Here is a 241,106-nt window from a genome sequence, read left to right as displayed (position 1 = left end):
GGTAGATGTCATGAAGAATCTTTCAATTAAGTGAAATAAGGCGAGCTTTTTTTTAGTATGTTAATTGAATTCCAAATGAGATCTCAGTTGAAGTTATAGTTCGTGAATTTTGAAACATGTTGGTGAGATATACATGTACATCAACTTTATTTTAATTATTTAACTATTTCAGCTCTACATTTCTGAATCGAACTTTGATTAAACAAAATATGAGAGCGTCCATAATATTGTCTCCCTATGATAATTGTCCACGACTTTTTTTTGTACCTTTGAGAAAAAAATACAAAACTTGGTTCGAGCTTGCATCAGTTACGTTATTACCCTAATTATTTTGGTTTATTCCCTTTAATTTATACCATTGTTCTTGTGCAAAGTTTAGTCAATAAAATTATTTTCATGCATGTTTGAACCATAGTTTGTACTTTGTTCTCAAAATAACAAAATATGACTTGGGCAATTATCGTAGTAGGCTGACAATATGGCTCAAGATGAGTTGTCCAATCTGTTGGAAGTGGTCTTTTCGACGCGAGTCTGATCAATCTATCCTTCAACGTACAAAAAACTCTGCTTCTTACAAAATGATGGTCCAAAATTGTGGTATCTTACAAATCCCTATTAGCAATTCTCACAAGTCTTTAAGAAACACCTCCAAACAAACTTTATTTATTTTCTTTATGTTGTTATTCTTACTATAACTGAAATAGCAATTTACAAAGTCTCCTACTTATGTATGTATGGAGGGTTATATAGGTGTTTGCGTGTGTATGTAAAATGAAACGTAGATCAAATTGAACTTATAAAATTTCATTTGAAATTTAAACACAGGATCTATATTGAACTATATTCTGCAAATCCTTTTTCTTTTTTTCTTGAGCGATTTACATCTTTTGTCTGTTTTTGGAAGAAGTTATCAAAGCAAAGCAGATAATGCAAAAATATAACCAATGAAATCGGAACACATATGTCCCCGCTGTTTCTATTGATTCGATTTCTCGTGCGAATCGTCATTGTTTGATATTACTACGCAATGCATTATACATGAATACTACAATAAACGGATGCTTTTTGTTTGGCAGATTATTACAATATAGGTCTATAGTTCTATATAACACATATGAGGTGCCTCGTCAAATGCATCCGAATCTTAAGGGTAATTCTACCCAAGAAAGATTCTTATTTTTTTCTCAAAGAACACTTTTGCAAAAATATATGAAACATGAGACTCAAGACTTTGATGGAGTAGGCTACTAGTTTTTATATTGTAAATATAGTTTGTCAATTTAAAAGTGCGTCAAAATAAAGAACAACATGTCGGTATCACGTTGCAATAGTAGAATGAACGTTTTTAAGGGCTTGTTCAGGCTTTCATAGATGCTTTTAATATCAGGTTTGTCCTATTGTGCAGGGAAGTACGATATTGTCATATATTTGGGAAATGAATTATCTGAAATTTAAAAAAAAATGACAAACAAGACGAGGCAAAATGGGCCCCAGAAACTTGACTATTATCTTGTCATTGATACGATGTACTTGTCATTTACTTGAATTAAGATTGATATTTCCCTCACAACGCACGAATTAGCCTGCTTTACTTGTTTTTATTACAACTAGTTTCTGCCGATTATCCAGTTACAATGTCCAAGCTATCGATTTCTTCTCAATTGAAATGTCACAACTGGACTGCAAAGACATCACTTGGACATTTTAAGCCACACAATTTTTCAACGAATATCCGTGGTTTAGATACATTGTTTCATTGATTTTGGCGACTCGCATCAATTCGCTCGAATTCACATTTGAAAACAAGACACCCTCAATATTTCTTTAAAAGTTGTAACTTTTGGAATTATTCTATACCTAATCCTAACAAAAAACTATAAACACAATAACCCTAACCTAAAACCCCAGCTCCATACCACACGACTTGTAGTAGGGCATTAAACCCATTCTTATAATCCATGTGGCGCACACATTGTCTCCCGTGAATTGACCTCTGTGGAGAGAGCGTTTTCCTTTCAAATCATTTTCCGGTCTTAAAAGAGGTAGTTTACTGTCGTTGGTAAGAGAGATTTACATTGTGGAATATCAAGAGAGTACTGAAAGTTTACCTTTCATCATCCTATCTTTATAACCAACAAAATTGCCTGGTTTACATTTACCGTGTTTTTGAATCCCATCCAGAATAGGTGATATTTTCCTAATGAAACACAATCTGTTTGCAATAATAAATATAGGTTTTTGACAAGCCACTAGAAAGGGTTGGAAAAATTTATACATATTCCCCTGGTGTTCACAAAGGTCATGTTATCATTGTGTAGAATTTATTACACGTAGCATTCTGATCACGTGTTCGCCAAACTAAAGAAAACCGTTCTAAAATATGATGAAGGAAAAAACAGACGACAGGAGTTGTATGAATGTGAAAATTTGAAAATCAATAGACTCAGGTGAAAGTTAAAGCCGTATTGGAACATTTGCTGTTGAGGATGCCCTCAATATTTTTTTAAATTCTGATTTATACACTATTGTAATCTACATTAATGAACTAACATACCCTGCAACAATCAAGGCTTTTGCTGTATTTGTGACAAAATTAGACATTTTAAATAAAACCAAGTGTCCCGCCGTTTTATTCCCACAATCGAAATATAAGTCAAACACGTAAGCGATGTTCATAACACTATACGTGCACGGCATATGGGATGGTCATAGCACATCAATAAGGACCGACCTCAGTCTTGACTGATGGAGCGACACGCGTTGGTGACATACAAACTGGGATTAAATGGCGATTTCTTTGTTTGGCCTGCTTTGTTCGGTATATCTGACAGTTAAAACTAACATTTTGTGGAAAGGAAATGCAAATCTATTAATTATGGAAATGTTACAATATGGCTTTTAAATCCTGCGTGAAGGTTTACATGTCTTAGGGCTGCATTTTATTGCCTGAAGTAACAAAAACTATAAATATATACGAGGTCCTCCTATAATGTAAATTGCTGTTTTTGTCTGCTGTAAAGCGCGAGGTACGTAAGGACAAATGCAGTACGCTATTTACTTGCATATTTACTCGTTTTTCCATGGAAGGGTAGCGTTACAATACTGAGGTTTCCTATAGATAACGTCCACCGACAACCGTAAGTGCCCGGAACCGGTTGTGGTGAGACTTTTGCCATGGTTAATTGGCTCGACTAATTGAACTTTCGGAAAGCTTAATTAGTTACAGCCAATGACTTTAAACTACTGTACTATGAAAATGTACTACCAAGACGATTTCTCAAAGATAATTTTCCCAACTTCTCTTGATATGTGATGCAAGAGACATCATATCAGCTTAAGAGGCCAAACTCCCTGGGCCATCGATAGTTTAATATGTAGCTATGCTCATATAGGCTAACCTGTTTATCACCATAATACTCGATTTGGATCCAGTGACTTTCAGAAATGGTATCGAGAAATAGTCTAGCTGCCTGTCAAATTGCTTTCGGTTTTAGTAAAACTGCTTGCAACTAAAATCTATTTTGTACACATACCGTAAAAACTCGATAGTTAGCATATGTGCTTACTATCGAGTGCTTTTTGAAAGCATTAAATTGTACCAAAGTCCCCCGGCGATTTACAGCTCAGCTATGGGGTTGAGACACACATTTGCAGGGTTACTTGTTCTTATATAACTATGTGTATTGATGATTTGTTCAAAACCCTTTACATTTTTGTGGATGAGGCTCTTTATGTTTTAAAAACGCCGATAGTAAGGACATATGCTAACTATCGAGTTTTTACGGTATTTCAAATTACTATTAATTCGACGCATTATTGGATAAGTTCAAGATAGCATAAAATTTGATTAAATACCAATCCAAAATGGCATTTTCATGAGACGAATAAATGTAATAATATATTAATTCACCAGACAAGTGAAAAGTCAATTAAACGTCCAAATTCTTGATATGATGTCGTTAACTTAGTTTGCAATAGTGTAGGGAGAACCAAATCAATTAAATCCACGCAGTGATCGGTAGTTGCTTGTTTATTTAAGTTGGTAATAGGCAGATGTAATTTCTTTGTAAATATAAATCAATATACGGATAGGGACTTGTTTTAGATGAGAAAGCTACCCAGAGTAATGAAAATAAACCCTTCAAGTTGTCTGATGTGCTATATTCATATATAATTTCTAACGCGGTGGTTCGCTTACGTCAAAACGGCATTATCTTGTAACCACTTGCTTTCTCTTGTCTTTATTTCGCATGCCTTTTGCTTGATGCAAAACGGTATTATTTTGTTAGATAACTTCAACATCATCTACTAGAATATTGTAAGACATAATACATTTTTATGACATGTTACTGCATAAAGATATGACATTATAATTCAAGACTGAATTAAAAAGGCTAGCTTGCGTATGACTTCCTGTCCACTAGATCAACAACCAATCACGCCGCGTCTTTGCCCTGATGTCAGATGGAAACTAATTCGGTCTTCAATTATAAAACTATAATTATAAAAGCACACTTTTTATTTAACTATTAAAGGTAACCGTCACAGTTAACGCCATTACACATGTTATAATTATGGTGTCTCGAAAAAGTACTTTCATCAGCTATGTATGTATTATAACCCGGATTGCAGCTCATGAATGTAGGCTATCTGTATATGCCTGGCTTTGTGAATTAAAACAAAGCGAAGAAGGTTTGAAATCAAAATTAATTAAATTGACCCACTTATCCATTCATCATACCAAAGGTCAACACTGGTGATAGTTGTGGTCAGATGACCCAGCTTTCAGCTACAACCCTACCCAGCATCAGTCAAAATTGAACACCAGTGGATGCTGGTCACAGGCCACAAACACTTTACAATGTAAGTCTAGATTTGCAGATTAAAAATACTTCATGACGTTTTAGGGTATGTTAGTTTCTCAGCTACACAAAACGGGTTTCATAGCTTTAAAAGTTTACCAACCTATTGTCGCAAATCATTGTTGGGCAGGACATCAAACTTGAAAAGGCCCACTGTATCATAGCAAACATATTGCTCTGTTATTACGTTACATGAAGTTTGATAATTGTGTACCTTTAACATTAAGCAAAGTTTCGAACGAAACAAGTGTATGAGCTAAAATCCTGTTGCATGTAAAACGACCATTGACGACAAGTACGAAGTCAGAGCTAGACTTTTAAGTACTGCTCACTCAGTTGCATGCAATGATTGCTTTGAATCCCCATGTTCCTCATCTCAAATTGCAACTATTTTAAGTCTTTCTAAATGGCAACGGAACTTGTTTGTGCAATTTGAGGAATATAGGTGATGATTCGGACATAGCCTGCGGGTAATTCTTGGCAAGTTTAGTGTCTGTCATCGGCCACATAGTTAAGTTACCTTTTTTTATGCCGTATTAGTATTAATGCTTTGCGCGCGAATATATTTTTAGCCAAGTATGTGGATCATATATTTCAAAATCATGATATAAAAGCTCGGTATTATTGTTTACTCATTACTCATTACATAATCATAATGTGCTACTATGATTCAAAGTTTGAAAAGAGAATCATAAAAATTGTGCTAAATTGTGAGACATATCATTTGGTTTTCGACATTTCCGCCAAAATTGTCAGTACCTACATTAAGTGATATCCGGTAGCCCATCCAGGTTTTAATGTTTACTAAAGTAGGTCAACCTATATTACAACTCATGGGTGACGACTAACGGATGACGTCAATTTAAAGAAAATTCTGAAAATAATGGATTTTAATAGCTATATTTAAAACCATGCGATGTGACAAACACATTGGAATGAGTAAACATTGTGACGTGCTTTGGAATGTAGTTTTGCAGACATGTTTTTGCAAAATTTTAAAATATTTCGTGTGAGATTTTATTACAGCCGGTCGTATGCAAAGGCTCTTCGAAGCCAATAGAGTAGCTCTTACCTGAAGATGATAGGTGATTTGATTGTAAGCCACTAAGCCTTAAGAATTGTGTAAATATCTCGACCAAGAACAGGTATAAAGGGACAGATAAGTCATGTATGGTTCAACTAAGCTCGACGCTGTCGAAGATGTTCCGAAGTACAAATGGTATAAAATATAATATTTATGGTTGTTGTATTGAAACCTAATCCTTGTAATTTGACAAGTAGGTTGAATTTTGTAACAGCTTTACTCTTTTGAATGAGAGTCATCACATGTTAGCGGCTAGACTTATTACTTGCTCAAAATCAAGCGTTTATATATAACCAGCTACCTTCGACTATATTTACATGTATAAATATATACGTATTCATAAATACTGACGTGACCTATGGGCACGACATACCAAGACCAGCAAGCGTAATCAAGGATAGGAACGTGAAAAGGGATAGGAACTCTTGAGATAAATATCATTCAATTTAAGTATTAATTGTATAGCAAAATTATTACACATTGGAGGATTCCGTATTGTATTACATGTTATCAAAAGCAACATTTTGAAAGTATTTACCGACGGAAAAATATTTATCGACGGAAACGTTTACAATGTAATCACAAAATTGCACAAAGTAGATAATGTTGCTGCACAGTCTCGCGTTGTTTTCCACTTTTATATTTAAATGTAGAGGAATACCACCCGCTATGCAGAGTCTATATTGTACATTGTAGAAGTAGTACATTGTAGAAGGACACTTCTACATTGTACAAGGTCACTTCGAGACTTACTGTGTACAAGCTGTTATTGCAGCGCGGAGGAGGTCTCGTGCGTATTTATAAAAACGTATTTATAAATATATGTGAAGCATACTGATAACACCCATTCTTCGTGAAATACAGACTTATTTATAAAACTCTTCTTCTTATTTTTAATATATTCATGGACTTGCTCCAGTATATTGAAGAGTTTGTTTCCAAAAGGCGCTAAATCCAATAGCTGCCTTGTGTCACATTTTTATGGTATATTTTAACATTTTTAAAGTTTAAATGACATTTAACAATTGGAATGGATATGTTAGTAACTCTTATTTTCTAACTGTTTTCAAAATCATTTTGTCCCCTAAAAATTCTCCAATGCAACGTTTTGAAATAGCTGCCATTGGATTTAGCGCCTTTTTGAACAAAAAATATTATTTTCTTTTATACTTATTGTTTCTGTCTTCGCACGTGGGAGGTTAAAGGGATTTGCAATTATTGTTTAAAGATATCCAATAAATTGTTAGAACTATTCTAGTGGTCCAATGTTATTAGATTGGCAAGGTTACTGCTACTCTTAGGAATATCTGCGATTGAATTTTACATAAAGCAGCCTTCTTCTTTGCCTTGAAATAACCAGTTTGCAGAGTCAAACTGGTCGTTAAAAGATGGTTAGTCATCCTCATGTGACCATAATGCTGTACAGTGTACTGAACTGTGTGATGTACCCCGAGTAATGTAATTTGATTATTTCATGAGAGAGATGGCATTTTTGTGAATTCCCTCTCAAATTGCATCATTGCTAATTTTGGATTGTTGGGAATCCCCTGTTTTTTTTAGAATGTTCATTGTATTGCACCGAGATTGTAAAGTGAATGTGACATCATATCGGGAAAACCCCTCAGGAAGTGATGTAATGTGAAAGGTTCAATCATCTGGGAAAAAGTTCAAATTGTGTAAAATTGAATCTTGTCAACCAGAAAAAACTCACTTTGATTATATTATATATATAGATTGAATCACCAACGTTGCGGCCAAAACCTTTGTTTTTTAGCTGGTTGGATGATCTAGGGTTATCGCTGAACAGTGGACTTCGCTGAACAGTGATCTTCGCAGGACAAGTGATTCAGGATATACGTCAAGAACATCGAGAAAGAGAACTTTACAATCAACAACAAGAAGAAGGCTGCTGGATAAGTAACATTGCTAAAGAGTGTAGTCGATTGATTCTGACTGATTGTATGTGTTTATGCTGACTCACACAAGTTATTGTTCAATTATACTTTACTTTTGATTAAAAGATTCAGGTATTGTTAACTTAATTAACAGTGTGTTTTGTTGTACATTCTGAAGTGAATTTGGGAAAAAGGTGTTTTGGCTTTGAGTCATTAACGACTCGTATCATCATGCGACGTGATGTTGTATAATTTAAATTTGACTATTGTTATGTCATCTCAAAACGAGTTATTATTATTATGATTTATATTTAAATACAATATTTTGCCCGACTTATCCATCAATATTATACACAAGGATACTCCTAACACAAACGGAAGTTTGAAATATAATAACATTTGTCACAGTTGTGTAGCCTTTATGTACTACTAGCTTCACAGATGTAAACAATACGTAACAAATTCATAGAACAATTCAAGATATTCATGAACGAGTCGTCAATTATGATCTAAAAACATTGTGGCAGTTGCCTCAAGTACCAGAGCGACACACAGGTAGTAAGCTAGCAAAACTAACTATTCGATCTACTACGGAACTGTTTAAAACTGGTGGCTTACCTTTGCGACACTTTCCTTAGGCCTGGCTTTAAAATAATCTTTAAATAACCTCATGTAATTGTGCTGTCGCTTTACGGCAATTGGAAATGGACTTGGTAAGACTCCGACTTCTTGGGTCGATAAACTCATCATAAACCATCATAGTAGATATAAAGTGAGCGGATTGCATCAAATAATGATGTGACAAAAATATATTGTTGTGGAATTTTTCGATATTGCGATATGTTTTGTATATAGAATGTATGGAATTAAACAAAACAATAACAATACAAATACCGAAGTGAGCATTTAACGGTAGACTAGATAATGTTGGTCGAAGCAGCCAAACAAACATTATCTAAATCAATATATTATTGAAAATAACACTTCAAAAGTAGTCACAAATCATATACTTTGAAAACATGCTTGATTTATTTTTTTAATGAGTTATGTACGTTTTACAAAAGCATTGTTGTTTCAGCCCTCTTTACAACATAACTCAAGAACCACATGACCTACAAAAGTATATCTGTGATATTTGAATTCTACTACACTATGAAATGATCAATGCTCACAACCATTCGCAAGATGCTGTAAACTACCAAATCGCAACAGTTTGAAATAGTTGCTAACCTTTTACTGCAACCACTCGTAAGATCTTTATGTAATACATACCTCCTGTCATAAGTTCATAAAGCCTTTATCATAATTGAAAACCCGAATGTATTTATGCTGTTATGGTCACTAAATTGGCCCAGGCCATCACCAAACACGCAAACCCACTTGATATAAAGAACAACTTATGATAATTTATTAATTAGTGCAGTAATTATAGAATTAAACTTACTTAGCCAAACCCTGAGATCTTGATTAGCTGACGTTCTGATGAGATTCCTTTGATGGTGTTAGTTCTCGATCCAAGATTCGGCAATGTCAGATATCCTGTCTAACCAATGGAAACCCCTGATCTACCACAGTCTCAGTCTAAGTCCTGAAGACTATGTTTGCACTATCCTAGCTTTTCACTAAACATAAGTGTTTTCCAAATGGTCATCTAGTGTTGACCGTCAGCTCCTCTATTGGAGAACACTTGAGTAAGCTATCTGCTCCACTTGATAGTCAGATAACACAATACCACTATTCGTTGATGGAGATATTTCAGTCTGTTGCTCCTATAAGTTGACAAGACAATCAGGTACTATTGGCTTTTACTGTCGCCTTTGGCGTATTTTATTCTATCCAACACACAAGAACCGCGAACCCTTTGAAGACTTCACACAATTATGGTAACTTTGGTACCACTACTGGTTAACATAAGTTTGACAGAGCTTTCTGTTATAACCTTGCACTGCTGCCCAAATCATTTATTATGCAGGTTTTATATATAATTTGTTCTAGAATAATCACCCGCTTATTATAGCATATTACAACATTTTATATTATTTCTAAATATAGCTAATTACATCATCACAAGCCAATCAGAATCATTCACCTGTGTACATGGTTACTGTAATAGCGCCATCACTTCATCCTGTGGCAATCATGATCATTCTAGTGGGTTACAGTATGTATGATTGTTCACTAGCATTTTCCATTGAATTTCTAGATTAGAACATTCCAAGTACAAACCAACAGAGATAGATATCAAAACAAGTGAAAATTAAGTGATGTGTAAGTTTGCTACATTACTGAAACCATTATTTATTGCCATCCTTACTGCTGATCAGTATTATCCACACTTATGTCCCATGAAGACTACTGTAGACTTGCATATTTTTTGCAAACACAATCTTGGCACGGATGACAATTTCCAAAACAAAACAGTGCTGCTTTCACCTTTCTCTCCCTTTCTTCAGAAATAGTAATTCCAAGAACTGTTACACAGACATTGACCGACATGTCGTTTCAAAAACTAGAATTAAGCACGCAGACAGAATCACCTTTTAGGAAAGATGTGCACTTTGGCGTACTCTAAATCTCATTCGTTCTAGCTGGATTAGTAGCACATTGGCTACTTAAAATAGTTTTTTTGCATATTTGTAATGTTTACACATGTTCCAAGTCATAATTAAAAAAACAATATCACTTTATGTCCTCATAGAACTGCATGTTAAATGACCAAAACCAGTGGGGTTTCTTTCACTTTATCTTGTTATTTCAGCTTAAAATGGTCAGAAACCATTCCCGGGGTTATCACTAATATTATTTCAACATTTTGAATAAAGAAAAACGGAATTAAAATTTGACGGAAATCGTACATTAAGGCTTTTGCAAAGTTTCAATAATTTTCAATGTCGGTTATATAAAGGTCATGAAAATGCTTTTAAAACGTTTTATATGATAAAACACTAAAACAACATTTGGAAAATGCTATCAAAATGTCATTGTACAATACATTTTATTAAAAATGTTTGAAAAAAATTTTTGTACACACTTAAATAGCATTATGTTAGAATGTTTTGCAGCAAGTTGAAATTACGACTGGATTAATTCAAAATATTAATAACAAAACTAAAGAAAGATTTGGAATAATACAGATTGCAAGGTAAATTGATGTCCTATGCCTGACTTTATTATTTTTAATAGAGCATTCAGTATTCAATATACATGTATATATTCTACGCCATCATACATGTGGTGATCACTTGAATTGATGACTCATGTAATTCATCCAGATGGCGTTCTTCATGTTAACTTTCCAATAGTGTAATATGCAAAATTATGGGTGGTGGCGTCATTGCATGAACCCATGTAGCTGGTTTGGAAACAGGTTGGTTGAGGTGTATTATTCGCCGTAGAAGTAGTGATGTAACAGGATTAGCAATTGATGACTGCACTGCAAGTAGGCTGCACTCATCACCTGTCATGTCTGTGTACATGTAACGGTGTATGTGCATAATTATAGATTAAATACAATACCGCTCTTTTCAAAGACACTAATCGTACAGGTGTGAGTGATGTGAGCATGATTTGAATTTTTTATAGAATTACGATCCAGGTCTTTATCCATCATTTGACCTCTCGTAATGAAGATATTAATTTTTTTGAGGTGCTTTGCAGAAAAATATGTATATCATCAATACTGAAGGTCAAAATTTTCATATGTTGGACGGCTTTTTTTTAATCCCAGCTACATACACTTTAAGTATATATCATTAGATTTATAAAGGTTACTTTTTAATATTAATCTTTTAATAATTTTCAACGCTCTCTAAGTGTCCATTCCCCATTTGTGTTGCCTGATGAAGAAGATGAATTTGTCATAAAATTTGTATAATAACACGAATCTAAAAAAATGATATCAGAAGGATATTCCTCGTATTCAGAATTTGGTGTGTCTGATGTGCTCTCAGGTCCCACAAAACTACTGTGCAAACGTCGCTTTTTTGAGCCCCTAAGTACAAGTTTAATTATATGCTTAGTTATTTTGTACAAATGACATTTTTAAATGAAGTATAAGATGTTTGAAAAATGTATTTTCAAAGTGGAGTTACAAATAGAAATGTGTTACAACCTTGCTGTTGTGAAATCCTGTGCCGATATAGCATGACTGATATAATTAAAATAGTGATTAATCTTCAAAAATGTCTGATTTTAATTAATGTTCCCACAAGAAGTCACAAATAATGTTGACAATGCACTTGATATTTCAAGCACTGAAAATGAAAGTCATAATTAAAAAGTAATCCATCGCAATGGTAGAAGACCAAATTCAAAAGGTCATTCTCTTTGAAGCCATGTTCATCACTTATTAACATTTCCATGTTCAATCAAGTCTAACATTTGAGAGCTTGAGCTGTAAATCAATTTTGGAAATAGATCCAAATTTCTAAAATTTATGGCTATAATCATACCCATATAACCAAATTAAAGTATGTCTCTCTTATTTTAAAGCTTAAAAGCTTGGAGAATTTCTCGTATATCTGCTGCCAAACACTTAAAAGCTTGGAGAATTTCTCGTATATCTGCTGCCCAACACTGATGCATTGATTGTTGCAGAATACATGGAGTACATTTTGGTGAACAATACCAATGAACTTCTTGAGAAGAACTTGACTGGATCCCAGTTTCTGGATATACCACTCTGGACAAGTTTGCTGCTTTTGCCTTTAAGCCTAGCTGGATTCGTAGGTAACTTTCTTGTTATTCTCGTCATCTTCAAATCTGCATTTCTACATACTACAACCAATTTTCTAATCGGTAATCTCGCCATAACGGATCTCTGCGTGTGCGTCCTTTTTGTTTTTCAAGTGATATACGACAGATTTGGCACTTGGCCTTCTTCAGAAATCGGCAGACATATTTACTGTCGCCTCATATATTCCTGGTTTTTCACATGGACTGTATGTGTTGTATCAGCCCAGGCTTTAGTTTTAGTCTCATTTGAGCGATTTATCGGTATCGTTTATCCGTTACATTACCGTCGGTACATTACAAACAGAAGACTCAAGTTAGCTGTACTTGTCCAGTGGATGATAGCAATCCTGGTACAAAGTCATCTTTTATTGGTCTATTCGGTGTACAATAAGCAAGAAAACTCGTGTACAAGTTTACCAGGACTGAGCACATTGGCTCTGTCTTTGACATATCTACCACAACATATCGGATGTTATCTTTATCCAGTTCTTTCTCTCAGCTTCTTTTATTCCAGAATGTTTGCCAATATGAGGAACCGTTCCGACTTGGGAGCAGGCGCTGCGGCCAATATTCGACAAGCACGTCGAAATATCATCCAGAACTTATTTATCGTGACTGTGTTGTTTGTCATTTGTTTAACCCCGTGTCAAATTCTTACACTACTTTGCGACTACTTCCATCTTAGTTTGAAAAACAAACTGCTGGATGAGATTATTTATAATTGGGGGAAATATGTAATGGTACTGGTCAATTCTGTGGCTAATTCTGTAGTGTATGCGTTTCGATATAAACAGTTTCAAAAAGGCGTTAAAGCCTTATATAAATCAGAGAGTTCAACTTCATCGTAAGATTCATGGTTTGTCTTACAATTCATTATATAAACGGAAATTTGTATTAGGTATAGCCAGCAGGCGATTTCAATAGGATCAGATACATTTTACGTAATTTGTATGTGTCTTTAATTCAGCGGCCTGATGAACCGAGTTAAAAAAGCGTGTTTTTTTGTTTGTTTTTTTCAGAAATAGTCATATTATACTGTCGTCTTTTTTTCTTATAAAGAGTGATTTTTACATTTATTTTGACCGTGAGTGGTTGGGAAATAAGGTACTTGAATTATTTTAATCTCTTCGTGGTAGATCAGCTGCTCTTTTTATTTGTCTTTCACATATCTACCATAACATATCGGATGCTATCTCTACCCAGTTATTTCTCTCAGCTTCTTTTATTCCAGAATGTTTGCCAATTTGAGGAACCGTTCCGACTTGGGAGCAGGCGCTGCGGCCAATATTCGACAAGCACGTTGAAATATAATCCAGAACATATTTATTGTGACTGTGTTATTTGTCATTTGTTTAACTCCGTGTCAAATTCTTACACTACTTTGCGACTACCTCCATCTTAGTTTGAAAAACAAACTGCTGGATGAGATTATTTATAATTGGGGGAAATATGTAATGGTACTGGTAAATTATGTGGCTAATCATGTAGTGTATGCGTTTCGGTATAAACAGTTTCGAAAAGGCTTTATAGCTTTGTATGAATCAAAGAGTTCAACTTCGTCGTAAGATTTACGTTCATGATGTGTGTTATAGGTATATACGAAAATACGTAGTAGGTAAGCCAGCAGGCGATTTCAATAGGATCAGATACATTTTACGTAATTTGTATGTAAAAACGTTCGTCTTGGTATTGTTGATTCCACATGTAAGTCGAGTAGGAAACAGACGCCTCTAAAAATATACAACAAAATTCTCATATAACATGATATTCTATAAAATTATACAGTTCTGGAAATACTAATACCGTTAGCACAATCTATATATAACCGTTTGTTTGTACTTTGTCGTAGAATCGGTAACACAAATAAGATAATATTAATGTTTAGTGCTTAAACGTTTCTTTTATTCAGCGGCCTGATGAACCGAGTTAACAAAGCGTTTAAATTGTTTGTTTTTCAGAAATAGTCATATTATCATCTTTTTTCTTATAAAGAGTAATTTTTACATTTATTTTGACAGTGAGTGGTTGTGAAATAAGATGCTTGAATTATGTTCATCTCATCGTGGTAGATCAGCTGCTCTCTTTATTTGTCTTTGACATATCTACCACAACTACTTTGCGACTACCTCCATCTTAGTTTGAAAAACAAACTGCTGGATGAGATTATTTATAATTGGGGGAATATGTAATGGTACTGGTAAATTATGTGGCTAATCATGTAGTGTATGCGTTTCGGTATAAACAGTTCAACGTCGTCGTAAGATTCACGTTCATAATGTGTGTTAATCTATTATAGGTATATATACGGAATATGTATTAGGTATAGCCAGCAGGCTATTTCAATAGTATCAGATACTTTGACGTAATTTGTATGTAAAAAGGTACCTCTTGGTATTGTTGATTCCACAATAAATTGTTGAATAAAAAGTTGATTAGGAAACAGACGCTTCTAAAAATATACAATACAATTCTCATATAACATAATATTCTGTAAAATTATACAGTTATGAAAATACTAATACCGTTAGCACAATTTATAACCGCTTGTTTGTTACATGCATTTTAGTGTAACATGATATCAAACGAAACGTAGCACTTTGTCGTAGAATTGGTGTCTTAAACTGCTAAATCGATGTCTTTTTACTTAATAATGAGTACAATTTAATCAACATGGCGTTGAATTCACTCATTTTGTCTCTCTGTTCCCTTCTTACACAAAAGTTGAGTAATAATCATTTGTAGTGTATGATTTTACTAATAACGCAGTTGTATGTACATATTTATTTTGTTGTCATCAAACAACTAAACAAGTTAGCTTACACAATGGTGATTAGTGTCCATTGATAAGTTGTCCAAATAAAGACAATTGACCTTGAGCTGACCCGTTCGTTCTAAGTTCTGAACTTGTCGATGATTCTGACCAGTTGCATCTTCAAATTGTATTAAGAAAATTAAAGCTAAACTATGAATTGGTAACCATAATATGTATCTCTACAGCAAAGTTTATTCTACCTATACCACGATACTGCTACAGGTTCTAGTCCATTTAAGATACAGTAGTCTGATAAAGTATAAAGAAAAATGCACCTCTTGCATTATCGTATATCTTGTCATGCGTCTTTACGTATCCATTAGTTGAGTAATAATAGTTTGAATTTTGCTGTGACATATAATATAACATCCCAAAGACAACAAACAAGTAACACATTACCTGAAAACACCTTGCACTTATTAATTGCTTTAGTGAAAAAGCTATAAGCAGTATGTAAAATTTGGCCAAAACGCAACTAGTCCACAGGACAGGCTGCTCCTAAAAGTATTCTGTCCGGCCTGAAAGTAACTTGTCCATATATTTAATGTGTAAGTTTGGTTTTAATCTATTGTTGCTCAAGCGCTGTCTTAGTGTCTAATTATCAGTGGACAAAATCCAAGGTGGATAAAATTGGAAAGTCATCCAGTCAACCCGCTGTCAAAATGACTTTATCGTTACGTGTGTGGAAATGGGCCGAAAGGATAATTGTGGCCTAAAAAGTCCAAACGGAATATATACAAACATCACAAATCAGGTCAATTTTGTCCTGGTATTTCAGCGGTCGGTATACGAAACTACTAGTTATACTGACAACATTTCAGGGCGTCCGTCAGACGGGTTGGTTTGGAAAATAACACGTGCGGAGACAAAAAAGCCCTTCACGGACGTGTGGACGGGTTCTATTTTACACACTGTTAAAGATTTAAATATCAGATAGGCATAGATTGCCACCCCATGCATGCTATCTTCAACCCCTTTACAGGGCAAACTTCATCACGAAGCCTGAAATGCGAAGCTTTGACATTTACATTCATGTTTTACGATTTTTAGCAAATAATCAGTTTTCGGTCTGTTTTGTATAATGGTCAGAATTTACTAATTTTGCAAGTGCCATTTACTTTATGACGTTTTAGTGATATCATGTGAGGAATGTACTTATTTTGGTATCACTGGTAGAAGAGTCCCAAAGCTATCATTTGGTAACAAATAGAATAGTATATGTGACCATGACCTGCTACCACAAAATGAGCATGAAGTCGCAAGTTGGTAGTTTCGAGACATCCTGGCTTACTGAGTTGATATTCTTTGTTTACCGTGCACCTGTACAAGCCAGTAGTATGTCCTTCGTGAATGGCCCATTGTACCTCCATTCACAAATGACATCGCAGCAGGCAGGGCATCTCGAAACTACCAATTTGCGACTTTGTGCTCATTTCGTAGTAGCAGGTCACATATGGTTTGGCATAGGGAGGGGATTGGTACCCCTTAGTAATGGGTGTACCCAAAATATACGTCATTAAAAAAAGGTATTAAAGTGTATTAATGTATAAGGATTTTTTTTAATCACTAAAAAATATAGGGTGTCCCTTTAATAGTTTTCTATTTATCTTACGACATTCTCCTGAAGGGATCAAGTGCACTAATTATTCCCCACACTTGCAATTTTGTTTCACACATTATCGTTTATACTTAACTTATACATTATGAAATGATACAGTATGATAACATACCATCACGTATGACAATCAGCAAATTACAAAGTTCAATATCAAATCATATTGTAAATAAAGTTGTGATTAATTAATACAACCAACACACCTATATAACACATGGAAGTTGCTCATTATTTGAAATTAAGTTTTCTCTCCAATTGGATTTGCCTGTGAATTCGTTAACAAAATGACTACGACATCATACTTGTTATTTGTCTTTTTACTCGTCGCAAACAAGAATAGGTTATCAATGACTATTCCATTTGGTAAGTGAAAGATAATTTACTTTATTAAAGCAATATATTTATTTCTGGGATTTATGTGGTTAAATTCTGTGGTTGCAGAGCCAACGCTAAGTAAAAGATTAACAGATTTTCGTTCATTCCAACAGCTGTAAAATTACCAGTGCATGAAAATATAACAGTAATGAGATGCGAAATAGTAATTGAATAATAGAGAGCTTGCGGAATGAAGTTACTTTAACTTTAACTTTAACGTCTAGAGGATTATAGAGGATTATGTATTCAAAACCACTCTGCCATTAAAGCCGCTTGAAGTTAAAGTTAACGCGAGAATCTATAGTGTGCCGTAAATTATGATGAAATACGTCATACTTTAGAACAATAGTTTGCCTATTTCCTCATAGACTACATAATTACCACTTATGTATTATCTAGTTAATAGACCAATTATTGGAAATCTAATTTGGTTTGGGTAAAAACATGCTACACATTGATGAAAATTACTGATTGAATTCAATCAAAATAAATTTTGTTCCAAACGTCACACTTGATATATAATTTTGTGTGTGCTCATGACGTACACCAAATCAGCTTGCGGAACCAAGTTTTTGGCTTGACTTCAACACCAAGGGGATTAATTTCCCGTAAAATGGTCTGGTTTTACTTGAGCCAGCAGTGTACGATACTTCTGGAAGAGTAAAGCAGGTGCATAACATTTTTATATTTATAACATGTCATAGGTTGTGTCTGGTAAGAGAGAGAGAGAGGGGGGGTAGGGAGGAGGAGAGGGAGGGCATTGGAAGTGGACAGGGAGGTGTTTTGCTGGTAGCCAAGGGGGGGGCTCCCCGTGGGACATCTTCTCTTCCTTCCCTTTTGGATGCGGGCCACGCCCTCCTAACAGAAAAACCCTGACAAAATCACTGGGGGGGGGGAAACAGGAGTGCGAGTGGGTAATTATAGGAGGGTCAAGTTTGAGAGAGCGAGTACAGATAGAGGGGAGAAGGAGGGGAAAATAAGGAGAATGTAGGGAAGGGGAAACAGGAGGGGAAGGGGGAGAGAGATTCAGAAGGAGAGGAAAGAAATAAAGAATATGTATTTCATTAGGCTTTGCGAAGTAAATTGGAATATGGAATTGACAAAGCTGACGAGCCTTTATTAAATAATATTATATATATAGGCCTATAACTATCGTAAGAATATTAATTGAAACGTATAGGGCCTAGCTAGTTTCAAAATAATATGATAAGGAGATTAACGCTGGGTCCCGACATAATCCATGTTGAGTGGTATCGCGAGTTCATTCATGTTTACTCAAACGAAGCTCTTAAAGGTGAACCTCATTGAAAATAAAGTTATATATCAATGGAAAGCTTATGATGCCATGAAGCAGAAAAGAATATTTTTTATTTGCCTAACGCACCAGGATAGACATAATCTCCATGCAAAGATCGGATATTGGCACCCCCCTAAATTACAAAACGAAATCGTTCAAATTGGGCGCTTTCGATGATGACGTCAACACGGGGACACACAGTTACTTCCGGGTTTGATTGTAAACACAATGTCCATGCATTACTGTTGCATGCATCGGGCCAATGCACGAACTCAGTCATTGCCAACTTACTTTACATGAAAAATATCTTCAATAAAATAAGAATTACATGAAGGAAACATCATGATCAAATCAAGAATGAAGTTCCTGAATAAAGTGTGTGGATTAAAAAATGGGAAAAGTGCTGGCCGGGGTGATTTGGGATAGGCCAAGCCATCCACGATATGCAGGGAATATTACAGTAAAGCACAAAGAGCGAAGATTCGCCGAAGAACCGGAATGAAAACAGATTGCAAAAAATAACTGCTAGTGCTACCAGTTCAGATCGTCACACCAAGTTGAGATGAACTTATCACAATGAGAAAATGAAGGAATATAATAAAGTACATGTACGGGATTTTTTAATTATTTCTTAACTTTACAACCGGTCATGTATGATAGGCGAACTCGTAGATACATACGGGGCGGGGTGAACTCACTCAGTCGCCGAGTGTTCCGTATCCGCGACTGTACGTACTGTACTTGCAGACAAAATGACCGATTTGATATTCACATTCTGATATTTCCAACTTATTCTACTTCATCAGCAAAATTTATTCCTGTAGATGTTCCAAATATAAGGGAACGATTGATCAAATCTGCTGAAACACGGCGCAACTTGAACTTGTGCTACCGGAGAGACGAAGCGAGTCGCTGTGTTTGCCCACCTTGATCGGCGCGGCTGCCTGTAATTTCTTCAGCATAAAAGCAGCAATTTACGCATCGTGTTCGGTAATCCATAAAACATGAATGTTTCACTTTTTCAGTACACTGATGGTAGTATCATTAAAAGAATCGTGACACAAGTGACAATATTTTAATTTTATTCAGATTTCAGAATTCCATCAAATAACGGTATACTAAGCCTAAATTGTATTTATTTTATAATAAAGTATCTGTTTCTTTCAATCGTGATTGTGTGGAAAGAATGTACCGGGAGAATGTATTACCGCAATGCGCTATAATATGAAAACCTTTATGGGCTGGATTTGATGAAATCGGCGGTTTTTTAATTAATCTTTTGATTACTACAAGACGATATTTTTAAAAATCAGATATTTTTAAATGAATCAAGAATAGGGAATGTCACAAACAAGTTATTTAATTTGTTATTCGATCATGTTTATTCAGTCCATGACATTTGCGCATGGAATTGATCCCAGCGCGAAATTCAAACTCAATTACCCAGTTATACCCAGCCAGTTATGACTGATTTTGTCAAAAATTTACGGAACATTTTCGTGTTGACAATAATTCTATTATTTCTAATATATATAGAAGGAATCAGCAACTTGAAGATTCTTCTCATTTCAAGCTTTATTGTGAAAATCAGACTTGCCGGGCAGCTTGCAAAGTACAGGAAGCAAGTCTTGTTTACATGTTTCCGAGTAGGATCACGTGACTGCGAACCCTGAGCTTACGTCACGAGCATTCTCAAGGTCAAAGACGATTGATTTGGGTGCTTTTTGGGCGCCTTAAAAAGACCAAAAATTCATTCATTTTTTAATTTTTCAGCTTTATTTGCCATAAAAAAAATCGGGAAAAATTATTTTTAATATCCTGATATCATAAGCTTTCCATTGATATATAACTTTATTTTCAATGAGGTTCACCTTTAAGGTAGAGTCTTTTGTCTTGAAGTGGGACTAATAACCACTTGACTAAACAAAAGAGAGACATTTGGATGTAGTTGGTAACAAGCTCTTACACATGCCCTTCTTTTGAACGCACATTGATACACATGTCCCGAGTTTAAGCAACAAGACGCTGTTGGTACAGAAACCAATCTGACGTTCGCGTTGAAGTGAATTTGAGCAAGAAATCGAATCGATATTTTTGAAGTTGCCGTTAAAGTTCCAGTAACTTCATTCCGCAAACTCTCTAATATTAACATTTGAGATTACTTGAGTTTTCAAAACTCATGTTTCAAAGCTGTGTAAACAGCAAGGTCCAAATTTGGGAATCAAGCTCCCCGGGTCAAGCTCCCTCTGTCCTATCCCTCAGTGACGACACACACCGACGTCGCCTGGCTAATAATTACTTTGTCAGCAGAGATACTAAAATAAATACCCGGGATCGATACACGTGAATTTGCTATGCACGAGTTTGCTATGAGAAGAAAATCTTTGGATACAGAGGTAGAAATCTCCCGTAAATGATTTCGTATAAAGAAACCAGATGTGGTTCCTTGCACTTGAATATATATTTTGAACAGATATGATAGTCGTTAGCTTGCGTCGTCTTGAGAGAGTACCTTGCGTCTTGAGTCAAAAACTGACAATAATTCTGATTTATATGTGCCGAATTATATAGCGCAGTGTATAGGCCAATCGTGGAGGTAATCTAAAAACATATCCTATCATGGCGTACCACGCTCGACCGAGACACAGCGAGGTCAGTCACCGAGCTAATCGAAGCTATTGTCAGTAGCCTTAGTCAGATGTCCTTCGGCCCATTATGCGACTCAAAACTATTAAACAGGTCGATACAAAATGGCCTTGCGTGGCGATGGATTCAACCTACCATGGCGATTTCTGCCATGAAGATATCGGGGCGATGACACTGTGCGACACTGGTTTCAAGTTAAACATGACCTGATTCATCATTACCCTAATAGAATCAGTGTTATTGCACATAATATGGCCTCTCCCTGAAACTTTAACATGGTTATTTGCTTGAATGAGGTATTTCAGATCTAATCAACATATAAAATATCAATGCTTATACTCTTTCCATAGATTGTTCCACAAATGACATATCAAACGTTCCAATTTTCTTCGGAAGTACAGCTGCGGCCTTAGATCCAAATCCAGTTGACAAAATCTTGACTTTTTGTGAGGATTTCTCGAATTCAACTGAATTAGTAGTGGGAGTAGATACTACTGTCGCTCATGTTAAATACGATCCGCAGCATGAACTTGTATACTGGGTGGACAGGAATAATGCGATGGTGTATAGTGTTCACGCAGATAGGAACTATACCAATGCCAATCCGTGTTTTAAACAAGCTATTTTCACAAACATAAAGAGTAAGTAAAATATTAAGTGAATTCATTTTTGAGGGATTTTGACTTCCGTCTCAAATCTCAAGTTTCTATTTATTGTCACATGACCTATGTGATTATGCTCATTTTGTTTCAACAATTGTTCGATAAAAATAAATACTTTCTTTTTTGTTCAACACGTTTCAAAAGAGAGCTTCTATAATAATAAGGTTAATGTTACATTGTTCCGGATACACCATAATTAGGGGCATTTAGAGATCTAATAATCCCAGTCTCCTCTTCACAACACGTGTAATTTTTGACACTTCTAGAATATTTGTGACCTACTACCACGAAATAAGCGTAAAGTCACAAATTGGAAGTTTCGAGACATCCTGGCTGACTGAGTTGATATTCACTGTCTGCCATGCCGTACACCTGTACAAGCCAGTAGTATGTCCTTCGTGAATAGCCCATTGCACCCCATTCACGAAGGACATACAGGCATACTACTGACTTGAACAGGTACACGGCAAACAATGAACGCCAACCCATTAGCCAGGACGTCTGGAAACTACCAACTTGCGATTTTCCGCTCATTTCGTGGTAGCAGGTCACATTTACTAATATAATAACTAACCCCAACAATGAATAAACTAGACATTCTATTTTTATTTCAAGAGACACAAATCGTAATTCCTTAAGTGTATGTTCCCGATATATCGACCATTGTCAGGGACCCTCAATTTTTTTTACAGATTTGTTGAAGGATCTCTGAAAGTCAATTTAAATTGTCAAGTAATTGAAAATATAAAGATCAGATAAATAGATTTCATGAACAACATAGTTTATGGTTATTCCGTTTATAGATGGCTTGATTGAGATCGATGCCGTAAATCAGAAGTTATATTGGGCGAGTAATACAGACGGTGTAATAGGAGTCGCAAACATGGATGGAAGTAACTCGCAAGTTTTATATGACAGCGCCACGAATGCATTAGATGTTGCCGACATTCGGGTCGATCACGAGGCTAAGTATGATTCAGAGAGCTAGCTACAATGTTTTAGTGAGAAAATATTGCTCAAAGTATTAATAAATTGCATAACAACTGCTTACTCATTGTCTAAAAGGGAGAGCGTATAAAAATTAAAAGTACAGCTTGCAAAATAGGTTGTCAATACCCTGAGTTTCATGCCTAAAAGGTAATCGTCAGACGACACGGTGAAAAACTTTGAAGGGACTACCATCGCTTGGGAATGTGAATGAATATACATTCCATGGTGTCAACACAGCCAAAGTATATCCCAGAGTCAGTCTGTCTATCGGAGATAGTCAGAATGTGCTTAACTGCAAAAGGAGCGTAATAACAACCTTTTACTCATAGTTAGACTATCTTTTGATTCAAAGAACAGACCTTCCAGTATAGGTAGTCGTTACTCTGAGTTTCATGCCTATGAAGGCAATCGTCAGACGACACGATGAAATGCTTTGGAGGGACTTCCATCTATTGGGAATGTATGCATGTACAATCCATGGTGTCAAGAGATAGTCCCTTCAAAGCATTTTATCGTGTCGTCTGACGATTACCTTTTAGGCATGAAACTCAGAGTAACGACTACCTATTCTGGAAGGTCTGTTCTTTGAATTAACATGGCTACTATCTGGTCCTGGCCGTCTGTTAGCATTGCTATCGATTGTGTTGCGTAATGAAAAGTTGAAAGTGCATGGCTACGTTTATATCAGAAATATGTCTTTTCAGCTGTTAAAGGAAGGTGTTGCTTGTATTTGTTATTTTTAAGGTTCATCTTTTGGGGCGCATCAACTAGTGATGGTCGAATCGCAAGAGGGCAAATTGGTACCAGAGACTCTACGGTTCTACACTCTTCGGTGGAAGTCCAGTGCATTGAGATAAACACGCAAAGTAAGGAATATTTTGCCACAACGTTTATATTGAAATACAGTGACAGAAATAGACAAACGACATGATTGACATTTTTTTTATCTGTACGGTTATCGATATAAGTTTGTTAAATTCTTCCGTCAAATCAGATACAAAATTGTTTATACCTCTTTGTTTGATTTTCAGCAACAACGATATATTGGTTGATGTTTTCAAGTCCAGGAAGCCCACCCGCAACAATGCAATCAATACAATACGACGGATCTAATTTAGATTCGAATTTTTTGACAATTGACGTTAACTTATCTACTCAAGATATGGTACTATACGATGGCTATTTTTATGTAACATCAATTAACATGGTGTCTGCATTAGAATTTGTAGTTTATAAAGTTGCAGAAGTAAAGGGAGCAACTGCAGTGGCCTTAGAGTTGAAAACAAATTTACTGTATCTGTTCGTTGAACCTCATTTACTTGGTAAGTGAAGTTCTCCTCTCCTGAGTATTATTATAGACATACAAATACAGAAGAAATAGGCTTCCTTGTTTCTTTGTTATTTCATCTTAATCTTAACACTCTTTATCACCGTAAACATATTTGAGAGTTTTCCGGGCCTATCCAATGGCAGCATAAACTTCCCACAGAAAGTTCCAGGCAATCGGTACTTTGCACTATTTGTCAAAAAATGCGCATTGTAATTAAAATTACTGAGGACATATTCGAAAGTTGAATCGACATCTTTGAACGATAGTGTTCTTCAGAAGAACTTCAAAGACGACTGCAATGTTTATTTTTACACTCCTGAAATTTATACAGCACCAATAGACACGGATGTTTGGCTGGATGACTCTTACAATGCGATAGAGGGTAATAGGATGACTATACAGCTATTTAGAACCGGCAACTTGTTTCGCTGTACGACAATAAGTAAGTTGAATCATTTAGTAAGCCTTTGACGTGGCCTCCATCATGTTCAATATATTATAACTTGACCGGGAGCAACATAGACTACTCCGTAGTCCACTTGCCCATTGTCATGATTGTGCATACTCTGGATATTGCATGTAAGCTTAAAACTCCGATTTAATTAATTTGTGCACAATTGATAGATTTTCACAACTGATCATCTTTGCAGTCACCGTACTCCCTCTGTATGTTAGCTTCCCAAGTGGACTACTGACTTTGGATTGCGGTTAACATTTTTAACATGGGACTCTATGGAGAGTTAGGCCAATTTCTGGCCTAACTAAAATTGGTCATGATGTAATGCATCTTTAAATGAATCTGGCTTGTGATTGGTCGCCCAGATCTCATTATTGTTTAAATCCTCCCGACACGTACCATTACCATTAACTATACATGGTACACATCTATCTTTGGAATGCGGCGCTTTTGCTGGATGAACGTACGCATCTAGCGCGTATTGTACCACCATGCTTAGTCTTGTGGTTAGATTTGATTGATAAACAAGTATGATTGACAGTGTGTTTTAGAGAACGAAGTCCCTGGGTAAAGTTCTGCTTAAAAGTGAAAGTCCATAGTCGATTTTTAACTCGTAATAAACTGGCAGATTCTAAAATTAGAATTGTTCAGTATTGAAGTGCCATTATAGTTATGCCATTATGATATGTTGCATTCAATAATATAAGCCTACGTATACTTTACTTTTACTGTCACGAATATAATTATATAAACTTTTTCATAACCATTTTATACTAGTATTTTGATGTAATAAATATCAGTATAATTTCGAGTTCAACTGAATGCGTTCATCATGATTAATAACGTATTTTTATTTATCAAAAATCGACTATGGCATAGTCTAGGAGCAACACAGTTTTGCATTTGGCCGGAATGTTACAGAAATACTAAAATCAAACAATTTAGTTAAAATGATAATTAAGATTTGACGAACATCCACGCAGGTGCTTATATTATTTCAAAATGACTGTGCATTGCTTAGTAACTCAGATCCAACTTTTACAATCAAAAGAGACAGAATGTTTAGAAATCTTGAAAACGTTGGATAACGGGTTTCTTGATTTCTTATGTGTTTAATGTATCACAGTAACACAGTTGCAACAATAAAAACAATATTAGTTAAGTTTCTTTCTCGCTTGTTTTGTTTCAGGAATATTTTCTCTTGAAGGTACAGCTAAAGCAGACGTAGATTACCAACCATTTTCTACTGATATGGAATTTGAGCCAAACCAATCTATCGCCGAGTTTGAAGTAAATCTTCTGGATAACAGCAAAACATCACCAAATGAACTGGACATATATTTCTACATCTCACTCCGTCAATTTAACGAAAATGGGAATCTTGACTCAGATTCAAATTCAACCATTTTTATAAAAGATGACGAGTGTAAGTAAAGCAAACACGTAATATACTCATGCAAAAGATACATATTTTGACAATTTCTTCACAGAAGTAACAATTTTTTAACCAAGTTTGGCGTTTGACATACTAAAGGTTTTTGAAAAGTCCAAAGGCATATTTTTGGAAAGTTTCCTGACTAATATAGAACAATTTATATTAATTTTTCTTCTTTCTATTAGACGGTAACCGAACTCCTTTAAATATCTTCCCTACAACAGCAGCCATAATATTACAATAGAATTCGCCTAAGATAAGTTTACTCCAGCAATCCATTTACATTGCTTTGTCTGCCGCCTAAAATATTCGTATCATGTTACTACATTTTACTTTCTCCCGTTCCCAACCCTCTCTGTTTCCTATTCTTAAGTTGTCTTTTTTATGTAGGCCCGGTTGCAATTGCATACACCAATGCTTAGTTCTATGCGTACACCTGCACCTGGCGAGTCAATGGCGTACACGTACACGTAGAAGTTAGAGCTGGCGTGAGAAATTAAGACCTCTCATGTCTGCGATTATTTACATACCTGATTTTTTTTTCAGATCTGGTTTACAACATGAAAAATGTAACATACAAAGTTAAAGAATCAGACGGCATTGTCCAAGTCACAATAGAGAGAACAGGAAATGGCACAACGATTCCTTCGAGTCAACTTAGTAAGTGTTCATGATGATAATTATTACATTTATCATGCTATCCTTTGCCAACAGATAAATAAATACCAACATTCTAGTATAACCTCATTATTACATCATAATATAAGCGCGCTTTCGTAGAATTGGGACATTCACAAAAACTAGTCAAAATTGATATATGAAAAATTAGAAGGAAATCTTAATCTAAATCCCAAGCTTGGATTCAGTATTCAGTATGGATGATCCCAAGATTTGCTCGAGGCATTCGGTGACGTATTTCAGCGTTTAAATGCACCGAGTGGAAAATTATTGAGGATTTATAATAAAAAAGACGTTAAACATTTACTTCTTCCATACATTTAATACTACTACCTCACTTCTTAATCTACACCACTTACATTAATACCGTCATACCTGCACCATATCAACTTGCAACATACTCATCACGAACCTAATTCGTACTGTTGCTTACATCGTTACTGCCCGCCCACACTATGCCACCTGTAAGGGGGCTACAATAAATTATGAACTTAATAATAATAATAATAACAATAATAATAATAATAATAATAATAATAATAATAATAATAATAATAATAATAATAATAATAATAATAATAATAATAATAATAACAAAATAAAAATAATTAAAGGGAAAAATGCAAATAATAATAAGAAAATGCAACATCAACGTAACAATAATAATTTATTGGCTACTACTAAGGTGAAAATAATGACAGCATGCAAGATTTGTGTCTAGAATCATCTTGGAAAAAGAATAGATAAAAACTATATAAAAACTATCAAATTCATGATTGTAACACCTTTTCCGTTTCATCTGCAGCTTTGATGACGCATTCAGGAACGGCAACAAGTGAAAAGGATTTTAAGCCAGTAAACCTGACACTTGTGTTTCCAGCCGGTAACTTCGAGAGTGAAACGGTAGAAATTAGTATCCTGTGGGACGATAAATTTGAAATGGAAGAGTCATTTCAAGCAGCAATATCCAATCCTTCTCATGGGACACTAGGTGATCAGGTTAGCGCTACAATATTTATTCAAGGTGAGAAAAACTGTTTTCTTTAGGAATTTTGCTGAAGGGATACATTCCATTTTATTATGAGAATGAACCATGGAATTATGGCCGTAGCTAGTGGGGGCACGAGTACTAGCGAAAATACCCTGTCAACTGTGAATTTTTAATTTGAAGGGATATAAAACATTGCATAGAGGGTATTTGTTTTTAATTTTAAGAGTGTATGTTTTACTGAATTGTTGACCCAAATTTTGTTTTGCCAGTACGCTCAAGAATCTAAACAGTGGGGGAAGGGGGAGGGGCGTACGGACCGAGAATTTTCGCTAGTAAATACTATTTATTACTACTAAGTCGTGCCCCCACTAGCTACGACCATAATCCTATGGTTCATTCTCATAATAAGACGGGTATATTTTCATCGTCCATCACGACCAGATGAAAATACCCGGTTTTTTTCTATAAACGCTTACGTTTTCAAGATTTTGTACGCGTTAGACTTTTTACTTTGCATTTGAAGGGGCACGGAAAGTGCGTAAACGCGTAAATACGCGTGATTTGTGCGTTAAAGTAAGCCATGGGGGGAAACGTTAGCAATGAGCGTTCAAGGAATTACGTTAAGAGCGTTACGATGTTAACAAGGAATACAATGGGAACAAGAATTACGATTTTTACTTTTTATGTCTTTTCTTTCCAGATGTTTGTCCAGTAAACTACTGTCAGAACGGGGGAAGTTGTAGTCGCCACAAAGATAAAGGAAGCTTTATTTGCGAGTCAGTATTTTTTGTTTTTAAATTTGATCATACGCTTAATTACATCCGACAGCTCAGAATTAGTTAGGCAATGAAAAATGCTCTATATGTCATGTCAATCTCTATGACCAGAGGAATATTTTGTAATTCGTTTTAACAAAATTAGTTTGAGCAATTTGACCCCTGTTTAACTTTGACCTCGAAATTCTGTGATTGGACAAAATGTAAAAAGAGACATACAGGGAGTATATGCTAATTTATGTTGTTTGTATCACCTTGGGATGGATTGCGACCCAACAATCTGCAGTACTAACCTAAACTCTTGTGTATGAATCTCGCCACATTTGATAGAGATCACTGTGCATGGATAAATCTTGTGATTGCCTGCTCCGCAGCCGAAGGATGATGATAGGATGATGATACACAAAGCAATGATGCTTAGACATATGCTTACAATCTAGATTGTCATTTGTCAGCCAATTTTTAAATGAAAGAGTCTTTCTATTTTCTGTTCGCTAATAATAGTGGTCTGTTTTATTTCTCAGCTGTGAAACCTTCTATGCAGGAGTTACTTGTGATGGTAAGTTAGTGTCATATTAGTACTACACGATTATAAGTTGCCCTTTCATTGTTTTGAACAGATACTGTAAATGCACACTGATCGTTATTGCTTGATTTTAATTATGATTTAATGTACTCAACGTGTTCTATACATATCTTAATCAGCGCTCGCAAAGAGCAGAAAATCCTAGTTTTGTTGTTCCACTGGAAAATTTGGTTCACATAATATATACGTCCGGCTCCCTGAGTTACACTTTCATTTTAGTTTCACATCAAGTTTTCAACCCGGGTTTTCAATGTCTACAATCTACATACTGTGATCGCCGTAGCTAATTGTCTCTCTTGAAATTTCAAAGACAAGAGTCCGGAGAACCCTTGGATTTTTCTTCTTATTTCGAGGCCTGATCTTAATACAAATTTAGACCTACGATTGCAATATACTTTTTATAATAACACTATAATTATAAGTTTTGATAAAGCCCATCAACGTCATCTACATAATGGTGCACGTAATGCATGTAATAATAATATGCTTGTTCTGTCCTTTCATAGATTTCTCATCTGGTGTGATTTGGGGCATGGGATGTGCAGTTGTTGCCATCATTGTCTTTGCTCTAGTTCTTCTCATCGCACTTTGTGGAAGGTCAACGAATCAGTACATCTAACTTGAGTCACGCGTGGGTCCTGATGGGACCGGGCTCAAACAACATCATTCTCAAGCCAGTCTAAATGAAAAGAAAAGTGAGAAACAGATTTGACTAAAAGAAGATCACTTCCAACAAAACAACTGTGTTCTTATATCAACTGTCATTCAGTAAATGCAAAATACAAAGGCTTTCTACAAAAGCATGACTACAAAAGACAAATAAAGCCAGGACAGAGTTGAAGTATAAAAGAGTATAAAATCAGGACAGAATTGTCCATATTAATACAGGGTGACACATACAAGAGCAGTAGCATAATAAAATAAAATGATTTGTCTTAAAGGAATATTATTTTGTTGATCCACTTTTTGTGACATTTTCAGTTATTGCCAAAATTTGCAGTTGATTCAGATTTTGCGTTTAAGAGTTATGCATGATTATATGTATTACACTGCTCCATGGGCTACTGTGTTGTAATTTCGTTCTGGTGTACCAGAACATAATTTAAATTTGATGGCATTTTTGCTAAAAGACTTACGGGATCGAAAGCAACATTTGCACAGAGAGAGAGAGAGAGCACATCAAACACACCAATTAGTTGTATTCTGAATACGAGGAATATCCTTCTGATATCAAATAATTTTGAGGTTTTTTTTTTTAATTCGTGATATAATACAAATTTTATGGCATATTATCAAAAAATGTTATTTTTTATATTTAACATCCCTTCAAGTAAATTTTATACATCTAATGATATGAACTTGTGTATGTAGTGTATGTAGCTGGGAGGAAAAGCCGTCCATCATTTCAAAAATTCTGGCATTTCGTATTGAAGATATACATCCCCTAAACCTTCAAATTTAAAGGGGTATTTCGAGATCCACAGCCTCATCCCCCATTTTTCTTTAAAGAAAGTTTGAGATTCTTTTTATGCCACTGCAAACCTATAAAAAGGTTATGCAAACCAAAAAAAATCCTGCAGATTAAGGGATCGAATAGCAACGTTTGCACCTTATTTTTTGTGGGACATGAGAACATATCAGACACATCAAATTGCATTCTGAATATATACCAGGAATGAATGTCCTGATGATATCAAATAAATTTGATTTTTTGAAAAGTTATTTGATGAAAATGTGATTTTCGGTTGTTTAGATATGTTCATTAAAGCGAATACAGATTTGGTACGTCGGAAGCGGTTAAAAACTGAAGCCAAAGTTTAATAAGCATCATATTATAGCGTTGAATAATTTCCATAAAAATAGATATTTTTAAGATGCGGTTGTCCAACTGCATTATTTTATTCCTATTTGAGCTCCCTGACATGCCTTAGGACTTCAATAGAAAATGAAATGTGTTTTATATGAGAAGAAAACATCGAAGGATTCAATAGATACACAAATGTTAGTGAAATTTGCCAGTTTTCGACTGGACCACGTTTATGACTAATTCGTAATCATTTTAATTACATCTTTATTTTGAGCAATGGATGCATCTTGACATGCAAATAAGATGAATAGTTTGTTAACAACCTTGTATATACTTCCAAAATACAAAAACTGTTCATATATACAACTTGTTTGATTTTAACTTATAAACCAAGTGCTCATCCGATAGAAGTCTACAACCTATGCAAAAGGGTCAACATACAGGCTATTCTGAACATGCATCTGTTTTATTGCACAAAAGACACAAATACCCAGTAAAACTGTACTATCTGGAAGCATTAGATATTGATAAAATATTTGAAAAAGATAAAGCAATTAAATCATTTTCAAAAATAATTATGTAATGATAAGTCATAATTCTCTAGCTGATATAGTAATATTTCATGGTCTATGGTATCGAATGCTTTCAATTTATCTAAAGAAAACATTCTTATTTTAGTGTATTTACACAGATTAAGTGGTTAATGTAACATTATATTGGGAAAATTGGTCTGCTCAAGCTCACTGATCAATAGAAAACAACACGCAATAGAATAACATTCGCACTTAATTCCTGAAGGTTCCTTTAATTAATGTCAAGTGCAGAAGCGAGGGCAAAGTTCATTATTTTTTATAGGCCATTTACAGGTGACTTAGTGTGGGCGGGCAGTAACGATGTAAGGAACAGTATGACTTAGGTTCCTGATGAGTACGTTTGCAAGCAAGTTAATACGGTGCAGGTATGACAGGATTAATGTTTTTGCTGGTCCTCTTCTTTGTTACACTTACAAGTGTAAAAATCTCAAGTGGCAAGTTTGTTGGTAAGCTTATTTTTGTATTTAACTAACAATCCAAATAACAGGCGAGGCGCGATAGATACAAATTAGATTAAGGTTGAATGTATCTTCGTAGTTATTGTCACCATAATCGCTGATCGGTGTAATTTTATTGGTTATTATTATTATTATTATTATTATTATTATATAATATATCAAAATATTCTTAAATGGTGATGCAAAATATATGTGTTCACAGTTTCAGTTTTATTTTACTATGCAGATACATGAAAGCACATTTAGTAGTTGTTGAATTGTTGTCGAATGGCATTCATTGAACAACGTTGTTGCAAGGTAGAAATGATTATCACATTTCATTTCATATTATGATCAAAACTCGAGTTAATAAAACATGAGAGATTGAATAACCAGTCTCTAATAGTTTAGGAAATGGCAATAGGAAAGAATAACGCATATTTATTCCGACCTGCTTCTGTTTTTGTCATTATATTGATGGTATAGTTCAAGTAAGGCAAGCTATTATTCTTTTTAGTGGATGTAGAATATTTAACGTAACACGTCTTCGTTATTTACGTTCTTTTCCAGTCATGTTTAACTTCTAACGAATGTTTGATGACGTAAAATCGATAACATACTTGAACCAGATATTCAACATAACATATAATTGGCATTCCGTCAACACACATTCGTTAGAACATAAAAATAAATTGAAATATGTTGAATAACGGAAACTTCAACGGATATTCTACGACACATATTCGGAGTATGTGTGGCCCTTTCCTAAGCAGCTGGGATTATTTGGTACAGATTAAAGTCCAAACTCATGAGGCATGAGTAAGAGGTTGTATGACCAATGACCACGCACTCATTGTTTTGTAGACTTAGTGGTTGAATTGTGGAGATTTGTGGTGAATGTGGGTATATTTGGGTATTTTATTCAAACTTCCTCCTTGCATACACCTTTTTATGGTTTCTGGGCCTATATTAAACAATGTTTGATTTGGTGCACAGTGAACGTGTTGAAATGGTCGTAAAATATTGCCAACAATGCAGTTCACGCTCAAGTGATCTTTTTATAGGCCATTTGGATAAAGAAATGTAAACCAGTTACACTTTTCTTGCGCATTCTGAAAAATGGCAATGATTAAAGTAATATTGTAACATTTCCATAGAATTTGTTTTTTCACAAAATGTTAGCTTTCAACGTTTTTACTGCCTCGGACACATTATTTTCGTGTAAAGGATAATGCATTACCCTTTATTTCTTAAATATATCAAAAAGGTGTTGCAAATTAGATGTGTTCAAAGTTACAGTTTTATTTTACTATGCAGATACACGAAAGCACATAATAGTAGTTGTAGTTGAATTGTTGTCGAATGGCATTCATTGAACAACAAGGTAGAAATGATTATCACATTTCATTTCATATATGATCAAAAACAGACTGAGTTAACATGACATGAAAGATTGAATAACCAATCTCTTATTCCCTTAACCTTTCCTTTATTCGTTAGGAAATGACAATAGGAAAGAATAAAGCATATTTATTCCGACCTGCTTCTGTTTTTGTCATTATATTGATGGTATTTGTTCAAGTAGGGCCGCTATATACTTTTTAGTGGATGCAGACTATTTAACGTAACATGCCTTCGTTATTCAGCTTTATTGAATATGTTCTCTTCTATTTGCAGTAATGTTTAACTTCTAACGAATATTTGATGACGTAAAATCGATAACATACTTCAACCAGATATTCAACATAACATATAATTGACATTCCGTCAACACACATTCGTTAGAACATGAAAATAAATTGAAATAGGTTGAATAACGAATAATTCAACGGATATTCAGCGACGAATATTCGGAGTATGTGTGGCCCTTTCCTAAGTAGCTGGGATTATTTGGCACATATATTAAAGTCCAAACTCATGAGGCACTCATGAGGCATGAGTAAGAGGTTGTATGACCAATGACCACGCATTCATTGTTTTGTAGACTTAGTGGTTGAATTGTGGAGATTTGTGGTGAATGTGGGTATATGTGGGTATTTTATTCAAACTTCCTCCTTGCATACACCTTTTTATGGTTTCTGTGCCTATATTAAACAATGCTTGATTTGGTGCACAGTAAACGTGTTGAAATGGTCGTAAAAAAATATTGCCAACAATGCACTTCACGCTCAGGTGATCTTTTTATAGGCCATTTGGATAAAGAAATGTAAACTCGTTACACTTTTCTTGCGCATTCTGAAAAATGGCAATGATTAAAGCAATATTGTAACATTTACATAGAATTTGTTTTTTCACAAAATGTTAGTTTTCAGTGTTAGATATATCTCCTAATAATTTTGAGCCGGCGATCAAATAAGGTCCAAAATAGAAAACAGCTATTTAATTGCAGCGTATCAGTCCCCCTTACAAACATCCCGTACGCTACAGTTCGTCCACTCTGAAGTACAATGTGACAACACGCGCGTACACAGCGCATAAACAGTGCGCAGTGCTGCGTCTCTGCTGCAGGTATACGTGCCTTCAAAGTCGGCACAATGTGTGCGTCCGCGTCGGTACTTTGTACTTCAGAGTAGACTGACTATATGTACGTAAAGCGCTATAAACATCGCGTACGGTATGGATACATAAAAACATACGTGTGTTCAACATATATTTCTCATGAATTAGCGACTTGTTCAGTCATTTTGGATTTTGTCATAAATACAGCTCCTAAAACCTCTGTTTTATTTTTTGTTAGAGTACATTAAAGTACATTCCAATTGTGTAAAAATCAGAATCAAGTTGAAAATAAAACGAGGGCGTTTTCTTATGGGATCAACCTCAGTAGGCGGTATAACAGGACATGCGTCACGTGACGTGCGAGGCTGGCGAAACTACAAGGTTTAATTCTGTTCAAAATACTTTACAGTACAGTGGAGTTCGTTGTCGAACACATGCATTTAGATTAATGTTCATGTATTCATGAATCATCCAGTCGTAGAATCAGAAATACTGGACTGACCTTTCGAATTTTGCAAATTTATATCCAATCTCATTGTACTTCTTCTGGCAACTACAAAGATGCTCCGGTATTGATCGTTATCGAAGACTGGTCACATGTCAGTCGATTGGCAAGGAATATTGATGAATCCCATGCTTATGCTTGTGAAAGTTGAAATCTCAGGCCCCCTTGTTTGTTGAGGGATGGCTTCTCCACTCGTTCACAAATACTAGCTTCTCGAACTCCCTCCTCGAAACAGGCACGAACAGGACAATTTCTAAACACGTATTAACACTCACTCAGCAGGGACAGACTTAGGTTTCAACTTTCACATGCATGGGATTCACCAATAATCAATATTCCTTGCCGACTGACACTGGAGCATCTTGCAGTTGCCAGATGAAGTCAAATGAGATTGGATATAAGGTCAGTCCAGAATTTTACTCATTATTAGAATAATGTTAGTGAAGATTTCATGATTTTATGTGTTAGGGGGTACTACACCCCTCATTAAATTTGTGTCTATTTTTGCATTTTTCTCAAAAACCAATAACACACTGGTAACAAAAGTTATGTATATTATAGGGGCAAGAAATGCAATTACTACACTGGAATTTCAGTGACCCAAGACAAGCGGTTTGTTATTTATGATTAGAAATAAGGTACCGCTAGGATGTACCTTGTTTCCTATCATATATACTGAACCGCTTGTCTTGAAACACTGAAATTTCAGTGTAGTAATTGGATTCTTTGCCCCAATAATATACATAACTTTTATTACCAGCATGATATTATTTTTTGAGAAAAATGCAAAAATAGTCACAAATTTACCACAGGGGTGTAGTACTCCCTTAAATCTAATGGCGACGTAATTTGCTGCTCAGCAAATGTTACAATATTAGTTAAGTTGATACCCACATCAAGTTGCCTTTGACAGAATTGTGCTACAATATAAATAAATTCAGCAACAGAATGAATGAATGCTGAGGTTTGACGAAAATAGCCTAAGACGGAGGTAGAGTTCCTACGGTCTTATATGATTTGCACTATATAGGTATAGGCCGCAGTGCCATCGCCCCGATATCTTCATGGCAGAAATCGCCATGATGGTAGATCGAATCCACTTGTTCTTCAATAGCTACGCAATTTATTCCGACCTGTTTAATAGTTTGAGACGCATAATGGGCCGAGGGACATCCGACTAAGGCTATTGACAATAGCCTGGTGACTGACCTCTGTAGATCTCAGTGAGCCTGGTACGTCATCTGCATTAGACTGCCTCCACCAGTGGTCCACATTGCGCTTGTAACGTGATATGTTTCGTTACCACGATTGTTTACGAATGAAGGCAGCTGTCATTGTTTTCTGTTCTGCACATATAAAATCTGAATTTTTGTCAGTTTTTGATTTCAAAACGCACGGTTGTTTGTCAATACGCTCGCTAACGACTATCATGTTCTTTCAACACATATTTAAGTGCAAGTCTTAAAATCGGCTTTTTTAGAAAGCAAAAATTGCGGTAGATATTCATCATTTTCTAACCCGGCTTTCAAAGATTTACCGTCTGAATATCAAATTGTGTATAGCACATACACGTGTATCGATCCTGGGTATTGATTTTAGTTTCCTGCTGTACAATGCAATTATTTACCAGGCGATGTCGATGTGTAGGCTACTGTTAGGAAATGATATAAATGATGCGAGTTTGGATTAGGATGTAAACTCCTCAACAAAAGTTTGGAAAGTTTTTTCAAGCATCTGTATCTCAAATTATTTGTGACATATTTATATCGTTTTGCATATCAATGGATACTTACAATACTCCCCTTTACAGTGACATCCCATTTGAAACAATAACATTTTTCACGGCTGAGTGCACGCCTTGTGAATGTAGTGGGGTCTCAAACAGAATTTGCCAAAAATGACCATTATTCTGTGCTCAAACAACGCTAGCCACTAACCTTAATAGCGGGTGGAAAAACCATAGGCAGCCACAATAGCTGCTCACCGACCTGGTTACACGTTACTATGGAATGGCATTCCATTCTTCAACAAGGATTTGTCGCAGATCATTCAATGCGGTTGCATATGGGCTTCACTGGCACGCACATCACGATCAAGCTGGCGCTGGTCCCACAAGTGTTCAATTGGGTTGAGGTCTGGCCCCCGGGTCTGGCCTGATGGCAGGCCATTTTGACTCTACTCCCATATTCTGTAGTCGTTGACTACTGCGGCTATGTGGGGCGAGCGGTGTCATCTTGGAGGATTGCATTAGGTCCCAGATTGTGAAGATATGGGATTGCAGCTTGCTGCACAGAATAACGGTCAATTTGGCAAATTCTTTTTGAGACCCCACTACATTCACAAGGCGTGTACTCAGCCGTGAAAAATGTTATTGTTTCAAATGGGGTGTCATTGTAAAGCGGAGTATTGTAGCTGTCCATTGATATGCAACACGATATGAATATGTCACAAATAATTTGAGATACAGATGCTTGAAAAAACTTTCCAAACTTTTGTTGAGGAGTTTAGTTTAAGTATCAAACGTATTATTATTAACTTTCTTTAGAACATCGAGGGCACCAACAAGTACCAGTTGATATACTCAAAAATGATCTTGCTATCTCATTTTCATATTTATCAGACTGTTCTGAAGACACGATGGTTTTGGGAACTGTGGATGCAACATATGACCCATCTAGTAGTGTTGATTCAATACTGGCCAGCTGTAAGGACTTCTCCAACTCTACCAAAATGGCTTTGGGTTCAGGAAAACAATTAACACACGTGAAATACGATCATGATTATCAGCTTGTTTACTGGGCCGATTGGGATACAAACACTGTAAGAAGAGGGCTTGCCGGAACAGACCCATGTTTTAGCGAGGTTATCATAGAAGGAATTAAAGGTAAGTAGGGTGCGAGCGTAGGAAAAATCAGAGAAAAGAACAAAACAGAAAACGAAGACACATTAAGGAAGCCATCATGATCCGGCAAAGGGGGCCAGCAATTTCAACCGAGACGAGGGCAACCACTTCCTACCCCACATTTATGACCAATTACTCCACTCCAAAACGCCACCAACGTCAAGTTCCAGCAGGAAACAGACGAGGAGTGTGAGAATTGATCAGTCAATTTGAGAAAGTACTACGGTGTAGTACGAAACGTCATTGAGGTATGATTAAGATCTTTACAGCCTGTCTCAAAACAAATTGTGCAAGTGAAAAGCGCCCTCTGTGGCAATTAGAAAATACCGTTGTGACATGATGCTTACATCATCGCCAGGGGCATAGTCGTAGCTCTCAAATACCGTTTGTTCTGTTCAATTTGCTTGTTTTAATCTCGAGATATGTTTAGTTAACGACGAAAGGGTAAAATCACAATTGTGCCACTTTTACTAAGGAAGATCAAGATGATGGTACATGTAAATCAATGATAGCATCAAGTGTATCAAGAGTTCCTTCGTGAAATCAAAAGAATGCATCAATTATATGACAATAAAAATAGTTTTTACTGTTTTTACTGTTTTATCATGATACAGGTATTATATGATTCTCTTTTTCCACTAAAAACAGATTAAAAGAGAAATAGATATTTTACATTCTGCTGTAAAATTAAATACATGTGCATGTCAATGATTTTATCATGGTAAATACTGTTTTCTTTGTCACTCAAGACATGTTTTAACAAAGACAAACAAATATTGCAAACTAGGTTAATGAACACGAATTATTTGTTGAGAGAGAAATTAGACAAAATAATGCATCTTATCATCATCAAAATGATGCGTCTTGTGCACGAGCTCCGACGGGGGGGTGCATTAGACGCATCAACATCAGCTATCATTGATTTACAAGTGCAGCCCGCTTCCCTAGGAAAAGTGGCACAATTGTGATTTTACCCTTTCGTCGTTAACTAAACATATCTCGAGATTAAAAAAAGCAAAATGAACAAAACAAACGGTATTTGAGAGCTAAGACTGCACCCTTGACGTTGATGTAAGCATCACATCACAACGGTATTTTCTAATTGCCATAGAGGGCGCTTTTCACTTGCACAATTTTATTTTTGAGACAGGCTGTATACCGAAGTATTTTTGGAATTGTACAGAAGAACATTTGCAAATTACCATTTCATATGATCATGCATTCTGGTTAGAATAAGATATATCCTTATTGTTTTCTATGTGGTATTATTTTCAGGTGGCATAATTGAACTTGATCCTATAAATCGTAAGTTATACTGGGCCACTAAGTATCTAGATGGCTCAGTAGAGTCTGGTATAGGAACGTCAGACCTGGATGGAAGTAACCTCTCCATACTCTATGATATTAACAATGGTGCACAAGATGTTGGAGACATTCGCGTTGATCCTATAGAAAGGTACAAAAGCTATTCTGTTATCTTTGATCTGTTTATTCATACATCTTTCTTGTGCAGTTATTATACCACGACCCAAGTAAGTCTACACACGAAACAATATAAAGTGTCATAAACCTTACGCCGTAAATTTTGTACCGGGGTAAAACTAAGATGTATATGGACGTTTGATGGCTGGCTGTGGAGAAATCAATTAATTGGTGGAAAAACAAGAAAAACATTTGAAATTGAGCACAAACAACGGAGGTGCAAATATATGAAATCCGCTTGAGCAAAAAAGGATATATACTGTTTCTAATTCTAACTGTTAATAAATGGAACACGAGAAATTATGCATCTTGCATCCGAGCAACTTTTAGTATGACTTTTCGCAATGTCACTATGGAGCCCCTTCATCATAAATATTCAAACAAAGATTCATTTGTCCACATTCACAGGTTGATATTCTGGGGTACGAGCACTTCCGTAGGAATGATTGTGAAGGGTCCTATTGAAGGCGGAAATCATACCATTCTTCATTCAAATGTGCAAGTTCAGTGTATCGAAATTTCTCCAAAGGGTAAGAGGGTTTGATTGTACGTACGTCACTGTATTTGTATATATTCTGATGACTATACTTTCAAAATATCATGTTTTTTTAAAACTCTCCTTGAAGTTAATAGGCCTATATAAATACACGAGCCTTCGTAATGACAATATAAATATTTTTATCACTGTGTATCATTATGGTACATATGCCTTAAACAAATAACCGACGTTTTAACATTTAACAACCAATTGTCTCCGCCTAAAGTCACTTTCTGGAAAGCTGGACTGACCAATGTTCCCCACGTGGGTCATACATTGCCCTAACTTATGTGACAAACTGGTCAACTGTAGCCAATAGCTTCCTCGAGACAGGCGTCTGCGAGTAATACACGTGTATCTGTAGGGCGAGTACCGCATCGCACGCTTCAGATGCACCGCTTTTGATCATCGCGGCGTGTATCATTCGCGGAAGACACTGCCCCGAGGAAGCCAAATGGACTATAGTCATTCAGGGTACAGGGAATTTCCTTCGGGAATTGAAGCTATCAAGAAGAATAATTCTTCTTGATACATGTAGCTTCAGTAATTATTACTGTAGCAAAAAATATACACTGAGGAGAACAAAATAATAAAGCTAATTATTCGAGCGGAAAATAGTAACGGAGGACCGAAAATTGTACCGAAAAATGTCGGGAATTATTTTTGTATTAACCATATTATTTTAGATGCAGCTACGGTGGCTATACCTAAACCTGTCCGTCTTACAGTTTTACTTCTTTGTTTTATTCAACCCGTATCTGCACTTTCCTCTTTTCAGAAAAACGAGTATACTGGCTTACATTTTTAAGCCAAGGATCGAGTCCAGCAACACTTCAATCGGCCAATTATGACGGCAGTGATAAGGATACGAGCTTTACCACCATAAATGTCAACCTCATGACTACTGATATGGTGCTGTATGATGGAAATTTTTACGTGACTACGATCAGTTTCGAAAGCTCTGACATAATAAGTGCTGTTTATCAAGTAGAGAATATTAAAGGAGCACAGGCTGTAGCTTTGGAGCTAGAACAACCATATTCCTATTTAACGGTAGACTTGGGGAGCATAGGTGAGTATTTGTCGTCGAAGTTATGTAATAATCGGATTAACTACCATAGCAATAGATGAATACAATTTTGGGATAGATCGCCCTGCATTAGAAGCAGGTTGCACTCATCACATCTCACCTGTGTATGTCTGCAATCATAGATTGAATACAATACCGCTCTTTTCAAAGATACTAATCTTACAGATGGGAGTAATTAGCATTTCTTTGACATCTATGGTTCTATGCATAGGCTAATACTCTGTGGCATAGGTACCGCGTGCAGGGCGATCTATTCAAAAATTGTATTCATCTATTGCTATGGCAATTAATCCTATTATACCATCACTTCGACGGCGAATTTGGTTTTTACGCTAGGAAATTCGCTGGACCCGATCTCAAATGAGTACAGCGCATGACGTATGTCAAAACACAAATCTACCAGTTTACGTAATTCATAAACCAGACGGATGTCAAGCAAAAAAGCAAAAACACAAAACCAAAGAAGTCCACAACAACAACAAAAACGCACGATCCCTTACAAGCTGGGTCTGATCAATTTTATTGTTTGTTTTCTAACAAAGAGAGCTGATGTGTAAATAGGCTCAAGGTATTACTTTTTCTCTTTTTTTTTGATATACAAGCCCGTGTCATAAAGTTGCATTAGTTTTGAATGCTTGTACCATGTGTACTACTAAAGTTCCTATATCTGTTTTTCTATACTCATCAACCATCACATACTATTCTTATTGTTTCCTTAAAATAGCACCAATTGAGTCAATTATTTCACTGGATGATAATGAATATTATGCCGACGAGGGTGACAATCTGACTGTACTTATACAGAGAACTGGAAATATGTTTCACTGCTCTTCAGCAAGTAAGTCATAAACCGAAATTAACAATCTCTGTAATTTATATCTGCACAAGCTATCATTCTATATAGGAGATGATGAGCCGCAGTACACCTGGAGAGAGAAAAAAAATCAGCACTGTCCTAATAAGCCAAACGTCTATCTTCAGTTAGGTCATTTTACTAAATTAGGGCCGATCATCCGCAGGCGACGACGACGTGAAATGTCGTTGTGATGATAGTAATAGGCCTAATGTTATTATCAACGATGAGGATGATTTTATGAATAATTCAGGCGTGGGATCACAAATCGGCCGCACTAAGGTGGAGCGGCTTCATTCTGGCCTCAATCTACATACGTGTCTCTGGCCGCATTGCCTGGCCCATTAGTTCTCAGGTTGGCCTCACCCTGAGTGGTCCTTGTATTTTGAAGGCTGCGGCCAGAGTGAGGCTATTTGGTGTTGGTCGCATGTAAATACTTTAGTTTGTGTATTTACCCTTTTGTACAGGGTGTCCCAAAAAAAGAGGCCCCTCATTGCGCCCTCTTTTTCTGCTATTTCTGAAAAGTTGATTAAACATATTTTGGTATGTAAAGAAACCTTTAATCGTTAGCTTTAATAAACCAAAACAATTATTTCAATCGGATCACAACTTTTGAAGATATGCCCTTTCGAATAAAAGTACCCGTTTTTCACTCTGTCCACGGATAGCAAACAGAGTGGTTGGGATGGCTCATGCTGTGGAGTGACCTGCACGATCACCAGACCTCACACCACTTGAGTTTTTCCTTTGTGGCAAAATCCAAGATCTTCGCAAACGTATTACTGAATGCATTCGCAAGTATCCGGCGCACAAGCATGGTACTCAACGCAATTGATGCAAGGAGGACCAGGGCTGAAACCTGTATTCGCCATGGAGGCAACCAGGTAGAGGACAGAGCAGCACAGTAAACTCACTTCATACAGCCTTTGTATAGAGTTGTACGTAAGTCATTATACATGCGAAATCAAAATGTGTACAACTCTATGGAGTAGGCAAACCTAAGTGATGTGTTGAAGCCATCGAGACCCCAAGCCAATATCTCTCAGAAATGTTGTCCAAGGACATATCTTCAACATACCTGAAGTTGATGGTGGGGCAAAGTGTCTGACATTGATTTTCAGGGGGGTCAAAATGTACAAATTGGGGTTTTGCATGGGTAATATCTCAGCTAAAAGTATTCTAATTCTGTCGGTCCGTGCCACGTCACTTCCGGTTGATGATGCGACTCACGGTCGAGTGAAAACATTCGATTTTTGTTGATGATTTCTGTCATTGGTGTTATGTAAATTTCGATCGCAAATAGTCAGTGGAATCAAACTACCGTTTCTAAGTCTTCAGAGTGAAAGAAACTTACTTGATTTACCGTTTATATACTGACAGACTTAAAATTAAATTCAATGGTCGAGTGTCGTTTTCTCCGAAATTGAGGGTCACTCCAGCAACATCGCTATGTAGCCTCCTTCACAGCCGGTTTCTGTTGTTCACAACAAACCGTGAGCCACATGCAGTTTGGGCCCGAGACTAGAGATAGCCCGGATGTCCGACCGACAGAATAGGCTCAATATTGGATAAGAGATGGACAAAAAAATTATTTTTATAGTTAGGGGAAAAAGTTCACTTTGGTGACCACTCTCTGGCTAGTAAGGTTTGACGATTGATTCGTCTTCTATTGACCATTTAGAAAAAAATTAGCCACCATGTCCCTCGCGAAAATCCCGGCATTTTTCGGAGTTCTGACCCCCCAAAGTTGGTCCTGGATGGACGAAGTTGCATTTTGAGGGCCCTATATCTTTTAAAGTTCCCTTTATACATTTATGGACCTCCAAACGTTGTCTTTCGCCTTGCGACACATTTTTTACACTGACCCCCCCCCCCCTAAATTTTAAATTGATGCCACGGGAAAACGAAATGGAGTATGAAGCTCAAATTTTCGGGATTTTTCTTTCTCATCAATATCTACCACCACACAGAAAAAGAAAAAAATTGAAGAGGTGCTGCGGTGCACATCCCTGGAGTTGACATGGAATGGGTCACTATTAACAAAATCTATTGCCCATAAACCTACCGGTAAAGCCCATTCCATAAATAAAGCTATTTTATAAAGTTATCATTGAGGAATTTTGATATTCATGCATGGTATGTGTACTCCTTTTCAATCTTTGAAGTAGCCAAACCTTCTCCGTGGACAGAGTGAAAACGGGTACATTTCTTTAAAAGAGCATATCTTCAAAAGTTGTGAGCCGATTGATATAATTGTTTCGGTTTATTAAAGCTAACGACTCAAGGTTTCTTTACATACCAAAATATGTTTAATCAATTTTTCAGAAATAGGAGAAAAAGAGGGCGCAATGAGGGGCCTCTTTTTTTGGGACACCCTGTATTAGGTTTCCCTGAGCTATTTATTACACAATAAGCCGTTTGTGACTCAGATATAAAATGCAGTGATGGGGCCTGTCTTGTGTCTACAGAATCCGAGATGAGTAAACACTACAAGTGAGTGCGACCAGACGCAGGCAGTGGGCCGACATTGAGTTGGCCTCACTCAATATAGACCGGTCCCAGTAGTATGAAGGCGATTTGCGATCTCTCTCCTTAGCTTCATTTTTATTTTATTTGAGGTCCTTTTTGTAAAAAGGTGTTGTACGTGTATGGGGATAAAGTAGCATAATCGTTGTGTGTTGACGTCAGTTTTCAATCAACTTTAAAGCTCAAGTAGGCATTTACCTTTTTTACATTGTTCACAACACGGACGGTAGAGAATATTCAAATGTACAATTAATCGGTTCTTTAGTCCGGGATCGTCCTAAATATCATGGACCATATCTGCTAGGCTTATGAAACTTATTATATGTCAATGGTTATCATTTGAAGTTTCACATAAGATACAACAATGTCTTTTTAAACTGTTTTTTAAAATGCAAATATGATTTTTCTTTTTAGAAATAGAGACAGAATCTGGATCAGGGGTAAAAAATAAAGACTTCAAACATTTACAAACTACGATACAGTTCCAACCCCATTCCACCAATAAAACCGTTGAAATCGAAGTTCTGCCTGACGAGGAAGTCGAAAACCAGGAAACGTTTGTAATAATATTGTCAAACCCAGTCAACGGACGTTTAGGAAATAACGATATAGCGACAATATATATTAAAGGTAATGATTGTACTTTGTCATATCTGTATATTCGATATAAATACCGATCTGATACTGTACACCCGTCTGTATTTCAATAGGTTGTTCATATTTATTGCCATTGTGGTTAGCATTTTTGTTTTCATAATGCTACTCTTTCAACTCCATCGTGCACCGGTCACGCAAAGAAGATTTATACTTTGTCCGGTGGGTTGCTACTATAGTACACAGCGACAAGGCAGGGAAACTAAATCAATACACCTGTATTCTGCTATGCACGCTAATACACGTGTATTGATTTTTAGACGATAAATCTTTGGATACCGGGGTAGAAAATGATGAACATCTCCCGTCATTTTTGGTTTCTAAAGAAGCCAATTGTAAGGCTGGCACTTGAATATATGTGTTGAAAGAACGTGATAGTCGTAAGCGTGCGTATTGATAAACAGCCGTGGGTTTTGATATCAAAAACTGACAACAATTTGGAATTTATAAGAACAACAAATTGACTGCTGCCCTCATTCGCCCTGCCCTTTCATGCTTGAAAACTCAAGTCAGTAAATAAATAAGTAGGCGTAGAAAAACAATTTAACGTTGTCACATTATTTTCCTTCAAATAAGTAGTAGGGACATGCAGAAGCGATTATCGTGTTGTTCAAACAATCCTGCATCAAAAATTATCACTCATATAAGATAATTGACGATACTTTCAGTTTTGGCATCACTGGTCAAAGGTCATGCAGATTATGTTATGCATCGGATCTGTATCATCTCTGTATTTATATGTGGCTATTTCCTTCAATAGTATTGAAGGGTTCATTTAGGGATTCATATCGCCACATCGCTTGTGTTTAAACCAGAATCCTCTGCTGCAGTTACCAAAGAAAATGTCAATGTAGATTTTCCTGACTTTGGGTGTTCTCACACAATAAATTAACCTTAACAATTACATCACATAATTGCCCTGACACATAAATCTATACACCTCCGCAGATACCCACACCAAATTCACATGGCTTGTCTCTGCTTTTAGCAAAGAAACCACCAAGGTAGACTCCTGATTTTGGATGCTCTCACAAAAGAGTAACATAACACAACCCACGTCCACCCCAACACACCCATTAGATAAAGACACAAGTAAACATTATCAGCAAAGAAACCATCAAGGTAGATTGTCTGAACTTCGCATTTCGTTTTTTTTGGGGGGGGGGGGGCACCTAAATATGGCAGTGACCAGAGTCAATATAATTTTCTATAATCCCCCCTATTTTGGGTTGAAATGGTTTTGAAGTATTATAATTATATAACTGAAAATGTTCTGAGGAAATGTATAAAAATATTTAAAAAAAAGTCTAGTGAAAACTAAAATATTATACAATTAAAATCAACAAATGGCTTTTGACGATTGGTCGAATTTGATCCCGATGGCTTTATATTGTTAAAACCGAAGACAGAATTATGTTTGTCTGCGATGTTAATAATTAGTTTCATTTTCATTGACACTTTGTGTTTGTTCTCAAACAGGTAGTAGACCTTCTGGTGGTGGGTTAACACTTGAGCTATACTGGGAGTAGTATTTGGAGTTATTGCAGTGATTTTGATCATCGTTTTCATCTTTGTGTTTTCTTGGCGAAAGCACAAATCTGGTGAAACTCGCACAAACGGCAAGACTTATAATACCACGGAGATGAAAGATGCAGAAAACCCACTTCGCCAAGATGAAGCAGAACCTAAAGCCAAAAGTGACAAATTATAAGTGTATATGCATAACATAAAACATTTTAGGATTTTTGTTGAAAATTTGAGGCTGGGCGAGTGATATTTAATAAATACTTGGGCTGCTGTTGAGTGCTTGGATTTATTGACGCTTAGCTCGGACCATTTGCATCATTTTCAAACTTTCAGTTGGCCTAACTTACTTATAATTCAATTCAGGAAGAACAAGGCAGGTCATTATCGGAGAAGAAAGCTCAGTTTTATGTGTTGGAGGACATCGGAGTACCAGGAGAAACCCTGTGAGAGTACTGGACTGGAAACCAAATGTACGTAAGGTGATCTGGAACCGCCGGAACTCGAATCCGGGAGCTCGGTGGCCCATACGCGAAGACAGAACCACTATACGCTATTACTCGGTCCCCCTTAAATATTTGGGATGACACGTGTTTGTTCATGTTCTAATTTTTATATTAAAATGCTACGGTGCTAAAAAAGACATAAAAGCTCATAAAAAACTTTCATTTGTACTTTTTATAACGAAATTTAGGGTGTGAGTGGGGAGGCCGAGGGGGATGTGAGGTATGACGGTTAGCCGGGGGTTGGGGTAGGGGGGGGGTGTGCCCGGGTGTGTGGGTGTGTGTGTGTGTAGCTTACGTGTGGGGTGTAGGGATGGGTGGGGTACATGTCAGTATATTACAGAATCATGTATAATGCCTTATTTCGCCTTAAATACCGTCTTTCGGCTGAACCACTAGCAGGCTATATTAGCACATCTATGACAATGGCAAAGGTACCAAAAGCTGAATTTTGATGATTTTTACGATTGTTCGGATGAGCAAATCACTGAATGGGCCTTTAAAATTTTGGTCTTGTGGGGCCTATTTATTTTGAAGGATGGTCGGAAAGGTTGGAAGACCGTAAAATGTATGAATTGGAGGAACGGAAATGGCAGGACATTGAGTGAGTTCAAGTCACGGAAGCCCTTGGAAAATAGAATAATTTTAGTCTTTAAGGGAACAACCCAGTAGTTGATTTTTTGCCAGTTCTAACACATTTACTGTCTATTCCCGTATAAAATCTCCCCCAACCATCAAATACACAGTAAAATCACAAAAACCTGTCTTTTCCCGTGTAAATCGACTCAACCACCAAATACTAACACATTTACTGTCATTTCCCGTATAAAATATCCCCCACCCATCAAATACACAGTAAAATCACAAAACCTGTGTAACTGTCGTGTAAATCGACTCAACCACCAAATACACAGTAAAATCACAAAAACCTGTCTTTTCCCGTGTAAATCGACTCAACCACCAAATACACAGTAAAATCACAGAAATGCTGTGTACACAGGATTACACAGAAAAACATCCTTGCATTTTTAATTCACCCCAATCCAAATTACACGGAAAAATTCCCCTGCATTTCAACTTATCCAAAAAAAAAAATGCAGGGGAAAAATTTCCCCTGCATTTCAACCCACCCCAATCCAAATTACGCATAAAAAAATCCTCATGTCATATCATGAGGATTTTTTTATGTAAAAACAACTTACCTGCAACAGCCACTGCGTCGGTTCTTACTTTCTGTTGACCTTTGACAGCCACTGCATCGGCTCTTGAAGATATTGTACGTGCTCAAAAAATAAATACAATGTCAATAAAACTACAAACTCTGCTCACTGAAATTGTGTTTAAATTATGAACAACGTACTTGTGACCTTTGACAGCCACTACATCAGCTCCAGCTTTTTTTAATTTTGACTTCCGCTGAAAGTTGACCTTTGACAGCCACTGCATCGGCTCTAGCTAAATTTGAAGATCTACGGTTAGTGTAGCTTTTGATGATTTTTGATAGCCACTGCATCAGCCATAAAGTAGTGTGTATTGTATTGGGATTGCATTGCGCGTACATAATTAAGACCCGACCTCTCCTCATTTTTCAACTAGGACTTGAGACCAGCTTCGGTAGAGTTAATCGGGCCTTAACTAACACAAGAAAAATTCACATGTTAATTAATATGAAACCCACGCAAACTAACCCTAGGAAAAAATTCCTAGGGCTATTTTGTTTTCTAAAAAGTTGAATCACGATAGATTCACTTTTCTAAGCTTCTACTGTAGGATTAGAAGAGTCTACACACCAAAACCCTTTTATATCAGGAAACTCGACAAAAGTAGTCTGATTTTTCCCGATTTTGTTTGAACCACGATAGGCTCACACCTAAATATTTGAAGCGAGAATACCTCGCAAAATCATTAGCAATACTGCGAAGTTCTTTATCGTACGATGCAGATATACCAACATTATCAGAGAGCCATGAATTCCATGTCACATCAGTAGGAAGTTCATTTCTAAGCTTAGAAATTCTGTATCGATCAAACGCAGCTTGTAAGCATTGGCCATATTGTAAATAATGCCTGAGCAATTTTGCATTTTGTTGTTTCAGTACAGAATAACCCTCTACCAAAGTACTCTTCATTGTGTCTAAACTAGAAGAATCCCATGTTGTCGCTTCTACAGAGTCGTCATTGACTAAGCGATTTTTCATGTAATCATGAAGATCCCTACCATTCAGAGGAATTTTTTTGCTCGGTTTTCCTCCAAACAGATCTTTTAGATTTCCTTCAGCTTTTTGGAATCGGTACATTTGCGAAAGGACCTTCCATTAAAAGCTTGTGAGAGAAATTTTGTAATTCAATACCATAATTATTGATGTCAACTAAAAATTTCAGTTTGTTTTGAATTTTGAATTAGAATTATGTACACTTACTTCTTGTAATTCTGGTGTACTAATATCTCTCACTACAGGTTCTGAATCCATATCTAAACAATATATTCCTAGCTAGTACATGTGAACTATTCCAGCGTTTTGCAAGTCCCTGTGTCGTGAATGCTATCTCAATCATGAATGACAACCCACGCTACTAAAATGCTTTGAGCGTGAAAGTTCTTTGTTCTTAGTTAGCGCCAATTTTTCTTTGTTCTTTGTTAAGCGTTCAAGGTTAAAAGTTCAATTGTGCTGTGAATAGCTGCATAGTACAGTGTTGCCAGTTCATTTAATAGATTGAGTTGTAGGAAGTGAGACAAAGTGGTTTTTATGCTAAGCGGAAAGAATTAATTTAATATGTCTAACCAGGCGGAAACCTAGCCTGAAGGCATTTACATTTTTATGTTTAAGGTTCGGTATGATTGTTCATCCTCAAAGCATCATGGGTAATATTTATTTCTTATGTTTAAGGTTCGGTATGATTGTTCATCCTCAAAGCATCATGGGTAATATTTATTTCTTATGTTTAAGGTTCGGTATGATTGTTTATCCTCAAAGCATCATGGGTAATATTTATTTCTTATGTTTAAGGTTCGGTATGATTGTTCATCCTCAAAGCATCATGGGTAAAAACAGTTACAAACATTGTTAAGCCAGCAGCCCTCCACTTTTTTCAGGCTTGGGACTGGATATGTTTGTTTCAAATTTTTGCATGTGTGTTATACAAACACTTGACAAAAATATTATCAAAAAAATTTGTCTGTATTACCGATTTTGAAGGCGTGATGAGGTGTGCTGCAATACGTGGACGCGAAAACATAGTCAGACTCTGCAGATACTGGGGCGCCACCAATTTTTGACCACGTCCTGTATTATCAAAAAATTTTTGATTTTTACTTTTAATATATTATTTCACAAAATTATCCACAAGACCAAATTTGTCTTGATAATTTTTAACATAGTCATATCTTTTTTTTTCAATTGGTGGTTCGTTCGTAACAAACTCAAGAGTCTTTTTCAAAATCTTAAACTCCTCTGTCCTTTCAGGAAAAATCCAAGGTGGTCTTAAACACAATCTCATCCTGTATCTATCCTTATACCACCCAATGTAACGCATCAAAAGGTTGATTGCCTGGATTCTTACTTTGTTTCCGTTGTAACCGCTAGCAGCAACAAACAGGTTTCCGAGACTAGTACCATTCCACATATAAAAATCTCCTTTGGACGAGTCTTCCAGTTTTTGGAATATTTCATCATCAGCGAGCTCAAAATAAATCGAATCTGTCATTTTTATTAAAATAAAGATGATCGTAGCATTTTGGATTCTCACGAGCGCTCTTTGGATTCTCCTGAGAGAAGAATTAGGATGGAAGTCAAGCGTATGACAGAAATTTTGAAAGCCTACAACGATGCTAAAAAGACGGAATGAGTAGGTCGTGCAGAAATAAAAAAAACCTCTTGTGATTAATAATCACAAGAGGTTTTTGTTGTAATTTACCACACCCAGTTTAAAATGGTTGTAATCAAGTAGGTTACTACAAATGCGGCGTATCCAGTAACTAAAGGATCCCGTCCAGCACAAAATTCCCACGGTTCTCTAGGTGCGCCGTCTTTGTATCTACCTTCAGCTTTTACTAATCCGTTTTTGTACCAACACGTCATGTACGTGGGATAATTATCATCAAACACCATCTCAGCCTTCATTTTTGTTTTTTTCTCGTCATAGTACCATCTCCAAACACCGCATGGTTTTCCTTCATCATCCCACATTTCTTTCCGATACTCTCCGTACGCTTTCAGGTTCTCAACCCAGTTGTCATCCGTTAGATTTGGAAGATCCATTTTATTTTTATTTATACAAAACAAGTTTGATTTCTAATTTTTATTTTCTACGGATTCAATGTACTTCGGAGACTCTCCAAAGCTTCTTTTTTTCCTCTTTCCAGTCCAGCCTGTTCTGCCTCTGTGCGAATTTCACGTTCTCTATCAGCAGTAAGTTCAATTAAATCCGCTCTGGTTCTGTGCTTGATTCCAGCCTTGTGACCTCGGTAGTTTTCCATTTCCCGCAGAATGTGATGGAAATCCTCATTGCTCACAACCCCATCTTCAAGAGCTCTAGACACCAGATCATTCACCGTGTTTAAACTGGACTCTGCGGTTCTTTTGACACTTTCGTGCTTTTCGACCTTCTTCATCGTTGCTTTTCCGAGAGCCACGCATGCTCCACTAAGAACACCTCCAAAAATTGCTATTCCTCCGAGAGGAATGCTTACGAAAGCTCCAACACCCGTGGCTAGAGTTCCAACAGCTCCCGTTCCGCTTCCAACTGCGACGAGTCCTGCTACTTGAGCCGTGTTGTAAAACACATTCCAAACTGTTTTGTATTTTCTCCTTAGTTGATCTCTTTGGTCAACTTCCTTTTCGAGGAGTCGCGGATTTCGGATATCTTACTTAGTCGAATTGAACTCCCTGATCCTCTCCCTGTGGAAGATCAGGGTATATTTGTGGTGCTGTAGGTTTTTTCATCCTTTTATTTAATTAGTCAATTAGAACTTCATCATCCGTAAAGTTTAAAACGTGGTTTTCAACGAAATGCTGTATGATTTCTTGCTTGGTTAAATTTTTTTCGTAGAAGCTAAGTATTCCCAGTTGCTCAAAATTCATGTTGATTCCAAGGAGACTTACCAGGGCTTGAGTTCTGTAGACATCTGCTGAAACCCCTGTTGATCCAAAAGCAAAGCTTATTTTCAACGTACTCGATCGAGACATGATGCATAATCGTAGTGTCCGTTTGAACGGATGAGGAAAAGAGGGTTTGCCGCGCGTTATTTAGCACTTTGAACGATATCGAGTCGTCGGTCCAAGTAATATTTAGGTACATGAAGAAATTCACATTAGACTGAAACGTCAAAGAACAAGCGTTCGCTGGGGCGTTCGGCGGGTTCACTCCTGATTTTACCGAAAAGAGAGGTTCCAAGGCTGAACAATAAAATGTGGGTTGTTGAAGAAAATTTCTAAAGGTCTAGTGAGTCGCATGGGAGTCAAATCTTTTCCGGGATTCGGCAAATTCGTAAACCCAGCAGTGATGCCAATTTGCATAGGCCTAGCGTTGAAAGTGTTGTTCATTCCGTTTTTAATTTCGATCAACTTGTCTCTCTCCAAGTCGATGTTTTTTTGGCTCGGATGGAAACATAGTGCGTTCCGTCTTCGTTCATCCATACCATGAATCTCCCCAAAACATGCAAGCTGGTATCGTGCTCGTGTCCAATTTGCCGGTCTACGTACTCTTTTGTCACAGCGTCCTCGTTGTCCGTGGGAGTTCCGAGAGCCGTGACTCTATTGCCGCTCATAGCGAGTTCGCCGGTCATCGAGTCGCCATCCTTCGAAACTTTTCTGTCGTTTAACCATGAGGTTAGGCTGGTCACGGAACCCATAGTAGCTGCATCTTGAGGGTCGGTTGGATTCATCAACCCCGTTATTTTTTTTCCTCCCATGTTAATCCTTCCGGTCATTCGCGCTCCAGTTTTTTTGACGTACGCGGAAAGATCTACATCTTCGCCAGCTATTGACGTCGATTTTTTTTTGATCGTTGGTCCCCGGATAGACATTTTTTTTTTTATTTTATCGGATTTCAAATTCCAAATCCAGCGGTTGATCGTGATTATCGAGCTTTCTCGAAGAATTTTTCCATTCTACTTTGAAGTTGAAGTCGAGCTCGTGGATGGTTCCGTTTTGTAGTTTTTTGAAACTCGGCTTTTCGTAGGTCGAAACGAAGTATTCCCCCGAACGCGGCGTTTGTGAGATCGAAGGACCCAAGAACTCGACCTCCCTGCAGAACGTCGTCGTTGTCTACGAGATTGTCCGTGGTTGACAGCTGATTCAGGTACACGAGAATTCTTCGAGGTAAAAATTCTATCGCCCGATCTCCCGTGTATTCACCATCCGCTAGCCACCCTTCGTCGTCCAATCCGAACATTTCTCGAACGCGGTCCGGAAACCAAATCTGATACTGCTCGTGAATTCTCATGTTGAGTTTTCCATCGCGGTCGTCGACTTCGAATTCGAAACCGTCGATTTGACTCGTGAATTCTTTTACGAGCTGGTCAAAATTATACAGCCCCGGGCTTATTTTTATCGCTTCTTCAGGTCCCTGCCCTCCTTGAGTGTACCTCCACTCTAGTTCCTCTTCGACGTTGAACCAACCTACTCGACCCGAGATCCTTTTGATTCCAATTTTTAAGTTTTTTCCGTTATTGTCTATACTTTGCAACGGGCGATAAGGTTTTCCTTTGCCGGTGCCGGTAATTGTGACAAACATTTTTCTTTTATCTTTCAATAAAATGAGAACCGGAGGAGTATTCGAACCGACGCACGGTTTCAGTCTCGTAAATCAAGAAATTCAAGTCAGCAAAAAGGAAAATTTTACGTAAGATTTCCCAGTTTGTGGCAAAAGTACAAACTTCCGAGAGTCACGGACAAAACCGTGTACGATGACTGGCTCTCCAACCAGATGCAATTCTGGCAAAACCAGCTGAACTTCGCGGTCTGGTGCGCCACGTCAGGATGCGGGGTGTCCAAAGAACTTCTCAGTCACAAAGATCCGATGATTCGATCCGTGTTTAGATTTCACGCATATTATCAGATCAGAAGAATCCTGTCGGAAATGTCCTGTCCACTACCCTCGGAGGAATTCTTCAATCCTTTGAACAACGGGATCGACACCCACGCTTACGAAAGAATTTGCAACGAATTCGGAGTGTCCGCGAGAGCTAATTGGAGACAAAAGTTCGATCTTTCCAACGGAATGGGCAGTTACTTCTTCAACAAACAATTTTACGACTGGAAATTCGTGACCACCAAAAATGGTCGAAGCTTACCAACGGAGGAAACTACAGTCAGTCGATGGACTGGAAAGTTCACTTTGATGCGGACAGCTTTGGAGGCGTGGACAAGCAGACTGACAAAATTCTATACATTGAACAGCTGTTCGATCACGATCCGGATATAACCGACAAATCCATTCGGAAAGGAGATGCCATGGCTGCTATCGGCAGTTTTGTGGCAGACACTAGGAACGAGGGTTTCACACGCGCGGGAGTTTCGAGAATCAACGACTCCATCAGGACTTACACGTGGGCAATTCTCGGATCCCAAGCTCAAGCCAGATCCAGCATCCTGCGTTCCGGCAAGGCGTTCGACGCTCAGAAACAATTTCTAGCAAACGTTGAGGATGTGATCAACTCGGTCGTAGATTTTCCGGACTCGATAAACAGATACCAGAGAACTCTTCAGTACGCTCAAAGCAAACTGGATTTTGTCGTGGCTCACGGACTTTACTTGCTCCCGAGCAACATGGAAATCCTCGTGGGATCCGTAAACGGATACAACAATTTCATCCAAATCGCCACGGATGACATGCAGATAGGGCTAAACTCAGACGTAAACACCGACTCTCGACCGAATGTTGAAGACAGTGCTCCTGAGGAAAGTCCGTTGTTTTTAGAGGAGGTTGAAAGTCCACCCTTGACTGAAAGTCCACCCTTGACTGAAGAGCCACTAATGCATGATGAGAAAAAGCTTTCTTTGATTTTGGCAGCCGCTGCAATTTTCTTATTTTTCTGGGTTAAAAAATAAGTTGGACACACACAAAAAAATCTTCTCACTATAGAATTTAGTAAGAAGATTTTTTTTTACTTCTTTTTGACAAATTCCATAACTGTAGTGTACAGCAAAATTCCAACACCTAAAGCTAATGTCCATATGTGATCAGCTAGAAATCCAGCAACAGACCCCGCAGCTTTGAGACAGAAATTCACAACAGCTCCGATGATCCCTGGAAGTGTGATCAAAGCTTTTTCTCCTAATTTTAATAGAAGACTCGCAATCTTTTGCAGTTGATTTTTGAACCAATCCGTCCACGTTTTCGGCTTTGGAGGCTCTGGTGGCTTAGGTTTTGGCCCTGGACCAGGATCTGGACCCGGTGGCTTTGGCTTTGGAGGTTTAGGCTTAGGTGCGGGAGTGACGGCTGAAATTGCTGATTTGGTGGCTAAGAGTATTCCCTCAACAACGGTAGCAATTGTCATACCAACTGCGGTTATAATCGATACAATAGTAACCCCCTCTTGTCGAAATAACGTGCTAACTCGATCACTCAAAGTGCCATCGCTATCGATAAAATTTTTGATAGAATCTCGCAAACGTTGAAGCGAATTTCTGACCTTGGCGTCTTGATCAGCAATAGCTTTGTCAAATTCATTGATTTCTGTTTTCATTTCCTTGATTCTTTCCGCGTCTTCTTCGCTTACGGGTAATAGACGTTCTCCTTCCAGATCATCTTCGTATGTTGGTTTAACGAAACTAACTGAACGACCGCCTTTGGATTTCAAATTTTTTAGTTCGGTGACTTTTTCACCCCTTCTTTTGACAAGATGCTTGTAAATATCGGACAGCTTTTTTAGTTGTCCTTGTTCATTCAAAAAATTACTGATTTCCTCTCGGTTTGCAATGGGATCCCTAACCAGCTGTTCAGCCAATTCATCTGATTGTTGGACTGATTGTTGAACCGAATTTGCAAACGGATTTCTACGTGCTCTAGTACCGTTACGTATTCCACCCTGAGCGGAAGGTCCAGTGGGGGTATTGATTGCTTGACTGGTACAACTTTCAACCTGTTTGGCTAGTTGTTGTGTTTTTCCACTAGAGCTTGCAAAATCCTTAACTCCTAGGATATTTTCTAAAAACCTGGTACCACCTTTTCCGTAGTTTCCCAGAATAGTGCTAAGAGCTAGAAATTTTCGCGGACTTCCTTCTTTGGTAAGTCTTACTTTTTTGCCTTCTTTGTATTTGACAAAAATAGTATCACGCTCAAGCGACCATGTTGTGCCCTTGCGAAACGTATCCCCTTCTCTCGTAACGTCGTCGAGAGAGAATTTTTGCCTTTGATTCTCGACATACTCTTTCCAACACGTAGAAAGTTTTGCGTTAATATCTCTCTGTGTTTCAATGTACTCTGACACCTCTGGAATTCTTCTTTGAATAGCACCGTCGGCATCGCCGCGAAGATCTTGGAGTCGGCGTTCTAAACCCGCCACGCTGTTGATGTCATCTTCAGTGAGATGATTTTCCCATTCAACGCTTCCTCTACGTCTCTGGGAGTACACCTCAACCTTTGTTTTTATCTGTCCACCACCAAAATCAGTCTCAGCCGGTGTACCACCAACTGCTCCCGTGGTATCTCCGATCGTATCTTCAAATTCATCGAAGTCATCCATCTGAATGTCTTCTCGAGGATTAAAATCTGCCATCTTTTGGTTTTTATTTTACGTATAAATAAAAGATGGCGACTGAATACGGATACAAATTGGACCCATACCGACAACTTCGCAAAGCGCGAGGAGTTAAAGGTGATAGACGTAGCATTCGGAATACGCACGTTCCGAGTACCATCGACCAAACCGGAATTCTCACGGTGAGATTTCCTGGTCTTGGAAAAGATGACGTAATATACCCTGGAACGAGTCTTCTTTGGTTCAAGATTGCTCTAAATTCCGCCTCTGGTGGAAATCAAGATCTTAACAGGACTATCGTAAATAATCTCGGAAGAGCGATAGTGTCAAAATTGAGGTTAAATTGAAGGACAGAGCATCTTCACTCTGAACGATGCTGATATATTCCTATGCTACCAAGATCTCTGGAAGACGAGCGAGGAAAGAGAGAACGCCGCTGATCAGGGCATCCAGTCTGCGGCAGGTCGAAAAATAAGAATCGACGCTGGTGACAAAGGTACAGATGTCAAGGATGTCGCCGAAGGACTTTCCTTCGGCGACAACATGTTTTGCATCCCTCTGGACTTTGAGATGCTGAATTCTCATAATCCATATTTCCAGTACGAGATGAAGGACAGGCTGAGTTACGAGCTGACGTTCAACAATTACGGAAAAGTCGTGGTGTCCACGGATACAGCAGCCAGCTATTCCATCTCAGATATTACCCTTGAGTTTGATGTAGTCAATGATCCTGAGCTAGCGATGGATATCAGGAACAAGGTGAATGGAAAAAGCGTCGTCATGTACGACAGAGTTATCAGACACAGCAAGGAGTCGCTGAACAAGTCAGACACCGTCTGGAATATCGCTCTAGCACCGCGAGCAAAGTCCATGAAAGGTATTCTGATTCTCTTCGTAGACCCAGCTGCGGATGGAGGAGGAGCCAATTACGCTCGAGATACCGAAAAGTTCTACAACCCAAAGATCAAAAAAGTTTCAACAACGCTCGACGGTGTTCCAAATCAGCTGTACTCCTCTGGGATGCTGTCTCACCATCACTTCAAAGAAATTCAAAAGCACTTCGCGGATGGAAAATTCAGAACCGTTCCACACGTAATCAAGGAAGCGGGATTGGCTGATGTGAAGAGGCGAGATTATCTCACGACCAAGTATGGTCTTTGGTTGGACATGAGAACCACGGATGATGACACGTTGCATGGATCTGGTAGGAAAATTGAAGGAGCTAGTCAGAGTATTCAGATCGAGATCGAAAAGAAGCCGAGACGGCAGGAGCGTTGAACGCTTACGTGTACTACATACAGGATGCACGGGTGAATATCGAAGCCGGAAAATTGCAGAGCGTGAACTACTAGAATAAAAGATGTTTCCAAAACACGCGCACTCGGCTATAATCTGCGGAGCCACCGGCTGTGGCAAGACTGAATTTGTTCTGGATTTACTCGAGAGGGAATACAAGAATTTCTTTGAATACATCATAATCGTTTGCCCTACCTGGACGCGCAACAAAGCGTACTTAAACAGATCCTGGTTTTTAAGGACGTTGATGTCATTCCAATGGATCCTAACTGGTGTCCAAAGTCCGACGATTGGCTGAACGATTGTTTGAAATTTGGCTACAAAACTTATGGAATACAAGACGGACACACACTTTTCATTATCGACGACTGCAGCTCTGACAGATCATTAACCAAAAAGAAACAGATGCTTTCTCAGCTAGCATTCTCGGGAAGACACGATAATTGTTCCGTTTGGGTGCTTACACAAAAATATAACTCCATCGTTACCGATCTCAGAGAGCAGACAAAATGGACAGCCCTGTTTTACACAAAAGATCAAGATAGTTTCGACGAGACTCTAAGGAGAACGATATAATCCCAACTCTAGAAGAGAAGAAAGAGATCAAAAAAGCTAGCTAAACAAAAACATTCCAAACTAATTCTAATTACCGAGCAACCGACTGAGTACTGCTGGCAAAAATAATCTTAAGATAAAAAAGCAAGATGACTGAAATTGAAGATATAGTTAACGAGGCGATGACCGTGGGCGTTCTGCCCACCATAGGCGAAATGTCTACCTTAGACGGTACGGCTACACGGGAGGAACCTGTGAGGGAGTCTGGCGAAACGGAACAGCTGCGGGAACGGTTGATAGGCGTAGCAGAGGCAGGAAAAAGCAAAGAGTATTTGGGAAAGAGCATAACCTCCGCTGAGATCGATGAGGCTTGATCAAAAGAGTCTGATGAGACTCTACGCCAGATACGAGGCTCACATGGGTGGGATAGTGACCAGGTCAATGAAAAAGCACTTCGTTACCGCTTACGTAAATTTGGTCGGACTCTTCCTTCCAAAAAATTTGGCGATTACCGATCGCGATGCTCTGGAAGAGTCTCTGAACGAAGGGCTCTTTATTGATTTAGCTTTAAACAAATGGACCTGTGGGCTGTATCATAGTTTTGGACGTATGCTAGCTCCGTTGGAGGCTATTCTGTTAACTAGCAACGGTGTTAAAAAGTTCCAGTTGAAGTTGAAAATGCAGTAGACAAAGACATAGGTGTAGATAAAATTGGTTAGGTTTAAAAATTTGAAAAATAATAAGAAATAAAATGTCAGGTTGTATCGCTCAACATCCAATTTGCAAAAATTATGGTGCTAGGAAAAACGGAGAGGTTTTGAATTTGAAAAAATTTCAAAAGCTGAAAACTAGCTTAAATAATTCAGGTTATCTGATAGTTAGTGCTTATGCAAATGGTAAACAAAAACGTACAATGCTCACCGATTTGTTTATGAATGTTTCAAGGAGAGATCCCACCACAACTTCAAGTGGACCATATTGATAATGATAAATTGAACAATCATATTGATAATCTTCAACTGCTTACTCCTGCAGATAACATGCGGAAAGCTTCAAGTAAAAAAAGGGGAGTTAGAAGATCACCCATTGCAGTAGTGGCTGTCTGTTTGGAAACTGGTGAAAAAGAAAACTTTGCAAGTATGAGCGCTGCGGGAAAAGCTTTGAAAATTAACAAAGGTACTATTTCAGAAATTGTTAAAAAAAAATGGTCGAAAATTAGCACAGTCAAAAGTAGATGTCTTTTGGTACACATTTAAAAAAATTGAATAAAAAATTCAAGAGGAAGTATTTATTCCTCTTGAATTTTTTTTTGGTTTGACTAAACTTTAAAAAAAAAAAAAAATATTATAAAAGTTTCAAAACTAAAAAAATGTTCGAGAAAATATCCCTCGAACATTTTTTAGTTTCAGGTTATCTCTTTTTGTAGACCGAGTTCTTGCACCCGAACGAGAGGAAGTGAACGAGCGTCACCGGGGTTCGTTCTCTTTGTAGGGCATTTTTTCCTGGGAAATTTGCTCTGCGCGATCTCTTCCACCAGGAGTCGTGTCTTTAGGAGCTCGACTTCTCTTTTCTCGGCGATTCTCTCTCTGCTTCTTTTTACCCTCTGCGATAAGGTGAGATGCTCCTCTTTTGAATCGCAGTACAGCGGATCGAATGCGTCGCATTCGTCGCTGAAATCTGATTCTTCGGAGAACGAATCCGTCATCTTACTGAGTTTCTGTGTCCGCTATTAAAACACCAATCTCGGTTCCGATGATCAATGTCTGATTTTTGTTTATAATTATTTATCAAAACTTTAAAATGAAGTTTCAAAGAAAATTTCAGCTTTCGCAAGAGTCTACAGGTATCTATAGATGATTTCTACAGGTATCTATAGATGATTCTACAGGTATCTATAGATGATTCTACAGGTATCTATAGATGATTCTACAGGTATCTATAGATAATTCTACAGGTATCTATAGATGATTCTACAGGTATCTATAGATGATTCTACAGGTATCTATAGATGATTTCTACAGATATCTATAGATGATTCTACAGGTATCTATAGATGATTCTACAGGTATCTATAGATTTTTTCTAATAATAAAAGATGAGTGATCTAGAAACCAAATCAGTAGACGTTCCAGCAGCGGACACGACACCTCCGACAAAAGTGACGGTAGGAGTGAATCAAGCAAAAGTCAAAAACCCGAACCGGGTTGCCGCTGGAAAAGCATTAGCCGCAAGAAACAAAGAAAGGGCAGCAAAAATGAAAGCCTTTGAAGCAGAGGAAACGACACGGGAGAACCCGTCCACCATAGACAAAACGTCACGTACACCTTCAGACGTGTCAAACTGGTTGTCAGGTCCAGTTCTTGTTGGAGGAGCGGTCGTCGTCGTTGGAGGGATAGTGGCATATGGGTATTCTACCTTAAACGGTACGACTGAAAGTCCACCCACCGTGACCACAGCGGTCGATCATCAACCAAAAGTCGATCCTTTCGATGATTTTTAGTTACAATAAAGAAGATGGCAGAAACCAATCCAAACGTAAAATGATCGTAAACGGCGCGTATCACGCAACAACGATAAGCCTCGGTATATGGGCTAACTCGTTCGTTATGAAAAAGTTCCTAAAAATGAAGCCGGCTAATCTCTCGCAGCTTGATGCGGAGGATATTGGAAAGTTGACTTTGAGCGTCTTTTCGGCTACGATGCTCAGAGATTGGCTCGTGAATCAAGGAATTCTTCCGGATCAAATTATGGCTTAGTCCAAGGAAAACATTCTGTCAAGGTAGGTATATTAAAAACCCTCTTAGCACTATTTGTGCTAAGAGGGTTTTTTTTAATTAATAATAAAAGGATGACACTTTTGAAAATTGAAGATCTAGAGTTGAACAAAGATTACAAAGTTACCAAGATCGATGTTGAAACCGGAATTCACTTCCTCGCCAATGGTGACCGATTAAAGGTAGATCCTCTTATTTGGACCGATATTCCTGATGTAGAGGATGAAATTTGTTGTTATAATTGGTTGGCTCTATACATCGTAGCCGTACCGTCAGAAGTAAAAGAAGAGTCCGCTGTTTTATTTTTCCATACGGGAAAAAGAGACGTCTTTTTGAAATATGAAACCGAACAATGTATGAAATGGTACGACTATTTTATGGCTTATTAGTGATTTTTTCAACCACTTCCTGAAATTATAACCGCGACTGCAAAACATTCATTTTTTTTAATTTTAAAATAAAGAGAAAATGACGTCGATCGCATTCATGTTTGGTGGAGCCATGGTTAACGCTTTGGCATTTTCAGGGAGCAATTATCTGTTCAACTCTCTCAGTAGTTCGGAAGAACGCAAAAGACACGATCTCGCTCTCGAAAAACTTCAGCACGACCGTGATTCTTGGAATTTAGCACGTCTTTCAAGAATAGATTACATCAACGATCAATTAAAAAAACAGGGTCACGCGGAGAGAACCTTTTCGGACGTCGATGACGCGATGAGACAGTATTATAATTTAACGGGAATTTTGATGGATTCTTTTCCACCCGAACCACAACTTTATGATGGAGAGTATCTCGACGAAGATCAAACAAAATCGATCCAAAATGGGGAATTAGCTTTGCTCGGACTGGGATTGCTCGGAACTGGTGTGGTCGCTATCAAATACTTTGGATAAAAGTATTTGGGTGGGAGCTGAACCTCTAATCTCTGGAAAATCATCGAGAGTTACGGGATAATTTCTTCGTTTGAGTAGATAAAAAAGAGTGTAGTGGATGTTAAAATTATTTCTCTTGGGTTTATTTTGTAAATAAATTTTCAGTATATTATCAAGATCGCATAACAAATTAATGCGATCGTGACAAAAATCAACGGGAAAATTACCCGTAATTTCGTAGTAAATCTTGTGAACGGCTTTTGGGTCTGATCTAAAGACTTTTAACAAGTCTTTTTTACTCAGGGACTCGAACATTTTTTTATTTTTTTTAATTTTTTTAACAAACTCGTCGATCAAAATCTCAGAAGTACTCGTAACATTTCCACTGTATTTTGAGTTATATTTTGGCAGGCTTTGCACTCGCGCGGGTTCTTTAAACAACTGATTAAATTCAGTACCGTATAGACAAATCGGTTTTTTGTTCTGTTTTCGAAGGCGAGTTTTCTTTTTACACAATTTGCAAAAACAGCGCTTATATTTACTCGTACACTTCATTTTTGTAACAAACTCGTCGATCAAAATCTCAGAAGTACTCGTAACATTTCCTAGATAGATTTCGATGTATTCTTCAAACTGGTAGGTCTTGGTTTCGCAGTATTTTTTCGGTTGTTGAATTTGGTCGATGTTAACTCGGGGTGAGTTCTCGTTAAGAGACGCGTCATTTTCTAAACCACAATCATAACACACATCGTCTACTATGTATTCTGAGTTGCAATTTTTACATTTTGGCAGGCTTTGCACTCGCGCGGGTTCTTTAAACAACTGATTAAATTCAGTACCGTATAGACAAATCGGTTTTTGTTCTGTTTTCGAAGGCGAGTTTTCTTTTTACACAATTTGCAAAAAACAGCGCTTATATTTACTCGTACACTTCATTTTTGTATCAATAAAAAAATCCCCTTTAGACTGAATGTCTAAAGGAGATTTTTTTTTTGTTGGTTATGGTAGACTGTACGTCTAGTCTGAGTCTTCATCATATTCCAACTCTTTCACTACAAGGTCAAAACTGTGGTATATGTTCCCGGTTGTTTTGCTTTCTTTTTTGCCCGTGGGTTTAACAAAAGCTATTGATTTACCGAAGTCCAAGTCCAAGTTCTCTAGCCTTTTTGTTAGGGTAGAACAACTCCAAACTCGAGTGTTATCACTGAGAGTGATAACTCCGGATTTTCCAACCCTGGTTTCCATGATCTCAAAATTGGTAATTTTGTAAATTCCACCTTCTTCTAGTTCAACCCATTTCAAAATTGAAGATCCTTTTTGCTCTTCTAACAAGTGCTCAAATTCCACCTTCAGTATTCTTGATTGTTTTGCCATTTTGTTCGCTTTTTTATTAATTAGGATTTTCTTAAACTGTTTTTATTTTTAAATCGAGGCTAAAAATAAAAGATGGCTGAAACTAAAATGTCTAAGGTTTACTACAGTCCGAGAGGGTATTGGAAGGGTGTTTCTGCGATAGACAAGCTGGCAAAAGAGGTTGGAGTGACGAAAAAAAAAGCTAGAAATTTTTTGAAAAAGCAGACTCAGTGGCAAATTTACCTACCACCTCCAAAGTACATTCCCAGAGCAAAATTTAACGTAAGTGTACCTAATGAAGTTCATCAAGCCGATTTGTTGTTTCTCCCTCACGACAGACCGAGTAAAGGAAAAAGCTTTACAAGTACGCGTTGACTGTGGTGGATGTCGCGAGCAGATACAAGGAAGCTGAGCCTCTGAGCTTGAAGGAATCTGGGGAGGTGGCTAAGGCATTTGAAAAAATTTACTCTCGAGTTTTAAAGTGGCCGAAGCTTCTGCAGGTCGATCCTGGAAGAGAATTCATGGGCAAAGTGAACGAAGTGATGAAAAAGCACAAGGTCGATATCAGAAGAGGGTTGCCTGGTCAACATAGAGCTCAGGCAATTGTTGAAAGATTCAACAGAACTTTGGCTGAAAGACTGTTTGGTCATCAGTACTCGCAGGAAATACTGATGGAAGCTCGTGGTCAGAAAAATGTGAGGTCTACCGAGTGGGTGGGTAGGCTTCCGGATGTGATCAGAGCTTTGAACAGCGAAGAGACTCGGCTGATAGGAATGAAACCGGTTGATGCTATCAAGAAAAAAAAGATTGAAACGATGTCTTCAGCTCCACAGAAGTTGAAAAATGAGATTAAAATTCCAGGTCACGTGAGATTGAGGTATTTGTACGCTCCCGGAGAGTTGGAGGAGGTGAGGAAGACGCGCAACCGATCCCATTTGGTCTCTGGAAACTTACACGGTTGATAGTATCGTGAGGACTCCGGGTGATCCAATTTTGTACTATTTGAGTAAAGGTGCACCAAAAAGAGCGTTTGTTAGACAGGAGCTTATGATAGTACCCGAGGGTACACAGTTGCCACCCGACAGAGTTTTGAAGTAAAATTTCTTATTCAAGTTTTTCAACACAGTAACCGTGTGCATGTGTGTGAATTTTGTCCTCAAGTATGATTCGTTTGTCATCTTTGGAATCGAGCGCGACTTTGTTAACGGTTTCAGTGTACACCTCGTGCTTGTAACTCCTAATCACATTCATCGTTCTCGTCTGAGGTTTCTCATCGAAGAGACAGCGTTTGTAGTCGTCGAAGGTAATCTTTCTTTCGACGACCGCTTTCTTACTCCTTTGCCCTCTTTTCCTCGTTTCCCTCGTGCATTCTGAAAGAGTACAACTTTGCTCTCAGTCCAACAAATTCCACTATCTGCTTTCCTCCGGCTTCGTCCTTGAACATGCCGGGAACTTTTTTGTTCTTTCCAGTCGGAATTCCCGACTGATGATCAGCTGGGTAGTTGGAAGTGTCAAAGTAGCTGTCCACGTCTAGTGCGATATCCTCGTAAAAATCTTCGGTCTCGATTTCATAAAGTAGCGAGTCCGTGTCGTGAAGACAGAGCTTCGCTTTGTTTCCGTACTTTTTCTTGATGTAATTGTAGTGAAAGTCGTACATCTTCGTCTTTGCAATATCCAGGATGCTCATTCCGAGATATATCGGCTTGTTAAAGTACAGTCTGATTTTCTTCATGTGAATCGCTACAAGATTTTCATCAAAGATTGTACATCGCTCGTAGTTGGGTTTCGCGGCTAATTTGATAGCTTTGTGTTCCGAATTCACGAGATGGACATTGACGCGATTTCTGACGTTTTCCAGCGTTTTTCCAAAGGCAGCGTTGTTCATCAACTTGAAGAAATCCTTCTCAAACTCCGAGTTTGCATTTTTGCGAAGTCTGGTATTCTTCTCGATGTACGGTTTCATGAAGGGTTCCTCTCGGTATTTTATCCCTTGGTGAACCTTGATCAGTTTGAGTCCAAGCTCCAAGCACTGCTTCAGAGCCACGTGGTGGATAACGTACTTTTCCTTGTCGTTCAGATTCGGAATTAGTTTTTCCACTTTGTTCACGATCAGTCTTTCTGGAGCTAGGGGAAAGTCGTTGTGAAGGTCGTGCAGCTCTTTGGAATATTCCAGATCCACTTCAAGAGTGCACGGGATTTCGCGCCAATTGTCTAGCTCTTTTGTCGACATCCACTCGAAGTCACCGACCGGAAGCGGTTGACTCATGGCCCATCCGTATAGGTTGTTCGCGTCGATGTATACGATGTGCTTGGTGGGCTCGCTCGGATCGTAATCGTCACCCATGTACTTGTTGTTGGCTTTGGCATATCTGGTAGATATCGTGGAAACCCCACCCCTCAAAAAAAAAAAAAAAAACAAAGCCTTATCGTATTCCGTGAGGAGTTCGAGACGTTTGGACGTCGTTCTTAGCATGCCATCGTAGGTTAATCCGGGAGCCGTGTAGTACCAGCAAGGATCCAGTTCGTAGTTTTCCAGACTGGTTTTTCTGAAATTTTCGAACACGTCGGCTAAAAGGAGAACGTCCGACTTGAGATACAAATCGTGGTACTCCCTCATGGTTTTCATTCCAAAAGTATCCCACACCTTTTGAGCGTGTTCATAATCCTCATCGGAAATGTGTTCTTCGTTGAGTTTGGAGTAGAAGGCGTCTTTGGGTGGAAGACTAGTCTCCTGGAGTTTTTCCAAAGAGTTGACGTGATCGTACGGATACACCCCTTTTCTCATGAGCAGCTGAAGTTGTTCATCCTGATAAAATTTTGGTAATTCAGAAAACTCATCCAAATTTTCGACGAGTTTACCAAGTCCAGCAGCCATAAATTTGAAGCTGTCGATAAATCTGAGATCACGCTTGACATCGACTTCTTTTCCTTCCTTATTGGTAAAGGTGTCAACCAATATCTTCTTGGTGAATGAGATGTACTTCTCTTCGTTGGAAGGAATACAGTCGATCTCTCCTCAGTCTTGGCAAGATTCTTGATGAACAGATGAGCGTCATATCCGGCTAGATTATGGAAAATCACGGGAAAGAACTTTGGGTTCCTGTAAGCAAGATTGCACTGATTGTGAGCAGCTCCTCTAAAGGTTCCCTTATAGTGACAGTGGTCTCTGACGTTGTAATTATCTTTATCATCGGGAGTCAGTGGATCCTTACAGATGTGGCAGTGGGTGGATTTTTTAAAGATCTCTCGCTCTTGCTCCCCAAAGATCATCTTCTTTTGGAACTTGAATTGTTGATGGATCTCTTTGATGTTTTGCTCTAGAGTTTCCACAAAAATCTGAGCCACATCTTGGTCCTCGGATTCCTTGGTGAACTTCACTGGTTCTTGAGTGTACACCGAGTCATCGAAACACTTGATGTAGTAGCAAAAGCCCGAAGGTTCGTGCTTTTGGTATTTCGTCGTCTTCTGAGAAACTTCCGGTTGGCAGGTTTGTATCGGCGTCGTAAAGGATTCAAAGTCGGCGTACACGACAAAGGAGACGTTCTGAGACTTGAAATGATGTTTAAAATACTGAAATGGATCCTTCTCTGGATCAGGCATTTCAATTTTCACGGTTTCAGTATTTTGACATAGCTCTTTATGTTTCACCAATTTTTGTTTGGAGATGTAGGACGTGAGACATCGCATACAATAATATCTAGCATGACCATTTTTACTCTCTTGTGACGCCATTAGTCTGCTCATACTCTTGATGACGCAGTAATGTTGGGTGTCATGACCATCCTTATTTTTGCCCGAAATTAAAAGAAGATTAACTTCGTGTTTTCGATTGCTAGCACCTACTCTCAGCGGGTAGACTTTATTTTTGTACAACCTCTCGGATGAATTTTTTTCGGCGTATCCCAAGACATTGACGGAAATTGTAGGATTGTTCCTTTCAAACTTGGCAATATCTTTAAGGGAGGTTGGAAAGGGGATGCCTTCCCAATTGAGCTCTTTGGATTTTGCTTTTAGTTTTTTGTCTACCCGATTTGGATTATCGTAAACTGGATTGATGGCTCGAGTGGTAGAATACTTGAAGCATTGGTTGTCATGATTTCTGAGATTGATGATCGCTTTCTTTTTGGCTAGATCTTTTGGAGTCGGAATGTATGACGAACCACTCATCGGTTTGTATGTAACTGTGTGAACGCTCAAGTCTACGATCGATTTGAATACCCATCCGCTTCCGCAGTTTTGAAATGACGCAATGTTTTCCAAAATTCTTTCAGACCACCTATTGTATAATTCATCAAGATCAGTTGCTTCCAGATTAACATCCGTAGTGGAGGTAAATAAGGCTTCTTTGGTCATATGTTTCCCCGTTTGGAGATTCGGCTTTTCCATCATACAGCTAAGAACTAGCACAACCCTTGTTTGACGATGGTTGGTTAAAAGGTTCACAAAAGGTTGTTTAGTTGCTGCTAAAAATGTGTTTGGTACATAGCCAGCTCGTCCATCGATTTTGTACCGAGTCGTAAAATGATTGTGCGCGGATTCAAATTCTTGAATTTCGAATGGTTTTTCCTTCTGTTTGTAAAGCTTTGCAATCTTTCGTTGAAATCTGGTTCGTCTGGGAGGTGGTTTGGGTGTATCCAAGAATGACCAATCTTGCGTTGGCTTTATTTCTATCTGAGGTGGAACGGGGGTGGTGGTATACGGCGTTGGTTCAAGAATGGGTACATCGATATTTTGTATCGGAGCATCCAGCGGTGGAGCGGGGGTGGTATACGGCGTTGGTTCAAGAATGGGTACATCGATATTTGGTATCGGAGCATCCAGCGGATCTAAGACATAGTTTTCTTGAAGAAATTTTATCAGATCGGTTTTGCTGGTGCGTCTCCAATCTCCTTGCAGGCCAGCATTTTTCGCAATGACTCGTAGACCCTTTACCGTATATTCTCTCTTGATTTTTTTAAAACGCTCCCATTCAGCGTTCGATGAAAATTTTAGTATTCTTCTCATCTTCTTTTATTATATACAATTTTTTTATTTTCTTAAACCTTTTTTTTTTTTTTTATTATGAAAAAAAAATCAATATCGCGAGGATTTTATTTTTTCATAATATTTTTTTGAAGCCATACAATACTTCTCTCTATTTTTCCGGTAATAAGCCGAACTATATTTTTTACCCTTATTTGTCGGAATTCCCAACTCTTTACATAGACCGACATTATATCGATTCTGCAATGTTACGGGTTTGTAAAATTTGTTTGGATTTTTTTGACTAAGTTGAACCCACTGGTTGTTGTAAAATACGAACAAACGGTTATTTTCTACTTTTGATTCGAGAGTTATTTCTTTTTAACGTTGTAATGATTTTTGAATGATTCCATTTTTTTATTATATTTGTTTTTTTTATATATTTTTTTTTTAAATGAATAAAATGAAGAGGGTAGGGGGAATTTTTTCCCCTGCATTTTTTTTTTGGATAAGTTGAAATGCAGGGGAATTTTTCCGTGTAATTTGGATTGGGGTGAATTAAAAATGCAAGGATGTTTTTCTGTGTAATCCTGTGTACACAGCATTTCTGTGATTTTACTGTGTATTTGGTGGTTGAGTCGATTTACACGGGAAAAGACAGGTTTTTGTGATTTTACTGTGTATTTGGTGGTTGAGTCGATTTACACGACAGTTACACAGGTTTTTGTGATTTTACTGTGTATTTGATGGTTGGGGGAGATTTTATACGGGAAATGACAGTAAATGTGTTAGTATTTGGTGGTTGAGTCGATTTACACGGGAAAAGACAGGTTTTTGTGATTTTACTGTGTAGGCCTATTTGATGGTTGGGGGAGATTTTATACGGGAATAGACAGTAAATGTGTTAGAACTGGCAAAAAATCAACTACTAACCCAAAAGTTAATTTTTGGCCCAGAATCCCCCAAAACGGTTTTTTGGCCCACTTCTTTTTCATTAATCGTAACAAAAAAATTCTTGGGCCAAATTTTTTTTTTTATTTATTTTTAAAAACAAGATAAAAAAAATCTAGGAGCCGTTTTTCATTTTTTTAAATTTCGACCAACTTTGAGAAATTTGCACCAAAAATGGTAACAAAAAATGCTGAATTAAAAAAAAAATCATAAAAAAGCCCGATTTTCGCCCAAATTTCAAATTTTTGGCCCAAGAATTTTTTTCTTATTTTAACGAAAAAGAGGTGGGCCAAAAACCGTTATTTTTGGGATTTGGGCCAAAAATGGTATTTTGGCCCAAATTTGACCTCACAGATGAATTGATCAAGTCCGATTGCCATTCTAAATATGTATACTTTTATATACATTACACCAACAATTTAGCAGTTATGAGTCCCAAAAGCCCGGGGGGGCACTTCAATTTGAAATGGATCATGTGTAGGGCTGGCACTTTCGCACTAAGGAGCATTCGGTGGGAGCAAAATGTAAAAAATATGATTGGGTGAGAACATGACCTTTTTTTTAAATGGAATCTTTGGGTGAGAAACCTCGAAAATCGAATTTCTAGTTCTAAATGGCTTCAAATTTCTTTGCTTTTTTTTCAAAATAAGTAACAAAATCAGTGATAAATGCAGGATAAATGAAAGTTGCTGTTCAAATTGAACTTGTCAGTGTCTTTGGGTGACAGATCAAATGGAAAAATAGCGGGAAAATAGCCTGGTCTTCGGGTGACAGAGCATGTGTTCCGGAGTCGTAACAAAATATGGGGTCTTTGGGTGACAGCGATGCTGAAAAAGGGGGTCTTAACAGCCCTACATACTCGTCACCTCCAAAGTTGGAGTGCCCCCTCCCCCCGGGCCCAAAAGTTTCCATATAATTCTAGGGTTCACGCTCTAAAAACGCTTCATAAGAAAACAGGCACGTCACACATGACGTCATCTTATTACTTATTCTAAGTGTTTTGGGCAAATTGAAATATACGGGTAGTACTTTACACCATCGTGTACACAAGGTAATTAATATTCATAAGGTGATGTAATTGCAAAGACTGTGTTTGTCTGTAATTTTGTTGTGTATATAAATAAAGTATAGGCCTACCCGCGCATTAGCCAAAAACCCCGGCCGGGGCCAGTGGCAGATCTAGAGCACTCTAGAGCAAACTTTAGGTTTATGATCTTGCCTTAGGACTGTATCAAACAAATGACATAAAGTTTATTAAGAACGTAGACGGAGAAATAAAGTTTAATCTATGTGGTAAATTAATTATGAGAAAGGTTTTTAAGAGAAGTCAACACATACATAAATGACAGCCAGTGAAAAAATTTCACTGACTATCCAGGATTTGAACCTGGTCTTCTCCATCTGACTTATTAGCTCAGTTGGTAGAGCATCGGTCCGGTGATCCGAAGGTCCCAGGTTCAAATCCTGGTAGTCAGTGAAATTTTTCACTGGCTGTCATTTATGTAATGTGTTGACTTGTGTTAAAAACCTTTATTTCTCCGTCTCGAATATGATTTCGGAATGATTTCCAAACCTCTTTCTTAAGGGATCTAAAATGAGCGTTTATTGCGTTTCGACAGTATTTTTTGTGCGACATGAGAGCACCTCAGACCTATCGAATTGCATTCTGAATACAAGCAAGTCTTTCTGATATCAAATAATTTTGATTTTTTGAAAATCACAATATGATACAAATTTTATGACAAATTATAAAAATTTGATGTTTTTCAAATTTTTGACATATAACAGTCCTCGAAGTGAAGTATATAAATCTAATGATATATTCTTAAAGTGTATGTAGCAGGGAGGAAAAGCCGACGGCCAATTGAAAATTTTGACCTTTCATATTGAAGATATGGATTTTTTCCCAAAAGACCGAATTTTTTTGGTGTTTTGGGAAAAAAAATCCATATCTTCAATAGGAAAGGTCAAAATTTTCAATTGATCGTCGGCTTTTCATCCCACCTACATACACTTGAAGTATAAATCATCAGATTTATAAAGTTCACTTCAAGTATTGTTAAATATCAAAAATATCAATTTTAATGATTTGCCATAAAATGTGTATTAAATTGCGAATTTCAAAAATCAAAATTATTTGATATCAGAATGACATTCTTCGTATTCAGAATGCAATTCGATATGTCAGATGTGCTCTAATGTCCCAAAATAAATACCGTCCAAACGTTCATACCCCAGCCCTTAAAGCTTCTTGAATGAGAAGATGATAGAGGGCAGGTATTGAACTGAAGGCCTATAGATAATAACATCACTGCTCTTCTCCATCTGACTTATTAGCTCAGTTGGTAGAGCATCGGTCCGGTGATCCGAACTTCCGGAAGGTCCCAGGTTCAAATCCTGGATAGTCAGTGAAATTTTTTCACTGGCTGTCATTTATGTATGTGTTGACTTGTGTTAAAAACCTTTCTCATTATTAAGAACGTAGTTTTCAGGTTTTATTAAATGGTAGTGTGAACCGTTGAAAAAGTCGTTCAGCTTTGCCCCAGGTGTTTGGGCCGGGGGAAAGTGAAACGTGAGGGGCATATGCACCACCTCAGTTCAGGCGTGTCTTCATTGTCAACACCACTAACCTACCTCCTGCATATCAGTATACTATGGCCGGATAAATTCCTATTGCATAGTTCTGAGAGGTTGTGCAATAATTATGTGTACCCCCGGGGTGGTGAATTTTCAAAATGGTCTGCCAAAAATCGCTTGCCCGCTTAATGACCCCCTTTTATTTTAGTCACCAAAATGCCATAATTCAAGTATTATTTTCTTATTTCAGCAAACATCAGTCAACTGAAAATTCCTATTTAATATGCTCGCTATGTTTGCAATTGGTTCTCAAACATCTGGCATATCGCCGGGCAAAGGGGGAGGGCCAGGGGAGGGGGGGGGCAAGATATTTTGGTAAGCGGAAGAGGCAAAGGTTTTTTTGGAAGGCCGATGGGCTTAGGTTGATTTTTGGCACTCTGCCGGGGGACGAGGCCTTGGCAGGGCCATTAGGGATCGTACTTCACAAACACTTGTACTATAGGGGGGGGGGGGCTGGTACAAAAAAGGGGAGAAGGGCTGAAAATTTTAATCCCTCTGAAGGGGGCCTAAAAATATCACCTTAATTTTTCTCGTAGAACACGAGTTTACACTATTTTCTATGGGGTTGACGTTCATTTTTCATGATCATGTCCAAAGGGGGGAGGGGGGAGGGCTGAAAATAATTTAGAAAGGACTGAAAAAATATGTGTTTTTTCTTTTTACATCAGTCCAGGCTGTTACGTGTTTGTGAACGGTCCACGGGGCAAGGATTTTTCGGCATGTCGTGGGGGCTGAATGATTTTTGGTGAGCTATTTTGAACTTTTTGGTGAGGTATTTTGAACTTTGTCCTGTGGGTAGTTTGCAGAGTCAGTGTGCCACAGCTCCTAAGGTTCATTAATACTTTGGTAGGGGGGCTGGTCTTCCTCAAATTTTTCGCTTGAAAACTTTTTTGACCCCGAGTCCCCCCTCGATGGACCGCTCAACTTTTTTGACCCCCCCTCTTTTGACAGACAAAACTTTTTGAAGCCACCCCCCCCATTATCGTATAACAAACATTCTTAATAGTGTTGCTTCCAGAGGTGTGGTATCTGGGTCACGTCATTGAGGGAGGCAATGTTTGAAACATTCCCGGTGGGACAATTGCGCATGAAATACAAGCACAAGGAAATTTTCATTTTATACTTAATTTAGATTTGTCCCAAATCAGGGTGTTTATCTGATTTTACAGGGATAAATGAAATAGAGGATTTATTTGGAGGTTCATAGGCACATCAGCATAATTTGGATCCGTGGCTATTATAGTACAAATACGCGCGAACCGCCCAAAACAATGGGCCTATGTGTACAAAATAATTTTGCAGTGAGAAATAGTAAACTGAAGAGTGCAGTTTACGTGCAAAGAAAATCCAATTTATTTGGAACATTTTCTTGATTTAGTTGTATTTTGATCAGATTGGTAGGCCTACATGATTATATTTGTAGTTACTTTGAAGAGATATAAAATTCTATCGGATAAAAAGTGCCAGTATTTCTTACACCAACCCAGATGTTGCATGTTGCTGATCATCTTTAATGTTATATTAATTAATAGATATGTGTACACTAAGTGCCATCATTTTTTCAAACAAAAGCACTGAAAACCCAAACTTGCTCATGTTAAAAGTGATAGAGGGTCTCAATGCGAGCGAAAATTTTGGGTTTTGAAGAGGAAAACTTTTTGTCCCCCCTACCACCTAAAACTTTTGATCCCCCTCTTTAAGGTCCAAAACTTTTTGGCCCCCCTCCCTTTACCAGCCCCCCCCACCAAAGTATTTCTGAACACTAGAAAAATAATACTTTCACGTCACGCAGGCCCTGAACGCGGACACTGTCCATGACATCACTTCATTAATATTCATAAGCTGCACTACGCGATGGTATATCACAGTTCTAGCGACAAAAATTCTGCAACCCAGTGAACCCACAGAGACCTGCAGAGACGCACTGACACTGAACAGGGCAGACAGATTACGTACGTTACGTAAAAGTGGGCTTAATTAATGCGTGTTTGAGCTGAGATGAGCTTCAATTTTGTCAGGTAATATTAGCATGATAAACAAGGCAGAGATAGGTATTTTTGCAATTAAGATTTGAGGAATTAGGTGTGCTGGGTTGTGGTCTAAATGCACTCCCACTTTCATGCTTTCGGGACTCGCATCTCCGATTACGATTGCCACTGAATTCTCAGCTCCGCACCCCGGGCTCCGCACGCAGGCACGAAGGAACAACTCATGAACTTTCTGTCAAAGAAGAACGGCACTTATTTACATTTTTTGAGAGCGAGCGTGCACAGCGTACATGTAAACACGTAAGTGGGGTTCTGAACTTCTGATTGGCTGATTGAATTCATTCAATGAATTGTCTGACAATCATAACAACAGCATGAACACATTGGGCCATGCGTTTTGAGTTGGGCCAGTAAATAGGTGGAGATGTTACATGCGCGCGGCATTTTAGGGATCATCTTTTTAATTTTCTCAGTTAATATGTAGCCTATGTAGTTATATTTGGTGTCAAATTAAAGCTTGTGATGAGACCAATACAGTAAACAAAAAAGTTGTAAAAAGTTATTAACATTTGAATAATTTGCATAATTAGCATAATGTGCGGGGTGGAGGAGGATCAGGAGGAGGAGGATCAGGAGGAGCAAATTTAATAAAAGTGACCCCCGGGGGTCATATGATGCAAGAGGTCCGTTTCTTTTTTCACATTTTTTTTTTTTTTTTTAAACTGCATACTATAACACCATACAATCATATTCCAGGTAATTTAATTTGCTTTGAGAAGCAATTTTGCATATTTTATTTTCCGTTCGGGTTACACATTGAAGTCAATGGGAAAATATGCCTTGAAAGAAGCTGGCGCAAAATTATTTTATTTTTATTGAACCCTATGATGTTTGTATTTAAAGCTCTGACTGAGAGGAATTCAAATATGGAACTTTTAAATATGTGGGGTGAAGCTAACTTTTTTTTTTAATTTGTCAAATTTTACATTTTTTCCCTAAAATATTTGGTATTTTCAGTTTCATAACTCCTTAGTGTTACACTCTGTGTCATTTTAAAAGCGCATTTTTGGATTCCTTGGTTCATTTGCAGCCAGAAAATGTATACTTTTATATATGTTGGGTATAATTTGTGAAAGATATTCATATCTAAACGAAAAACATGCAATTTTCATCTTGCGAAAACATGTAACGCATTACCGGCCCAATTCAAAACGCATGGCCATTGAACAGTCTGGTGATGCATGTACTTGATAATCTGATTGGCTGATTACGGCGTCAAAAGCGTTGTCGTTTGTCGGCGTCGCGCCAGACTTGGCGGCAAACAAAGTTCTGCATATGTCGCTCATTAACAGAGCGCTTGCGTCAATCTGAGGGACTGCTGTTCTTCTCTGAAACCGAGTGTAGTAGGTTCATGATGTTCCGGGCTAGCCAAGCTAAACTATGATCCGGAGACCGATTGAATGAACACAGCCTCTGACTCAGTCTGAGAGGCTGAGCCTGGCATACTGTGACAATTTTTTGTGTACACTGCGCCAGTTGTACATGTATGTACATGTCATTGTGTAGGTATGCTAGGTGAATTCAAATTTGCCATCAAACTGTAGACCGAATATTCAGTCGATTATACATACTATAAAATCGACTGAAGTGTTCCTACTGCGTTTGTGCATGGTGTTATTGATGTCACTTTTGAGTTTAATTTGTCTCACCTGCATATATGAGCTCTCCAAATTGTTGCTTGTATACAGTACAAGGTTTGGGTGTGCAATCGACGTAAAAAGCCGTTCTGCATTCGTTAAAAAAACCCAATTTGTAGTCACGTCTTGAGCACAATCTCGTGCGTGTCTTGCCTGTTTATTTTAAATGCAAAATGGCTGACCTTAAAGGTTAATTGATTGAGTTGACCTCATACGTAATGCATATTGATCATCCATTTCTCAAATAGGGGTGTTTTCTATCACATTGATGGACGTGCTGACCATTTCATCAGGCGGCATAGGAAGCGCAACACGTGACGTACGAGGCTGGCGAATATACATGGCTGACAGCCCCGTTCAAAATACACGGTTAGCAATTGGCCATGCGTTTTGAGTTGGGCCAGTAAATAGGTGGAGATGTTACATGCTTGTGCTGCATTTTAGGGATCATCTTTTAATTTTCTCAGTTAATATGTAGCCTATGTAGTTATATTTGGTGTCAAATTAAAGCTTGTGATGAGACCAATACAGTAAACCTTAAAAAGTTGTAAAAGTTATTAACATTTGAATAATTTGCATATAATTAGCATAATGTGCGGGGTGGAGGAGGATCAGGAGGAGGAGGATCAGGAGGAGCAAATTTAATAAAAGTGACCCCCGGGGGTCATATGATGCAAGAGGTCCGTTTCTTTTTTCACATTTTTACAATTCACTTTAAACTGCATACTATAACACCATACAATCATATTCCAGGTAATTTAATTTGCTTTGAGAAGCAATTTTGCATATTTTATTTTCCGTTCGGGTTACACATTGAAGTCAATGGGAAAATATGCCTTGAAAGAAGCTGGCGTAAAATTATTTTATTTTTATTGAACCCTATGATGTTATATATGTATTTAAAGCTCTGACTGAGAGGAATTCAAATATGGAACTTTTAAATATGTGGGGTGAAGCTAACTTTTTTTTTTAATTTGTCAAATTTTACATTTTTTCCCTAAAATATTTGGTATTTTCAGTTTCATAACTCCTTAGTGTTACACTCTGTGTCATTTTAAAGCGCATTTTTGGATTCCTTGGTTCATTTGCAGCCAGAAAATGTATACTTTTATATATGTTGGGTATAATTTGTGAAAGATATTCATATCTAAACGAAAAACATGCAATTTTCATCTTGCGAAAACATGTAACGCATTACCGGCCCAATTCAAAACGCATGGCCAATTACAAATGGAAAATTAACATACTTGCAGTGTGGTACTGCGGTCGCGTACCTCGGCGGTTTTAGAGTAAGATAATTTTGCTTTGACACCACATAACAAATTTAGAATTGTTTATGAAGATTTCATGAATATGTGTTAATCAATGGCGACCTCAAAATTAGCGATATCGCTTCCATCACCGCCTGGTGGCTTGGGTGGAATTTCCTAGAATTTCCCTCAAGAAATAATGGAATGAACCATATCCTTTGCAAGATGACACAGGTCATACCGGGTCAACCATGATCAATTTTGACAGGACAACGTGGGTATGGAACTCTCCAACTGACTCGTAAGAAAGGGCCAAGAAATTTCACTTTTTTCAGTGCACATCGAGAAACCTGAAGTATTGCAATAGAGTGAGAAGTAAGTGGTTATCACCTATAGGTTCACAAAGGAATTTTAGAGCGGTCATAAAAGGGTGAAAATAACGTGTAAAACAGCGGATGTAAATACCGACATCCTTCTCAAATCTAAAACATAGCGTAATAGTACGGCACTAATCAAACTGCATCATTTTACATATCAAATTAAAGCCCTTGAGTAAAGAAAGCCAAAACTGAAAACATTTTTGTCATAGCACTTTCCGTAACAAAGTTACATCTTGTCAAAGATTGACTTTCATCAAAAAGATTCTGCTAGCAAAATTCCCCCAACCGGCATTTAGGGGTGTTTCTAGATCTTAGTCTCATGGCGATAGCAGCTGTTTTTAATGGAACATGGGAACTGCTATCAAAATCCCTCTAAAATTCCATGTGCGACTTGATTATCACCATAAAAAATCATATATTTGGGTCAAGTGAAGTACCGGGTATAGAAAACATTTATGTAGGTTTCCTTCACCGACCTATTCTCGAAAAAAATTCAAATTTCTATGTAAATATGCATTGTGTTTGGGCCCCGGTCTCGGCGAATTTTGCTGACTAGCAAATGTGTTAACTAAGGTTTGCCTGGGATACCTACATTACTTGACTACAAATTTCGAACGTTTGAGGACTTGTTCTCAAGTTGTAGCAGGTGCCATAGGTTGTGTTCAATTTTAATTCATGAATTGTTTTCATTATAAATGTTGCAAAATATTAATATTGACAATAATTTTAAAATTAACAACCTGTTTGACCTCTCCATATATTCATACATTGCTCACCTGTGTTTTATTTTGTAGCAAAAATATTAATGATTATGTGTAATTTGCAGTAATTTTTAGAGCAACAATTTCTTCGCACCGAGGGGCGACGGCTATGTGTGTATGTGAATGTACATACATGTACATAGGCTAATGAAATGAAATTATTAATAGTTTCTCGTTACATTTTTTTCAGTGAACTATGAGGTCATGATTTCATTATTTATTATTTTGGAAAATTTCATTAAATTGTCAAAACTCTCATTTACCTATATTGTTGATGAAAGACCATCTCACAACGGGTATTAATGCTTAGATCATTATACAGACATTTTGCAACAGATTGAGAAAAGATTTGTTTTTATTAAAATAAAAAGAAATTTGCAATTTTTGTAATCACTGGGTGAGGTAATCCTCAAATTTTCATTATTTACTACACTCTCTAGGCCCGGGATCTAGGCCCCTACAACTAAGAAAAACTGCTGATTAGGCCCTTCGCACTTGATTATTAGTTTCCTGTTAAAGATTTTGAAAAAGGGACGAGTCGAGGTGACTTAATTATTAATTATCTTTCCGTAGTCAAAGTTACATCTTGTCAACGAGTGACTTTTGTTTGAACATTCAGCCAACATTTAATGCATCAAATCAATTAAAAAAGAAAATAGCATACCGTATTGTTTGTAATAAACACCCCGGGGACATGCACATTTTCCAAAAGGGGAGCGTTTATTTAGAAAAAACTTAGAAATTGGGTTAAAATTCCTGGTGGTGCTCCTGTAGAAAGGAGGGATTTACGGCTGTACTAATATAGTATTTATGCCATAATTTATGGTGACGCCCATGGAAAATATCATTTTTGTGGTAAATGCAGCAAAATTACACCCGTACTTGTGCATCATCAAGCAAGAACCTGGTGAAATTCTACCATATTATTAAATTAGGCAATGGAATGGATGGAAGTGTGAGTCATATAGGTCTTGTCCATGCTATTTAGCAATCGTCCCTGACAAGACTGACTGATTGATCCCAGTTAAAGCTTACTCACATGATAGAGTGCATGGAAATGTTTGCATTTTTGTCAATTTTTCACAGAAAAATTGGAGGGGGGGGCATTTATTAGAGGGGGAGCGTTTATTACAAACAATTCGGTAGTCTCATTATACTTTTTACCGTCGGGTTATTCTATGTGGAACTGCTATCAAAATCCCCATAAAATTCCATATATATGCGATTCTCTCATCACAAGAATTAATTTCCAGGGTCAAGTGAAGTATAGACAACACATATGAACATGTTAATTTATGTAGGTTTCCTTGACCTATCTTTTCTTTAAATTTTGTAAAATATGTAATTGTGTTTAGGCCAATTTTGGCGGACTAGCAAATGTAATAAAGGTTTAAAGTGTGAAACTACCGTAAAATATGCGGTACTGAGTTTGGCGAGCTTGCGGCCATAGGCCTTTTTCATAGCCATAATAAAATACTTGTGAAAACAAAAACAAAACATCTGCAAGGAATAAGGCTGGCATTTTCGGTCGGGTAAACGGGTACCCGCCCGAGATTACATTACCAGGTAGGAAATACCCTCCCAGGTACCCGAAATTCAAAAAAAAAAAAAAAAAAAAAAAAAATTTTTTTAAAGTTTTTATTTTTTCGGTTTTGTAGTGTCCCTGGACCTAGACCTAAATGCTAGGATCATTCATGGTTGACCTAAAAAAAAAAAAAAAAAAAAAAAAAAAAATTCAAGATATTTTGTTATTTTTAATATGAAAATTGATAATTTGTATTCATGTCATAGTCTATTAATGATTTCAAAATGCATTCAAATTCAATACATTTTGAAATCATTAATAGACTATGACATGAATACAAATTATCAATTTTCATATAAAAAATAACAAAATATCTTGAAATTTTTTTTTTTTTTTTTTTTTTAGGTCAACCATGAATGATCCTGGCATTTAGGTCTAGGTCCAGAGACACTACAGAAAAAATAAAAAAAAAAAAAATAATTTTTTTTTTTTTTTTTTTGCAATTTCGGGTACCCGGTTACCCGCCCGAAAATTGCGGCGGGTACCCGGGTACAAAATTACCCGAAAATGCCAGGCCTAGCAAGGAATGAACATTGGTAAACGCGTGTGGGAGAGATGAAAGAGCGAGCGGGGAAGCACAAAAAAAGGCGCAAGTAAAAAATGCAAAGGGCCTAACAATGGAAAGCGGGGAAATCAATGTTCATTCCTGAAGGAGAAAGAGTTCCTAAATTGAAACTGTTCATCTTTGTGGCAACTTGCCTTGTTACCGTGGCATTTTTTGAGTCCATCGCTGAGCGACAAGTGATTAGTATTTGACCAATAAGGTAGCCCAGCACGCTTTTCCCAATGCAACAAAATAAGTCCTACATTTGTATCTCATTGGCTGAAAAACAATTGCTATCACACAGTGATGTACAATGTAGTATAAATTCAGCTACCGTATAGGGATGTCTCCCAATTCTTGCTGTTGACGAATTGAATTTCAATGCTTGCACTGTCTCACTGTGTTTATAGAATTGACCGCCTCGGTAAGTATTAGACCACACAGTTGCATACATGTATACAATACCCACAAGAGCTTATAAATGAGTTTCAATGAGATGATTTGAAATGACCGCCACTTGAGATAATTGGAAAAAGAGAAACATGTACATTTGCTCTGCGTTGTGTTATCAGTGTGTCTGAATTGGGCTAACTGAGTTATGCACGGCGTCAGTCAGCGTATGGTGGTGTCATATGCTATTGATATTCATACTTTGAATGTCTATCTGGACCTGGGTACAAAATCATGAATATCTCGTGTTATTTTTGGTTTCTATTATACCTTTTGTAAGGCCTGGCTTTATGTGTAAGCTTCAGTCTGCGTATTGAAAACCCAGCCTGCATATTGAAATCCAAAACAGGCAGAAATTCAGATTTTACATAAAAAATGAATCCTTCAAGCCTGAGGGCTGAGGCGCATGCGTGAGTGGGGAAGAAAGCGGCCCATATAGTCTCAAACTATTATATTAAACAGGTTGGAACAAAATGGCCATGCGTGGCTGTTGAAGAACTAGTGGATTCGACCTACCATCATGGGGATTTCTGCCATGAAGATATCGAGGCAATGACACTTGTGTGGTTTTGACAGCAAGACGGTTTATTTTTTGTGTGTGTTTTTTGTGTTTACCTATAGGGACCTTTACAACACTTTTGAATATCTGTGACCACAGAAGTTGTAACACGTATATTTTGTGTATTTTTGTTTCTTACCACACAGTCAAGTCAAGGGGAAGAGATGAAACAAATATAACATCATCTGTACATGTATAAAGTGAAAATCTGAAGAGGAATTGAGTTGAAAGAAACCAAGATGCCTTCTAAACATACCATCAGGAATAGAACTTTTGCACAAATACTGCATGTTAGCATATGCTGCAGCTTTGTTATACTCCTGGCACTATCAGCTTTCATAAGACCAGTTCATTGCAGAGCTGTCATCCCAAATAATGCAACAAAAGAAAAACTACGAGTGGCACCAGGCCAAGAAAATAACCAAAATGGGATTAACCCTGATTTGGTGCCTGGTAAACACATGGATGCAGTGAAGATGGACAGAAACGGGGAACTGAACAAAGATTTTAGACAAGAGCTGTTCTTGGGGCCAGATCATGAAGATTTTGATTCCATACCAGAGAAGGAAGGACGCAAGAGGCTCATAGAAATTTTTAACACGTATGTACTGTATATAAAAAAAAATTTCACCCATTATGACTTTTAAATAGTATTTGATCTTGTTCAAGACGGTCTCTAATACTATGGCCAACTGATATCATCAGCCCCTGGCCCCAGCCTCAAATAAGGCCAACAAATAGTGCAAGCAAAGCAAGCACACACGGTCGTTGCTACTGTCAGTTTATGAACCATGCTTGGTCAAGGAATTTGATGATGTCCATCGCTAGATACTCTGTCATTGTTGTCAGCTGTTGCTTTAAAAACTCAATATTAAAACTACGCACAGCATAGCACCGCACGCCACATTAACCATGGCAGTAGCATACAGCATGTGGCTTTGGGCGGATACGGGCTTGAATCAAGACTTACAATAAATGAAACAAATCTTCGTAAGTTTCTGGTCATTATTGGTTGCTTGGTAATTGGTGTGTGTTGGGGGGGGGGGGGTGAACAAGGGGATGCCCTTGATTCGTTTTTACTTGCAGTGAGACTTAAAAGAAGTTACTCTAGTAAAGTTCAAATATTAGGTTTAAAATGTTTTATTATTGTTGGTTATGATTATTGCTTGCAATTCAGCTTGAAGGTCATTATTTGCCAATAAAATATCAATATCAAAATCAAGGCCCCTTTTCTAACTTTCAGACCAAAATCTTGAGTTGATTCACATGTGTTTGGTTATCGTTTGTTTATTACAGAGCTGACATTAACAAAGACGAATACCTGTCACATGAGGAACTTGTCAAATGGATTCACCACAAAACAGAAGAACATTTCCAAGAAGCAGCAGCATCTAGTAAACGAATGTTCCCATTAGTGGATACAAATAGTGATGGTAAGATGATGTAGCATTATTTAGTAAAATTAACATCCCCATTGGGCAAAAAAAAAAAGATTGTTTGTTTGTCCTCCACTGACCGATCCTAATCTGAAAAATCTGGAAAAAAGGGGTTTTTTTGTTTTACTGTACAAATGAATACCAACCCTAATTTTAGAATTCCAGAATTTATTTTTCTTTCAACATTTTTGACATCATGAAAAGTTTTTTTACAGTTTCTATACACTTCTATAAACTGTTTTAAAAACATGAATGAAGTGGTATACAGTAGAGAAATATCCCAATTCACAAGCAAATAGTTGTGATTCACAACTATTTGAGCTATTTATTAAGCTAATTAATATAAAGGCATACAGTCATGTTTTGGCTATGACCTTTAAAAAAAATCTTGAAAAAAAAAATCCAGACTGACCAACCCAATTCTGAAAAAGTTGTGGAGGACAAGCAAACAATCTTCTTTTTTTTGGGCCATACAAATAATACTAAGGTAGGCACCGGAGTTTCGCGCAAAAAGCTCAAAAAATCACGATTTTGGGGGTCCATCGCGATTTTGGTGGTCCATCGTGAATTTTGAGAATTTTGCCAAACACACTACTTTTCAATGTAAATTCACCAATATTCCATTTGATGCAGGCCCAGCGCCTGTTTACGTGAGTCCAGACCAGCACAATATCCTCCCCGGAAGTACACCCATCGTATGTGTGAGTTACGGCTTTTCACAATCCTTACTCACACACGCATGTACATTAAAAATACATGAATACGCGTTTTGAATTGGTTGTTTTGATATGCTTCCCTCACTAATATCTAACCTCCGACAAGACTTACACTCATTCGTTTTGCTTTAATGTTGTCACAACATATTAGGGAGCAGTCTTAATCATTTGGTAGTAAGTATCGTTAAGTAAGCAGGCGAAAAAATGAAAAGAATTCCCGACAAACACAGATTGACTAGCCCAAGAAGCCATGTTTACATTATTCGCACATGATTTTTACGCCGAACTACAATGACCTGTGAACTTTTATTCATGAGTCGCATGTCGTTATTAACAGTTCAGAAATCCCGCTAGCCAAGTCCGGGTAGCCAATATAAACGAATTAAACGACGCGAAAGAGGCTAACCCACAAATGAGCGTAAGAACCCATAATATCAATACGACTAAGATAACTAGATCTACATTATCATATTTATGTGCAGCCACTAAAAGGAATAAAAATAAACATGTATTGTAGACAAAATTATATTATTTCATATAGAAACAACCTGTCGTGTTTAAAATATTGCAACTGAATATAAATGAGACATAGCGCTACTGCGTGTAATGATATTGTAGTTTGTGACAAATAGCCACGAAGCGCCACGAAGTTATGAATAGCCCAAGGTCAATATGATGCATGATGGGAAGTCAACATGCTGACATAAATAAACAATTTACGAAGGTGTTTGTTGAGAGATGGTGAGATTTTCATCGTTTTTTAACTCATTTAGACTCCGTAAAATTTTACATCCATAGTGCAGGTGGCTTTCCAACACTCGTGTGACCCTCTTAAATCAACATTTGTGTGGGAAGGAATGCGGTAAGATGTAGAAAAAGTGATGACAATCTGACTGTATTTACGTTTACACATTTTTTACTGACTCTCTGGAGAACTTTTATATTACCTTGTTTGTATGGAGATGGTTTATATACCGGCTCCATACATTCGATGTATGTACCCCGGAAGCCCTTCCGTGATATGCAAATGTCCGATTTTTTTCCATGACGTGTTACCATGTGTGGTAGTTAATTCTTTACATCGATCGTATGTATGAGTGACGTCATTAATCATATGGCTCTGGTTTTTTTAACATGTATCAAAAGGCTAAATGACACTTTAGGAGACCCCAGCAGAAACACATGACCTATTTCCAGATAACTTTTTATATTTTTATGTAGTGTAGACCTAGGCTAATCTCCCATAGCTGAACAAAATTTGTCCCAGTTTTCTTTCTTTACTTGAGACAAGACCAAATGTCCACTTGTTCACGGAAATTTGTCAACCTAACAAAAGTGACTAATTTGTTTTGTTTACAAAATAAAACCAGATCAGCTCTGAGTATTCTGTTCAATATTTTATGAACACATGTTAGTACAAGATCCAAGAAATCCAAGATTTACATAAATAATTTCTAACATGAAAAAATTTTGAGCACTTGAAAATTATGTTTGGACGTTACATTTTCCGTTAACAATCTTGCTCTATTTTCAACATGATCTAAGTTATTGTTTTATCAAGTAAAACATACACAAATACTTTTAATGTATGCCTCAGGGCAATATAAATAATTGCAAGTGCCAATTTTGTATCGGTTGAATGTTTTCAAATTATGGTGAAGCATTACTTAATGGGTCTCATTTTCCGTTAACAGTTTTGTAACATCCGAAAGAATACATATTGTCTTATAATTATGTGAAGAACAATACTAGCTTTGAATTTTCATTATTAAGTTGAAGTAGACATGACAACAAGTATCTAAATGAAAAATGATTTCACTTCCTCTTGACTTTATGTAAAATGTTGGCCACACAACATTTCCGTTAACAATGGTAACATCCGAATCAAATGTAACATCCGAGATAGAAAGAGTGACATTTTATTGAAGAAATTTAATTAGAGGGGAAATAAAAGGGTCAAATGGATTGGAAATCATGGGAAGGCTATAGTAGAAATATTTTTTACCATACCCAGGTTTGTTCTTTGAGTGTGCAAATTGTTAACATGTCAAGTTTGTTTCGGATGTTACAAGGCAAAATGTTAACAGAAAGTGAGGCCAATAACAGAGCATTGTAAGAAGATTTTAGAATACACTTAAATGAATGTGAATTTCTAGTAAATATGGTATATATTCTCATTTTCCTAATATTGCTGACTCCATTTCACCTTTGTAAACCTTGCTAGTTGAAAAAATTACAAGTTGTTAGCTCTACAATATCTATTGTCTCTATGCACAACACATAAGATAAAAAGCAACATAATTGATTTGGTTCACTCCTTTCAAATTAATTTCATTACTGACATATTCACATATCCTAAGAAATGTATTTTAAATTTGAAAAGCAACTTACACTGAATATTTCTCCATACACTTAGCAAAATACTTTGATTTAAAATGTGCTTCGGATGTTACCCATTTTTTGTTAACAAGTCCAAAATGAAGTTGTAATTTCAAAAAACTTTATAATATTTTAGCATTAGATGATATCTAAAACTTATTGAAAATAATAAGTAGCAATTTTATCATAATCGTTTATTTCAAAATTTAAAAAAAGCTGCATTTTCATAAAAAAGTGATCATTTTAACATAAAATATATATGGGCAATTCCACGGTAACTCGTGCTACACTTTATGGCGTCCTTTTACATACTTTGTGCTCCAGCTTTTAAATAGATTTGATTGGAATCTGTATTTTTTGTATTTTAATACCCAACATTCAAGGCTAGATCCTCATAGTATTGCTAATTCAGGATATCAACTTTTGTATGTATGGGACAGCTGTAAAAATCGGTAACTCGTGCTACGAGCAGAGGACATGCTTAAAAATCACTCATTTTTATTTTGATGGTGTGCTAAAACAAAAAACACTAAAGCCTTATTGATTATATGATAAGTAATTGCTATAATAAGGTTTGTTTTGGTATACCTTAAAAAGTTGTGGCCCTCATAGTTTTACATTGACTGGCAAAAAACATGGTAACTTCGTGCTACACGGTAACTCGTGCTACAGTTTGTCCGCCATATATAAAATGGTATTGTTCATCTAAATGTCAATTTTTTTTGATAACAATTCCTCAACAACTGGTGTAATGATCAAATAACTCAATCTATGTACAAATAACCCCCCAAATAACCCATCTATGTACAAATAACACTATTCAGTGTATGTACCAGCATACAATGTACCACACACATTACATGCAAACATCCCAGCCTTACATACGCCTTGCTTGATCCTGTTTGGATATTTTATTCTAGGGCTTAAATTTAAACAGTTAAATTGAACAGTCAACAATTGATAAAACTTTTACTTCCATGTTATTTGACTCTAAATTCCCTCACAAAACTTGTAATGTTCATGGTTATTTGCTCTGTAAGTTTTTTAAATAAAAATTGCTTTCTGAGTTATAGAATGTTTGGTCATCTTTTGGTTGAGACCATTTCCTGCTTGGAGCAAATACTCTAGTTTGCCCGATTTCAATCACTTCACTAAGCTGGAATATGAGCCTCATTACACTCAACAACAAACCAATTTCCAATGCAAATCTCAGAACTATACAAATCTCAATATCAACAATGTCACTGTGGCTGTTAATCTCAGGATTTCCAGTATCTATTTTGTTTGTTTGTTTTATTTCTTCTTTTGCCTCGGTTACTCATTCAGTGGATGTTTTAAGGGAGCTGTTCTTCCATGAGGCCCATATTAATTGATTGGTTCTTTGGCTAGATCCTAGGGGGGAGGGCTAAAAATTTGGTTGCATCATTTTGACCAGGTATTGATAGTGGGATATATGCTAAATAGCATGTTTTTTTAGAGAGACTGTACAATGTAAAGTCTTTGAGCTTTTAAAAAAAAAAAGGACTTTATTGGGGTGTGCAAAAATTTGGTATAAATAAATTTACACTATTTTGGCACATGATCGGGGTGGAAACTGGCTCCTTGAATCTTATCTCTATCTTTGCCTTCCATATTTTTACTTTAATTTTCCTGCGACAGGAGGTCACTTTTCACTTTCATTTTTGGCCCCCACACATGTGTGGTTGCCTGGTTGGTTGTTTGTTTGTTTCTTTCTTTGTTTGGCTGTCCGGGCGGAAGCAAATTCATTAATCCACTGTACAGCTCCAACACAATAACTACAAACTTGGTACCGGTATGGTGATAGAATAATGGTGGCTTGATGTGCTGTGTAGTTTTGTGTTATGTTATTTGCATATTTATGAATATTAATGAGCTTATTTACAAATTTTGCCTACATTTTCATTAATCCACTTTGCAGCATTATAAACACAATAACCAATCAACTTCAAACTTGGTTTGGTTGGATATGGTGGCCTGATGTGCTGTATAATTTTGTGTCATGTTATTTGCATATTTATGAATATTAATGAGCTTATTTGCATATTGCATATTATTTTTATTTACAAACCTTTGTTATTTACACACTTTTGTGTGTGTGTGTGTATGGGCACCTTAATTACGAACTGCATAATTCTAGTTTGTCATGGGGCAGGCTGCCCCCTCCCCCCCCCCCCCCCCACACTGGCTACACTGCTGCTAGAAAGCTGTTACCAATATCATGGTCACATATAAATGCATATTCATGTAGTTGGGAGATCCTCTATTGCTGCCAAGTGGTAGATTTTGCATTACCTTTGCTGGTACAGGGGGAAGTGGGCTATGGTAACTCGTACTACATCGGTAACTCGTGCTACTGGTAACTCGTGCTACAGTTTTAAATGGGTCATTATTATGTGATGGATAGTGTTTTGTATATTAATTTCTTATTTTTACTCAAGGCACTACTAGTAGAAGGAAAATAATAAGTGGCATCAATTAAATTGCCAACATTTTGAAAATATATAAAAAATGCATCTTTCGGTAACTTCGTGCTTTCGCCATATTTAGTGCTATGAAAGCTTAATGAAAGAAAAAAAATAGTTACCAATACCATGGTCACATATAAATGCATATTCATGTAGTTGGGAGATCCTCTATTGCTGCCAAGTGGTAGATTTTGCATTACCTTTGCTGGTACAGGGGGAAGTGGGCTATGGTAACTCGTGCTACATCGGTAACTCGTGCTACTGGTAACTCGTGCTACAGTTTTTAATGGGTCATTATTATGTGATGGATAGTGTTTTGTATATTAATTTCTTATTTTTACTCAAGGCACTACTAGTAGAAGGAAAATAATAAGTGGCATCAATTACATTGCCAACATTTTGAAAATACATAAAAAAATGCATCTTTCGGTAACTTCGTGCTCACGCCATATTTAGTGCAATGAAACGCATAATGAAAGAAAAAAAATTATTGGGGATTATTTAAAATGTGTTGGATGTTTCTTGAAGACCATATTTCAGAGATATAAAATGTATCAAATTTAAAAGAAAAGTGCCCATGTTTAATAAAATAGGCCCACTTGGAAAATATCTAAGTTGAACAGGAGTTTTTCACTTAAAATACACTCTCCAAAGAAACGTTAAAAAAAAAAAAAAAATGTTAGAAAAATGCGAAAAAAGTTTATAACTTGAACCTTACATCTGTTTGGAATAATATAAAAGTTAAAAGAAATATATATTGGCAATTTCATTTTTTTGAGTCATGTCCACTTTTGCTTGGAATTGCCCATATGTACATGTACATGTGTTAGGCCTATTGGAATCACTATGCACATATACCAGAAATGAAGCAGGAGAAATACTTATTATGCTTCATACAGCTTCATTATGTCTGATAAAACAATAAATTATCAATGGAAACAAATTAACCACTAAGAAAAATACTCTTACAACAGAACAAGTTTCATGGGAATTATTTGTTAACACAGACTTATGAGCTGTTTTAATACGATCAGTTTTTGCATATTTTATATGTGTGCAAATGATAAATGAGTGTGCCTTGCATTAAAAAATTTGTGAGTGTCCATCATGGCAACATACCTGTTGTATATGCAATGATCTCATGTTCGTTAATTCATCTTCCAACCATCAATCTTTGTAAAAATGTTAACAGCATGTAACATCCGAATCACCACCTTTCATTATACACATTATATTATACATATTTTGAATCATTTGAATAATTTCAACAGGTTTTCTGATTCAAAGTGATTGATATTTATGCTAAAATAATGAAATGTCACAAATGTTTCCCTCAATAAGTTCAATTAGATTGCAATTGCATGTTAACCTAATGTAACATCCGAAACACTCTGAAGTTGGGAAGACGTAAAAGAAGGCCTGATTATGCTTGTAAGACAGGCGTAGCCCTTTGTATTATCAACTTAATGCTTCAGGGAGCTAATTAATTTGATTTATTATGATTCCAGTGCACATTTACAATAAGGATGTGGGTAACAATGTATATGAATAAATGCCATATCAGTACATGTATATACATTTAAATTTAAAAATTTCTTCAGTAAGATGAAAATATCATTTAAAATGATGATTAGATTTGCAAGTGATAGGTTTAATCATCTGACAGTGATTATCACTTACATTTTTGAACTAGTATTTGCTTAGAAATAGGGCCAGATACCTGCAAATAATGCATGTTAACATAATAACGTAACATCCGAAACCCACGAGTATCTAGAGTTACATTTTTACTATAAAGGCATTATCAAACTTATTTTGATATGTCAGTACTTGGTTATCATTACCTTGTTCACATATGGATTAGCAATATATGTGGATGAAATTAATTACGTTTAGAGCATATTTTTGACCACCAAACCTGCTATTTTGCCCATTTTTCTTTTTCATATGCCTGAAAAGTTGCCTAAATGTGATCGCAGAATGGCCATATTTGGTCAATAGTAACTTTGACTCATTATTTTCCTATCACAACTAACTTGGTAACTAATGGGCATTACAGTAAGCAATATCTAGCTTTGGCAACAAGTTGCTTTTTTTTTATAATTTCTCATTTAGCTAAAGGGTCTACAAAGTTTACAGACCAAATGAACAGAATTAAGCTCAAGTTTTGTATTTTCATAAAATTCAAGTCATCTGCTTTGAGAAATGACATATTTTAAGTGTCTTCTGTCAATTTCATTTTTACCCTCTTAGTTCACACTTTTGATACATGTTAAAAAAACCAGAGCCATATGCATAATTGATTGAGCGAAGAAGGGTAGGATATAAGTCACAGAGCGCACGCGAGATATACGAATCAGTTCATGACAAAAACAACATTTGGGCGTAAAAAGTACAGTTATGCATTAAAATGTTTATTGTACAGTACAGTAGTAGCTTTTCACATAAAATTTGCATTGTTCACATAATGTATCAACTTCATGGAGAGAAAACCATCGGACTAGCACGTGTGAAATAGGTGCAGAATTCGGCATACTTGATTTACTTCGAATTGCGTGTGACTTCATCAATGGATACAAAAAGTGGTGGAAAACGCATTTTTGCGCTTTTGACTTGAATTTTCGCGCATTTCGCGCTTTATAAAAAACCGCCGCGCATTTTGCCGTTTTAAATCGCGCGAAACTCCGGTGCCTATACTAAGGAAGTAGTGGTAGCATATGTAGTAGCTTAATTCATACGCTCGCTCTGGGTTGCAAAGTCAAAAGAATAAAAGTAAGAAAATGACAAAAAGTGACTTTGGCAAATAGTTTTCTCTGTTTTTCTTAAAAGGACAATGTAGTAATTGACCAATTTGGGATTTTTGGATAAAATTGGCTCTTCATTGTGAGAGACACCTGCAGTATAACTAGCAGTGGCTGATTGTGCCACAGTTGTGTAAGATTTATACTGTACTGCATGGGAAATTGGATACACATGGCATGGTTTATAGTGAGAGTTAAAACAGGTTATCTATAAAGTTGCCAAACCCGTGGTAAGAATTAAGCCCCATTGGGCGACTTCTGATGATTTTGTTTGAAGATCAAAATGGACCACAACTTTAAAACTATTAGGAGTAGAACCCCCTGTGTTTCTGTAATATATTCTTTATTTTTTCTCTTTCATTTGACACCATTTGGGTGGTCATACCTTAGTGGCATTTCGAGATTTATCCATTTCAGACCAAAAGATTACTCAGTTAGTAAGCTAGTAAGTAAGCTAGTAACATACATGCACACTAATTTAGGCTGGTCCATTTCATGGTCCAGCAAATATGACAAATCCACACACTCCATGTAGCCAAATAAAAAAAAATGCCTGTCAAGAAATGACTATAAGGCAGAGCAAAATGGGTTTTTTTCCCATTTTTTTCCAAACTAGTAAATATGACTTATGTAAGGTGGCAAAATTAATACTAGTATTATATTTTTCCTGTCACAGGTGTGTTGTTTTGGGATGAATACAAGAAGCAATTCCTGTTACTACGAGGTTATGATGAGAAGAAACAGCAGCAACTCGATCAAAACCAGCTGATGTTAAGTGGCCATGATGAAGGTAAATTATAGCAAATGCGGATTCTGTGGTACAATGTAATGCGGTTTTCTGTAATTGCATTTTTATGCCATGCACTAAATATTATGATTTCAAATTGATTCATTGGCAACAATTTGTGATATTTGAATTCATCAAAACTGACTGCCAGTTACATTACACATGTTGTCAGTATATCATGAAAGTCCTTCAGTAAGCGCATACAAATGATCACCCAAAGGGAGCATCCAAGTGGAGGGTCCTTCTCACGCTGTGAATAGGATATCAATAAATCCCATTTTGATATAAAATTGGATCGGTTGAGCCCATATTTATTAGTCGAGCTATGAGTTTTAAAATATTGGGACGAGACTTAGTCGAGTCCAATATTTTTAAACTCATAGCGAGACCAATAAATATGGCGTAAAGCATCAATTTTATCATTATTATGATTTGGATCCAATATTATCACAACTTGGATCCATCAAAACATAATAATGATTATAACTGGTGAAGCAGCTCAACCGTGCATACACTTGTACAATCAACTCGAAGGTCATAAGTACTAAGCATATAGAGCAAAATGCACAGGCCAGTTTTTGATATTAAAATTTTTTAATATTTTTCTTCAATATTTTGTTGCAAATTTTTGTGACAGCCCATTTTCTTTACTTTTTTTAACATGGATTGTGTTGCAGATCATTATGGATTCTTTGATTTTTGTGAAAACTTACGGTTTTTGGACCTAAAATGCGCAATTGTACCCAAAATGCGCAATTTTCTGCATTTTTTGCGCATCACACATTTTCCCTGTCCTGAGTCATAAGCAAGATCAGACCTACCAATTGCATTATGTACCCATCAGTGATCTTTTGATTGGTAGGTTTCAGTTTAAATTGTTATTAATAGTATCAATCTAATTGTTTCTTTTTATGAATAAGACATTAAAGTTAACATCTTAGCCAAAAAACAAAAACAAAGTTCTTAATTAATTGCTTAATTTGCTTTGTCTACCCATTGAATAGATGATTACATCTTGTACCGTGATCGATGGGGGAGAGCGGATGACGATGGAGATGATGCATTAAATCAAGGCAATTCTTGGCATTCCTTCACCCAGAACATTGTAAAACTATGCTGACTATGCTTGTGGAAGAAATACTACATGATTTAGGTGAGAAAATGTGCAGATGTTGAGGTAGTGTTTAGACTAGTCTATGTTAGGGTTGATACATGTATTCACCGTCAAAGTGTGATGTCAAAATCAATCATTGCTAATAAGTCAACTGGTTCAGGCTATCTGTGTTTGGAACTATGATCAAAATGATCACAACACAAAGTCAATGGGTTGCTAATACATGTAGGTGTGCAAATCAAGCGTGAACCAGGAACTAAGGTATGATGTATTCACTATGACAGTGAATTCTAGTTAATTTCCTATTTCATACTGTATGTATAAATAAGCCACATTTACATTGCTTTGTGCATGTAGGTGGTAATTTTCTGCACCTGTTGTACCATATTGTGGAAGTATACATAGTAATAGGTTCATTGTATACAATATGAACAGTACAAATAACACTCAATTTCATGCATGTAGTATACACATTATTTACAATGAAGTTGTGCGAACTGACTCCAGGTTTTCCAAGTAGTGTGAAGGAGGTGCAGACTGATCAGGGTCTATATACAAAAGAATTTTATCAGTAACTTTTGTCGCTATTAAAGTTTAGATTGCTATTTGTTTCAAGGAATTTGTCAAAAGTTTAAGAGTTCTGGGAAACATTCATTTCAAATTACTGCAAACTGTATGCAAAATTTGCTTAACAATTAGTTTAGATGGAAAGAATGATGATAAATTCTTTAAATGTCTGTGACCCGATCGACAGCCTCATCTCCCATTTTTCTTCATCAAAACTGAGATTTTGGTATCATAGGAAAGCTCATATTGTTCTCATTACCCCATTGAAAATTAACACTCGAGATATGTTTTGTTTAAATGGTGTGAACAAAAACATACCGTATTTCCTTGGATAAACACCCCCGGGACCGTTGCATTTTCCAAGCGGGGGCGTTTATTAGCTCTAGGTCATTTTTAGAACAATAATTCCTGTTAAAAATTATTAGGTAAGCTTAAAACTCACGCTGAAATGACGAACTAGATACACTGACTTCTAGTTCACTTCCCGGTTTCCGACCAGATTTTCACCGATTATCAACGCCATGTGTGCAACTTACTACACACGATAGCATGGAAATATCAGCATTTTTTAAACATCTTGGTTGAAAATAGTGGTGTGGGCGTTTATTTGAGGGGGGGGACTATATCAAGGAAATACGGTAGTGATTTGTGGCTACCACACTAGATGCGTATATAATATCCCATGAGGCATTGTTATACACATCTCTGCTTCTCATATCAAAATTAGCAGCAGCAATGTAGCTCAAAATTTGGAAACAAATTGTTTTAGGGAACAAACCAAAAGATCGATGACGTCCTGTAAACGTAACTAGTTTCGTTTCTCAGCCGATCCCCTCCCTTCCTGCCAGAAACGTAATAATGAAATGTTGAAAATGTTAGCATAATAATAATAATGACACACTCTTCAGACCAATGTTTTTGTATAAATGTAATCAAGTTTTTTTACCCCGTCCCCCTAATCGATCTTTTGGTTTGTTCCCTTAATGGTAGGGATTCTAAGATAGAAAAGAGAAAATGAAAAATCAGACCATGCCTCTTTAATTGTTTATGACAAGTGTTATATTATTGAACTTTTTCCTTACTTACATTTCTAGACCGTGATGGCGACAAGGCACTAAGCTTAGCCGAGTTTGTTTCTCTGCCAGAAGAAGATGCAGGTAACATAGAGGACCTCGGCAAGAATGATGAGTGGATTAGAGAACGCAAACAAGAATTCATGACCAACATAGATCTGAATAAAGATGGCATAGCATCATTGGAAGAATTGGAGGTGAGATCATACATGTAGAATTAATATAGAAACCAAGGGAGTAATATGTGACACGATCAAGGGAAATGAGTCGGATGTCGCTAATATTGATTTTTAGATATTGGCAAAGAAAGTGTTCAAATTCTTTTGTTTTCTATTGTTTTCAGCGATTGATAATTTGATGTAACTTCGCAAAGAAAAGTCATATCAACATGGGGTTTTCAGTTTCTGAAAGCTATAAATATCTTCTTTAGAAACATGTGTAAAACTCATTTTCGACCAGGGTCGACATGTGACTCATTCCCCTTGATCATGTTACATATCATTTAATTGAAAACCAAATTAAAAAAAATTGCCCGGACGTAAGATGTGAACTAGTCTTTTTAATTCGGTCTTCAATTATAGTTCATAAATTGTTTATGTTATTTGTCTCCCTAAAGAGAGAGATCTCAAGAAAATGTGACCTAGAGCGAGTAATGAGATATTGAGGGAATGTCAAAATCAAGATGTTCGTAAATAATTATTACACTGTTGTCTGCATTAATTAATGAACATTTAATACCAAAATCAACATCATGTAGTCCGAAACTAATCAATGATTGGATATTATTTTGACATATCAAGTCGGGAACATTTAAAGTTCTTAATTGTTAAGAGGTCATGGAAAGATTAAAGAACAACAATCTCACCATTTTTTCCTGGGCACTTTGATGGAATTATGTTGTACAATGTATACTAATGTATCAAAGTTGAAGTGCATTTTTGAAAATAGAGAGATTGCGATTTTCCAAACGTAGAGCGTGGGACGACGTTTTTACGTGCGTTAACACGCACGTTTTTACGTAGCTATGTATTGCAGTGAGGCCACATACTTTACCAACGCTTCGTGTTGTGGCGCTATGTCCTATAGTCAGTCATCTGGTGATTTGTTTTGCATGAAATCAGCCCGGGGTAGTCGGTGGGGTCAGGGATCAATAAAGGGATCTTAATCCTCTCTACGTCATACATAAATTCACCCAGTCTCATTTCCCTGTGAGTGTGATCGGAATCCGTCCCTCACGTGAGGGACGGAAATCCATAGATAAATAGATGCACTGAGAGGTTAAGGAGTATTTTCATTCAATTAAACTTGAATGGATATTTGACTCTTAATAAGGTGAATATCTATGCCAAATGAATTAAAGGTGTTACATGTACTTTTGTCGTAATGTCGCATTTTGGCTTGTGAGGGACGGAAATCAATAGATTTGATAAACCATGGCAATAGTTACATCTTTCTTTTTTTTATTTTTTTTTATGGTCTGAATTACACTTGTAACATATAATATGTAATTTGAATGTTGTCTCCATCATATCAATACAAGAAACAGCTGAAATTTACTTTGAGTGGTTCTTTAAACGGAACATAAACTTAACGTTAGGGACGGACATTTTCTGTGTGAGGGACGGACAAAATGTGACGCCATTTTGAAATTAGCGGAATTTTTTCCAATTGCCTCAAAATCTGTCCTTTGGCCTCTTACAGTATTATTTTAACTAATATAATGTTGCTTTGATAATTTTTAGTGTGTGTAAATTACCACAGCAAGTGATTGTGAGGGACGGACAAGTTGGGTGTGAGGGACGGACATGCTGGTTTTCTTTCAATTTGGTAAAAAAAGCATGTCCGTCCCTCACACTTTGTGTAATTAAGCTTGCGTAACTCTGGAATGAAATGTTTCTAATTTTTGTAACTTTATATCAGGATACCTGGGCATCAATGTCAATAGATGGGGTATGTGTCATTGTAATTTATTCAAGAACTTTTACGAAAAAAACTTTTTATGATTAATTTTGTGAGGGACGGACAAAATTTGATAACATCAACTTCAACGACCCTCCTTCCTTAACAGGGACACATTTTTTATTTATCTAAATTGTATTATTATAGTAAATTGTATTGCTGTTAATTTGCAAAACAAAATACGCTACAGGAACTCTTCTTGTTATTTAAAGCTTTATTTTTAAATTTGTACTGTGATGTCCGTCCCTCACAGTGTAATTTTGTTGACCTAACTTTACGGAACCCGTTTACGCAGAACGTACGGCAAAATTTTACTTTTTCTTTTGGATTAGTAAAATATGATGTTTTGAGATAATTATTATGCACAATATGCACAAATTTATAACAATTTTAATTTTTGGCCAAATGTTACCTAATTTCCGATCACACTCATATATAATATTAAATTTTAAAAAAAATGGAATTTCAGTTCGGCACAGGTGGGCCTCGAACCCACGCCGCTGCTACATACAGAATACAGAAGTCCAGCGCACTAATCCACTGGACCACATGACAGTTCGGTAGCCATATTGAATTTTAAATTATAGGCTATAGGCAACTCCAACATTGATCGGGTATAGACCACTTGACATGTGACGTCATTGCCCGGCAGTATCTGCGTGAATTATGACAATTTCCATTGTTCTTTGCCCTGCAGTGTGCGTCACGCATCGTAGTTTGCTCAGGGCACGTGCATTTCAAATCGCCCACCATATTTCATATAGTACAAGAAAGCCATTGAACAGTGTAGCGGTTTGTTTGAGCATATCGACAGACGAGGCCCTCGCCTTTGTTGATAAACAATGATTTCATATTAGCATAATGACAGTACTCATCAGTTAATAGCCACTTCGTGAATAGATGGGCACTATCAGCTGTCAAAGAGATGTCTTATGCAGCTGCCAATCACGATAGAGGCTTGAAAACATTTTGTTATAAACCCAAAAGTTATATAAGGACAAAACTGTGCATGTTGGTACTTGATTGTTTGGATTCTTATATGTTGAAAATCCCTTGTAGTAGTATTTTTTATGTGTAGTGTATATTGTTTATAAATTATACAGCTTTTCAATTTTGGGCATTAATGCTCTGTTGCACTGTTTTCATCAACCTATTTTATCGTAGTGCATTTCTTATGTGTGTGAGCCGAAATGTCGTGGTAGATTGCAATCATGCCTTTGTTGAACTGTACTCCGCCATAACTACGGTGAAGGACACGGTTCAAACCCTTTGTTTGGAGCCAATCAATAAAAGAATGCAGGGCCTCTATAAGTTAAGAAGTGACGTAATAATCGCAATAGATGAATACAATGTTTGAATAGATCGCCCAACCATGCCAACACAAGCAGATTGCACTAATCACCTGTGTACCGGGTATGTCTGCAAACATAGATTGAATACAATACAGCTCTTTTCAAAAATACTAATCTTATAGGTGCGAGTGAACCGTTGCCTTGCCAGAGGTCTATACTTTGAATTTGTGTGTAAATAAATAAATAAATAAATAAATAAATAAATAAATAACCGATCAGGAATTGTGCATATTTGAACGTGTTCCTAATGTTCCTAAAATATCTGAGCCAAACTTTCCTTGTCCTCCCCCCTCCCAACAATAAAAAAAAAAAAAAAATGCTTGCCCCCTTTGACCTGCCAACCAATCTTTGACCCCCCCCCCCACCCCTATAATACTTCACCACCTCGGGGATACACAAAGTTATTGCACCACCCCTCAGCTGTACAAAAAACACATGATATTTTGACTATAACATTCATAGAGAAACACTCGTTCTCTACGTTTCCTTTACCTAGACTCGAGGTAAAATCAGCCTATTTCCACGTGGAACCATGGTGGAACGTACGTGTTAATGCTACGTTGAGTCCAAAATGTCAAATCGCAAGGTAATTTTTTATACGCAAAGTATCACACACATTTCAATAGACAATCTCTATGCGTATGAATATTGCGTTTAAAATTAGTCCATTTTTAACACATCGCTGTACCTTTATTATAATGATTTGTTACAAACAAAAAGGATCATAATAATAATTAGACTTTCCTTCGTATGTTCATTATCCTTGACTGTCTTTAAAATATTGTGAAATGGACAAATTTTGTGCATTTTCAACGATGTATCTACGTCGATTTCATGCGTGGAATATCTTCAAAAATAGCTAAACACGTGACCTCGCCGATACAGGAGAGTGGTTTTGAATAGATCAACGTCACGTCCGATGTCTACGTTTGGAAATCGCAACCTCTCTAATATGACCAATGTGACCTACATTTGACCACAGATGATCCACATTTGTGCTCATAAATCAAAGTGGTGATTCCTCATGTAAATTATGTGCTGGCTAAGGTGACTCACTTGACAAAACAAGACTCTGAAGTACACATTGATGTCACCTTCAGTAGGTGAGGGGAATTGAAGCAAAGTGAGTTACAGCAATGATTTTTAACCTCCCCCAAAGTTTGTATAATGTTTAGAAGTTGGTCTATTGTACAGGTATGAGAATTTTCAGGCTTTTGCCTGAATTCAGGCAGTTTTGTTGTCCAGGTTTAGGCATTTTTATTTATTTTCAGCCTGTTTTGGGCCTTTTAAGGCCGATTTCACCACTTTTTCATGCAGTTTTCAAAAAAGCCATTGTCATGCCTGATTGTAAAATGCTTTTTTTTCACCCTTTTCATAAAATACTTTTTGGTAATTGCAGTATTCCCCTTCTTGGGACATACAGCTTGTTGAGATGAAAGGAGCACTTGATGGTTAATATTAAAAGCAAAATTGCATATCAGTCAAGGTCTCTGCTGTAAGTGTCCTTACTCTGTATTGGCATACTGACAAAGAAAACTGTTGTTTTATTCTCTTGCAGAAATACATGGACCCAAAGAACATACAGCATGCAGAAAGTGAAGCAAGGCATCTAATGGGAGCTGCAGATATTAATGAAGATAACAAACTGTCACTTAGAGAAATTCTGGAAAACTACTTTGTCTTTGTGGGAAGCAAGTTGTACAACTATGCCAGAAATGTGCATGATGAATTTTAACATCATTTTTGTTCCCAACACAGTGACTGCAGAGCAGCATGTTGTGGTTTGTGTATATCTTATTTCAGTCATTCACAGTGAATGGTCAATTGATCAAAACACATTGTATTGCCTCTACCCATACCTATGTAATTTTGAAATAGAAGGGCAGCTGATTTATGATTGAGATGTCAGAGAACGATCAGCTCCTGTCAATGGTCAATTTTGTGTATGTTTTGTATAATCTACTCTTCTGTGCAGGGAGATGCCATCTATGTTTCAACAGCAAGTTTACGTGTTCCATCAACAAGTGTTGTTAAGTGTCAATTTTTGATATTAACATATGTGACATGATCTGGTCCATGGGGGCCAAAGGCGGCAAATTTGAAATTGAAAAAAAGGCAAAAATATGGAGTAAAAAACAATAAAATACATAACAAAATACACATCACAATTAAAGCTTCAGAACTTTAGAAATAAGTATGCTAGACCATTGGTGTTTTCAGTATATGATAGCCTATTGTTTGTAAACGGTAATAATTATAGTAACTCAATTTTCAAAAATGCCTCCTTTGGCCCCCATGGAGCAGATCATGTCACATATAGTTTTACATTAAATCAAACATGTGTCCTACTGTCTACAGACAAGTTTTGAACCATTTACTAAACCGAGACAATCTTCAGCATTCAGAAGTCTTAAGACTAAGAGGGTGTAATTACAAACAGTAGCAGTTTGTTGATTGGACATTCTTGGCCTCGTGATGATTTTCAACTCTTCCAGCTAGGTTCCACATTGCTAATTGTTTACACCTTAAACTTACATCTGTTCGACAATAAAGTAAAGAGACAAATGTGTCAATTAACAAGATTTTGATGATTCTTTTGGTGAAATAACATCAATTGCCACAACTTAAATTATAACGCTCAACTTGTCAGATCACCTTTGATTTGTATGAAGAAAAGGCAAATTGCAGTTGCTTACATCTTACAAATTGCACGGAATTATGCTGAAAGAGTATCGTATTGTGCAGAGCATTATGCAGATCCACAAACAAAGTAGAAGAGTTTCAATTTTCTGATTTAATTTAATTTGTGGTGTGATCAAGCAAAATCAGTCTGAAGTCAGGCATATTAAATTTTCATTTTCCTACATGATTGTATAAAACATTTGCAAACCTAGATTTTGCAGAAAACCCCATTGAAATTGAACATTTAGTTCCACAGATATGAACAGTTGAAGTGTAATATAATAGGCTATACCTGAAAATCAGTATTTCCGACATCCGACTGATTTTGCTTGATAACATCAAATTTAAAGAAACAAACTTAGTCTTTGCAGCAAATTCTAGAAGTAGGAAAAAGCAAACTTTTGCTCCGCACAAATCACTTGGCTTTGCTTACATGTACGACTAAGGTAACATTGTGAAGGTATTAAGGGGTTTTTAATATTTTATATAATTATGGGACAATAAATTGCACATTTGTGATGGTTATTTTTGTAAATTTATGTATTTGATATCTTAATAATTTTATGATGATTAAATTATTTGTATTCATGAATTGAAATGTTATGTATGTAATGAATTTTCTTCAAGCTTATTATAGATTGCCACTGTATCAATGTAGAGCTGACTAGTTGAAACCATAAAGAATTGTATTGTTTATTTAAACTGTTACTTAAGCAGAGGTTTATTGCTTAAGCAGAGGTTTATTGCTAAAGCAGAGGTTTATTGCTTAAGCAGAGGTTTATTGCTAAAGCAGAGGTTTATTGCTTAAGCAGAGGTTTATTGCTTAAGCAGAGGTTTGTTGCTTAAGCAGAGGTTTATTGCTTATGCAGAGGTTTATTGCTTAAGCAGAGGTTTGTTGCTTAAGCAGAGGTTTATTGCTTTTAAAGCAGAGGTTTATTGTTTTAGCAGACATTTTGTTGCTTAAAAGCAGAGGTTTATTGTTCAAAATATGTTTTACAAGGTGTCCCATAAAAAGCGGGTTGCAACAAATATATTTAAACTTTGTTTGCATTAATCATTCACAGGTTGACTGCACATGCACAGTGCATATAGGAAGAATTGTTTGGAGCGTTGCATGCATCAGTTGTGGCTCACTTTGTCTAATTTTTCTCAAAAATTAAACCAAGTTAGATAATGTATCTTAAAGGAATTTTCTGAGAATTTAAAAAATAACATTAACAAGTCGGTAAGTTTTACGGTTGTAAAAAAAATGTATATTTTGACCTACAACTCGAAACTAAGAGACCTATCAAAATTTGAATACCATTTTTGAAATTCTCAGAAAATGTCCTGCACTTTCTATGGGACACCCTGTATGTTGCCTCATCTGTCTTTCTTATATTCAATAATTTATAGTATGTGACATATATTTTAAGGATTACAATTTGTCATCAGTGTTAATTGACCAATTAACATGAAAAATCTTCTTAATATCTCTCTAAAATATAATAATTACTACAGATTGTTGCATTCCTATTGACAGCAAGATGATAATCTTTTGATTTCGGAGCCAAATGATTGTGAAGAAATGTTTTGTATATTTTGTATATAAATTATATAATGGATTTGTTATGATGTACAAGAAGAAAACTAACAATATGTACGTCAGATTATTGTGTCTTGGAATATACCGTATTTCCTTTTAATGTAAACGCCCCCTCATTTTTTTTTCAATGAAAAAGTAACCAAAATTCAAAAATTTCCAGGCTTACCGGTATATATTGTGTGAGTAAAATTGCATGGACATGCATAACCTATTCTAACTTAAACTTAATTGCCAAATTGTAGTGGAATTTCACTAAGTAAATCAGATTGCTTAAAATGCACTTACAAAGATAATAATCATATCCCATGCGTGCCGGCCTCTTGGATTTGAACGCAAAAACAAACCAGAAGTGAGTGATACTTGTGATTTTCAGCCCAATTTTTGTTGGAAATTTGAGTTTAATAAACCTTTTCGAAAATGTCACACCCCGGGATGCTTATTTAAGGAAATATGGTAGTTCAATATATACTGTCTCTGTATAATTTGATTGAAATATCATTTACTCGGATGTTGAGAACACAATATATATGGTTTTGCATGATTACTATGTTTTCTGAAGTAGATGGTTGGTCACTCAAGTACATATATATATGAATATTATATTGTTGCGATTTCGCATGCTGGCACATACGTACTGTATAAATCGTCTGAGTGGAACCTGCAAAAAAAATGGAAATTGTTGACCTTGACGGTCCGTTTTAGTTATCTAGGGCTCATTGATACATATAAGGTATCCATAATGAGATGAATATTTTGACGAGCGTGTACTGCCATTGCAAAGTCTTGAGCTAACAATGCGTGCGGTGCAAAGTTCATTCTTATAAATATCCATTCGGAGACAAGTGTGTTTCAATGTTCAAGTAAGTATGTGATGTATGCTTAGAGTATGCTCTCGTCAAAAGTTTACAGGAAAAGATTATGTGATACCAGACTGCATTGTACATTGTAGGGCTAGCCCAGCATAATAACTTGACGTTTTGTGTGTGTGTATAAGGCCAAAAAAAAATATTGTTGTGTTGCCCTCAAGTGGGAAAGTTGGGTCGGGTGTTCGGATTTTTTTTTTTTTTTTTTTTTTTTTTTTTCAAACCTTCAGTTTTTAAAAAATCCCATCAAATATTAAATAATGCTTCTTCAATTAGGAAACATTTGTCAATTTTGACTTCTGGATACCTGTTAGACATCAATTAAAGACTAGTCTTTCAATAAAATATTAATTTTAAGTGAAAAACATTGATTTTTTGAACAAATCTGTAAAAATCATTCAAAAAAAAAAAACCAACCCTGATTTTTCAGGATTTAGGGTCGGGCGGTTGAGGGCAACACAACAATTTTTTTTTTGTGCCTAATTCATGCAGCAAACTACATACTCGCCCATCGGTACTGTTTCTTGATTAAGTGTTATAAGCATTGTGGCAGTCAAAGTTACAATTAATACATCTAGTGAATTAGTCTAATTCCATATCGTACTGGCAGTTGCAGTGTGGAATTAAAAATTGCTAGTTTTCACAATCAGTACCAATGTCCAATCACGGCTAGCCACATTATTATTGCGACAAAGTTTCATTCAAGTCAACTGGTTCAGATTTGACGGTCATCACGCTAGCAACTTATCAATCAGATACCGGTAATCACTTTTCCAATAAGCGACGGAAGTTCCACACTTGCGATTGCTTACTATGATATGGCATTGAAGGCAACAGGGCAGAATGAATGACAACATTTGTATGTGCATGACGAGAGTGTTTCCATCCATCAAATTTTCGGAATTGCAATTATTGATACTCATTTATATTGCTTGGGGAGCTCAGTGTATTTAGGTTTGGGTAAATTATAATTAATATATTTCCTTGTTTTTCAGTATTTTATTTAAAATTATATTTCATTTCAAAATTCAATTAAATTTGTTAATCTGTGTGCTATTTTATAGAAGGATATATGTGACAAGATATTTGGTTCTCAGGTCAAAGATTGCATTCAGATTACCAAAATAACGGATGTAAAGTTAGTATGATAAAATCTCATCATGTTAGATTGCACCTGAAGATTTGTAACTTCATGCTTGCAGTTAGCAATTCACCTTTTCGGTAAATCCCATAAGCCTTTGCGAGCACACCTGAGACCTCGTCATTTGACGTCACGCAGATCTGCGCCGATGCGCACATCGTTTATCGACCATCGTTACTGCGCATTGCAAAGCGTTGTGACGTCAAATGACGAGCTCTCAGGTGTACTCGCAAAGGCTTATGGGATTTACCGAAAAGGTGAATTACAAGTCACAGTATGACCAAACTCCAGTAGCTTTTGTGATAATGTTTCCTGCATGCATCACAGATCAGTTGTGGTCAAAGTTACTTGTAACTTATAATCAAATTTATGTGTGTGCAGCTTTCTTGGAATGTAGACGCTGGTATTCAAGTTACTGCCAGCTGATGCGATCAAGCAAAATGAGTCTGTTGATCAAAGTCAAAATTCAGTTTTCAATTTTATTACATGGGCCATTTTCAGAGCTTTATTTTGCTGAAAACCCCATCATAATTTTGTACGGTTCCAGAGATATGGCCATTTTAGTGTTGCTCAGAACAAGAAAATACAAAGGAAGTTGAATACTATTATTGGCTATATCTCAAAATCAATATTCCCGACTCATTTTGCTTGATCGCATAGCGACTGGATGTAGATTAAAAAAATATAAAAATAAAAAACCTGATGAGTGACAAGGTACATTTTAGCAGCAACTACTGGTGTCATAAAAGAGCAACAACTTTCAATTTGTTTGAATGGGGAGGTTTTTAAAAGAGTGTGACTGTGAAGTGAAAAATCATTGTGTAACAGAGTGTTATTCAAGTTATTATGAATATTATTGGGTACCGGGGTAGTAGACGTTATAATATAGGTCCTACATTTTCTTCATTCTTCAGATACTGAACTTCATGTTTGATGTAAACTTCTCATTATGAACTTCGTTGAATTGGATGCAAAATAAGACTGAGATTTTAAAAGTTTGATACTAAATGTAGCTCAATTCTTTAGATGTACATGGCATACATTCACTCCAACAATAGGTGAACTATGCAAGGCCTATGCTCAAAGCTTCAAAATGTTTACCAAGTTATCCAAATTTGTATCGAATGTGGTACTATGAACTTTTGATAGTTCATTTTGAGCTTGGATGCGAAGCTGTGAGCACATATCAGCATATGTGGAATAGATCAATCAGAACAAATCAATCCAACAAAATTACCGGTAATACTTAATTCTTGTGAAAATTCATGTTCAGTTTGGTAGGGTGTTTAAATCATATTATTATGTTTATATTACATTGATTTGGTATTATGCACATCTAGGCATAAATATTATTATACTTTGCTATCAGTTGCTATATACCATTGTCCATTACCGATTAAAATATTGGACAGGTCCTGATATAGTTTTGAGTGTACTGTACATTGTAAAAGTGGAAATGTTCATTACATTTATTTGTTCGCTACATTTATTTTTGCACTTTTCGCACTCCAAAAATGCAAGCTGCTACCAGGAAAATAACAAGGCGCGAATATATTCCTTAAAATTGAGTTTAGGTCAATGTAAGGAAACTTAGAATCGCAATTTTAAAAACAAAGGAAACAGTTCAAAATTGGCAAAGCGCATTTGATTTTGGTTTCATTACATGTATATTGTATTATTTATATAGTTTTGTGAATTTACTTTCTTTTTGGGTAATTTAATTACATCCATACTTTAGTCTTTCAAATTTGTTATATATCGTGTTACTGTAATGAATAAGTTCAGTAACGAGGTAAATGGTGGTTAACATTTAGAATGATTTACAGGAGAATTATGTCCAATCATGACACATGGTTTATCCTTAACTGAATGATATTAGCCCTAACAACTCCCTACCAGTAGCTTTTTAATGCTACTTTTAAATCTTGTTGGATAAAGAAGTAAAAAAGGTTGCATTTGAAGGTAATATAGAATGCTCAATTGATAACTGGCCAAAAAGTTTGTCCTTCAGAGTCCAGCAAAATATTTTTTCAGCCCTTCTTTCACATCCAGATTTCATTTTTCCACTGGTACCCAAATGCCAATGGCGATGGGAGAAAGTGGGGGTGGTGATTGGACGATTCTCCTTTAAAATGTTCACAAGTCTAAAAGAACAAAAATGTTCACTTCATTGCAAAATATTTAATATATTTCTTACTTCTAAATTCCATTTGTGTTGTGTTGTTATGTCTTTTTGAAGCAGTGTTTCATTTGTTCAGAAATGGTATGAATGGCTTTTCCAGATGAGAATGGAAGGCACAACTAGAATTGAGTGTGAAATCAGCAGCTATAAATTGAATATTTTTGTAAAAATGATTTAACCTTAAATATGCCACGCCGATGCGAACATAACGAACATCGTCAGCGAACATAATCACTTAGAACAGTGATGATGTTCGCATCAGTGTGACATGGTTAGGATTAAATAACAAAGGGTTTTGGGATATACCAACAAGGCGAACCTTCTGGACAGCTGGGATCAATATCAGTATAGAAATTAGTGCAAGAAAAATGACTGGATTTTGGTTCAAATTGCAAAGAATTGATGTGCAATGCCTGGCATGTATGTCGAAGTGACCGACACAAGTTTCAAGTTAGAATTCTTTCCTGTTTTCAAACTTTTAAGTGATGGCCAATTCCACCGTTACGGACGTTACAGATACATGCAACTTGCAAATTTTAAGTGAATAGCACACATGTTTGCTGTTAGGATAACACTTTATTTCTTAGTATGCTACTAGTACACACTCTAATGTTCAATATAATAAAGCAATTTTGTTTTGGCTTTCTTAGTTAATTAGCTACAGAAATTAGAAACGAGCGTTACGGACGTTACGCGAAAGTGCCTGCCATTTTGACAGATGGTACATATCCTTAAATCTCCATTCAGTTCCATGTTTTATTTTTTCTGTTAACTATATTGAGCAAGCCCTGACTCCATTCTATGTAAACATGAAAAGCAAGTTTGAAATTAATACTCCTGTATCGTCCTACACTGTTGATTTAGTGTTACGGACGTTACATTTTATCTCAAATGTAACGTCCGTAACGTTTTTCACAATGAAAAAAAACTGTCAAGGTACTTCCTCAGATTTTTTTTCTTTACTATCTTGAAGTAGGTCTGACATTTATCTATGGAAGCATGGTTAGCAAATTTGAAATAAATGCTCCTATTTTGAGAAATAATGTTCCAAAATTTTGTTACGGACGTTACAAAAGGCACTTTTGGCGTGGAATTGGCCTGATGCATATCTTGTGTATGAATATATGCAAACTCTATCAAAATGATTGATATCCTTCAGGTTTTTAGTAAATTGAAAATTGACATGCTACTTTGTGAAGCAACATAATTTTTTTACTGTATTTGGAATGCAAAACTTTTGGATAACTTGCAGCAACTATATGAGTCAATCATTTTGATGAAAGTGTAGATGCCCATAACATGAGCAACATGTCATCAGTTGTGTTGTTATATGGCATAATTGGTTATGTTGGTCCAACGCTAGTTCCGTATGGTCTGTGTGCGAACAGTGCGATTTGCTGTATATCGGAATAGGCATACGCCACAACTGAACTTGAGGTGAACCAAAGGATAGTCTTCAAATTATATTGCTCATCACTGATTTGTCCATCACTGATTTGTCAAGATATGTCTTCAACAAATAACATCCAAGTAATTCGCTGTCGTAGTGCACGTTACAATATGACCGTTGCTAGGCCAACTGGATCACGCTTTCTTTGTTACGAACCACTGATCGAAATGATCACAACACAAAGCCTATGGCATATCAAAATTGAACAGGTGTATGAGCCCAGGCTTGGAGCAGTAGCCAATGGTTACTAACGTGCACTACGACAGCGAATTATATAAAAAAGACAGTCAATTTTAATAACAATAGCAAATTTTATTACATCTTCACACAGCAGAATAAATATATCAAAGATACACATACAATAGTGTGACAAACAAAACATACATACATTTGTAAACAAACATCCATAGCATAATAAAGTGAGAAAGAGTTTGACATTTTTTGTTAAAATTAACCAGAACTGGACATTGGATTTTACCAAAAGTAGTGGCATACAGGCCTTGTCTTTTGAGGCAAGTGAGAGTGATCACTTGCCATCACTCGCCTAAAATGACGCTGAGGAGAGCTTTTTATCACTCGTCTTAGTCGCCTACATTCGGTGTAATAATAATACAAGTGATTAAAATCACTCGCCTACAGCTCACCTGGCAAGTTTTGAGGAGAGTGATTTGTCACTCGCCAGCAATTTTCAATACAAGGCCTGGGCATATGAAGGTGTGTAATTGGCACCATTTCATATGATTAGCTCTCTTATATTTGACTCTGTGTGTAAAATACAACGACAAGTTAGTGTTGAATTTGTCATAACATGTCACATATGAGTTGCAAATTTCAGTTTCAAACATTCTGATTACTATAGTATTTTACTGTTACCTTTTAATCCCTAGTCATAAAAAATTACACCCAAGATAGTATACTAGCTACATTACTATTTTATAAAAGTGAACTGGAAATTAGGAAAGCTTTTACAATCATGTGTCTTGTCCAGTTTATTTTGAGTACTAAACATCAGTTCAAATACTGTACTACATTGTGTCATACATTGTAATCTTGATCAAACACTCAATCTATTCCATGCTAATTATAAGCATCATGTCACTTGAAATCCTGACTAACAAGAATCAGTGCAGTTTGCATTACATGTTGGATGAAGAGTGAATTATGAAATATTTTGATTGCACAAATATTGCTGTGCATGGAATGTGAAAGCTGAGAAATATTACTAGTTATTAGGTGAAGCGGAGGTATGGTACGGACAATTATTGTGCTTGGAAGTGTCATAATGGGTGAAGCTGAACCCAGTATGACACTGAGCGCACAATAATTTCCTGTACTTAACCGATGCTGAACCCTATAACGAATTTATCATACCACTAAGTCATTTTAAGTATCGGAATAATTAAGTACTAATTGTTGCAAAAAGGAAAAACATTACAAAAATTGAGATTGTACCTCTTGTGTGCATTTTACGCATCTGGCCTTTATTTGCAGGTTACTTGATACACCCACCAGTTCCTACTTAATACTCTCACTGACTAGATATAAAGCATAAGAATGCACTCACTGACTAGATATGAAAATGTATGCGGTTCAAGTTTGTTCGGCTTACATGTATAAGACGGAAATTATTAGGCTTTTGTTACTGCGCACATCAATAAAGTCCTAACTCACGCTCGCTTAAATTCTCAAAAGCGTGCGGCAGTCATGCATTACGCAATGCACAGCTAGCATTTAAGCATTGTGCCCAACTGCGTGCATGCCATTCTATATCAATACACAGTGTTATGAGTCTTATTTTTAACGCCTTATATAAGCCGAACAAACTTAAGCAGTGTTCATAAATGTGTTTTTTAGTGGTATGATAATGGGTTTATAGTATGACCTATGATGAAGCATTGAATCTAGTACTTGCATACCTTCCGACCCTTACATTTGCAGGCAGGTTACTTGATACACCCACCAGTTCCACTTGAGCGAGATGGGTTTTGCAGCATAAACACACACAATGTCTATAGGGTGAAACCCAAGCATCCTTCTCACTCAAGTGGAACTGGTGGACGTATCACTATAATCAGTTAAAACAGTTACACAGCATCATTTATGCCAACTTGAATAATGAGTGAATATCTTCTCCTCAGCAAACACTGGGTTTGAGAATTTACGGTTCAAAACTTGTAGTGGCACCTAGCTATTGTGCTTAAAATTGGTTAGTAATTGATTTTAGATTGTCAAACATAAAGTGCAAACTGAACATAAATAAAGTGCAAACTGAACATAAATAAAGTGCAAACTTTCAAGTTAAGTATTAATATTTTACACTTTACCACACAGTCACATTATAATACACAAAAAGAATATAGCATATTGCACCGGTGGTGACAAATTTCAAGAAGATAAATCATAACTACACATGAAGAAAACATGTCTACACTTTTATTGACATGTTGATGAAGTAGAAAGTTGTTATTTATATTAATTTATCTTATTAGACTTACTGGTTACCATTAATGTTGTTTCTACTTGTACAGGCCAGGGGCCAAATTCTCATAACAATATTCCAAGATAATCTTTAACAGGAACCCTAAGTCATACACACAGGATTGCTGGCCGGGTCAGCGAACCCCTCGTGGCTACAGGCCTGTGATTGTCTGCTTGTCACGCAAGGGGTCTAAGGGCCAAATCCCGAGGGTACCAAGTGACTTATTCGTTCATCTTCTCTCCTTTTTTATTTCTTCTTTCCCTGCCGATAGCGCAAAAGCCCTCTGTTCATATGATATGGCATCTGCTGATGAGTGGTCTTGGTCATGTGAATGGAGTATAATAAGTCAGCCATGCAATACATGGGGAGTGATAACACTGATAAGCTATACCATGTATACACACCTCAAGATTTACAACTTGGGATATTGTTACGAGAAATTTGTTCCTGCTCTGTATTAATGCTGTTCTCCATCACCTTATTACATCAATTTCATTCCAAGATATTCACAACCAGTGTGACGGTTACATGTTACATTACGTTACATTTTCAAATTGTTTATATATCAATACATTTATTGCACCATTTAGATTGCATACTGCAGTGGCACTGGGCACCAAACTTATTTAATCATGAATATTTCCAGTTTTCCATATTATTGAGTACCATTTTACATGTGCACCCCGGGGTGTGCACCTGTGTAATGCTTAACTATGAACAAAATACAAACAAAAAAAGGTGGCAAGATTCAGTTTACAAAAATTATACACTCTGTCATATTGTCCAAGTTTACAAATGTATCTGGACTCTGGAATGACTTTGCCTTGATTTTGCCATTAGAAACTGGATGAAAATGTTTATTAAGTTGAATTATAATAACATAATTTTAATGTGTCAACTTAAAACAACCTTAAATTTATATATTTTTTGACTGTTTAATAACATTTGTATTTTGCCTGGTTACCAAGGAAACATATTGTATCAACTAAAAGCACATAAATTATAAATACAACTATGCAAAAGACATAAGAATCAAGCATGAAATATTAAAGGAGTGGGTTTAACTTTTCAAACCGGCTCAGCATGCACAACATCAAACTTGATATAATTTCTCTGATATAAAACCTTAGGGCTTGTATGTTTAACATAGCTTCACAAAATCTCTTAGGTTGTTGCTGTATGTTATTGTAGGGGTCAAGGAAATGGACATTGGTTTATGTTTGGCTGTCTCATGGCAACAATGACCATTAAATAAAAATTCAAAAGTACCCTCTCACAATCTCAAAGTGCATACTTAATTATTATGATTCATGAAACCATGTTTTTTTCTGTTATTTTATCTAAGTGCTGTGTGCATGTATTTGAATGTGTGCATGATTTGTTTACGGTACCAATTAGTGGGGACACACCAGATTCTTATCTATCAAACGAGGACAAACCTGTAATGGGGGAAGCATACTTCCTCTTTTACACCTGTAAGACTGAATTAAAAAGACTAGTTTGCGTATGACGTCCTGTCAACTAGACTAAAAATGCCGTACTGTACAGGTCAGCAACCAATCACATCGCGACTTTGCCCTGACGTCGAATGCAAACGAACCTTTTTAATTCGGTTTTGAATTGTAGATTACTGATAGCCTAAAAATGCATTTGATGCTATATTATAATATATAAGTATGTACCCAGGTGGCTATTTGAAAAGTACCCGGTTCACGATAGTTTGACCATGAGTTTGAGCAGGTGTGTCCCCGGTCAGATAGTGAAAGTTATGTCATTAGTGTATGGGGTTTATCTAATGTCCACATTTGATAGGAATGTATAGGGGTGTGTGTGTGGGGGCTGCATGTGCGTTGGGGTGCACATACAAATGAGGACACACACAGGAAGTGCACAAGATAATCGTGGACACAAAATAAATAAAAGTAAATATTAGTATGCTACAGGTCCACGCTTGAGGGGTATAGGTAGGGACGCAGTTGGATAGTATGGATCATGTGTTTCGGATTAGGTCCACAGTATAGTGATTGAAATCGGATGTGCGTGTCTTCGGTTAGATGGGATTAAGTTAGATTCATAATGAGGTCCTCGTTTACCTGTCTGTATCGGGTGTCTGTATGAGTTGGGGTATGTGAATGCGTATTCAATATACATGTATGTCTACATTTAATATTACGATGATAATATATGAATATCATGTGTAGTAGGCCTAGTAGGGGAAGTAGGACAACCATAAATTTCAAAATGTCAGGGTATGTTGAAATTGTCCAATGGATATATTTATTTTTATGTGAATGTGGATTGCCAACCACATTAAGTTACTGAGTATAAACTTAACATACATTGCATTTAATGCTATAAATTATTTTCTATGCATCATTTATATCTTGGGGTTGATTTCTAAAAGATTGACTAAAAAGCAAGGCTTGCAATAATTGCTTAAACAGGCAACATATTTGAGAAATGGAATGAATAACTTTCCAGTTATATTTCCCCCCGATATACCGTAAACGTTCACCTAATGGCGCCATGTGCTCCCTTGACAGTGGAATTTTAGGCACAACCTAAAAGTGCCCTCCTGTAAAATCCCTACCATCAAATAAGGGCACAAAACCTTAATTCTTGTTGGGATTTCAGAGGAGGGAGCTCTCTATTTGCACATGAAATTTACCCCAATGCAAAAGAGCCCAGGTGCGCCATTAGGCGAACGTTTACGGTATTAATGTCTTATTAGACAAAATCCTGTAGGAAGAAATCGCATCAGACAATGTGAAACATTTACATTTTCACAAATTGGTTGATAATTTATTAGGTATCGTGAAAATTCTGAATAGTTTGCTTTTAATATTGGACCTGTAAATTCCGCAGCTTGAAAAGGTATTTTCAACAAATTTATCTTATACCTTTCACAAGAAATGATAACTTTACATTAAATTCTAATTTGCAGGATCCACAATTAAAAAAGGCAAGTGGACACAAGTAAAAGGACATCAAAGCCTTGATCTAGACAATATTTGAGTAATCTCTCCCATGTTGAAGTTCCTGTATGCTATAGGTATGGCCAGCTACCCACGCTTAATCTTTTCAAACTTCCATCGACTAGCCTATCCAGCCACATTCGTAACCCATTTAATGGATCCACTCTCCGCACCTCATTTATTTCATCATCACTCTCATCACTAGAGCTATCCAGTCCAATAAAACCAGCATCTAATTGATTTTGACTATTTGATGACGAGATACTGTATAATGGATGGTAGAGAGAAAAGTAGTGTTTGGCAGGACGAAGGGCAAGAACTGTACCTGGTGCAGTAGAAATGCTGTCTGGCTCAGGGTGTGTACTGTTGGCCAGAAGAGTTGCAAACCATTCAGGGTAGTTGTCTATGTCAATATATACCGGCTGCTGAAACTGAGGTGAACTGTAGCAAAAATATGAAAAAAAAAGAAAATAACAGTTATTTATCATCATTGCACCAACTTCACATTGATAATTGTAAATTTTCAAGGAGGGATTTTCAAATGAGCATCTTCATATTGGCAATTTTATTTATACACGCATACAATGTACACAGACAGGCTGAAATAGGTCAGTCATTTTGCACATTTCCACCCTTACTTACACACATGAACTTTTTAAAAATGTTTTATAAAATTGTTGTGTCCCTCAAATAGCTATTGCACAAAGAAAACAGAACAGATAGAAATCATTAGGAGCACTAAGACAGTTTTAAATAAAACTTGACAAATCAGTATAACTTGACACTCGGAATCAGTCAATCTGTATTATCATAGTATAAACATCATTCTTCTCCAGACAAGGCTGAGGAGGAGGGGAAACAGTCAAGTCCAAACTTGTCCTCATCTAATAAGTTTGACTTGCAAGTTCCAGCCACATTTTCTTTAGGGAACCTTCTTTGAATCTCAAAACTAGTAAAAATGCGCTGAAATAGTTTGGAAGTAACAGAAGTCACCCCTTTTCAGGAGAGATTTTTTTAATTAATTCATTTATACCTGATTTTTTTGATACAAAATTTACAGTCAGTTCTTTATTATGGAGAAGCAAATCATACATCCTAGAATGGAATAACAATAGCCCTACTATAAAAATGCAAGCTGCAGCATACAGAGAGGGGGCATTTGGGGCAGCTCAAAACTAGTAAAAATGCACTGAAATAGTTTGGAAGTAACAGATTTCACCCCTTTTCAGATGAGATTTTCATTTATACCTGATTTTTTTGATGCAAAATTTACAGTCAGTTCTTTAATTTAGCAAATCATACATCCTAGAATGGAATAACAATAGCCCTAATATAAAACTGCAGGCTGCAGCATAACCAGAGACTGAGAGGGCATTTCAGGCGCGTATTTTGGGGGGGCTTTGGGGCACCAGCCCCGTTGTCAAAGTAAGGCGGCAAAAACGAAGGGCGGCGGAAGAAGAAGGGCCGGCAAAAACGAAAGGAAAACAATTAGCAATAAAAAAGGCGATAAAAATTGAAAAAGCATAAAAAATTTAAAAATGGTTACTTTTAGGGCGCTAGCGCCTAAAATTTTTTTTTTTTTTTTTTTTTGCTGTTCACTTTTTCAAACGACCGAGAAAAAAATTGGGTCAACCTTTTCGGGCTGTTAAGGAAGGGCGGCAAAATTGTTTCTTCTTCAGCCCCCCGGGGTTGGGGCGGCCACGGTACGCCACTGCATTTGGGGCAGACCCTGGTTATAGGGCCTTCGCAGTCAGGACTCCAGGGTCTGCATGGGCTGCATGTACCCTGGACCCTTTTAATTGTTAATTAAAATTTCTCGCCATCATTTGCATTTCAAGTTCTGATGCTAGGTTCACGAAATCCTCCTTTAAAGGAGTATTTCGTTATCCTAGCATCCTCTTTTTATGACATTTGCCAGTAGATATCCACGAAAAAAAACCTTTTTTGGAGAAAAGTGGGGGGATGATGCTGTGGATCACGAAATGCCCTTTTAATGGCCCAAAACAAACTGGAAAAAATATACAGAATTTGGACAATAAAATAACCTGAATTCATGCAAAAGCCTGAAAATTCTCATGCCTGCATCTGCATAATGAATTCTACCACCATCACCCCAGACCCCAAACTGAGCATAGCCTTTCACCTCGGCATATTCACCCAGACACCAAATAATTTTAATAAATAAAATCTCACCAATCACCACCATACCAAAAGTTTTTGCATCAACCTTGGTCTATGCATGGAAGAAAGAGATAAGAAGGAACCACAACGAACGCATTCACTTTGTACACTCCCTTTACCGACATTTAATTGACATTGTTATTCATGAGGATTTACTTTGATCAATACCCCGCGTTAAATAGGTGATTGGTATTGTACTCCATGTATTTGCATGTCTTCTGGAGCGTGTCTGAAGGATGATTTGAACTAATTACCTTCCGTGCAAGCACTCTATAGGATTTTCTCTGGTGACGTGATCATCGGTCATTGATGGCCTACATCTTTTCTTCCATTTCGCCCAATTTTCCCGAACTTTGATGACTTTTTTCTCAGAGTTGGCAGTCTTTGGCACTGAAACGAGTTAGCTAGTTACGATTATACACATATAAACTATTAAATTAAACAGGTTTCATGTACCGGACTCAACCGGAACATTGTACATTATTTAAGAATATTTTGCATCTATTTTACATCGAAAAAGTCACCAAAATCTTACCTTATTTGCTAAAGATGAAACTCAGCAAAAAACGGCCGATTTTGATGACCTTTTCGATGTTTTAAAGACATTTTCTACATAACACGATCAAGAAAACAGTTTGACTGTAGAGCCCAAAACAAAGCTACTATTCAAGTTCAGAGCGTCAGTGAAATTCCATAATCTTACTTCTGGGTAGCGTTTGTTTGTTCTTGGATGGGTTTGTTATAGTTTTTTTCCAGTAATTATTTCGCCAAGCATCGATCGCGGTAAATGGATCATACATGAAAGTAAGTACCATTGATAGCTTTTCTTTTCATGCGTCAATAGATATGCGGATTAAAACTTGGCCGATCGAAGTCGTTGTGGTTCCTTCTCATCTCTTTCTTCCATGGTCTATGGTTTGATGGTCACACACTATTAGACTATTCTGTCAACAATAGGTGACCTCTAATGTACTTATTTATCGTGCAAACAATTACCAACTTCCTAATTCATATACACCTGTCTTTGTGCAGTGCATTACTTATAAATGTTTTGGTGCATAGTGCTTTGTGTGCAATTCTCGGGTGAATGCGTCCCCCACGTTTTACAGCTCTAGCGTTTATTTTAAAAACATGCAGTGAGTATGTTGATAGTACTGATAACCACCGTAGACTAGCAAAATTACCGATAATGAATTCAACCTCCTGCGGCCAGACTCGGAACGGCCATGTGGGTTACAACATGGTATTGCCAGTTAGAGCATTTTACGCACAATACTGGCGCATGTAGTCTGCTTCGATGTACAGCGCAAAATATATTAGGGGCTGTTTAATATTTGCAAAATTATATGAGTCCCAGGAGGGAACTATTGGGGGGGGCCCGGGGGGGGGCTTTTTGACAAGCCCAAAAGGGTTGGGGCAAGGGGGGGGAAACAGTTTTGGCAGCCTGAAAGAATTTTTTGACAAGCCAAACAGGGGTTGGGGGAAAGGGGTTGGGGAGGTGTAATCAATTTTGGCACCATTTGAAATGTAATACCTGGGGCCCAGGTAAGGGGGGAGCATAATATTGTGATATGGCTTGTTTTTATATTAGAGGCTGTGCAATAATTATGAGCTGTGGGAGGTAAAATTGGGGGGGGAGAAATTTTGACGAGCGTAAAGGGGGAAACCAATTTTGGCCAGCCGAGAGGGGGTTGGCAAGCGATTTTTGGCATACATTCCTGGGCGCCTTTTAATTTAAATAAAAGGCTTAGGAAAACAGTACAGAAATTTTCCTACTTGCTGCTCTCGCAACATATATCTACACCATTTAAGGCTGAGACCATAATACCGGTATTGGTCTCAGATTTAAGGTTTGCAAATTGGGATCCAAAAAATTTGGCATGTGTAAAGGGGGCCAAAGATTTTTTGGCGGGCTGGAGGGGTGGTGAATGGTGAATTTCAAGAGGGGTAACATGTCACAACAATGGGCTAAAAAGTGTAAAGGCATCAGACACTTTATCAGGGCAGTATTAAAAATCCTTCGAGGGGGGCAACTTCCCCCTTTACCCCTGCCTCCCCCTTTGTCTATATGCAACTGCCTGATATGCGAGCGTAGGGAGACAGAGAACCCGGGCCGATTTGTGCTGTACTGATCAGGGTTAGCGGTGACCTACCGAGTTAAGGGGTCCAAATTGGCAAATAAAGGGGTCCATGCATCCAATTCTAGGGAATTCTACACAGACGCACAAAATTAACCCTAACACCCAAAAATCTTACGATGAAAAAATCTGCGCATGCATGAATCCCAGGGTCTGCGATGACGCAATCACCCCAAGTGTTATATGCGCACGGAATAGCTGGCCGGGCAGCAATAACCCGTGTAGTTACCCAGTGGCGTGTCCAGGGGGGGGGGGGCTTTGGGTGCTGAAGCCCCCCGCACTTTGTTAAAAATCATGTAAAATCAGCCGTTTTTGGGCGATTATAGCCATCAAGCCCCCCACATAAATCTGAAAAAGGGGCTGAGCCCCCCGCAGGAAAAGATCCTGGACACGCCGGTGTTACCGGTCCGTGATCGTGTGCTTGGCATGCGAGGGGTCAAAGGTTCGAATCCCGGGGGTGCCAAGTCAAAAATTCTTCTTCTCCTTGACTTTTTCGGATCTTCTTTGACTTCCGATCCCAAAAGCAGGCTCCAGTGTTGGGGTCCAAATCACAGGGACCTGCCAAATCAAGGAGTCCGGGACTCCAGACCCCTTAAAACACTACCCCTGGTACTGATGATATCTCAGTGGTTTGATTGCCTTTTAGAGCATTATAAAATGCCAAAAATCTATCCCCCTTTTATTGATCTGAAAAAAAATCCCCACAGCCCATGGCTGGTTTAAAATTAAACGCCATATATTTGGAACCTCTGAGGGATCGTTCACAAACACTTGTAAGGGGGGCAGGAGGCTGAATGCTGATGCAAAACTGGGCCCTGAAATTTTGTATTTCTCTGATCTGTAAGTTTACACTATTTTCTATGGTTTGGATGTTCATTTTTCATGGCCAAAGGGGGGAGGGGGGCTGAAAATAACTTAAGGTCCAAAAGGGGGGCTCTCTAAAAAAAAGTGAACTTTTCTTTGTGCATCACAGGCCAGTGGCGAGCGTGGGCATCACATGGGGGGGCACCGACCATGATTAGGGGAACCGGGTCTGATTGGGGGCACAAACAGTTTTTGGCAATTTTCCTATGGGATTAAAAAAATGTTCAAATCAATTGGGTCTGGGGGGCATGTGCACGCCACTGCATCAGGCCCCCTGGCACAAGTGTTTGTGAACGGTCTGTGAAACTTGCATTTTGGCCAATATTTAATTTTATGATCACCCCCTATTTTTTGGTGAAATAAATTAGCATGACCCACCCCCCCCCCTCCCCTCCATATTTGAGGAGTAGTACTGCAAGTGCGATGCATATGGGGGGCGCTCAAAAAAAGTTTGTCTCCTGGTTGATGATTTATCACCTCATCTTCTCATGTCTCCTTTCAGAATACGCATTGGAAGTAAAAGCAAGTGGGTGCATTTAGCTGGAGTACAATCTGGCAACTTGTTTATGTCAACCTGTCGCACACTTTACTTTGACAGCTGCTATTGATATGTAGTGGTAGGGTTTATGCATTAACATAGTGAACAAGTAAGTCACCCACACGCTGTGGTTATTCACTGTACGTGCTTGAGTTATGAGCCGTGTATATGCATGCACATTCTGAAAAGGAACGCTCGCTGCCTCCATTTCACACGCATGACTAATCAGGCAGCGTTCGAACGATCACACACAAGAAGCAATGCCTCTCAGATTTAGACATCTTTGTCACAACAGTTTCGCGCTAAAGTAACATCATCATGTCTACCGTACCGATAGTTACAATCGCGTGGCAACAGCCATCAAAATGGATCGGTGTAGAGGAACATGTAAGACGAGGAAGAATCCGAAATCGGGGCGAATTGACGACTGGGATGACAGTGCAAGTGATGTACAAGAAAGGCTGGTATAAAGCCAAGGTCATAAATCCTGACCGTAAGTATTTTATTGTACTATAAAGTACAAGGGGTTGTTGTACAGCAATAGCTTTACAGTCTAAATCCGCACGTGGTGGTAGAATGGTATGATCTGGTTTTGAGCAAGTGAGATTTCACAATCATAACAAATATTATGTTTACTATTAAACACTTGCACGATCGAATGTCAAAGTAAGTACTGATAACAAAACTTTTTTACCAGGATCTTGTTAAGATGTGATTTTGGGGTTTTGGTGTCAGCAGTGGGATATCAAAGTGCATAAATTTTCAAGACTTGAATGAATATGATCACCTATTTTTCAAATTATAATGTTATTGATGATGTAGGCATACTAATATTAATATTATTGTTTTATAAGAAGTTAACCCTTGTTACAAACAATCCCGGCAAACAATTGTACAGCCTCAGATTTAGATTGTGTTACTCCAGAACTCTAGCTTTGATTTTGCACACAATTCCTTTGCTATTGTTTTTCAATTAAACTAAAGTTGGCAAAGCGTCATTTTTTACGACGCTTGTTAAAATGTTCCGATGATTACTTCGATGAATCCAAAAGGGGGGGCAAGCGATTTCTAGCACAGATGATTTACTGGCACTGTCACTTCCGAACTTCCATTGCTTTTGAGAAGTTTTAGGGCTGATGTGCAATACATGTACATGTATACCGTATTTCGTCACGGGGGCGTTACATTTTCCCAAGGGGGGGGGGCGTTTATTTTTAGAACGATAATTCCCGTAAAAAATCATTTGTAGGTAAACTAAAAACACACGCTAAAATGACGAACTATGAACTAGAAACACTGACTTCTGGCTCACTTCCGGGTTTCTGATCCAGATTTTCGCCAATTATTGACGCTATTATGGACTATGTGCGTAACTTGGTAAGCTTACTACACAAGATAGCATGGAAATATCGGCATTTTGAAACATCTTGGTTGAAAAAAGTGGTGGGGGCATTTATTTGAGGGGGGCGACTATTTGACGAAATACGGTACATGTAAATTATGAGCCCTGGCCCCCACTCTGCCTGCTAAAAATCGCTTGGCACCACCCCCACCCCTCGGCCTGCCAAAAAATCTTTACCCTTTGCGATCAGGAAAATTTGTATTTAGCGTTTCCGTAAATACTGTATCGTTTCAAGCCTTTTAAGAGCATTTTATTTAAAAGGTGCCCCATGAATATATGCCAAAAATTGCTTTCCCCCCTCTTGGCTTGCCAAAAATTGCTTGCCCCCCTTTGGCTCGCCAAAGGTTTTTGCCAGGGCTCATAATTACTGCACAGCCCGTTACGGTGTCCTGCTTCATCAATTTCTACTAGATTTAGAGCCTCAAATATGAAGCTATCGGGGAGCAAATTTAAAGTTAGTAAAGTTAATGTTTTGATTTTGTGTTTAATTTTATTCTAAATATCAAGTAAGCCGTAAAAAAAATTTAGGTAGGGATTTTTTTTAAACATTTTTTTAGTATATTCAGGGACATTCTTTATGAAAAAAGGTTACCAATGCAAGTTTTAAAGCTGTAAATTGCGTTTGATAAAGGCCTTCCCTCCTTTTTATTTATTTATTTATTTATTTTGCAAAAAAAAAAGATTAAAAAGTCGGGGGTCGGGCCTAATTTTTGGTTAGGTCAGATTACACCAATCAAACAATTTATTTTAGGCCTAATGGGACATTATGTTCTAGGCTGCTTATAAATTAAATTTGTTTCCCATCCCAAAGTTTTTAAAAAGTAATATTTTTTTATATTTTTCAATACAAAATCCTTTTTTGATATATTTGTGGAAAACGAGGAGACCTTTTTGAGAGTTAACACCCCCTATAGCATCAATAAAATTCAATGATTTGTGTAATTTCCATAATAAACTTTTGCATCAACATTAGAAGATTTATGCATTAAAACCTTATTCTTGAAAAGGAAAAAAAAGGAACCCACATTGCACTGGAAAATGAGGAGGGAGGTGGACAAGAAATGAATTATTTTTAAAGCAGCCTTCCAGGGGGTGTACATTGTAGACGCGGGGTGAGGAGGGGCCCATTTTAAAAGTCGAATATACCTGGTGACCACCTTTTTTTTTAAAGTCACTCATACGCCCTGATCATCTTTTTTTCGTAGGTCTGGCTACCCAATGACCCCCCCCCCCTTTTTTTCTAAAATTGTATTACCAAATTCAAAATTCCACAAAATAATGCTTTCAAATTTTGTTATTTCAGCAAATTTGGGACAAGAAATAGAATCTTGCTCAATTTTTTTTCAAAAATTTTTCTACCTGATGACCCATTTTTTGACATTTTATACCCAATGACCCCCTTTTTTCATTATACCTAATGACCCCCTTTTTCATTTTGTACTCAACCCCCCCTTTTTTAAAACAATGTAAACCAATAGACCCCTACTTCGGAACGCTCGTAGGCACATACCCGTCACTTGTAAAGTTGAGTTTCCCCCCAGGGTGTAGGCAAGGGGTGTGATGCACCACCCCTACCCCAATCTACCATAAGGTCCGCTTTTAATTTGTAGAGCAACCTATACAGAAATTGAATCTCTGGAAATGTTTAAGTTTGTTTGAAGGTTGTAATTAATTTGGAGTAACATAACGTGATTGGGGGTCACTAGTCTGGGCCTGATAAGGGGGGGGGCAAAATTGTGAGCAAAGTTTCTGATGTTCACATGCATTCCCTCCTTCATCCATTGCCTACATGTACCAGCAACAATTCCTAGCACATGACCCCCCAATGGATTTGAAAATTTAGAAAATCCCACAGCAAAATGGCTAATGTCCCCAAAAGCATGTGATTATCTGATGGGGGTGGGGGAAACTGAGTGAAAGAAGAGCCCAAGTTTGGTTTAGTTGTGCCTACCTGCATTTTAGAGAAGAGGCAATTCAAAAATAAGTTCCCAAAATCTAAGAATAGTGACTGCTTTTCATTGTTTTGTTTTTTTTAGCAAAATGAATGACAATTTTCTGCATCGCCTCTTTTTAAAATTTGTTTGTTTGGGGGTCCATGCAACTCTATCTTGCCTGCATACATGTATCAGAAATCAAGAACCCATTCTCTATCTTTGCCACTGTACCCAAAACTTGAGCTATGCACCTGCACTTCACTCACCTGGTCACTAAGAATGGTCATTTCAAGGGGGGTGCTTATTTTGTTTCAGAAAGTTGATGGAAATTTTCCATCCATGCAAACAAAGCTTTGAAAACAAATATCACAGACATTGAAAATGAATGTCCAGCATACATGTCTGCTCTATTTGTATAAATGGTTAGCTGCTTACCCTTGAATTTAACCCTAACACCCAAAAATACCACAAAAAACCATGATGAAAAATTAAGCGCATGCGTGAATACCAGGGTCTGCGATGACGCAAGCACCCTAAGTGTTATATGCTCACGGAATTGCCGCCCCGGGCAGCGATAACCTGTGTAGCTACCGGTCCGTGATCGTGTGGTTGGCATGCGGGGGGTGCCGGGGGTCAAAGGTTCAAATCCCGGGGGTGCCAAGTGACTTCTTTGTTCATCTTCTCTCCTTTTTCGTATCTTCTTTAACTTCCGATATCAAAAAGCAGGGTTAAGTGATAGGGTTAATAGCATAAAGGAGTGCACTAGAGTATTAGGGCACTTGAACAAGTGTACATTAGAAAGTTGGGGAGTATTTCTCTGTAAACTTTTACAAATGTAGTTTTAACCCTTTGTAACTCCTTTTTACTATCATGTATTTGTAATGAAGGGCCTCTATAAGAAGGGTACTAAGGCCCTTTACAATTGATGCTTAGTTTCCTGTTTCATGGTTGAAACAAGGGATGAGGTGACTTTTAATTATTAATTATCTATTATTTTCTTTATTTTAAAACAAGTAGTCGCAACCTACATCAACCCGTTTTGACTAGGAACATACATTTAATCATTTTACAACTACACTGTATGTTTGATTTTATACATAAGTAATGGTACAGTTATGTTCTTTGTTTATTCATCATTATAGTTGATATGATCAAAGTCAGAAAGTAGCAAATGGAAGTTATTAAAAGTTATTTTAAAAGAGAAAATCCAAAATTAAAATAAAATAATTAAATATTTTGCAATTCTCTGCTTTTGACGCGGGCGGGAAACAGGAAACTAAGAATTAATTGTGAAGGGCCTAATCGTAAATAAATATTTAGTGGAATGGATTTTAGATGCGTTGCAACTACATTTTGAGACTTGAGAAGCATTGTAAATGTTAGGGAAATGAACCACAGTCATATATATGTAAAATACAATGTAAACAATGATAATATATGGATTACTAATTAAATTTTTATGCTCATATTTGACAATTTTAGAGTTATGGCAAGTTTTCGTGCGCATTGCATTCATTTATACCATTTCAATGTTACGTCATATTTTACCGATACATGTAGCATACGTAGATTATGTACATTAATTTGTTCTAGAAAACACAGTGTGCCAGAGCGGAATATGCTCCATTGACTCTGCTGCACAGATTTTACACCAACCTCCCATTCCCCAATGTGAAAAAGAAATATTGTACTTTTACTAGTGTGCTAATTGGCTCTTTCAATGGACATGTACCATATTTTCATGTACAGTCTGTTCAAGATGTTGCAACACAGACCCTGTCCAGAGTGTGCCTGGTTGCCAAGACCCAAGTGTTTGTACAGCTTGCAATGAGAACCATTTCTCAGTAGGGTGTGAATTGTAAATCATGCTGATAATGTAGTTTCCATATGGCCTCTGTGCCATGGCCATGCATTCATATTCTCCCTACTGAACACAATACAGAAAGTATCATGGCTTCGTGGGTTTTATTTGCAATCATTTAAATGCCTACAGGTACATGTACGTACATTGTGCATCAAGACCCCTCTTCCTGGTTGGGAACTGAACAAAAGCATTCATACGTATTTACAGAACGTAACAAAGCTCCCTATAGATCCTGGTCCCCTTTCTTAGTGATTTCACAAATTTGTTGCCCTTCAACGATGCCCCTTTTTAGATTTGCGAGTATTGTGATCAAAAGGAAGTCATGTGTAAGAGCCTGCTTGAGAAATGTGTACCAGGGGCATAGGCTTTAGAACTGGGGGAGGGGCTAACAGGGCCCACCTCCCGCCTATAATTTGGGTGTGGTGGCTCGCATACATGTACATGTAGATGCTGGAAAATTGCTGTTTTTGACCTATTTTTTGCCAAATTTTCTGATTCCTCCAGAACAGGTATGGTCATTTAAAACAAAATTTGGTTTTATCAGCCCCCCCCCATATATTAAATCTTTCAAAGCCACTGCATCAGCACACAAAACGCCAACACACAAAACAGATTTAAACCTTTAACGTACGGTAACACCCTCGCTGCTTTTTGGCGAGGGGGAAGGAAAGGAGGAAGGAAGAAGAAGAGAAAACTTTTCTCGGGTTCGGTTTTGAATCACCGACCTCTCGGGTGGCAGACACATGCACGGGCCTACCTTGCCTCAAGGGTGTACATTGTAGCTTGCCCGGCCAAGCTTTCCGCGACCATCTGTTCGCATGATGATGCAATCGCATCACATCGGATACCTGCTCGTGCCTATGCTGTTTGAACTGTGGTTTTGTGTTGTTTAGTACGGTTAGGGTTAATGCATGCTCTGTTACTACACATGCCTTCAAGCACTTCATTTTGAATATAAACTGAATGAATTCGCTAAAATGTGTTACATCATAGACCATCGAAACATATATTTTCAAACACCCAGACAGGTGATAATACTTTGTACACTCGCAAAATAATTCACAGTCAGGTGTAATATACATTGTACATAGGCCTACATGTTATACATGGCTTACAATTTCAAACACTTTTGAGGCTATTTGATACACTTTTGATACCGAATATAGGATAAGAATTGGAATGCTTATTTGAGTGATACACTTTTGAGAAATTGTTGATACATTTTGTTCGATACATTTTTGGTGTGTGCTATACGCTTTTGATACAGGAAAAGAATTAGAATGCTCATTTGATACACATTTGATAAATTGGCTTGTGTGATCAGGGGTTTGCAGGTTTTTGCTGCAGGTGGAAAAAACCATGGTTTTAACCGCGGTTTTTAATACCGCTTGGCAAATTTGCCGGCAAAATCTAAAAAAGTGATTTATAGTTCAGTTTTTTCATCTCAAAACAAATTATTAAGTTACACAAATAATTTCCTGAGTGTAACAAGGGCAGATTTTGTAATTATAAGTAACATAAAAGAATTTAACAGCATGCATTTTTATTGGCCAGGTGCATATAACCGAAATGAGGCAAATTCAAAACTTTTCCATTTTAAGGACTTGATGAGACACAAAATATGTTGAATGATTCATTAGAAGTTTTGTGTTACTGTTTATGAGCTTTCTGTACAAATGAGCGTTCTCCATTTTCTTATCATTTCATTTGATACATTTTATATCAAAAGTGTATCAAATTTCTGCTAGGGCGCATAATCAACTTGCATAATGTCACAAACTGGACGTCAATTGTACATCTTCACTGTTCATGAGTAAGGAATAGCAACAGATTTCAAGATGTCCGCTTCATGATGAGTCATAGGACAACAAAGAGTACAGCATCCATCATGTGGCTCAACATGCTTATAAAAAAGTCATACTTTTAGCTTACCGAACTGATCAAATTCTCACATTCTCACTTTTTATATGCTGCAAAATGACACAGCTTTTTAATAGTCAACTATTAAAACTCAACAAATACAGTATTCGTTCCAATAAGCGCCCATACCCCAATAAGCACCCACCCAGTGTATTTCAGTTTGCTAAAGGGTACCATTAATGTTGAAGTGACAGATAGACGTCGATACAGTGAAATAGCCGGAGGACTTGGTAAACTTGTAATACATTTTAATGTACATTAGAAATGCTACTAGAACGTCTCGGGACCCTTTTATAACATACGTAAATTCATCTAAAACAACCCTTAAAAAATTAGATTAACCAGGTAAAAAAATAAGCGCCCACCCACAATGACTTAGAATGAATACTGTAAAATCTCTTCTCTAGTTGTAGTAATAACTACAACTAGAATAATTTATTTAATATTTTCCTAACATGAAACAAATGAGATCAATTTCATAGGCCTACAAATTAAAACAATGCCCACATGTTACATCCATACATAGTAAAATCATGGCTGACCTTGCTGACCTAGTCAGACAAGTACATGTAGGACCTTTTTTTTCTAAGTTGTCAGACTATACACATTTCACACTATGATCACTATCTCACATGGCGCAAGAAAGACGAATCACGAAAGTCCAGTGACCGCGCCGCCAAGAGGGGCGGTTAGTGGATTTTTGTGGTTAATCTTTCTTGAGCGATCAGAGTTAGCTCCTACTCGTCGGACTATGCTGACCATACTGTTGTACTGAGTGACCAGTGATGCATTGACATGTGGAAAACACATGTATGAGTTTACCAGTTCTGGGAATGTGATTATTGTTTTGTTGTAAATACATACAGTAGTTACATGTAGGTGGTACATGTATTTTGTCATATTAGAGGTGAGGTGGAGGTTGAAGCTGTACAGGGATGTGCCACAGTTCTGTGGTACCTTTTCAGAGATCTTGGTATCTACATGTATGGGTGGGTTTTCAGTGGAGACCAATGTGCCCAATTGGGTGCAATTGGACAAAAATGCCCTTAAAAAGTGCCCAGGATGCTTCTGGGTTTTTTTGTGTGAAAAATTGGTATACTAATGTGTTGCAAAAACAGCAAAAAGTAGGTATAAAGAAAGTCTGGTTTTGAACTCCCAATTCTTTTTGTCACCGCATAATTTTGAGTACCCCCAATTTCAAACCTTAAATCCGAGAATAAATTTTAGGGTACTGTAGTTTATTTTGTCTCAGTTTCAATTGTTAAATAAATTGTTCATGTGAATACTTTGATGTTTTGATCCCTAAACATCATTAACATAAAAGATGTGAAAAAAAAAATGGGTCTAGTGATTTTAAAAGAAATAGTCATTGGGTTCACTTGAGAAATTGGGTCCCATGTTTAGGGATTTTTGGCCACAAAAGTAACTGTAGATTTCATTTTGACATTGGGGGGGGATGGAGTTGGAAAAAAATTCTTCAAGTACATGTATAGTCAATCCAGCACCTTTTGGCGACAGTAAGTTTATGGTACAATTGCGTGTGAAGCGCACAATTTTTTAAAATTATTTTGAAGCTAAACTGATGAAATATGGTGTAAAAATAGAATAAATGCACGCGGAAATGTGCACTTTTGGGCTAAAATGGGCAAATATGGGGTTAATTCAACATGGGGGGGATGACTGTATGGATCATCCCCCCTGGGAAAATATATGGGGGGATAAATCCCCCCATCCCCCCGGGATCTACGCCTATGCCCATAATAGAGCGCCACATCCCAGTATACCTGATATATCCCCCTCGATTGTCTACCATCTAAACATATACCGGTAACAATTATTGCTTTGTGATTTAAAATGAACAAGGTTAAATGTGTACATGTATACAATGTAAATACCACTGCACTGATGACAATAATTGTTGAGATGATAAACTATGTACATGTATTAATTGGTCCTGTTCTTTCTTTTTTTCTTTCCTCTCCAGCACTCCGAGCACGGAACAGGACAAAGAAGAGTTGTACCTGCTGCGTATCACCAGTTAAGCATACCCACCTGACAGGAAAAGCCCGGAAGAAAGGAACCAGAAGCCAAACATCAAACAGTGAATCTGATGCAACAGTTGATGGGGTCAGCAGAGAAGATACGAATACAGACATAGATTATAGAACAGAGGGAGACACAGCATTGAGTACCGAGACGGACTCACAGGTGGAAGGCAATGTGAAGCATAGTGATGTTGAAAATGTTGATCAGAAAATGACTGAAGCAGATAGTGAGAAAGGTGTGAATGAAGGTGATGCTAAAGACCAAAGAAATGTTTTTACTGATATGCAGGTGAACGAAAATGATGATGCAGAGATTGGGAGCGGAAAAAAAGGTGATGACGCTGTAATGCAGTCAGTTGAGAAGCAATGTAACGAAGGAGAAAGCATGAATGCGGAAGTAGGGAAAAGTGATGAAATGAATATACAGGGTGATGGTAATAAGACACAGGGTGAATTTAAAGATGACGAGCAAGACTTGCATGACAATAACAATGATGCTGAATCTAATGGAAATGACATAAAATCTAACGGAGAAGAAGCTGCTCAAAATGCAGAAAGCAGGAACGTTGATTCTGATCAAATGATTATTGAACAGGAAGAGGACGCCGAGGGAGAGAGACAGATTCCAAATGAATCATACCAGAGAGAGGAGGAACAAATTCTTGATAAAGAAGCACCTGAACAAGCTCCAGATGGTAGCGTTGATGAACAAAGTCCAGAGGAACAAGTTACAACAGACGAAGCAACAAATGAATCAACCACAAAAGACTTTGCAGCCAGAGAACAAATTGCCAATGAACACATGTACAGCCAGCGTATACCTGTTGCTGATAACGGGGGTGATGAACAATCTGAAATGACCACAGATGAGATAGAAGAGAAAACGGAACAAGCTACAGATGAGAAAACGGAAAGAAATGATGAGCAAGTTGAAAAGGCCAGTGATGAGGTAAATGTAGCGTGTGAAGCAAGCGGTGAGAATTCAGAAGAAACACCTGCACAGTTACCTACTGCTGTAGATGAGAAGGCAGATGATGCATCTGTAGATTCAGAAGCTGCTGATACCAATGATGCATCTGGTGTTAACGTGGTGTATTTGAGACCAAGTGATATCCACATGTCGACGGAAGAGGACAACAATTCACAGAACAATAACGCTGAACAAAACGAGCAGGAAAGCGATGAGAAAGAAAAAGAAGGTGCACCTGTTTGTGATGATGGGCACACAGATGAAAACAAGCATCAACCAATAGAATTAGAAATGGCAAGTCCTGATGAGCCTCTCGGCAGATCAAGATATCTGAACCGATTTCACTCGCTGGAACTGTAAACGATCAACAAGAACCACTTGAGCTGACAACTCAGAAACAGAAACAATCTGAACAAAACAGTAATGTGCCAGAAAATGAACATAGACTAAGCAAGCAGCATTCACCAGGATCAAAATTTGGTGGTGCAAAGCCAGCCGAGATCAAACACAGATCAAAGGGCCTTGTTGCTCATCAGACCACTCTTCCGTCGGGTCGGCCTGGACCGATTATACTGACAATGAAGACTAAGAAACCAAAGCACAAAAAGTCAAAGAAGAAAAATAAACACAAAGATAAAGATAAGGAAAAAATGAAAGTTTCTTCACCACCAGGACTACAAGTAAGACCAGCTCAACAACCTGCGCAGCCACCAGGACTACAAGCAAGACCAGCTCAACAACCAGTGCAACCACCAGGGCGACAAATAAGACCAGCTCAACAACCTGTGCAACCACAGAAGCCGGTAGAAGCTCAACAGAGGATAGCACCACGTGCAGCAGTACACCCGAATGTACCTGAGAAGCAGTTACCACCTGTCCCAAGGCAGCCGTCTAATGCAGCTGCGAGACATCCACAAGCTGCCCACAGACACGTCCAATCTCCTCCTAACAGAGGGCCACCACAGTCTGTTGCCATGGCGAGATCCCCCAATGTTATTGCCTCTGCAGATGGAAGTGCCATCATGAGATCGCCTAATGTCATTATGTCAGCAGATGGAAGTGCTGTAATGAGATCTCCCAATGTCATCATGTCTGCTGATGGAAGTGCTATGATGAGATCTCCCAATGTTATTGTGTCTGCAGATGGGAGTGTAAGGCATACTGAACCAGGTCTTATTGTGGCTGCAGATGGCAGCATTAGACAGATGGTGGAGCCAATACGACATATTGAACCACCTCGTGCACACATGCCGCCACCACCACAACAGCAGCAGCCGCAGCGAGGTCCAGCTCCAGGAGGCCGTTCCCATTCTCAGTCCTCCCAATCTAGTCCAACATCTCCACCAAATGCTCATCTTCATCCCCAGTGGTATCCTGTGAATATGGCGCCACACCAACACCACCACCCACGAATGGGTGGACCTGGTCAACCGCCACCCCATGGACACCCTCCACATATGTCGCCAACTGATTTTGCCAACATGCGAGCCCGTCATCCGCAACCATATTCACGTTTACCTCCTCACGTGGAAGCCTCGTTTGCAGGAGCACCGCAGTTCATCCGTGGCCCTATGGGTAATGTCCCTTCTCCGGCAGAAGCAGCATACATAAGAGCTCAGTCATTGGCTCGGCATTGTCACCATCCACATTGGCAACCGAACGGGCCACCTCATTTCGTCCGTGATCCTCACATGCATGATCCTTCTGTGCTACGTGTACCACGTTACGGGCATCCACCATATCCAAGGATGCCAGGTGACATGCCCCCAGGTGCTGGACGACCACCTCCACTAATACCAGCCCCTGGACCTCAACCTCAAAGATCCATCCACCCTGTCAGTATTCATAAAACCCGTCCTGAAGGAGTTCAACAACATCGATCAAAATCAGCAGATGTAACCAATGCTGCTAGTCCAAACTCGATCACTCCTCGTAGTTCCACATCTGAAAGTGTGCAGTCTTTAAGCCCACAAAATGCAGCACAGAAACGTCCAAGAGAACCCACACCTGGAGAAATTGAGAACATTCTAGCACAGCAGTTTCAAGAAGGAAGTGATGGTGAAAGAGTAATTGGCGTCGCTGAATTAATAGAACTGAGAAATGCTTTGAGGCGACACCATGGTTTCACAGAAGAACCACCTGCTAAGTCTCCTAGATTGGAAACTGTGATGAATGGAAATCAAGCAGCAGGACTTCCATGTCCACCCATGCTTGCTAGTGTTGGGTTGCAGCCTAGACCTTCTAGTGGACCAATTGAACAAGGTGTAGGTGGGGCAGCTGTAGTAAGCCCAGCATTAATGCACAGTAATTCTGCATCACCTAGAATGCAACATTCTCAAGTCTCCATAGCACCTGTTCCTCATCCAACTGTTGGACAGCCACACATTGCCACAGTGGCCCCACAACCGAATCACACTGAAAGCCCCAACAGAGCAAATGATCTAAACTCTATTAGTAGTCCACCAAATCCTGCTCGCCAGTGGCTTGCTGAAGCCCAGCAACTGTATCCTCGCACCAGTGTGTCTGCTAATCAAACAGCTACTACCAACTCCAATGATGTAACTGCCCTGCCATCAGTAACTCTTCCAGCTACCACAGAGGCACCTGCTATATTTATGGATACCGCAGTACCACCTCCTGCTCCACTACCAAAGCCACCACAAACTACGGGCAGGTCTGTGCAAAGATCTGGAAGGAAGCAGAAAACACCCCATCGCCGTCCAACTAATGAAGACACTGTGGTGATTAAATCAGAACCGTTGAGTCCTGGATATGAGGCTGAAGAATCTTGCATGGATGTGATTAGTAATGCAGAAACTGATGAGAGTAGAGAGCAAGTTTCTGCTGTCACTAATCAGCTTGGATCAGATTCTTTGGACAGTGTTGAAAGTGATGAAACCCCTGTTGAAATGAGATCATCAGGATCATCTGGTCCTATCTCGCAACTTCAGACTCTGTGTACAAGACTGTCATCATCAAGAACCCCCATTATTCCATCACAATCTTTACAGCGTGCACAACTCCATATTCCACCTGCTCATGTAGCACAGCAAATTGTCCATCCACCTTCTATTCCATCGGGACATTCCTCACCTGCTATAAACCCAGAAGTGAGGCCAATGCCACCACTGATGCAAGATACACCTAGTCAAGTACTTGATAATCAGAGGGAATCGCTGGTGCATAATCCTGTCAATGAAAATAACTCTGGTAGAATGGCTGTTGCTGTTGGCCAATCCATATCTCCTGTAGAACATGAAGCCACATCTAGTGGGTTGAACGAGAACGCACCGTCCCCAGACACGTCCACTGCACACAGGGTGGACAGAGATGCGGATGTGTCTAGAAGATTGTCCTTCCTTGAGAGAGAAATGGGAATTGTCAAATCTTGGCTGTGGGAGATTCGTACGATCTTGACATCAAGAACTGGGGGTCTTAGGAAAGGCCTGCCAAAATGTACCGATATCGGTGATGGTAATGTTGTTATTGGGTCTGGTGAACACACAATCACCATGGCCAGAGCGGATTATTTGGACTGTTGGGACAAAACAGAAAATGCAAAAGACCTTGTTGTAAAACTCATTAGTAAAATCTTCACTGAAGAAGAATTGGCTATGTCGAGCTACAACGGCGGCATGATCCGGTCAACATACAAGAGAAGATTGGCTGATGATCAAAGGTTCAACGCAATCTTGGCACAGGCTGAAAAAGAGTACGGTGCAGGCAATTTAGAAGATAGAAAGGCTATTCGTGAAGCAGTGAATAACAAATGCAGGAAGAAAGCATTTAAGTTCCGTCAGCAGGAAGCGATCACGCAAAGGATCAGTCAACAATATCAAATGTATAAAGAGTGAAATAGTGTATGTACTGGAATTAAAAACACTTGAATTCTATCCCAACAGACCTGTATTATGGAAAACAATCTGACAAAATGTATAACTTCCCATCAATCAATAGGACACTGTGAAGAAAACTATTTTCCAATGAACTTTTCTTATTCAATGAGTGTGGTCTAGTTTGTAAGTACAAAATCTGATTGGACAATTTCAATCACATGATTTTGGGTGTCGTAGACATGGACATGCCGATCAATTTGATGGAGTGGGTAGTTTAAATGGCAGTACTAAAAATACTGTGCACACTCATATTTCTCTCAAAATCAATATTTTCATAAAAAATAAAATTTAGTAAAAAATAAAATAAGAGAATAGATGATAGGAATGTTTGGGTTTTTTAACTCGTCTGTATTATGTTATAGAGTGTACAATGTACATGCAGGATAGTAAAAACAGATTCCTATTGGTTATTCTCTAATTTTTGCCCCAAAGGTCTGTTTCAAAGAAATCAAATGTTTTTATTGCAACCAAAGACCAAAAAAATATTAACTCATCAAATTTGATGACCAATGTGTGCATGTAAAGTGGCTGAATTGGTGGAGAGCAAATTAATGTGCAAGACCAAACTGTTTGGTGAATAATCCCTGGTAAATCGGTGATGTAAACAAAATGGGCAAAATGTGACACAATCAAGGGAAACAAAATCTAATATCAAAAAATACTGTGGAGTGGGATCTTTTGGTTATCACTATGTAACTAGTCGAGTGTGAAAATTTCATTGAGGGATTACATGTATTACAAGCTTTATTCCATATCCCTTGATTAAGTCTTTCACCTAGACTAATGCGGCCCATACACGTTCAATTTTACCCTACATACATGATACAAGAGTGGATGCAAAATCTACGATTGTACACGCACAATGGTAGATTTTGTATTCACTCCTGCATCTAGGGTCCCCAATATTGAGCAATAAAATTGATTGTGTATGAGCCACTCTGCAAGTTAATTACATGAAGAAAAACTGATATTTTCGTGAGGATTTAACTTTTATGAGTTATTAATTCGTTTTGAAACTGTAATTAAAAGTAAACCATAAAACTGTTCAGAACAGTTAAAATTGCAAAAAGTGAATTCCACTATTTAAAACATCCTGAGTGCTATACAGTTAAATATTAAATTCAGGTTTTTTACATCAATTTAATACTTCACAGATTTTTGATGGAAACCCTGAGAAAATTGGAACTTTTGGCTACCAATTACATTGTGTATACATGTACATGTAGGCAATTTATCAGTTGCTGGACAAAAATTGAGTAGCTTTTTTGCCCATAACCTACATGTAAGTCAACACTCCTTCCCACCTTGATTGTGTCATAAGTTTGTCAATTTTGCTAAGAATATGTCAAGAATACAATGTATAACATTTTCATTGGTTGTTCAAAATGAATATTTACTTTCAGCTTGGGTCTTTAGTTTTCAAGATATAAATATTCGTAATGTTATGAGCAGGTTTTTATAAGGCTTGGAAACCTTTGTCGTTTGTAATGCTCCTCCTGCTATAATATTGTGTGCATTAAGTGCTGTCATCAAGGTAATGTTTCTGATGTCAACAAGTCAGACAAATTCAAATCCTGATGTTAACATGAGGTTGACAACTATGAGACTGCAGAGTTCATATTTGAGGAATAAGATGTGCATTGTGCATCGGCCACTGCCTTTGGGATATTTTATTACGATAGCCTACAAAGAAGGTTTCTACTCCATTTGTTGAAAACTGAAGTTTTAAACCAATTGGTAACCTCTCAGATTTTGTCAACATCCTATTGCGCACAACAACATGGCAGGAGTTGACATTGCTTTTACATGTATGTTGATGGCAGCATGTGTGTGCATACAGATTCGGCCACGGTACATACATGTACGTCATACATCTGTATACCGTAAACCGGGGCTACTTTGCCACATTTTTTGGATGTTGTGGTGCGCCCTCTTTTTATGTTTGCATGAATTGTTACATATAGGTGTTATTAGGAAAGCTATATGCCAGTGCATTTTGCATATGTAGTATGAAAACCATTGGGGCACTCTGTGCCCCATTTTTAAAAAAAAACATTGGGTGGCAAAGTAGCCCCATGGGTCGGGGCTACTTTGCCAGACCTATTTTGAAGCAAGTTCAACTTTTGATTTAGGCTTCTTTGCCACCCTTTGGGTTTTTAAAATATAACAGGAATGACAAAACACCTATCTGAACAATCTAGAAGTCAATACATTGGGTGGCAAAGTAGCCCCATGGTACTGATGTGATCTGACCTGAAATAATAAGAACTATTAGTATGGATAACTCTGGAATACCATTTGAAGCATCTAACTTATAGATTTCATTCTGGTTTGAAGGGTATTCCAGAATTAATCTATAAATCTATTCGAAACTGTCGGCATAACATATGAATGAGGGTGGCAAAGTTACCCCTATATAGGGTGGCAAAGTAGCCCCCAACACTTCACAAGGCTGTGAGGGTACAAATCTACAGATTGAGGGTTTTGATATTTTATCTCAGTAGTAAGGACATAATAAAGTATCAAATTATACACTGGGTGAATTTGTAAAGTCAGTACTTGCAGCTGTGGGGTCGATATTTCGCAAAATATGAAAAACATGTAAAAAAAAACCCACATTTTAAAAATGATTTTCCAAAGTTACTAACCACCATATACATGAATTACATATGTACAGGTATATGGCATATAATATATTTTCACATGGGCTAATTGGAATCCTTGTGTTATTTTTGTGTACTCTGCACTAAAGGCATATATCATTTTACCGGTCGGGTGGCAAAGTTACCCCGGTAGTGGCAATGTAGCCCCGGTTTACGGTATGTTATAAAGGTGCTTTTTATTTCTCAAGTTTTATCAGTCGAATGTATTCCTTGTACGTATTTATATTCTGTAATTCAAAGAGCTCCATGAATTATTACGCCATGTTCATGTAGCTTGGTCTTCATGTGTAAAATATTATTGTGGAAATTTCAACTGACACGTACAGCCGTTTGCTATTCATTTATATTTTGCATCATTCAGGTGGTTTGTCATGAATTTGGCATTATTAGAACATTCCTCCATTTTGTTTCAATCGGTTAAATTTGGTTTAAAAACTAAGCAAGTAATTTGTGATTATTTTCATGCGATCTTTTTCTGTGCTTTAATTGGAAAAATTAATGTAGCATAAACATTTTCTGAATATATTTGAATATGTTCAATCAGTTATCACCTTGGAGTAGCTACAATGTGCACTACTGAGTGATCAATAAATTTGTGCAAAACCAAAACATAAACAAAATGTAACCTATTTGCCCTAAGGTGACCAAAAACCTTGTTCTACGGGCCTGACTGACACAGATTTTGTGTTCGGAGTTATTATTTTATTTTAGCTGTACATGTATGTGTGGGGCTGTATGCTTGAAGTGTATTGATTTTGGTTGAAATTTTTTGAAAACAACATTTTGTTTGCAAAATTTTGTCTGATTTTTCAAGCATTCACCCTTATTGAGAAGTCATAGAACGGGTTTATTTTGTCACCCCCATGCCAAATTCATGACATAGTACTTTAGAACTGAGTTTTACCTGTGCAAAGTGCAATTATTGTATGCCTTGGCACACCTTAAATTAGCATTTAGAACTTGTGTGCATGTAGGATGAAAGCATGCATGCTACTCCAATTCAGGAGGATGATAAACAGCTGCCTCTCCCTAAATGTCCCTACATGTGTGCAGCAGGGTGTGAGTGAAGTTCTCTTGCTATTTTTGTACAGTCTCAGTCCCTGCATGTCACCATACATAATGGACAACATCCAGGAATATTTGAATGCAGTAAATGTTCACTATCAATTTGCGACTTACTAGTATTCAATTGATTGTTTTTGGCCAAATACACACTACATTGTAGGATCCACAACATTCTCATATCATGGGGCAGTTCTTTAACCCCAATACATTTGTACATTCATTGAATGACCTTTGAAAATTTGGGTACAAAAACTCATGACTCTGCAACTTGAGGTCAAATTTTGCACTATGATTGTTAATTGAGGTTAGAGAACTATGTCATTGGAATGAGGTCATTATGGTCCATAGTGACAGGTTTGATCCCACAGGCACATGACTTGTAATGGGTGATGAAAGAGATTGAGATTTTGTAAAGTTGCATGAATACATAATTCCAAATCATCCATGTCCATGAGAGAGTTACTTGCAGCACTGCCAACTACAGCACCTGCTGTAATTACTCCTGATGGGTGCACTTAAGGTGATCCTGACAGCACTCTGACCTGGTTTTATATAGATTCACTGTGTCAGACTTTCAGCTGGTGCAAACCAAACAATGTTTTTGCTGATATTTTGGTTTCTTTGTTGATTTGTACTGTTCCATGTAATTCATTTGACATGTATTAATGACTATTATTTGGCATGCCCTAAATGTTCATGGATACATAATATTTGCCAATATTTTGGTAAAAATAAACAAAACAATGCAGCAGAGTTAACAGTATTTTGCCCCAAAGCTTGGACTTTGAATCTTGCAAGAGCATTAATGTAATTAAAGAAATTGCATTTAGAACTACCTTAAAACAACCTGAAGCATTGACATTAAATTCAATTCAACTGCCTCCATGTGGATGTAAATATGCAATGTCTTGCCTACATCAACTCTTAAAATCAAGTACTCATGCCCAGTAAGTCATGTGATGTGTGGCTCTATTCGATAGCAAATTCAGTCATACATGTATACATGAAATTGTTGTCTATTGAATTGCAATCATATCATCACTAACTGCATTGTACATGAAATGTTTTAAGTGTAATCATTTATTATTCTTTGTACAAACTGTAATGTCTGTTAAATGCGAGTTTGATGGCAAATGTTCAGTTTATAAATAGCACAATACACCTTCTTGATTCTAAAGAGCATTACTTCTTTTAAACAAGTTCAATTGCAACACTGGGAAAATGTCATCAAACAACTAAAAACAAGGTGCAAGATGCCATAAAACTTGTTTTTGGAAGCAAATTGACAGAAAATCTATGTCCATATATGTCTCTATAATGCCACATAATTTTGTTTTACATTTTGGTTCAAAGTTTTGTGGGTGTAGAGTAGATAGGGCCCATATGGAAATGCCAAGTTGCAGGTGATTTGTCATCAGATAACTATAGTATGATCGGTTTGTAACAGGCGGGACTCATAGCATTGTGGATTGATATAGAATGGTACAGCTAAGGGCATCACCTACGCGAACTGCGTATTGAATGACCGGCGCTGGCGTAAGTTGGAACTTTATTGACTTGTCCATTAACAAAAACCGAATAAGTTTCGCTTATTACGAATTGATCATAGTATAGTGCATGCTGACATACATGTAATGTAGTGTGTGTGGCTGAGAATAACAAAGTGCCTTCATGCAAATTGCATGTAGCTAAGTGTACGTTCAATGCATATATTTGCATGAAGGCACTCTATTCTATGCTACAGTGTTTCACTTTGGTTCAATTTTCACAACTTAATGCCTGGCCTGGAGTATTTGTAAAAAAACACTTTGACTAGATGCCAATGATGCCAAGTTTCAAAGCATAAAATGAAAAAATGAGGTGAAAAAATAAACTCAGACATGCTGAAGATGATCATGCAGGCATCATGCAGATTTGACAGAGTGGGTACATGTGTATAATTGCATTGCCATGCCAGAATGCACGATGTTAATTACATGGGAGATCTACTCATACATGTAGTCACCCTTACAATGTATGTATTTGAAAAGCTTTTCCCCCTCCTGTGCATAAAACCAGACTTGCAATTTGCATGAATACTTTGCCCAGATATTCCTGCTAAATCATTTTTACACATGGAAACCGAAAATGTCAACTTTGTTCAAATACCATTTTGCACACTGTTTGTTCAACATTCATGCATGATGCTGTGTGAATATTGAAGATGACATGGACGGTAGAAAGAGTAAAAGCTTTTGCACATCTTATATAAATCAATACATACACCAACAGAAGAGGGATTCCATGTATTTTATACATGTAGGTAAAGATGAACAACAAAATTGAAATGAAATGATTGGGATTCTTGATGTACCGTACTATCAGTTTGTATTTGATGTTCTGTCCTATTCATGTATAACATTTTTCTTGCCAAAGGTGGTTTTATGAGGCAATAATTTTTGAACAATTTGTTGACACAACTGAGAACTTAAAAATAATTTATTATTGCCAAATGAAGATGCAAGTTGCTTTAATTCTTAGCTTACATTGTGTATGTACTGTAGAGTTTGTAGACGCCAAATTTCAATTGTTTTTTTTTTTAATAAGTTAAGTAATAAAAATCTGTAAAAATCGGGGATAGAGACACAAAAGTTTTAACTTCTGAATTGACCCTGTGATGCCTTTTCATACATTTTTGGACAAGAAAGGTACAGCATTTTAACATCTGCATGATTTTTTTATGTCACTTACATGTTTAAGTTAACATTGACAAGATGAGCAGATGCTTTCAAATACCTCATAAAATATAATCACAATTTATGTGATCTAATTCAATCAGAAAACAGGTTTCTAAGAGCCAAAGCCAAACTGATGTATTGACTTAATATGAATTAATTTTTGACATGATACTGTATAATTTCCTATAGTAATTCAGGTAAGCTAGTAGTTTAATAATGTATTTTTAGTTGAATATGTAGATCTTGTAGTTCTTTGAATTGTAATCTATAAGTTCCTAAATCAATTATGTATGTAATCTACTGATTAAGTTTTCCACGAACGAAGTACGAGTTGTAACAAATATGTACCGTACATGTAGTATTAGTGGATGTGAATTTTTCATTGAAACAGACCTGGAGCTAGATCTCTCCAGTGAAACTCTATCTACAGTAAGCCAAAAAATTAAGGTACCAGTTGTGTTCACCCCTGTATATCCTATATAAAGATAAATGTCAAAATTAAAACAAGCCACCAATACCTGTACTCTTTAGCTCTGATTTAAGACCTTATTTGTTGAAATTGGTCGAGAATTAAAGAACCGGTGATCTAAAACCTAATGAAGAAACAAAATCAAAAGTTGCAGTTTGTGTTCTAATCAATGAAAGCATGACACTATTTTTATCGGTGCTAGTTCTCTTGTTCGCGAACGCTTGTGTACAAATCAATAGGGCATGCATTTGAGCAAACTGCAACTTTTGAATTGGCATCTTCCTTGGTTTTTGGATCGTCATGTTTTTATTTCTAGAACAATTTCAATAAATGAGGTCTTAAATTCGAGCTAAAAGATGAAGCTATTGGCTGCTGGTTCCAATTATCTGTCTTTGTTTATGATATACAGGGGGTGAACATAATTGGTACCTTAATTTTTGGCTAACTGTATTGCATGGTTCCATTGAGTTTGAACTTGAGCAAGTATTTGGTTGTTAAACACAATTCTGCTTGGCTACTTTGATGGCAAAAACCAAAAGATGGAATGCCATAATTTGGTATGATTACCTCACAAAATTGATTTTACTATGCACAAAATACACAAGCATTTGTAATTTTTACCACCTGATTAAAGCGAACCAAGGTGAATATTTGGCATTGAAAAATTCATATCAGGGATCCAAGTACGGATGACTAGGTGCTAGAGCTTCCTCCCAAAGCTAAAGCATTGCAGTTATCTTGATTTAATATGGTCTTATTCAATTATCAAAATCAGTCTTGCAAAATTAATGCAAGAAATGTGTTGAATTAATGTACGGTAATAATCATACATAAGTGACTGCAAGGGCGTATCTTTTGTGTTAGCAAGAATAAGCCTGATAGAATCATATGCCTGTACAATACAAGACTTTCATTGAGGGATTATACAGCGAGGAAGATATGGCATAAAATTTTAATATTTAAGTAACACTATGTAGGCTAAGACTTGCTTGCACAAAGGATTAAGTTCAAACTGACTTTACTTTTAAGAAATGACAGTACACCTTGCTGGCTGTACAAAATACAAATTTATCATGTCTATCTCCTGTTGCATTTAATGTGTGCATCCCAGGCTTGCTACTTGTTTGCCCATGTCCCGGTATAAACGCTTCAGGCAAGATGTACTTCCAAAAGTTAAAGCAATAATGCAAGATTTCTGAAAAGCGAAGTGATAAAATATATGTTCCCTTTCCATTTTGAGCCAAACTAATGAAGTAAATGAATTCATTCCAGCAGCTTTATAGATTATGACTGCATGACTGCATGTATTGACCAGCAATTCTAATTGGATGATAAAATCTTTGAAATTACATACATATCTCAGATTTTGTCACGAATACCTCAATTTAGTCCTTGCGTTTTGCCGGTTCATCAAAGTACACATTCTTGAGCAATCATGCACATGTAAAAGTAAGAAATTTATAAGAGGGTCTCCTCTTGAAAAAGTCTTACAATGTTGCTTTAAACTAAGCAGGCAAGTTGATCAAGAAAGTCCCAGTAATGTTGTCAATCAACGTTTCCAGAACCACCGAATTAAATTTAAGAAAACAAACTTTTGGCTTAAATTGTGTATCGCTAAAAAGAAAAGCATGTGCACACACACTTAAATCGCAACAAGTTTGTAAACATGTTAAAATGAAAGAAATGTAGAAGTCTGATATCAGAGTACTTTCAAATACCAAAATTATTGATACATTTCATTTGTGCTATAATTCCCTTCCAATGTTCGGTGAGTTAGATCACACGCAGTCAGCCATATTGGAAATGAACAGCATGCATTTGCACAGACGATTGAGGAAACCACTTTCTGTTTCCATATGGATCAGTTTGATACAAGGTGAATTATGATGAACTTAAATTTGTTCAGGGTTTACCTGAGACTACTGTGCATAGATTGCTTATCATTTTATTGATTCGTTTTTTGAATTTCATGAAACATGGTATGTTATTATTTACATTGATTTTTTTTTACTTTATGTCCTTTATTATAGTTGAGTACTATTGATTGTTTCTAGAATAGAAATATGGCAACCATGTGCAGCAACTAAGCAATAAAAATGATGAATTTTGAAGCAAACAATTTTGTGTGGGAGGAAATGGAATCCCTTGGGCCATACTTTAATACCCAGATATTTTCAAAGTGTTCTTTTTTTGCAAAATTTGCCAGACCTGAATATTTATCACCAAATCTAGTTAAATTACAGGTTATAAATGTTTAAGTCCAGTAGGGAATAAGTATGATAACATTTTTATACTGTATTTATTTTTCATTTTATACAAGTCGCTATTGAGAAGCGTGAAAATAAATCTCGTTTTGAAAATTTGGGCTATACGGTTTAGTGGTAACGATTGAGGGATCACTTATCCCTACATCCTTAAGCATGTATGTGCATGCACTAGGGGCAGCATACAGGCACAAGTCTTACAAAAGATCTTGTGTACAATGCACTGCATTTCTAGATTGCTGTGAAAATGTGAAAGAAACTTTTACTGATGATTTATTTTCATGTATTCAAATATTATTACATTATTGTATAGAACATTGTTTTGTATTGTATAAATCAAATTTCTTCAACAAATATTTTTGCATTAAGTTTGAATCGTAAGAGTAACTAAAGTAACTTTCAAATGTATAAATTTAAGTTCAAGCAGCTACATTGTATGTGCTGTGAATGCAGCAATTTCTGGCAGCTCATAACATTTTCTATTTTCCAAACTTGCCAATTTGGTGTTAATTTTAGATACTGTCTTGTATAATTTTTTTTTCTTTTTCCTGAGAGGAGGGACATGAAAAGTGAAAATTAAAAATACTTAAAAATTCCTGCTTTTACAGTACTTGTGTGCAAAGTGAATATTGGTGCTGTTCAATGGAAGGCTAGTATATTGTGTATGGGCAGCAATTCCTTTGTGCCCTGCTTTATACTATATAACCACGTGTTTGGTTGATCAATTGTACAGTTGTCTAATGACATCAAACAGTAATAATGTATTTTGTATTGCAAATGCTTCTCAATACCTCCATCCCAGTGTCATTTAAAACAGTATTAACATATTATTCTGGGCATTGCCTTGTTATGGAGTTCTTAGCTGTGATTGTGCCAATCAGACTATAAGCTATTAAACAGTATTTTTTGTTGTTAAATTTTCTATGCAAACCCTTTTAAGAATGAATGTTGAAGGACTTAGTTCATAGAGGTCATAATGGGACAATGCATCTATTGTGATGTGTTCATGAAAAGTATAATGATTATGGTTAAACAGGTTTTTCCCTGAGGATATACATGCACACATTATAATGAATTTGTAGTGATGCAATTTGGTACCAAAGGAGTTTGGTGTTGTGATTGTGAAAAATGATTTGAGGTTAAATAAAAATAAGTATGTAAATTGTTAGCAAAAACTAATAATTCAATACGGTAGTTTTCAGTACAAATCTATCAATTATGTACAAAATCAAGATTTAATGTGGTGGACATCACTCATATTACTTGATTATATTACATAAGAACTGTAATTAATAAGCATTGTAATTTTCAGGTTAAATTGTTGAATATCTATGGCGCTAGAGAAAAAAAATCAAATGAAGTAATCCAAGCAATACCTTTGTGTAACAATCCACATTTTAATTATATTCAACAATGTGTCTGCGGTGTTCCGCAATTATAGCCAGTTTGAAAATTCCTTTCTAATGTCTTTCTTACATGTAGCTCTCATAATTTGTTTGCTGCTTAAAATCGTTATCAATTATACCATCACACCAGAAGGGTTTTCCAACATTGTTGCCTAGCTTTGTTGCCTACTTTATGCCATAGGGCTCTTAAAGTTATTCATCATTACATTGCATGACTCAATTATTCAGGTTTGAGTCATCGTATGCATGTAATTGTGTGATACATGAGCATACATGATTGAAGCACTTTCTTTACATCACACTTGCCCGTAACTGTATTCCACACAGGACATACATGTAAGTGTGCCTATGCGCATACAGCATAAATGCACTTGCCTGTACCTCAAGCTTCTGTCAATATGCAGACTGTAAAGTGAGCCTGACAGCTACACATATTTTAACAGCACAGTGGGCGTGCTCAGTAATACTGAAAAGATATTACACACTGCTTGTAATTAAATCACCAGAAAGTTATGTTTATTTATTGAAAAATGTGTATTTTTGTGATATTCCCAAAATAGGAGTTGTACAAATGTATTGCACAAGTTCTTTTTGCACAAAATACTTTCATGGTATCTGCAGGTGATGTCAGCCACTATTACCAAAAAAAATTACTCCCTTTATCATTTAATTATCAAGCTGCAAAAGAGTATTGCTCATGCATCTCACTTCAAGATTGACATGACAAACTACTAGTCACTCAGTTGTTATTTATTCCCAGATCCATCAGCTATACATGAATCAATCATTTCACTTGGGCAGGTGGATTTGATGAAGTAGTAAAGATTTGGATATTGTGAACTGAAAATTATGAACTGAAGTATGCAGCATCTTATGTCTGTATGCAAGATTTAAAAGGCTGGAAATTTATGCACAAGTTGTGGATATTTTGTTGTACATGTAACTTGTAAAATATGCATTGGATGTACTATGTTTGCATTTCAGTAATGTAATATGCTGTATTTTATGTTTGTTTCTGTACATGTAAGAGGCTTAAAGTAAGCGGCCATGTTGTTTTCAACCATGTACATGATAGACATTGCCCTGTGGGGGTTACACACATTACATGCTTAAGGTATGACTTCGCATGACACAAACTTGGGACTTTATAGAAGATTTATATTAAAAGTAGGTTAATTTAAAGTTTGTTCGGCTAATAATTGCCAAAAATTACTTGGTTTATGTTACTGCACGCATCAATCAAGTCCCAGCTCATGTAAATTCACATAAGTGTGCGATAGTCACGCAATACGCAACTAGTTTAAGTGCTGTCCTGAACTGTGTGCATGCCATTTTATATCAATACATAATATTAGAAGTCTCAATTTTCTCGCCAATTATAAGCCGAACAAAGTTTGGCTTGCAGTCATTTTGAAAGCTGTGGCAGTATGTTCATAAAGGGCAGCAAAGTGATGCATTATGTTGCCGCATGCATGAATGTACATCTGTACAAGACGAGTATTTCCTATTCATATTAATTCCAATATCCTGAATATGTTCACACACATTTGTATATGAAGAATTATGCTTTGTATTTTTAGCAAAGAAAATCTCGACAAAATGTGATATGAAATTTTGTTTTTCTGCTCACCATATGGATTCAAGCTATATAATAATAAAATGTATTGTATGTCATGGGACATGAGTTCCTACGATTATTTCATTGCCATTGTCCTTTTCGTGCACTGTATAATACCCATACCTCATATTTTTTAAATGTTATCTCTACCTTTTGTTTTGTGCTGAGCTTGGATGAAAATGACCAAGTCTGTATTTATTATGCATTATTATGTGGCCAAATTGATTTTAGCTATTGTTAATTTTTGTATTGTTAGCAATAGAAGTAGGTAGCTGCCAACATCCAAGTATTATTTTTGTATGTCGTCTGTATGACTTATTAGTTTACCAAGTTACATTAATATTATATTTTTTATTACATTTCATTAGCTTATTTTAAAATGTAACAAATATTTTTTAGTTATGTTTCCTTAATAATAGGACATTATATATTTTTTAGTTTTCAGTTGTTTCAATAAAACTGTTCTGCCATATCAGAAAAGGTTAACTTGTTCATTGCTATTTCTTTGTGGTGAATAAATGCATTTGTAGATTTATAACCCTCCGAGTATACATTAGCCATGTCTCCATTAGGCTGCTATCACATAGAAGTATACGGTATTTGCTATACGAAATACGCTCATTCGATCAGGCTGAGTTCACATAGTATACTCCTATACCACCATATAGGGATATACAAGGCATTGCCATTTGTATGCGCTAGCATATATGTGATGTTAGACACAGTGCCTGAATTCAATTGCTTTGCTTGGATAGATCATGTGCTCCTCTGTGACAAGAAATAGTCAAAGTTCTAAGTCCTATATTTTGTGAGAAACTGAGAAATTATATGGCCAACCATTATTCTGATGTGCCAGTGATGTCACAGCATTGAGGCAGCTATTTCATGGGCACATATATGCGGCATCTTTAAGTGTGTGCATGTTCACACTAGCACTTTGAGCAAATGCCTGAGATTTGAAGCTGCGCCCAATGAAATTCGCACTGACATCGCTGCCACATCTGAGTGAAATTTGGTATAATGCTAGCACGTTCATTCTGACCCTTTAGTTGAAAGTACACTTGATTGATTTTGCTGAGAAGCACATCTCATACTCTTTGTCTACCAACTGGATCTAAAATTAATCTGCTCGACTTGATCAGTGATGCATTGCTATCATCACTAGTAGAAATTTATTATGAGAATTGGACAAAGGTGTTTCTCATTTCTATGAAACTTTCTCGTCCAAATGAAATACCAATTAAGGTATTGTTGGTTGAACCGATTTTCATTATCTGAATCAATATATTATTGAAAAATAACACTTTGGTGTTTTGCAAAAGTTCATTCTACAAATCATACTTTGAGAACTTGCTTAATTTATTGTTGTTAATGAGTTATGTACATTTTACAAAGTGTTGTTTCAGCCCTCTTTAAAACATAACTCAAGAACCACAGGACCTACAAAGTATATCTGTGATATTTGAATTCTTCTACACGCTCGCTATGAATTGAGCAATGCAATTTTGCTAAAGCTCACTACCATTCGCAAGATGCTGTGAACTACTGTTTTTTCTGCTGCTTCGACCAACAATACATGGTATACCCTTAACGTGTCAACCACCTGTCACATTGTTTTAAATGAGACAAATTAACACTTGTGACAGGTTGTTGACATTTCTCATTCATTTGGATGAGAAAGTCCAATTCTCATCGCTTTGAAAGAATTCTCATTTTAAATTTCCACCAGTGGTGATAGCGATGCATCACTAATTGATGTGTAAATTCTTGATCCGTCAACCAATTATAATTCAAATACATGTTCTCTCCCTGTCCTTAAATCCTGACATAACATATCCCCCGTAGCTTGGGTTTGCTATGGGCTTTTACAGTTTCTTCATAAATGACACCATTGCCTAGAACATGAAGATATTTAATGCTGCAATTTTTCAGTTGATTTAATTTCAAGACTTGTTTATATCAAATATCTTCATGTATGAAGTTCCTGACAAAAGTTGTTCAATATAGCTCTCACTATATCAGGGTTGTGCATGTGAGCTAGTTCTGACAAACTGCCTTGATACATCTTGGTAATATATGCATATGGTGTCATACATGTAGCCCCTGTGTTCAAATGGACATGTTTCTGGTTTTAAAAGAAATAGCTTTTACCCACATGCATCACCAACTTGCATCGCCACATGCATCACCATCAGTAATTTCATGCAAAGTGATATCCACAGTGAAATCAGTGTTGCCAAAACTTTTCAGCACCAAGTCGCAGCACATTGGCTCGCCAGTACGCGGTAAAGGAGTCTAAAGTAGACCAATTTTTAAGCTTTTAAAAAAAGCACCCAATACTGGATATTTGGGCTGATTGACCTGAATTTAGTACGCAAATCACCCAATTGGGCGGAAAAGAAATTGACTCAAAAACTTCCGGTAGGGGGCCTAGTTAGTGGGAAGTTACAAGACCCTTTATATAATTGAAATTCAGAGCTTCAGAGACTCTAAGCCTTGATAAATCGGCTAAATTGAAAGGAAAATACATCAAACTACTGCCGACTTGCAAAGTAGCCCAATTTTAGGCAAGTAGCGGCACGGTTTTTTGAGTAGCGGCAAGTGACTGCCAAGTAGCCCAATTGTGCGCCTAGTACAGCACGGCATTGGCATCACTGAGTGAAATTATAGTCTTCCAACAAACCACATGCAGTACACAAAGTAATGGACACAGTGCTAAAATAAAATATTAATTTTTTAAGGTTTTAATTCATACATTTAATGTGCAATTTTGACACAACACAGTGAACACACTGACCATGCTTAATAATTAAACAAAACAAAACCAACAAGAGTACAAAGTATTAATTGCGAAGTGTGATAATGGTATCTTCTACTCAGTTTCACATGTTGGATGAAGTTAATTTTGGTAGGGAAGGAGATATTAAATAGAGAATATCTCATTGGATTCATCCATTTTGGCACTTTGGTGTACAATTATTTCTCTCCCAACATTCCAAATCACTCCCCAAATCACTGTTCAAAGTTTATTTCTGCAATGAAAACTTGCCATGACTTCGCCCTACTAATTCTTCAAACCTTTGTTGGAATGTTTCATTCAGGTTTGGCCCTTGTTTCATTTCCCAAGACCCTATGACCCAATACATAAATCTCTTATAGCACAACTGGTCCCAGAAATAATAGGAAATAATGTTGCAAAACTTAAATTGATTGTAATAAGAAATAAGTTAACTTTTACACAAACAGCTGTATCTTAAACAGGGTTACTATAAAGTTTTGCATGCGTTTAACCACTGCACATATGAAAACACCACATCCTAACAAATGTTAGTAATTTTACAGCACAGCAGAATGTAATATGCATTTTACAAGCACTGGGTGGCAAAATGCATACCAAAATATTGGCCCTTATAGTATTGTGCAAAGCAGAGTACATTGTGGTAACACGGCAATAGTCTGAAGGGTCATGAGTCTGAAAACTCAATAAGAGTCATAAACCCTAATCCTTACCGAAACCCTAACCTATAATTTAAGCCCTAATCATAACCCCATCTCTAATCCTATATGGAGCTCTGACCCTATCCTTAATGCTCATCACAGCCCTAATATTATTAACCTAAAATACTCTAAACCAGGCATTCTCAAATGGATATCCTGAAGTGTCACTGTCCGAAATGATATGGGCCTGGAGTGCCACTATACATATGTGAGCAAGCGCAGTGTGTAACAAGTGGGTGCAGAGGCCCATTGTTATTTTATTAAAGTGAGGTTGTGCGCCACTTTGAACCCTGCCATGAGCCACAAGTTGTGCGCACACACTGTTATTTGAGAATGCCTGCTTTAAACTTTAAACCTTTTCAGACTCATGACCCGTCGGACAAATAGGCTATATTCCCTCTACTTCATCAGAACCACCTAGATGTACATACATGTACATTTATTATTCATAATACACTTCACAACTGCATTGATCTTATAATAACTGACAACAATTATAGCATCTTGGAAACAGAATTGATTTCTATTGGAATTTGTGATAAAATAAGCCCTGAATCCATAGATCAAAACTAAATCAGCAGTTACGCCATACACATTCCAGTCACCTGCAATTTATTTTTAGTTTCCTGTTTAATTAACCTCCCCGTACAATTGAAGATTTTCATTTTGTAAATTTGAGATATTATATTACAGTATTATTTTTATACTGAACATGAAATATATATTTTTTTAATGACTTATTCCTCTTGGATCATTTTACATGGTTTCTCGTCAACAGAGGTATTAGTATATGGGGAAGTTGACATCTGTAGCACTGCATGTACCTCATCATGGTTTCTATTATTAAAATAGTTTGATAAAATGATCACAATTGTTATCAGAATTGTAAAACTGAATTTTATTTGATGACGAAAATTTGACCACCCCTTAATTTCAAACCATCACTAGGAAATACTGAAAATCAATTGCCCATGGCCTTATACTTGCAGTAGAGAGGTGACCGTGTTTGCCGGAAAGGGTTAGAGCAAGTCTCCTTGGATTGAAGCTGGTTTTTATTGAAGTGAGATTTTGAGCTTGTAGGGATATATAAATATCATAGGAATGGATCATTGATGACAGACAGTAAACTTGTAGGACAAGTTGTGTATCGTTCTATGCATAAAATTCTACATGTGTGCTTTTTGGCAACTAGTCTTGATTAAATAATTGGTAATTTTTGCTTGAAAAGTTTTTACTTACTAGATTCATCAGGTTTGTACTTCAAATCAAGTATGAACCTGTTGAATCTATTCACTGTAGTCTCCTAATATACCTCAGGGTTTCCCAAACATTTTTTCTTTCTGGTCAGTGGCGTAGCGTTATATGGGCATGTGGCACAGTATCAACACCCTGTGTTATAAAGATTTTTTTCCCTGCAATGAATCATGTCTTAACACTCCGATGGTGAGCGACGGGTGATTGGTATTTCACCGAACGCAAGAAAAGGAGTCCTATCTGATTGGCTAGAAATTGATCGCTCAGTGGAGAAGTACAAACTCAAAATGTAGATATGTATTCAATTCTATTTAAATCAATATTCTATTATTGACGCATATAAAGAAAGTTGCATACTGTCTCGATTTTATATGGTGCATTGTATTATAGACTTGTGACTTAATATTCTATACGGGCACGTGGATCTGAGCTGAATGGGCTATATGTGTGTTCCTTTTATATGATTTTAATTCTCAAACAGTTGAATATATCACATTTTTAATGTACAATTTAAAAATCGTTATGGTGAAAATGCAATAAAATATACCCGTTTAAAGAAAACAGCAATCGCCGCTGAGTGTATTGAATTTCCAGTTTAGAAAGCAAAACCTGGTTTTTACCTGACACCAAATCGAATTTTCTTGTAATGGCAACATCATATGGGGTACTGAGCATGCGCAAATCATAAAAATGTGTAGAATAGAAACTCTGTTGTATCTCATGTCGTGTATCTCATGTCGCTCGGCCTATCTCGAACAAATCGCCATGCATAGCTATTGAAAAACAAGAGGATTCGCCGTACTATCACAGCAACTTTTGACACGATGATATAGGGATGATGATGCTGTGTGTGGGGGATGATGGGGATGCAAATCGATTGCAAAATTTAGATAATCCCATAGGAAACTTATCAAAAAACGGCTTGTGCCCCCACCCCCAATCGGACCCGGTGCCCCCAATCGGACCCGGTGCCCCCAATCATGGTCGGTGCCTCTCTCATCGGATGACCCACGTTACGCCACTGTTTCTGGTGACCAAAATTTCATAAGAAAAATATGGCATGACCCAGTTAATGCTGTTACTTGAACTTATCAATTCCGGACCGGGTAAAATTTGCAAAGGGGGTATAATTTCCAAGTCGTCTCACTGACCAGCTCCCATGAATGATTTTCCCGGGACAAATGTGTGTGAAGCGTGCGGAAATTTGCAACTGATTGTACCCTGCACCTTGATGCAAGCATGTGGATGCATTTTTCTTATTTTTTCTGGCAAGTCCCACAACCCCTTTTGGAAGAACCCCGGGATCGCGACCCACAGTTTGGAAACCTCTGATAAACCTTAAATACATGTACATCATACACAGTCATATCATTGAAGATTGCCTTGATTGCCAATGATAATTACAGTAAGTATGTAACTTTTCAACCTGAGATAAAAGTTTGAAAATATGTTTTCTCTTCATGATCAGGTAGCTTTGAACTGTCAATTGCATGTTTTGTTTAAAGTTCTTGCTTGTTCCAAGGATATACAATGCTGATGAATGGTAGTAAATTTCATTATGTTTTGTTACCTGGAGAGATTTGGAGATTCTTGTAGTGAGGGATCAACATTTAACCACAAATTTTTATGTAACTCATTGACCCATTTGTGTTATATACTGCCTCTAGCTATAATGACATCCTTGTGTTCTGGTCAACTCATTGACCGATATGAATCTCCGGAGGGAATTGAATTTTTGATCAATTCTCTCCAGGTAGTGAAACGTAATGTAGATATTTGTCATCACATTCAAATGCAACTGCTGTTAGTACAAATACATGTACAATGTTAACACAAACCTGAAGCTAGAGAAACTTATTGTACTCACCCAAGTATAGTCCCATACATAACCAGCATTAATTTTTACCCAAATCAAGCCAATTTAGAGTTATGTTTGACATAATGCTGATCTTTTATAGAGAAAACAATCATGTTTTAGAGCATAAAAGTGGCAATTTTCATATCAATAAAGAATAAACAAATAATGAAATGGCTGACATGGTTTCAAGTGAGTAAGTGTGCTGAAATCCTAAACTCTTCTCATTTCAAAGTTACAACTGACAAGAAATATACTTGCTTCAATATCAGCTACAAAGTTTGCACCTGTAATATTCACGTTCCGTTGGAGATCCCATCACAATCCTACCTCAAAGCTAAAGCATATACCAGTTAAAAGAGGACTACACTTGGTTCAATACAATACTACGATGCATTATTATTATCACAGCATACACCCAATTCACCAACTTACCTTAAATGTGAATAAGCCTCCTGTTTAAATCTGTCTATTAATCTAGCTTGGCAACTGGAATCCACTAATAACAGCAGCATCATGCCTGATTGTCTTGAATCTAGTATTAACTCCTTGTAGTTGGCTGGGTCAAGTTCTACTAGCTCTATGTGCCTGCATACAATTGCAAATACAATCAGTGTTAGAAAAAAAGCCAACAATTTACAAGGAGCATCTGGGCCCTTAGATCTGAAAATCAATGGGCCCTCATCAATTTGGATGGGCCCAAACTGAAAGAAATAGTCATTGTCATTTATAAGCAGTGTTAGAAATTTTCATGTGCCATTTCCATGGGTACTTCCCTATGTTCACTGGCTTTGAATACAATGCACATGACACTTCAAGCAGGTGACTTGATTCTTCATGAACACAGAGCTCCTTATTACAAAATAATTGTATTCGGCAGGACCTTGGTTCAACTATCGTTTATTGTGTTGCAGGACATCCATGTCCATTACTGTGACCAGGGTTTTCTTTGAGCTTTTTGCTGTATTTTCAAATTTTTTTCGACCCTCCAATCAGTGGCATAGATTTCTTTTTGACATGGGAGGGAAGATGGAGTATAGTGAATCCAGCACCTTTTGGCGACAGAATAAGTTTATGGTACAAATGTGTGTGAAGCGCGCGGAAATTTATGCCATATTAAAGCTTAATTGATGAAATATGGTGCAAAAGTGAAATAAATTCATGCGAAGTGCGCAAAAATGGTGCACTTTTAGGCCTAAATGGCCAAATATGAGGTTAATTGAAACTGACTATGACCAATACATTTTGAGTTTGCTTATCTTGAATGACACAAAATGATGAGGATAAACTTGGGGAAGAAATGCACAAAACAAGCTTTATGCGACATTGATTTTTGTGTGTAGTTTACCTGTATTTTGATATATCTGGGCCAGGTGTTCTTCTTCTCATTGCACCATCTGGGCTAAGATTTGTTGCTCTGAAAAATAAAAATGCTCTCTACAATTAATCTAATATTTAACATGAAAAAATTCCTTCCTACCCATTCAAAACCATTCATATTAATATTACATTTTGTTTCTTGTTTTGCGAGGTTATCATATTGTGAAGCCGTTTAAGTTTGATACTTCAAATATTTACAGTTGGTAAACATTAATTATTTGCATCATTTGCACAGTTTTGATCCCCCATCCCGCATGAAGTGAAAAATACCACTGAAACTTTGCCCAAAACAATCAGTACCCATCAACCCCTTGATGGCTCACGTCAGGACTCTGCCTCACTGATAACTTTGTACTCACTGGGAAAAGTGCCATATTGAGATGATATCTGTGAATTATTAAATTACAACTTAAAGTGCTACCCATATACAATTATTTTCATAACCAAGCAAAAACTGAATAAAACTAAAAAATAGCACTTATATCGAGAAAGATGTACCTTGATTAAATCTCTAACTTTCAAATTGGCATGTACAGTGCAGGTAATTTCTTCAATCCTATTTGCTCTTGTGTGTGCATGTGTAGGGGTGTGTGAGTGAATGGCAACATGTCACTTATGAACTTGCTCTCGTAATTGCACAGTATACAGCATGCAGGGGAACTACAATGTATTATTAAACTGCCCACTTGGGAAACTATTTTTTGGGTGAAATCAGGATGGACAGAGAGATTTTATGTCAATCAGCCCTTTTTGGACCCTGTTTCCTCTTCAATTGAGACCAATTTCTGAATTACCAGACTTTTTCACCTTGGATATGTGCCTGCCAATGCTCTTCACATAACAGCATGTCCAACATGGATGTACTGCAGTCTCGTACCTACCTCAGGACATTACATATGCCCTAAATATGCATAATTTTATATGTAGGTATAGCACGTGGCTACTCTTGCCTGGGTGTATTAACTGGGAGATAAATTGTGAGTACATCTCTTTCACGTGTGTGTATATGCTTGACATATTCTGAATTGGGTGATCGAGTGTGTATCCTTATTTAAAACTGTAAATTGTGGATGCACACAATAATATACAGTGAAATTGGAATCAAACAGCATCTGGGTCTGTCTGTGCAGTGGATAATATTGACAGATGACAAATGTGACCTGCTAACACAAAATCAGCGTAAAGTTGCCGCAACTTTATGCTCATTTTGTTGAGTTGGTAGTTTCGAGATATTTGGTCTGACAAGTTGATGTTCTTTGTTTACCGCCAGCTAGTAGTATTATCCTTCGTGAATGGAACATTGTACCCCCATTAACAAAGGACATACAGACATACTTAGTGGCTTTAACAGGTGAGTGAACACCAACGCAGTAGCCAGGGCGTTTTGAGTGACTAACACCTTCCGAATTTACCCCGGGGAGTCACTCCCATTGTGGCCTGTACACCATCCGCGATAATAAAAACGTGTAAAAAGGGTAGTTTTTTGTGGTTAGCAACAATATGCACGTATCGTGTTTAGGGTGTCAAAAACATGAAAAATCAGGAAAAAAAAGGGTAGCAAAATTGCAATTGCTAATACGCGGAAATGAAATTTAGGGTATGAAATTTGATGCAAGGAATAAAATCCCTGTGTCTTTTTAGCCAAGGGTTAAATCCTTGTTTAGGGTGTTTTTCAAAAGTTGATTATCGCGGATGGTGTACAGGCCACAATTCGAGTGACCCCCCGGGGAATTTACGCTGATTTCGTAGTAGCAGGTCACAAATAGCATAATAACACATTATAAACAGCGTTCGAAATTTTGGTTGTCCGTTCGCCCGGGACAACTAAAAAAGTCGCCGGACAACCAAAAATACTGATTCGGTTGTCCGCCGGACAACCATAAATCTGTAGCCAAGTCACCTTTGTAGGCCTACGGACAACCAAAAACTTAGACGGACAACCAGAAATTGTAATCTGGTTGTCCGTGGGACAACCATTTATTTTTCCTTAATTCGAACACTGATTATAAACAATGTACACTGTTGATTGCTTTGCTAACATGGAATTGTATAAAACAAGAAGTGCAAGATTACTACCTATGTGCATCATCATAGTGCTCCCAATTGTTGCCATGGCGATGATGTGGGCCACGCTGCTGACGTTGTCTATCCTGCTCCCACGGCTCTCTACCTCTGTCAAAGTGAAATTATTACAAAGTGCTTACAAAGTGTTACAGACAATGGGATTGGCATGGTGACAAGGTGATAAGTGAAATGTGATAACTCAAGGGTATTGAATTAAAAAAATACCGTACATTTAAATTTTTAAACCAGTGAAATTTCAACATTTAAAACAAATATGATTCAAAGGATAAACTATTAATTGCATGGGTTTGTTTGGGAAGTCATTTCTTGTCACTGTTGTAATTGTTTTCATTTGAAGCAAGGTAAACAAACGAACAGAAAAGCAATTATCAGACTGCTGGATGATTGATTTTGTCCATAGAGTGTTATAATTTGTCTCTTTTTATTATAGTATATTTACAGTGGCGTAGATTTCTGTTTGACATTGGTGGGATGGGGTTGGAAAATTTGTCTTGAAGTAGAGTGAATCCAGCACCTTTTGGTGACATAATAAGGTCATGGTACAAATGTGTGCAAAGCGCCCAAAAATGTTTGGCATATTAAAGCTAAACTGGTGAAATATGGTACGAAAGTGGAAATTTGGGGTTTCAGGTTAAAATGGTCAAATATGAGGTTAATTTTGTCATAAACACACATACAGGGGTCAACATTGGGAGGGGGCATTATATGGACCATACCCACTAGCAAAATATTGGGGGTTGCCCCCCCCCAGATCTATGCCTATGTATATTTATAAAAGTTAAGGTGTTTTATCTAATCTTATGTATTTTATCTATTGTTCCTGAATCGTTTCTTGTACAGCATTAAGAGGGCATTTTACATTTGGCGCTTTAGAAATCCCAGTTTATAATTATTGTTATAACCAATTACAAATCTCATTTGATCCTCTCAGTAGCTTATCAGTGAAATTATGAGATTCTCTGTGTTATTAACTTGAGCTTGTTCGCCTTCAAACCACAGGTAAATTAAGTAATTCTTGGCCAAGTTTGAACACTTGGAACGCTAGCAATGCTAGTGGCTCCACGATAAAAACACGTGAACATAGCGCGGTACAGAAGAAAACATACACCTGCCTTACATAGCGTACACGCTTAGTACTCTACATGGACGCAACAGGACCGTTTGAGCTTTGGCAAAGAATTACTTAATGTACCTGTAGCAATTTATAGTATGTATACCAAGCTGCAAAGTTACAAACTGAGGACAATTTACTTCACTTCATTCCCACTGCCCTCTTTGTCTGAATCTCTTCATCATCTCTGTCGATTTTATTAGGCTGACTGGAGGAGACCAGAGACAGATACAATTGATTTATAGTGCGCTACGCACAGGCACAACGCCTAGACGTTGATCCACAAGCCTCAGCACACTTTACAGGTTGTCGCTGACCACTACGGCCCCACATCATTCCACAAACCATTAAACAACAAATCAGGGACTTTGCTGCTTCAAGAGCGCACACCCTAGATATTCCACAAATAACCATCGCAACCAGGATCAGCTCCCCGAGTTTCGTACGGGTTACAACGAGACAAATTAGCAGTGAGTTCCTTGTCCAGGGGAATTTCAAGCTAACTCAATTTTTCCATATGAGCGTACTAGGCATCGCCAGGGTTCGAACCCACAACCTCTCGCACCACAGTCGAACGCCTTATCGATTGAGCTAACTTGACTGCTAACATGGGTTCAATTGACGGTAAGGCGCACCATTAGATTTCAGGGGGGGCATGGGAGTTTTTTGAAAAAAAAAAACTTTGCCCACTAGTGAGAAAAAAAAAAAAAAAAAACTTTGCCCACTAGTGAGAAAAAAAAAAAAAAAATTTGCCTCACTGATGAGTAAAAAAAAAAATTTCCCCACCCAACTTTGTATACAAATTTACATTAAAATTGAAAAAAAAATAACTTCGCCGCCGAAGGCGGCGAAAAAAATTTTTTTTGTGCTCTTGGAGGCGAACAAAAAAAAATTTTTGCCGCCATCGGCAAAAAAAAATTCTGCCTGACCCAAACTCCCATGCCCCCTGAGAATCTAATGGTGCGTCCCTAACATGGGTTCAATTTCAAAGAGGGGATTTATGATCAATGCACAACGTAAGTAATAGTGAACAAGCAGTGGTGAGCGTGAGTCATCCTATTGAGGGGGCACCCAACATGATTGGGGGAGCACTGGGTCTGATGGGGGGGGGGGCACAAAGATGTTTTCAGCCATTTTCCTATGGAACTTTTTAAAATTTTCAATTGATTGGGGCCCTGATCGATGCTAGCCACTGTGAACAAGAAATCCATCCTGTAATTTATAGGGGCACAAAAAACAACCCATCAAATCTTAAAAGATTTGATGGGTTGAAAGCTTTGTGGAATCTCCCCCAGCCCCAGGTAACAAATACTTACTTTGATCCCAGGATACTTGCAAAAGCCAGAAAGAATGCTAGTATATAGATGCAGATGACACCAACTGCTACTGATGCTTCATTTCTGTAAGGTTTAATAGAAACACAGTTTTTCAGGGAAAATATCTACTTATGCCCGATCTCATTATTATCAAAATATTGTCATCAAATTAGTAGCAAATCTTATCTTCTGATATTTGGTTGTAAAATATAGAGGAAAAATAATAGATGTTTCGTACTGCTTATTGTGTAACTTCAATATCTTCAAATATTGGAATTCCTCTATAAAACTTGGGTTTAATAATTATATTGATGTAGGTCATGATTAAGATTTTCATGACTCGTAGAAACCATTGTGTTTATTTATACAAATTTTCCATTTTGTATTTGATTTCCTGTAATGTGTAACTCATAAAAAAATATTAAACTTGATTTTAATTCTTAAGTTCAAAATAATGTTGAAATGATGTATCTTTGCAGACTTGTCAATACTTTGTCAATAGTAATAAAATGAACTGAATCAAATAATTAAATGCCAATTATTACATTACATCCCATTCCACCAGCCTAAACCTATTAGAAGTAATAACAGCTGCACAGAGCATCTATAATCAGGTCTACTTATTTCCATCATCTCAATCACAAAAAAATGTTTTTCATGACCCAACAGGTGTCTTTTATATTGTGCATAACAATTTTTAATTTGTTAAAAATTCTGAAAATAATCCAATTTATTTTAAATCAAATGAGGACAGGACATGTATGGATGATAGATAAGGGCTTGGTCACCCAACTTTGCACAGTATTTTTGTGGGACTGGGACATGAGAGCACATCAGACACACCAAATTGCATTCTGAATACAAATTATGTCCTTCTGATATCAAATAATTTTGATTTTTTGAAACTTACTATATTATATATAACACAAATTTTTTGGCACATTAAAAATGACATTTTCAACATTTAACAGTCCTCAAAGTTTATCTAATGATATGTATTTAAAGTGTATGTGTCTGGGACTGGGCAGAAAAGCTGACCATCATATTAAAAATATTTACCTTTCATATTGAAGATATACATGAGGTTTCCAAAAAAGACCTAAAAATACATATTGTATGATTGGTCAAGCCCCATCAATCATTTTTTTTTTATGTCGAGCATATCTTGGCATTAACAGCTGAAATCTAGGAGATAATGCTGACGAAGCTTCGGCCAGGCACAAGTGACCTGGTGAACGAAGGGAGTCACCGTAGATAGCTGGTCGGGGTACTTTTACAGGACAGGCAAGTGTAGCCGACAATCGGGCGTTACCCTGATCGGAACCGCCTGTAAACGAGGTCTTTATCATGGAATAATGTATCCCAATTGTGTTCCAGCCATCATCACAACAACATATATATACAGCTAAAACACCTGGCTTACGATTCAATATTTATCTCCATTGTGGTACTTCACACAAAAGATACATAATACAGCTTTATTTGTACCACTCTGAAGCCAAATATTTAGCATTAGTTTGATAAATTGCATTTTTACTTACACACTTCCAGAGAATAAAGAATCTTTTAGTGAGACCAAATAGCCAACAATCTTCTGCCACACATCTTTAAAAACCTGTAGCATCCAGTGCTGAAAATAAAAATTTGAATAAGATGTTTAAGATCTCCAAGGTCACAGGAATTCAGCTATCACACAGTAATCTCAATACAAGGTTCTACCAGCAAAGTGCGTACTGTGCGTGTGTACACCTGTCATGTGCATGCTTTAATTACCCGTATGCTTTGCAAAAACCTTCTGTCGTGTTGCTAGAAAACCACAAGAAACATATACATACTTTTTGTGCATGCATTTGCAAGGAGAACCTCATTTTGGAAGCCAGATGGCGTATGCAATATATGAAGAGCTTTGTTGCAAAACCCTTACATCCACTTTTGACTTTTTGAGAAAAACAGCTTTTTTTAATTGTGCAAGTATTACTTGTTCGATTTGATTCAATTTGGGATTGGATAAAGTGTTGATGAATAGAAACTAAAAGACTAGGTTTGGGACAATTTTCAAGGCTTCCTATTTATTTTATTATTTCTTTTATATCGCACCTTTTGTGGATGTAAGGGGTTTTGCAACAAAATAAATTTACCCCTTTTCTAGAAACCACCTTTGCAATCAAATTTGAGCCCATTTGTTTGCATTACATTATGTAACTTGATTAATGCTTTGAAAATCAAAAAGAAAAATTGAAATATCTCATTTACTTTTTTCAATTATGAATTTTAATTAAATTCGGAAAATGGCATTTTTGGGTATTTCGAAGCTACACCTTTTGTTAATTAAAATGATTTTTTCAAATATAGTGACCCAAAAACAGTTCCTTTTGGTTTTAATAGGTAAAGAACATTCCAGGCTACCATTATACATCAAAAAATTTAAAACAAAACAATTCTATATTCATTTTAAGTTCAGATTTCCGGAAATTCCCGAAGATTTCCCAAACGGGAAATATGCGATAACGCCGTAAGGGAAGGTAGTATGAAGGTCAAACAACCACCAAAATGTGTATTTTTACCCACACTATAATATTATGCCAATAACTCAATTTGGCCAAAAGTGGATGTAAGGGGTTTTGAAACAAAGCTCTTCATATACAGTATACTGTATACAGTAGAGTTCATACGCAGCCACACGGTACATGGAGGATAATACACACCTACACATGCCCTTTAACTTATAACTTGGGATATTGTTGCGAGAATTTGGCCCGGGCCACCAAAATATAACACAATTTCCACTAAATTTTGTTCTCAATACTTTTTGTGTAATTGTGGATTTGGAGAAACTGTCCTGATGAAAAAAAAAAAAAGCTCATAAATCACTTTGAGGGAAAATCAAACCAAACCAAACAAACAAATCTAACAAAATTTATGACCAATTCTCACAAGAAAAATATTCACTTAAGGCCAGAGTATGGGAGAGAACATGGACCTTTTCGAGCATCATTATTTCTGAATTGCATGTCCAAAGTATATAAAAATATACATTTTTGGAAAGGAAATGAGTCAAGGAATCCCATGGTGACGTCAGATTTGTTCAAAAATCTCAAGTTTTTGAAAAAATCACAAAAATTCACTTTTTTACCTCAATTTTTTTGTGACAACTTAGAAAAAAATCTGTTCAGAGTAAAAACAATTCAGTTAGCTTTTCATGAAGTAGAGACATGAACTTAGGGAAGGTTTTATTATTTTTTTGAAATTTGTCTCTTTTTTCGAAATATTGAAAAAAACATGTGAAAAAAGCAATTTTGTCACTCTATTAAGCTAAAAATTGAACATAATGGTGTATATTTTTGTTTAAAAGAAATATTTTGAAAAAATGAGAAAACCTTCCCTAGACTTTGATGTACAACATGTACTCTAAATGATAGTGCAAAAAGTTTACCTTTTGCTTGCATATTTTTCGAGTTATCTTGTCACAAAAATCATGCCATATTGTTAAAAGTGAACTCTGAGAAATCGATGTTTTAGTAAAAAATGTCAAAATTATGCACAAAACGTCCTTATATTTTAAAATGGTAAGGCTTTTACGCTTGTAAAAGCTGTATCTAGTGCATGGTCTAAATATGCATCTTTTTGCACCAATGAATCTATAATGTCTGCTTTCAGTGCTCAAAAATTCAAAATAATTAAAAAATCTAAGTGGCATTTTGACTGCAAATTTTTGTTTTGTTTACACCACATTTTGCTGGCGTTAACAACATACCGAATGCGCCTTGACTGTGTTGGACATACGTGCAGAGTTGCGCCGCATCACACAACGCGAAATGCGCGCGTAATCACAATATTTCGCATTCGCGCATTTCTGCCTCATTATTTCCGCCAATTTACTAAGCTGTCTTGAGCCATGTGACTTTTTAGAGTTGAAAAGAGTGAAATAAATCAAGCAAAAATACGAGTAAATATTAGCAAGTTGTATTTTATCAGTTTCAAGTGAAAGAATACATCTTAGTGTTGATAAATATCAAGAAATCTCAAATTCGGGCGTGGACGAATGTGTCTTCCATTACTCTGGCCTTAACTGAGCTTTTGGCTTGTGGCTGTTAAGCATTTATTAAACTATTATTGATCTTTATGAGTGTCACAAGATACTCATCTAACAGAAACCTGCATTGACCCAGTAGTATTTAAAAATAATTAAACAAAGATTGCCATGTATTCTTACTGGTGCATTTTCATCATTGAGTTTAGGAAGCTCCACCTGCTTAGTCAATAGGTTCTTATTGGTGACCAGCTCTTGTAGATATGTTCTTATTCTCTTCTTATTACCACTGATGTTGTTACCTTCCCAGCCTCCAGGTAACCAACCATACTTGGCTTTCTGTCCATTACGTCGCCATAAAATAGCAACCTAGAAGCAAAAAGATAACATAAACATTTGCTGGTATAAAAGGTTTTTTAGTTTTTTGATCCTGACAAAATCATTATCAAAGACTCATTTTGGGTTTTTGATAAAGATTTTTGCAAGGATTGAAACCTCGGGTCACTAACTAAAAACGTCAGAACTTACCTATGCAGGCTTTTTGTTAAGGGTAAGCATTTTTCTAGCAGCTCTTTATGTTCTTCTCTAGTATTTTCTGCAGATATATTAATTTCCAAGCCATTATTCAATTAATCACCCATTCAGTGACTTCCCCACAAGAACGTTCTACATGATTTGTATGAAACTTAATTTTTACAATTCAAAAAAGGTCTCGACCATAACTATTTCTTTGGGGAGAAAAATCAAAGGCTGGTTTACAAATTCTAAAACCTGGTTTTACTATACACAAAACTGGGCGTTTAAAAGTAGTAAAAAACATGCCATACATGTATCAGCATTGTACTGTCCGATGATATTTTTCTGTTTGTGTTTTCATTTCTGTTACAACACTTTGTTCTCTGCTGTGACTTTTGGCACTTACTCTGAAAATGTTATCTTCATTCATGCTTTTGTTCTTCTTTGTTTTACTTCTGGAATAGTTTACTTCAAATAAAATCTTATACATGCCCAAACACCGTACTCACAGATAGTCTATAATTAGGCACATTCTCATCTTTCCCGAGGGCAGACATGAAAGCTCTTTGTCTGTCTCTGTATAGATACACAAAATTAGTCTCCTCAGGCCAAGAGGTAGTCTCCAGATACACCTGACGGAATGATTCCTGGTAGTCATGTGTTGCACCTTCACTGGTAATCAGAATTACACACAAGCTGAAATACAAACATTTTGAGGGTGTTATTTGGTTCTTCTCAAGTGACTGCTAGCAAATCATAAATGTCCTTTAAACCAGAGATTTTAGGGCATGAAATATATCTTAATTCTTATCAGAGTCTGGTGATAAAATGATGTGAGCTGGCTTGAACTTTTACTAAGGGATCTTTATTAATTAAATCAGGGCATTCTTAAAGGATGGCAAATTCAGCTACTTCTGGTAATTCAGTGGCCTATCACACTCAAAGGAGCTTTATGTACAAACATATGCTTAGTATCCTTATCAATATTTCAGTGTAACCACAAAATAAACCAATTCGCATTAAAGTTTTCAATGCATTGCGGGACAGGTTTTGCAGTTTTGGGACACTGAGCTCTGACCTATCAGGAAAATAGTTTTTTGTGCTTTTCAAAATGTTCAAAATGTTTTACTACAAAAAAAAAATTGAAAAAAAAAACAAACAAAAAAACACAAAAACATGGTTATCTCACAAACTATTTAAAATATACTAATGATAACATGATTACAATAATAAATTAATAATAATTAAAGCAATTTCCGGCCCCAATAGGTCAGAGTTCAACAGGTCCAAAAACTGCCAAAACTGTCTCACAGTGCTATATATAGGAACTGTAATGCTGATGTCACTTATTAGCATGAAGGATAAGTGGAATGCACACTGTGGATGATAGGTCCTACTTTCAAGGCACTATTCTGCTACTATGAGGATCATTCTATAATTTAAAGAATTTAATCAACAAGCTATAAAACTTTTAACTGTAGAAAGGAAAACGAGCAAGGTACACCAACTTGATGTGGGGAAACAAGTAAAATACAGACTAGACAATATGCAGGGGGGGGGGCAAAACCAGCAAATGTAGGCATAGGAAGTAAGCAAAGTTCGATAGCCAAAAATTACCAGTTCCAAGGCTCACAAAAGTGCTAAACCTGCAAAAACAACAAGGATCAATGGTAATACAAAATTGCACTAGAACAAGTGATGAAAATCACTGTGCATATAAACAGACACGCTAAACCAAACATCCAGAGTAGGCACAAAACAAGCAAAGTCCGATGGCCAAAAATTGCCAATTCCAGAGCCCACAAAAGTGTCAGGAAAACAGTACACTGCAAGTGATGAATATCACTGTGTACATATAGCAGTCAAACACTAAACAGACAAAAAACAACGACGTTTGAGCAGATAAACTGCTCTTCTTCAGGGACAGACAACAAAATATAAAAGCAAACAACGAAAACTACATGCTGTAATTTAAAAACAAATTCAAGTCAAAAACTGAAGGCAAGTTCAAATAGAACTCAGTAGCAAACAAGATAAGCTCAGAGCAAAATAAGCATGTCTTACTTCAATGAAGCACAGTTTACAACAGTGAGAAACTGGAAAGCATTATGTAAATGAGCACGACCACAGGACAATAGGGTATTGTCATAATTGACAGGAAGTAGATGTCAAGAGGGGTCGTAGTCAATAGAAGAGTAAGAGAATGAATAGAGGGAGATAAGTGGGCCAATGTCACTCAAATTTAAAAGAGAAGAGTCATGCATATTACAGAACAATTATTTTAAATTATATGTTAAAAAAGAGAGAAAAAATACAGCAAAAATTGCAGAATAAAACACAAGTTGAGGAAAGTCTCATTAGAGTGTAGTATGCATACAGAAAGAGGGGAGGGGGGGGTAGAAAAACAGAAGTAACAATGCAAATGGTCCACGCATGATAAACAAATTTTTTTTAAACTGCAGTTCATGTGGATAGGCCTGCAGTGAAGTGGTAAAGCCAAAAATCACTAAAATCAAAGCACAGTAAAATACCGTTACAAATTAGCATGAAATATGCTAAAATAGGTAGTGATACAAGGTCTACTAAAAGATTGAAAAACATAGGCAAACAAAGGAGGCCTACAGTGAGAATGCCAAATGTGAATTGACACATCAAGCATGTACAATACATGTAGATCCAGTACATGTAGTAAATGAAAAAGTAATTAGTAAAGATATGCATGGTGCAATAAATATTATACATGTAGGCCTGCATAATACATGTGTTAAGAAAAGTGAAAAGCCAATAATTGCTGAATCAAAACACAAGTTGAGGAAGGTCACATATAATAAAATGGCAGTATTCATGCAGAAAAGGGGGGGTAGGTTTAGAAGTAGAAAAACAGATAAAGTAAATGCACATGAGCTCATATGGACCGTGCATGATAAATCCAATTCTCAGTGCATGTAAAGACCTTTAGATGAAAGTGGAAAGCCAACAAATCACTAAAACCAAAGAGGGGTCGTAGTCAACTTTTGTGGGCTCTGGAATTGGCAATTTTTGGCCATCGGACTTTGCTTGTTTTGTGCCTACTCTGGATGTTTGGTTTAGCGTGTCTGTTTATATGCACAGTGATTTTCATCACTTGTTCTAGTGCAATTGTGTATTACCATTGATCCTTGTTGTTTTTGCAGGTTTAGCACTTTTGTGAGCCTTGGAACTGGTAATTTTTGGCTATCGAACTTTGCTTACTTCCTATGCCTACATTTGCTGGTTTTGCCCCCCCTGCATAATTAATAGTCTGTATTTTACTTGTTTCCCCACATCAAGTTGGTGTACCTTGCTCGTTTTCCTTTCTGTTGTTTATATTCAAGGTATCCTCTTGTATCATTTATTGATCCTTGATGTGTTTTGTGTCCTTGTCCATTGGATTCACCATTACCCACTTTTTCTTTTAACTGTACCTTTTAGTTTGAAAGAGCGGCGTTTCCTTGCACAAGTCCTCGTACACTTCTTGGGATGACAATCTGGGCACATGAAGGTACTTCTGAGATGACAAAGTGTCTCGTAAATTACTGCCTAGTAAACTATTTGCCTGTAGTCAACACAATCATAATTATAATGTATATGGTAAGTAATTGTATCAATACAATTTAGTATACAATGTATGTTAAAGAATCTTATAGCAAAGGGAATCACGAGTAAACAAGCATTAATACTGAAATCAATAATGTGCAATTTCAATAAAGAATACGATTCTTATTAGTTTTCTACAAAATGTTAGTTTCACTGATCACATTATGTCCCCTGTTAATTTCGAGCCAACAAATGAGATAAAACAAAGAAAATTGACCTTTCTTTCCAGCGCCTATAATTATCGTTAATGCGTGTATTAGCTTGTCAATGGGTAGTGAGCTGCACACAGCTGGGACACATATAAATAAGATGTAAGATGAATAGCAATACACAGTTTATACATCACTGATTCAATGATACACATGCACAAGTTGTGTCAGCCATTACTCAATTGGTGAACTCAGAATAAATTTATTACAAAAACTTAGAATTTGTAATTAAAAGCACTTCAGCTAGGCTCAGTCTTTCACATGGTATTTAAGTACACCATTGGGCATTACAATCATGCAAAAAGTAGAAATTCAAGATGAATTGAGGGCGTCGCTGTGGAGCAAATCAAACATTATGGCTTAGGCTGGAGCAAATGAAACTATATATATATATATATATACGAGGGGGTATCAAAAAGTTTTAGAAATCGCCCAGAAGTGAAAGAGCTATATCAATGAAATTTTGTCAGTGCAATCACTGGTTCTTATGTACGTTATGGTCCAAAAATGGTCTCATAGGTATGTTTACTTTTTTTTACAGGTGGCACTAGATGCCAATAACCTGCTGCCCCAGTTACTGCGCATAAACTGCAATATTGAGAAAATTGAGGCAAGCAGCATTATTAAGATCCTGCTTTTGAAGGGTTGCAGTGCCTAGAAAATTGATGATGAAATGGAAGTTATCTTTGGTGGTGATTGTGATATGTCACTGTCGCTTTTTGGAAAAGGAATTTTTATTTCATCACAGATTCTCTGATCACTGTAACCCTTAAAATGGAACTTAATCATGCTGCATGCCTCAATTTTCTCCATTTTGCTGGTTATGCGGTTACATAGGCAGGTAGTGACATCTAGCTCCTGTAAAAAAAGTAAACATACTTATGAGACCATTTTTGGACCATAATGTACTTAAGGACCAGTGATTGCACTGACAAAATTTCATTGATATAGCTCTTTCACTTCTGGGCGATTTCTAAAACTTTTTGATACCCCCTCGTATATACTGTAATAATCAATGTAAATGGATGATTAGGTATTTGGTTTGCAAAACAACTAAGACAATCTGAGTGACAATTAAGGATCTAACCAAACCAATATTCCATACATGACACCCAAAGTAGTGCACCAAAGGAAATTATGTTATCATCACTGGTGTTCGAGAATCAAAAGAAACAAATGGACAACTATGAACAAATAATCTCAGAAATCATAGATAGAATTGTTGAAGTAATTGAGAAAAATAGATATTGCAAAATAACTAATGGATATTGCAAAAGAGACAGCAAATATGCAACTGCAGATGTGTCATGAATTTCCACCTCCGTCATCAAGCTAAAAATATATTAACGTCACAACAAAAGAAATTGCTGATACTTGTGCTAGGGTGCAGACTGTATAAGATGCACCTTTGCTGAATTTGCATTTAGGAAAGTAGGTAGGAATAAAGAGAGAAAACAAACAAAGAAGTTGTTTATTTGGGTTGAGTTCGAACCCGAAACCCCTCATGTACCAAGCACTAGGTCAGTGACCGGTATGTAGCTACATTGTACAGGTGTTTCGCTAGCCCAGCCAACAAAAGCGTCCGTATACATCACTTAGGGCAATTGCTTCATCACATCATGTGGGATGCACGCACACACAGTGCATATGTCTTGTAGTATTTTGTAGTACCTGGGAGTATTGGAGTTAATTTTGATCACATTTTTGTCTCAGCCCTCAGTGCTGTCATATGTTGCATAGAAAAGTGTAACTCTGATCTGTTTGATCCCTGCAACAAGTTACATTGAAGAATTGACAAATAGCTAGTCACTTCAGATAAATAATAACATACATGTATGCTTGTGAGAAGCCTTATTTCCTTTTAGGAAAATGGCAATTACTATAATAAAAGCTTTACAAAAGCCCACTGAGAACAGGCCTGTATAGATTTAACGAAAACATACCTCAAACTTTTCGGCATAGTTTTCTGTATTTTCCTTGAAGATCAACAGTGTTGGTTCACGTTCATTGACAGCATACTTGAAAACCAAGTCGTCTGTGTCGCGACCTCCAAGACGGGCAAATCCCAACTTGATCTGCTGACGGAACTGTAATGCTGCCAGTTGGTAGAGTAGGGAAGGACCTGAACGACGAGAGAACAGTAAAGAGCGTGGTTTGTTGTCCCGTCTCCATGTGCTTAGAAATTCATCGCTGTTGTTGTCGGTAACCTGAAAGAAATATATAATGAAGCAAAATGTGAAAAGTCAGGGGAAGTTTAACTTAACATAAAACAACAACTCAAATTGAATCACTTTTCATACATGTACAGTAGTGTTTGACAATTGCCTAAAAACATAAAACAGAGTACTGTTTAGAGAATAAAGTTTTTGCTTTTTAGCCACTGTCGTGCATCTACATGTATCATCTCATATAACACACTTTTTTTAAGTAAAAAGTTTTACATTAAAATCGATCAGTTCCGTTGTTACTATGCACTTCCGAATGGTTCACATAACTAGAGATGCACCGATCATGATCGGCAGTTCTGAATTGGGCCCGATATTTGCTTAACTGGTTCTGAATCGGGATCGGTAAAAAATGTAAACATTACCGATTATTGCTTCCAGCCTACTTTGACCAGCATTATGTTTTTGCTTTCAAGCTCACAAACCAGCTAGAATCAGCATGCCTATGTGGCCTCAACATTTTTCCATAAAAATATTGCTTACGATAACGTTTCTAGAGTATTCCGATGCTTAACCCCCATAATGCAACGTGAGACCCGCAAATGTGCAAGTCGCCATTTGGAGTAATTTTTTGATTTTCGGACCACTAAATTCACGATTTATAATATGGAACTTTTCCAAGCTTTTATTAAAAATTTGAATTAATATCTAGTTAAAACATACTTTTAACTACACTAGCATTAAATTATAGCGAAATATTTCAAGCATTAATGGAACTCGGGCAATTCTCTGAGAGCAAGTTTTTACCTATTTCAGAATATCAGCGCCGATATGTGTGCTGGCTGACATCGCTACACAGTGCATGTTTCCAAATTCGGTGCATGTAATTGTAATAATCTGGTTCTGGTTTTGAATTGGCCGATCACTTAGTAGCATAATCGGTAATCGGTGATCGGGCAGCAAAGGCTGATCGATGCTTCTCTACACATAACGAGTACGCTTATTGCGTTGACGCGCACACGCTGAATCGTGTTATATCGTGTCATAAGATTGCATGAACGTTCATAAGTGTTTAAGAATTTACTTTAAATCACAAATTGATCACAGTTGCTTGCTTCATGCTCTTTATTTGAGTTAGATGTTTGTGTTAAAAACTGTTTGGTATCATTCCTATGGTCTACATTTTTGAAATTTTTTGGTGAAAACCAGTTCAAATATCATTGGCTAACTGTAACATTACACCACAATTTTCTTCTCCTTAGCTTCAAATCAGTGGCTATATTGTAGAGTGAGAGTGCAATACTTCATGAACCTCTGCAATATCCACACCCCAAGTGGAGAAAAAGAATTTCTACAACATACAGTTCCCTCTGAGCATTATTTGTTTCCCTATTAGGTACTTAAGTTTGTTCGGCTTATACTAGGCAAAAATTATCTGGTTTTTGTTACTGTAGGCGTCAATAAAGTCACAATGTACGCTCACATAAATTCATATAAGCGTGCACCAGTCACACATTACGCAATACACAACTTACTAGCGTAAGTGCTGCGGTAATCAATACACAATGTTATGAGTCTCATTTTTTTCACCTATAAGCCAAACAAACTTTACCTATAGGTAGCACCTAGATTAACCAAAACGTACCGTCGATACAAGATGAGCTGGTAGTATCTGTTGCACAAAGTGCTTGAGGTTATCTTTGCCAATGTGGTTATCTCCATATGATGTGACTCGCTCATCCACGATGCCAAAGATAGATGGCCAACGATAGGCACCAATTTTACGAGCAAGATTGTAGTCATAATCTGCATTGAGAATACCCATTCCTATGCCTGTGGGATACAGGGACAAAATAAAGTACCGGGTATACATGTTTGAATACAACTGAATATGGGAAATGTCAAAGTGAGAACACAAGATTTTCTTTTAGTGAAATAAGATGAAAATCAAATTTTTCTATTCAAATAGCAAATAGAAAAATAACATAGTTAAGGTGGTACTACACCCCTGATAAATTTTGTGACTAAAAAATAACTACACATTTGGTAACAAAAGTTATGTATATTATAGGGGCAAGGAATCCAATTACTTCATTGAAATTTCAGTGATTCAAGACAAGTGGTTCATAATATATGTTAAGAAATGAGGTACATTCTAGCAGTACCTCTTTTCTTATCATAAATAACATACCGCTTGTCTTGAGTCACTGAAATTCCAGTGTAGTAAGTGGATTCCTTGCCCCTATAATATACATAACTTTTGTCACCAGTGTGTGATTATTTTTTGAGAAAAAATGCAAAAATAGTCACAAATTTATCAAGGGGTGTAGTACCACCTTAAGTAGGTTAAATATGAAAATGTATTTTTCTTCTAAGCTAAACTAAGTTTTATTTTCACTGATATCAAATCTCCTGTAAATATGTTGTTACATTTCTTAGGGAAAATAAATTTGTTTTGATCCTGCAAAAATGTAATGCACTTAATTGCTCCAAAAAGGCACATACTCAAAAAGAAAACAAACCAGTGCCATTTTTTTGTCTTCTCTGAGTTGATTTTCTTACCCATTTCCTCAAAATCTGAGAGTAGTTCATTCCAAACCTCTTCTACACGTACACAGTTAAAGCACCAATTAGCTATGACCAGTAGGAGCCATGGCTTGTGGTAACTCTGGGGTGCTATTACATCATCATATTTGGAAAGGGTGACTCTGTGTGACTGACGGAAACCGCTGTTTTGATTCTGAAACTGGTATAACCAAATACAAAAGACATCATTATTTAATTAACACAAGATTAATGAAGGTTTCAACAGTATCCTTGTCGAAACATACCTAACAAGGATGGAAGAGGATAAGATATCAAGCCTGTGAATCAATTCCAGGACCCCAGGTTTATAACAACTGTCAATCACCGTAACCACCTGCTCACAAGTGTCATAATCATGAACACTGTAAGTTGCTTATCTGCAAATGGCCACCAAACCCTATCACCTGCTCCCCCAGCATTTGCACACATTGGTTGTTTTATATGACTATAAAAATCAATCCTATGAAAGAAGCTACAAGCCGTTACTTTAAATGCTGTGGACATGATAATGATGCTGAAAATGAATCCTCTTTTCAGTCGAGTGTATGCTGTAGAATTTAAATTGGGTTGAGTATATTTACTCATATTCTGGGATCCTCTTTTGGTTATGTTTTGAGATTGGGATTCAGGATCCTCAGTCGGGATTGGGATTGGGACAGAAGAATAGAAGTTGGGTTGAGCCTTTTTGCTCTTGCTTTGGAATCCCCCCTTTTTTGTTTTTGTTTTTTTGGCTTGTGCGCAAACCCTGAGCTTTTATGCTATAATGGCTGGAATCTTTAAAGGTCCGTAACCCGATCGACAGCATCATCCCCGATTTTTTTCATTGTTGATGAGGTTTTGGTATCACATAATAGATACTATTTTTCTCATTACTATCCTGAAATTTGACGCTCCAAGTCGATGTATTTCGGAGAAATCATGAAACACAGCGGTTTTACAGGTATACCAGTTGTTCGCATTTTACACGACACGGGAGTTTTGGGTAGTCATAGAATGAAATCGGAATAGATTCGGAAGACTTCACCCCAGTACCAATTAGATCATAAAAATACATCAAATAGGCCCCTAATGTCAAACTATAGATGGCGCTATAATGATATAAAACAAAAAACAAAAATAAAGAAATACATAAGAGGCGAAATAAATAAGGAAACATGACCTATATTGTCAAGCATGATCGAGGAATATGAAAAAATTATGAGAGCACCTCCCCCATTAAAAAATTAGTTAAAAAATAAAACAAAGAAAAATCATAAATATGTGAAAATGTGCATCATATAGCTAAAAATAAAGAAATAATTAAACGAAGTAAATACAGCATGGGCTATCTTGTCAAGAATGATAATGAGCGCAGTGATATGTAATGTTTTTAAGATTAATCAGTATGAATAGAGGGTATAAAAGTGTACAGGGCGAGCCGGTTTTTCAGTACCAAGGCGAACACTTCCTGTTTCCACGGGACATGCGCTTTCGGCCGTTGTTTGAGATGCCTGACCAGAATGCAATGCAACGCAGCGTACCAGTGTATTGGCTTGCTAATATGCTAATTATTCACATTTATGCTGAAATTGTTCCGTTTTCTCACATAGATTGATAAAGGGGACAATATTTGACATTGTGTGTAAGTTTGAAGAGAATCCATATCCTAAACCGATAGGGTTACCCCCCTTTAATTGCAGATTATATGAAAATAAAATTATTGTCTATCCTGATGATCAATAAGTGTTGCCAAAATTTTGTGTTCCTTGTCTCTGTCTGGGGTTAACAATGTTTTGCTTACAAAGCAATGCATTGGGTCATTACGAAAGCAGCACATTGCTCTGGGCCTCCGAAGTTGAGATATGAAAACCAAATGCAATGAGCTGTTTTCTAAAGCAACCCATTATTTTTTTTGAAAAGCAACACGTTTCCGAAACTTTTATTTTCCATTGGCTGCCTTAGCAGCGCATTGATATCCAAAGCAACACAATACATAATGTTGACCTCCTCAATGACTTGTGATAAAAGAACACACTTCCTGTTATGCCTTTTGGTGCAACAACATTAGGGCTCATATTGAAATTCCCTTACACAGGAAGGTGTGCGCCATCCTGCAACTTTCCTGTGCTAGCCTTTTTTTGTTAAAATCCTGGGCAGGGTGTATCACTGATGCATATAATCCATCCGTTTTATGACCGAGCTTTCCTGAGGTGCGCGCTTAGCAAGGGGAATCCTGCCTTCTTTCTGTGTGAAAACGTGGTAGTGTATTTCAATATGAGCCCTTAGGCAATAGAACCAAATTAGTTTGATCTTTTGATCGACCATCGATGCTTGGACGATCCGTATTATTTATAAAATCAATTAATTGACTATTGTTAATTGTGATTATTACATATGAATCTGTGCATGTAATGATATTGTCCGATACAAATTTGCCAGTAATTCTGATTGATAGTTGTTATTTCATTTAATAACAAGCATAGTAGAAGCATCGATGGTCGATCCAAAGATCGGACCAATCTGGTTCTGGTGCCTTATAAACCTGAGGAACAAAACTCCCAGTTTGTTCCCCGACAGATGCATAATTAGTATAAGAATCAATTTACCTTGAAATTAAATCCGCCAAAGTTAAATGTTTGATAACCCCCTTGCTGGCTGCGCTGCTGCCCTCCATCATCCACTATTCCATGTAGGTCATACTGTCGTCTCTTATCTTCATCACCTACAATCTGTAATCAAACAAGGCATTGGAATTACTAGAAAGTAGATTTGCTTAAAAAGTTACCTTTTTCAGAGTCATCATTGAGCAGCGACGTAGCTTGCGACACCATCACGGCATCTTCATTCAGCTGAATGAAGACGCCGTGATGGTGTCGCAAGCTACGTCGCTGCTCAATGATGACTCTGAAAAAGTTAACTTTTTAAGCAAATGTCAAGCATGACAGAGTCCAATATCAGTATCCATGCTGCTAAGAAAGTAGATGTTTAGATTGTATTGTAATTAGGTAAGTTACATTTTGTTGATAACTTCATATCAATTTTATGGAAAGGCTATCTTTTTTGGCTTTCCAGCCTTTCCCCTGCAATATGTTTATTTCTTGCATTATACTGCTTTTACTTCCTTTTCTGTTCATTGTAATAACTTATAGACATTATTAGTATTATTAGTACTTACATGAATATAAATGTTATTATCAAGTAGAAATAACATTTATTTAGGCATCAAATTATGTGACAATGTCTTACCTCATATGCCTGTTGAATCTGAATGAACTTCTCTTGGGCATTAGGTTCATTATTCTTATCAGGATGCCTACAGAAAATACAAACATGAAAGAAACACAGAGTCACTAACTGTTAATTTCACTTAATTTTACAAAACAAACCCCTGATCCCACCAACTTTCAAATGGCCATAGAGCAATACATTAATTTGGACTGCCAAATCAATTCCATAATTTCCATTATAAATATATCTAAAGGCAAAAAAATTAAGTCTGAGGGGAGTATTTCCTAACTGAGTTTGAACATAAAGCTGAAGATAGGAATGGTGTGGGTTCTATAAGGAGATCCCAAGTCTTGATATATAGGGCGTCATTTCCATCCCATATGCATGATTTTTCTCTAAGAAGAGCAGGTAACTCCCAAAACTTTCAGAAATGTATATCGTCCCTGCCCTCACCGATTTTTGGAGATTTTCAAATATTGTTGTTATATTTCTTATTTGCTGCCTTCTAAAATTGTTGTGATATGAAGAGACATGTTAAGAAGTTCTTGGTTATTGCTTTATATAAAACACATTGCTAACACTTTCTTCAAGCTCATGAGCTAGGAGTAGGGGTTTGGGGAAATAACAAAAATATTAGGGGCCTTTGCAATTGCAATTGCATTTTTTTACATAGAAATGAATAGTACCCGTATTAGTCCGAGTATAGTCCCACCCGTTTTTTATGTGAATTGGGGGTGGGATTATACTCAATTTCAAAAAAAAAAAAAAAAAATTTTTTAAGTTTTTTTTTCCGGTTTTGGAGTGTCCTGGACCTAGACCTAGATGCTAGGATCATTCATGGTTGACCTAAAAAAAAAAAAAAAAAAAAAAAAAAAAATTCAAGATATTTTGTATTTTTAATATGAAAATTGATACTTTGTTTTCATGTCATACTCTATTAATGATTTCAAAATGCATTCAAATTCAATGCATTTTGAAATCATTAATAAATATGACATGAATATAAATTATTTTTTTTTTTTTTAGGTCAACCATGAATGATCCTAGCATCTAGGTCTAGGTCCAGGGACACTCCAAAACCGAAAAAAAAAATTATAAAAAAAAAAAAAAAAAATTTTTTTTTTTACAATTTCTGAAATTTTTCGAAAAATGGGGGGTGGGATTATACTCGAGCGTGGGACTATACTCGGACGAATACGGTACATGTAAATGGTAACAAATTAACAAATAGTAGGCTAAGGGCATCCCTCACCAAATTTTTAGAAAGTCTGGACAATATTATTTATTTTACTTCAATGAGTCAACAGTATCTTTTGAGTAAAGGTTTCCTATATTTGAAATTGAACAATTGAATTTTGTTGCAGTAGAATTTCAGCCAAATTTTTGATGCAATCCCCATCCTGATCAGCTGTGTTTTTGCTCGAGAAGTCTAGCCATAAATTTGCTCACTGATAGCTTCACCTTCGAGGCTAGAGACCATAGCATTCAAAATCTAGTCGGATTTACTAAAGCACAACATGGTGTAAAGCAATGGAAGTTCAGAAGTAAACACAGCTGATCACGACAGGCATCAAAAAAAATAATAAAAAGGTTGCTAAAATTGCATTTCAACAAAAGTTTAGACTGTTCAAAATAGGCAAATTTTAGTCAAAAGATGCAGTTGACTCATAGCATCGAATGCGTATTAAACTATCGTGTTCAAATTTGAAGTTAGACTGACTTCTCGAGTACCGTACGCAGAGGTAGCGCTAGGTTGCTTTTTGGACCCACCAAAATAGAGTTCGTTTTTTAAATTTTCTGCAAGTTCAGGGGTCCCTGCAGACCCCCAGTTTTTCAATCTAGCGCTATTGCAGACATAGGCCTACTATTTATGCTGCATTTGTGCAACTCAGACTCACCAAACTCTACTCCGGACCCCTACTTTTTAATTTTCTGCAAGTTCGGGGGTCCCTGTGGACACTGGAGTGTTTAGTTCTAGCGCTACCCCTGACCGTACGGCAACTGTTTTACTTCTGAAACATTACACAGTAAACACCACAACGACAAATGTAATGGTCTAGCCTCAAATGTGAAGCTACATGTATGTGATTGATTTTTGAACTGCATATTAAAATTATAAATTTTATGAAATATTCATCTGCACATTCTGAGCCTATGGAGGTAAAGAATCACTTCCAAACTTTTGTGATCCAGCCAAATTTTCAAAGATTTTTTTATCTGAATGCAACTTGTATTGAGATACTGAGTCTGAGTGAATATTTATTGTATTATATTGGAATTGGATAAGCTTAAGGGATCTGGAATGAGCGTTTATTGCGTTTCGACAGTATTTTTTGTGGGACATGAGAGCACCTCAGACGTATCGAATTGCATTCTGAATACGAAGCATGTCTTTCTGATATCAAATAATTTTAATTTTTTGAAATTCACGATTAAATACAAATTTTATGACAAATTAATAAAATTTGATATTTTTCAAATTTTTGAGATATAACAGTCCTCAAAGAAAATTTTATAAATTTAATGATATATTCTTAAAGTGTATGTAGCTGGGAGGAAAAGCCGAAGATCAATTGAAAATTTTGACCTTTCATATTGAAGATATGGATTTTTTTCCCAAAAAGGCCTTTTTTATTTTGGCGTTTTGGGAAAAAAATTCATATCTTCCATACGAAAGGTCAAAATTTTCAATCGATCGTCGGCTTTTCATCCCACCTACATACACTTCAAATATAAATAATCAGATTTATAAAGTGTACTTGAGTACTGTTAAATATCAAAAATATCAATTTTAATGATTTGCCATAAAATGTGTATTACATTGCTAATTTCAAAAAATCAAAATTATTTGATATCAGACGGACATTCTTCGTATTCAGAATGCAATTCGATATGTCTGATGTACTCTAATGTCCCACAATAAATACTGTCCAAACGTTATGAATACCCCACCCCTTAAGTTTATAAAAAATAAAATCAGTTTTGTATTCACTAACACTGAAATTCTGAACGAAGCAAATCATGAAATACCGGTATGTGCTCTTCTGCTGCATGCTGCCTAGCTCGAGATACTCTAGCTAAAATACAGGTTTGCATTTACTATCTTACATTATCTTGCTGTATTTCAGCTAGAGCGCCAGACAACAATCTTCCGGGTTTTTTTTAGAACAATACTATTACGTAAGACGAAGAAGAAACCCGCCTCGGAGCCCGCCCTAATCATTATTTCATTGTACTTATTGCAATTTGCCTCTACACATTACATAATCAACACAAAGCTTTTGTGAGGATTAGTGAGTGGATAAGAAATTGACAGCGGATGATACGAAGGACATGCCGATTGTTAGTTGTTAGATTGTTAATTAGCAATTCTCGCTATTCACAATAAAGAGGCGCCAGCGGATTTGCGATGTAATCGTGGCGTATCATGGGAAAAATTCGACATCCAACTCCGGCATAATCTGAATATTACCATGCTATTAGGAAAAGCGTGACAATATTTTTAGTTTGTCAATATAACGGTAAAACACGCAAATCGATACAGAAAAAATTAATTGTGCACATTTCAAATCACATTATTAAGTATTATTGAGTATCGATTCGCGTGTAACACCTTTATTTTGACAAACTAAAAAATATTGTCACATGTTCCTATGTAATAGCATGGTAATATTCAGTATTATGCAGACTTGGATGTCGACCTTTTCCCATGATACATCACGATTACATCGCAAACCGCTGGCGGCGCCTCTTATTGTGAATAGCGAGAATTGCCGCAACGTTTTAGTATTTTACTGCATGGCATTCCGCAAGCACCAAGACAAATTATGCCGTATTTTCCAAAGATCATCTCATATGAAGTAAGCTGAATGCGATCTGTACTTTTGTTACATTCCGATCGCTTTTGATCACCTATCGGCGAATTTGCTTGAAAACACGCGAGTTCATGTTGTGTAAACATACAATGTAATTAGCATATAAAGACACAAATGAAATTACGATGCAATACAATGCAATTTGAATGCGCAACAGATCTATAGAAATAACGTGGCCCGGATTTATGCAGAATTAGACCACATCTGATGCTGCCAACAGTAGGCATGCTCACCCAGTTGTAGTAACTACAAATTTTCGAACGTTTGACATGTTTGAGGACTTGTTCTTAAGTTAGACATGATCACATTTTGAACTTGTGAGGGCGGGCTTCATTAAGCTTACTTGTGCACCAAGATCCTGTCTTAACTGTGTAATCCAATAGGAAAATTAAGAAAATATGGATTTTGACCCTCAAAACTCCAATGTAGCATGATTTTTAGAAAATCTGCATTTGAATAATATTTAATACTATCAAGTAATGAAAGCCACATTTCATGAAACATTTGCGAAAGTTTTGTAAAATGGCCCTTCGTGCTCAAAAATTTAGCCATAAAATACATACACACATGTTATGACATAGCCTGCCATTGATAATGCTGGGACACACAATTTGGCCCATTTTGGGACATTCAGGCAAGCATACGTTTCCTCATAACATTGCCAATTATAGGCCTACATACATGATTGACCCCTCATTTTTTAAGTTAAATGATTCTCTTTTGAATGAAAACAATTTTAGATGAATTTATTAAATTTCAAAATTTTATTGAACATGCCTACTTAAGTCCAGAGTACCGGTATTGCTAGGACTAGGAGCCTGCCTGCAATCTACATGCATGTAGTAAATTAATAATAAGCTTACTAAAATATTATCTGATATGATCATGATACCATGGATAGTCAATGTCGTAAAACATGAATACATTATTACATTGTACATTCAATCAATCAATGATTTCTGAATACAAACCATTCACGGGCTAATTTTTTGTACGTTCGCTTTATTTCTCGCTGACTGGCTCTTCTACTGACTCCAAGAACAGAATATGGATCTGGAACATTACAAAGTACATCAGCTACAAGTACACATAACACTAATGTACAAATGATGCAAGAAATAGTTCTTTTCAACATTTTTTCAGGGGTCTAATACCGGTTTGTAGAAAAATTGTTGCTGTGAGTTGACATTACAATTTACGACAGCTTAATGGTATGAAATTCCTTCTCAGTACGAGCACCGTTACTGGTATAACGCAGGCGGTGCAAGACTGAGACCATAATACCTAAATTTAGGTATTATGGTCTCAGGTGCAAGACGTTATTTTATTCAAATTATTTTTGTGTGTGAATGTTTTTTGTTGCAATATTAAAATAATTTTATTATTAAACACGCTTACTATAATTCCACTCTTTTGCCTGTCTCTATTTTAATAATTGGCCATATTCATATTGTGTTTACCCAAAAGACCACAATATATCTGTATGGCTGGGCATTTTAAGAGCGAACCCCGGGCATCGAACGGGCCACGGCGTGGAGCTCGGTGAAGATGCAAACATTTTCTGTTTCCGAACGCACAGAAACGTTTTGTGTCATCATTGGCTGTGTGGGCATTAATTTATTAGGCTATTAATGTACTACTGAATAGCCCAATACAGTACAAAGAACCACGAACTTTTGGTTCTACAAAGAACCCGATTGGTTTTCCAATGGGGTTCCGAACCAAAAAAAAGTTTTAAGTCAAGAAAATGGTTCTTTGTAGAACCATATAAAGCTTGAAGAACCTTTAAAGAACCTTTAATTAAGAACCCTTCAAAGACTCTACATGACAAAACGATTCTTCAGCCAAGAAAATGGTTTTATAGGCCTAGAACCAAAAAACGCTTCACTCTGCTTTCACTTTTGTTAACTTTGCGATGAGTCCTTGAATTAATTAATTGGAAAGTCCCTGCATGTTTAAATCTTTAAGGTTCTTTACAGAACTTTTTAAGGTTCTTTATAGAAATTTAACATTGCTTTATGTGCTGTAGGCTTATAGGCCCTACGGGATAAAACTTGAGAGGTTCCAAGTTGCATTTTTTTCTAAGAGTGAATAGGCCTACAATATTTGTTATCTACAATAACATAAATGTCTTAAACATAAGTAAGTAGCAGATTTTAATAATGAAATTATGCATATCAATATGCTAATTAGCTAATTAATTAGTTTGGTGTTCCAATTCCCCCACAGCAGCACTTGTTTAAATGTGACACGGTTCACTTGGCGTATTAGGCCTACTACAAATAATTCTTGGTTGATTAGCCCCCGGCCCCCTGTTGATTTTTAAAATATCTGAACCCATTTCCCCCATCCAGATCATTGATATGTAGGCCCTATACCTACAAAAGAAAGTGTATTTTTACATAGCGTTTGACCATGTTTATAAAATAAACATGACAAAAATTATTTAATATCAGAAAGATATCAGAAAGAATTCCTTGTATTCATGGTATTCAAAATGCAATTTGGTGTGTCTGATGCTCTCAGGTCCCACAAAAAATACGTGAAATCATCGCTATCCGATCCCAAAAATTTGGCACGTGCAAAGGGGTGGGGGTGACTGGTAGAATTTTTGACTGGCCGAGAGAGGGAATCGAGGGCAAGCGATATTGGCAAGCTAAGAGGGGGAAAAGTACATTTTGGCACGCCGTTTGAAAATTCCCCCACCCACCGGCCGGGGCAGGATCATTATTATTACACAACCAAAATCCAACTACATTCATGTACCCCAGTTCAGTTGTCCCCCTCCCGTCGTCGTCACGTCCGGGTATGGATTTGCATTTATCCCCTTTTCGCCTCTATTAATAAGTTATTTCTGTTTACAATCCTTCAAAATCAATGCCTTCAATTGATTACCAGTATAATGATTTAGTGTTTTCATCTGAAAAGTTTTGCCGAGAAATTGGACATCTTTATTTTAATTACTTTAATGCATCATGTGGCGATTTCTAAAACAATGTGCAATTTTATTTGTGTTCAATATTATTTCAGATCGCAATATGAATTTTAAAAATATAAGCCTTAACTTACGATGCTTACCCTGAAAATAATAATGGTGTGAATAAAATTATTCCCAAACAAAATCGTCACAGAAGTGGTCGATACTGGGTCTTGTACCCCAGCTACTGCAAATACAATATTTTAAGATCGATCACCACAGTAGACACAGTAGTAGGCCTATATCAGCAGTGATGAGTTCTCAACATACATGACATAATTGTCCAAGATATGATATGAAAATGTATGACATTTTGTTAATTTTGTTAGTTTTGTTGACCGCTGGTGATTGTAACGTAAAATGCCCAATAAAAGGAGCCGGTTATGGAATCAAGTTTTATGCCAGGAAGGACGCTGCAATACGAGAGGAGTTGAACGTGAGTTGAACATACATTTTTCTGCCCTACAATAAATTTCTTTAGTGTGTAATAATCAGAATAATTTGTTGTGTAAATGTTGTTGTTTTTTAAATAGATTTTTCAAAATATTATTTTTTGCACGACTTTTAAATTGTTTTAACAAAATAATATACGGCATGCGAAAGACAAAATACCCCGCTAAATGAACAAAATGAAATGTTTCACTACACGTTGACCATGACTGAAGACTTAGTTTTAGTTGTATACTGCGAGCTGAGACAAATCACAATTTAATTGTGGTGGATAATTTTAAACGTCAATGTAAAATGTTAAACTTCAACTTAGCATTACTCTCTAAATAACTTGTACCGCGAAAGGTAAGAAAATATTTTGGAAATGGAGATTTTATAATTTGACAGACAATTATAAATAGACTTTTTAAAAAATGTTACCATCCTGGTTTCAACACTGGTTACTATTGTGAAGAAATGAAGAAAAAACAAGCGAATTTTCAAATTATTTTTCTTTACATTTTGCATATTTTAATAGCCTATATCTCAGAACTGGTCTGGGCGACTCGTTAACTTTTGCTAAAAGCCATCTCTCAGTAAATGATCATACCCAGCAAACACATGTTTTTAAAATGTTATAAACGTGTTATAAACGTGTTTTCATTTTGGTCAAAATGCTTCAATGCCGGGTTATAATAAATGAAAGGTCATGAAAACATTTTACGTTTTATATGAAATAACACTGCATGCAACAACATTTATACAATCTTTGTCAATATGGTATTGCAAAATGTTTTTTTGGCAAACGTTTTTGCAAAATACTTTTAAAAAGAGTATGTTAGAATGTTTTCATGGATTTGCATCAGCAAGTTTTATTAAAACGTTTTATACCATTTATACGCTCGTATAACCCAACATTTGAACGTTTTCTGGTGTAAAAAAATTGTGTTCAAGTAATTGCTGGGAGTTGCTGGGTTCAGTCTCATACTTGTTTTTTGCTTTGTTGGGGGTGTTTGTTTCAGGTTAATTGGCATTTTTGTTTTACCCTCTGTGATTAGTGATTCCAGATAGGTTATAACATGTATAATATGTGACCAGAATCAAGCTAATGTCGGCAATAATGAAACTAAGATACAGGCAAAATGTGAGGAGAAAAAACAATAATAGAACATAAGAAAATTGATTTTTATTGTATTGTATATTTATTAGAAATCACATAGCAGCCAACGGCTGAATTGCATGACATTTACATTAAAAATAGCATTATATGAGAAATACATACATTATATTTATAATTAAAACACTCAAACATTTAAAACTTAAAAATAAATAAGAACACATTATAATTGCACTTGACTGGATTTGGAACAATATCAAAAAATGACTGGCAGGAAAAAACAAACTACCGGTACATTGCCTTTAGGATGTTGGTGAGAAAGCCTGGGTAGGGGACTATTTTGAAATCTTGGTCCTACATCTAAATGAGTCAAATTTTGGTTGTCTTCTGAGAGTCATGTGGGATTGATACTTTCTACCAAGGATGTATTTGCAAACACGCCTCTGAATTTTCTCACGCTGGGCCACCTGATAATGAGTAAGACCAGAATGCCAAAGTGGGGCGGCATACTCTAAAACAGGGCGGATGTACCCCTTGTACACCAATAACAACTCCTCGGGTGAGAGAGATGCTTCCTTCAGTTTACGGAGCATGAAGAGTTTACACGCATACACGGAATCAACTTGTTCATCCCAACATAAATTGTTTTGGATCATAACACCCAGGAGTTTAACCTTCTCAACAACAGCTAATTTATGATCATCGATGGACAGATCTACATGTGGGGTAGCTTTCTTACCAAAATAAACTTGCATGGCCTGACATTTTGAAGGGTTCAACTTCAATTTATTGCTCTTAGACCACTCATACAGGTCATCAAGATTCTCTTGGATTGCACTATCATCACTATATGCCCGATTTTCACCTATTGTCAGGTCATCAACGTATTTCCAGACTCTGCTGTTTGTATGCTGGACATCATTCAAGGCATAATTGATCATGGCAAGAAAGGTAATGGGTCCCATGTTGGTACCTTGTGGAACACCTCCAGAGAGAGTAACCCATTCAGAAAAGGTTTGCTTGTATTTAACCCTTTGTTTACGGGAGGAAAGGAAGTCAATCACCCACTCCACAATTGCAGGGGAGACACCCATCTTCAACAAATTGATGACAGCTATTCTGTGGTCTATCATGTCGAATTAGGCTTTGGTATAGTCCGTAAGGACAAGAGTGCTAACATTACCAGCCTTTTCAGCTCCAGAAACCATTTGATGGTAAACATCAATGAGGCAGTGGGTGGTTGACATTCCTTTCTGATTACCATATTGTCGGTGATCAATGTAGGGCTGAATAGCATCAAGGACCCATTTGGCTACACGACCTTCCGCAACCTTGGCAAGACAAGCTGTAAGAGAAATTGGCCTAAGTTTGTCAATGGAAGGGGGGTGCTTTGGAATAGGCACTACATTAGCTTCCTTCCACTGAGAGGGAACTTTACCTTGCCTGAGAGAAGAATTAATAATATCTGCAGCATGCTTGCTGAGTTCATAGGCAAATTCTTTCAGAACTCTTGGTGGAACATTATCCGGACCTCCTGCTTTTGAAGCAGATAATTTCTTAAGATCACCATAAATATCCCAGGGTTGAATGACAGGGGTGGATCTTTACTGGGCAAGTATGCAGGAAGATCATCAAGCTTGAGTGATGTTTGAGACTGAGAGAAACTGGCTAAGTGGATATTAATTTCATTGGCAACCGCTACATAATTTGTAGGATCAATGTTGGGGACATGAATAGTGTTCTCGACCTTATTCATGTTGGCAAGGTTACGTCTCCCTGTGCCATTTACCTGGTTCAAGTTTTTGTAACTTTCTAATCTTGTTGATGTTGTGAGAAACCTTTGCTTTCCGAATTTCTCGGATCACTTTATTTCTGAGCTTATTTCTAGCATACTTGTTTCCATCAGCAAAAGCCCTCTGTCTCAACACGATCCGCCATGCAAGGCTTGTCACGAGAGTGTAACTTGACAGTCTTGGATGGAAGGAAAGTGTCAATGCCCCCACTTAGAATGTGATAGAAGGCATTTGCCTTGGATTGTACATCATTCATTTCATACACTTCAGTCCAGGTCTGGTTCTGAATCCACAGACCGAAAGCTCTGAGATTAGAGTCCTTAATTGGTTGAATTGTCCTTGACTGTATAGTATTGATAGGTTTAGACTGAATAGGAAACCAGCTGACACAGTTGTGGTCGCTTCGACCAATGGGAGATATCTGACACTCGGGCGCTTGTACAACTCCGAAAAGTCAGAAATGATCAGATCTAAAATAGCACCTTCTCTTGTTGGTAAATCGACAACTTGTGTAAGCTTGTTTCCCAGACACAAGGACTTTATATTTGTTCTATTAAAGTCTCCTAAAATGACTACACCAGCTTGGGGCTTACTAGTGCGTACAAAATCTACTGTCTCAATTAAATGTGAAACTAACAAATCTTGATGTGGCGAGTCTGGAGGAATATATACAGCTCCAACAACCAAGTATAGTACTTTCCTGGGCAGCTTGGGATGTGAAACTAGCAGCCATGTAACCTCCAATTCAGCTGGAACCATGTCATTGGCATCTTCCATTAATTCGGCTTTAATGTTATCACGAACGTAAATCAAAAGACTTCCACCACGACGGTCGACTCGGCAATTGCTAAATGCATTATAGTTCTCAAGGGTGTATTGTTCAGGTGCCGTGTCAAGTGTTACCCATGACTCGGTGACGACTGCCAAATCAGCATATGGTCATGCTTCATTGCTTGCTCAAGTTCATCGGTCTTTTTAAGAACTGAACGTGCGTTTAATTATTCGTGGCAGGAAACTAGATTCTCTTTTTGTTGGGGCGCTAATGATTTAGGTAAGCTGCGCAGGCACTTGGGCCTACAGGAATCTGGAGGTTTATGAACATCATGATCATGTCTACGGTTCCTTGGACTTGGACATGATATAGTTCCTACGGACATGATATAAAAGGCTCATATAACTTTGCAACAGGTAAGTATTCAAGAGACCTGGGGATTCAACATCAGTAATTGTAGGTACTGAGCAACTTAGTAATGGTATAGTATAACTCAGTTTTTAAAATTTCCGACTTTGGCCTGAGTGGATCAGATTTGGTCATATAATAATAACCATCCATTGTTGTCTATTGACAGATACAAGATGACTGGAATGTAACCAGCGCCGTTTGCTCCCAATCCTGTCTTCGGAACACAGAGTGTCGATCTTACCAGTATTCTTACAATGAATTCAGATGTCTCTTGTTTCCATATGACTCAGTAACGGGACCAGAATTTATAGTTTATCACGAGTATCCGGGATATGTGTTCTATGATTCAGTACCAACGCGGCAAACCAGACAAGAGGTTGGTCTTTTTTTTTTTTTTGGGGGGGTGTTAGGGGGTATGTTTAACTGTTATTTTATTGTTATTTTTCACAGTTAGTTGTTCATTTAATACAACGAGGGCATCTCTTTTTTTTTAATACTCTGTATCCTAACATATGTCTCCCAGCGGCTATATCAAACTCCATCAATGACAGAGAAGAAAGTAGAGTTGCCTGCCTCGACATCAGTAGGCTTTCGACAGGGTATGGCACCCCGGCCTATTGGAAAAGCTTACAGCTCTGGGTTTCACTGGAAAGCTGCTGAAGTGGTTGAAGGACTACCTCACCAACCGTTCCCTGAGAGTCTCACTGAATGGGATTTCATGAACTGAAAAACCTATAAATGCTGGTGTCCCACAAGGCTCCATCCTTGGACCACTTCTGTTTATTATCTTCATCGATGACACCACTTCCGGACTTACAAATCCATCTATCTTATATGCTGATTATGTAACCCTGATGTCATCCATCAAGTCCAAGGAAGATAGAATTGGCGCTGCAATATCACCTGATGTAGACCTCAAGGCAATAGAGACATGGGCAAACACATGGAATGTACTGTTTGTAGCTGCGAAGTGCAAGACCACCACTATTTCTAACCGCAGAGATGCTTCATATAGTCACCCTAGCCTCCACTCCACTTTTTCGGAACAACTTTGGAAGAGGCAGATAGTGTTGACCTTCTTGGTCTTACTGTTAACAAAGACCTGTCATGGACCCCTGTAGTGGACAAGATGGCAAGAACAGTCAGCCAACGTCTTGGTCTCCTTCGTCGTGCGGCCCCCTACCTTGTTCCTTCTCAGAGAGCAACGATATACAAGACTATGATCCGATCCAAGATGGAATATGCCAGCTCTGCAAGGATGGGTACCGGGGGGGTCACTCCCATTGTGGCCTGTACACCATCCGCGATAATGAAAACGCGTAAAAAGGTAGTTTTTCGTGGGTAAACACGATACGCGCGTAACGCGTTTAGGGTGTCAAAAACATGAAATATTGGAAAAAAGGGTAGAAAAATTGCAATTGCTAATACGCGGAAATGAAATTTAGGGTATGAAATTTGATGCAAGGAATAAAATCCCTGTTTAGGGTGTGAAAACACATGTTTAGGGTATTGTTTTAGCCAAGGGTTAAATCCTTGTTTAGGGTGCTTTTCAAAAGTTGATTATCGCGGATGGTGTACAGGCCACAATGGGAGTGACCCCCCGGGGATGGGTGCTCCACCCACTTCTCTGTCTAAACTTGATGCTATACAGAGAAGAGTAGTACGCATCATTGGCATATATCTCAGAAGCAGATGGAAAGAACCATCAAAATGCACCTGAGACATAGAAGAGCAGTGGGAGCCATCACTCTATTTCATCGGATGTTCTATGGCGAAGCTCCAGACCTCCTTCAACATCTGTTACCAGATCGTATGATTATTGATCCTCGTCTGCGGCGTTCTACCTGGTCCAATTACCTCTAACCAGAATCGGCTGAGCTTCAAACGGGAGGTTAACAACTATCTTGGCGCCAACCCATCAGCGCTATCATACCGATAGCAGCTGTTTATGTCATCATGCAGTTATTGTTGCCTACATGTATGCACACAACACAGGGGCACTCACAATAGGCAATTGACCTCTACTGGTAGCGCTGTGTTGTAGATATAGGAGATGAATTAGCGTCATATATCAAAAAGTATAAAAGCTATGATTTTAGTACTTGCTCTATGTTTCAATTACTTATTCTTTTCAAAATATCTGAATTTTCAACCCGGTACAAGCTTCAATAACGGGGGACCATACATTTGTATGAGAAAGAAATCTACCATCTATATCCAAACTCCCGTATTATTCCAATGCACATTTTGCTTCACCGGGCCGCCCTGGCTTGGGCGCATTTGGAAGAGGGGTGTCACGAAACCGTAATAGGTACAAATTTAGTACTTTCTGTCAATCAAGTATGGTTTATTCTCTACATGTCAATTTTGAATCATTAGCATAGTCCTTATAATAACGGGGGACCGCCTTGATGAGTAAATGACAGCAAACGATTGAAAAATACCCAAAAACTCGGTCAGCGGAGCTCCGCCCGTACATGTCAATAGCGTCATTATCGATTGGATTAGTCGACCGTAGCGGACAATTCGATCGCTCATTGGATTAATATTATCACGTGGTAATAAATTTGCATTGGACAATCGATTACTATAATGGTTTAGTACTGCATATCTCGGTTTAATCTGTCACTAGGCGGGTTTATGGCTGGAAAGGTCACGGTGAATTTGCCGTGGACATAACTGCACTATGTAATAATTTTGACGAAATAAAATGTGTTGATTTTTATTTTAATAAATTTATATAGCATCACATTGGGGAATGCTTGAACAACCTGTGTGAAAACGGTGCTTCGTGTATGCCAGATTGCTCAAACCGAGGCTATTACTGTAACTGTGCATCGGGGTATAGAGGAGATTTGTGTGAAACAGGTAAACATGTATTCAAAACTCCGGGATGTAACTGTAACATACAGACTGTATCAAAGTGATTGGTACCCAATCCCACCAGTTTTCATTTAGTCTGACACATCAAAATTCCATAAGATCCAAATAATTTGTAGATTGATTGTAGAACAAGTCACATTTTATAGGCCTATAGACGATTTTCGTATTTGACCACTTCGTCGCCGTTGGCGGCGTTTGGCTCTGCTAACTCCAATTTAGCGGAGCAGAAAACTGAAAGCGAGGCCAAATGATTTAATTACATGCTCCCAATTATGTAAAGTTAATTTGCTAAGTAACTATAAGGACTATCTAGCTGAGACTTGGTACATATGTAGTACAAGTAAAATAGAAGTATAATACGTTTAGCATTTTGCTAATTTTAATCTGCATAATTAATTAGAGGCTATTAGAGTTCATTTTATTTTTTTCAAGAAATTAACCCTAATTAATTATGCAAATTAAAATAAGCAAAATGCTAAATACAATATACTTCTATCGTGCTTGTACTACATGCACCAGGTCTCAGCTAGATAGTCCTTATAGTTACTTAGCAAATCAACTTTGCATAATTGGGAGTATGTGATTAAATCATTTGGCCTCGCTTTCAGTTTTCTGCTCCGCTAAATTGGAGTTAGCAGAGCCAAACGCCACCAACGGCGACGAAGTGGTCAATTACGAAAATTGTCTATACAGTCTGGAGATTTTGAGAGTATGAAGAGGCAGGCTTTTTAATGAAGATCAAAATGGGCACCAATCATTTTGATACAGCCTGTATAGGATGTATTGCATTCTAGTCTTTGTAACATATTCTTATTTTATCACAACTTAAATATTGTCAGAACCTGATCGAATGACTCTGCCAACTTGTGATTTGAACTATTTCGATGATTTATTTTATTTCCCTTTGTCGATAATTGCCCTGTTAGCTAAGTAGCTCAGTTATTTTTAGTATAATGAGAGTATCTAAAAACCAAGGTTGGAATCATTCCGAGCATTTGCATCACTTTCTTCATTAAAAACTTATCTTCCCGTTCACTTTATATCATGCATGCTAATTGCTAATCACCCCTTGTCTTTTATTACTTGATAAATAATAAATGATATATTTGTTATTTATTTAATTTTAGAGTTCGTGATAAAAACATGCTCATATTCCTATAAGCATGATAAGTGAACGTAAACACAATCGTCATGATTACTGTCTTTCCAGTCAGAATATAACAGGTGGTGAAAATGATATCTGACAAGAAAGAAACAAGTTTGCACATCTGGAAGTTACTTTCATATGCCTGATTGTGCTTGACATACTGGCCAAAACAAAAAGTATTGCAACGGTCGCTGAAATTCGACAAACTGCAGTTTAACATTCATAATATTAATTAACATTTCTTCTATGCCAGTCCAATTGAAACACTTACTGTATGGGACGTTTCAAGAGCTAAGGTCTGCTCTTTTCATCAGCCAGATGATGCACTGATTTGCTTGAGTTGTTGTTACCAGTTGACTTCTTGTTGGTATTGATTGAAGTAACACTCAATTAACACTTAACATTCATATATCCTGTCGATTTCACAATAGATTGTATTGTTCTTTGCATGAAATAAGTAAGACCGGGCTATAGTCAATGGGAATGTGTCACCCCGGCTCACCCGTGCTGACATCATAACTTATAAAGGCACATAAAAATAGCGAATGCAACGCACATGTGAACTAAATTTAAATTAAATTGGCAGGCTGGAACGTGAGATTTAAGCCGCGTTTTGAAACCGTCCCCGAGTCTCTGATAGTGATTGGCAGTCCATTTCAGATCTTAGGTGCCAACACGGAGAAAGACCTGCTATGTATAGTTGGTTTTCTAATCACAAAACAGGTTCTGTGACGCTGATCTTAATGAGGAGACATCCTCGGGTCTGACATATAAGCAGGAGCCATTCCAGGCCGAATCTTGTATGTCAGCAAAGCAATTTTAAACATACTCCTATGTAGAACAAAACAGGAGCGATATGGTCTGCCGAAAGTCGGACTTTGATGATGTGACGATTCTTGCCCCCGCATTCTGGGCGTGTTGCAGTCCATTGAGATCCTTAAAAGGGAGATCCGCAAGATCATAGAATGTTATTGCAGTTATCCAGACGCGATGCGATAATCGCATGGACGAATATTTCAGTATTCTCTGCATAAATGTATCTGGACAGCTTACCGATTTTGTAGCATTGTATAGGAGACACTGCGCCAGAGGTTATCTATATGGCTAGTCGTTGTTAGGTGTCAGAGTCGTCAAAACGATATCACGAACCTCCCTGGATGGAGAGATATGCATTTCCAATTGAAATAATTACATTAGGTACATTTATTACAAGCGGAACTTGACATGAAGCACGTTAGTCTCGTATCGTTCATGGTTTGCCAACCTCTCTCGTAATGTCACATATGCAGCGCATTCTACCAGTCGAACAGCATAGCTGAGCCGCGGTTTGATGCGTAGATTAAAACATAAAGTTTCGTGTCATCAGCATAAATACTGCAGAAATTGTGATTGATGATTTTCTCCATGGGGGCAGCGTAAATAACAAAAATTTCTGGACCCACAACTGATCCGTGTGGTACGCCCCAGTCGTTATTTGGTCTAATGTTTCACCATCAATTATAACTGACTGCTACATGCTGTCAAGGTAAGAAGTGAGCCATTTGTTGAACTGTGCCCGTCACTCCATATCTGTCTTTCAGCCTACACAGAAGGATCTCATGATCTACAGTGTCAAATACTGCTGTCATATCAAGCAGCACTGCCAAAACAACTTCTCCGTGACCATCAACGGCTTCAAGTAGTTTTTGTTCACTCTGACTAGTGCCGTTTTAACACTATGGTAGCGTCAATAAGGTTTACAAGTTGTTAATTAGACCTGAACGATGGTTGCACGTTCAATGATCTTGCCCGTCACGCTAAATGCCATGATCATGCGTGTATTCAAGTGCTTAAAATGGTGGAATAATGGAAATTTGATTGAACACAGAGACGAGTATCTTTTCCACAAAATGTTCAAATGCCTTTATGGTCGCCAAATGGTTCAAATTGGTTTACGGACGAAGGCTGCACAGAAGGGGTGCTTAGACGAAAATAACGTCAAGGATTGCCAACGTCTTGCAGTTGGAGGTCTCAAGAATTTTAATTGCAACAATAAGGTCACGGCCACTGTATAATGACATCAACACGACAAGACAATGTGTATCGTGTGATTCAAGGTCATCCGGTGAATCACGGGGTAGCCACGTGGCCTTTCTTTCTTCTGAACTCCCCAGACCTTGCAGGACATTTGTCTTCTTCCACCCAACACATTCATGAATCATTCTCCCACTGCCATTTTTTCTGATATCAGAAAACAATTTGACGAGCATTGTAAAGGCATCTTGACATATGAGTTTCTTCGTCTCTGCTTTCAAACGGATTTCCGTCTTTTCGCCAATTTAAGCACATATGTAAAAAAAAAAAGCAAGAAAAAAAAAAAAAGCGCAGTGATTTTAGTGCTCTACGCACAGGCACAACGCCTAGACGTTGATCCACAAGCCTCAGCACACTTTACAGGTTGTCGCTGACCACTATGGCCCCACATCATTCCATAAACCATTAAACAACCATAGCCTACGCACACAATTTCAACACACCAATCATAATCTTACTTATTTCATGCAAAGAACATTGCCGTCATGTGAAATCGACAGGATATTGGAAACTAAATGTTCAACTTACAGAGTCGAATTCTTCTTTTCTTCAACGATCTTGCAATACTCGTAACCAGTGTGTGTAACTGAGTCTTTTTAAACGTCTAATTTCATTACCCAGGTTATTTCCACGAGCCACTCCTTGTACAAGAAATATACGGGCCTGCTGTACACGGTAGCAAGGGGTTTACATACGACAATGACCATTACTTGGTCGTGGGCGCATGGTAAGTTCATATTGTCAGGAATGAGAATTTCCAGTCAAAAAGTTGGAACCAGCTTTTAGTGATGTCAAAATTCCCACAATTTTATTTATTTTCAGCCCATTTTCTGGCGTTTTTGTCCAATTTTACGCGCTTTTCCAGCTTTTTTTTTTATGAATGTGTATTCTTATGCTTGTATTGTGATTCGTTATGGTTTTTCGATGAGAACATCGGATCAAATATTTAGTCGATTGTCATGATTGTGGCTTCATCAAAGTTAAATTAACCATCGAAATTAAACTTCTCAACAAACGTTTGGAAAGTTTTTTCAAGCATCTATATCTCAGAATATTTGTGATATGCTCATATTGTGTTGCAAATCAATGAATAGCTACTTTTTTCCCTTTGCAATGACACCACATTTAAAACAAATACCCTTTTCACGTCTGAGTACACGTCTTGTGAATGTACTGGGGTATCAAACAGAATGTGCCAAAATGATCATTATTCTGTGCTTAAAAAACACTAGTCACTAAACTCAATAGTGGGTGGAAAAACCATACCCAGCCACGACAGCCAGACACCTCCGCCTCATGCTGCTCACCAGCCTGGCCACACGTTGCTGTGGGATGGCATTCCATTCTTCAACCAGAATTCGTCGCAGGTCATTCAATGTGGTTGCATTGGCTACTCTGGCATGCACAGCACGAGCAAGGTAGTCACACAAGTGCCCGGACACAAGTGTTCAATCGGGTTGAGGTCTGGGCTGATGCCTGATGGCATGCCATTACTCTCTTATTCTGTAGGTAGTCGTTGATTATCCTGGCTCTGTGGGGGCGAGCATTGTCATCTAGGAGGATGCATTGGATCCCAGATTGTGAAGAGATGAGATTGCAGCTGGCTGCACAGAATGGTGACCATTTTGGCACAATCTGTTTGAGACCCACTACATTCACAAGGGTACTCAGGCGTGAAAAAAGTGATTGTTTCAAATGTGGTGTCATTGTTAAGGGGACTAAAGTAGCTATCCATTGATATGCAACACGATATGAACATGTCACAAATAGTCTGAGATATAGATGCTTGAAAAAACTTTCAAAACTTTGGATGAGGAGTTTATGTTCGTATTGTTCCATGATGCTTCTGGCCATGTGGTCTTGTTTGGACAGCAAAGGATTTTTTTTTTACAAAAGTGTGATATTCTCACTGTGATATCAAAACAAATCGACAATATAAAATGTCGATAAAAGTCACTCCTGCACGACAATTTTTAAATAACTAGGGGTCGCGGCCAAAAGCTCCCTCAAAGCGTGGAGGTGGTATGCAAAGTCAGATATAACATCCTATTGTGCCATCGGTAATAAAGGGCTTAATGCACGCACAGGAAACACTACATTATTACCAGTCTTGATAATTGTGACGTGTCATGTCAAAAGGAGACACGTTTGAGTAGGTTATAAATTTTGAGATTTTTACACATCTTTTAAGATATAGAAATATTTTGCTCCACAACGCCGTTTTCCCCAATGAAATCGGACATTCCTAAGCGAAGATATTGAGTTCGTAAGCTATGGTATTATAAAATTGGAAATTGAAATATCGGCCTTTAAAAATATTGCTGACAATGTTGAGAGTAGGAATTACCTTGAAAAATGTCTCAAAAATACAAGATGCCAGTTATATTCTGGTCTGAAACTATCAGACAATATTTTAAACATTAATAACATCACAAATTCACAACAAACCTAAATTGTGAAAAAATCACCCCGGGCAGATTTTTGGATATTTCTCCATTTACGATCCTGCTCAAAAGTGTCTCCTTTTGACACGTCACAATTATGCTTCCATAGAATACACAGTACCCAGACACACCGCAACCCCTTCACATGTTTGTAACGTAATATAGCGAAAGGTTGCTTAATTTTGCTTTGATCCTTTTAAAAGTCTATTTATATTACAATGTTCAAAATCTTTGTTTCAGGCAAGATGTTGATGATTCTGGCAATTCAATTGTGGGCAAGAATGTGATCTATAAATACAACAAAAACAGCGGAGACTATGAGCATTTCCAATATCTCTACTATGGAGGTGAAACCACTCACTACAATGCCTTCGAAATCGACAACCAGATGTACATTTTTCAATGCAACCATAGAGATATTGACGACTTACAAGATACAGAGTCAAAGCTCTATGTTTATAAGGACCCATTGGAAGCAGGAAACGAAAACAAAAGTAGGTGTTTCGAGCGTTTGACAAATACTAGGGCACAACATACTTTTTGGTCCTATAGGTGACCCCGGCCATCCGGGTACTTATCTTACATGATGCTACAGTGCCTACACTTACACTTTTCAACCCACAATAGACCGTAGCAGACTTGTAGCAGAGCTCATTTAGTCTGTTTACATTTTGTTTTGACCTCGAATCGAGTTAATTTCTGGGCTGATTTCGGTAAAATAAAGGTTAATTTTAGTTGTTGGCTGGAGGTCCCATGTCGAGAAGTTATAGAAATGGTAGTATTTTGGCCAATTTTAAAAGGGACAAACCTCAGAAAACTACAAATTTGACTTCTGAATCGGATTTGTTGTCAACGGAGGTCAACGGCTTGTGACGTCACCTCCGGGGTCACCTATAGCGCTATCGGTGCCCGGATAGGTACCGATGACACTTTCTATCGTACTCAGAACATTTGTACAATTCATTTGTTTTTTATTTAAATGAAAAACAATAACACTATGCAACTGTTAATTATAATTATTCTTGATACAGTTTATTACATCTCCAGACAGTGATGTTAAGAGTCATCGGTACCTAACCGGGCACCGATAGTTATATAGGACCAAATTTGATGTGGTGCCTAGGGAAGCGTAGCACTTCCCTGATAAAAACATTCTTCACTGAAACTTTTAATCTTGCAAAGTGACATAAATTTTAGGGATTTGAACTAGTGACATGTGAGTTGCAGGCAGCATGTCCATTGTCCAGCACTACCATAGTATCTGAACTCTCTGCTGTGCCGTGTAGCGTAACTGTGTTAAATTGTTTTACAGATACAGGGTGTCCCTGAAACTGAGTTTTTTGGGTATTTTAACGCATATAAACCAAGCATAACTAAAAAACTGATGTGATTGAGGAATATATCAGCTATCACATACTTTTTGAATTTTGAAATAAAAGAATTTTACGAAACTCATTTTCAATCCGTTCACAGAGTTAAATATCAATATGGCAATAGACGACTCATGCGCTGATGATGCGCAGTGATTAGCACTCCGAATACAGATCGTCGATTGATATTTGAATCCATGGAAAGGTTTGAAAACGGGAGTTTTAAGAACGGTGTGGTCAATTGTTAAAATTCAAAAAGTATGTGATAGCTGATTTATTTCTCAATCACACCAGTTATTTAGTTATGTTTAGGTGTGGCGTTAAAACATCCAAACAATTGAGTTTCCAACGATACAGTTCTTTCAGGGACACCCTGTATCGCGAGTTTCATTTCACATATCCAAATGCTATCTATAATGATTACTCAGATTAGCCAGGGCTGATGCAAATTCTGAACAGCATGGTTAAGTAAGAAATAAAGGGTCAAGAAAATAAAAATTAAAAATTAAAAAAAACAGGTGACTGATTATATTAGCATCACATAATCTGTAAAGCATGCGATCTGTTAATTGCTTGTCCGATTATTAATTATTCAATTAAAAATAAAAGTTGATTGTAAACTTTCAATTTCAGCATGTGAAAACTTATTAGGCATAGAGGATGGGAGCATACACGATGATCGCATGACTGCATCTACTGTTGGATGTTGGGGTGCCTATGAAGGTCGACTTAATTACCAATCAGGACACGGTGCGTGGATCGCAGGAGCAAACGATTATGACCAATGGATTGCCGTTGATTTGGGATATCTTCAGACAGTGACAGGTAAAATATTTCAGAATTAGCAACCAACTAATCAATCAGACCAACAATCAACATGATCAATCAATCAATCAATCAACCAATTAATCAATCGATCGATTTACTTGTGGTTTCATTTAGCAGGCTTTAAAGTTTACCTGACTTGAATAAAAATTAAACGAGCTGATCCTGTTACGACGGTTACACTCTGTATAGCTTTAAGGGTAGACGAGGCATTGTTGGTCGAAGCAACCTAAAAATCGATTTTCATTATCTAGATCAATATATTATTGAAAATTAACACCTTGATGTTTTGCAAAAGTTCATTCTACAAATCGTATACTCTGCAAACTTGCTTAATTTATTGTTGTTAATTAGTTATGTACGTTTTACAAAAGTGTTGTTGTTTCAGCCCTCTTCACAACGTAACTCAAGAACCGCAGCACCTATAAAAGTATATCTGTGATATGTTAATACTTCTTCACGCTCGCTATGAATTGAGCAATGCAATTTTTGCCAAAGCTCACTACCATTCGTAAGATGCTGTGAACTACCAAATCACAACAGTTTAAAATAATTAATAACCTTAATACGAAGACTTCTAGCCAAGAAGCATCAGATTAATCATAATAATTGCATTTGTTCATTGCAGGTGTTGTGACACAAGGTCGACACGGGGCGAATCAATGGGTGACTAGTTATACAATTGAATACAGTGAAGACGGTGTGACGTGGTTCCCTGTGAATACTACCGACGGGGTAATAGAGGTATGTACTCAAAGTAAAACGGTTAAATATATAAACGATAGCAAAGGATGTGTTCTATTGCATTATTGTCCGCATTGAATAAAGAATGTGATCATGGTGGTCACTATGCAAAGGTGATCATTCTGTACGTTTAAGTGTGAACGAAGGCTCGGGTATTCACAGAAGAGACCACTATCTGAGCGAACGAGAACGCGTAATGGTAATTGCCTTGCCTATACCTTGCATATGATGGCTCCGAACACAATGACCGCCTCTAAAGGTTTTTGTCCTGCGTCTCTCTGTCTTGCAATTTGCTTGAGGATGTCAATGTATGTAAGGGCAGATCTTCTAGCTTTCCTTTTCCCGTGGTTTGGTATCCAGTGGACCACGGCAGCTTGGACACTGGCTCCGCACGCCTGGAAGATTATCCTGTGTTTTTTTCTCTCCCTGATCTGAAAGCTAAGTTTTTAAAATTCTCAATATGTAATTCAGAAGGGCCTACTTGCGATGTGTTACTTCCACTGGACATTGAGGACAGTCCTTAGCATACGACGTAGCGCCATCTAGTTCTTTACAACCGTATTGACTCGCAAGTTGCAGCAAAAAGTCGAAGCTTGAATCTCCTGAGGAGAGTCGACCTCCAGATTTGTTTAAGTTTGATGCAAGCTGACCAAGCTGTTGCCTTTCTTCCAAGAAATTTCTAATCTCCTCCAGTTCTGTACTATCATGTTTTTCATGATGCTTTCATGCCCATTGTTGTATGACATAAATTTGGTTTTGCTCAAATTCATCTTAAAATTCATTTTCAAACCTGCTTTTGCTACTGATGCTTCGACAGTCAAGAGCAATTCCTGTGCCTTTTCCGTTTTCTAGGGGAAATCCAAGCTTCTTTTCTTTTCCGTCAATTACCATTCTCAAAGCAAAGTCAAGAACACAACAAACATGTTTAGGTCTAGGATGTCTTCGTGAAGTATATTTCAAATCTGGTGATAAGATTAGACCTTAGCTTGTGTATTCTAATACAATTTGACGATATCGTTAACGATCAAACATTGGAATTCCACAGGCCTGTATAATTTTTGGCCCTATCTATGGTGTCAAATGCTTTTTTGAAGTCGATAAATGTAATTACAGCAGAGGGTTGCTAGTCTTTACCCTTCCAATCAGCCTGCGTAATCATCAGTTCGTTAAGGATTCACATTATTTGTTCATCTTAATCACTGATGTGTAAGGGGAGGCTAATATTGGATCCGTATGTGGTTCTGGAAGTGATTGAACCACCATCTCACTTTGCGTGTCACTGGTCAGTCCTCACGAATCAGATGACCAAGGTTTCTTTTCAGTTTGGTGGTAGTCAACAGTATCGACTGATTACAGCAGAATCCCGAGATATATTGCACGTTCACGTACTGCTCCTCACATTGTGGTACTATGACGTCATAATGTGAATGCGCCCTCGCAAAATTGGGAAATTCTGATTATGTACAAAACTTGGGCTTGATTTTTGGTTAAAATATCGTACAAACATGTGATTTTCACCACATTTGTTGTTAAATATTAATGAAAATTACTATTCAAAATCTGAATATCAAGTTTGAAACTAACCAGTGAAGTTTGGCTGACCTACTTAATACCCACGTGTATGGTGATAATAATATTCATTTGCGCTAAAATGAGCTCAAGCCTGAATGGGAGATATTTTTCACGAATCTTATCAAAAAACTTGCAGACCATGACAAAATGATATTCATCTTCAATATTCCCATCCCTGCACAGATCACAAACCCGGTCCTCCAAATCCAATTTCAGTCTTCTACCTGTTTCAATCTTGAGAATATGACTGGAACACCTTAATTTAGCTAACAAACGCCTATATGAGGCGTGTTTTACATCAAAAAGATATTTTTCAGGAGTCAATTGACACTTGAAAGTGCAATAAGTGCGTAGCTTATCAAGTGAAGTTACATCAGAATACCAGTTTTGTTTTGCAACATCTTCAAGTCTTTGTTTAAATATGTACATAAAAAGACATTAATTTTCAACACCTTGATTGTACCAAACGTGGCCAAAGCCATGCATTAAAAGAATGTTTTTAACATGCATTACCCAGGTTGATTTACCTCTGTCATCAAGATACAATAACATAAGGTAGCACTTTTTTGGATACCTGTTATTGTCCATATGTTGGAACCAAAATTTAACACAACGAATCATACAAGTAACATAAATTGGAAGTCTACCACATTCACCAACAGCAGCATTATTGGGAGTGTTTTGAGATATCTGTAAAAAATGTTTACATGCTTTGAAATGAATTTTTTCAATGCAATCATATTTTTTGTAACCCCATATTTCAGAGCCGTATGTAAGAATAGGCAAAATTATTGTTGTATCAAATATCTTGAAGTATGAGTCATAAGAAATATTTCCAACGGCAGACATCGTTTTTCTAAGTGCGTTCAACGCCTTACTCGCCTGATCAGCCAATGCTCGTGTCGCTCTGCCCCATGCATTACCAGTAGACAATTGAATACCCAGGTAACGGGTGTTATGCTTCGAGAGTTGTGTTATGCTGCCAACCAAGAGAGTTGACGAATGAGGGCATCAGTCTAGGGGGGCGACGATAGTTAATAGTGTTGTTTGTGTTATATGAAAGGTGATAAACACATATATTAATTTTAACATTAACTTATTTTTGTGACATATAGACATTCACTGGTAATAGCGACTGGAGTTCTCCTGTGTATAACTACTTTAATCAGACGCAATTTGCTCAGCATATCAAGATTCGACCAACAGCCTGGTATGGTCACATCTGTATGAGATTTGATGTTATTGGATGTGATGGTAAGTGTGAAATATATTCCTTGTATACAAGCATTTGAATCTTGTATTTTAATATTACAAGAAGGGTTTTAGAAGCTTTTAGAGTCTAAGTTGCTTGACTGAAGTTTCAATTGATGTTGTGTTTCTCTTAAACTGACAGAGTAGAGATTGAACAACCCAAGCAACCCGTTTATCGGTTTGCCATAGGCAGATAACATGCACAGTGTGATTTACTTGGGAAGAGGAGACGGAGAAGAAGAGAGGGATATGAAGAATAGACGAAAATGATTAAATAAGGAGAAAGGGGCAATACAAAAGCAATAAGAAAGAGGAGAGCTACGTTATTTATTTGTTTGATATAGCATATGTGACCGTCCACGTCGAAACGCCCGTAAAGTCGGCCCCTGGTCAATTTTGTTTTCTTCCGTGTTTAAAAAATATATATCATAAGCTTTACAATGATATATCATTTGACTTCAAACAATATCCAGAAGCGGAGTTATGGCTTGTTAAACTTTGCTCCTTCAGTAAAAGGATACATTATTTTGGTGCTACATTATTTCTCTTTTTCCACATCGCTGGTATTACATATCAAATTGTCATAATTGGCGGTCACTTCAAATCATCCCAAAGTCAACGAGGTTCAGGAATGTCCTCTCATTGTTGATCGTTGGTTCACCCACCACTTAAACAAGATTTGGCCAAAGCAAACAAAGACTAGAGCTATTTACTAACTCTATACATAAGTATAAGCTTTATTATCCTCTTCAACAATAGGATTAAAGATTAGCGTTTGCATGGTTTGACTGACACCAAAATGAGAAACATGTAGGACAAACATTAGGAACATATGAATACAACCTGTATGCACATTTTGCACTGTAACTCGAAATACAATTTGCCGACTTTATGAGCGGTTTGAGATGGATATACATCCATATACCTACCACCATTATGTAGAAATAGATGCAATTCAATTGAATTTTAAAAGGCAAGCTTTCATATTATTGCTTTATTTTGATTTGTTTTATAAGCCGATACACCTTTTGAGGTGCACCAGACATTTGCAACAAGAGGTGCATATGCCACAACGTTCGTTAGAGATAATTACGGACACCCATACTTCTTCATATCTAATATGCAGACCGATACTGATAACTATGACACCACTTCTGAAGTCTTTAAGTGGTATACCAGGTAAGAAAGTAATCATATTTCGGTTTTCGTCATTTTTATGATATTGATTCGATCTTTACCATGTGTCCGATTTATAACGTGATACCTCGGTGACGTCACGCATAATTGATTTGCTAAGAACTGAACAGGGTACCTGTCTCATCAACATCAAAGTGATCAAACCACTATAATACCTCCCTGAATGTGACAAAGGGGTCATCGAACTTTAGGCCAATCAAATTAAGAAACCACCCACCACTAATTACAACAGAATGCGTCCATCTACCAAAAGCTAACACAAAGACATATCAAAAGTCCCCCAAAATCCAAGTGTGGAACAGTGCCTAATTTGCATAAATCCAAAATGGCCGCTTATGCAGGGGGTGAAATTTCTTGCTACAAACCATACCATTGTATTTCTCTCGTCATAAGAAAAAGTATAGTGTACATTTTGTGAGTTATAGGGGGAGAGTTCAAATGCCAGAAGTGGAAAAAATTAGCAATTCACCAATTTTGATTAAAAAAATGGTCTCATATTGTTAACCCCTTGTTTTTCTTAGGTTGATTGGCCTAGTTGGTACAGATAACAACAAACCTGCCTTAAGTCATTGATAAGCTTGATCATTTAATCGTTTGCTCTTGTGACACATGCGCCATGTCCTCCTTGGTTAAAAATCACAACCATCAGCATCAGCAGCAGTCATCAATACCCCCAGCATGATCATTATCACATTTTCACAGTGGCGTAGATTTCTTTTTGACATTGGAGAGGGATGAGATTTGAAAAAAAAGTCTTGAAGTATAGGGAATCCATTGCCTTTTTGGCGACAGGCTAAGTTTATATTTAAAAAGAGCACGAATGCGTTTGCCATATTGAAGCTAAACTGAAGCTAAAAAAAGTTAAATTGCCAAACATGAGGTTAATTTGGTCAAAAACCCACATACAGGTGTCGACATGGGGGAATGATTGTATGGACCACCCCCCTGGCAAAATATTGGGAGGATTTACCCAGCCCCGGGATCTACGCCGATGCATTTCCAGATCAATATTCGTGAAGGGTCTGTCACTTTTAATTGGGCATCCGTGATATGGACAATCGACATTGTTTGCTATACAGGGTGTCCCAGAAAAAATTACCGAGTGAATATATTTGAACGTAAGTCGAGAAATAGACATCAGAATCCAAAAATTGAAAATGTAGCGCATAGCCTATTTTATTCTGCAGCACATACGAAAATTGTATTTGATTCGGTTGACTGGTAGCGAAGAAATCAACGATTACATAAAGCGCGCATCAATGCAGTTCATTCCAAGTTTGAATAACATGCGCTTTTTTTATACTTGCTAACCGCTTCCTAAAGTTTGTGTATTTCATTAAATTTAGTCCACGTTATCTATTTTATAATCCGAGAAATGTGAGAATTGTTTTAAGCCAGCTGGAATTCTTTATGCAATAATTCTTTAGATATTTACAAGTACCGAGCATCATCTTACATGCAAGCTTTCGCTTTCAATATCGTGCAGGTTTTCAAATTTCAACAAAATCTAATTCAATGTTTTGCAAGAAACAGATTGTTTAAAAAGAACAAAAAGGATTTCACACAACAAAATATGAAGTCCATTGACAGTTAATCACTAGTTCGCATTGTGTTGCATGATCTTTCTTTCACACTTGGAATGAAGTGAATTGACGCATGCGTTATGTAATCGCTCATTTCTTCGCAATCAGTCAACCGATTCCAGTAAAATTGGCGTATAAGATGCAGAATAAGATGGACTACATGCTGATGTTTAGATTTTCGGATTCTGATGTCTATTTCGCGACTTGCGTTCAAAGTCATTCGCCCGGTAATTTTTTCTGGGACACCCTGTATATGGCTTCCATCATTGTCTTCATTGCTTAATATTAATTATTTGGATTATTATTTTCAGATATTCACAATTTTACACAATTCAAGAAATCGATACTAAAGGGGCGACAAGATCAGCGATGTTTGACATTGATGACGTTCTTTATGTTGCCATACCGTTTTTCAAAGGCCAAAGTAGCGGATTTAGTGTGCCGTCTGAACTATGGAAAAGAGGGGAATCTTATGGTATGTTTGCTGGTTTGTTTGATTTAAGCAAATTAGCAGTCGTTTCTGTGCGGAAACATGCAATAGCTTTTTAAGGGATCTGGAATGAGCGTTTTGAGCGTTTCGACAGTATTTTTTGTTGGACATTAGAGCACATCAGACATATCGCATTGCATTCTGAATACGAAGAATCTCTTTCTGATATCAAATAATTTTCATTTTTTGAAATTCACGATATAATACAAATTTTATGACAAATTATTAAAATTTGATATTTTTCACATTTTTGATATAACAGTCCTCAAAGTAAATTTTATAAATCTAATGATATATTCTTAAAGTGTATGTAGTTGGGAGGAAAAGCCGACGATCAATTGAAAATTTTGACCTTTCATATTGAAGATATGGATTTTTTCCCAAAAGACCTAATCTTTTGGGTGTTTGGGGGGGGAATCCATATCTTCAATACGAAAGGTCAAAATTTTCAATTGATCGTCGGCTTTTCATCCCACCTAGGGAGGACAGTTTTTATGGTCTACTTAGCTCAGCAATGCTTTGCTGTCTTCGATAATGGTTCATGTACGCTAGAGCGTTCGATAGGAACAAGCGAACAGTATACGAGTTTGCTGATATCTATCGGAGCGTTCAGCAGAGCAGCAGGATTATAAACACGGTCAATGGTAAAACCAAAATCAATTTCCTTTGTGTTCAGTAAGTACATAACGACCCACTCATCAACTACTCAAGTGGTCATTAAATAAGCATGTCTCAGGTCGTGTCTGCGCTCAATAGAAAGTAAATAATGTGTGTAAGTTTATGTTTACATAAAGTGGTGTAATTAGGTTTCAAGGGGTTGTTAATTCAAGCATGGTCGTAAAATTGATTCGATCGATATTTTGGTCAATGCGTTGTATCGGAGCAGAGTTGTCAATTGAGCGGAGCCTAAAAAGTTTGCTACAGGCTTTAATGGGCTTGGGTATAAATCATCAGATTTATAAAGTTTACTTCGAGTACTGTTAAATATCAAAAATATCAATTTTTAATCATTTGCCATAAAATGTGTATTACATTGCGAATTTCAAAAAATCAAAATTATTTGATATCATCAGGACATTCGTCGTATTCAGAATGCAATTCGATATGTCTGATGTGCTCTAATGTCCCACAATAAATACTGTCCAAACGTTCATACCCCTTCCCTTAAAGCGTGCTAACCATTTTTAAATGATAATAGAATAGACAAAGAATTACACAAATTAGTTTGGCAAATCACTTTCTATGCTCTATCTGTATCATCATGTAAATATAATGAACTGGGTGCTTTGGATTCAACCTTAAACAAGTGTAAAAACTGTGAAGCATCCTCTTTTTATGACATTTTCAGTAGATATCCACGAAAAAAGCTTATTCCTAAAATGTCAGTTGATTCCGACTTCGCGTTTGCGAGTTATGCATGATTATGTGTACTAAAGTATTACATTGTTCCATAGACAATGTGTTGTAATTTCGTTCTGGTATACCAGGTCTTTGCCTTTGGTGCGAGAGGTCCCGGGTTCAATTCCCCGCAGGACCCCCCCCCCCCAAAAAGGGGAAAAAATCTCCGCTCTCCCTGTGGTTCATCTGGTAATGGCGGGGCAGATGATCCATGTGAAAGACCTCGTTTACAGGTGGTTCCGATCAGGGTAACGCCCGATTGTCGGCTACACTTGCCTGTCCTGTAAAAATACCCCGACCAGCTATCTACGGCGACCCCTTCGTTCACCAGGTCACTTGTGCCTGGCCGAAGTTTCGTCAGCGTTATCTCCTAGATTTCAGCTGCTAATGCCTAGATATGCCCGACATAAAAAAAAAATTTAAAAAAACGAAATTCAAATTTCACGATATCTTTGCTAAACGAATTAATCTGCAAGAAATTTTTTGTACATAAACATTATGTAGCCAGAGGTTTCCAGTGATATAAAAATCTCAACTTTTTTTTTTATAGAAAAGTGGGGGGGTATGATGCTGTGGATCACGAAATGCCCTTTTAAATAACATTATGTTAGAATATTTGCAGCGGGTTATCAAAAATGTGTTTTAATGTTATGAAATGGTTTTATACCCTGTATATAATCCGACATTTAAACGATTTCTGGCAATATTTTTTAACCATTTGCGGATGATGTTGAAAACGTTATGTGTTTGTTGGGATACGGCTATTGCGTTCATGGTGCCATTAGAAGGAATTCTTTGATCTTTGAGAACTCAGTACTAGTACCCAGTCCAGAAAAGGCACAACCCACTCTATTTGTGAAATTCTTGTCTTTTCAACAGAATACATGGGATGTTACCTTGATGAGGAGGACCGTGCAATGACGGGCGATAATTACACATCGTCTGATCTAACCATTGACTCTTGCATCGCTTGGTGTCGCCAGCTGGGGCATCCGTTTGCTGGTATGCAAAGCGCGTCGTATTGCATATGTGGAGATTCCGATTATGATGTTTATGGAGTTCGTAGTGACGGAGAATGTAACTCGGCTTGTACCGGAGATAGCAGTGAAGCCTGTGGAGCAGCCTGGAGGAACTCAGTTTACAGAACCGGTATGTGATTTGAAATGGTTATTATGTAATTTATTTTTGCTATTATTATTATTATTATTATTATTATTATTATTATTATTATTATTATTATTATTATTATTATTATTATTAAAGGTGTAGTTCCAATTATTATTGTTATGACTCTCGCTGATATGTGACCATCCACCACAACTGAGCCCGGATGTCGCCAGTGCCACTATTGATATGCTCCATTGAACTTAACAATAAACAATAGGAAACAAAGGATTTATTGACTGTTTTATTGATTTTCACTACTTAAAAATGTCAAGTACTATAGACATGATATACATCATATTAAAGCTAATTTCAAGCAGAAGATATTTTGGTTGAATATCTCACAAATGATTATTGGCGACTTCAGGGCTCAGTTGTGCTGGATGGTCACATATGACATTTTACAGTAGAAAGTACACTAAACAAAAGTATTGCAATATCGAAGAATTCGGCAAAGTTGAACATCCTGTCAATTTCATATTACGTACTAATATAATATAAATGGCAATGCTCTTTGCATCAGTGAAATGATTAAGATTAATCAATGGGATGAAAGGTGTCCGCAATGTTGACATCATGCACGTATTTTGGTGCTAACAATAGAAAGACGGAAAGCCGATTGAATGCAATGGCGGAAAAACTTTAGTCCTGTCTTTACAATGGTCACCAAATGGTTTAATAGGTTTCTGCAAGGTATCGGTAAAATAGTGGTGGGAGAATGATTCATGGATGTGCCGAATGGAAGAAATTACCAGCTCTATAGGACAAAGGTACCCTAACGTATGGGATACTCAGAAGAAAGAATCGTCATGTGGGTACCACATAAGGCACCCGGTACCCGATGACATTTAATGACACCAAAAACAAGGTCTTGTGGGTTCATTACGTGTTTAAATGTCATAATGTCCTTATGAAGTAATCACGCGACCTTATCATTTGGCCTACAATTAAAATTCCTGAGTCCCCCGATCCTGGTAAGACGTTTTGTTTTTTTGGCCATTTGGCGTTCATTATTAAGGTATCTTAACATGTAACACAACATACTCGAAGTTTAGTCAATTGAGATCGGCACGTTTATTTATCTAGGGATGGGCGATATCTTAAATGGTGATATGAATAATATTGTTCATCATAATATTATACAACAAACACTTTGTTGACTGAAGATTATTCGTCTCTGCGTTCAAACAAATTTCCGACGAGATACAAAATAATGTTCGAAGATGTAATATTAACACATCACCGTTTTTATCGTTGCCAATTTATTTAGAACCCTCTTGGGAAAAAGTTCAGAATCTACCCGGAACTGATTCTGGTGGTGGTGCTAATAGTATCGATTATTTTGAACATGGAGGATCACACTACATAGTTATTACTCGTTTCCATGATGAATCAAGCTGTGACCATGCCATACTTATTTGCATTTGGAATGCTGGGAACGGCGAATTTGATGCCCACCAAACTTTGACGGTTACTGGGTGCTTTGTTGAGTCAACCGTATTTAAGGTAAACATTTTAGACAATCTTGAACTTAGACAAATTAAATTGCACATCTACACATATTTTAATACTTGAATTGATTTATTTGATTGAAGTCTTCCCCCCCCCCCCCCATGACACAAAGTTTCTGGAGATACCTTATACTAACCGATGCCTAGCCCAATCGCACACTATTATATAGTCCTTCTGCTTCGGCTAATGGCGAAGTAGACACTGACATGTTTGCCGATTGATGTGTCCCCCGGCACTTGGGCCTGTCAATTGTAACGCCCATGGGGGTGGTGGGGAATTATAGTCGGAGAACGGAGGTGGCCTTTCAGGGGCTTTTCAGCATTGATATCGCACAAAAGCTACCCAAGGTCAAAACCATGTAATGTAATGCACTGTCACCAAAGACCCCTTAGTGATTTTTCCTAGCATCTGTCACGCAAAAGCAACATAACATAGGCTATCTCTGACTTGAGTTTCATGCGATCTCCTGTCATTTTACATATCAAGGCGGTTCCCCCGTTATTATAATGACTATGCTAATGAATTAAAGACTGGCATAAAGAGCATAGATCAAGCTTGATTGACAGAAAGTACTAAATTCCAATTCCAAAAACATTTTCGCGACATCCGTCTTCCAGCTGCGGCAAACCCAGGCCGGTTCAGTGAGGTAAAATTGGCGTTGAATTTGCACGGGACTTTGGACAAGATTTTGGGTTTTCATTTTCCACACAAATGTATGATCCCCCGTTACCGTGTCAGGTTAAAAATGCAGACACATTAAAAAGAATAAGTAATCTCACTATAGAGCCAGTACTAAAATCATAGGTCTTATACTTTTTGATATATGATGCTAACTATATATGGTTGCCGTCCTATACCTACAACATAGCGCTACCAGTAGAGAGAGGTCAATTACCTATTGTGAGTGCCTCTGTGTTGTGGGTATACAGTAGGTAACAATAACTGCATGATGATCAACTTGATTGCCAATTTCCATTCAGCACTGTTTTTATTACATTCATTCTTGTTTCTTTAATAACAAAGCAATTTGAAGCCATTTAGAACTAGTAAAACAATACCCTCATGCTTCTGTGGCACCCGATACACACACATGTACACCTACACACATGTGACACAACAGAGGGCGCTATTACTGTACTAAAGTACGTGGTATTTTGACAACGGGATACACCGTGGCCATACGTATGCTGTAATACAGAATATCCATCCCAGCTCACCCCTACACACAAACACACACCCCAACACCCCTCATACATAAAATATAATTGTCAATAATTAAATAAAACATATTGTCATTCCCAGGTACAAGACGACACGTTTCTTATCGCAGCGAATAACAGGCAATTCTACGACGTTACCAGTGAAGATGAATATGCGGCTGAGAATACAATATACAAATTGGAAGGGACAAAATTCGTCAAGTTTGAAAGTTCTCTCACTGGCCGTGCAACTTGGGATTGGGATGTATTTTGGCGCGATGAGGAGTTATATTTGGTGCAAGGCAATGAGCGTAATCATAATAACACAGTTGAAGGAGAAGCACTCTTGAAAATCTATCATTGGGAATAAGTAGCCGGCAATGCGTGTATGTATGGAGGTGAATAGGATTTGGTGTCGCGGGAAAAATGTAGTTCATAGTTAATCAAGTTCAAAATGTTTGAATGATATTTATAGGAGCTAGGCATCCTGATGATGACCATTTTCAAGTGAACATAATCAATATAAGTATGATAACGTAATGTACACATCTGGGACCAAGTTTCACCCAGAGTTTCATCTTCCCTTATTATAATTGCCTAAAAGTGAAGGATAAGTCAGTCAAATTGTCATTTGGTATTTTTGAAATGAAAACAAAACAAACAAACAAAAAACCGAAGAAAACAGCAGTATTAAAGCTCTATGTAAAATGCTTTCAGCTTAACCACTATGGCTATGTTAGCACATCTAAACTGCTCAAATAAAGAAAGTCCGCAGTCATGTAACCCGTCCTACAACAAAACCTGATCTTGTTATGAAAATTTGATTGATACGGTTGTGTGCAGAAACTTGTTAGCTCTAATTTGATACCAAATTTGATACCAAACACTCAAAAGTGACAAAGACTGATACCAGTTTATGGCATTTGGTGCATTTTCAAAACTTGCAAATCAAAACGATAACGCGGTCGAAATTGCTTAGCGTGGCAATGTGGTCAAGCTTGCTTGCCCACGATGAACCCATGTCGACTATCCCAAGTGCGCGCTTTATTCAATTGTTAATTTAAAACGCATGGATTGCTACAGTGCTTTACTGATGAATACTAGGGCTCGATGCGATCGATATGACCTAGCGGTTGTTTCGGGCTTTATCAATGGTCGCGCTGTCCCATTCACCTCTATAGCTCCGCGTGGTCCATTTTAATTTGCAACTTTTGAAAATGCACCAAATTTCATATACTGGTCTCAATCTCTCTGAATTTAGAGTTTTGGTGGCAAATTTGGTATCAAGTTGGAGCTAACAAGATTCTGCACACGACTTTATCAATTAAATGTTCATAACACGATCAGATGTTGGTGTAGGACGGGTTACATGACTGCGGACTTTCTTTATTTGAGCAGTTTATGACACTAACAAAGGTGCTCAAGCATGAATTTTGAAGACTTTTACGATCCTCCCGATGAACAAATCACCAAATGGGTCTTCAAGCGTTGTTACGAGCTGTTAAGATACGACTTCTATAATGGTCCTCCCATCATTTCATATCGCACAATAACTAATTGCTATACGAAGGAAATTATGATATACACTCGATTCATATCTTACACGTATAATACAATTTTTGTGTCAGTTCCTGAGAACCGACACCTTCTAATACAGGTTTGACGTTCATTTGACAAATCGAATCTGTGACGTCAATATTGATATCGATATCAATTTAAGGCTGTTCCAATTAAATTACATACCCATTGGCATTGGCTGTTCCATTTAATTTACATACTCCCTCTGAAATAATGGCCCAAAAATAGCTGTTCCATTTAATTTAATTTACATACTCCCTCTGAAATGGAATAGCTTTCCCCTAATCAAATTGCATATTGTGAATTTCAATCAAATTGCATAACTTCACTGTTTTGTGTCAGTTCCTGGAGATCTGACACCTTCTAATACAGGTTTGACGATCATGTGACAATTCGAATCATATCGAATGATCAATCTGTAAAAATATCAATATCGATATCTATATTATTTGCAGCAACGAAACGGACCACAGCCGATGTACTAGACTGTCTATTTGAATACAAGTATCGGGAGCATAGCTGTGTGCGTGCGCAGAATCTAGTCTCAATTCTAATGTAAATTGGGTCACAAACCAATTCGCCCACATGCCAATTCGAACCCTGACAGTAATTGATGTACAAAAAAAGTTGGCCAAATTTTTTCGTGATTTTCTCCATAACCGTTGTTTTTACATCAAATCTGTATTTAGATGCCTTGATGTCTTGCATTAGGTCACACACCAATTCCTTGTACTTTGTGCACTTAACCCTCTATGGTTTTAACCAAATATCCTAAAGAGTCGTGCGATATGTCGAACTTTTCCTCTGGTCATGAGGAACAAAAAAGTCAGCGGTCGCATATCTGTAGGATCATTGGTTAATGAGATATAGTCACTTTTTTTTAAATTTTGTGCACTTAAATCTCTATCTTTTTAACCAAATATCCTAGAGAGTTGTGCCATATGTCAAACCTTTCCTCTGGTCATAAGGAACAAAAAAGTCAGTCAGTGGTCGCATATCTGTAGGATCATTGGTTAATGAGATATAGTCACTTTTTTAAAATTTGTGCACTCAATCCTCTATCTTTTTAACCAAATACCCTAAAGAGTCGTGCGATATGTCAAACTTTTCCTCTGGTCATAAGGAACAAAAAAGTCAGTGGTCACGTATCTGTAGTATCATTGGTTAATGAGATATTGTACTTTGTGCACTTAACCCTCATTTTTTTACTCTGGATATCGTTTGGAGTCAAATGATTTTTCATTTTAAAGTTTATGATATATATATTTTATAAACACGAAATAAAAAAATTAACCGCGAACCGACTTTACAGCCGTTTCGTGGTGGACGGTCACATATATTCATTAACATATTAAATCGTTTATCCCTTTGGTCAATATCGAATTGGTTTGCGTGGCTGACTTAGCTTGGGACCAAATTGGCATATCGCCAAGTCAACTGGCCGAATTGGGTTGGGTCCGAATCGACCTGCTTCCATGCTGAATAGCAGAAAAAGGCATTGTTGACATGGTGCCTTCGCGAAAGAAAGTTTCCTACTATAATAATAATAATAATAATAATAATAATAATAATAATAATAATAATAATAATAATAATAATAATAATAATAATAATAATAAACAGACACTTAATATAGCGCATTATTACGAAGAGCCTCAATGCGCTTTACAACAAAATAAACAAGCAAACATTAAAAGAACCAACACGATTAAAATACAGTCAGAAGGAGAGCAGAAACAAGGGGAAAAGACTGAAACTCAAACGTGTTGACATTGCAAAGCATGCAAGCAATAAATAGTAAATTACAAGTACAGAAACATAAAATATATGCAAGCAATAGAACATGATATATGAATGGTAAAATACAAAAATATCAGCGCAAAAATATGAGAAAAAACATTTCAAAACATGCAGCAATAATTAATGCAGAAAGACCTAACTTTTGAGATGGTTTGCATGTTTGAAGGTGCAAAATTAACAATAAGGCGCCCGGTTATACCGCCGCGTTCAGTGATCATCATCACGACACTTGTAAACAAACCGTGCTCGAGTTTGTTTTGACAGATGACTTCAGACGCGATTAAGTCTTTTTAACTCTGTCTTTGATAATATCGAATGATAGAATTCGCCATCTTTGTCCTGTGAAGAAAAATTGAAGAATAAGCTAGAATAGAAGGCTGACGCTGCGCCAAAACACGTATGTAAGTGTGTAATTATTTAATGATAAATGAACTACCACTAAATGTTCCTGTCAGTGCTGCAGTGCAAAACTTCTCATGCAATTCCATCTTTAACATTACATTCAAATAATAATTACATAGTTAATTGGAACTGACACCATTTTTTTCAGGAATATCTTGTTTAAATAATTATTATCAAAGAACATTTTTAGTATCTCTGTGGATATAAATGATTAGAGGATTTAGTGCCATATGCTAGCAAATGTTTTGTAACAAGAGTTTAAAGTAACTTTAATCTTGCTTACTTTGTTGCTTCAAAAACTTAACTATTGTAAATAACTGTATTATATGAGAAATAAAAAGTTAACTATAAGATCCATTTACAACCAGAGTTTCAAACGACCGGATATTTTTCATTTGAGTTTGACACCTACAACGTCATTATTCTAAGTCATGATTACTCAGTTTAAATAAATTTAGCAGCAATTCATGTTATTTTCAACCTTTAAAAATCATAAATGGCTATTCATTTGAATATGAAAAGAGCCCAAGTCCATTTTGGAAATGTGTGTTTTTTCGTCTCAAATGAAACCGAAGATAACTTTTTTTCTTAATTATCAGATTCAACCAGTTTGGCTGGTTGGTATTTATACTGACCAAAATTATTCAAAATGCATCAAATTTGTGTAAATCATGCATGCACTCTTTTTCAATGTGCAACTTGAACCGTTCATATTCGATTCATTCTTCGATTGCAAACAAACTAACAGTTATTATCGTAGACATGATTGTTATTAGTAAACAAGCTACCATCAGACATCTATTTACCATTAAAGCAACGTCTTTCCCGTTTAAGTTTGCGTGATCCTCATTATCTCCAGCATTATCTATTGTGTCGCCTTCTTGCTCTGCATCGTTTTCGTCACCTTCCCTTATTTCGTTTGCCAATTTAACACTTATATCATTTTGGTTTGACTCATTTGTCTGTAAAATATCATGTTCGTTCCGGCTACGTTTCTTCGGTACAATTATCTGATGGATTTTCAATAGCCATGTTGGTACATCGTCGTTTGATAAGTGCTGATATTGAAAGTAAGCCGTGATGACACCCGAAATGACAGACAGGCACCCTGTCACTATCATTGGAGTGAAGTAATAAGCTGTATAATAATAGAATGAACCCAATTGTTTCAGAAAGAAAGTATTACTGTGTGTATATTGGAGCTGTCCAATCATTTAACGCAGAGGAGTTTATTTTATAGGCAATTCAACTATTCAAACGAATTTAATTCCTCACAAAAACTTGTTTTTACAGTTTCTAATTGTATTCTCCAGAGACATACAGAATTAAGGTATGTAAGCACACAGTACCTACTATATATAGGTTATTTTCTCTACTGGAATTGCCTACACATTTACGCCATCTGTTACATCAGTTACATTAAGGTTACGTATAATTGCTTTCTTGCCCTGCGGGGCCAATATATATTGAAACTCCATTTGTTGCAGGTCCTCACTATAGGAGTTTCCGGCCTCAGCCCTCTCGGGCTTGCGGCCTTGATGTTTTTAAGCCCTTGACGGGCTAGGGCCCAGTATCAACAAAAACATCAAGGTCGCCGCAAGCCCAGTAGGGCTGAAGCCGGAAACTCCTAGGACTTGTAACTAAAGCAGTCGCAATATAAATTTTACATTGGCGCCGCAGGGAATGAAAGCAATGCGTGAATAACCTTAAGTTATTGACAGCCCGTTCTTTTTATTTCACCCCTTTCTCATTCCTCAGACCCTGCCCTCTATCGGAATTGTTTCCTTGTAGCCCTGCGGGGCAACCTTTAACTCTCAGTTTTTCTCTGCTAAGTCTTGACAAACTAACCAAGCCTTTAACTACTAGGAGAAATTTTTTGCGAAAAATCTGTGACCGGTTGAAAACTCCGTGAAAATTTTGTGTTGGATTATAGATTTTCACGGATTTTCAACCGATCACTGATTTTTGTCTCCTAGTGAATTTAATGTTGGGGAAATTGATAAGAGAATATGTTGACAAAATACTCACATATAATTATTGGAAACTGGTCGGATGCAGGTGGCATGAATTCTCCAGTTAGTTGCTGAACCAGTACCAATGCTAAGAAGTTGGTTATCCCCAATGATACCTTCTCTCCTGATTCCGCTGGCAGTATGAACACCATCAGACTAACCAAGGACAGCAATGTAGACGGTACAATTATAACCAGAACATAGAACAATGAACGGCGAGTTAACATCAGGGATACCTCTATATGGGGATACTCTCCCACGTACCCGTCAACAATCTTATTGTAACGTCTCATATGAACCGCGGTTAAGTTCCACACTCCGGTGTCCGTGTAAAACAAACGTGGAGGGCGATTCAAACGGATATGGATGTCCATTTTGGTATGATCGTACGACCAGGAGCCGAAGGTTAGAGTGCATTTGTGAGTATCAAATGGAAAGAAGCGAGGGTTGATTTTGCAGGATGTGGTGAGGTAAGTTTGAAAAGACCAAAGAACCTTACCTTCAGGTGATATCAATGGTAGGGTATTATCACTGTCATCAGATTGTACTCTTGAAAGCAAAAGACAAAACAATTTATTTTAAATAAAAATCACTTTGAACAATTAATATTTATCATGGTCATAATAACATTGCCCATTAACCCAAGAAGAGTTACAATTTTGAAACAGAAATAAGAAAGCCAGTTCTATTGTTTGCCCTCAAAATCATTACATACTACAATATAGGCTGTGGTTCGGATCATATACTCATTTTTGGAAGCTCATGTTGTACATTATAGACGAATCCAATTTCCCGCATTCCTACACCTCAATGGCAGCCATAGCTGCAGTGTCGTAGCGTGGGACATCATATTGGGGGGCATCGGGTCTGATGGGGGGGACAAGCCGTATTTCGGCCATTTTCCTATGGGATTTTTAAAATTTTCATAGCTGGGTCCCCGTCAAGTCCATCCCACCTAAAATGTGAAATGATGCGGCTTTGGTGGGGATTTTAAACTGCATTCCATAACCCGTGTTATACGTAGACAATGATGAAAGTTTACAACACAATACAATATAAGATTGATTTCTAAGCGGCTTTAATCCACCCAATTGGGCAGCCACAACACCAGATTGGTGCAGCGGGGACCCAGTAATGGCCGACTGAATTCTGACCATCACTTGGCTCGTTGGATTCTCGTCTATATATTGGTTTTCATTCATCATTATTTATAACAATGGGGTATATTGTGAGTCGTGTACAATGTACCTTTCAAACAGATATACATCTGGAAGCCATATGTTTGCAATAGGAACATACAATGTGGTTATTCCAGGGTACTCAGTCGTGTTCCATGTAAGAAACTCGTCGGTCCATTGCTGAAAATATATTGAAAACAAAAAACGGATGAAAGTTGGTTGATCTCTGATAGCTGGTGACTGCATAATCGCCATTTCATTTTAGGTTGTTCGTGTCAACACGAGTCAGTACGTGTGGGGTTGGGTGTGGCAACAATATAAAGATTTCAGGTTCAAATCATACTGCACCAAATTTCAAGTTGGCATGCTTGGCAAGGGAACCTTCATGTATTGGTGGTGTTCCAGGTCACAGAGGGGGGGGGGCAGTTTCCACGGCTCGAAATGTCGAGACCAAATTGACCACTATATGCCAATTTTAGCGTTTGGTGGTTTGAACTGTTTCCTTTTTTGAAGATGATTCTGTATCTAATTAATAATGTTTATTAAGGTAAATCGTCAGTGTTTCCTGATGCTCATTAACTGAAAACATAATGATATGATGATACTTTTATGTAATGGTGGTGTTCAGGGTCACGCACTGAGGTCAAAAGTCACTTGACTAAAGTCAACTCGTGAATACACTGGAAATGACAAAAAATGGTTTCACATGAACAATCAAATCCAATTGCAACCTATTCGGGATCGCTGTCCCATAACATAATGCAAAGTAAGCATAAAATGTAAGTTATAATGCACCTCGCTTTGCTTATGATGATATCCTGCTGCAAATGTCTGCCCTAACGAACATATTGCGAAAGAAACATCCTTAAAATACTAGCATTACGTTTCACTACCTGGAGAGAATTGATCAAAAATTGAATTCCCTCCTGAGGTTCGTATCTGTCAATGAGTTGACCAGATCACAAGGATGTCATTATAGCTAGAGGCAGTATATAACACAAATGGGTCAATGAGTTACATAAAAATGACCTTGTGTGGTATTCAGTTCCCAGGAAGTGAGTTTTGCCAGAGGCAATTTGTGGTTAAATGTTGATCCCTCACTACAAGAGTTATTACCGTCGATTTGGTTGAAAAAGGAGGTGAGACATGATCAAATCTCTCTAGGTAACAAACCGTAATGCAGCAAGAATGAAATCCAATTATCCCGAACACACACATGTTCGGACTAGATATGTTGCCTGTCAAGAAAGGGAATCTAATTATACATACAGGATATTGCAATTTATGTTGCTATGCATTTTAGAGTAACATAAGATAATTTATCAACGTTGTCATGGAGATATTCCAATAATCATGATAATACAAATTTCCCACCATGCGCACCATGTCAAGTCTCTAGGTAAATAATTAAGAGCCTTACGTAAATATTATTTTGATGGAGATTATATTTTCATTTTCCAACATTCATAGCACAGACTAGACCATAGAAAGAATAAATAGTACTTAGCCATTTGTTTTTATTGTGTGCAGTTAACGCAAGCCTGACCGGAAGAACAAACAAGCACGACATTTAACATTAAATTGTGATCGGCAGCATGCAATTACAATTCTTTGGCTGACGTGTAATTAATACTGCGATCAATCAGGAACGTGATTTTAATTAAAGTGTACTTCAAAGACTGGAAGTATCCCCGGGGAAGTATCAGTGGCTTGGGAACCTGGCATGCATTTGTAATATCAATATTGAATGTGTAGCCAAGGTATTGATTCAGAGTGATCTTCTATATATTACAAAAATGTTTAAAACCTCGTCTGACCTACATGCAACATGATACATTTTAGGACTACTATTTTTGCATGTTATTTTACTATGACCCCGTCAATATGACTCTTACCAGTTCTAGCGTGGCACTAATTTTAAGAAGCTGGTCGTTTTCATTCTGCAACAAAATATACGAATATATAGAGAATAAAGGTATTGATTTTAACCGCTGGAGTGCATCTATCGTCTCATATAACACGGGCGACATCATTATTTTAAGTAAAACAACGAGGCGAGGCGAAGCCGAGTTGTTTTACGCCAAAAATAATGATGTCGCCCGTGTTATATGAGACGATAGATGCACGACAGCGGCTAAAAAACAATACCTTTATTCTCATTCTTAAACTACTTCAATTCAAATAAAAATATCATAAGTATTACAAATTTTAATCAAATTAAATCCTACATTTTGCAAGGAATTATACCCAGGGCTTAAAATCGATCAGTCCCGTTGTTGCTATGCGCCTCCGATTGGTTCAAATAGCGAGTACGCGTATCGCGTCGATGCACACGCGCTGACCCGTGTGATATCCTGTCATATCACACGGGTAAGAACCAATAAGATTGCAGGAACATTCTCAAGTGTTTAAGAAATATATATATCATAAGCTTCACCCCATTATTGAATAGGTATAGCATAATAACACTTTTTACTACGACTACGTACTATAACAACAAAAAAACACTTCATCGTCGTGACGAAGCTTGTTTTCAGGGATGCGACCATTTTGTCAACCTAAACTGCCAATTATTATTTTGTAATTGTGAGAAAAAAGTACAAAAAAATGGTTTAAACATATTTATTCACCAATCTTTGCACAAGAACACATGATAATGAGTCAAATTAGAGGGATTAATCAGAAATAATAGGGTGATTACGTAACTAATAATATGCTTGAACCTTTAGTTTTTTTGTGCTTTGTTCTCAAAATTTTGGCAATTATAGTGTAGAGGGTGACGAAGGGTCATTCAGTTCTGAAACCCAATAAGAATTGTTGTAAACACTAATCATATTAATTATTATCCTAAACCTAACAAATAACCTAAGCCCTCATCCTAACCTTAAACCTCAACCTAACGCTAACCTTAATCGTAAACCTAAAATTAACATTAACACCAATCCTAACATTGACCCCCACCCCAACCTGACCATGTCCCTAACGCTAACCCTAATCATAACTATAATAATCTTAACCTAAATGCAATAAGCCCTAACTTTGACCCTTTAAACTTTTTGGACCATTCACAAAAAAACCGGCATATTTGTTTGCATTGTGGTTTGAAAGTTGTCCATTTGCTTGCTTGATTACCTTCTATACTCTTAATTTCACTCGCTGATAGTAGTTATTTTGCTTTTGAGATAAGGTCAAAAAGGAATTACACAATTTGTGTGATATTTAAATTCCTTGGTTCGATACCGGTTTCAAGCGTTCGTGTTTCAAGTTTATAAAATGTCACAGGATATTAATAACTTACCAGATCGATTACTTGATTAGTAAACATATACAAATACACCACCACCGTGTCGTTGTATTCCTTCACCGGCCTAGTACTTGTAGGTCCGTAGTTACTCAATAAATTCTCTAAAAGGCATTTGTGGCGAACTGAGGATACGCAGGATGCGTCTGAAAAAGGTGTTCAAACGTCGTGCCTTTAATATTTGTATGAATAATTCACTCTACCCTTGTATTGAGGTTACTACATAATATGGTGTCGTTAGTGTAGGAATCCTGTTGAAGAGAGTAAAAACGCCCTCTAGCAAGGTCACGAAATACCGGAAACGGGCCAACTGCTATGATCCCATCAGACCATGGTCTGCATCAGACAGCAGTGATATTTTTTTTTATGGATATGGAAATGACTTTTTGTAATAGTTATGTCGAAATAAGTGCTGTAGGTAGATACGACGAAAATGCATGACATTTTACCATTATGTGAAATACAAGTAGTATTTGAAGTTACGAACATCTTTGACACCTTACCCGACCTTTCATGGTGCCATATTTGTATGTGTGTTCGTATTCGTGTCTTCGTGCATAAAAGTATCAATTTGCAACGTCAGGAATGAGCAAGTTTAAAATTTGACCATGTATTACTCCGGTTCAATTGCTTTCAGTCATTTTTGCGTTGCCCATGATGTCAACTACCTTTGGTAAAAGTGCAGCTTTGCATCCACTAGGGTATTTATTTCAGATGTACAAGCATAATAAACTATTAAATCTTAATTAGTGACGAACAAAAATAAATAATGTGCAATCATCTGCAATGTGTTTACAATTATTCTCTACAGAGGGGATGTCATTTTCTTCGGCAGGGGGGGGGGGGTCATGGATATGTCGGTGACCGAAGTCAATTTTTATGACCCCCTATCGCGGGCGAATTTTTTTTACGACCCCCCCCCCCCCTATCTTGGATTGAACATTTTTATGCCCCTTCCGCTTACACAGACTCTAGACAAATTATTCATTTCCGGCACTAAGGCGCGGAGCGCTGACAAAACTTGAAGTTTTTAGATAAGTAAGTGTGCGGAGCGCGTTAAAATTTCGATCGTAAGCGGAATGAAGTAACATCCCTTAATAATTCTATAACCCCCCTATTTTGGGTCTTAAAATTGTACCCCCTACTATTTTGGGTCTCAAAATTCTATGACCCCCCATTATATTCATGACACACCCCCTTTCGAAGAAAATGACAGCCCCCAAAAGAATCACTTACCATTTTCTGACAGAAGAAAATGATGAAGACAACCGTGAACTTCAACCTGTAAGATATGTTAGATGACATGTTGTTCTACCATAGGGCTTTATGGCAGGCTTATTTGAAGCCATGTGGTTCTACGTTATGTCTTACTTATGCACTAGCCCTGTCAACTGCGGCGTCGTTACTCTAGTTTTGTGATCTGCAATATCTTCTCAATGCAGTTAATATAACCAGGGAAGTTGAATGCATTATGGGAAGGGCGAGTGGAATTCACGATTCTATAATATGTATCCTAGACAATACGTACAGATTGTCTATTGAAATGCGTGTGAGATTTGTCGTATTTAAAATTAGATAGTGATTTGCCTTTTGCCAACAAACACACACCTAATAAGCACGGTTCACGTTGAAATTGACATTTTACCAGGCGGCGTAGGAAGCGCAACACGTGACGTACGAGGCTGGCGAAGATACAGGGCTGACAGCCCCATTCAAAATACACGGTTAGCAATTACAAATGGAAAATTAACATACTTGCAGTGTGGTACACTGTCGTACCCCGACGGTTTTAGAGTAAGATAATTTTGCTTTGACACCACATAACAAATTTAGAATTGTTTGTGAAGATTTCATGATTATGTGTTAATCCAATGGCGACCTCAAAATTGGCGATATCGCTTCCTACAACACCTGATTTTACGGCGTCACGACAGGTCATGCAACTCGCTAACGCCAAATTATAAAGAAAAAAAAATCTCATTTTGAAATTAAAGTCAAGATGGGTGCAGTTTTCCTTCATCTACCAAAATATGTGACCGTACACCACGAATGAGCCGTAAATGTCCTCAATTGTATTCTGAGTTACAGTGTAAAATGGGCATGAAGGTCGTATTCATAGGTACCTCAATTTGGTGCTACGTGTACCTCATTTAATGAGATACACGTAGCACCAAATTGAAATACCTATGAATATGACCTTCATGCCCATTTTACACTGTAACTCAGAATACAATTGAGGACATTTACGGCTCATTCGTAGTGTACGGTCACATATTATGTTTTTTGGCAACCATAATATTTGGGAAGCGTTGAAACACAATTAATTTTAACCCGCATGTTAACCTTGGTTTTAGTCAAAATCAAAAGTATGCTGTATTGAAGTAGAAATAAGACCCGATGACCATTAAATTTCACGCGCGTCGCCCTCTAGTGATCAGATCAGATGTTAGCCTTTGTTCCAGTCGTCTTGTTCTCCTTCGTGACGAATGAGCGCAATCCAGATTGGAACCGAGCAATATTGAACGCCGTTTTGAACGCCGTATAAACGCACGGTCCACGCAGCATGTATGGAACATCGCAATCTCTATAATGTCAATTGTCGACCCAAATTTGTTTTCGCCAAGGCTCGCCGTGCAAAGCCGACCTCAGATCTACCGACGGCAATGATGAGCGGGATCCCACCCTCCCCTCCGGCTACTGTTTGATTCCACTCACTGCACATAGTGAATGAAATTTAACTTGACAAGCGTGCCGTGAAGGCTGAGAAGACTAAAGATATAATTGACGAACACGCGTGGATCTTAAAAATCATGATCCAAATTCATATTTTGGCTCCATCGTTAGTGTCATAGATGTCCTAACATAGCCTGCTAGTGGTTAACTCGAAAGCCGTGTATTAGATACAAAATAAGACATTTTACATGACTCTGTAATTTCTCTACTTAAGTAGAGAAATTAGCTACATGTTTTTCAGTGGGGCTTCAACTTTGTCACAATGCTGTTTTCTTGTTGTTGTTTTTCCCGCCAAATGTTTCATTTCAGAAATACCTAAATGACAATAATTGCAATAAATTATCCTTCACTTTTAAGTGATTTATACACAATTTTTTAATACTTTCGCTGTGATCACTGAATGAGACTTTTAAGTCCAGTATTGTATGTAGGGGGGGGGGGGGGGGTTGGTCTTGACCCTTGAGGGGGGAAATCTTAATTTTTTTAACCACACACCCGCCCTACATGTAATAGCATGCTGCCTGTGTGCAATTTATACATCAGTGTCCCATTCACGTGCTCAGCAAACACAAAACGTTTTTAAGGTTAAGGTTATATTTTGGGTTTTTGGTTTTGGTAAAAACGTTTTAATAATATTAAAATATCGGGTTATATAAATGTCATGAAAACGTTTTAAAACGTTATGTGTAAAAACACACTACAAAACTTTTGTTAAAATGTTTTCAAAATGTTATTGTAAAATATATTTTTGCAAACATTTTTTGCCAAATATTTTGTCAACACTTAAATAACATTTTAGAATATTTGCAGGAGGTTATCAAAAAATGTTATGAAAATGTTTTATACCCTTTATATACCCTTTATATAACCCAACATTTAAACGTTTTCTGATAACCTTTTCTAACCTTTGGCGAATGATGTCGAAAACGTTTTGTGTTTGCTGGGTGCTCAGTAGCTGTCATACATGTATTTTCTGTGTTCACGTTTCACTTATTGAGTAAGTGACTGGATCGAGATCAGAGATGTTATAAAGTATCCTTACATTTGGAAAAAATAATCACAATTTCAAAACCGAACAATATTGGGGTAAATTTGTTTTTTTAATAGATGCACTATCTCACCCTGCACATTATGACACCACATTGAATCCAATGTGACTTCAAGAAGCAAAGTTACAAGCATTTGATTAGACGAAGGTCCAGTTTTAAAAGTTTAATAACCTAAAGGCTGTAGATGGAATTTGATCAATAATAGCATAGATAATACCACTATTATACTAATAATTTGTAAGGACAAAATACATGAAAGGGATTTCATTTTGATCGTTAATGCATGGCAAACTACGTTATATTTCGAACACACATAAAAATACGTTGGCTGCCCTATGAATACACGATATGTGACTATGCATGACTGGACTCACACAATACATACACTACGCAGGGCAGCTTTTTAACATAATTATGTCTATGGTCGTGTCAACAAAAAATGGGTAAGAATTAGGGAATATACTAAACTAAATTGTGATGCGATCAAGCAAAATCAGTCGGAACTCGGAAATATTGATTTTGAGATATAGCCAACTTAACAAATGAAATATTCATTTTGATTCCTATTGTTTTGGAAACTCTTTAATTGCTCATATCTTTGGAAATGGTTGGTTCAATGGGGTTTTCTGCAAAATCCAGCTTTGTAAATGCTTGTTACTATCCTATAAGAAACTGAAAATTTAATATTTCCGAGTTCCGACTGATTTTGCTTGATCGCGATCACAATTAGTGATGCACCACTCGTGATGCACCGTTAGATATGGATCCTAATTGGCAGGCCTGGCCCATATTCAATAACTTTTTAGGCCATATGAATTCAAAAATTCGTTTCACGACCCCATCTTGTTTTTTTTTGTTTTTTTAATTTTAAGGTTTCATTTACGGGTTAGAAGTTGTTGATCAGCATTAAAATTTTACTAAAGTATTGCAAATAAAACAAATATGGACTGATCCCAGAAAGTAAGGGGCGGCGGACGAGAAACAAATCAATTTTTTTATTTGACCTTAGACATTAGAGAGGGTAGTAGTGCGAATAAGATTCCCAGATCCGTCATAATCGTCTTCTTTTACGCGTTTATTGTAATTGGCCAGTACCAAAAAATAATAATTTAGGTCGAGCCTTGAAAATAGTGGTTATAATATTATGGTGGACTATGTGCTCTTGCGTACACACGTACGCGTTGTGTTGAAAGACGCCGCATGTGTGCGCGAGAAACAGCTGCCTCGTCGCGTTAACGTCACTGCCACATCGGGGTTGAAAATGGTACAGTCTCAGACTTACAGTGAGTGAGTGATACCCGGGGAGTGATCGAGTGAAGTGACGTGAGAGAGCGGCGAGTGGATGAGTGAGTTTATTAGTATATGTTTGAGTGAATGAGTGTGTAATTGATTGAGTAATAAATAAATATAAACAAATAAGTAGGTAAATAAATTAATTAACAATCACCCACACATCCACACCTTTTACTAGTAAAATCGTAACATTTTGTTTCAAAATAGCTCATAATCAAAATTTTTATTTAAAATTTAATAATCTATTTTTGAACTTAAATATTTTTTAACAGGAACGTGCCACTAGAATCATTCCTCTTTCTCTAGTATCTCCAATTTGAGCCCTAAATAAGAATATTTAATTTCAATGAATCCTTGACGCAAAGTGCTTCATAATGCTTAATTTTTGTACATTCATGACTTGCCCTACGTGGTGCTTTAATGTGTTACCCAGAACATATGAATATGAATAATATATAACACAATGGCTACAATGCTAATACTCATTAGGGAAGGCCTCTTCCAGGAATTGTTCTATGGCATTGTTATAAAACATGATGTGTAGCCCAAGGCCCGAGCCCAAGGTAATCACAAAATCAGGCGACGCGGTACTTGTGATTCGAGAACCTATATGGACAGTTTTGTTTTTCATTTCAAGCAGAAGAAATCAGCTACCTGTTTAAAGGAAAGAAGATGGGACAAAAGCAACGGTTTCAACGGTATGCGCCATTTGGCTTGGGTATTGGTGAACTTTTATTTTACGGTGGGCTTATATACGGCTGGGCAACTTTGGTTTACGTCCTAAAAGCAGATGGATACTATAGTAACCTGTGCACCAATGAAACCACCATAGAAATAACGAATGACGAAGATACGAGTCCAACATGTGGCGAGCAAGATGCTATTTTGAACTTAGTTTTTACAGTGGGCGCATTCTCACTACAAGGAAGCGTTCTTTTCACTGGATTGTTATTTGACTACTTTGGAACAAGGTTTTTACGTTTATTGCTACAGTAAGTGCCACTCATTGTCTGACCCGGGGGGCACTCCAACTTTGGAGGTGACGCGTATAAAGACCCCCTTTTTCAGCATCGCTGTCACCCAAAGACCCCATATTTTTTTACGAACACATGCTCTGTCACCCAAAGACCCCTTATTTTTTCATTTGATCTGTCACCCAAAGTCCCTTACTAGTTCAATTTGAACAGCAACTTTCATTTATCACTGATTTTGTTACTTATTTTGAAAAAATAAAGAAATTTGAAGCCATTGAGAACTAGAAATTTTTCGAGGTTTCTGTAGCGCTGTTTCGGTTCTCACCCAAAGATTCCATTTACAAAAGGTCATGTTCTCACCCAATGACCCCATATTTTTTACATTTTGCTCTCTTCACCGAATGCCAAAAATCATGCTCTCACCCATTGACCCCATATTTTTTACCTTTTGCTCTCACCGAATGACAAAAATCATGCTGTCACCCATTGACCCCATATTTTTACATTTTGCTCTCACCGAATGCCCCTTTATTAGTGCGAAAGTGCCAGCCCTACAGCTATATCCGTTTCAAATTGAAGTGCCCCCCCCCCGGATGTCTGATTTATACATGATATTAAAATATTTTATTCTAGATAGAGTGTATTTGAATTAAATATGCCAGACAGCAAATATATCAAAAGAGATTCAGCGTCCTTTTGCAAATTGCGAACAGTCTAATTGCCTAATGAGATATGCCAAACTGTAAATTTTAGCATTTCTGATTCAAATCCTTAATGATAGGCATCTGTTATGTTTTAAGGTTGGTCTGAACCCTGGAATTATGAAAACTTTCGGGCCTCATAACTGCTAAATTATTAGTCTAAAGAATATAAAAGTATACATTTTAGAATGGAAATGACTTGATGAATTCATCTGTGAGGTCAAATTTGCGCGAAAATGGTCATTTAAGGAGAAAAACAAAAAAAACGGGTAGTTAGCACAAATTTTTTCGTGCAACGTAACAAAAAAATTGTTTGGCCAAAAAAATGTTTTTATTAATTTTTAAAAACTAGATAAAAATATCTAGGGACCGTTTTTTCATTTTTTTGAATTTTGACCAACTTCACCAAAAATATTTGAAATTTGGGCGAAAATCAGGCTTTTTTATGATTTTTTTGAAAATTTTGCATTTTTTGACCATTTTTGGTGCAAATTTCTCAAAGTTGGTCAAAATTCAAAAAAATAAAAAAACGGTCCCTAGATATTTTGATCTAGTTTTTAAAATTAATAAAAAAATTTTTGCCCAAACAATTTTTTTTTTGTTACGTTGCACGAAAAATTTGGTCCAAAAACCCGTTTTTTGGATTTTCTCAAAAATGAGCATTTTGGCCCAAATTGGACCTCACAGATGAATTCAGCAAGTCATTTCCAGTCTAAAAATGTATACCTTTATATTCTTTAGACTAATAATTTAGCAGTTATGAAGCCCGAAAGTTTCCATAATTCCAGGGTTAAGACCACCCTTAAAAGGAATAAAACAATAAATTAATTAATCTGTCCATATTTATTTTTCAGCATTTTGCTAGTATCTGGGCTGATCATGATGGCGTTTTCGAGTCCATCAATACCGGTTCTTCTATTCCCGGGAATGGTTTGCATTTCAATTGGTGGTATTGCAATCCTATTTACTAATATGCAGGTACGATTCATGAAATTCCCTGTTAAGACATTGTATGGTGTTCATTATGGTAGTGATCATTTTCTGCTTAATATGTAGTTTGAAGTAACAGGGGCGAACATTACTGGGGTAAGCACAGTGTCAATGCCCCGATATCTTCATTGCAGTGAGAAATCGCCATGATGGTAGGCTGAATCCACTAATTCTTCGCCAGCCACGCATGACCATTTTGTTCTGACCTGTTTAATAGTTTTGAGACCATGGGCCGAGGGACTAGACTAAGGCTATTGCCAATAGCCTGGTCGCTGACCTCTGTAGATGTCACTGAGCCTGGTACGTCAGCGTACCGTGTAATGGGTAACCCCGCAGTGTTGACGAATGAGGGCAGCAGGACGTCATTGTTTTATTCTGCACATATAATATCCGAATTTTGTTAGTTTCTGATTTCAAAACGTACGGTTGTTTGTCATTACGCACGCTTACGAGTACGACTATCATGTTCTTTCAACACATATATTCAAGTGCAAGCCTTACAATTAGTTTATTTCGAAACCAAAAATGACGGGAGATATTCATCGGTATACAAAGATATATCGTGTATCGTCGTTCATAGTATGGACCAGGAAAGACCTACGTGGGGGAGTGTATTTCCTCATTCCTTACATTTGATAATCATGAGTAACAATACCCCAATGCCACTTTTTCGCCAGCCCATAGGGCTGGTACCTAATTCTGAGATGGGATTTGTGTACACTGAAGATTAGCTAAGATTATAGCCTTCTTCTATTGGTATGAATTTTTTTTTTACTTCTTGTGGTGGAAATGTTTTTGATGTCTGCTAAATCGATTTGCAAGGTAAAGAAGGTATGTTTTGCCGTTTCAACGAACGAAAACGATTGAGTATTGCCAAAGTTATGTTTGAATTTATTATGACTTAAAAAGTTATCATAGGTTAGGCCTACACATATAAACATAAACTTGTTCAGCAATCAGCATATCAAAAATATGACATGGTCAACAATTAGTAATTAGCGGGGAATGATCACTGGAACAAGGTCATATCAGTGGACTACTGAGCATAGCATGATGTTTGGTTGCCTGTGAGTGCATAATTGATGTTGATAACAGATCTAATAATGTTGTAGAATCAAAATCTTCATTATATGGACCACATTGAAGTCAAAGTAATTATCTATCCTATCCTGTATCGTTTTATGGATAAAATTGACTCAAAATGTTATTGATGATATTATTGCTATCTTTAACATTAGTTTTGTCTTTTCAACGGGAAAAATCCGATGGAAAATAAAGTTTTTAGGGTTAGCTATAATATTGAACAATATATCCCATATTTTGGCATGCACTTATAGAAAATAAATAAATTATTGTCTTACTTTATAAATTATAAATACTGTAAAATGACACATCTTTTTTATTTGATTCATAAAATTACATTCAACAAAATGATTAAAGACTGAGAAAAAAACAATGCAGACTATTACAGAATGGAGTAGGTAAGATGCCATGTCCATAGCTTTGCAGGAGTTTCGGACTAACAATCAACACATTCAAAAAATACAGTTTAAAATGAAGACAGTAGTGAATGATCAGTCCTTTTATCGTGTGCTTGCCACTATCTACTTTATAGTAAACTATACATTGCGAAATAATATAAAATCATTTTAAAATAAAATGTGCATGTAAGTTGAGTTTACATAGCGAATTAACTAACAACTGCAGTGTATTTCTTGATTTTAATAATAAGCATGGGTAAAAAGCAGTAAAGACAAAAATACAGAACAATTTGGAGTAATGAATTAAGAGTTGACAGGAGTTATAGGAGTTAATGATTTTTGCTGTTTCAGTGTGCATCTTCTCAGCATTGATGGTTTGGTGAACTGTCATGTAACATGGATGTAAGCGTGATCCTAAAAATGCCTTTCACGGTGACCCAAACTATTTACAAGACCTCTTCTGCATTGAGGCTGGCCTTCCCTTTTAAAGGGAATTTTTATTATCCTTAAAAATGATTGAAATACGTGGTATGTATTGCTATAAGATTACATGTAATATAGAATGTGTAAAACAAATGTATATAGAATGTGTAAAACACACTTTTATTGCAATTTGGCGTTTACCTAATTTCTATTTGCTTTTACTGAATATATTTTACAGATAGGTAATCTGTTTGGAAACCACAGAGCAACTGCAATGACGCTACTAAATGGCTGCCTCGATTCTTCTAGCTTTGTAATGCTGCTTATTAAGGTAGAAAACAATGACAAAAATGTCCTTAAAATTATGTTACTTCATGTGTGCGCTAACAAAATGGGGTTTAAACCATCGATCAAAGTCGCATTTACTTATCTATACTATACGTTGTATGTATATCCATGGAAAGGCTCCGTCGCTAAATTCTTACGGGAGATCGAGGAATATACTGGACCGGGATACTGGAACGGCATTAAATTATATTTGGTTGAAAACGGTAAAGAAATGGCTGCAAAAACAGTGTAATGGTTAAAACCGGAATTTTGTTGTTATGAAAACAGGTTGCCGAATCTCTTATGTTAACCCTGTATATCTACTTCATTTATAGCGCCAAGCGAGTAGCTTATTTGCATTGGCTTAGGAAGATTTTCAACACAGGGGGGGGGCTGAAAATTGAAAAAAAAAAATTGGTGGGCCACCCTAGGGGGTGCCAGAGGGTGTTCCCCCTCGGAGTCAGAAAAGTTTGCAAAATATAAGTCACAAACACCCATTTTCCCTTTATTTTATCACAATTTTTTAACTTCAACTAGGATTATTGGCGGGGGGGAGCTGAAAGGTATTCCAGCCCCAAAATTAATGACGGGGACCCCCGGTTCCTAAGCCTATGATTTGTTCATATTAATTTTTCTTGTACATGTATATTTTCCATATTATACTTGCAGCTTGGGTATGAAGGTGGAATTTCAATTCAAATAGCATTTGCTACGTTAGCTGGAGCAACTTTCTGCTTCTTTATAAATACATTTGCATTCTTGCCAAATCGTCATATTCCTTGGCCGTTGCCGCTAGATTATGGAAAGAAGAAGGAGAAAGAAAACAATATAAATGCGCAGAAAATAGAAGAGCAGGTCGAAGAAAACGGACCCAGTGAAACCACCAATGATGAAAGTAAGTGACTGTTATGTTATTTCATGGTTATTTTGACAATCAACTTCGTTCAAGGGGGTGATAAACAGTCTTCTCAAGGCAACCAAACTCTACTGTTAATGTCAAAAATATAATTTTTTAATAATTTGCCATAAAGTTTGTATTACATTGCGAAAGTTATTTAATATCAGAATTCCTTCCTTGTATTCAGAATGCAATTCGATTATGTCTGATGTGCTCCCATTTCCCACAAAAATACTGGGCAAATACTGCTATCCGATCGCTTAGGAGACTTATTGTAGGGATAATGAATGACCAAAAGAACATTATTCTTGTTTTGCTATGGTATTGTAGTCCTTCTATATGTTGTATGGTGTAACTTCCCAATAACAAGTGTTTATTAATTAAATTAAAAATAAATTAAAAATCGATGCAGGCTTTTTGATTACTCACTATGATTTGTTCAAATTGTTGCTATGATCTTCCAAGGTTTGATTGTTAATAGGCCCACAATTACAACACAGTGCCATATGGGTCGCTGTAACACATGTAATTATCTGGAACTTTCTAATTCAATTTCCGAATCAAATGAATATTTGGAAATTTACTGTTTTCGTGGGTACGCATCTAGTGAAACGTTTCCTAAAAAGAGGATGATAAAATCCCGAAATGCCCTTTCAAGAAGCTATCTCATAAAAAGGTAAACTTTTAGCCTTCAGTGCTTCGAAGTAAATTTAATAAATCTAATGATAATTTGTTGAAGTGTATGTATAGCTCGGAGGAAAAGCCATCCAACATTTGAAAATGTTGACCTTTCTTATTGAAGATAGAATTTTTAACCCAAAAATAGGGGGGTTACAATTTTTTACACCCAAAATAGAGGGGAGGGGGGTATAGAATTATTAAGGGCTGGTGACCCAAAATTCTTTTAACTTAATGCGATCAAAATATACGCACAATCTTTAGTTACTAGTATGTAATTCAAATTATTGCGCTCTCCACGCCTTAGTTCCGGCAATGAATAATTTGTTGTCAGCCTGTGTATGCGGAAGGGGGGGTCATAAAATTTTCGACCCAAGATGGGGGGGGGTGGGGGTGTCGTAAAAAATTGACTCCGGTCACCGACATATTCATGGCCCCTCCCCTGCCGAAGAAAATGACATCCCCTTACTCAAAACTAAAGGGGAGTATTAACACAATCATAATATTTCACTTCACTGTTTACTCCTATACAGTGTCCCGCCAGCTTGCTGAGAGTCAAAGGAACAAAGATTTTCCGACAGTTAAATCGTGTATCTGCTCTCCGTTATTTTTCCTGTTCCTTATTTGGCTTTCTATTCTACAATTACGTCTACTGTATTTCTTGGGTACTCTAAACCCTTTCCTGGTCCAGGTAACTGATGGCGATGAAAAACTGGGTGAGTAAAATGTAGAGATGCTGACGCTGACCGTCAGTGGCGTAGCCAGGATTTTGGAACCGAGGGGGCACAACTTGTAAATGTACCGACGGAAATATTTTTTACCGACGGAAGTTGTGATTTGTTGACCCAAAATGTTTTTGCATGGTTTGAAAATTGAAAAAAAGGATAATAGGCGCTACTAGCATAAAAACACATAATTTTTTATGTATAATTCATTTTTTTACATTTTTACCCTTTTTTCTGTCACCCTGGGTGAAAAATAGTCTATTGTTAACCCATTGTTTTCCCACCAACGCCTTCCGTCTACCGACGGCCTTACATGAACCGACGGCCATGACGAGCGGCCATAACGAGAACATTGAAGTGTGATGTCTATCATTAACAAATGATGCTGAATATAAACTTCGGGTTTCTGCTTTTAGTCATTCATCAATCTTTTTGATAATTTTTATTTTGCTTTCAGTGAGCCAGTACACAACAATTTTCAGCTTTTTTCAAGTGTGCGGTATTTTTGTGTCGCCATTTTCGGGGCTGATTCTTGACAGGAATAAGTCACGAAAAAGTGAGTAAAGGGTCGTTTATGAAGCTAAGTACGGAAGTCGAAGTGGGGTCTAAGCATAAGAGGGGAAGACATTGGAAAATTTCTCATCTCTACGAAGCTTTCACATCCAAATGAATCAGGATTACTAATTAACGTGTCAACAACCTGTCACATTGTATTATCGTGTTAAATTGTCTCATTTAAAACATTGTGACAGGTTTTGACACGTTAATTAGTATTTCTCATTCATTTGAATGAGAACATTTCGTAGAAATTAGAAAACTGTCAATTCTCGTAGTTTGGGGCAATTCTCATCGGTTTGAAAGAATTCTCATTTTAAGTGAACGAAATGGCCACTGCGGCATGGGAGCATTGCTAAGGCTAAGGCATCAGTTCAGGGAAGTTTACAATCAAACATATAACGAGATGGGCACACACAGTCTGTGCGCATTCCTCCAACGTACATTGACTTTACATTACTTATCATATTTCTTAAAATTTTGTCATACATGCCGTATCAAAATGATTGGTACCAGTTAGTTTCCATTGATGATGGATGAGTATGACACACACAAAATTCAACACATAATCGACATATTTTATAGATAAATTATTGTATTACAAGTCATAAACTATATATTCTGGACATTTCAAGAATATCCAATGTTAGGTTTGGAAGATATAGGCTGTTCAATAAACATCCAAATTGATGGGTACCAATCATTTTGCTACATCCTGTACGTTTCAGGTAAAATGAGTAATAACTCACTCAATCATTCTCTGCCCCGACACCTGTTACCAACTGTCAACATTTGCCTGAGACGATAGTCACTCTCTGGAAAGCTGGACTAAACGAGGTCATGATTTAAAACTAATTCAAAATTTGAGTATTATGGCTGTACTGATACATAATTACTATGGGAACTAAATTGGTTAGAAATTGTTTTCGCTCAACACATTGCTTAACAGTTATAGTTGTTTTCGCAAACATTAATAGCAGTGAGTGGATTATGTTCAAGAAAATTTGCATAAATATAAATATGTTGTGGAAGTCCAGTTGTTCATAAAGATGGATTAATGAGTTACACCATGAGATAATCTTGTGTATGTGTATATATAACATTATTATACTTCCAGGGCCGAGTTTGAAGGTCAGATATAAAATATCGGAGTTATGATCTTCACTTTATTTGAAATTGCAAAAAAGACACAACAGCGGTGTTTACGAACATTCCAAATGAATATGTTTAAAGAATCATACTATTTTTTCCTCAGGTGGCTCACCCCGAGGTCCATACGAAGATATACGTGATAGTGGGCTTGCATTTACTGTGACAACCTTAAGTTATGTTTTATTCTCAATATCGAATGTTATCCCTGTCATTGAGGTCTTATATGTGACGTATCTCCTACACGTTATTACCAGAGGATTCATGTATGCCCTAGCTGCGACTGCAATGCCAATATTGTAAGTCAAAAGTGTAATGAGGAACGAACAAATGAGAAAATGAGTAATGAGAAACGTACAATGAGTGAGTGTACAGACGGACAAAGAGAGACAGACGGACAAAGACATACAGACAGAGGAAGATAGTGGGATTTGGATGGAGAGAGAGGGGGTGGGGAGAGACTAATAAATAAAGCGCGCGTAATTAAAGGGGCATTTCGTGATCCACAGCCTCATCCTCCCACTTTTCCCAAAAAAGTTGAGATTTTACACCACTGGATACCTCTGGCTACATAATGTTTATGTACCAAATATTTCTTGCAGATTAATTCGTTTAGCAAAAATATCGCCAAATTTGAATTTCGTTCTGGTGCACCAGAACGAAATTACAACACATTGTCTATGGAGCAGTGTAATACACATAATCATGCATAACTCGCAAACGCAAAATCGGAATCAACTGAAATTTTGGAAATAAGCTTTTTTCGTGGATACCCAGCAAACACAAAACGTTTTCGACATCATTCGCAAAAGGTTATAAAATGTTGTCAGAAAACGTTTAAATGTCGGGTTATATAAAGGGTATATTAAGAGTATAAAACGCTTTCATAACCTTAAATCTTAAACCTTGATAATCTACTGCTCAGCAAACAAAAATGTTTTACAGAAAACGTTTAAATGTCGTGTTATATAAAGGGTATAAAAACGTTTTAATAACATTCCAAAAACATTCTTGAAAACTTGATACAAAACATTCTAAACAGAATGTTATTTTGGGGTTGAAAAAATATTTTGCGAAAAATGTTCGCCCAAAATATTTTCAATAACGTTTTTAAAACGTTTCCATGACCTTTGAATAACCCGACATTAAAATGTTATTAAAAAAAAAAAAAAAAAAAACATTTTAAGAACATTTCTGTGTTTGCTGGGTTCAAACATTTTAACATAATGTTATTTAAGTATTGACACAATATTTGGCCAAAATGTTTGCAAAAATAGTTTACAATAACATTTTTGAAAACATTTAAAAATATTGTTGTAGTGTGTTTTCATACAAAACGTTTTAAAACGTTATCATGACCTTTATATAACCCGACATTTTAATGTTATTAAAACGTTTTACCTAAACCAAAAGCCAAAATATAACTTATTTAAAACGTTTTTAAAATGTTTTTCTGTTTGCTGGGTATCTACTGAAAAATGTCATAAAAAGAGGATGCTAGGATCACGAAATCCTCCTTTAAGGAACAGAAACCGTCAAGTTAGTAACCAATAATAGCATTAACCTATCTTACACAATAGTCCGGGGTGCACACTCGACTTTCATTTTTGTAGGGGCGTGCGGCACGGCACGCCGACCATTGATAACTGGACCAAAATAAAGGTTATAGAGTAATTAAGATTACATTTTCCCCAAATTTTGGCTAAAGAGCTCCAATTTTGCGAGTTTTACTCAATTTGTGCTAATAAAATGCAGCACATAGGTCAGTGGCGGGGGTGGGGGATCAAACCCTTAATGTGTGTCACATGTCTAGGTGCACATAAATTATCAATTCTCTATTATAGATCTTGAAAGAAAGTGTATAAATGATGCACCAAATTGCTTCAGTTGGACCTTCATCTTGTAACATTTTCAAACCCCCTGTGTATGGATAAACAAATACTCCATTAAAGGTTCTGCTTTGGACACCCAACACTACATGTTTACAGCAATAATTTATTCAATAATAGTGAAAACTTGTTCATGAATGGCTTCAATTTGGGCCCGAGTTCACTTAACACATTTTCCGATTTTTTTTTTCAAACTTAAATTTCAAACACAATAAATAGTGCCAAAATGGTCCACCAAATTACTTCATTTGGGCCTTCAATTTGCATAATTTTCACCTCCTTTTTGCTTCTGTTGTGGACATATAACAATATATGTTTACAAAGTAATACTTTATACAATGTACAATAATAGTGAAAACATGTCTACGAATTGCTTTAATCCAGCTTTCATTTCACCAATTTTCTGCTTTTTCAAACTAAAACTGTACACAATAATAGTACCACAATGGTTCACCAAATGGCTCCAATCGGGCCTTAATTTTACAAAGGTTTGTCGCTTCTGAGGGAAGCACATCCCCTAAAACACCCCCTACTTCAGACACCCTCAAAATCGTTCCGTCGTCGCTGCTGCAGCATGATCCTCAACTGGGGGGGTGGGGTGTCTTCGGAGGCCCTGCAGAAGGAACCCTTGACCACCGCACATAGCGCCGTTTACTTCTCAGTGCCCCCGGTTCTAGTTTAACGACTCAGCTTATTATCTTTACTGAGCAGTTGTGGACAATTATTCTCTGTCTATAGGAAATTTCTCTTTATGCACGTACACTGGGCACGTACAAGACTTACATGCAACGCAGGACGCAGACCCCATCACATCTAACTTTTTTCCTAACCATTGCGTTATTTTATTCACAGCTTTCCCAGTCAATATTTCGGCACATTATACGGGCTTTTGATGGCTCTAAGTAGCATCATCGGTTTATTGCAGTTTCCATTGTTCATTGTATCGCAGAAATTCTTCGACAACGATCCGTTAGTGGTAAGTAATCATCTGATCCATCCCATCGGGTACTTACAATTCGATATATATTTTTTATAAAATTATTTAAAAAAATCAAGACGAAACAACTAGCCTTTATTCATTTTACTCGTTAGCTCAGTTAGTGAAAACAATCAGTCGTCGTAATGCATACGTCATACCTTAGTTACTGGTTCACGCTTCGTTTACACGACTTGATGGTGTGATCATTTTCATTGTGGTTCCGAACACAGATAGCATAAACCAGCTGACCTTGCAACGATCGATTTTGACATTACGGCACACTACGACGGCGAATACAGGCATGGGAATTTTATACTTTTTTTAAAAGGATTTTTTGCCCAAATTTTGCCCGTTTTGAGTAATTTTGCCATATTTTACGCCATTTTTTTTTAATTGATATGTATTCTCATGAGAATATTGCCGTAGTTTATTGAGTGACACTTTATTGGTTGTAATAATTGTTTAATTATGGACCTTAGTTTTTTGCCCACCGCCGCTTGCGCCCATCCGTTATACATATCTCACGTCTCTTTGACCTCGCAGTAAAACCTTATTAACCTTATTAGATAATTTTGTATTGCTTCCGTGGTCCAGGTACGCGCTGGTGATCGGCGATTGCGTAGAAGTGGCGATGTCTCCTCCCCTTCTACGCGCCGAAAACCAATGGGTCAACCGTCTTGGCGTACAGCACAGACCACAAAAGTAAAAAATAACTTTAGCTGGATCTTAATCAGCGTTGCCAACACAAGACGCGATGCGCGATCTACTTCCCATTTCGCGCCAAATGTCTTTAGGGTTTGTTTTGACAAAAAAGTAAGATGTTAAGCCAACGGATGCACACTTCACTGATAAACCATCCAATACCTAATGATTTGTAAAACCTGCCAAAGCTGTAAATATAACTGTTTATTCTCAGCCAATAAAATCAAATAAAATCAAATCAGCTATATTCTTATTGGATCAATTTTAATTGTTAATTTTGAATTCAAAAAAGTATTAAGTTAAGCCAACGGATGCAAACTCCACTGATAAACCATCCAATACCTAATGGTTTTGAAAACCTGCCAAAGTTGTAAATATAACTGTGTATTGTCAGCCAATCAAATCAAATCAAATCAAATCGAATCAAATCAACTATATTCTTATTGGATCAATTTTAATTTTTAATTTTAATACAAAAAAATATTAAGTTAAGCCAACGGATGCACACTTCACTGATAACGCCTCCAATACCTAATGGTTTTTAAACCTGTAAATATAACTGTTTATTGTCAGCCAATCAAATCAAATCAAATCAAATCAAATCAACTATTTTATTATTGGATCAATGTTATTTATATATATTTTTTTTGAAAACCCGTGTTTACTGGCTTGTGAGGGAAGTGGCACTCGTAATGTGAAGGGAACCTGAAAGCTCTCTTATTATAATTGTTTTCCTTTTTGTATTCATCTTTCCAGGTTAATCTGATACTCTTGGTGGCGTGTATGGTTACAATAATACTACCAATTTACATCCACTTCTATGCCAAACGGGGAAATAAGGAGCTTAAAGAAATGAAGCAACAACGAAATGAAATGGCTGGAATTGACAACCCGGTGATGGTGGAAGACATAATCATTTAAGGCAAAAAAAAAAAAAAAAAAACCCAAAAAAAAAAAAAACACTAGGTCGTTTCACATTACAACAAGTTGCCTCAGACTGAGTGACATATTCTAATGAGCTGTGACATCATCACCCAATTTACATCTCGCCGTCCACAGCCAATACAATTGGAGCACCATTGGCCTTTATGACATAATTTATACATAAATGCGCTAGAAAATGATTTAATAGTGTATTTACTATGCAAATAACCATTTTCCTTGCTCCACAGTCATGACAAGTGTTTCGGGAACTAACCATTTGTTATGCTAAATAGCCTTCCCAATTTTACGTGTTGAAGGGCACACTCTCCATACATCAGTAAACATCAAAAGAGAAACTAGCTGTTTTCCGTGTCAAAAAATTACAGGGAATTTCTAGCGCACTTGTGTATAATACTTTTATAGTATGGGCATTATGACCAATATTCATGAATATTACATGTTACATATAAGGAAAATAGCCGGATGGTGTAATAAAATTTGGCTCGAATATACCTTATAGTCGATACTATCGAGCGAGTTTGATATTTTTATGAATGAACTGTAGTATGAATGGTAGCGCGCCGTCATCCACGGCCTTGATTCACTACGAAACAGTGAAATGCTTGCTTGAATTTACATCGGTACCTGAGTCGGTTTTTTTAAGTTTTTTTTATTTATTTTTGCCGACAGACCCTTGTGATCACTAAGTCTCCCCTCTTCAATCTAAATATGTGCGATGTGTTTACCATAATTGTCGTCTTTCTTCTCTACAAAATAAGAGACGTTATGTAATCAATTGCCATTTTTGACAGAAGAAAAATGATCAAGAAAACAGTGAACTTCAACCTGTAGGATGACATTCTGTTCTACCATAGGCATGATAGGGCTTTATGATGGGCTTATTTGAAGCCCTGTAGTTCTATGCATGGTCTTACTTATACACTAGTCCTGTCAACTGCGGCGTCGTTACTCTAGTCTTATCAATGCAGTTAATATAACCAGGGAAGTTGAATGCATTGTGGGAAACGCGAGTGGAATTAGGGACCTTTCACAAACATGTGTAAGGGGGGCTGATGCAAAAAGGGGGCCCTGAAAATTTGTGACCCTCCTAAGGGGGGGGGGCTGAAAAAAATGACCACAAATTTTCCTGGAAAAATTAAGTTTATATGCTTTTCTATGGGGTTGACCTATAATTTTCATGTCAAAAAGGGGGGAGGCCTGAAATTTTTGAGGTCTATAAAGGAGGGGGGCCGAAAATTTTTCGCCATGAATTTTTTTTGCATCAGGCCCCCCCCTTACAAGTGTTTGTGAACGGTCCCTTAGTTTCACGATTCTATAATATGTATCCTAGGTTTAGACAGGTTTAGACGCCATTTTGTTTTCTACATGATGTTATTCACGTGTCAAAATTGTTGGTACAAAAATACATCAGTTAATATTTTTACAATGATTTTAAATTATAAGTTGAACACACAATAATTATTATATTCTGTGGTAAATCGATGGAACTTTACATGAAGGTGATTGTTGATGTATTATATTTATGCTTGGTAGAATTTGACCAGGTATAGGACATTTTTTATTTTTGCTATAGCCCCCGAATGAAATGTATTTAATTATGTTTGTACTCACTCAGGTAGCATTGTGTGTGAATTTTACATCCGAACTAAGTGCTATTCTTTATGGGCATTTTAGTATCTAAAATGGCCCAAAATGAGGGTTTTTCAATATTGCCATCCATTTCTAATCGTCACCCCCATAGACTTTACATGTAAAATAAAAAGGCTCATAAAAATTTAATAGCACCTAGTTAACGGATGTAAAATTCACACAAAATGTTTTTTGAGTGATTACAAAGATAATTAAATACTTTTCATGCGGAGGCTATGTGGAATTTAAAATGTATTCCTTGTACAATGAAATTTCACAATAAAAATTGTCCATTGGAAACAAAGGTGCTCATTGTTGATGATCTTGTACAACAGGGTCAGACGTGCATATCTTCTGCGGTCCTCCAGCGACTGCCACCCAAGGTCTTTCAAGACTGGGTTGTTACCGTCCCCTTGGTGCGTTCATAGTTTGACTTGACAAAGCGGGCAGCACTTCTCTGGATCTTCTCCACATTCGCCTTGTTGAGGATCTGGTGAGGATCCCAAATCACGGAGCCGTACTCAACGTGGGGTCTAACAAAGCTATGGTAGGCTGTCTCCTTCAACTTCTCTGGACATTTTCAAGGTTTCGACTAACCACACTGAGCATTCTGCTTGCTTTGGATGTTGCAGAGCCAATCTGAGTATTCCATCCTAGATCATGGTGTACTTGACTTCTAGCGTTGGATACATGCATCACATAACACTTGCTTTGATTAAATTGCATCTGCCAGTTGTGTTGCCACTTGGTAAGATGGTCTAGGTCAGCTTGGAGAGCTTCAGCATCGAGTGGTGAAGAAATGGTTCGGTATACAAGGGCATCATCTGCAAATAGACGTGCTGTTGATGTTATCACCTCTGGTAAGTCGTTGATGTAGAGATGAAAAAGGAGCGGTCCAAGGACCGTTCCCTGTGGAACTCCAGAGTCGACGGAAACTACAGATGAAGTTCTACCTTCTAGCACTACTCTCTGGGATCGGTCTTGAAGAAAGGAAGATATCCAGGACAGCAACTGATTGTTTATGCCGTAGTACTTGAGTTTGGAGAGAAGGCGGAGATGAGGCACGGTGTCAAATGCCTTTGTGAAGTCGAGTATGATGTAAACTACTACGTAGTCCCTCGTTGCCATTGTGCATACTCTGGTTATTGCATTTAAGCTTAAAACTCTGATTTAATTAATTTGTGCACAATTGATATATTTTCTACTAATGAAAAGAATGACAAAATATTGATAATAAAATAATGAAGATACTGACGATGAAATGTTGATTGATTGGCTGCCGGGGATTGACTGATTGATTGAGTGAATTTATAATATTAGGTTCCACATCAAGATATCCTGTGCAAAATTACATGAACCTATTTTGTGGTGAACATCAAAATATATGAAAGAACCTTATATTATGTATATTATGAGCTATTATGAAAGAATGTCATAATTATTTCTGCTTTTTATATTGCCTTTCGAATGGTCTTTTTATGCAGGAGTCAAAGGGAATGAAGATTTGGGGGTTAGACCCATTCCACAAAAACACTTGCAAGTGATTAGTGCTGACTAATAAACTTGTTAATAAAGTATTAAAAACCTAATATTTAATCCGGGTATTAATATTAAAATTGAAAATAAAACAAAATATAGACTGATCAAGTGAGGAAGGCTGTGGATGGGAAACGAATATTTTTTCTTTAGCCTTAGAGAGGGTAGTGCGAAAAAGATTCCCAGATCGGATACAATCGTCTACTTTTACGTAGCATTGTAACAGGTTTTTCCTGAAAAAATTGCTTGTAAAAAATACTCGTAAAATTTCCCGACTGGCTAGTACCAGCCATTATATAGTGGTTATTATAATATGAGGGACAATGTGCTCTTTTCATACTGTCAATCGTGAAAGTTTGTTTTGTCATTTGAGGAAGATTAGTTTTGAGTGAGTGAAATTAGTACTGAGACTAGTATACCTTCAGGTTTGAGTGAATGAGTGTGTGATTGATTCACTAATAAAAATAAAAAAATAAAAATAAATAAATAAATAAATAAATAAATAAATAAATAAATAAATAAATAAATAAATAAATAAATAAATAAATAAAACACACCGCTACACACGTGTTTTAGTAGAAGCGTAACATTTTGCATCAAAATAGCTAATTTTTTCATTTTAAATGTATCATTGTATTAAATTGAAATTAACAGGAACGTACCACTAGAATCATCCCTCTTCAGTATTT

The 241,106-nt window shown here is 37.0% G+C and overlaps 5 protein-coding genes across 5 annotated transcripts; 3 read left to right on the top strand and 2 right to left on the bottom strand.

Moving 5' to 3' along the window:
• The first annotated feature begins 31,936 nt into the window (after positions 1 to 31,936).
• LOC140160380 (uncharacterized) lies at positions 31,937 to 47,085 on the top strand. The gene is made up of 9 exons (XM_072183624.1): positions 31,937 to 32,071; positions 37,687 to 37,950; positions 39,244 to 39,424; positions 39,859 to 39,980; positions 40,767 to 41,060; positions 41,803 to 41,916; positions 44,872 to 45,087; positions 46,060 to 46,115; positions 47,002 to 47,085. Exons 1-9 carry the CDS (start codon positions 31,993 to 31,995, stop codon positions 47,083 to 47,085), a joined length of 1,410 nt encoding a protein of 469 aa, XP_072039725.1. The 5' UTR covers positions 31,937 to 31,992.
• Positions 47,086 to 65,022: 17,937 nt separating this feature from the next.
• Positions 65,023 to 66,477, bottom strand: LOC140160369 (uncharacterized). The gene has a single exon (XM_072183615.1). The coding sequence runs from the start codon at positions 66,475 to 66,477 to the stop codon at positions 65,023 to 65,025; it is 1,455 nt and encodes a 484-aa protein (XP_072039716.1).
• A 7,946-nt stretch (positions 66,478 to 74,423) lies between these two features.
• On the top strand, positions 74,424 to 100,445 carry LOC140147215 (45 kDa calcium-binding protein-like). Its single transcript, XM_072168998.1, is given in 8 exon segments — positions 74,424 to 74,530; positions 81,603 to 82,057; positions 82,753 to 82,889; positions 91,951 to 92,064; positions 93,066 to 93,128; positions 93,131 to 93,214; positions 94,837 to 95,012; positions 99,685 to 100,445. Coding segments are annotated over 7 exon segments (1,113 nt in total). The 5' UTR covers positions 74,424 to 74,530; positions 81,603 to 81,695; the 3' UTR covers positions 99,862 to 100,445.
• Positions 100,446 to 112,366: 11,921 nt separating this feature from the next.
• Positions 112,367 to 179,333, bottom strand: LOC140147203 (dnaJ homolog subfamily C member 16-like). The gene is made up of 15 exons (XM_072168987.1): positions 179,111 to 179,333; positions 174,283 to 174,349; positions 173,643 to 173,765; positions 171,034 to 171,217; positions 170,117 to 170,304; positions 168,250 to 168,513; positions 165,926 to 166,056; positions 162,992 to 163,178; positions 162,150 to 162,335; positions 159,478 to 159,566; positions 157,937 to 158,020; positions 155,501 to 155,596; positions 153,393 to 153,461; positions 152,480 to 152,632; positions 112,367 to 113,924 (listed from the first exon to the last, which is right to left on the bottom strand). The coding sequence occupies exons 1-15, from the start codon at positions 179,272 to 179,274 to the stop codon at positions 113,555 to 113,557; spliced, it is 2,355 nt and encodes a 784-aa protein (XP_072025088.1). The 5' UTR covers positions 179,275 to 179,333; the 3' UTR covers positions 112,367 to 113,554.
• A 5,690-nt stretch (positions 179,334 to 185,023) lies between these two features.
• Positions 185,024 to 209,232, top strand: LOC140160335 (uncharacterized). The gene is made up of 13 exons (XM_072183589.1): positions 185,024 to 185,050; positions 185,805 to 186,014; positions 188,383 to 188,506; positions 192,363 to 192,468; positions 194,426 to 194,679; positions 196,189 to 196,380; positions 197,009 to 197,124; positions 199,812 to 199,950; positions 200,964 to 201,126; positions 203,039 to 203,202; positions 205,495 to 205,764; positions 207,050 to 207,285; positions 208,594 to 209,232. The coding sequence occupies exons 1-13, from the start codon at positions 185,024 to 185,026 to the stop codon at positions 208,858 to 208,860; spliced, it is 2,268 nt and encodes a 755-aa protein (XP_072039690.1). The 3' UTR covers positions 208,861 to 209,232.
• The last annotated feature ends 31,874 nt before the right edge of the window (positions 209,233 to 241,106 follow it).

This window comes from Amphiura filiformis, chromosome 1 (assembly GCF_039555335.1).
Source record: "Amphiura filiformis chromosome 1, Afil_fr2py, whole genome shotgun sequence".
In the NCBI taxonomy this organism is placed as follows: Eukaryota; Metazoa; Echinodermata; class Ophiuroidea; order Amphilepidida; family Amphiuridae; genus Amphiura; species Amphiura filiformis.
This window is presented reverse-complemented; position numbering and strand designations above follow the sequence as displayed.

Coding starts and splice junctions, on each gene's coding strand:
- LOC140160380 (XM_072183624.1), top strand. CDS start 31,993: ATGACAGGATTAATGTTTTTGCTGGTCCTCTTCTTTGTTACACTTACA. Junction 32,072..37,686: donor CTCAAGTGGCAAGTTTGTTG/GTAAGCTTATTT, acceptor CATATTTATCAG/ACTGTTCTGAAGACACGATG. Junction 39,425..39,858: donor CGCGTTGATCCTATAGAAAG/GTACAAAAGCTA, acceptor CCACATTCACAG/GTTGATATTCTGGGGTACGA.
- LOC140160369 (XM_072183615.1), bottom strand. CDS start 66,477: ATGAGAAAAGGGGTGTATCCGTACGATCACGTCAACTCTTTGGAAAAA.
- LOC140147203 (XM_072168987.1), bottom strand. CDS start 179,274: ATGTTGAAAAGAACTATTTCTTGCATCATTTGTACATTAGTGTTATGT. Junction 166,057..168,249: donor ACTATGCCGAAAAGTTTGAG/GTATGTTTTCGT, acceptor TGTTGACTACAG/GCAAATAGTTTACTAGGCAG. Junction 159,567..162,149: donor TCAATGATGAAAATGCACCA/GTAAGAATACAT, acceptor TTTTATTTTCAG/CACTGGATGCTACAGGTTTT.
- LOC140160335 (XM_072183589.1), top strand. CDS start 185,024: ATGACTACACCAGCTTGGGGCTTACTA. Junction 185,051..185,804: donor CACCAGCTTGGGGCTTACTA/GTGCGTACAAAA, acceptor GTCTATTGACAG/ATACAAGATGACTGGAATGT. Junction 205,765..207,049: donor GAACTCAGTTTACAGAACCG/GTATGTGATTTG, acceptor CAATTTATTTAG/AACCCTCTTGGGAAAAAGTT.